Raw genomic sequence first — 288358 nt, forward strand, 5'->3', positions numbered from 1 at the left:
TACACATAAATATAGATGTATACCAGGCCTGACTTGCTTGTGTGCACACAAAAAGAAATCGGTAGATCTGGATCAAATTTGCATACCAAAAAAAATCTGCAAATCTATCCACTTGTACAGTGGGACAGATCTGTCCAAATCTATCTACATGGACAGTGAGACAGGTCTGTCCACATGCAAGTATGACATATCTGTCCATATGGACAGTACGATGGGTTTAGCTATGCGCACAAGGTGAGAAAATCGAATACATGCCATGACGGAAAATAAATGATTGATTTAGCATTACATGTATATATATATATATACACACACATAATCATCGTAATGTTATATATACATATTCTTATATTCAAAATTAGATTTTTTTTCCACCAAAAACATCACATAAACTTGATCTAGGCTATTTCTTCCCCTTTGAATCGATAGAAGAACTCGTACCTTTTATCAGAGATGGAAAAAGAATCGAAAGTATATGTGAGACGATTTGAACCGAAGGAGATCCTCTCCTTCTTCCTTCTTTCCTTCCTCTTTTCCCTTTCTTTTTTATTTTTTCTATTTTTTCTTTTCCCTTCTTCCTTCTCTCTCTCTCCCTCTCTCTAAAAAATGAAATCTAGAGAGGGGCGATTTAGACCCTTTATAATTTTATTTTTTTATTTTTTGGTCTTCTAGAGAGAGGGTAACGTCCTTCTCGAGATTCTCACTCATTTGGCTATGAGATAAAATTCTTCTAATGTAGAACTTTATCTCTAACCTCCTATTCTTTTTTTAACTGTTTTTTTATCTATTTGATATTTTATTTTGTTTTACTATTTTAGTTTAACCTCATTTGGGGTCTTCTGGAATCCCTACATATTAGGTGGCTCCCATGTCCAAAAGAAATTTCAGAATAAAATAAATTTTATAATGAATTAATTAATATTTATTAAATAATAACTTTTTAAAAAGTTTCATAGGGTATCTCATCCATTTGGGAGTCTTTTTAACTTCAAATTTCATTCAATTTAACCTTTATATTAAATTTAAAACTTTAATTTTGTTGGACCTGAAATTTGGATCTAGATATGGATCCAAGATTCAAATCTATATCCAATACCCATAAGGATCTCACTCTGGACTAGATTATAATTAATGTGGGTCTTGAACTGTGTCCAAATCCATATTAACTTGAATTATACAAATTAGATCCGATCTGATCCAATCCATACCCAGTCTCATCGAGGCAGGGCATTTTTTAAAAATTACAATTTTTGGGCCAACTGTAATCCGAATTCAGGAAAATAAAATATCGTTGGATTCATAATTTTGAGGTGCATCTAATGATATATAACTTGAATTTTGCCTCTGAAATTTGATTAAATTTAACCCAAAATTTGGTCAAATTTTGCTTGAGTTCAAAGGTCAAAAATAAAAGTTTTTATCATATTTTAATTGACTCGTTTAGGTTTTGTCCATGAGACCTGGGCCAAACCCCAACTCAATTAACATCATCTAAAATCAAGGATTTATTGATTTTTCTACAACACTTAATCGAAATTTTAAAAATCACTAAATTTAACTAAGTGTAAAAACACATGATATTACATCTTGAGTTCTACCTTGTATGTATTCTTTTAGTCCTCAAGTTGGCTCTGAGGTGGACGAGTCGACTCCTTTGAATTTTTTCTCTTTAATGATAATTTTCTTGGAGGTCAACTTTTGGATGAGTAGTGGATCAACTTTTTTTGCTTAAGAAAATGATTTTTAAGCATAGTGACCTTTTCGAATGGACTTGATCTCCGTGCTACTACTTTATGACGTTTGTGTGAGTAGTTTTTTCACATTCAGATTGTGGTTTGTCTTACCCCGTAATTATTAGTATTTTTTCAAGTACTCAGCAGTAGGCATATGTGGCAACAGAGGACACGTGAGCAACTCATTGACATTAGTGGATGTGGACATGAAACTACTTCCGTGGTTTTTGGGAACTTTGTACATTTTGTAAATGTCGATAACATTTTTTACAAGTTACATTTCATGAAATAAAAAAGTATTTATGTTTTGCAAAAGTGTGCAATTATCTTATGAAATTTGGATCCATGTTTGAAACTTAGATTCGAAAAGGGATTTTAAAGTAAGAAGAGTCTTTCACAGTGTATTAGTAAAAGAGTATTTTATTATAAACAAATTCTTGGTAAAATCTATGGGGTTAAAGTCTGGATATGGATGGATCAGTCCTGGATCCATATCAAAATTGAATCTGGATCCAATATGAAACTAATAGAATAAGTTATCGATCTAGGATATAATTGAATTTAGATCCAGTACAAAGCTAGATGGATTAGTTATGGATCCAGATCAGAAGTGAGTCTATATCCAATCTAACAGTTATGGATCTCAACCAAAACTAGGTCTAGAATCTAGTCCGTGACTGGATTGGATCAGTTCTTAATCCTAATTGAGACAAATCTGAACCAGTCTGGTTTGGGTGCGGTCCAATTACACCAAACTAAATATGGATCTGCACAATTTAGTAAGCAAAACCGGGATAAATTTTAGAGAGTCTAGATGGTTCTGAACCAAAACTTAGTTGGATCCAGATTATGTTCAGTAAACCTAGTGTTCTGAACTCAGATTGAGTTCGATCTTACCTGAGTTGAGTTTGGTCAAGTCGTATAGAGTTGAAATGACTAAATTAGACTTATGTGTGACTTGATATCGAGATAGTAAAATGAGCATAACTTTGGACTCCGAACTCAGAATTGAGTGAGATTTGGTGCATTTGGTTCATATCATATATATGAATATGACTGTCCTATGGTTTTGACCAAACTAGAGATACAAAATTTGAGGTTTGACATACCACCTTGAGAAGGTATTTTGATAATTTTGATAAAATATAAACACTACAAGAATTCTGTGGATTAGCGACGGACATTATCTGTCGCTAATCCACCGCTAATCCGTTGCTAAAATTGTTAGAGACGGATTGGCGATAGATAGCATTCATCGCAATTTCTTGGTCGCTAATTAGCGACAGAAAAGATCTGTTGCTAAATTACAAGGGTTTAGCGAATGCCACAATTCGTCGCTAAATAACGATTGATTTTGTGTTTGTGACATATATAAATCCATCGCTAAAATTTATCGAAGGATAATATCCGTTGCTAAATTATGTTGCTATTTTGTGCCTAGATTTTCGCTGAATTTTAGAGACAGATACATATCCGTCGCTAATCCGTCAAAAAATTTGAAAAAATTTTGTTTGAAATATAAATATCAAGAAAAATTTTCTTGTTGTACAAATGATATAAGTTGTGTATAGACAAGAACACATAAAAAAATTGTATACAAAATAGGCAAAACAAATTTAACCAAACTCGCTATTTGATTGCAAAGCTTGCTAACAACTGCAAGTCAACAATCACACAAAATAAGATTCCAAAGGAAATTTTAATAAGTGAGTCAAGGATGAATGGTGCCAATGTAAACACAAACTCTGAAACATGATACAATAGAATAAATAGAAAGGCTCATGAGAATGTTGGCATTTTGCTATACAATTTAATGCAATTCTCTCTTCTCTTCTCATCTCTTCTCTTCTCAGCAATGCTTCTTCATTCTCATCTATTGAGGTCAATAGGGGCGTTGATAAGTGACCAGAACTCCAGTTATAAATAGTTGATCGTGGAAGCAAGCAACTTTCTGAAACTCCAGAAGTCCCAGCAGACCCTAAAAGTGAATCAGCTAATCTAGAGTCTGAAGAATTTTGTTGGTTTGGTCTGAACACTAAAGAACACACTCTTCGCATTCCAGTCAGGTAGTTTTGTCGAGGAGGGCTAACAGGAGGAGTCCTGAATGTCATTGGCAAACGACCTGATGAAAAATAAACAAGCTTGAACTTGTATCTACAATGTCTGGATATTCTAGAGGTGTTTGTACTAGTCCACATCCTAACAAGCTTTCAAATCAAATGACAAATCTAGAAGCTCAAAAGGGTTGTATTAATAACTTAAAGAGACATCTGACAAGATTTTACCCGCCTTCATGTCGAACCAAGATGATGACCAAACCAATCCAGCAAGGGGAGTTGTTAGAGGTGTTATATCACCGTGATGAATATTTCCAACACTTGCCCACAAAGAATTTGTTGGCACTTGCTCAATACCAATCATAGAAAGTATACGCCGACCAATACCAGCAACACGAGGAGATGGGTCTTTAGCTAGGGCGTATACAGGCATTACACATTGGGAATACACAACATTATCCACTGCCTTTGGCTTTGAAAAGTTAATGATCCCATTGTTGGTAGCATCATTTAATAGAATAGCAGAATCAGAACGCTCAGACAAATTATCTGACAATGGAGAACCATGCATTATTCCAGAAGCAAGTGGGCTACTAGCTGAAGTCCTTCCATCACAAACGAGGGCAGTGTTGTCACTTTCAACCCTCAAAACAGGACCAATCTGGGAAGAGACAACACTTGCAGTATGCAAAAACTGTGAGGAACCTGCGTAGCCACTAGGTGGACTGTGTATATTTGTCAATGATGGCAAAGCACTTAGCAAAGAGTTATATTGTGTTTTCCAGTATGTAGCCATTGTAGACTTGAGATGTTTATTGTGCCCAAATGCAAATCTTCCCAGAGCTGCAAAAGAATAGCATAATAAAAGAACTTTGGACCCTTCAAATTCCTTGATAGAAAAACTTTTCCCCATGTGTGTACCTACAAATACATGCATGCATGAACCCACACACACATGTATAATATATTCATGATAAAAGGATTTTCCACTCATATTTGCACCCATACAACAGCCCACCCACTACCACTCCACATGCAAACAAACAGACAAGCATAATACGATCTCTCTCACACACACAGAGAGAAAGAACTACTTAAGAAATATGAACCAACTAGAATACCCAATCAGATAAGAAAATTAATAAAATTTCATTTGGTTTGGATACTCCATATATAAGGCATAATCAGTCAATAATGAGGCATGAGGTACACTGGTAAAATTTCAGCTGGCTCTGTGGATCTGATTGTCCAAGTAAACAACATGCATCAAGCATGTTTTCATGCACATGCATGAAAAAATATCCATAATAAGTGTTTACACATGTTTTCATGAGTAACTGCACCTTTTACTTCAAGCCTTGGTAGAATCAACAATGTATTTAAAAGTTTTAGGTTGAATGCACATACCTACAACAACCTCAGCCCTAACCAGAGGGCTTCCATCAATGACAACATCAAAAAGGCTTTGAACTATATTCAACTCAACCTTGCTTTTTTCATCATCATCACATCTTAGACCATCCCTCAATGAATTGGATCCAACATTTAGCAACGTACCCAGTCCAAAAACAGCTGATGCTCTGACCTGCAAAAGATGAACTATAATCACAAAATATCAGCTTATAAAGCCATTTTGTTTTGCCAAGATGGACTGAAAAAAGAACCTTTTTTTTATTCAGAAACCAAATATTTTTAAAGTTTTTAAGAAATGAGAGGTCCAAAACCTACATATGCTAGGACACTTTTTCATATCTCATTTCCTCCCCCTTCACATTTATGCCAGCATCATTATATAATATCTGCTAAGGACTAGAGTAACTGGTAAGAGCAGTGTAGCATTCTGGAAGCGCAAAACATGGTAGACAATCACCCACGATCCATCTTTCCCAAGACCACTCAAATCAGTCAGATGTTACCAAACTTTTGTCCCAGTATGAACAACTTATCTGTATTGAGCAAGGACATGGTTGAGAGGAGTCAGGCTGACAATGGAAACTGAAAGGTATTCAACAAGACCCTACTCACCAAATAGTTCTCCATAGTTTTCAAAACATACGGACACAAAGATGATTATCGTGATAATGCTGGTTTGCAGATGTAGCGCTAAGAGGTTGTGTGATCCATGAATCACCTGAAGGCAGATGTGTCTAGAAGAAGTTAGCAGTAGTAGCAAGATATTCTGAAAAGGGCATATCGAAAAGTGTATACTCTAATTCATTCCAAAGAACAAAGATTGGAACAAATGATAGATCCACAAAAATATGGCAGCATACTGATAGTATCACTGTAGCAGTCAAAGGAATTCATAATGCATTCTCACAACAATTTATGCGAAGAAGGAATTTACAGATAGTACCCATGAACTAAGTAAAAAATTATGCGAAGAAGGAATTTACACCCAAGAAACATGCAGTTCATTTATCCTCAGCATTTTAAAAGACAATAAAACATGATAAAAACATTGTAAGAACTATATGAAAATACATATACATGTGTGTGTAGAGAGACAAACAGAGAGATCATAACTCACAGTAGAAAAAAGCTTATGATGGTTTAATTTTAGGAAACCAAAATACAAACAAGTGAACCAAACAAATAGCATATATGAAAAAGAGAAGGAACATACCTGATCTTCTTCAAACGCTCTAAATCATCCCTCAATTTCATGTCCAATGAATTTGAAACAACCTCGGAATATCTCCCATTTTTGTAATCCTTCTTTCTGTTGAGAAACCAATCTGGGATCTTGAACTGCCGGGGGTTCGCAACAATTACCATAAGTTGCTCTAGCTCAGCAGACCACAACTCACCAGCCCTATAAGACCAAGGAAACAAATAAAAAGCAAAATCCCTTCTGTGACAATGGTTCACAAATGGCACAAGAAACAAACATGAATCCAGAACATTATACAAAACCTTAAGTTATGAGTACAAGAAGAATTCGGTTTTTAAACTCAAAGCACATAAATAGCAATGTCAGTAAGCAAAAATAAATAAATAAACTACAAGTCTGTCCAAAAAAATGGTCTAGAAATGCTACCTTTAAATTTTGGGCACTTATTTTTCCAAAAAGTAGATGTTGAAAACCTAGACTTATAAGTTCTTGTTACAACGCTAACAGACTAAAACCATAGCCTCCTATTAATAACAACAATACTTACTCTCAACAGCAAAATAATAGTGTAGACAAAGAAAAAAATATGATAAACAATAAATAAATCCAAAACACTGAACAAAGCAGAGCCTACCAAACATTTGTTCACTCAAGAATGTAACGAATAAAGTAATACACAACAAATGAGAAGATAGGAAGGGACATTCACAGCATTAGATTGTGCCTCTGTTCTACAATTTTGATAATCAAAATGAGAAGATAGGAAAGGGGAAATCGTCACCACTTGTTCAGGATTTCTCTTCATCAGATTGAGAGCATGCTCCAGTGACTGAATCAACAAAGAATTTTGCAGAAGAAATCCTCACCGCATGTCCAGTGCCCCTCCTAATCTTGCTCTCTACTCGTGCCACGGATGATTATCGACAGTGATGGTGCAGGCCGCCCTCTTCTTCGTCAGAAAGCCAATTTGGGGGTAATGAGAGAGAGAGAGAGGGAGGGAGAATTTCGCACTTCAGACGGGCCTTTTTATATCGAAAAGTAGCGATGAAAACATTCTATCACTCATCCATCGCTAATTAGCGATGGAGTTTGTGACAAAAATATTTTGTCTCAAACATCATTGTAAATTAGCGATAAAAAAAATTTGTCGCTCATCCATCGCGAAGTTGCAATGAAGTTTGAGACGAAATATTTTTGTCGCTAATTAGCGATAGATTTTGAGATAGAATTTTTCCGTCGCTAATTCTGGAACTAATTCCAATTTTAAGGACGACTAGTTTTCTCTAGCTAATCTGTCATAAATTTGTGACAGATTATTTCTGTCATAAATTTTTGTCGCTAATTAACATTTTTCTTGTAGTGAAAGAATATATGCTTGTTAATATAAATAAACTTGTGTGATGATCAAATTCTACTATTAGAGCTATGTGAGACTTGATTGCGACTAGAGTACAACATTCACATTCGAGATAAGAAAAAATATAAGCATTTTAGTTAATAAAATATTGTATGCTGATATAATTGTGAATTAGACTACATGAAATAATGTTCACTTGAGATTATGGTTGTATCTTAAAGAGTTTTCAACTCCATGTTAGAAAACACACTTTCTTTGTGATTAAAGAATGAATGCATGTGAATTAGTCTGAAATGTCATAAATGATTTCATGTATATGTGACACTTTAGCATGAATTACATGTATTGGATCATTATATGCATGAGAATAGAATTATTGAGATGAGATTTGAGTCCCATAATAATTACAGATGTGCTACTGTGTCTTGAAATACCTTGCATGCTGAAAACACCATAAATTATCAAAGAAGACAGTGAAAATGACCACCTGATGATTATCAGTGTGAGCGCCTCCACTATTGGGGTCCTTGGGATTTATCAATAGAAACTACATCTCTGCATGCTTAGAGAATTGGTGAACCTCAGAACCCTAAGATTATCCCTTGAGAATACATTAATGCGAATGTTGCTTGAGTACAATTGTTGGAAGACAATGAAAAAGAACTTGAGTGAGAGTTTATGTGAATGTATGAAATGCATATGTCCTAGGGATTCTTATGGTTTCACGAAAGATTTATGACTCTAGAGTTAGATTAATATGTAATATGAACTACAAAAAATCTTGGGGAATGTATACCTCTAGATTACTGACTTGTTGGTTCACTATTGTGGATCCTACAGTAGACAGAGGGAATGATTCAGTCTGGCCAACATTATAAAATTAGGGTATTTTACACGGGTTATTGTGCCCACAGTAGGCTATTACTAGTATAATCGATATAAATAGTGTTTAACATTGAGAGTATGCTAACTTGTGAGAATCGAGTAAAAAATTTGGACAAATTAAAAGACACAAACCTGTGTATGATGTGTGATCGAGAAGTAAAACAAGACTATGAGCTTAAAGTCCATTATAGTTGTAATCTGAGTTTATTTTGCTTATAATTTAATAGTTGCTGAGTTTTAAACTCACATCTTTTTAATTATTACAACTGTAGGTTTTAGGTGACTTGTGAGATAGAACTTGGTGTAGGACGTTGCCAGTTTTTGCATGACGTAGGTGGCTTCGTCTTCAAACAGAGCAATTTTTATTTTCATTGTTTATTGAATTTGAGAGGTGAAGTTTTATTTGGATGACGTAGCTTTTGTGAATTATGTAGATTTTTAGTATGTTATTCTATGAAGTAATATCCACCAACTCGAACTCCAGAGGTCTTGAATCAAGGTGTTACAATAAATATCTTCATGAACTTATATACTTCACACCAATTTTTTGAAAAACTGTATGGATGTTTATCAAGAACTTATATCATTGTTTATAGCTATGTATACCCACACCAGTACCCGTATATGCTTTTTAACAACTATGGATGGGACTGCTTTTCAATTAACCACTTATGTGAATCTTAATTAGATCGTGTCCCGGATTCAGATATGAGGGTCTGGATAGTATTAAATGTGATAACTTAATCCAACCCGATTCTCCTCAATAGTGGCATCCATCTCCTTCCTCATTTTTCGAAGCAGGTTATATGTTCCCCCCCGAAACACGCATGTGCATGTTCTCGGGTTTGAATGAGCGCCACATATATAAACATGTGGGGCTCATTTCTCCGTGTGTGTCTGCATCACTTAGCATCAAAGTTTGGTGCATTTGCAAAGACTAAAGTATCCTTTCCCGACATTAGCGCCATGAAATGATATTTCGAGTAATGTACCAAAATCTCCTCCAGCCAGACAATGGAGGATAACCTTTTGTTTTCGCCCTAAGCAACACCTCTGCTTGAAAAGTCTCAACCTCGAAATATGTCACCTTCTCCATTTTGGATCACTCTTACACCTCCGAAGGAGCACCCTTTGTTGTCGTCTGCTGCCGTGGGAGCACCATTTGCCGTCGTCTGTTGTTGAAGCACATTTTACCATTGTCTGTTGTCGGACCACCTTTTACCATCGTCTGTTGTCGGACCACCCTTTGTCGTGTAGCTGAGAATCTATCGGATATTAAATCAATAAGAGCAGATTCAAAAGTATACTCTACAGCCGGTAGCTCCATGTTCTTCTGCAGAAGTTCTGACAACTCTTTATCAAGGGTCAGATCCCACATATCCTTTGCAAGGAAATGAGCTCATTCGTAATGGCAGCTCACTGCACCATTCAAATTGATATGGTTTCTCAGATGTTTGTTATGTTCAATATTGTTTAATTGGTGGTTGTACATACTCATCGAAGAGAAATAATTGAAGATCTTTACAAAGAATGGGTTGACCCTACCAAAGGAAAGGTGATTCAGTTATTTGTAATGATCTTCGAGTTATTATTTACCATGCCAATAAAAATAACGATTTATAGTATTAGCATATTTTGATGTGATTCATATGATAAATATCGTAATAATGTGCAGCGAGTTTAATAGAAATCGCTAACTGAGCAATGATTTGAACACACATATCGATGTACATAACGCATAATATACTACAAATTGATACGACAATTCAACATAAGCGCTTATTCATATTACAAATCGATATGATAAATGTAAGTATTGTTATGCCTCACAAACCCTGAACAACAACAATCGTGGTAACTTCATAAATCATAAATACAAATTGTGAAGCCCGATCCATCAGATATTCAATGACACATATTTTGGTAACAAAGCCAAATCGACACGATTTATGAGTTATGATTTATACGTTTAAAGCAACAACGATTTATATATTTAACGCAGTAGCAATTTATGATATATAAAGTTACAAGGATTTGTACTCAAGTTTGCTAAATCGTACAATGTGGTTTATTGTTGAAGCCCAAATGTTACAATGATATGTACTTATGAAGGGTGTGATTTATACATCGATTTGTAAGTTTAAAGCAGTGATTTGTACGTTTAAATTAGAAATGATTTATGCGTTTGATGCAATAGAGATTTATAATTGTTGATGATAGTGATTCATGCGACAACTATTTAATTATAGGTATGACGCTTTAAAGCGATTTCCATAGAAATCGCTAAAGAAGCAACGATTTGAACATGCAAATGGCCACCTCATGTCCCTACAATTGTTAATCCTCATGCACAGGTTTCAATTACGTACTACAAGTATCTAACCCTAAACCATAAACCTAAACCCTAAACCCTAAATATCTTACTAAACCCTAACGGCAAACACTAAACCATTAATATATTACTAAACCCTAAACCCTAAACCCTAATCCTAAACCTTAAACCATAACCCCTAAACCCTAAACCCAAAACCCTTTTCCTGAAACCCTGAACCCTAAACCTTAAATCCTAAACCCTAAACCTTAAACCCTAACCCTAAACCCTAACCCCTAAACCCTGACCCTAAACCATAACCCCTAAACCCTAAATATCTTATTAAACCCTAACGGCAAACAGTAAACCCTTAATATATTACTAAACCCTAAACCCTAAACATAAACACTAACCCTAAACCATAACCCATAAACCATAAACCCTAAACCCTTTTCCCGAAACCCTAAACCCTTTACCCTAAACCATAAATCATAAACCCTAAACCTAAAATCATAAACCCTAAACCTAAAACATAACCCCTGGCCCTAAACCATAACCCCTAAACCCTTAATATCTTACTAAACTCTAACGCTAAACCCTAAACCATTAATAAATTACTAAATCATTCACCTTAAACACTAATCCCATAATAAATTATTAAACCCTTAACCTTAAACCTTAAACCCTAAACCCTAAAATCTAGACCATAACTCTGAACGCCCAAACCCTAAACCTTAAATCCTAAACCCTAAACATCGTGTTGATTTGTTCTTTAGTAAGTCTAAACATTGTGTCGATTTGTTTAAAGCTATTTCCTTTTCGCCTTTTGTGAATCAGTTATTAGGTAAATCGTGATACGACATATCGTTCACGTAGAAAACGCTCATAAAAGCAAATCGCGATAGGATATCATTCACATAGACAAAGCTGGTAAACAAAAATCACTATAGGACAAATCGTTATCGATTTAGGTCTGTTGATGTACAGATCTTGATAGAACACTTTGTTTATAAAACAGTGATAACGATTTTCAACTTTAACTTAATGTTTGTTGTTGTACAGATCATGATAGAACACTTCTTCTATATAATAGTGATAGCAATTTATAACTTTTTAATAGTTATCATGTTGTAAATCAATTTGTACTTTAATAAGTCTAAACGTCGTAGCGATTTGTGTACATGTGCGTAAAACCCAATTCTATGTAAAACCCTAATATAGATCTGTGTAAAATCCTATTCTATGTAAAACCCTACCCGACTCGTTGTCCATGTCTAAAACCCTAATCTATTTAACCTCTTTTCCTCTTTTCTACGGCAGCACAACTTCTTCTTCTTCTTCTTTTTTCTCCTCCGCCTTCTTATTATTCTTCTTCTCCTTCTTCTTCTTCTCCCTTGTATTTTTCTTTCTTCTTTGTTCTTCTTTGTTCTTTCTACTTATGCTTAATAGATAGGTTTTGATGCTGATAATGTAGTTGTTTCACGCCGTGAGGAAAGATCTGTATAATCTTCGATGATGATTATGGTTGTTATCTTCTGTGTATACATTGATAACACATACGACTATGACGTATTTGTCGTGAAGTATATTGAAGCTTACGCAGAATATAATGGCCATAATCATCTCCAATTGTTGTCGCCATACCAGAGCAAGCACAAATATTTTGCATGATAGACATGGGGGTGATGTTGATGTTCATCTATTTGATCTATTCCTATTGTCGGATCCTCAATTGTTCGCAAACCATAATTCGTAGTTGAAAAAATATCTGCCTACCTTCTATATACTTCATGACAAATAATAGTATCGGTTCCTTCTAGCGGTGAGTGCCTAGGCATTGGTTTGTAAAGCATATTCTCAAGAGTGCACTCATTTCGTGTTGCAAAGCGATTCTATATGACGATCGCATATATATCTCTCTAGAGCTCTTGCTAGCTGGAATATGAACTCTATGCCATGAGTGATAACATTAGAGGATATCTGAAAACAAAGAATATGCAACACTCTGAAAGCAAAGGATGTTCAGCTGAGGATATTTGCATGAGAAGCAAAGAATGTGCAGCACTTATATATTTTGTAAATGAATGTGGTTGTAATATATCATTGAAGTTAATTCGATTTATAGTTTACTATGCCTAAACATTGTGTCGATTTGTTTATTGTATTTTCCTTTCTGCCTTTTATGAATTAGTCATTGTATAAATCGCGGTAGGACATGTTCACTTATACAAAGCTCATAAAATTAATTCATGAAAGGACAATCGGTATCAAGCAAATCACTTAGACAAAGCTCATAAAGGCAAATCGCAATAGAATATTCAATGTATAAATCGCAATAGACAAAGCATAATATATTAATCATCGATGCGACAATTCAGCATAATATCGATTTCTATCATGATTCTGTATATTGATTTAAGATATTGTTTTGATTATTAATATCGATTTAAGATATTGTTTTGATTCTAAATATTGATTTTTAATATATCAATACAAAATATCAAATCAATTTATGATATTGTTCTCAATCTTAATATTGATTTCTATGTTGATTCTTAATAAGGATTTAAGATATTATTTCATTCTTAATATCAATTTAAGATACTGTTTTGATTATAAATATCGATTGTTAAGATATCAATAGGAATTTACATATCGATTAAGATGTTTTTTTTATTCCTAATATCGATTTAAGATATTGTTCTGATTCTAAATATTGATTTTAAAGATATCAACATGAATTTTCAAATTGATTTTAAGATATTGTTTTGAATCTTAATATTGATTTCTATGCTGATTTTTAATATCGATTTAAGATATTGTTTTGATTCCTAATATCATTTTAAGACATTGTTTTGATTCTAAATATCAATTTTTAAGATATCAATAGGAATTTCCACATCGATTTAAGATGTTGTTTTGATTCTTAATATCGATTTAAGATATTGACTTGATTCTAAATATTGATTTCTATCTTGATTATGTATATTGATTTATAAGCTATCAACAGTAATTTCCATATCAATTTATTTGATATTTGATCATCTGATTACGTTATACTATGACAATATTTTCGCAACAAAGGTAAATCTTTGTGGTCGACAACAATGTCATTTTAAAATCTTTTATTATAAGACATGAACTGACAAAAGCGTGAACCGACAAAAAATCTTTGGCGGGTCCCATAAGCATTAAACTCCTCGGCTATAAAAGGAGTTCTTCACAATATTTCCTCCTAAATGTTCCACAAAAATTCAAACGCTTCATCTTTTTTCGTCGGAGCACTCTTTGTCATCTCGATAAGTTTTTTTGTTGTGCATGTTTCCAATGGCTTACATTTCTAAGAGAAGAAACACTTCATTGTCAGCGGAAAAAACTCTTGACGTAATCGTTCAAGAGTATGCTTTGTATGAGCAAGTAGAAGCGTACTACAGAATAATGAAGATTGATAAAGATAAAGAAAGGGAGCAATTGCTAGTAAAATATAGATTGGAGCCTAATCCATCAGATATTGAAGATGATAATCTAATGATGAAAAAGAAGAAGAAGGATGACAAAGACAAGCAAAATGAAAGGAAGGAGGAGGATAATGAAAAAAAGCAAAGGAAACCACGGCAAAAGAAGGAGGAGGTGGAAGATAGGGGAAAGCAAAGGAATAATAAGGATAAGGAGGAAGAGAAGCGAAGGCAAAAGGAGGATAAGGAGGAGAGGGAAAAGCAAAAGAAGAATAAGGAAAAGGAGGAAGAGAAGCGAAGTCAAAATGAGGAGGAGAATGAGAGGGAGAAGCAAAGGAAGAATAAGGAGGAGGAAGAGAAGCGAAGGCAAAAGAAGGAGGAAGAGTAGAGGGAAAAGCAAAGGAATAATAAGGAGAAGGAGTAAGAGAAGCGAAGGCAATTGAAAAAGAAGAAGGAAGAGAAAGAGAAGCAAAGACAGTTGAAAAAGAAGAAGAAGAAAGAGAAGCAAAGACAATTAAAGAAGAAGAAAGAGAAAAGGCAAATGAAGCATATTCAGAATGAGGGAGAGAAGGAAAAGCAAAGGAAGGAGAAAGAGGACGAGGAAGAGAAGAAAAGACAAAGGAAGGAGAAGGCAAACGAGGAAGAGAAGGAAAGACAAAGGAAGAAGATGGAGGATGAGGAAGAGAAGGAAAGAGAAAGGAAAAAGCAGGACGAGGAAGAGAAGGAAAAAGAAAGGAAAAAGCAGAAGGTAGAGAAGGAAAGGAAAAGGAAAAAGCAGACGATGGACGGGAGGAAGGAAGAATTACAAAAGCAGAGGAAGGGGATGAAGAGGAAAAAAGTGCGACCAAGGTACGTTAATCGCTACTATATGTCGCGATGCACTATTATAAGTATTATTATGTATAGCGATTACTATGTATAGTGATTACTATGTACAATGATTATTACGTATAGTGATTACTCTTTAAAGCGACTACTGTGATAGCGATTAATGCGATAACGATTACTGCGATAGTGATTATTATGTATAGCGATTACTGTGATAGAGATTACTATGTATAGCGATTACTGCGATAGCGATTACTATGTATAGCGATTACTGTGATTGAGATTACTATGTATAGTGATTACTATGATAACGATTACTATGTATAGTGATTAACTGTGGTTTGATATTTTGTGTTACAGGCAGGTCAGAAGAGAAGCAAAGCAGCAAGTGAAAAGCTGAAAGGGTGGTGTTAGTGGCATATAGTTCTGTCGTGGTTTAGAAAGCTGAGTGAATATCAGAATGACCAATTATGAAAGATGCACTTCGATGGCCTTCTGGACCAACATTATTTTGAAAATTGTTAGAACACCATGACCCACCTGGTCAATAAGTGGAACCATAAAATGAACATGTTTCAGTTTGGGGGTTTTGAGATCACCATAACCCTAGAAGATGTGGCACGGATTACGGCTCTTAAGTGCCATGGCAGTGTTGTCCTAACATGGGATTCAAACTATAACCCAAAGGACAATTGCATGACCCTTCTAGGAATGTCGGTGGAGGAATGACGTGATTGTATTTCTGGTGGAGGCAATTCCTCATCGATGAAAGTTCATGTTTTTCGTAATAAATGGGAAGGCTGGTCCACTGCATGTGCATCTGAAGCAATTGACCAAAAGTTGTGCAGCTTCCTTCTTTATTTTTTTGGACTTACTTTATTTTTTGATTATTCTGGATCGAGAATAAGTTACTTGTGGCTGCAGTTCCTAGAAGACTTAAATGAAGTCAACAATTGGGCATGGGGTGCTACTATGCTCGCACACTTGTACAGTCAACTTTACCATGCGAGTAGGGGTACGAAAACCATCGGGGGGTTTTGGCCATTTGTTCAGGTATTTGTTTATTACATATTTAGTGCTTGTGGACTAAGCTCGTTGAAGGTTGTAGTCTTACTAATATATTGTTTTTGTAGGCCTAGACTTGGAAGCATATTGTCACCTTGCATCCTCAATGTGGCCCTGTGGTTTGTGGTTTTCCTATGATCGATGCATGGGCTTCAATAAATCAAGTGCGAGAATGCTCAATTCATTTTAGATGGGCTGCAATTAAATGCGATAAATGGTTTAAAATTGTTGTAATGTTTAGTATTCTTAAGTAATCATCACTTTATGATTTTGTCTTCCTTAGTACAAATCATTATCTCCTATGCATCTAACTTTCATTAGCGTAAATCGTTATATGGTTTAACATTCTTAAGTAATCACCGCTTTAGGATTTTGTCTTATTAAAATTCGTCATCACATTTGCATAACTTTCATTATAGTAAATCATTGTAATGTTTAGCATTCTTAAGTAATCATCGCTTTAGGATTTTGTCTTCCTTAATATAAATCGTCATCGCCTTTGCATCTAATTTTCATTACCGTAAATCGTTGTAGTGTTTAGCATTCTCAAGTAATCATCGCATTCAGCATTTTGTTTTCCTTAGTACAAATCGTTATTACATTTGCATCTAACTTTTATTATTGTAAATCATTGTAATGTTTAGCATCCTCAAGTAATCATCGCATTCGACATTTCAATTTTCTTAGTACAAATCGTTATTGCATTTGCATCTAACTTTCTTTATCATAAATCATTGTAATGTTTAGCATTCTTAACTAATAACCGCATTCCGCATTTTGTCTTCTTTAGTACAAATTGTTATTGTATTCAACATTTTGCATGAATAATTATGTTTATATCTAAACCAAAATCTCGATTATACAGGTTGTATGGAGACCTTATGGGGATGGGGAGGACGAGAATGATGAGGTTGTTGTCGATGTTGCGAGATTGTTTGTATGCGATATTTGGCTCTTTAGCAAATGTGAAGTCGAGATACAGCATGGTAGTCAAGTACTCCTACAAGCTGGCTTGGGACAATCGATACCAAAATTGCCTCTGGCATTGAAAATGAAGATAAACAGTGGTAGGGCCACAAACGTGAATTGGCACAAATGCTTCAAGAAACAATTGGATAACTGGAACAAAGGAGGTGGTTGTGCCATACCATATGATTATAAAGAACAACAATATGACCCAAACTATTTTAAACAATATTGGCAACCCATGCGTGGAAATCGACGGATTGAGGAGAAGCAACATGAAAGTGAGGTCACTCTTGTCCCCAAGCATGTCATCCTCAAGCATAGACATAGCGTCCATCGTGTCCATTTGGTGGATACTATGATTCTATTTGTTGCAGTACACGATAAGGAGCAAACACAACTCCCAAAGAAGAAGGTATCGTCTGACTAAAGGTTTGCAATGCTGGAGAGTGAGAATAAGGAGTTACGGAAGGACGTGCAAAATTTGAGTAAACAAATTAGGTCGCTGGTTGAGATGATTACCTGTGAATTATATAAGATCAAGGGAACGAAGATGCCATCAAATAAAGAGACTCCACCAAGTGCAAGCAAGAGATGAGTTATAGGTCTATTTGACTCATAAAGCGCAAGTGAATAAACATATGTGATTTGTGTATCCCAATAATTCTATGTTGTAATTCTGACATTCTTTGATGTAATTATATAATTCTTTCTTTAATAAGTGTAACACAAAAGTGCCACGAACTCTTTCATGATTTATACTTACGTATAGTGATTACTCGCTTAGGGTTTATTATGTATCGTGATTCCTGTGATAGCTATTACTCTGTATAACGCTTAATATGTATAGTGTTTAGGAAGTTACAACGATTTGTACTTACGTTTGCTAAATTGTATAGCGATTATTAGCTTAAAGTTTATTACTTTTAGCGTTTCTTGTGATAGCGATTACTTAATATGTTGATTACTTAGTATAGTCATTATGAAGATACCATTATTTATACTTATGTTTGCTAAATTGTATAGCGATTACTGGTTTAGGGTTTATTATTTATAGTGCGTCTTGTGATAGCGATTACTTTGTTTAGCGATTAATAGGTATAGCGATTATGCAGTTACCACGATTTGTACTTCTTGTGATAGCAATTATACCGATTACTAGTTTTGAGTTTATTATGTATAGTGATTCCTTTAGTTGCAAGAAATGTCACATAACATTAGTATAGGGTTTAGGATCTGACACGCTACTGATGTTATGCTATGTGTCATTCATTTGCACGTACTAACATCGTGACGATGATACTAGCAAATAAAAAGATGTCTTTTGATTAATGCGTAATGTAATTTATTTATTTATTAATATTCTTTTTACGTAATTTTTAAAATTTGTCCGGTTGTGAAACGACGTGAACAATAACTGAATGAATCATCAGGTTCTGCAAGGCACACAAGACGTTTCCTTTAATAGCATGGAACAAGCGACGTTTCATTTAAAGAAGAAAATGAACATTTTCTATAACTTGCTTCGTGAGCAACAAACAAAAAAATCAATGTTTCCTCTATCTCCTTCTAAGCGCAAACTTTATTGATGTCGAAGAAGGACGCTACGATTCAATCGAACGTTCACAAAAAGGGTACCTTTGATTTCTATAACCTGCTTCAGCCTTTTTACGTTGTTTACAGTTCGTTTACTGAATATAATGCTATAGTTATTTTACTGAATATTAAACTAATTTCAGTGCAGTATCTACAAAACAAGGTGCCAAAAAACTCAGCAAAGTGCTCAAAGAGAACATCGATTGGATGCGAGATGAATTTGCAGAATGACACACTATAAGTAATTTTGTATGTATGAAACCACTCTCAGTTATACATTAATGTATGTCATGGGTATGTATATTAACAAATGCATATTTGTTTTAAACAGACAATACACAATTTCGTCATGTATATTCAAAGCAAGGGAAGAACCATGTCAGTCCGCGTCGTCACCCCTTATTTTATGGTATATCGGTTATCTAATATGTTTATTTTGTCATTTTATTTACTAATGTACCTTCATGTTTTAAACTTACTATTATTATTATTCTGTTCAATAGAGTATTGTCCGCTGAATGACATACGCGGCTGGATTTCTAGACGAAATATAATACTGGAGTGACGATGACCAAATGACAACTCTTTTTTAAGTGAAAATGTTTGTGACTATATCGATTTGTAAGATGTTAAATCTATTTAAGATCATGTTTTGATTCTTAATATCAATTTTAAGCTATCAATAGGAATTTGCATATCGATTTAATATATTGTTTTGATTCTTAATATCGATTTCTATGTTGATTCTAAATATCAATTTTTACGACATTGTTTAGATTCTTAATATTGATTTCTATGCTGATTCTTAATATCGATTTAGGATATTGTTTTAATTCTCAATATCGATTTAAGATATTGCTCTGAATCTTAATATTGATTTCTATGTTGATTCTTAATATCGATTTAAGATATTAATTTGATTCTTAATATTGATTTTTCTGCTGATTCTTAATATCTATTTTTAAGCTATCAATAAGAATTTCTATAGTGATTTAAGATGTTGTTTTGATTCAATGCTGACTCCTAATATCGATTTAAGATATTGGTTTGATTCTTAATATCGATTTATATGTTAATTCTTAACAACAATTTTTATGGTATTAGTACACATTTTCATATCCATTTTTTAAGATATTTTATAATCGATTTGCAGATATTGATTCCTACATTATGGCAATCGGAAAAGCATTAGGTCTTATACATGTTGGATGTACGAGAACAAAAATTATGGCTATACAACACCTTGAACTATGACATTGGTGTAGACTATGACATTGTGCATTTGGTAAGTTTTTATATCGTGGCCCAAAATTTACTTGCTTTTGCATAAACCACAGGTTGTATTTTTCAAAGACATGTTGAGTGTCGACATTGGCCCGTGGAGGCTTTACGTCGCAGAGGATGCTTCTTTACAAAATAATGGCATCGATTGTGGCATCTTGTAATAAAGTATATTGAAGCAATATACTATGGACGAGCACCAGAATTCACCGTTGTATGTTGTATACTTAAACATTGTTTATTAACCTATATTATTGATTACTATATTTTTATATTGTTTTCATTTGCGTTTTTTTTTCAAGATGATATACCTAAATTTCGTAAAGAACTATGCGAAGATTTGAAGGTTTTTCTAGTTGAGGATGATACAAAAACCCAAACTGGAAGATTACCTAGAAAACTATGAAGGACGCGAGGCCCCCAGGAGTAAGAGAAAGTCATTTTAAACGTCTACCTGTTCTCAAGGATAACGTGAAGATGGTTACATTCTACTGCTGAGAGAGAGCAATTTTTTGTTCAACTTTCAATTTCCATTTTTTTTGTACAAACATTTGTAACAAATTTTGTAAGACTCTATACAAAATTCACATTGATCCATAGACTAAAATCACAAACCTGACACACGTGTTGAACACGCAAATCGCTACCTCAAGCACCCAAATCGCAACAATGTAAATTCCGCAACAATATAAGATATTATATCAATTTTTGTGAGATTTTGTTTTGTTTGTTAATATCGATTTGTAATATATTATGTTGAATTGTTGTATATAGATTTGTAAGATATTATGTGTTTTCTAATGTCGATTTGTAAGATATTGTTTGGTTGTTAATATCGATTTGTAATATATTATGCTCAATTATTGTATATCGATGTGTAAGATATTATGTGTTTTCTAGTATCGATTTTTATGATATTTGTAGTATGATTTCTATTGTAGAATTACAAAGAATTATAACATTACAACACATAATTATTGTTTAGCATTTTGTAGCATGAAAATGCCACTGATTTGCTTTTATGAGTTGTGTTCCTATCGCGATTTACATAATGTTTGATAAAAGTCAAATGATTTGCACAAACATTGATCGTGCAATTTTACCGCGATTAGTACTCATGCACAGTGCCATTTGTATTCAGATGTGGCTGACATAGACGTCATTGTGTAAATCATTATACCATTGCGATTTGCATAATGACGTCTATCTTTTAGACAATGAGCTTATATTACACAATATCGTATGAAGGTTACGTGCTATCGCAATTTGCTTTTACGGGCTACGTCTATGTCAATGATATTTTCTAATCGCTTTTACGGGCTATGCCTATGTCAACGAAGGGCGAACATTACAAGCTTTTGCTCACCGCATACATCGATAATTTCTTTTGCGATTTGTAAGATATTATGTGTTTTCGAGTATCGATTTGTGAGATATGGTTTTGCTTGTTAATATCGATTTGTAAGCTATTATGTTGAATTTTCGTATATCGATTTATAATATATTATGCTCAATTGTTGTATATCGATGTGTAAGATATTATGTGTTTTCTAGTGTCGATTTTTATGATATTTGTAGTATGATTTCTATTATAGAATTACGACAAAGAATTATAACATTACAACACAGAATTATCTATTTACGACAAATAATTATAGAATTACAATAAAGAATTATCGATTTACAACAAAGAATTATAGAACTACAACAAAGAATTATAGAATGCTAAACATTACAACGATTTGTAAAATATAAAATTTAAATGCTACAACTATTTTGAAGCTGAAAAAACCACACTCAATTCCTGTATTGCGTTGCTCGCTTTTAAATTGAACAGAGCCTGTCATGAAACAAAACAATATCAGACACTACATTAAGTTCAACAAGAAATGCTAACACCCTCCCAAAATTGTTACATACCAAAAGACTTGTCATACTCATGCCACCGTTTCACTCAAACAGGTCAGGTGGATTGCATGTTACAACATTGTAGTGCACGTCTGTATGGTATTGCTGCATGTTGAAAATTACACAAGTAAGATATTGATAGGTTGCACGTAATACAATTTACATGGGAAGCAATATACTGTATTACATACCTGTTCATGCAAAGAGATTGGTTTTTTCTTAGACATTTTCTTGCCAACCAATTCTATTGCACCCCTTGTTTTCCGACGACTGCGATCAGAGACAAGTTTCCTTTTGATACCCTTCGCTAGGTGAATATTTTCATTATAATCTACAACGTTTACTCTTGACTTGTCGAAGATGATGTTTATGCTTCGGCCCAACTTCTCATAAGGGTCAGGGGAAGCGTGATTTTTACCTACGTTGTTCGATCATGTTTTCTTATATTGGTCTTCACGAGCTGCAACAAATTCATGGTAAATTAACTGCACTTTTTCAAGTAATTCCCTTGACACGTTTCTCATACATACATATGTTTTTTCGTTTTTTGATGCCAAATCTGCAACATGCATAAGTGACCTATATAGTTATTGGTAATGGGAGGCTATCTAGCACTTCTCATCAACACTAGATGGACTGACATTATTTGTCTCTAGCAGTTCAATTTTTGTTTGTCTTATCCATCTTCACATTATATATGACTCAGGTATTTCTTGTATCTTCTCTTGATTAAGTGCCTTTAATGCATGACGACATAAAATACCTTTGAATTCAAACATTTTGCATGTACATTCAACTGTTTTGTTATCAACATTGAATGTAACATGTGCTTCTTGCCTTTTGGATACTCTTTGTCATCCCATACAATATGGTATTTGTGCACATTCTCATATTGCATATGTCCTTCTATGTTATAATTCATGACCTGTATGTCCTTCTTCTTAGTTCTTTCAAATACAGTTAGTGTATACAGATCTGCAGATCGCGTCAATATTTTCATGCCAAAAGTTACATGGCGGGTGTTGAAGCATTTCACATCTTGTTCAAGCTCATTCTGTCTAAGACCGTCTACAAATAATTCATATTGTTTCATGAAACGAAACATTATTATACATGAATATAATGTTTCAGTGTGACATGCATAGATTCAGCTCTTTGTCTGCTTATCATACCTGCACAAAAATATTGTCTTTCATATGCCAATGCCCACTTCTCTTTGTCTGCATATAAATGTTGTAACCACACACAGTCTTTAAGGTTGTACATCTGAATCATTTGCTCTCAATCAGACATAAAGGTGACCTTGTCTATGCTCTCAAGTACACATTGTCTAAAGTTTTGATCAAACTCTGTCTTCTGATTAAAAATGTGTCCTATGTTCTTTGCTGCATTTTGAAAGATATGCCACAATCAGAGACGATGATGTGCATATGGCCATACATGAGACACTGCAACTATAATTGCATGATCATCATCTGTAAGTACATCTCCAGGGTACTTCTCATTCATTGCCTGTGTAAATACTCTGAACAACCACTCAAAGGTTTTCTTGGTCTGGTCATACAAAAAAGCGCCACCTAATATGCAACTCTGTGAGTGATGGTTCACTCCGACAAACTGCGCAAATGGCCACTGTTCCGTATTAATCTTGACTGTCGTATAAAAAACAAGCACATCATTAAAGCATTCATAATCTACTCTTGACTTTGAATCTGCACAAAACATGTTCACAACAGAACCATCTTCATTCAGTTGCATTGCACTAAAAAAACCATGGTCAATGTTTGATTTTTTCTGTAGGTAATCAACCAAAGAACATATTCCTCCATTCTTTATGTTTTCTGACCTTTTCCTTCTCAAGTGGTTTCTTAGATCTATAAGTGTAAATGGTACATTCTCGCGACCACCATATACGTGCAGACAGAAATTGTATGTCTTCCTTGGTGCAATGCCGACGGTATCAACTATTTCAACAATTACAACATATGCTTTAATTACTTTATGATGTGACCTTAACATAAGAGTCATAAATGATGTGACTAATTCATGGTTATGATCATTGATTAAAGTATGAACTACATATTTCCCATTCAGAAGTCTTCTTAACACTATTCTCACTGGACAACCGCATCTTGAATCTGGCTTGCTCCTTGTTGGATTTTCACTTGACTTCTTCCAACCTTGCTTTAAACAAACATGTGCCTTTCTCACCACGACACCCTGTGCATTTTTTGCCCAAGAATACCTTCTAACACTGAAGCCAATTTTTAAGGCATAATCATTTTAAAATTTTTATGCAACTTCCTGATTATTAAACTGCATTCCCTCTACGGGAACAGAGTCAAGTGTACTATCATGTAGACTTGAGGTGCCTGCACCTTTGTCAAGTGCATTGTCATGATCATCTACCTCATTATAGAATTGCATTTCGTCTGCTGAAATATTCAAGTCAAGATTGAATCCAATGCATGCACCCTTCTTATCATGTGCATCATTAATGCACATATTCAATTCTTCAAATGCGTCGATAGTACGGATGTCCGTTGCTCCATGACTTCCCAATGATTGAGATACATCATCTTCACTGCAACTAGTTGATATGCTCAACACTGTCATGTACAAAATATCAATTTGCGTTAGTCAGCGCATACATTTACTACGATTTATTCAAGATGCATATAACAACGACTACCGATTAGTTAAACATAATAGCTTACAAATCGATATTAACAAACAACACCATATCTAACAAATCGATACTAGAAAACATATAATATCTTACAAATTGATATATAACAATTCAACATAATATATTACAAATCGATAGTAACAAGCAAAACAATATCTCACAAATCGACAGTAGAAAACACATAATATCTTACAAATCTATATACAACAATTCAACATAATATATTATAAATCGATATTAATAAACAAAACAATATCTAACAAATCGACAATAGAAAATACATAATACCTTACAAATTGATATACGATAATTCAACACAATATATTACAAATCGATATTAAAAAACAAAACAATATCTCATAATTTGACAATAGAAAACACATAATATCTTATAAATCGATATACGACAATTTAGCATAATATATTACAAATCGATAACAACAAACAAAACAATATCTCATAAATCATTACTAAAAAATACATAATAGCTTATAAATCAATATACGACAATTCAACATAATATTACAAATCGATATCAACAAACAAAACAATATTTCATAAATCGGCACTATAAAACACATAATATCTTATAAATCGATATATGACAATTCAACATAATATATTACAAACAAAATAATATCTCACAAATCGATATACATGTTACTATAACCACAATTTATGTTACATTGCATATACTGAGTGAATGGACGATACCGGATGTGGTAGAGGCCCTTGCTCGCATCTATAACCAAGCATTATTGTCAACAAGTCCCAGTGTCTTACAAATGTCTTTAAGTTTTCAACAGTTAAAATGATAAAATCTACCTGAAATAACAAAACAATGCCTTAATGACACTCATGATGACATACGTTCTTCAACAATAGCACGATGACATGGAAATGTACTCACAACACTTTAATAACACTTGTTGGAATGCTTGTGCTTCATTGCTTTTTTTCCATACGAAGAAGAAGGGAAGACTGTAAAAAGAGATGGCCGATAAATCTCCCTTGACGTCCACCAATGATCGAACCAGTCGTTCGATTTATAGCTATCTTCACAAGGTAGAAACGAACCAAGAAAAGTTTTCTTTCTAATAAGTGTAGTTCTTTGCTTCTCCTTCTCCTCCTCTTTTTGCCTTTGTTTTTAGCTTGTGCTACAACAAAGACGAAACATGCAAATGTATATACGGGGAGCGAGAGAATATTTTCATTCATCGCATATTTATCTTACTAAAAAACATTTCTGTCAAAAGCATATTTACCTTTTTTAGTATGTTATTTTATTATAAAATCATCATGTGCTACGTTGGCATATAAATTATTGCCGGTCCCAAGATATTCCTCCTTACACTTAGGAACACGTGAAATTGTGTTTAGGGAAGAACACACACCACCCTCTCCTCATTTTCCTAGTAGAATGCTGTTATTGTTTCCCGTCGTGAGTGAGGAAACAAAGTGATTTATATAAGCAACAAAACAAAAAAACAAAGTTGCCAGCTAAGTTCCCTCAACACTCCCAGGCCGACGGTCGAAGAAAAGGAAAGAAGCGCGAAAAGGCGAAAGAAAAGAAAACCGATCGGAGGAAAAAAAAGAAGGAAAGCGTGCTCCTCAAGATTTCACGGAAGGGTCAGACCCCATTCTCTCTCCTCTCCTCTGCAATCGTAGAAGAAGAAGCCGTCGCTTCGCTTCGTCGACCGATCGATGGAGAAGAGGCCGCTCAACCTCGATTGGAAGGATTTGGCGCCGAGGATCGGGGAGGGCGGCGGTATGGAACTGGAGGTCGTGAAGTCGAGTCGGTTCGCGCCCGAGCCTGATCAGAATGACGGCAATCCCGACTTCCTCACCGATCAGCAGCTCGATGAGAAGATCCAGAGGGTCCGGACATTGGCCGATAGCTTGTCTTTGCCCGACGGAGGGAAGAAGCTGCGGGTGAGGCTCAAGGCCTTGAAAAGCGAGAAGGAACGGCGGATATTGGAGAAGGTCATTGGATTTTGTTCCTTTTTTTTCCTTTTAGTGAATTATGTCCTGTTCGATTCTTTTTTCTTTTTGTGGGTTTAGGCTTTTTATGAGGCCGGATCTTTGCGTAGATATAGCGAATTAGTAAGCCTAATATTGATAATCGGTGCTGCCAATGTTAATACGATTCTGATGATTTTTGTTGCATGATCGTTGAACAATTGTTTATTCCGAATCCAAATTCTAAATTCTTGATAGGCGAATTGTGAGAAAACGATGATGATAGAAAACTGGAGGTTCTTGGGACAGGACAGTCTGCAAGTGCGCAACGATCTTCATGTTGCATTAGAGATGCGTTGCAAGCAGATTTTAGAAGGCTTTTAACTTTCGTGGATGCGGCTGCTTTTGAGTGTTAGAGACGAGGAAGTGAAGATGTCTGCAGGTTTATAGATAGCATGCGCATGTTTATGACTCAAGTAATTACAGTTCTCCCTGGCTCATTGTTCATTCTTGAGCTCGTCGCATATACGAAAACAATTCCTCTCCATAACCCCGCAACTAGTCCTCTCCGGCCATGAAGTAGACTCCATCAGCACAAGCCTGAATCTCCTTATTCGAAACATTGGAATTCATCTTTTTTCTCTTGCTTCTCTACCTGGGTCATCTTCCTCATTAGTTTCCCCCTCCCCCCTGCCATGTCAGGATTCCTGTGCATGCTCCCGAGGCTAACGGGGCAATCAATGGGTCTGGTTCATTCCCAAATCTCCAAGGGTGCATTGGACTTTTCGCCTCAATCCGTTAACCGACATAGCTAGCTGGCGGGAGCGATGTACACTGCAGAAATCAAGAAGATTGAGCCGCCTGGTATGCTAGGCCATAAAGCCAACCGAACTCTCTTCCACCACCCGCCCAGATCAACGGAAATAGATGGTTGATATGCGAGGACATCCGTCTTGGGTTGCTTTCATTGATGAAGATATTAGGGCCTTCAGTATTCATGGCTATAGAAATGACAAAATGCTTTCGCTATATGTTTATTCAATTTTCTTGGATCAAAGGTTGTCCTAGTCTTGCAGCCAAGGTTGTTGTTATTGTCATTTTTTAGCCACACGTGGTGTATATGCTATAATTGTGGCCACCACAGTCATTGAAAAGAAGAAAGTGAACATGTTCTACTGATTGTTGTTGTCTCAAGCTGGATTTCTGCCAAGAGGATGGCACTGCACCACCACCATATGTTTTCCAGCCTCCCCTTCTCCGGAAGATAGAAGATACAGATCGTTTTATCAGAAATGTGAATTTGAAGTCAAAGTTGGTTTTCTGATTTACACAAATGGTAGAATTGATCGCAATTCAAACCTCTTTATCATATAAATTGATTTTTTTGTGAATCATAAGGATCACAGAGTTGTTGTCTGGAGATATACGTTTCAGGAAGGATATAACTAGTCTCAGTTAGCAAGTTTAGTGTCTATCTTGTCAATTGGTGGAAGTTGTGTCCGGCAAGTGAGTGTAGGCTGTAGCATCCATTTACAGATACAATTGCTCATCCTCTCTTTTCTCTTTTAGGATTTTTAGGCACTCTTATAATCTTTCAGATTAGTCATGTATGTTACATTTGGCTATGACATTATTTGGACATTGTTTATGTTGCATTACATATTTCATAGGTAGTTCATGCAAAGACACATGGTGCACATATGTGCATGTGGATTACAACTTTGACATCAAGGTTGTATGGAGGTTAGTCAAATCCGTTTGCAATTTGACCTCTTTCTCCTGTAATAACATTCCAAGGTGCAGCACCTATTCATAGAAGTACAGATGTAGAGTGATTTTTTTAACACCCTTTGTTGTTCGTGAAGCAAGACATGCTAGATTCTTGAACTATTTCAAAATTTTAGATGTTGATGCCTGACCTGGGTATGCTTCCTCCAAATGATTGGTACAAGTGCAAATTTGGTTGCACCTCTGGAGTTCCTGTAAAACATGTAGTTCTTGCAATGCTGATCTGCTTGTCCTGAAATGGTAAATGTATATCATTTAATTGTTTGACTAGCATACTTTGGTTTTCTTGCTCGAAGACTTGAAATCACTGGGGAGCGTCCAAGATGTTTTGACTTGCTTGTGATAAGTTGTGTTTCTTGAAGTTGACTGTAAAATTGCCTACTATGAGGCTACAAGCATACAAGCACAAATACTTGACAAACAAGAGTGCACGAATGCACTTACTCCACACTTGCACAAATACGTAAAATACACAAAAGAGAGCAAGCATGCACTTAAGGCATGCACTTCAATAAAAGAGAAATGCTTGAGCCTCTCAAGCTTATAAAACAAAAGGGGGAACACCCCTATTTATACAAATGTAAAGGGCCACATGGGGGGGGGGGTCCCAAAGGAGTCGTTGGGGAGCCCCCAACGACTCTATTGGGGGGACCCCCAATGTGACACATTAAATAAAAATGAATAAAAATAAAAAATAAGGGAAAAAGAAAGAAAAGAAAAAAAGATTACAACATATTCCAAGTGGAATATGCGTAAAATGTGAAATTACAATAATACCTTTTTTGGGTAAAATAATAAATATATATATACTTATATATAGAGATACTTATAAATATATTTAGAATATGTATATGTATCTCTATGTATATAAGTATATATATACTTACAACATTGGTTTTAGAGATATATTTTAACACCCCCCCTCAAACTTATGGTGCGATAATCGCAAGTTTGTCAAGAAGAAAATGAAATCTGGGCGAGCAAAGAGCCTTAGTGAAGAAGTCCGATTGTTGATACTCAGACGTCACGTACGGGAGATCAATGACCTTCAAGTATTCTTTCCTGACATAATGGCAGTCTATCTCTATATGCTTTGTTCACTCATGAAAGGTGTGATTCTTGGCAATATAAATTGCACTTTTGTTGTCGCAATATAGCTTTGTTGGTTCTCTAATAAACACTCCCATATCTTCCAGAAGACGCTGAATCTATACAATTTTCATGGTAGTGGATGCCATGACTCTATATTATGCTTCGGTGGATGACAGAGAAACCTTCTGTTGCTTTTTACATCGCCATGAAATTAGAGACTCCCCTAAGAAAACACAAAAACCAGTGGTGGAGTGACAGTTATTAGGGTCACCTCCCCAATCAGATTCAGTTTAAGCAATTAACATTAATTCAGAAGAAGATAAAAATACTCTCTTATTTACGGTTCCCTTTAGATATCTAATAATGCGAAGAACAACACTCATATGAACGGTTGTGGGAGCATGCTGGAACTGACTAACTATGTGAATAGCATGCGACAAATCAGGCCGAGTGATGCTAAGATACATCAACGAGCCTACCAATTGCCTGTAAGGAGTAGGGTCGGTTAGAGGGATTCCGTCATCAATCTTCATTTTTGGTCCCACGACTTCAGGAGTGTCGCAGACTTTGTCATCAGAAATTCCTGACCTGTCAATAATCTCACAAGCAAGTTTAGACTGAGATAAAAAATAACCACGTCGAGAACAAGCAACTTCAATTCCAAGAAAGTATGTCAGAAAACCTAAATTTGACATCTCAAATTTTGAAGTCAAGACGAACTTAATACCCTTGATGCCTTGAACATCATCACCTGTAATTAACATATCATCAACATAGAGTAATAATATCACAATCCCTGCATCAGATTTTCTAGTAAACAAAGCAGTATCAGTATAACAAGAGGAAAATCTATTTTCCAGCATTACACTGGTAAATCTATCATACCAGACTTTGGGAGCCTGTTTCAAACCATAGAGAGCTTTTCGAAGGCGAAAAACTGTATCTTTAGGAATCTTCATGCCTGGTGGGGCATCCATATAAACTTCTTCGTTAAGATCACCATTCAAAAAATCATTTTTCACATCCATTTGAAAAATGTTTCAATTTTTAATAGACGCAATAGTGATAAGACATCTAACTGTAACCATTCGGGCTACATGAACAAAAGTTTTTTCATAATCAATACCATATTCTTGTCCATACCCTTTTGCGACTAAGCGAGCTTTGTATCTCTTCAGAGATCCATTGCTCTTAGTCTTAACCTTAAAAACCCAACGACAACCTATAGTTTTCTTTCCTATAGGTAGAGTTTGGAATTCCCATGTCTCAGCTTTCCTAAGAGCATTGAGTTCATTTTGCATAGCTTCTTGTCATTCTATACATTTTTTAGCTTCTTCAAAAATTCTTGGTTCAAAGTAAGAATGAATAGCGATAAGACACGCCCTATATCTGGGTGAAAACGAATCAAAAGAAATGAAACAAGTTGGAGGTCTCCTATTCCTTTCGGATCTTCTGTGGTCAATAGTGGGAACAAACTCACTATATTGATCAATAGCACTTCTGAAAGTATCTCGATTTCTACGAGAATAGGTTATAGGGTCACTTGAAATTCTACCTTTTTGGATATTAGGTGAGTTATATTCACCATCATCAACTCCATTTTCCTCATCATGTTTTGATGATACGTCATCATCATTAGGTATATCATCATCACTAGACAATAAGTCAAATAAGAAAGAGTAATCAATATTTTCTTGTTGAGAAACATTCTTTTCAAAGCCGCTTTCGTTTTCTAAGAATGTCACATTTCTTGAGACATATAACTTATCATTTCTAAGGTCATAACAACGAAACCCTTTTTGAGTTTTGGAATATCCAAGAAAGGCGCAAGGAATAGCCTTGGGAGAGAGATTGTCATTCTTATCTGTAAGTATAAAACACTTACAACCAAAGACCCGTAACCTATTATAATCAGGTTCTATCTTATGTAATACTTCAAAAGGAGATATCTTTCCCAAATTCCTAGATGGTAAGCGATTTATAAGATACACAGAAGCAAGAGCTGCTTCGGCTCAAAAGTTTTTAGGAATATTTTGGGATATAAGAAGGGTCCTAGTGGTCTCAATGATGTGCATATGTTTCCTTTCGGCCAACCCATTTTGTTGAGGGGTTTTAGGACAAGATCTTTGGTGAACAATACCACTATTTTCAAGGTATTTCTTAAATTGATTGGAGAGATATTCTCCTCTAGAATCACTTCTAAATATTTTTATGTTACTGTTGAATTGATTCTTGATCATTATGTGAAAAGTTTTAAAATACGAAAACACTTTCATGCTTATACTTAAGAAAATAAATCCATGAATATCTGAAAAAATTATCCACAAAATTACATAATAAGAAAAGCCTCCTTTTGAAACAACTGGTGCGGGTCCTCAAACATCTGAATGAACAATTTCGAAAGGTTTAGAAGAGAACATAGTTTTTTGTTCAAAAGACAAACTTCACATTTTTCCGAGAATACACTCTTTACAAGAAAACGAACTTTTACAGAGATCTTTTGCAAAATGTAAGTAAGACAACTTGGTGATATTAGGATGACCAAGTTTTTTGTGCCACACATTTACATCTTTGTGTCGGGCAACATTACAAAAAAAAATTTGGAACTTGAAGAGAGTCCATATAGTATAAGTCTCCCTTTCTAAAGCCTTCCCCAATCAATTTCCCGGATCGACAATCCTGTATTAAACATTTATCAAAAAAGAATTTAATATCGCAACCATGGTCCGAGAGTTGAGAAACAGAGAGAATATTTAAGTTTAGCTTAGGTATAAATCTAATTTTTGCAATAAAAAAATCTTGAGTTTCAAAATTACCTATGTCTTTAATTTCAAGAGAGGTTCCATCCGCAGTGGAAACAAAGGATGGAGAAATATTTTTTGAATAATCAGAAAGAGAATATATGTTTGGGGACGTATGAAAGGATGCACCGGAGTCCAAAAGCCAAAAAACTTTACCACGACGGCACCAGAGGTAGCTCCCTTGAGGAGAGGTTGAAGAGCTTCCACTATTTGACTTAGAGAGAGATGTCCACTTGAAGATGCCTCCTTTTGCGGTATACTGGTGGTGGCCATGGCTAGAAGCCTTTTCCATTTGGTACATATGGGTTTGATATGCCCGGGTTCTTTATAGAAATGACAAATAATTTTGTTATAGTCCTTTTCCCCTCTTTGACCACTATTCTCACCTTGATTTTGTGATTTAAAATGAGGAGGCTGATAGGTTTTTACATTGTTTTCGGGTCTTGATACAGCATTGACCCCATTTTTTTCTTCATAATTACAAGGAACAACAAGAACATTTGATCATTGTTTACTTAAACCCATACGGGTCTCTTCACCACTTAACTTGGTGAGAACATTTTCAAGAGAGGGAGGAGTAAAAGATGATAAAAGAGATGACCTTATTTGCTCAAATTCGGGCCTTAGCCCATTCAAGAAGTTGAAGAACCGATCTTCTTCAAGTTGCTTGTGACAGAGTTCTATTGCATCTCCACTCCATTTAGGCTCAAGCATAGCAAGCTCATCCAAAATAGAAGAAAGGTCGGTGAAATATTCTCTAATAGTCATGTCGCCTTGTTGAAGAGTAAGAGCTTTCTTTTGGAGGTAGTATTTATGTGATAGGTCTCTTGAGGTATATATTTTTTCAAGATAATGCCAAGCTTCCAAAGCTTTCTTGAACTTGATAATATTAGCATTAATCTTGGTTTCAACCGACTAGAAAATCCAAGAAATAATCTTAAAATTCTTCATTTCCCATTCGTCATGTTTCTTGGAGTAATCCTCAAGCTCTTTGGTTCTTTCATCTCCTTCAAGAATCTTGATTTCTCCATCTTTAACAATAGTAATCTTTGGTTTGGGTTCTGGGATTGTGCCTTGCACATAACCCCACAAACCCTTCCCTTTTATGTGGGCCTCCATGTTTTCGGCCCAAACATGATAGTTGGAGTCATTTAGTTTAAAGCCGAGAGCAAAGGAGAACTCTTTTTCGCCCATTAGAGAGTAATGATGGAAGAAGAAATACGTACCAAGAGGAAATCTTTAGGTTTTACTTGCACAAGATTCTTCTAAAATATTGGAGAAGCAAGATCCACCACTTCAATCTTCAAAACACCAATGACACACCCTGTTCGAGGCACTCAAAAAACAAAGAATCCCACGATCCTCTATCATCAACCTTACTATGATGCCATGTAAAATTGCCTACTAAGAGGCTACAAGCATGCAAGCACAAATACTTGACAAACAAAAGTGCACGAATGCACTTACACCACACTTGCACAAATATGTAAAATACACAAAAGAGAGCAAGCATGCATTTCAATAAAAGAGAAATGCTTGAGCCTCTCAAGCTTACAAAACAAAAGGGGGAACACCCCTATTTATACAAATGTAAAGGGCCACATTGGGGGGGGGGGGGGAGATGTGAAATTACAATAATACCCTTTTCAGGTAAAATAATAAAAAGATATATATATATATACTTATATATATATATATATATATATATATATATATATATATATATATATATATAGAGAGAGAGAGAGAGAGAGAGAGAGAGAGAGAGAGAGAGAGAGAGAGAGAGAGATACATATAGATATATTTAGAATATGTATATGTATCTCTATGTATATAAGTATATATATATATATACTTACAACATTGGTTTTGGAGATATATTTTAACAGTTGACATCATGGTAGAAGAGGTGGGCTGTCTGTATCTGTTCATATAGTATGAAGTTATGAACATTGCTAAACACTTGTTCTTTTTGGTTTGATGTGGGAGTGGCTAGTGAGGGTAGAGATAGGTGGTTAGGACCCCACCCTGTGAAATAATAGATGGCTGCATCTCCTGAAGCCCATTTGCTTTAGTTAGGGATCTGGGAAGTAGGCCCAATGATTTTTTTTTTGAATGTGTGAGGCTTGATTTTCACATACTTCATGTATTCATAAGTGCATGGGTGTTGAAGGCTGTCATTTCCATCTTCTTGTTATTGGATCTCTCACCTTTAGTCTCCTGTCTCCCGCTACTTTCTCTTGTAATTCTATCTTCATCAGAATGTCTTCTGTTGCCATTTTGCTTGTTCTGATTCTAAAGTGACTTTGCTCTGATATGTAGTTCTTTGGTCCTACTCAGGAAGTGCTCCCTGGTGAAATGATGAATCAGTGCTGCTGAAAATATGAAATTTTGTTCTGCCATGTGTGAGTCACGTGGCAAGCTATGTCACAGACTCCATTTTTACTCCCATGCTGTATCCCCTTATACACTAGTTATATTGGAATCTCCATAAAAATGGCTGTATCCCCATATCCACAGCCTTATTCATGTGACATAGACTGCAAGTGCACATTTGCTTGGATTTTGCATGAAAACGAATATTTTCTATGTGCAACAATCATGTCCTCTATATCTTTCATGGAAAAGAAGGAATGGAGAAGAAATGAACTGTATGCTTTTTGACTCTGCTGCAACTATCTTTCTTCTCTCTCAACTAGTTTTTGAATAGTTTCTCATCTGCTATATGATGTGCGCTTTTGTACATTAGACAAGGCAAACGAAAACTTCTATCAGGATAATGGTTCATCATGATAGACATTTCAAAGCAACTTTTATGGCACCCATGCAATATGTGCTTTGGGAGTTTTGCATGTCTGGTGACCTGATTTCGAAGAAATCCTGTTTCTTAAAAGTTTAGTATGCAATGGTAATCTTGGTCTGAGATAACTAATATTTAAACAATATTATCTTCTGTTCACAGGATTCCACTAGCTATGAGCAATCCACGCGAATGGATCACCTGAGAAGCAAAGGTAAAAATTTAAAATTGGGGCATTTTCTTATTATTAGGTTTCTATTTTTACTCACACAGAAATGCGTAATCAATCGTGCATTTCTTTTTTTTTCCTGGGAGGAAGTACTCTGCGAAGTCATAGGAGTAGAAGGTTGTTTCAGCATTTCTGTCAATGTTGTCCTCTTGGTATTGCCCAATAAACTTTCTTGATTTGGATCAATTGTAAACTTGTAGAGAAAGGATGATGACCAACCATGTTTTGCGAATGACCCCCAAGACACGTATCACATGTCTGTTGAACACACATGTCAAGGATCATGTTACTGAGAGAAGTATAATAATATTTCCTACACACAGTTAGGGCAGTATTCATCATTTGTATCTGGTTGTTCTTCAGTGTATCACTGCCATGGATAACACAATGTTACATTTATTTAATATCAGTTTTCAAAATGCCCTGTAAATAAAGCTCCATTAGTGCTTCCTCACTAGAGATCTCCTCATTCTTTTGAAACTTAGGCAAGGTAACCACAAAATTTTTATATAGATATATGCATATACATCCATATTTACCTGCATGTATACACGTAATGGACATATATATGGACATTCATACGCATGGAACTATGTACTCAAACACATCATATTAGCTTCTAAATTTTTGCTTTGAAATCATTATTAGATTTCCAATACCATAAACAGCTCATTAATATAAGTTTACATATAAAGTTACATGAAACTTTGCCAATAGATCTCACTTCAAATAAAGTCTAATCCTGAGATTAGATATTGTATGCATTAAATATAACATACAATCATTATTTATTTTCTGTAAGGAAATAATTTGTGGTGGTGGTTCTGTTTGGTCGGGGCAAGTTCCCCTCTGGTCTCCGGTATTATAGAGAGTGAAAGCATCACCAAGATGGAGGAATTTGCCTAAAACTTGAATGTGACCTTGTACAAATTTTCTTGAATACTCCGTATTGTATTTTATGAAATGACAACAAGTATTTCTTAATAAAATCTATTTCAAAAACAATTTAATCATTTCAAAATGAATAAGATGGCTTCATTAGTTACACAGATCTATATTATAGTTTAATAATGCAATCTCAGTTTCGAATTAAACACAAAAAAATTGTAGGTGGACGTGCACTTAGGTTGACAATCCTTTCTGTGACCATGTAATCCAGCTCAAATTTCTTAACCGAATTGGTGCATGATGTTTATCAGACAAGATGCTTTTAGTCATCCTTCATTCATGCAAGCTTGACTTTTTCACATGATAGGTTGAGCGAATGTATATGCACAAAAAATATAGTACTCAAGGCACTTTAGCTAACTTTTGTGAACAAGATCCATAATTGTATGATCTCAATGTCAGCATCTTTTATTTATTTTTTGTTATTTATGGATCTCAGTTAACGTAACCCATGGTAAGTGCCCATCTGCAATGCGAATATCTGCCAGTTTTGAAATTGCATAGAGAATTTTCCTTGCACATGATCTTACTAAATTATTCTATCAAAAGATGCACTATACACCTTTAGTTCAGTTGGGAGCCCATAGAACAAAGTTTTCACTTGCCACTTGGATTGAAAGAGATGAAAGTTCATGAACATTTAAGTATAAACCATAACATTGTGAAGTTCTTTTTTATACCAGCATCATTGTTTCTTCTTTGTACTGTTGCCATGTTTGTAACTTGAGATCATCATGGACATGTTTACAATGTTGTTAGTATCGTTGGCCAAAAATCAATGCGAAACCGAGCTGATTTGGATTATTTTTAAATAAACTTTAAAAATAATTTAAAATAGTTGTTTAATATTTTGAATATTATTTTAATATTTTTTGACATGTCATTGACGGTTAAAAATTATCCGATTCAGCTCAATTTGGTTCGAAATCTGAATCGATTTCAATACGATTCTGACAACATTGCATGTTTACCATATGTAAAAACTAGTTGATGAAGTTTGTTTGGTGGAAGAATTCCACATTGTTTTTGGCATTTACAACTGATTCTAAATTGAGATATTGCTCTCATATGAAATATACTGCATGATACCCCATAGATGATGCCAGACTCACTACTACCAATGAAATACCAGTTTGCAGCATGATAATATATCATTTGCTTGCTTGTGCACTCATTTGCATGATCTCTTATACTAATGTTGCTATGCTTAATGCCACCAAGGTCTTGTACATTTGGTCCATAATCCATAGTGTCTTCTATTTAGCTTATCATTATATATTTATGCTCAGAGTTTTGATATTTTCTCTCAACGATCAAGAAACTTAGTGTGTTTTTGAGATTCAAGATAAAGCTTTAACTAATCTTACTACTGACCAGAGTTGCCAGTCGGGGAAGCGGGGAGTGAGGCACTTCAAAAATGTTAGGAAGCGGGAAGCGCGGGACGACTTAGAAGCGAATCAGGAATCGTCTCGGAAGCGAGAAGAGAAGCGAACTGGAAGTGACTTAGGAAGCGACCTATGAAGCGAGGGGGAGGCGAGGGGAAAGCAGAAAAAGAGAAAAAAGAAATAAAAATAAAAATGAAAACACAAAAAAAGAAGAAAAAAGAAGGGGAAGCGAGCTTCGAAGCACGCTTCCCAACACGTTTCGGAAGCACCATATTTCACGCTTCCGAAATGCGCTTCGGCTTCCCCATGTCCTATGGCGCTTCCAGTAACCCTGCTACTGACTATATCCGGATCGAAGTATTCCCCTAGTTTTTCTCATGACACTATCTTTTCCTTCTTTAACTCTATAAACCTATATCAAAATCGTCACCACAGTTGGCATTAATTATGCGATCATGGGTATGCAAAACGCGTCAAAGATATGTTTGTCAATTATCTTAGGCCTACCCTTTTTGTCTTCTACATGGTCTGGCATGCTTTTCGAATATTTTTCTGTTTAATGATGATTTTGAAGGCATCAGGTGTTCAGCTTCTATTAGAATGAACATGCAAGTTTGATCATGGTGGATACTGGATATTCAATGTCATGAGCATCATTTAACCTCCATTGCTCATTACTACATTTCTTGAGAAGCCAATATGGATATTTTTGTCCTATTATGTAACTTACCTTCTTTGCTTTGCTGTTGGCATTTGATATCTGTTAAAATGTAAAACTGTACATATATGTATATATAATAATATTATATTATTATATATATATATATAAATACATTTTTCATTTCTTTCTTTTCTGTAATTTTTTCCTTTATTTTTATTTTTTGTCTTTATGTCATCTAGTTCAGTTTGAACTAGAATGACTGTTGCTAGTCAAGTCCTGTCCAGACTTGACTAGCAATAAAGCTGTTGGACTGACACAGTCCAACAACTCTTAATAGAGCTGTTGGACTGACACATTCCAACAACTCTAAATAGAGCTGTTGGACTGTGCCCAACAGCTCTATTGAGTCCTCTTTCAGCTGTGTATATAAAGGGGTGCAGCCCCTCTTGTATTTGACTCCAATGCTTCTTAAGCAATTGGTTTTTCATATCAATAAAGAATACATTTTTATTTTTATTTTGTTTCCAGTTATACCCTTTTTAAGGGTTATGCTTTAGTGTCATTCTTGACACTTGCTCTTGTTAATCTAAGCTCGTGTTTCGAAGATCCCCATTTCATTTCATGGTATCAAAGCCGCGGAAGTACTAAATCTTGAGGAAAAGCTGCTTCGGTTTCCGTGCCCGTTTGCAAAAGTGTTCGCCACTTGAAGATAAGTGTTTTATCACTTCATTGGAGAAGATTTCACATCTTGTTGTATTGTTTTTTTTTTCTTTCTTTTTCATTTTCCTTCTTGTTTCTCTTCTATCCCTATTCTTTCTCTCCTTGTAATCGATGGATGACAATGATAAAGTCACCATCATGCCTATGAAACTAAGCGATACGAACTATGTAACATGGGCTTCAATCATGAAGCACCATATATGCGGAAAAGGCTTATGGGGGATTGTGGATGGTTCCGATTCGGAACCTAAGCTATCTCTTACTAAAAAGGAGGGAGATAAAGAGGTCCCTCTATCGGAAGAAGAGAAAATCAAGGCTATTGCCTCATACGAGAAGAAATGGAAAGAATGGAGAATATCTCATGCGAAGATAATGTCATGGCTTATCAATAGCGTTGACATTAAAAAATGCTCAAGTCTTGCCAAATTTGATCATGCCGATAAGGCATGGGAATACCTTAAGAATATGTATTCCCTTAAAGATATTGCACACGTGTGCAACCTCCAAGAAAAAGTTCGAATGATGACACAAGGAGACAAAACTATTCGTGAATATTACAATGGGTTGTCCGAACTTTGGGAAGAACTTTCCATTTTAGAACCAAAGTGGCATTGTGCCGAAGACATCGAGCTTCGTCAGAAACAACTTGATGCTGAACATTTTTACCAGTTTATCACTGGATTAAGGCCGGAATTTGAAACCACTAAATCGGCACTACTTCACCGGGGAAAAATTCCTTCTATTGTTGAAACTATTGAAGAGTTAACAATGGAAGAAAATCGTCTCCGGAAAGGTTCTTTAAAAATTGAAGATGATTCTGTTTTAGCCGTGTCTAGACCAGGGAATCATGTTCGATCATATAGGCCTCCTCACTTTAACCGACAAAATGGTGACTATGATAAGAAGAAAGTTATTTGTCATCACTGTCATGAACCGGGACACTACAGACCACAATGTCCCAAACTTAAGGAGCTGAGAGAAAAAAGAGCTGCAATTGTTGGATCGGAGCCTAAAGATCAGGATGCACCAGTTTCCCTGACCCAACTAATGGAGATTCTTCAGCCTCTCATCAAAGGTGCCTCTTCCTCATCTGAAGCTTCAACCGGCGCAGCAGCCTCATCTTTTTCTGATCTAGGTAAAATTTCTTGGCTTCTTGACTCTGGTGCATCTTTTCATATGACCCCAAATAATCAAAGTCTATCCAAATGTGTTAAAAATAAAACAAGTGTGTCAAAGGTCTTTACTGCTGATGGGACTTTTCTTGAAATAGAAGGAATAGGAAATTTTGAAAAAATTTATAAAACAAAAAAATTTTTTATTCCAGAAATTAGACATGTTCCCAAATTAAATTTAAATCTTTTATCTGTATCTCAAATTTCTGATTATGGGTGTAATATTTCTTTTTCTTCTCATGGTTGTTGGGTACAGGATCGTCAGTCAGGCAAGCTGATTGAGGAAGGCCATAGAGAAGGAGGACTCTATTACATGGATTTTTTGGAAATGCCGAAGAAAGCTTTTTGTTATAATATTCAAAAAATAGAGTTGAAATTGTGGCATAAGAGACTTGGTCACCCACATATAGCCAAAATCCAACATTTTCCAAATCTAGGGAAATTTTGTAACTCTGAATCATTTGATTGTAAAGATTGTATTTTCGGCAAAATGAAAAGATTACCATTTCAGAACAGAACCTTTTTCTCTTCAAGACCACTTGAATTAATACACTCGGATGTTTGGGGTCCTGCACCAGTAATTTCTAAAGGAGGATTTGTTTACTATGTTATTTTTGTCGATGATTTCTCCCGACATACGTGGATGTACTTTCTCAAACATAAGTCTGAAGTATTTTCATACTTTCAAACTTTTCATAATATGGTTAAAAACAAGTTTCAAAATGATATTACTATTTTTCGCACAGATTCAGGGGGAGAGTTTTTATCCACAGATTTTCAAAATTATCTTAAATTGCATGGCATCACACATCAAAGATCTTGTCCTTATACACCTCAACAAAATGGACTGGCAGAACGAAAACATCGCCATATTATAGAAACCACTAGGACTTTATTAATAGCAAATCAAGTCCCGAAAGACTTTTGGGCAGAAGCTGCCTTAACTGCACCTATTTCATTAATAGGATGCCATCTTCTTCGTTACAAAATATCACTCCCATTGAAAAACTTATGAACATTTCTCCAGACTACTCTAGATTAAGAATATTTGGGTGCAAATGTTTCATATTTACTGACAAAAATGATAAACTTTCCCCTCGTGCGATTCCCTGTGCCTTTTTAGGATATGCTGAAAACCAGAAAGGTTATAGATGTTTTGACTTCAAAAATAATAAACTATATGTGTCTAGAAATGTTTCCTTTCTTGAAAAGGAGAGCTTCTTTGATTTTAGAAAATTAAAAGACGTCACTGAGTACTCCTTTTTGCTAGATCTAACATCAACATTTGATGAATATGACCTTGACTGTAACTTTGATGATAATCAAAGAATTATTGATCTTAATGTTGAAAATGAAGAAGTTCATAGAGATACTAGTATTCAATATTCCAGGCGACAAGAGTCTAATCCTCCATGTGCACTTGAGAAATATTCTAACATTCCAACTAGACAATCATCCCGAATCTCGAGGCCTCCAGGAAAGTTTGTATCATACGAGTCTTTCTCACCCACATATAGGGCAGTTATTGCATTAATTCACTCATATGAAGAACTATCCACATATTTTCAAGCAAAAAATGATATCAAATGGATAGAAGCCATGAAAGCTGAATTAGATGCACTTGAAAAGGCTTCTACATGGAATATTCAAGATCTTCCTCCAGGGAAGAAAACTATAGGATGTGGATGGGTTTATAAAATTAAAAGAGTGATGGTACTCTTGAAAGATATAAAGCCCGTTTAGTAGCCAAAGGTTATGCCCAAGAATATGGGATTGATTATGAAGAAACCTTTGCTCCGGTGGCTCGTATGACTACTGTCCGAACCTTAATTGCCTTAGCTTCTATCAAAAAATGGTCTATTTTTCAAATGGATGTTAAAAATGTTTTTTTAAATGGAAAGCTAGTTGAAGAAGTATATATGGAACCCCCTCCTGGTCTAAGTATTCCTAAGGGTAAAGTCCTTCGCTTAGAAAAAGCTCTTTATGGACTTAAACAAGCACCAAAAGCTTGGTATGATAGGTTTAGTCGTGTTATGATTGATATTGGTTTTCAATTCTGTTTAACTGACACTGCTTTGTTTATTAAGAATTCTGATGCAGGGATCATTGTGCTTCTTCTCTATGTGGATGATATGATCATCACCGGAAGCGATAAACAGGGAGTTGAAACAATCAAAACACTTCTTAAATCTCATTTTGAAATGACTGATTTGGGCTTGTTGAGATATTTTTTAGGCATTGAAGTTGCTTATTCTCCTAGAGGATATTTATTATCTCAGACTAAATTTGCTTTTGATATTGTTTTCAGGTCTGGTATTACTGATGATAAGAAAGTTGACACTCCAGAAGTTGTTAATGTTAAAATGAAGATTGATGATGGAGAACTTCTTGCAGACCCTACTCCTTACAGACAGCTTGTCGGGGCACTTTCCTATCTATCCATTACCAGACCAGATATAGCACATGCTGTTCATACAGCAAGTCAATTTCAACATGCTCCTACTTCTGTTCATATGGGAGCAATCATGCGTATTATCAGATACATCAAGTCCTCTTTTTCACGAGGACTTTTCTTATCTTCCTCCTCTTCTCTTGATTTAATTGCATATACTGATGCTGATTGGGGAGGTGATCCCAATAACAGACACTCAACCACTGGCTTTTGTGTCTTTTTAGGGGAATCATTAATCTCGTGGTGTAAAAAGCAACAGAAGGTATCTCTCTCATCCACCGAAGCTGAATACAGAGCCATGGCAACCACGACCATGGAAGTAGTTTGGCTCCGACGACTGCTTGCTGACATGGGAGCTGAAGCAACAAAGGCTTCACAAATGTGTTGTGACAACAAAAGTGCGATCTACATTGCCAGTAACAGAACATTTCACGAACGCACCAAACACATCGAAATGGATTGTCACTACGTCAGAGAGGAATATCTACACGGGATAATTGATCTGCCATATGTCACTTCAGAATATCAGTTAGCAGACTTCTTTACAAAGCCTCTCGCTACTCCCCGATTTCACTTTCTCTTAGACAAACTTTCGCTCATTGTATCGTAAGTTTGAGGGGGAGTGTTAAAATGTAAAACTGTACATATATGTATATATAATAATATTATATTATTATATATATATATATATAAATACATTTTTCATTTCTTTCTTTTCTGTAATTTTTTCCTTTATTTTTATTTTTTGTCTTTATGTCATCTAGTTCAGTTTGAACTAGAATGACTGTTGCTAGTAAGTCCTGTCCAGACTTGACTAGCAATAGAGCTGTTGGACTGACACAGTCCAACAGCTCTTAATAGAGCTGTTGGACTGACACATTCCAACGGCTCTTAATAGAGCTGTTGGACTGTGCCCAACAGCTCTATTGAGTCCTCTTTCAGCTGTGTATATAAAGGGGTGCAGCCCCTCTTGTATTTGACTCCAATGCTTCTTAAGCAATTGGTTTTTCATATCAATAAAGAATACATTTTTATTTTTATTTTGTTTCCAGTTATACCCTTTTTAAGGGTTATGCTTTAGTGTCATTCTTGACACTTGCTCTTGTTAATCTAAGCTCATGTTTCGAAGATCCCCATTTCATTTCAATATCAACTTATCTGGTTGGACATTTTAGCATGACTTCATATGCAATTTCTCCATCTGATGGTTCCATTTATTTGGCTGTCTGCACATGAATTGGAAGGAAAATTGGTAGTTAGAAATCATAGATAAATTCAATGGCTGATAAATGACTTTCACTGTTCAACTTCTACTCGCCTATTGTTTTTCAATTATTATATATTCCAGAAATGCAATGATTTTTAGGCTGTGCTCATGTTCATAATTTTGTTTTTTATTTGTGCATGTGGTGTGCTGGAACTATGTAGCTAGAAAGTGATAAGGTGTTCAGACATTTTCATTCTTATGATAGTATTAGGTTTTCAAGTTTTCTACATGTACACATATCATAGTCACAAATATCGGTATCGGCTATATCTTGGCAAGGCTATTTCTTGCGATATTATAGGTTTGGTGATAAATCTTGAAAAAATCTTGGGGCATAAAAGAATGAAAAGAAGAAGAAAATATCATGTTTAGATAATAAAGATACATATAGTAAAAAAAAAATGCAAAATAAAGAAGAAAAACACATTAAGATGTAGAAAATAAGTAAAAACAGTAAATAATTGATAATATCACAATATTATCATGAGAATATCACGATATTATCAAATTGGTGATATTTTCAAAATATCGCAGTATTTTACCTATAAGATCGTTTGCTGAAAATACAGTGATAATATCACAATATTTTGAAGATATCACTGATATCTGTGACTATGATATATGTAAGAATCTGAATAAGTCTTCAAGATAGAGCGCCTTCAAGCTTTGGAGAACAGTCTTCAATCTGAAAATCAAAGTAATAAAAGAGAAGAGATGAAAGGAAGAGAGGAGGGAGACGCCAAAAGGAGAGAGAAAAGTAGGGCACGTAATGTCTGTGTCCCTCTTTAATTATGTATATATAGGATCTTCCTCCTCTAAACAAAATACATGAAAACATTACAAGATTTACAAGTATGCCACCGCCCATATGGGGGGGAGCATACGTATGGATATGGATCCCATATTGGATCCATATCCAAGACAAATACAATTCTAACATCCCCCCTCAAGTTGTGCATGAGTTTTCATCATGCCCAACTTGTTCTTCAAATGCCAAAACTGTGATCCAGTGAGTCCTTTGGTGAAAAGATCAGCAACTTGCTCAGAAGTATGTATATATGCAGGGGAGATTTCCTCATCTTCTATTTTCTGACGAATGAAATGTTGATCAATCTCAATATGCTTTGTACGACTGTGAAGTATGGGATTGAATGAAATTTTAATGGCACTCTGATTGTCAACCAACACGGAAGACTGAGCAATAGGAAGAGATAATTCCCCAAGGAGGTGACGAAGCCAAGTAGCATCAGCAGTGCCAGCAGCCATGGCCCTATATTCAGCTTCTGTGCTGGATTTTGCAATGGCGCGTTGTCTGCGACTACTCCAACAGACAAGGTTAGAATTGAGAAAGACACAATAGCCAGAAACAGATCGGCGTTCATCATGGTCGCCTCCCCAATCAGCATCAGTGTAAGTAGAGATAATATGACCATCCACAGTAGGAGACATGCGTTTATAAGTAAGTCCATCGCCAATAGTCCCCTTGAGATAACGTAAGATACGCTTGACAACTTCCATATGAGTGTCTGTGGGAGCATGCATAAATTGGGAAACTTGATTGACAGCATATACAATGTCGGGCCGAGTGAATGTCAGATATTGAAGTTTCCCAACAATACTGCGATAAAAGGTCGGATCAGGATATGCAGGACTGCCATCTGAAACGTTCAACTTTGCATGCAAAATGCTGGGCGTGTTAATGGGCTTACAATCAGTCATACCAGAGGAGGTGAGAATATCAAGTGCATACTTGTGTTGGGAAAGAGTGAGAGAGTCATCAGTCCTGTCTAATTCAACACCCAAGAAGTATCTGAGGTCCCCGAGATCCTTCATTTTGAAGTGTTGTTCCAACACCTCTTTGACTTGAACGATGTGAGAGGAAGTATTACCCGTGAGAACTATGTCATCCACATATATCAATAACCAAGTAGTGATCCCTCCTTTGTGATAGATAAATAGAGAATGATCAAGGGCACTCTTCTGAAAACCAGCTTCTTGAATGTGAAGGGAGAACCTTTCAAACCATGAACGAGAAGCCTGTTTTAACCCATATAATGACTTGTGCAACTTGCATACCCATAAATTAGAATCATTAGTAGCATATCCTGGAGGTTGTTCCATGTAAACGTCCTCTTTGAGGAAACCATGAAGAAATGCATTTTTGACATCAAGTTGATGTAATGGCCATCCAAGAGTAACTGCAAGAGAAAGAATAACTCGAATGGTACTCATCTTAACAACAGGGCTGAAAGTCTCATCATAATCTTCGCCATGTTGTTGAGTGAAACCTCTAGCCACAAGTCGAGCTTTATACCTATCAATACTGCCATCTGGTTTATATTTGATTTTATAAACCCATTTAGACCCAACAACATTCTTATCCCTTGGCCGTGGAACGACTTCCCATGTTTGACATTCATTCAAGGCTTCCATTTCTTCATTCATATCTTCAATCCAACAGGAATTTTTAGAGGCTTGAGAATAACACTTTGGTTCAGTCTGTTTATGCAAACTGGTCATAAAAAGCTGAAAATCCAAAGTGAAAGTGTCATAGCTTACCCATTTATCCATGGGATGCCTCACTCGAGTGGACCTTCGTGGATGGGAAGGAACAATGGCAGAATCAGTAGTAGAGGCAGGAGTGCGACGAGAATAAACCAAGCCAGAAAACCTGTCTAAAGGAGGATCATCCATCTGGGCATCAGACATATCTGCTTCAATGTGAGTACTGTCATAAGGGGCTGGGAAGGTGGTCGGTTGAATCCCATCGCCTAAGATATCAGCACATAACCATGGATCATACAGTCTGGACGCTGAATCATGAAGAGCCTTAGAAGAAGTGTGAAACTTCAACCTGAGTTCATCAAAAACAACATGTCTTGAAATATGTATACGACCTGTTAGGGGATTATAACACCTATAGCCTCGATAGTGATCTGCATAGCCCACAAACTGACACATAACAGCCCGAGCTTGAAGTTTGTTCCGGAGGCTGGAATCAACATGAACATAACAAATGCATCCAAAAATCCAAAGCTCATCATACTTAGGATGCTCATGATTCAAAAAGAAGAAAGGAGATTTCCCTGCGAGAAGAGCTAAAGGCAATCGATTTATAACATAAACAGCCGTGTGAAATGCCTCAGTCCATAGAGTCATAGGGAGATCAATGTCATGGAGCATGCTTAAGGCAGACTCTACAATGTGCCGGTGCTTGCGTTCTGCAATGCCATTTTGCTGTGGTGTGTGTGGACAAGATATCTGTCTAGTGATGCCATGATTTAGCAAGTATTCAGTAAATTCAGATGATAAATATTCACCACCACCATCACATTGAAAATGCACTATGTTGGATGAAAATTTGTTTTGAATGAGGGCATGAAATTGAGTGAACAGATGGAACACTTCAGACTTGTGTTTTATGAAGTGTATCCATGTATAGCGAGAAAAAGAATCAACAAAGATGACATAGTATCTACTGCCGGAAGAAGATGAGACAGGAGCTGGTCCCCAAACATCAGAGTAAATCGTCTCAAACAATTTAGAAGCTCTTTTATTGATGGAATTAAAAGGGAGGGCATAACTCTTACAAAGTTGACAACTTGAGCACATGCCTGACTTATTAACAGGACTCAAACTGGATTTGTGCAACAATCCATCCATAACAAGACTAGAAATAAAAGAATGACTACAATGGCCTAATCGATTATGCCAAACAGAGGGCATATCAATTTGAGTCAAATTGACTTCATTCAGACTAATAGGAAAGGAAACAGGTGGACTGGACTTGGACACTGGAGGAGCTTCTTTGAGGACGTACATGTTGCCTTCACGAGTTCCTTCAGCGAATATCGTCTTGGTGAGAGGATCCTTGACAAAAACAGAGGAAGGAGTGAATTCAACTGATGAGGAAGAGTCATCAATGAGTTTAGATACTGAAATAATGTTTTTCTTGACATTAGGGAAAACTAAAACATTGTGTAAAGGAAGAGAAGTATGCGGCAAAGAAACATATGCATTTCCAATGTGAGTAATTTTGTGATGAGTGCCATCACCTGTAACTATAGAACCTTTTGCTAAATATGGAGAAGCACTAGAGAGTTTACCTGCATCATCTGTCACATGAGCGGCAGCACCAGAATCCACATACCAGACACCATCATCATTTTGCTTGAGATTCAGGTTGGACATAGCTGTCATTAGGAGTTGTTGTGCATCGGGCGTGAAGGAGAAGGAAGACGATCTAGAAGTGGTAGAGGGGGTGGGCCTGTGATCACGTCGACCTCCCTTGGCTTTGTTTTGAGGATTGTGCCAACATTCAGATTTAACATGTCCTCTCTTGTTGCAATAGAAACATGTAGGGATACGCTTTGGCATGTTAACAGGAGTACTGCCCTGAGGAGTAGGAAGAATACCCTTTCCTTGGCCGGATGTGTGAGCCCAAGTATGTGCACGTTGTCCTGACATACCATGTGTAGAAGTAACTAAAACACTAGTTGAAGTAGAAAGGGAAGCATCATGCCTGTGAACTCTACTAGCCTCATGCTGGATCAATTTTGCCTTTAGGTCTTCAAAAGAGGGTAAAGTAGGAAGAACCTCTAGAGCAGTGCAAAATATATCAAATTCTGACCCTAGTCCATTGAGGGCCTGTTGAACTTTATCCTTGTCTGAAATAGGATGACCAATAATGGCAAGTTGATCGCTGACATTTTTAATCTCATAGAGATACTCAAGTACAGATCTGGAGCCTCTATTGATGCTTTGAAATTGACGCTTCAATTGGAGATATCTAGCTTCTGAAACTTGAGAGTATGTATTTGCAAGCATATTCCATAATTGAAAAGCTGAGATATCATCATCTATACCTGCAAGCACTTCTTCAGAGAGAGTAGAAGTAATATAAGCAACTAAAGTCTGATCATGTGCCATCCATACGGCATATGCCGGATTAGGGATATTATCTGTAGCAGTCACCGAACTAGTAGCATCCTTTGTTTCACACAAAATCGATTCAGGCGGGACTGGAGTAGAGCCATCAATGTGACCATATAGACAATGACTTTTAATGAAAGGGACTATTTGACGTTTCCACGTCAAATAGTTGGAATGGGTTAACTTTTGGGAGATGAGTTGGGAGAGGAAACTCGAAGAGAGAGCAGACATGGTTGTGCTGATATAATGCTGGAATGTAAGATTAAAGAAGCACCATTTGACGTGAAATAGCGAAAAGCAATCGAAAAAGAGATAGCACGCAGGAAAACAACATGCAGGAAGGAGGGCAGAGATTCTAGCAAGAGGTCACGTATCAAAAACCAGTATGCATAAAAGAAAATCACCAAGATGAACACAGAACACAAGAGAATAACAATCAGAATAGACACAGACAGTATGTTTTGACGTGGACAGAAAAAAAAAATTAGGGTTAGGGTATTTCTGTGTTTATATTGACGCAGACAGAAAAAGAGGTATTAGGGTTTGGGTATTTCTGCGTCTATGTTGACGCAGGCAGAGTATTACGAACGAGGGAGAAAAAAAATGACGGCAGAAATAACGACTTTAGGGTTAGGGTAGAGAAGACAGATTTGGGAATTTGGATTACCAGGTGACGTTCCGCTTTGATACCATGTAAGAATCTGAATAAGTCTTCAAGATAGAGCGCCTTCAAGCTTTGGAGAACAGTCTTCAATCTGAAAATCAAAGTAATAAAAGAGAAGAGATGAAAGGAAGAGAGGAGGGAGACACCAAAAGGAGAGAGAAAAGTAGGGCACGTAATGTCTGTGTCCCTCTTTAATTATGTATATATAGGATCTTCCTCCTCTAAACAAAATACATGAAAACATTACAAGATTTACAAGTATGCCACCGCCCATATGGGGGGAGCATACGTATGGATATGGATCCCATATTGGATCCATATCCAAGACAAATACAATTCTAACAATATATACCAGTTGAATGCTTGCTTCTATTTTGGACAGCTTGGGTGTTGTTAAAATGTGTTTGTTTGCTCTTTCTTTCCTTTTACCTAGGCTGTTATTTTCATATTTGGTTTCAAATTGATAACATTTCATTGTTCTGCAGATTCTTTACATGGATCTGCCCAGCGTTCCTCTGCATCTGCCTTTTCTTCTTCAACTTTTGTTGATGCATCTTGGGGGACATTTGAAAAGGTGACAAGATTCTGGACCATACAGAGTTATTTGTTTCTTTTCTTGGGTGTCTTTGATGAAGTATGGTGGAGTAGCTAAAGCTTCGAGAATGAAATGGTTTATACTATTTATCTGCTGTCAGCCAGGTATTTGTAGTAGAAGCTCAGGCTCAGCATTTGATGAAGATTTCCGATATCTTAACTCTGCAAAGTTGAAGGGTTCAACACAAAATTGCTGTGTGGAGAAACCAGAAGAAAGGGATAGAAATAGATTGTCTGTTAAGAATTCTTCATTGTGCACCCCTATCCGAGCCTCTATGCATCAAGCTGGAAACAAAAAGGCTATTATGGTTGACAGTGATTTCCCTTGTCATAGTCATTCTCTTTCTAGTTTAAAACAAATTTCTTCAAGTGACATGCTGGAGAGGTATGCCTAAGATCTTACCATTTGCCCTATTGGTGGTGTTTCAGTTGTAACCTTGTAACATTAAATTTTATACCACACTCACCTGCATCTGCTGCATCCATATAGTTATTTGGATAACATTTATCTGGTCAATTCTTTTACCTGAATTCATGTTGTTAATATACGTGATAGTAGGTTTAGTCATCTTTAGTGGTTTTTTCATTATTTAATTTATCTATTTTATCTATTTTTTTGGATAGGTATTATTAGAAATATTTTTATAATCCGGATAATTTACAATGTTTTCTCAGAGTAAAAATAGCTTTATGTTAATGTGCTAGTACTTGGCATGAGCAAATCTTTTTTAGAAATGTTTGTTTGCTATATCTAGAGCATGGAGAATGACTATTGTACTTAAAGTACAACTTGTGCCAAATTACTCTGTTATATAACTGCAAGGCAGGCGACTCATGCTTTATTTTTTTGTTCTTAGCATCAGCTAAGGAAATAAACAATGAGTTTCCACGGTTTTTTATGATTTCATCCTATTTTGGAATTTTATGCTCATTGAACCTGCTGGGAATCTGAGAAAACTCCAATGATGCAGCCATTGATTCTGCATGTGAGCAACACTCAGACGATTGGATGACCCTAAACTTGGTATATATCCAATTTGAAGAAAGAAAGAGATGATTTATGATGCTTACATTCTGTCTCTATAAACTTCTCTAAAAGAAAAGGTTTATCTCTCTGTAAACTACCCTTAAGTAAAAGGTCTATCTCCCTAAATAGAGCAGATTATCAGTATCTTTTGGGCTTTTGTATGAACTCATCAATGTCATGATATTTTTCTGTTCTTTTTATTTTTAGATATCATAAAAGATCAAGATGTATATTCATGAGATCATGTAATGAAATTTGTCTTGTTGTAGTATGCTTTGTCATGACATTAATGAAAACAAACAAAACTGTGGTTGCCATTTTATTTATCAATTTAACATTATGACACTGAGAATAGGTTGTCTGCAAGCTAGCTACTTTTGTAGGTTACTCATGAAGAACGACATCTGAAATTATTGTCTGTATTGCATGGCATGCTGTTTGGTTCTCAAAGTTTGTACTCGGAGTTATAGGCACATACCTATTTGAATGATATAGAAAAGTAATTTTTTAATGATACAAGTACACTCCAGTGCGAAATCATGCAGCACACACATTTTCACTTTCATATATTTATAAGATACCATTGGAGGACATCACTGTTGGTAGTTAATTACTAAGGCTAATGAGTTCCTGAACAACTCTCATGATTATTTTTGCAGGCTTCAATGTTTGTGCACATAATATCTTGAAATTACATTTAGATGTGACACTATGTCACATGGGTGCGGGTGTGGGGGTGCGGCACTTTGAAAAAACTTGGGTGCGGGGGTGCGGCAAAAATATTATATATATATATATATATATATATATATATATATATATATAAAGTTCAAAAGTTGGACATAAATGACCCTGGGTGCATTGACCGCACTCAGGTTGATTGCACCTGGTGCAACACCCGCACCCGCACCCGCATCGCGTCGACGTGGGTGCGGCACCCAGTTGGCCGAGTCCCTGTGACATAGATGTGACACAATCATTGCATTATTGTAATATCGTATATTTTTTCATGATTTTTAATTTTGAAAAATATGAATTTTTAATTTAATATTTAATTAAATTAATAAAAATCATGAAAAATATATTAAAATATAGGTGATGTCAGCTGGGTTTGGGCGTAGCCCAAAGCCCAGTGACAGGACCGAGATGAGCCAATTATAAATTATGAAAATTTTCATTTTTAACTTTTAACTTTGAGCAAAATTCAGCTTCAATTCGGAAGCTAAAATCAGGTATGTATACCGTTAGATGCACCTCGTAATTCTGAGCATGTTGGTATCCTATTTTTTTGAGATCGGATTACGGTTGGCCCGAAAATCGCATTTTTTAAAAAATGACCTGCCTCTATTTTTGCCTTTTTCTAGATTGGATCTGCTCCGTTTGATCCAAGTTAATATGGATCTGGACCCAATCCAGGATCCATATTAACTAGGATCTGGTCAAGGTAGGATCATATGAATTTAGATCTTGGATCCATATCTGGATCTGAAATCCATCCATAGCCAATTTAAAACTTTAAAATCAATTTAAAATTTGAATTGGGTAGGTAGAGTTCTAGGAAGACTTCCTGAGGGGGGGAGACACCCTCTGGAATATTCCCAGAATATTATATTAATAAATTAAATAATAAGATAATAAATAATTAAATAAATTTTAAATTTATCTAATACATAATGTAGAGTTCTAAATGAAATAGAACTCTACCTAATTGAGTATTCTAGAGGGGACCTCACCCTCTAGATAAATCTAAGTTAAAATAAATAACATAATAATAAAAATAAGAAGATAATAGTATATAAAAAGGGGTTGGACTCCTCTCTCTCTAGAAATCGTGATTCTAGAGAGAAAGGGAGAGAGAGTCCCAAAATCGTGAGAGGGAGAAAGAAAGAAAGGAAAAAAAAGAAAAAGAGAAAAGAGAAAGGAAGAAAAGATGAAGAAAAATAAGAAGAAAGAGTAGAAAAAATATGTTTTCTATACATTCATCATCTTCCTTCGGTCTTTTTCTACGCTTCGATTTAAGGTACGAGTTTCTCTCTAAGTTTGTATGGGAAGCAATACATATAAACTAATTTTGTGTGTAGGTGAAAAAGGGAAATTTGATTAAAAAATATGTATATATTGCATGTATTAAGTGACAATTTCATGTATTTTTTGAGATTTTGATTTCCCTAGTATATCAAATCCTAAAATATCTATGTTTTGATGTTTATTTTCTTGATTTGATATAAGCATGCCATCAATTTTTCCCTGTTTAAGCATGTCTTCAACTTTTGTTGATTTTGAATATGCATATAGTGTGAGATACATGTTGACCTTTTTTTTTTATTTTATAGCCTTGCATGCTTATATATATATTGCCCTGGTCGATCTTGCTATTTGATGACTTTTTTTCATGTTCTGGAAATTATTGATTTATCAAATGTGAGCAGTTTGATTAGCCCTGCCCATATGCTTTTTGTGAGCAGGCTGATCAAACCTGCCGATATGCTTTTTGAGAGCAGTCTAATCAGACTTGCCATGATGCTGCGTGTGTGCAGTCTGATCAGACTTGCCTATGTTGCGCATGTGCAATCTGATCAGATCCGTCACTCTGTTGCGTGGGTGTAATCTGATCAGATTTGCCACTGTATGTGCTTGCAATCTGTTCAGATTTGCCAATGGGCTGTGCATAAGCAATCTGACCAAATTGATAGTTTGCATGAACAATCTGATCAGACTGCCGATGTGTTTGTGCTGTGCAATTTGATCAGACTGCCGATGTGTGTGTGCTGTGCAATTTGATCAGACTGCCGGTGTGTGTGAGTATGTGCAATTTGATCGGACCTACCGATTTGTTGCGTGTGCAGTCTGATCAGACTTGCCTACATGCTGTGCGTGTGCAGTCTGATTAGACCTACCAATAGATTGTTTTTATGTTGTTATCAAACCTGTAATATGTTATTTTTATGACTGTTATTAGATTTGCCTATATGTTATTTTTTGATGACTCTTATCAGATTTGCCTATATGTTATTTTGATGTTGTTATCAGATTCACCTATGTTGCGAGTGTGCAATTTGATCAGATCTGCACTTTGTGTTGTATGTGCGAGCTGATTAGATCTGTCATCGTGTTTCGCTGTGCAATCAGATCAGATTTGCACTGTGTGTTGTGTGTGAGAGCTGATCAGATCTGCCACCGTGTTTTACTGTGCAATCAGATCAGACTGCCGGTGTGTGTGTGCATGAGCATTCTGATCAGATTTGCCAATTTTTTGTGCTTATGCAATCTAATCAGATTTGGCCATGTGTGTGCATGCGCATTCTGATAAGATTTATCAATGTTTTGTGCTTGTGCAATCCGATTAGATTTGGCCATGCGTGTTCAGGTGCATTCTAATTAGATTTGTCAATGTTTTGTACTTGTGCAATCTAATCAGACTGTCGGTATGCTGAGTATGAATAATTCGATCAAATTGGCAGATGTGCTGTGTGCTTGCAATCTGATCAGATTTGCTAATGTGCCGTGTATGTGCAATCTGACAAGATTCGTGATAAATTTGAACAATTTTGTCGTGTTCAGGCTCATATTCATGTTGGCTGTAGGATTATGTACCCGATTAAATGTTTAGATTGGTTATGTATGCTTATGCATTCGAATACCATGTTGCAAATGTGCATATCATACTTATGAATCTAAAGTTTATTTTGATGTTTACATAAATACGATTACATGCATGTTTGGGTGTTTATGCATGAAGTTGATCATGATAACGTGTGTTGCAAGCATCTGTTCGCATGCATATGCGTTTGATTTTATGTGCATTTATTTTGTATGTTAGAATGTGCACTGTGAACATGTTTTGGAACAAGGTTTATGTCGTATGTTCACTGAAATTTTACAAAAGATGCATAAATTACTTTTGAGATTTGTTGGTGGTCAGATGTGAACCACTGCGGGCGGAGCATGTGTTGCTCTACTTGTGTTGATTTTATTTATTGATTGCAAAATTTATTTATGAAAATTGTTGGTTTTCTAAAATTAATTGTACTGTTAAAATGTGGTGCGCCACAGCTCGAAGGTGGTTTTGCATGCGGATTTACAAAACGGTTCTTGTATAAAGAACTTGAAATTATTTGAAAAGGTAAAGGAGACCAAAACAGTGTAATTAATCTCTTCCTTGATGTTCCTTTTACAGTATGAGAATCTTGGATAGCGGTCATGAGGAACTGTGAGAATACTAAAACTCTGTGTGCGATTGTGTCTCTGAACCCGATATGATGGTTCACCTTCTGGTCATAGTTTTAGGGAGATTCAACCACTTTGCCCGTGAGTGATATTGTTGATTCAATTGTAGTTTTGGTATACCAAGAAAGTTGCGTCAATGGTTAAGATTTCTACTGATGTCCCGATATTAGGTGATGATTCCTAATGTTTCGATGAAAGGTGAGAATTCTTGATATCGGTCGAGGAACAAGTGTGAAACCTAGTAATAAAATACAAATTGTGTTAAGCTACTACTAAGAACTTAACTTGGACTTCGGGAATTTGTGTCCGTTTTGAGTATTCACGGGTTTAAGAAAAAATGAAAACTAAATTTGTGTGCATTTAATAAGAACATGCATGCAAAAACAACTTTGATAAATAACTTAATAAGTTATTCATGCATGTGCATTGAATCATGCATATTTACTGTTTAACATTAGTTGATGCATTCATGCTTATTTTGTTTCACATGATATTTGTTATTGCATGATATTTGTTTAAATGCTTAATGGTATTTTGGTTATGGTAAACTGTTATTGTGGTATTCTTCTGAAATTTATGCATGAATTTGGTTTATGCTATTTCCTTACTGTTTGGATTTTCAGAGGAATTTGTACAAAGGACTTTAGTTCTTACCCATTTTCATAAAACTGTTTTGTAGGTCCGGTTGCTCAGTGATGTCCCGATTTGCTGGATGGGAACTGCGAGCCTTGTGTGACTAGTTCTGGGTTATCTGAGAGAGTGGTTCCTTGTGATATAGACAACCTTTGATCTTAGACTATTTGACATTTATTTATTGATTAATAATTTTGATTTATTCTTCTTTGGATTTAATGCACAATCAGATTGTGGTTTGGTATATTAAATCTGTGAAACCCCATATCCTTGGGTTTGTTTCCTCAAATGTTAAAAAAAAAAATTCACTATTTTTATGAGGGTTAGTTGGGGTCGTTACACTTATTTTCATATAAAAATAATTTGCTAAATATGATTTTTGTTATTCCAATAGCATTTTCTGACTTCTAGAAAATATCACACTGGGAAAGTGTGTTAACTGAGAATATGTTGTCAAAGGTATTTTTGTTTATAGTCAAAATTCTAAAGCTGTCATTACTTGTGTTTCAATTGCTTTTTAAGACTTAAATGAACATTCATGATCTCGCCTACTATGCAGCAGATTAGAAAAGATAGGTTTTTATTATTATCTAAGATCAAAATGAAAAACAAAATTAAAATGCACTTGATTACCAATTTATATGAAGTAACTGAACATTGTTTGATTGAATACTTTCTAGTTATTAACATTTCTTTGTTTAGAAGGTTTTTGTTTACTCAAAATTTGATTATCATGTTATGAGAAATAACTTTGAAACATCAAATGTCAACCTAAAGAAGAGAAAGATCTATAGCTATCTATTTGCTCTTTAACGGTATCAAAAAATTAAACAGAGTAAACTGATGATAGAAAAAGTAAAAGAGCAAAGAAATAAAGTGGAGCACAAAGAGAAGAAAAATCTAGAAGTTGTTCTGGGAAATCATGGTACTGGGTTTCTAGCTTTTCTTACCTCATCATTAGCCGAATGTGAAGGATTGCCTTTTTGTGCTCTGGAAGTGGGAGAGAGAATAATTGGAGGCTTGTTATCAAATTATCAGGGTTTTATATTTGTCTCTTGTTGCTCCTCAAGTAAGTCCATTAGCACCTTTATTCTTTATAGTCACTCGTGATTCAGATGTGGATCAATCAGATCTCCTTTCTATTCTTTTCAGGCATTCACTCATCTAATCCAATCCAGTCAAGTTTTTTCTCTGAGTTTACTACGGATGCTATAATCTCCATGACTTTTGGACTCTTCCATGTGGGGTTTGGATGTAGTATGCTATCGGTTCTAACACTATAATCTCTTTGATTTGTGGTCATTTTGTCTATAACTTTACCGAACAATTATTTAAAGACAACTCACAAACAGGAATGAGAATTTTAGGGTTCAGAAATGAAGTGAAACATAGTGACATAAAGAAAAAATGGGCATTCGTCCTTCCATTTTACGAATCACAAAATAGATCAAGAGCATAGCGTTTGGAGCTGAGGAGCAATATTTAACATTCATCTATTCTGATAAGCTATGTACCTTGGAGCTGAGGAGCAATATTTAACATTCATCTCTATATATAAGCTATGTACCTGGCCACCATGAGTGTTGGTGTTGGGCACGTCAAGCCGTGGAAATATATGTAGTACTAATTAGGTTCTAAATGGTCTTGTCTCCTAAACCGGTCTAAATGGCTTCAAGGGGCAATGTTTTGGGTGTTTGCATAATTTGAACTTAAAAATGTATTTGCTATAGCTTACTTAGCAGAAAATATATATTAGATTAGGCATTTTGCATGGAACTGTGTATTGTTTTTTCATGTCCATCAGTTCCATATAAATCACTAGGAATAGTGGAATTTCTGCTATAGATGTCAGCTGTTGATTCCGTTATTAGCTGTTAGAAACAAAAGGGTGCTGTTACTGAAATAATAATTACCTTCATCATTTTCTCTAATATCATGTAGTGAATTTTAGGGAAGTGATGTACATGCTTTTATGTCATATCAACCACATTATCTTCATGATCATAAATTTGGCTTGTAAGATTTGCTTCCCCTGTCTCCCTTTCATTATTTCCCCTATACAAAGCATAAGTGGGTAATAATTTCCCTTGGCATGTTTATTGGTGAATAATGTAAAGCATAGTAGATTCAAGTATGTTATAGAGGCCAGGTTATGATGTTAAGACTGTAAACATTTCAATCTTTGTTGTGTGTTTTGGTGCTAGTATAGCGTGTGTTACTTCTAGGAGGAACTTTTATATGATTTTCATTTTATAATTTGTTATATTTATGCAGGAGGAGGTCTTCCTGGCTCCAGAACTCGAGAGATTTAACTAAAAGAAAGGTCTGAATGCTGTTCATATTTATTAGAACTCTTCCTGTTACTCAAGGAATGCATTGTTACAACTTGGCATCCTACTTCATGTTTGATTAGATGTATCTTTGTGAACAATTATTATTACTATATATTTTTTTTAGTATCATGTGATGAAAAATTTATATCAGTTCTAGAATGTAATGGGGAAGAGTTGACAACTAGTTTGAGAACCAGTACCAAGTGTGTTTTAGCGCATGGAATTGGAAATCATACATTTAAGGTCAGCAAACCAGTGGATGGGGTGAAGAATGAGATCAAAATGGAATATATGGGGGCATGATTGCTGGTGGAGGTTGGGAGGGAAAACAACAGGTGAACTAGCCAGGGGTGATATAGTTTAGTGGAAGAATCTAGAAAAAAGCTAATAAGGGATGCCTCATAATAACGCTTATGTGGAATAAATTGGAGATAATCTTGGAAGATTAGCATTCTGTATTTGAAAGGGTTGAGTGAGAGCTCACATGATGGAGGGTGCAGAAGCCTAACAAGCAGGAAAATGAGGAAAGGGCAGACTTGTTAGAAAGTGACTTTGAATATTTTAGGTTCGATAATGAACCCATACACATGCACATTAAGTGCGAATACACCCACTTAAGGGAACAACACAAGCACATCAAGTGCTAATACATAAACCCATAAAAGGGATAAATATGACTTAAAGTCATAAGTTGAATATTATTGAAGAAATAGGGAGAAGAGGGTAAAAACCCTATACAATGGAGCATAAGCTCCTCTAAGGAGTTAAGGAATTACAAGGGGAAAGCCCCTATTTATAACACAAGCAAGGAGCCACTTAGGGGGCTCCCAAAGGAGTCGTTGGGAGCCCCCAACGGTCACATTTGTGACCGTTGGGGGCTCCCCAACGACTCTTTGTTTTTATCCCTAAATGGACTTGTAAGATTGTTTCTTTTATCATTATAAATGCTTCCGTAATATCTTAGTACATGTTGTCCTAAATTTGCACATTTAAGATTATTGCCATTTTGCATCTTGGTATACATATAAATTGCTAATTATAAAGGCTTGATTTATTTCTTGGATTATTCCAAATCCTTTTTCCCACATGACATAGCTTAAATATTTCATGTTGTGTTGATTAAGTCTTTTTATAATGATCATGATTAAACATAATTACGTATATATACAACATTATTGTCATATGACATATTGTTGTGATTAATTATGTTGGACGTTTGATTCAATTTTTAATCGGTCCTCTTTTCTTTGAAAAATGATTCCTAAAGTGTTTATTGTCTTTTTGTGACATTTATTTTTGTCCATCACATGTTATTTAATGCATCATTTGTTTGGCCTTATTATTGTTTTATTAGAGATGTTTGTTGAGGTGAGTTATGGGCACCTCGTGTTATATCATTCTAGATTGTCCACTTGCCATATTATAGATGGTTGTTGAGGTGAGTTATGGGCACCTTGGGACTCTAAAATGATTTGTTATATGATCTCTAATTATGAGTGTGTCACTCATTTTTTCTCTTTTGGCCATTGATCTAATGGATGCTCTCATTTATATGCAAATGTGATGGATATATGGTGTTTAAAACCTTAAATGTTTTAAGGTATATTAAAATCAAGGTTTTGGGGATTATTGCCCAACCTTTTATTGTTTATGAATCATATGAGTGCATTTGCATATTTATGTTTTGTGCTTTTGTGGACAAGTGTTCTTGGTGTGTGTATATTCACACATTTATTCCAAAATGATATTGTTATGGGTATTGTTTTTGAAGAATATTGTTTCAAGGTTTTATTTATATGTTTGTCATTACAAGTTTTATTGCCTCAAAAGTCTTCTCCTTTTATAACTCTTATCTAAGTGTCATCATATGTAGACAAGAATTTTATTACACCTTCGTGTGTTGTTAGCCCTTTGTTGACTTTTGCTCTCTTGGTCTTGTCTTGAGTGTTATTATATGTAGACAAGGCACGTTGATTCACACCATGGTGTGTGATTTTAACTTATGTTGGCATTTGTGTCTTTGTGCTAGTCGCTGAGTTGTATGCCCATGGTTGACTTCTTTCACTCAATTCAAGTGCCATTTTATGTAGACAAGAGATGTATTGTGTTTTTAGCACATGGTTGGCTTAATACTCTTGTTCTAGTAGCTGAACATACTTGATCTTGAGTGTAGTTTTACGTAGACAAGAGATGCTTTTTGTCCATGTTGGCGTGTATTCTCTTGTTCTTGTCGTTGATGCACTCATTTCAAGTATTATTATATATAGACAAGAGATTTTTTTTTACACACCTTAGTGTGTGTCATTTGGCCTTTAATGGCATTTTATTTATATTCTTGATCTAGTAGCTTATACACTTGATTTACGGGTTTTGGAGAACTAATGAGGTAGTTTCTTGTAGTGAATGAACTACTATTGAAAATTGCAAAATTTCTTTCACAACTTGTGTTTTTAGATACAAGTGAATCATATCTATGATATGTTTTTAAATCAAATTGATATTTTAGTATTTAATCTATATATGAAGTGCTTACAGTTTTTCGGCATCGTTTGTATTTGATATGCAAAATGCGTCTTTTGTCTCAAATGATATTCATTTTTGAATCTTGGGTGGATGCTTTAATATATTTAGTCAAATCATGCTTCTTATATATGACATTTGTTTGACATAGATCTTCTCCCTAAAGATGTGAAACTCTATTGTTGATCTATGCGTGTTAAAGCCCCTTGAAGTTCATATTCATCATGCTTTTGAACATTTGCATCCGTGATCATTTTGACTAAAATATGTTTGGAGCATGTTCATTAATGATTTTCTTTAAGTGATTAATTCATTTCATGATAGTACATGCATATGCTCATTATGACCTTTTAGGCTCTCATTCAATAAAGCATATATAGCTTATGCCTCTTCGTAGGCTTATTGTGGTGTCCCTTAGTGGACCATTTTGTTATTCCCCATTATGGGGTTATGTTTGTCCAATGTTGGACCTTATGAATGCATTATGCATTCTTGCAATTGATTTTCGCATAATTTGCTTCCGCTCACTCTTTAACATGATGTATGATTTTGAAACTTTGGTTTTCTAAATTTACTTTTCATGCTAAAATAATTATCCTATAATGTGTTTCAAATTTCTATACATAAGTTATATTTTTGCACCATTGTTTTGCGGATGTGTCATCCGATATGGTTTCAATTAAGCTTGTTAGAAATGTTCCAATTGAGTAAAGTGCAAAGATATGTTTTACTTGGTTCTTTGTTGTTGTTCCACAGGATCTTGAAGATAAGAGGAAAATAAGTATCTTGGATAGATCATGGAAGGTGCTCATCGTTAAAGACGTTGGAAGAAGAAATTTGCAATGGCATTCGTACGAAAGGCTCTTGAAGCCTTGAGAGTCTTCCTCCTGCTTTCTTCAATCTTTTCGTTCCCCCATGCAAAGTTTGAGGAGGGGTGTTAAAATGTATCATTCAACTTATGTAATCTTATATATATTTTATATATATAAAGGATAATACATATTCATATATGGTATATATGCATATGTATTATCCTAATTATATATATAAAATATATATTTTTCTATTTATAGGCATAGGGGTAGTTTAGTCATTTTACAGTTTTACGCATATTCCATTTGGAATATGTTTGTAATTTTTACTTTTATTTTTCTTTTTTATTTTTCTCTTTTGAGGAAAGGGCAGACTGACCTCTACTCATCTAACACTTCTTCATAAAATCTTTTGGAGATGTTTAGTAGGTCCCTATCATGGAGATCCCTTACTGGGGTTGATATTAATTAAGGACTTCTAAAAAGATAAGTGGTTTGATTGAAAATGATATCGAGGATTGCTTTCTCTGCCATTCTTTCCAAAAACTAATAAAATGGTGTTGCTGTGTGGAAGGAGGTTGAATACAAAAGATTGAGGAGTACAAGGATGACACTCTCTAAAGTTGGTGAGATTCTAACACTAAGGGGTGATTGGTGGCACCAGAAATATGTCACCCTCAACTTCTGCTTTTGTGAGAAACATGTTCATTCTTTCTACATCTTGAATATCTTATGTGTGTACCTGCAGCAAGACTAGTACAGTAGCAAGAGAGAAATAGAGCAGGAGAGGGAAGCAGATCAGGTCATGCTGAAAATGAGCGTTTTTGCTCATGCGGACATCGTGGCCGTCTGTTTGCATTTTGGATGAATGCCACGTGGTTTTGTTGGCTTTTGTGCTTTTTAAAATGCAAATCGGATGGCCACGATGTCTGCATGAGCAAAAACGCTCATTTTCAGCATGACCTGATCTGCTTCCACAGGAGAGGAGGAAGAAACCGAGTGGAAGAAGAAATAAGGAAAAAGAGGGCTATATCCATCGGCCCCTCAATCCTTCCATATATTCAGTGATGTTACAATAAAACATGGCAAAAATATCCTTCAAAAGAAACATACAAGACAGTCAACCCACATGGACTTGTCAAACCTGGTCAACAAGACTTTGGACAAAAATGACCTTCTTTCTCAACACCCCTTCAAGTTGGGATGAAATATGCCAGTCATCCTCAACTTTCTTACAAGCTCATTATGCTTAAGTGGATATACTGCTTTGGTAAATATATCGACTAATTGATTTTGAGTTTGTACATAAACAATTTGAAAATTTCCCTTTCAATGTCAATATGTTTGGTGCACTCATGGGGCACCGGGTTGTTGGCAATGTGCATGGCTGACTTGTGGTCACAAAAGAGTGTCATAGGTAAATAATCTTCAACTCCCAATTCATTTAGAACATACATGAGCTACAAACCTTCACATGCCCCTAGTGCCATAGCTCTATATTCTGATTCGTCACTAGATCTAGCAACCACATTTTGCTTTTTGCTTTTCCAAGAGATAAGATCACCACCAACAAAAGTACAAAAACTGGAGGATCTGGCCCAATATGCATTTGTATAGATTTCTATTGAGATGATCACGATTAGCATAGAGTATACTTTTCCCTTTTTTCTTTAAATACCTTAACACCCATGATGCAGCTTGCATGTGATGATGTGTAGGAGAATGCATGTATTGACTTAGAACACTAACAACATAAGAGATGTTTGGCCTTATAATGGTGAGATAGATGAGTTTTCCAACAATCCTGTGATACCTTCCTATGTCTTAAAATGGCTCACTATCACTTTAGTGAAGCTTATGATGTTCCATAAGTATATCCTTGGGTCGATTCCTATTTGCTTCCCACTCGAATCGTAGGTCGCTTCCCTCTTCACTTTCGGTTCGCTTCCCTTTTTGCTTTCGAGATGATTTCTGGTTTGCTTCTAAGTCGTCCCGCGCTTCTCGCTTCCTAAAATTTTATAAGTGCCTCGCTTCCGCTTCCCGAATTGCTTTTCGCTCCCGCTTCCCGAATCGCTTTTCGCTCCCGCTTCCCGAATTGCTTCCCGCTCCCGCTTCCTCGACTGATAACTCTGTTTTGAACACAAAGCTCACCTCATCTTTAGACTTGACCAAGTAAACGGTAGTCATCTTAGAATAATCATCTACAAATGAGACAAAGTCTTTGTATCCAAAGAATGATACCACAGGAGCTGGACGTCAGACATCATAATGAACCATTTCAAATGGGATAGTACTCCTAGATGTAGTAATTGGAAAGAAGGTTCTACACTGCTTAACCTTCTGACAATTTTTACAATGAATGACATGGTTATTTTGGTACAACATGTGGATATAAATTAACAACCTAATCTTTGATAGAGGTGAATGGCCCAATCTCAAATGCAATAACAAAGTAGACTCTTCAGTTGGAGACAACTTGGCATTACTAGATGTTAATGCCTGAGGAACACAAAGGGTATATAAACCTTTATTTTCGTCTGTGACCAAAGATTATCCCTGTTTTAAAGTCTTGAAGGATACAATGTGTAGGGAAAAAGGTTATACTACAATTGAGATCTTTGATAAGAAAACCGACAGATAAAAGGTTGACATGAAACTTTGGTATATGTAGCACTAAATGTAAGGGGAAGTAAGGTGTGCTGATAGTTCATTTCCGAAGAACTGGGGACTGGGACCCATCGGCCAACCACAAATTCATATTTTGGGATGATGCATGATAGTCAGAGAATAAAGGCTTCATACTTGACATGTGATCTGTGGCACCCGAATCTATGATCCAAGAAGATGTCATATGGGCTGTCTTTGGCACCTTGTTTTACATTATAAGACTTGGAAGCAAGGACTATTGCATCATCTTTTCTATTGACTGCCACAAAGCTCTAATTCTTCATTCATCTTCCTTAAAAAAGCTACATCTTTTTCATTAATGCCATTTTTTCCTTGAACAACATCATAGGCAAAACCACACCTAGAGAAATGCTACCCTACTACATTCCAACAATGCCTCCTAGTGTGCCCAAACCTTCCGCAATGTGCACACTCCGATTCGTTCTTTTCTATGTCACATCAGTGCGGATGCGGACACGGTGATGCGGCACTTTAAAAAAACTTGGGTGCGGGGCGGGGGTATATATATAATTTTTAACAGTTTTAAGTTAACACTAATGAAATAAAAACAATTATCATATCATCAATTCTTCATGCATAAATCCATACAATAAAACAAATTAACAATCTACAATTTCTATTCCTCATCATTAAAAAATAACACCACATTGGTTGTGTGTGTGTGTGTGTGTGTCTATATATATATATATATATAAAACTGGACTTGGTTAGGGTTAACTGAATCTACTTTTTGGACAGAAATAGACCTCAGTGTGTCTGACTTCACCTGACACAAAGGAAGCCGTGTCCAAGTGTTGCACCCGCATGGGTGCGTGTGTGACGCCGGTGCGGTGCCCTATTAGAAGAGTCAGTGTTACATAGGTTCTTTTCATTCATACCACTGTAGTTGCTGATATGATCTTGCTTATTGGCTCCCCCTTGCTTATATTCTTGAGTATTTTTCATGACAAATTCAGACTTCTTCTTGGATGTAACCGGCATGGCCATTAAACAGTTCACTAGGATCTCTCACATGTACCCTAGGATTATACAACACCTTTAGGATTACCACTTTAGAATATTCATCTTACAACTCAAGATCAGCCCTCTGGAAGATTTCATTACACTAAATCCCTCTTTGATTAAGACACCAAATTGACCTTAGTGGTAGCCATATTACTACTTGGCTTCCCTTTTTCATTAACGTACTTTCACTAGTGTGTTAAACACTTCACAAAGTCAGGTATTGCCAGGTTCTAGTCCTCCAAATGCACACAAGATATCCTTCACTTTATGGCTAACCGTAGTGTGAAGAACAGAATAACAATCCTTGCGATCATGCTAAATCTCCACCATCAACCAATTAATCAGACCTTCTAAAAGAGCAACACAACCAACCACAACCAACACACTCACCTGGAAGTGCCTTAGAGCCATCAGAACTCTGAAACTTCAAAAATAGTCTTGACAACTAGCAAATCTCTATAAAAAAAGGTCAGCCATACTGTTGCCAAACCAGCTGAAATAGGTTTCCAAAAAACATCTAAAATCATCACTAAGCAACTGCAATAAGACCCAAACAATACCAACCTTCCCATAGGCCTAGCGTAAGTTGAATGGTTGACGTCAATCACCAAAGTGTTTTGAGGTTTGATTTTTGAACATAGGGCTGGTTAGGCTCTGATACCATGTTCAAACCAGCTTTCTACATCTTGAATATCTTGTGTGTGTATCTGCAGTAAGACTAGTACAGTAGCAAGAGAGACATAGGGAAGGAGAGGACGAAACGAGTGGAAGAAGAAATAGGGAAAAAGAAGAGGGCTATATCCATCAGCCCCTCAATCCTTCCATATATTCAGTGATGTTGCAATAAAACATGACAAAAAATGCCCTTAAAGAGAAACAAGACAGTCAACCCATATGGACTTATGAAACTTGGTCAACAGGATTTTGGACAAAGATGACCTGCTCAACAAAATTCATATACTATTGCTATAAGAGGGACCTTAGCATTCCTAATCTCATAGTTGTACACTCATGGGTTAGAATCTTGGTGTTAAGCCATGCTGGAAAGAGGCGTCAATTAGATGGCCTTGGGAGTAAAAAATTTGAAAGGGAGCCTGTCTACTTCGTCAAAGAAGTTCAAAGAGATGTTTTAGTCAAGAAAATGCAAGGGAGTTGTTCCAGTATGACCCTCATTGGGTCCATCCCAATTGTGTTAAGAATGCGATAATAAATCAAAGAGTTTCAGAGCGATAATAGGAAGCAACTTCCATGGATTTGCGATGACAGAGTGTACTGTTGGAGTTCCACCCTTTGCCAACCAAATTGTGCCTCAACCGCGATAAGGAGAGCTTAATAGATACATGAAGATGACATGTGTTACGACACGACCTTAATTCTGTTGGTTATTAGAAGGCAGGAAGTTTTTGAAACCCTCATTTTGTCATTAGCCCCACAGTGTGTTGTGGGTAGGGATGTAAACAGGTTGTATTCGGTTCGGATGTTAGCAAAACTAGATCAGACTAATCTGATCTGTTAAAATCAGATTCTGTCATGAAGTTACTTTTACAAAATCCGAATCCTTTCTATAAAATGAAATTAAAATTCGACTCAAATCCATTGGATTTGGTTAGATCTGACTGTAACTCACACCTGTTATTGTTAACCTAAGTATTTAATTAGAATGAATGTGAACATTTAAAAATTACCTAGACGGTGTACTTCAACAAACATTTGTTACGTCATTATCATCTAACAAAAACTTTATGACAAATTTTAGCCATTCAGCACGTGACTTACACTTCTAAGAACAGAAATGCTGAACACTGTTTCACCTTTCCAAAACATGCTTTTTAATATAAGTGCAAGAGTCTGGATGGATCCCCGAATGAAACCAAATTTGAATCCGAAATCTGATCAGATTCTAGTTTCTGCAACCAAGTCCCTCTAAATGACTCGGTTCCTTTTGGATATCTGACCCATGTTATTATTATATATATATATATATATATAAAATCTACCTTGTATTAGTTTGCCCGATAGGGGCATTTTTTTTCTTTTCACATGTAATTATAGTTGTTTTCTAGAAACAATTATATTCTATCTTTTTCTCTTTTTTTATTTTCCTTTTATTTTCTTTTTTATTATTTGCCATTAGGGGCCCCACTCTTAGAGTCGTTGGGGCCCCAACGACTATACGAGGAGAGCTCCCAATGGTCTCCCCTTTCTCTCTCTTGATGTATATAAATAGGGGTGTGTTCCCTCTTTTTCTCTCATTTTATTCCAAACACCTCTTTAATAATATTTATATTTCTTTTACTTATTGGTGTTGCCCTTTGGAGGCTTTGTGTATTGTCCCATCGTGGACTTCTTGCTTATGCACTTTTGTGCCTATTAGAATTCCCCATACTTCATTACATGATATCAGAGCAAGGTTGTGCTCTTGGTCTCTTGAAGATGGACCATTAAAAAGACCGTGATTTGGAGATTGACCTTCTTGCTGCAATTTAAGTGGAGGAGCTCTTCCGTGTTCCTCCATACTCCTTTCTTCTCTCTATGCCACAATGGACAATGAGCAAAAGATTGATCTATCCTTCAAGTTGAATGGTACCAATTACGTGACATGGGTATCCGCCATGAAAAATAACCTCAAAGGCAAGAAGCTTTGGGGATATGTGATTGACTCTATTCCGGAACCTCAAGTCAAACTCAACAAGATGGAAGGAAAGCAAGAAAAAGCTTTAGAAGGAAATGCTCGCATAAAAGCTATTGAGGACCATCAATCCAAGATAGAAGATTGGGAAAGTAAACATGCGAAGATTCTCGCATATTTTATGAACAATGTTGAGCTCAAAATATGTGCCAACATCGCTAAATTTCGCAAGGCAAATGAGACATGGTTTTTTTTATGAAAGGTATGTATACACAAAAAGATCTTGTAACACAATTCATTCTCAAAGAAAAAATACGTACCATCAAACAAGGAGACATGAGTGTCCGTGATTACTTTATCTCTCTTAGTCCGTTATGGGATGAACTATCTCTTCTTGAACTCAAGTGGGTTGCTAGTGAAGATGTTGAACTAAGAAGAGAGCAAATAAAAAAGAGCATTTTTTTCAATTCTTACATGGGCTTAGGCCCATATATGAACAAGTTAGATCATCTCTTCTTCATAGATCTAAGCCTCTTCCTTTGAAAGATGCCGTTGCTGAAATATGCCAAGAGACCCGTCTTGGCATGATAAAAGGAGGAAATGATGTGTTAGCTATGTCTATGCCCGACAATCATGTAAAAACCTACAAGCCTCTACACTTTGTGAGGCAAAATAGCTAAAATGGAGGCTACAAGAAGGCTATTTGTCATCATTGCCATGAAACGGGTCATATACGACCTAATTGTCCCAAGCTATATGTCACCCCTAAGAACAAAGTAACTTCCGTTGAAGAAAGTACACCAAGGAAGGAAGAACCAATCAAGGGAAAAGATTCGTTTTCTCTTGCTCAATTATCGGAGGTACTTCAAATGTTACTCAAATCTCCATCTAAATTAGGTACTGAAATAGCCTTATTTTTTTTCCAGGTATGTCTTCTTGGATCCTTTAATTCTAGAGCCTCCTTTCATATGACACCTCATGATAATGATTTATCCGTTTTATGCACCGATTCAAAAACATCCTATGTTTCAACTGCCGATGGAACATCTTTGCAAATTAATAGTGTTGGAACCTTAAATTCCTCTATTTTTTTTTTGTACCAAAAGGGTTGTTCCTCAACTTAGTTTAAACCTTCTTTCCGTTTCACAAATTTTCGATCATGGATGTGGAATCTCCTTCTCATCTAAGGGTTGCTCGGTGCAGGATCTCCGGTCCAGGAAGCAGATTGGGCAAAGTCATAGGAAGGAAGATCTCTACTTCATGAACTATCTAAACCTTCTTCTAAACTCCTTTTGTAATTATGTCCAAGATAAAGATATTGAAACTTGGCATAAATGACTTGGACACCCAAGCTTCTCAAAGATACATCTTCGTCCTTTTGGGAAATTTTTTTGCAAGAAACAATTTAGTTTGCAAAGATTGTATATTTGGAAAGATGAAATTCACTCCCTTTCCTAATAGAACCTTTGTCTCTAAGAGACCTTTTGAATTAATGCATTCAGATGTTTGAGGACCTTCTCCCGTCATATCAAAAAGAGGATACTCATATTATGTTACCTTTATTGATGATTTCAGTAGATATGTATTGATATACTTTCTTAATTTCAAATCCGATGTATTCTCTTTCTTTAAAAAATTCTATATGATTGTCAAAAATCAATTTCAAAGCAACATCTCTATTCTTAGGTCTGATTCGGGTGGTAAATATTTATCAAATGAGTTTCAAAATTATCTAGATCTAAACGAGATTTGTCACCAAAAGTCATGTCCTAGAACTCCCCAACAAAATGGATTAGCCGAAAGGAAACATAGACATATTTTAGAAACCATTAGGACACTACTTATTTCTAAAGAAATTTCAAAAAGTTTTTGGGCAGAGGCTGCTCTAACATCAACTTATTTGATAAATAGAATGACCTCTTAATCCTTGCAAAACACATCTCCTTATGAAAAATTATTTGAAAGAACACTCTATTTCAAGCGGTTGTGAATTTTTGGTTGTAAGTGTTTTGTGTTTTTGTCTAAAAGAGATAAATTGTTTCCAAAAGCCATTGAATATTTTTTCATGGGTTTTGGAGAAAACAAAAAACGATATAGATGTTTTGATCATAAGAGTAACAAACTATATATTTCTAAACATGTAACCTTTTTAGAAAATGAAAATGGTTTTGAGAAAACAAAGAAAAACAATGAAGTCGATTATACCTTTCTATTTGATCTCTTACCACAAGAAGGGTTGAATTCTTGTGATGATTCTTTGAATGACATTGGGGATAATCCAGAGTTACCGGAAATGCATATGCATAAGGGGAAGCGCGAAACACGGCGCTTCCGAAACGCACGGGGAAGCACACGTAAAAAAGAAGAAACACGTCCCCCTTTAAAGGGAAGCGCGTCCCCCTTTAAAAGGAAGCGCGTCCCCCTTTTAAGGGAAACACCCCCCCCTTTAAAGGGAGACACGTCCCCCTTTAATAGGGTACGCGCTTCCCTTTAAAGGGGGACGCGTTTACGAAATGCCGTTTTTACCCTTTCTAAAAACGAAATTAACACGTGAAAAACAAGAAACTTAAAAAAATTCTGAATAAGGGCAAAACAGACATTTAAAAAAAATCGTGAAAACTTAAGAATGAAGGCTCATTGTTTTGTTTTTCACCCGACTCCTCTCTCTCTCTCATTTTCGGCCACCGACGACCTCCGGCGACCGGCGAACTCCGACGACCGATCTGCGACCTCCGACGATCTGCGACCTCCGACGATCGGCGACCTCCGACGATCGGCGACCTCCGATGATCGGCGACCTCCTCCTTTGTTGACATCCGAAGACCTCCTCGATCGACATTGGCAATGTCTCTGTTCAGGTATGTTCTCCTCTCTCTTCCACTGACGTCCGACGACCTCTCTCTTTCGATTCACTCTCCTCTCTCATCCACTATTCATTCTTGTGTTCAGACTCTTGATCTATCAAAATGATAGTGATATTCATACCTTTGTGAATGGTTTGTTTCGTGAGTAGCAAGTTGTAGGGATTCGGTGGTTTCCAAAATAGGTTCTGAATGGTCTTTGTGTCTTGATTAAAAAAGAAGCCCTTGCTGACGATGGTCAACCCACAAAGGCGTAGCTAGGGGGGGGGGCAGGACTGGGTTGTAGCCCGGTCCTGCCTCCCGAAACAGTTAATTTTTTTATTTTTTTAAATGCCCAGTCCTAGCCCAACCCTGATTCCATATGAAATAGATTTTTATCCATTTTTGTAGCCCAGCCCAGCCCTGACTGCAACAAATAGTTTGATTTGTCCATATGAAATAGATTTTTATTAATAATTGTAGCCATTTTTTATTTTATCTCAAATTTTTTTTTTTCGGGGTGCTACCCCCAAACCCCCGACTGTCACACAAATTTTTTTTTTGCTACACCTCTTGTTTGCCCCCCCCTCCCCTCACATGAATCCTAGCTATGCCACTGTCAACCCAGGACTTGCAGGTTGCTCTGCATAAGAGCTACAACACATGCACCAGCCATGAAAGTTCAGTCGATAAAAAAATATTAGACTATGATACGTGGAATCAGCGAGCGCAATTACCATAGATATGTTGGTACACCCCCCGTGATACGGGCTTTAGACTCGAATGATAAAGATTATTTCCTTGTATAGACTCAAATAGGGGCTATCACCACCTTGTATAGGAATAGCTGTGCGTACACCCCCTTTGATACGGGCGGAACACTGACTATCTTTGTTGATTCGGGTATCAGTTTTCTTATTTGGGTTTTAGATGAACGTATAAAAAGATCTAATTTCTTTTAAGGACTTTTGTTGAGATTTTAATTCTGTTTAAATTAGATATGTTGGTTTAAATGTTGATTTGCTTGTTTCTTGTACTAGGTTCACGAATGATCAAGATTGTTTCTGTTTGAAATAAATTGATTGGCGTTATAGATTTTTAATATGCATCCTTCTAAAATGGGTTCACAGTTTCACACTGTTTGTAGTTAAATCGATTGATCGATGCTTGTTCTGATGTTTATTACGGACAGGTTTTCAAGAATCATATATAACCTTATGGGTTTTATACACAAATTTTGCTATATGCATTGAGTCTTGGACTCTTGGCTGATTCATGTACTGATTCGTTAAATTTGATTTGATGGGCATATTCTGATAAGAATAAATAGAACTAATCTGCAGTTCTTTTTAGATTGGATTTATCAAACTTCTACCTATTTGTGATTTCCTGGTTTAAATTAAATCTGTGGTGTTTCAAGTTTCAACTATCATGTTTGTTTGAGATTTAGTTTAATTAAACTTGAATTTTAAGGCTTGATGCTTTCCTCTGTATTCATTACGGGTGTTAATGCTATTAGAAAAAGGAAATCTGATTGGTTTCATAGTTCTGAAATTTAGATTGTGACTGCGAAGCTGTGTGATACATATTGTCTAGATTATTTTAAGAAATGAGCATGATTAGTTTATGTGCACTGACACTGAAGTTGTTTAGTAAATCCCACGGTATTGTACGAGAATTCGATTGCAAGGGGCGTTCATGGTTCACTTTGAGTCTTTTTTTTTCCTTTTGTTTTGGCATTCCACTCTCCATCTTTTGTTGTTAATAATAGTTTTTTTTAAAGTGTTCTAAAATGATTCCTATACTTTTATGATGCAGGTATGTTCTTTGCTTCATTCATGACCATCACAAGCTATGATCATGATAATTATGATGACGATGATGATTCTTTGTATAATTTGGAGCATGAATCGTCTAGTGGTATTGGGAAGGACAATGCAAGAAAGGGCAAGACCAAGAGGTCTTCTGATTGTCCATATGAGTTTGAGGACAAAAATGAAAATTGTTTTGATGAGGAAGATGAAGAAGAATATGACTACTATTCTGAAGATGATCAAGATGATTAACCACCTATCATGCATAAAACAACAGTGCTATGGCGCCATGTATTGAAACAAAAGAAGAGTGGGCAAGAAAAGCAAGGTGGAACCCATGTTTTTATGTGCAGGCACTGCAAAAATATTTATCATGGGTCATATACTCGAGTTTTTGCACATCTCATGGGATCTTTAAAGGGACAAAGTGTTGGGATTGCCTTTTGCCCTGTAGTTGCAAAAAATGCAGAATTGGCAAAAAAAATTAAGAGGCAAGTTCGCAGAGTGGAGGTTTCATCAAGTGCATTTGAGTTGAGGAGATCAAGAATTGATAATCCGAAGACGCCTATTAGTATGACTACATCATCTAGTGGAAGCCGAAAAATAGTTGATATTCGTGATACCTTTAAAAAGGTAGAAAGAGATGATGTAGATCACAAAATTATCAGATTTTTGTGTGCAAATGACATACCTTTCAATGTGCTTCGATCACCATATTGGGAAGAGATGATATCTATAGTTAGTAAAGTGCCTGGATATAAACCCCCATCATATGAAAAAGCACGAACAACGTTGCTTGACAGTGAGAAAGAGTGTGTTCACTTAAATGAATTTTGAGAAAAGTTTGAGGAGTTTGGAGTTTCCATTGTCTCAGACGGTTGGATAAATATCAAGAACAAACACTTGATAAATATACTTGTCTCAAACTGTTTTGGCTCTATGTTTTTATATGCAAGCGATTTTTCTAATGTGCAACAGTCAATTACAAACATTGTTGACTTTTTGAAGACGGGATTTAGACTTGTGGGGCCTTCTAATGTAGTGCAAGTGATTACAGATAATGCAACAAATTGTAAGTTAGCAGGTGAAGAGTTAAAACAAACGTATAAGTATATTTTTTGGTCACCTTGTGTTGTGCACACACTTAATTTGATCTTTAAGGATTTGGCACATGAGTTTCATTGGTTGGGAGAAACATATTTGCAGAGTAAAAAAATTGTGAAGTATATTACAAATCATTCAAAGGCACTAGCAAGCTTTAGAAGCAATGAAAAATTAGAGTTAATAAAGATTGCAAAAACAAGGTTTGCTTCACATTATACTACTTTGAAGCGCTTGCTTGATGTGCGGGAGAGCTTGAGGCTCACAGTAATTTCAGATAGATGGAGTGAGTGGAAGCAGTCATGCACGGATGAAACTATGAAAAAAAGAGCTGATACAATAGAAACAACTGTTCTTGACGAAGAATATTGGGATTCTGTACGTTTAGCATTATTGATTACAAAACCCACATATAAGATGATTAAATTTTGTGATCAGGAAGGCCCTATAATTGGTGAAGTGTATGAAGGCATGAACAACATGTTGGGGGAAATCAAAGACAATCTAAAAGGACAACCAGATTTATATGAAAAGATTCATAAGATTGTCTTAAATAGATGAGATAGAATGAATGTGCTTCTCCATAGTCTAACCCGGATGCTTACTCCAAAATATTACGAGTCGGAGTATCTCAAGATCCCAGCAGCAGGAGGGGTCAAACGAGTTTCTCCTGGTAAAAATTTTATTCTATCTATTTAATAAAGTTTAAAGTTTAATGATTTAATGATTTTATTATTTTATTTGCATTTTCTTGTTATAGTTATTAAACATTTTTTTTTGTAGAAAAGGATAATGATATCTTAGACGGTGCAATGCTCGTGCTTGAAGTGATATTTGTTGGAAATGAAGAGCTATCTACACTTTATAGGTCACAACTTATGACTTTTGCATCAAGAAGTGAAAGATTTAGCCGAAATGCAACAAGAATATATGCACTGAATCCTATAATGTCGGTGCTTAATTGGTGGAGTTTTTATGGTGGTGATATACCTGAGTTGAGAGCATTAGCCATTAAGGTTTTATCTCAGCCTATTAGCACATTTTCTGCAGAAAGAGTGTGGAGCACCTATAGTTATATTCACAATGTTAAAAGAAATAGGCTCAATGAAGATCATGCTGATACCTTAGTGTATATTTATTTCAATCTTCGATTGATTGACAAGTATGATTAAATTATGTTGTACTTTTGTTTTGGTATTTTTTTCTTTTTTTCTATCCTTGATTATTTATTACCATTTATATTTTATATTATTGTTATAAAAAGGTGCAATAATCGCTACAAAGAAGGACCTAGTCGAAAATGGGATATCAATCCAGAACTTCCTATTGTAAAAGAAAATACGTTGAGATTAGAGGACATGCGTTTGAGAGATTTGGATGATAGTGCACAACAATCAAGCACTATTTCCAAATCCAAACCCAAAGATGCACAAACAAGAGCTCCATTACCTCCAATAATCATACGTACAAATGAAATTGAAGAGGATACAAATCAATCCAACAGAGCTAATAGAATTGCAAACATATAAGAGCGACCATCAGTTCCTCAAGGTCGGATTGATCGTTTCTTTAGCAGGAGAGCTAGGCAAGGTATGTTGATATTGTGTTTTTTATATTTTAAATTATGATTTTTGAACATTTTAATTTTTTAATGTATTAATTATAGAAAATGAAGGAAGGAGCAGAAGACATGGTCGTAGAGGACAAGAAACACATGATGATGCAGAAAGTTCGCGATCTATTGCTGACTTGAAGGGGAAGAGAAAGATGATAGATTAATGAACTCTTTAATTATTAATTATTTTTTTGATAATGTAGTTGGAGTAATCCAACTTAAAAACTTTTATGTTACTTTTTTGTCATGGTCTTGTAATATTTTATTGGTTTGATATGTACTTTTATTTTGAATCTTGCATGATGAAGTGAAGTAGTGGATTATGTTAATTTTAAGTTTAGAGTTTAAAACTTTATAGCTTATAATTTACAATTTAGAAATTTACAGATTAAAAATTTAACCATATCTCTATGTAATCTTTGAGTTTATTGATTTCGCATTTTCTATGTTGCAGAGATGACAAGATTTACAACAATCACAACATCAAATAACAAGTCATTTGATTCTTTCTTTGAAAAAGGTACACTTTTTAATCAAATTTAATTATTTTCTTAATGTATTTGTTAAATGGTTGCAACAAGAATGCGAATTATGATCTTCTCTTGACGTATGATTTTTTAAATGCTTGACAACTGCAATATGATGCATTTGTTAGATAATTACAACTTATATTATTTATTGTCTTAGATACATGTTTTATTTTATTAATGATGACATAAATCTTATTTTTTGATAAAATAAAAGTATATAATATTATAATTATATTTTCACATCCCTTTCGATTCTTATTCGCTTCCCTTTCGCTTCTCACTCGAATCCTATGTCGCTTCTTTCGTCACTTCCTAGGTCGCTTTCGAGACGCTTCCGAGGTTGCTTCCGAGACGCTTCCTGGTTCGCTCCTAAGTAGTCCCATGCTTCCCGCTTCCTAAATTTTTGAAAGTGCCTCGCTTCCCGCTCCCGCTTCCTCGACTGACAACTCTGGGATAATCCCTTAAATGACACTGAAAATGGTAATTATAATGTGCATTCAATTAATGAGAATGAGAATCATCTATAAATAATAATATTTTTGATAAACATATTCAAATCTATACCCAACGTGAATAAAGGAATCCTTTAAATGCTTTAGAAAAATATTCATAAAATTCGTTGTTAGAAGAAACCTCACTTAGAAGAACCAATCGTATCTCCAACCCACCAAGTAGGTTTGTATCTTATGACACATTAACACCAAAATATAGGTCATGTCTAATAGCATTACATTCCTATCATGAACCATCACACTATAATGAAGCCAACAATCTTCCACAATGGGAATATAGAACGTAAAGCTATTGAAAAAGCTAAAACATAGGAAATAACTTCATTACCCATAGGAAAGAATTCTATAGGATGTAGATAGGTTTTTAAGGTTAAAACCAAGAGTGATGGGTCTCTAGAACGATAAAAAGCTAGGTTAGTGGCCAAAGGGTACTCTCAAGAATATGATATTGATTATGAAGAAACATTGCCTCGGTAGCTAGAATGACTAGTGTTAGGACCCTCATAGCCTGTCACAGGCTAAAATTCCAAGGCCCACTTTCGCGCCTTTCAAGGCAAGGAATGCTCGTGCGGCACTAGGCCTTACGGCCTAGTCAACTTCAAAGCTCGTGTTTTCCACACATAATCTTTTTACATAACGGAACTTCAACTTAGCGAACTTTCCTTTTAAGAAATCCTCTCGACATGGTTGTCGCGCATCCGATAGCCACTTACGTGCATAACTGTCTCATACCGGTTAGCACCTCCAACCCAAATGACCAAACGTATCTTGCTGCTCACACAAGCAAGTGCACACTGTGATAGGATAGAACGTACCTAAATGACACTACCGACTTAACCAACATCCGACACGGGTATAAGGAGCATGACGCATCCCCAAAGCCTTTACCGATGCATGCCAAGCCCTCAAGTATCATTGCGAGTCACCTTTCCTTAATTTCAGTCATCCAAGCCAACAACACACGAATACCTTAGCCTTGCGTGCCATGGAGCGTATCGTGACTCCATGTGCACAACACCGCAAAACCTCGCCACCAAAGGGACAAGGTCTTTCGACCCCAGTCCGAAGACCAGCTGATGATTGAACACCATAGCGAAGAGCACCACCCAAACTCATTCGCTGACGCCTAGGAATTTACTCGCCTAGCCCTGAGTCACCATACTCGGTTGAAATTACCTAATGTGGTTCCTGGGGAATTACCCCTAACCCACACGCACCCCCGTGCATCCAACCGCTACACGTGGGAGCTGAGAGGTCTTTAACCAAATCTCCAAAGGCAACATCCTCTGATTCGCTGACACTGCTTAACCAAACAATGCTCCACATTTGTGCCGCCATACAATGATGCACTAACGATGATACCATTGCCTATCGCGTGCCATGCTACCACCGCACGTCATCGATCAAGCCAACGCATACCGCGCGTTCTTACACTGGATGCATTTTCCACTCAGTAGAGCTCTGCACTGCACATGTCCTTATTCTGAAAGATCGGCCCAGGACATTCTCTCCCACCCAAATCATTGTCTTCCTCGACAATGTCGGTGTAGGTAAGAACACAGTCTTCACTAATATGCAGTTTTCCTTTGTACTGATCTTTGGTTTACTCTTTTTCTTCACCCTACTCAACTTGTTCTGGTTTCCATTCACCATCGCCGCAACCTTTAACATGCCAAGTCTCATTCTTTAACGCGCCTCCGATCACTTAAACAACAATCTTCTGCTTTATCAACATCGAACATTCTCTGCTCGTGAGACCCTCGTGCAGTCTCATACTCAAGCATGTCATCTTCACTTGCACGACAAACTTGTCGTCTTTATGCACATGGCTGGGGTGCCTTCTCACCCACACAAGGGTACTTCGACTGTACATCACACATCTATGCATTCGCTGCCGCACCTGCGGTGCACCACGCCTGTGTTCATGCCATGCCCCTTGCACAGTCCAGTGCCGAATCCAGGCATAAGACACCCTCTGTGGCATGCACACACCTTTTCCGCACTAGGCACCGCACCAAGTCCCATACCAATGGCACGTTATAAGGCTCTCCGAGACTTCGTGTGCAACACCCTTCCCCAATCAAGCCATCGTCGTTCTCGACGATCATGCACACTCCTCTTCCGCTCCAAGCACCGCACCAAGTCCCATACCAATGGCACGTTGCAAGGCTCACCAAGACTTTGTGTGCAACACTCTCCTCCACTCAAGTCATCGTCGTCCTCGGCGATCTCTTTGCTAACACTCAAGGAGTTCACTTCGATAACACAACCCATTTGGATGCTGTGCTCCTTCATCCCATTCAGTTCCTTTTCTTTTCTCGCGATCACTGGACCCCAACATAGTCCCAATTCTCAAGCGGGTCTCCCATGCTCGCACGACATCTTGTCGTCTCAGCTTACTTCGCATGTGTGCCCTCTTTGTACACTGCCACTTTACCCACTTGGGCGCCCCCACTTCACCACTCGACCATGCGGCCCATGCACAAACCGCCAAAACAAGATAAAGCCCATTCTAGGGGTTCTCCTCACTTGACTCCCCTATAAGCCCTCATTGCCCATTCGCTAGCTCGGTCACTTTAGGTTCCGTCACTTCGGCCATACTTGACTGCACCCCACCTATCCCCTGGATCGTGGTTCGTGGAGAGTATGCCAACACACACGAGCAACAACCGAGGCACTCCTTCTCGCGTTGCCCTCAACTCAGAGCGACAATCGAGGCAATCCTTCTCGCGTTGTCCACAATCACGAGCGACAACCGAGCTTCTCCTCGCACTACCCTCAACACAGAGTGACAACTGAGGCAATCCTCCTCGCGCTGTCCTAAACCATGAGCGACAACCTAGCTTCTTCTCGTGCTGCCCTCAACACCCAAGGCACCCTCGAACCCAAAGGCGTGTCTACACTTTTGGCTTCAACCTATAGTTGTCACAACTGTTGAACACACTAAGTCCCATACCTTAGCGTGCCTCCAACAACTCCAACAACGGTCCACCGCATTCCATAGCGACCTTCTGTCGCGCACAAGCCCTGATTCTTAGGGCATTTCCTTGGTGGTTGGTCAGCTCGTAACCAACGAACACTACCCTCTTCAGTGCCGCCGTGACCCAAAGGATTCATCCTCTTCAAACACACCTTCCGTATGCCACTGTGCCTCGCAAAGCTTTCGAGGCATGAAGAAAAACAACCAACTTTTATGCGGGTACAAAGGAACTGCACATTACTGTTATGAGCTGACTACATAGTTGGCCTACTACATAACCAAACTCACCTCCAACAAACCAACCTTCATGCTAACTTCACCATGAAACTTTGCACTTCAGCTTCGGTGCTTCGAACATGCCTTGGCAACTTGAAGAGAAACCTGACCAAAGGCTCTTCAACACATCCACCACTTAGGCACCTATGTCACACGGACTCGGCTAGGGAGGCGCCGCACCCGAGTCGACACGTCCCGACACGGGTGCGGCTTCAGACTCGGCTCGGACTCGGTCAACGCCGAGTCAGACTCGGTCAACGAGTTGAGGCCGAGTCCGTCCTTTTTTGGACTCTGTCAACGTTGACTGAGTAAAAAAATTATCGATTTTTATGGTAAAAAACATAAAAAAAGATCTTTTTATATATTTTTTAAAAATATATATAGCATGAGTCTCAAACATAAGCCCCAGAAAAAAAAAATTCCAGGGGGGCGCTGCTTGTTAAAATATTATGTCTCTTTTAACTGTAAACTGAAATACCCATCAGGGGTATTTCAGTCCTTTTACTCAATAGGTGTCAGCCACCCTAATGGGCTAACATTTTTACTTTTTCTTTTTTTATTTACTTTTGCTTTTTACACTTTTTTTCTTTTTGACTGTTGTGAAAGGGACAACTCCATATAGCTGTTGGAGCTGCCCCAACAGTCACAAATGTGACCGTTGGGTGCAGCTCCACCAGTCATATTGAGCTGCACCTGTGGCTTCTTTTTGCATTATAAATAGGCCTTAGTGGCCCTTGTAAACATATTCTTTTTTGTAAGTGCATATGCAATATTGTAAAGCCCATCTTGGGAACTTATGAATTGAAGTTCATTTTGTTTCATGCTTTTGTGCATGTGTATCCGTGCCTTCGTGCACTTGTGAGTGTTCTCCTTTGTGTCTTTGTGAACTCTTTGTATTTCTTGTATTGTGGTGTTACACACAATCTTTTTTTGTAGAGATTTTCACATGGTATCAGAGCAAGGTTGTTTGGAGAAAGAAATTGGTGTGATTCTTCTCAATATCAAGTGCCTCGAAAAACGTGCCTTCAACTTTTTGGTGATTGGAGTGGAGGCCCTTCTTCATTCAATATTTTAGAAGATTACTACAACAAGAAAGATTTAAAATCTTATTGTGGTACATATTCTTTTCTTTCTTCTTTCCTCTCTAATGGGTGAGAAAGACTCCCATTTTTCTCTTGGTTTCAAGCTAAATAGCTCAAATTATCATGTGTGGGCCAAAAATATGGAAGCTCACATCAAAGGGAAAGGGCTTTGGGTTACATTCAAGGCTCGATTCTGGAACCCGAGCCTAAAATTATTTTGGTTAAAGAAGGGGAAATCAAAATCCTTGAGGGTGATGAAAGAACTAATGCTCTTGAGGAATATAGTAGGAAACATGAGGAATGAGAAATGAAGAATTTCAAGATCTTGTCTTGGATTTTCTCTTCCGTTGAGACAAGGATTAATGCCAACATTATAAAGTTTAAAAAGGCTTCTCAAGCGTGGGAGTATCTTGAGAAGATGTATACTTCTAGGGACTTGTCCCATAAGTATTATCTTCAAAAGAAAACATTAACTCTTGTTCAAGGTGATATGTCTATAAGAGAGTATTTTGCGGAACTCTCTTCAATTTGGGATGAGCTTGCCATGCTTGAACCCAAGTGGAGTGGAGAAGCCATAGAGCTTCGTCATAAGCAATTAGAAGAAGACCGATTCTTCAATTTTTTGAATGGGCTAAGGCCCGAGTTTGAACAAATAAGATCTTCTCTCCTATCCTCTTTTACCTCTCCTTCTCTTGAAGATGTCTTAACTAAATTAAGTGGAGAGGAAACCCGTATGAGCATTAACAAGCAAAATCCTAGTGTGCTTGCAATGTCCACAAATCAAGAAGAATGTGATGGTGTTAATGCCGTTTCTAGACCCGGTAACAATTTAAGAACATATAGACCTCCTTATTTTAAGAATCAAAATCAAGGAGGAAGAAGAGATTATAGCAAAATCTCGTGTCACTTTTGCAAAGAACCGGGTCATATCAAACCGGTTTGCGCAAAATGGAAGAAACTTCTAGCAATGGCAACTACATCTCAACCATCAAAAGAGGAATCTTCAAAAGAAGCTTTATCTCTCAATCAAATTGTGGAGGCTCTTCAACCTCTTCTAAAGGGAGTTATTTCCGGTGCCGCTGTATCCACCTCTTCTCCTCCAGGTAAAACTTCTTGGCTCTTAAATTCGGGTGCATCCTTTCATATGACCCCAAACATTTCATCTCTTTCCGAGTATTCTAAAAATGTGTCACCTTCTTTTGTTTCGACCGCGGATGGTACTTCTCTAGAAATTAATGGAATATGAAATTTTAAAACCCAAAACTTCTTTATTCCAAAAATTAGACTTATGCCAAAATTAAATTTAAACTTGCTTTCCGTTTCTCAACTCACGGACCTTGGGTGTAACATTCAATTCTCATCTAATAAATGTTTAATACAGGATCACCGGTCCGGGAGATTGATTGGGGAAGGCTCTAGGAAAGGAGACTTGTACTATGTGGACTTTCTTCAAATTCCTAAAAACACCTTTTATAATGTGGCCCAACATAAAGACATAAATGTTTGGCACAAGAGACTTGGTCATCCCAACATTACCAAGTTATCCTATCTACATTTTGTTAAAGATCTTTGTAAAAATACTTTCTCTTGTAATGATTGTATTCTTGGAAAAATGAGAAGTATACCTTTTGAACCAAGAACTATGTTTAGTACTAAACCTTTTGAATTTATTCACTCGGATGTTTGGGGACTGGCACCTGTCATATCCAAAGGTGGTTTTGCTTACTATGTGATTTTTGTGGATGATTTCTCACGATATTGTTGGATACATTTTCTCAAACATAAGCATGAAGTTTTTTCATGTTTTAAAAATATCATATGATGATTAAAAATCAATTTAATAGTAATTTAAAGATATTTAGGACCGATTCTGGAGGTGAATATCTCTCTAATGAGTTTAAGAAATATCTTGAGGATTGTGGCATTGTCCATCAAAGATCGTGTTCTAAGACCACACAACAAAATGGTGTGGCCGAAAGAAAGCATAGGCATATCATTGAAACCACTAGAACCCTTCTCATTTCCCAAAATATTTCTAAAAATTTTTGGGCCGAAACGGCTCTTGCTTCCGTCTATCTTATCAACCGATTTCCATCCAAAAATTTAGATAAAATTTCTCCCTTTGAGATTCTATATGAAAAAGAACCTGATTATAATAGGTTGAGAGTTTTTGGTTGTAAGTGCTTTGTTCTTACCGATAAAAATGATAAACTCTCACCAAAAGCCATTCCTTGTGCTTTCCTTGGCTATTCGGAAACTCAAAAAGGATTTCGATGTTATAACTCTAAGAATGATAAATTATATGTTTCAAGGAATGTAACTTTTTTGGAAAATGATAGTGGTTTTGAAAAAAATGAATCTCATTTAGAAAATGCCGATTACTCTTTTCTTTTTGACCTTTTATCTAAGGATGATGATATCTCTAGTGATGATGAATCAACATATAATAGTGAAAATGAAATGGTTGTGATCAACAATAACTCTAACCCTTCTACCCCTCAAGAAGAAAATGTATCTAGAGAACCCATCACTTATTCGCATAGAGATAGAAGCACCTTTAGGAGTGCTATTGAACTATATAGTGAACCTAGTGAGACTATTTCCACTCATGATTCTCATCCTAGGAGAACTGAAAGAACTAGAAGGACTCCCTCTAGATTCGTATCTTTTGATTCTTTCTCTCATAAATATTGAGCTTGTTTGAGTGCCATTCACTCTTATTTTGAACCAAATTTTTTTGGAGAAGCCAAACAATGTACTGAATGGAGAGAAGCCATGGAGAGTGAACTCAAGTTACTGGTTACTGGTTTCTCAACAGAACCAGCCAATCACATCCTTCCATATGCTTCGATTTGGGCAGTCTTTGATGCTTTTGCGTAGCTCCCTAAAATCTCGAGTCGACTCTGCAGGACTGTGTACACGAAGAACCAGGATCCTTGCGAGGTATCCCTCTCCTTAGACGAAGGTGTATCGCCAGCTCCCGACTGAACTCTTGTCGCAAGGAGAGTGGTAGATGTCTCTTGCATCCTCCACCAGGATGCCTCAAACGCGTATGCAATGAGCGAAAACCTGAGCGTCATCTGCAATAGCAAGGCAATAACAACACATATGCAAAAACAAGAGCTTGGGCGTAAAGCGCAACGACAAAGTAAAGACTGTAAGCAGGAGTGCAACACAGAACCTTTGCGCAATGCGTGACAACAAAGTAAAGGACTGTAAGCAGGAGTGCAACACAGAACCTTTGCGCGATGCAGGACGACAAAGTAAAAGACTATAAGCAGGAGTGCGACGCAAAACCTTTGCGCGACAGCAAAGTAAATGACTGTAAGCAGGAATGCAACGCAAAACCTTTGCGCGATGCGCGACGGCAAAGTAAAGGACAAGGATCACGAAACCGTGTCCTTGAGTTAAATGCGTACTCGTATAAATATATATGATACATATATATGCACATATATTTATTTAATTGTTCTTTTTAGTTAATTGAACTCAATTCAATTGTCCAAGTCTTCTGTGCAATCTTCCCGTACTTTTGAGAGTTGCAAGCTTGCTGGCGTCTGCGAGTGTAAGCGATAAATGACTCGGATCGCGGAGCGTGAGCAGGATCAGTCACACGACCTGCAAAAGTAACGATCTTAGCAAGCTAATACCAAAAATAAAAGGTCAGGGGCACTGTCGCCGTCCTGATGTAAGGGAAGCAGAGGCAGGGGCATCGTGTCCTTATGCACAAGCGTAAAAAGCAGGGGTAGGGGTTGTGAGCCCCTGCTGACCTGCTATCAGCAAACAACGAGGAGGCAGAGGCCTCACTCCTGCCGACAAAGAGCCACAGGGGCAGGGACCTCACTCTTGCCGACAAAAAGTCACAGAGGCAGGGACCTCATGCTCCCTGCCTGCCAGGACAAAAAAGGCAGGGGAGGGAGCAGAGGTTCCCTGTCGAACCTGCCTCAATAGGAAACAGGACAGGGGGTGCAACCCCTTGCTGAAAACGAGAAAGGCAGGGGCTCTGCCCCTGCCAGCAACAACCAGAAAACAAATGAGGTGAAGGGGGGCTTCGCCCCCTGCCCGAAATCAGGAAGAAGGCAGGGGGGCTTCGCCCTCTGCTGGGAAACCAAAGGAGGCAGGGGGAGCCTCGCCCCTGCCGGCAAAACACATGAGAGCAGGGGGAGCTTCGCCCCCTGCTGGGAAACACAAGGCAGGGGCCTCGCTCCCCCCTGCCGAAAAACACAAGGCAGAGGGACGAAGCCCCCTGCCAGGAAACACAAAGCAGGGGCCTCACCCCCTACCGAAAAACACAAGGCAGAGGGGCGAAGCTCCCTGCCGGAAAAACATGCGGCAGGGAGGCAAAGCCCCCCTACCGAAAATAACAAAAGCAGGGGAGCCTCGCCCCCTGCCGGCAAACACAAGAGGGCAGGGGTCTCGCCCTCTGCCGAGAAAACAAGAGGCATCGGGAGGGGCTGAGCCCCTCCCTCACAAAACTCATCGCAGGGAGGGGGCTCTGCCCCTCCCCTGCGATTTAAGGTAGCAAGGAGGGGGGGCTTTGCCCCTCCCTTGCTATTGAGGGAGGTAGGGAGGTGGCTCAGCCCGTTATTGAGGGAGGTAGGGAGGTGGCTCAGCCCCTCTCTGCGCAACAGAGAGGTGAGAGGGAAAAGAGGGGATCGGGGGAGAGACGAGAGCAAAAAGGAGAAAAGGGAGTACCTGGGGAGGTTGCCGGAGAGGAGATCACTGGAAGGGAGCTCGTCGGAAGGAGGGTCGTCGGCGTGCGAGCGTTGCCGGCGCCTTCGTTGCAGAGAGAAGGAAGAAGGTGGTGGCCGACGACGGATGGGGGGTCTCCAGCGAGCTAACGAGAGAGAATCAGGGGGGGGGGGTGGTACAGAGAGGGCCAACGAGAGGCGGTGAGGCGAGAGAGTGAGAGGGGAAGGGGTGCAGAGAGGGCGAAAGGCGGTGAGGGGGTTTCATAACCCTTCTCCTGCCTGCCTTGCTGTCTTTTAATGACAACGAGAGGTGGTAGCCTCAGGTCGGGTCCGGATCCGGCCCAAATCAATTAAATTTTTTCCTTGTTATTACACTCCATGCGCACAACACCATAAAACCTCGCCACCAAAGGGACAAGGTCTTTCAACCCCCAGTCTGAATACCAGTTGATGATTGAACACTATAGCGAAGAGCACCACCCAAACTCATTCGCTGGCGCCTAGGCATTCCCTCGCCTAGCTCCGAGTCACCATACTCGGTTGGAATTACCTAATGTGGTCCCTGGGGAACTAGCCCTAACCCACACGCACCCTGTGCGTCCAACCACTACGCGTGAAAAAACTTATATGCCGAGAGGTCCTTAACCAAATCTCCAAAGGCAACATCCTTTGATTTGCTGTCACTGTTTAACCAAACAATGCTCCACATCTGTGCCGTCATACAACGATGCACTAATGATGATACCGTTGCCTATCGCATGCCATGCTACCACCACACGTCATCGATCAAGCCAACGCATACCACACATTCCTACACTCGATGCATTTTCCACTCAGTGGAGCTCTACACTGCACATGTCCTTATTTCAAAAGATCGGCCCAGGACATAGCCATTACATTTATTAAAAAATGACCTATCTACCAACTAGATGTGAAAAATGATTTTCTAAATGGTGAATTAAATGAAGAGGTTTACATGAATCCACCGCCGAGGTTTTGTATTGAAAAAAAAAAATCTTAACCTTAAAAAGACTTCATATGGTCTAAAGCAAGTTCCTAAAACTTGGCATGATAAATTTAGTTACAGAATGACTCATCTGGGTTTTCATTCATGCTATACTGACACTGCTCTTTTTGTTAAAAGTATAGGTTCTATGGTTGTTATTCTTCTACTTGTGTATATGATATGATTATCACTGGAAGTGACAAACAAGGAATCTCTGATATTAAAAATATTTTAAAAGAAAATTTTGATGTGTCTGATTTAGGCTTTTTAAGATACTTCTTAAGTATTGAAGTTGCGTACTCTCCCAGAGGATACATCCTTTCTTAAATGAAACTTGCTTCTGATATTTGTACAAAGTCTGGTATTACAGATGAGAAGAAAATAGAAACCCCAGAAGTAATTAATGCTAAATTGAGGCTGGGAGATGAGACTCTACTTGAAGATCCTACTCTTTACCGTCAACTTATTGGGTCACTTACATACTTATCCATCACTCGGCCAAACATAGCTCATTCTGTTTACTCTGGCAGTCAGTTTCAACATGCTCCTACCACTGTTCCCATGAGTGCTGGCTTGAAAATTGTCAGATACACCAAGAATACTATAACCAAGGGGGTTTTCTATCCTCATCTTTTTTATTTGATTTACATGCCTAAACTGATGCAGATTGGGGTAGAAACTCAATGATAGAGTCTCAACTACCGGTTTTTGTATATTTTTGGGTGACTATGATTTTATGGAGATGTAAGAAACAACATAAATTATCATTATCCTCAACTGAAGTTGAATATCGTACAATGGTTACAACAACCATAGAGCTTATGTGGCTTCAAAGTCTTCTCAGTGATATGGGAATCAACTCCTTCGAAGATGTGCTACGACAATAAGAGTACAATTTATATCACAAGCAACCACACCTTCCATGAGCGAACTAAACATATCGAGATGGATTGTTATTATGTACACGATATTCGAGAGGAACTATTGCATTGCCATATGTCACATCAGAGTACCAGTTGACGGATTTCTTCACCAAAGCTCTTTCTGTTTCTTGATTTATTTTTCTCCTTAGCAAACTTTCGGTTATTTTCTCGTAAGTTTGAGGAGTGTTAATATATATATATATAAAATCTACTTTGTATTAGTTTGCCTTGATAGGGGCATTTTTGTCTTTTTGTATGTAATTATAGTTATTTTCTAAAAACAACTATATTCTAGTTTTTTTCCTTTTTTATTTTCCTTTTATTTTCTTTATTATTATTTGCCATTAGGGCCCCCGCTCTTAGAGTCTTTGGTTGTAGATCTTGGACCTACCTTTGATTGGACAACACTCTTTCCCATATGTATAATATATGGCAAATATTTGCTACTAATGAAGGTAAGGGAAATTACTCGTCATAATCATACAATTCAGAACAAGCTTCTTACCAAACAAACCATGTAAATCACATCTGCAACATTTTCTCTACAAAAAAATGTTTTTTTTTGAAGAAAATATATATATAGGTGGGGCTGAGAAATGAACCGGGCAGCTCGTGGCTTAACTTAGTTCAGCTCGCCATGAACTCGTTCGTATTCGGTTCGTGTAGCTGGCGAGCTAAGCCATGACCAGCTCGTTAACCATAAACAAGTCAAGCACGGACAATGGTGCTTGGCTTTTGTAAGCTCATAAGAGTGTAACATATGGAATTAAGTGCAATATTTACCACAAACGGCAGTTTGTCCAGTTGGTTAGAGTATGTCATGTGAGAAATGTAATGAAATAGCGGAAAATGCAAAAATAATGCCACTAAGGGCTTACAAGATCACAATCACAAAAGTGTACAAGCACAAACCAATGCCACTAATCACAATGTGCACAAGCACAAGTCCACTATGGGACAATACAATAACCAACAAAGGGCAATACCAAAAGCACTAAGTGCATATAAATCATTAAAGAACTAAATAGAAAAACACAAAACATAAAAATATTCATCTTTATTGTGCATAAATGCTTAAGAGAAACATTGAAAAATATAAAAGGATAAAATCCCCTATTTATACATATACAAGAGAGGGTAAGACCTCAATAGAGCTGTTGGACTGTTCCATCAGCTCTATTGACTATTCCAAAAAGAACCTAACAGCTATATTTGGTATTTGACTAAATAGTCCCTATAAAACAGAAAAAACAAAAAGAAAAGAATAAAATAAAGTATTATTTTACCCTTAATGGGCATAGCATATTACAATAACTGAAATGACCAAAATACCCTTAATGGGTATTTACCTATTACATTATTTATAAATAAAATATATATACATATATATCAATATATAATATATATATACATTATGAACAATATATATATATACATTATGAACAATATATATATATATATATATATATGCACAACTTTACACTCTCCTTCAAACTTACGGCGTGATATACCAAAAGTTTGAAAATACAAAAAAAAATCAACGGGAAGGATCAAAGTCTTCAAGTGTCTTCATGTTTATGTCGCATAAGAGAATTTCGCAAACACAAGTCTCTGAATGTCTTCATTGGTGATCATCCACAAACGCCTTCATCGGCTATCTCCGTCTTCATGGTATGATGCATCAAATATATTCCTTTCTCAATCCATCGCATCTTTAAGAACCTACTTTCGAAATTCTTTATTTTTATGATTAGTTAACATTGAATAAGAAATCAAAGTTAAACATTGAAATGCATATGAATAACACATTTTAAAAGGAAACAAATGCATGTAATTACAAAGTAAAGGTCTAAAAAGAACAGAATTTAGGGACAGTGTTGTGTCTGAAGCAGGTTTCTCGTCCATGAGGTATCGTGGACTCTCCTGTGTTGTGTCATGTTGACATGGGTTACATATGCTGAGTGACGTGCCTATATCACATAGATGGGGTTGTAACTTGGAGAATATGGTTCCAAAAATACGGTACTTCTTTATCAACTTCTGCTGAAGTTCTGCCAGTACAGAATGATGCTCCATTCAACTTGTCACTTAGTCAACCATGGTCTTCAAATCCTCCCGAGGCATCATTTAATCTAGTCCAGTAGCCTTTTTTCCCCCTTTAATCATATTACAATCTATAGAAGTCCTGAATTTGATTGGATGCTAGTATGCACTCTGGACTTGGGTATGATCAGTGGATTTGCTTTCTGATGGCAACGCTTACATGGGTTTGGTTCAGACTTTGACCCAACTTGTCAAAGCTTTGACTGGATGGAGCAAAGTTTTCAAAAAGCCATTGCTTTTATGGTGGGTTGTAGTGTCATGTACTGTCTAGTACTTTGACTGAACAGCTCTGAGTGCTAGGTCAAATTGAACTTTTAATACTGTGATTTCTTCCATTGATTTTTATTTATCTTTCTGTTGTTGGAATCTACAGTGTTTGTGTAAGTCTCCATATCATACTCTTTCTGTACACATATGATCTATTCTACAATGTAATCACCTATTTTCAATGTGTATATATATGCTAGCATCCTTGTGTATAATCAAAACAGGTTGAAACTGTAATTCTCTTGGATGAAGATGATGTCCAACCTGCAAACAGAGTGGATCTTGAGAAGGAACAAGATGGATGGTAATGAGCTCATGGGATTTATTTTGTATTTTTTAATCTACTTTATCACTATTTGAATTTGCCATGACACACATCTAGCAACTATCAGTTTTTCTTTCAATTGTGATTTTGCAGGTTTGAAGATAAGATCTACTACCCATCTAGGTGCGGACTTGATTCTGATGGATTTTCTATTACATTACAGGGCATTATTTGCAGCTACTATTTGCTTTATTGCTTTTTGGAAAAAAAGTGATAGGTGACACAATCATTATTTCTTGATGTACCAGCAGGGATAATGCTGAATGTGTTGAAATTTGTTACTCTGATATGGATTGCCTTGCACCTTGTTCATATTTGTCCTCACCTGTTATGAATTTCTATATTCAGTAAGTACATCTGGATCTATAGCTTTTGAGATTGCATTCTCACTTCCTCTCATTTATATTGCTAAACTGTTGCAGGCTTTGTTATTTGTTTACCAGAGTTTTTGTTATAGGGGCTCAATTTATTCAAATATTTGTCAAGCACAATGGTTCTAATATATCATCTAGTGTAAACAGTGATTAGTACTCATATCCAAGGTATTAAGCTTGTATTCTATACTTTGTAATATATTGGTAATTTATGTGTATCGAAATCTTTCATGAACTATTTTTATGCTTTGGGGCATTTGTTTTTTCCTTCACTCGGAGCATATTTTGACATGAAAACAAAAATTTAAATAGAATTAATGTTATTTGTAGAGTAAAGTTTTGTTCTCTTATTTACTGCTTTAGAAACTTAGCTTTCTAGGCAAATAGATAACAATTATTGGTGGGTGACTGTCTTTTGTGTACTTTTAGGTCGTGTTTTCCTTTACTACAGTGTTATCTTCTTATTTGTTGTGGCATTTGAATGATGAAACTTTCCCTCTCTCTCTCTCTCTCTGGATTTGAGCTTTCTTTGGACTTTTTGCATGTTTCATTTGAATTATTATAGCCTCTATCCCTAGTCCCCCGTTCCAACGTGAGCTTTCTATGGATTACATGTGCTTACTGGAAAACTACAGTTGAATGTTCTTTAGTTTCCTGTCTCGGAATTCTAAATTACCATTGTGATGAATTTGGTAACTCAGTGTAAAAATTTTATTCACTTGTTTGATTTTTCTTTCTGTTTGGCAACTTGAGTTAGATACCTTCAAAAGATGCAATCTCAAACTGGAACGGCACGAAGTGATTACCAATTTTTCAATACATATTTCTACAATAAGCTTGATGAAGCTTTATCATACAAGGTTTGTTCCTTTGAGGTTCTTTAGTAAATGCATGGAGGCAATTCAAGTTGTTTTATTGTCTAACTGAAAATTGAATATTCCTAGGACCAATACAGTTTTTTCCTTGATCATTTGTAAGTTGATTCTGTTTCTATTTTTGGCAATACTCTAATAGGTATTTGATTTTTCTTATTCATCCTAAGCCTGAGAAATAGTGATCAGCTTGTCCTTGATGTATATGCTACACTGACATGAAAAGTGTATGGCTGCTAACTTTGTTGATAATGTATCTCCTCTTTTTCAACAAGATGACTTATAACACTCTAATAACAACTTACTGAACTTTGGATGGGTTACAAGGGCAATTCCTCGGTCAGGATTTTATCAATATTTATAGTGATAAAGCATCAAAAGCTCTTGGCAAGACATTCTCTTGCTTGAGGCTTTTTGACTTTCACATGAAAATTGTGTTCATATTTTAAGGATACTCTATTTTTACAAATATTTTGAAAATAGTGCACAGGATTCTGTGGAATCAGAAAATATTTGACCACTTGATGCAACTTTTTCTCCTAGGTAATCTACAATTTTGAATTTCACGTGAAAATTGTGTTCATATTTTACAGATACTCTATTTTTACAAATATTTGGAAAATAGTGCATATGATTCTCTGGAATCAGAAAATATTTGACCACTTGATGCAACTTTTTCTCCTAGGTAATCTACAATTTTGAAATCATTCATGAACCTTTTTTAACTAAAAGTTTTTTGAATATTTGATGCAAGATATATTTTCTTAAAAAACATTTTCTTTTGAAAATTTAAAAGAGCATGAGTTAATAAGTTTTAACTTTTAAGATAACAATATGAAATTTCAACTTTTTTTTTCTTTCTTTACTTTCATTAAAAGGTTAAAATGAATGGCTGTCCAAGAAGAGACCATACAATTATAAAAATGAATTGAGTACTGAATACCTCACAATCTATGTCACATAGGTGCGGGTGTGGGTACGGGTGCGGATGCGGTGATGCGGCACTTTAAAAAAACTTGGGTGTGAGGGTGCAGGGAGGGTATATATATAATTTTCAACAATTTTAAGTTAACACTACGTGTATGTGTGTGCAATTGTGCATTTATGTATTTATATATATATAATATAGATAAAAATGGACTTGATTAGGGTTAACTGAATCTACTTTTGGATAGAAATGGACCTCAGTGTGGTTGACTTCACCTAACATAAGGGAAGCTGTGTCCAAGTGTCGCACCCGCCTAGGTGCAGGTGCAACACGGGTGCGGTGCCCTGTTAGAAGAGTCCGTGTTACATAGCTCACAATGCACACATATGGCACATAAATTCATAAATCTCCAAAGGATCCGATTCTGCTTGACCCAATCCTGGTCTTTCCATAATTATTTTGCAGTCGATTTGGTTATTGAAATGAATTATAAGTTGTTGCTAAAAAGTTTTTCTGGAATCCCACTATTCCTTTAAAAAAAAGTACCACTATTTCATCCAGTATTCAATAGTAACCTTTTATATTAATTCTATCCTGTCCAACTGGCCTTCCCATTCTCCCCAAACCAATCTAAAAGATGCTGCGGGTTCATTCTTCTTCTTCGTGACAAAGATGATATTTGCTTGCCAATAAAAGGCCTCTCCTTTTCAAGTTATGCTGGTAGGAGCAAGGTTGCCAGACTAGGAAGCGAAAGTGGGAAACGATACGGGAAGTGGAAGCGAGAAGCGATGTATTTTAAAATGTCTAGGAAGCGGGAAGCGAGGAATATTAAAAAAGGAATATAAGAGTTGAATGAGAATCAAAATGAAACACAAATAAAAACTAAAATAAAGTGACTAATATTAAATTTCATGATTTTTTTAGTGTAAGAATTAAAATTTTAACAAAATCTAAAAATGATGACTACCAATTTAAAGAAAACACATGAAAGTGAGTGAGAAGAGTGAGAAAAAACACAAAAAAACATGAAAAGTTGAGTAGGAGAACATATAAGAAGAATAGATGAAGCATGTGGAAAGCATAGGAGAAACGTGGGGGAATCGAGGTTCTCATCAAGTTTCGGAAGCATGGAGTATTGTGCTTCCGAAGCGAGTTTCCAGGAAGCGAGCTTCCCATCTATCTAAGAAGCTTCAGGTAACTCTGGGTAGGAGCATCATCTGCTAATATTATGCATGGAAAAACTTTCAGGAAATTCATCCAGTCTTTGTCTATTAATCCTTCATACCTGATGGCCTTGTAAAGGGCAACTATGAAAGCTATCCTGATATAGCAAACAATTTTCTTCATCTGAAACTTGCATTGAAAATCATCTTTTCCATTCGATGCTAAGATAAGATGCATAGATTATTTTAACACCTTAACATGTAGTATCAAACTCTATTAATACGATTATCTCTTTTGATAAACACTTGCTAAACTGATGAAATCACAGTTTCATGAATATAAGCCATGCATGTAACCTTATTTTTTTGAGGCAACATGCAGGTAACTGTGATGTGGTGGTTCCCGTGGTTAGCTTAATGACTTATCTAAAGCTGTCACAAAGATTCGTGGACACGAGGACACATGATGTGAGTTCGACTCGCAAGTTCAAAAGTTTTTCGGAAAACAGGACAGGAGGGCATGGATTTTTTTAATTATTTAATCAATAAAAACTTTTTTTGATATTGTAATCGTAAAAAATATTTTTATTGAAAAATAACAGAAAGTATTAAAATATTATTAATAAATATTAAAATAACTGTACGTGTCAGTGTCTGTATCGTCTTGTACTAGCTTGTCCACTCGTGCCACCAGGGACACACCCAAAACGGCATGTCCTTGTGACATAGAACTAAAGTGTGAATTTTGGCATCTGGGAAAGTCAATTGGTGTAGGCCATGTGTCACGTGTCACATGGATTATCTATTTGTCTCCTGTTTCAAATCCTCTTATATGCTAGTCATATTGGACTTCATAAATATGGCGTTATCCCTGTATCCACAGCCTATCCTTGTGACAAAGTAAGGAACTGGTCTGAAGTTTGAGCCATAAGATTGATTTTAAAGCTACACTATTTACATGTCCAAGGTCTCTGTGGTCTTTGGTTTTTCTCATCAGTCAGAAGACATTCTTTGTCATCTTTTCGAACTTTTGTCATTGAAACTATGTAGATGCATTTTTAGTTTGATAAAATATGTTCTGTTAATTCACCTTTTTCTGTAACTCCAGGGAAAAAATGAGGATGATTCATTTGTGAAGCTTAGGAGGTGGTGGAAGGGGATCAATATATTTGAAAAGTCGTACATATTTCTGCCAATATATTCAGAGTGAGTTTCTCTGCTTTTTTAGAGATTTTATACCTCACAATAAACTTTGTTATTTATTAATATTTTCCTTGGATGATATATGAAGCGCTATTGCTTGTCTTTCCACTTTGCTATAGTTGTCTTATGATCCTGGGTTCATTTGAGTGGAGGTTTGCGTTTTTATTTCTCTTTCCTTCGAATGCTATTCCATTTCATTGGTATGGATTGTATGGTTTGACACTAAGGATCTCCACCTACTAATTATGGAAACTAGTGTTAGAAGAGGAGAGCACACAACGAAGGGAGCAGCAAACATTCACAGCCTTTATTGACATTAAGCAAGCATACAATAGTACCAAATTTTTATAATATAAACACACACACACACATGCGCAAACACACGGATATATTATATATATGTATGTATATAATTACATGCACAGACACATATATGTACATATGGGAACACCAAAGATCTATTTTAAGCATACACATTTTTGTATCAGTCATACTCATAGGCGAACTAACATCTTCTATCCAAGAAGAGGTCCCTCAGCCTATGCTCTTTGCAAATGACAAAGTAGATGCACAAACAATACTAGAACATTGGAGCAGCACAATAGAGAAAAATGGTTTGAATTAGTAGAACCAAAACAGAATATATGAAGCATAGTCACCTGCATCATTCCAGGCAATTTCTCACATTTTTTGTTCAGTGAGTGGTTTTTCTCTGGAAAATCTCAGGAATTTAAAAAAATAAATAAAAAAATTAAAATAAAAATTACACAAAATAGCGAAATGGAAAAAATATGAGAAGGACCTTAAAATAGAGAATATAAAATAATAAATGAGCGATTAAATTAACAAGTAATAACTAACAACCTATGTTACCGCGACATAACACTTTAGCTGCCGCACCTGTGTCAACACACATCGACATTGGTATGAGTTCCAGGAGCAGTGCGGGTATATCTGATACCCGAACCTCAGGAAAAAAACAAAACAAAAAACAAGCCCCCCCCCCCCCCCCCCCGAAACCCTTGACTCTCTCTCTCCTCCCCCCTCTTTGGCTCTCGTCTTCCTCCTCTCTCTCTCTCTCTCTCGATTCCCCTCTATGTCTCCCTCTATCACTTTCTCTCTCGATTTATCCCTCTCTGTCGAGGGAGACATATGGGGAAGACGGGAAAGAGAGGGAGACAAAGAGGGGGAAGAAGAGAGCCAAAGAGGGGTGGGGAGACTGAGACCGGGGAAAGAGAGAGAGGGAGACAAAGAGGGGAAGACGAGAGAGAGCCAAAGGGGGGGGGAGAGCGAGACCAGGGAGGGAGAGACAGCGTACCTCCTCTATTCTTCTTCTCCTTCGTCTCGCTGCAGCAAAGAGAAGCAAAAGGAAGAAGCGGAGAGAGAGAGAGAGGAAGGGGGGGGGGCTCTCATAAATATGATTACGCCATCACATCTCATCATAAGGGGGATACCTAGGAACTTCGTCACTTCCTAGGTTTTCTAGCGACTAGCCTGACTAGGCACCTAGTTGACATTTTTGACGTCATAGTTCGTAAATTGCATAATATCTTTTGCAGACGTCCTTATCATTAGTAGTTGAAACTTTTTTTTTTAATGTAAAAGAGACTGGAGATGGTTTTATCAGTAAGGATAAGCCTATAGACTATGATTTCTCTTGTCTGGATGCTAATTGTGATGAATGTACTTAGACTTTTTACCAAAAAGGTGCTAGCCTCAAATTTCCAGCTTTTTATTCTGCTCTCGTACTGATTCTTTCTTCCTCCCAAACAAGAAAAAAAGAGAAAGAAGAGAAAAATGATAGGGTTGTGCATTAGAAATATGTCGAGAACTGTGAATATGATTGTTAATCTTATCTGAGTGTTGTTTCACAGCAGTCTCTTGCCCTCACTGTGTCGAGGTGCTTCCATTTGTCTTCTTTTATCTTTACTTGTTACGCTCAAAATGTTAATGAGGAAAACCAATACAGCTCCATGCTATATGTTGAATAGATAAATTCAGACAAATGTACGTCATGACATGAATACCATTTCTATTCTGTATGCCACACTTATGTCAGAGTATGTGTCATGTGCAGACATAATCGACAACTCATGATATGAGTAGGCTTCTTCTTTTTCTTTTTTAATTTCTAAGGCTATTGGATACCTTTGTTGTATTATAATGGGTTGTAGATTCTTTTTTAAGTTTTTGCAGTAATTGTTTACCTTTAGTGTTTTTTGTTTTACATGATTTGCTAAATGGGATCAGTGAGCACTGGAGTTTGGTGATTATCTGCATCCCAGCAAAGGAGGATGAACATGGGCCAATTATACTTCACCTGGATTCCCTAGGACTTCATAACAGCAATCTAATTTTTTGGAATATCGAAAGGTATTTAAATCAACCCTTGTAAGTTGTAATGTTTATATTGCCTCACATTGAGAATTTATTGTAGTGTCACCTTTTTTGTTCTGGCAATCTGGTAAGAAAATTATAATGCTCTGAGATTCCTTCTCACCTTTCTTCTTGGTTTCTGTTATTTTTCATGTTTAGATTTTTGTACGAGATATTGAACAAACTGATCTCTATCAATATATATAGATATAGGGCAATACATCCATGCTAAATCAAACATGCTAAATGGGGTTTTCGGCTTTTTCGGTGCTTTTTTGGCGGTTCTGACCCCATAAATGTGTTGGGCATGGTTGATTTACTAGAAATCCACACCTGGATCATGTGTTTTTGATGAAAAAAATGATATTTGGAGCTTCAAAAATTTACAAAGATTTTGGACTGTTGATTTTTCGAACCTTATAAAAACCCACCCATGTGTCAGAATTGAACACTTCAAGAGATGATCCCTATAAAATCAAGTACATAGATCACATCTGTACGGCCAGAATTTAAAAATAAAATGAAATGGCCCGAAAAACCCATTTAGCATGTTTCTCTCTCTCTCTCTCTTATATATATATATATATATAGGGAAATGGAAACCTACAAAATACAAAACCTACCAAAGGAAACATGCTATTTGATTTTCATGAATTTCTGGTGTTTTTTCGAAATTCTGACTGTACAAATGTGATCTATATGTTTGTTTTTTTAGGAATCAGTTCTTGGAACATTTGATTCCGATGCATGGATAGCTTTTTATAAGGTTTCAAAAATTAACAACTTACAAATTTCATAAATTTTCTGGTGCAGTCCGACCACTAGTCAGTTCGCGACCAAGACACCGAACCTACTATTTTATTGTGAAAGCTATCAAAATGAAATTTCAGAGATACGACAGTGACTGATACTACTGAAATTCGACTCAGTAGCTCATTGAATTTGAAAATATTGTTAACAACAATGCTTCAAAAATTGTAATTTTTCAATATCGAGACGCTAAGATATGATACGAATAAAAAGGATGCAAAACAGTTTTGGATTGGGTCTGGATCCAAATCTGTTTTGTTTCATATGTTTTATAGTTGCTGTGCTTCTACTGTTTTGTTAATTTATATTGTAACCAGCGGTAAAAATGTCCCCTAAATATTGTAATGCTAATACTTAAGAAATGGATTGCCCCACGTTGAGTTACTCCAAAAAGGGGTGTGGTTTTTTTTCTGCAGCCTCTCTTCCTTCTTCTTCGTCTTCTTCCTCTTCAAGATTCAGATCTGGTTAAAGATAAAAATCTGACATGGTATCAGAGCAGGTTTAGATGCGGTTCTGTGACTGTTTTCCAGAAGGAATGCCCAGCGAGATCGTCTTCAATATTCCAGGTTTTATCCTCTAATTTTCTTTCTCAACGAAACCCTAATCTCTATTTTTTTTTCTTAAAGGAAAACTCTGATTTTGATGTCCAGTTCTAAACCTTTTGACGTCAAACACAAGTCCTTTATTCTCAAATCTTCTTTATTCCCATCTCCTTCCATCTTCTGTTTTCTTTTCTAAAAATTTTATTAACACTGAATTTGACATCAAGCCCAAATCTGTGTTTGACGTCAGATTCAGATCTGTCTCTGTAAGTTTCTGCCCATTTGAGCTGCGATTTCTTTATTTCTGATTCCTTATCATTGTTTGGTTTCATCGTCCAGTCCCAAAACATATTTCTTGCTCCACGTTCCATATTGAAATCCTATTGCACATTTCTGATTGAAGGTTTCCTTTCTTATCTTGAAAATTTCTTTTCGTTTGATTCCTGTTTTTCACAAATTAGTTCTGCAATTCCAAGTCAGGTCTGCGTCATCTGCGCGCAGACTTAATTTTCTTTGTTGATCGGCAGCCTTATCTCAAAAAAAAAAAAAAGAACGCAGGCTGTCGATTCTCATATTTGTGATTGATTGGACTGCGTGTTGCGATTCTCATATTTGTGACTGATTGGACTGCGTGTTGTTCCTTTCTCTTCTTGTCATGGATCCCTTCTCCCAATCTACTTTTCCCTTCTCTAGCTTTCTGAATCAGCTTATATCGGAAAAACTCACAAATTCCAACTTCTTAACCTGGAAGAAACAAATTTATCCCTTCATCAAGAGTCAAGATCTCGTTGGTCATCCAGATGGATCAGTCCCGAGCCCACCAGAGACTGTCTCTGGAGAGGACAAGGATGAAAAAGGGGCTGCAGTCATCAAGATTGTCCGGAACCTAGATTATATTGCATGGATGAAGAAGGACTAGGCGTTAGTTGCCTATATCACTTCTACACTTTCTCAGGAGGTGCTAGTGGGAGTTCCAGATGATTGTACATCAGTGCAGTTGTGGGATAGGCTGATTCACACTTATTCTCAAATATCTGAGGCGCAGGCTCTTTACCTCAAGTGCCAGTTTCAGCTTTTGCAAAAGGGAAATTCTTCTATTATGGAATATTTGAACAAAATGCAGAACATCACTGATCAGTTGGCAGTGATTGGGCATAAAGTGTCCGAAAAGGATAAGGTGCAGCAATCACTTAGTGGACTAGGCCCAGAATATCACGTCTTGTCCACATCACTTTTGTGCCTCCCTGAGCTTCCAAATTTTCATGACCTGCGTGCAAAGCTTCTACGATATGAGATGAGCCTCAAAGGTCTTTTTGAGGATTCTGTTGCACAGACACCTTCGGCTCATGATGTTCTAGTGACCAATATGACCTATGGTCGTGGGCGAGGAGGAGCAGGGTTTCAGGAAGGACGTGGTCAAGGGAGAAGTAACGCTATGGGATGAGGCATCCTTCCTACACCCAATTCTTCTCTCCTTTTTAATATAGGAAACCAAGATCAAAGGACAGTCCCTACATGCTACTTATGCAACAAAAGAGGTCACATCAAGGCAAAATACTGGTTGAACTCTCAAAATAAGGGAAAACAGCCAAAGAGAGACATCAAGAAGGATACAGATACAACAAAAGTGAGTGATGGAGTGAAAGAATTGATGTTGACAACATTATCAAGGCTTAATTTGAAGCAAAATGATCAAGGAGTTTGGTATGTGGACTCAGGGCCAGCCACCCATGTGGCAGGAGACTCTAGTAAGCTTTTAAACTCTATCCCTTATTATGGTAAAAATAGTATAGTCAATAGGGATGGATCTCATCACTCCATCTCACACGTTAGAAATGCAGGTATTCCTATGCCTAATTCTTCAGTCAAATTGTCTCATGTTCTGCATGCTCCAAGTATTAAAAAGAATATCATTTCTGTCTCCAAACTTGTTGATGACACATTCTTTTGTTGAATTTACCCCTTCTTCTGTCTATGTGAAGGACCTTCTTACGAAGGAGACGTTTGCTAAAGGGGAACAACAGGAGAATATGTACGTCTTCAAGGAAGACCCTACTGCATCCACTAAGTCCATTCTTGATTCCTCTTCGAAGCTCATGTCAAGTCCTGTCCTCTCAGCATTTTCGCAAGCATGAACCTCTTCTTCTTCAGAGTCCCTTTTAAGTTTGTCTAAATGTAATAAGCCAAATTTTTGGCATAGTCGCCTTGGTCATTGTAGTCAGTCTTTTTTTTTGAGAAGCTTGTGTTTCGTAGTGTTTTACCAAAGTTCGGTTTGGATGATGAAGAAGGTAGTCATATGTGTTCTAGTTGTCAACTTTGTAAGAGTCATGTGTTACCTTTCAATCTTGTTAATAAAAGAGCTTCGAAGCCATTTGAAATCATATGTTTTCATGTTTGGGGACCTGCCTCGGTTGTTTCAAAATCTGGATCTCGTTACTACCTAATTTTTGTTGACATCTATTCTCGTTATACCTCGATCTTCTTTATGAAACACAAAAGTGAAGTGTTTGGTCTCTTTCGCAATTTTCTTTCCTTTGTAAGAAACCAATTCTTTGAGAATGTATTGCATTTTCAATGTGATGGTGGTGGAGAATTTTCCTCCACAGTCTTTATCAATTTTCTTTTAAGTAATGGGATAAATCGACGTGTCTCCTACCCACATGCGCCCCAACAAATTGGCATTGCTGAAAGGAAACATCACCATATTATTGAGTGCGCAATGAGTATGATGCATGACAGTAATGTGGCCATCGATTTATGGACTAAAGTATCTCATACTGCCGTTTATGTGATAAATCGATTACCCATGGTGATTTTTGAAAATAAGTCACCTTTTCTTTCCCTATATGGTGTTGATCCTGACTATGACTATCTGATTACCTTTGGATGTATTTGTTATGTACATATTGATTGTTCCTTGAGAAACGAGTTTTAGGAAAATGCTACGAAATGCAAATTTGTTGGATATGCTGACAATTATAAAGGCTATAGATGCTATAATCCTACAAGTGGTCATATCGGAATTTCAAGGGATGTTTTTGATGAGCTTAATTTTGGTGATAATACCATTCATCTCAAAGAGTCAGCCTCACGTATTGAGACGTACCACCCATGGCTGAGTGCAGAGCTATTTGCAAATACAAGGTTGAGTTCATTAAATTGTGGACAAGAGTTGCCAGTGCCAAATTCAAGCGAGGGAAATTGTGGTTTCACATCAGAGTCTTTGGATGCTAATAAGTTTCACGGTATTACTTATGTGAGATGACATAATTCGATTGTGATGGATGCTGCTCCCATTACAAATGTTCCTATTGATAATCGCTCAGATTCCTCGAGTGTCAGAAAATCCAGCAGAATTCAGCATCCAGTTGACAGGTTGGTTAGTTACAATAGTTTCAACATGGATTTTCAGTTATTCTTGCCGGCGCTTGACAAAGAAAGTGAACCTATCACATTTTATCAAGCTGTGAAATCTAAGAAGTGGGTTGAAGCCATGAATGAAGAGATGACGACTCTTCATGAATGTGATACTTGGAAAATTGTCCCTGCCAGTTGATCGAAATGTTGTGGGCTCAAAGTGGGTGTTCAAAATCAAGTATAAACCGGATGGTAGTGTTGAGAGGTATAAGGCAAGACCCCTTGCTAAGGGGTTCACTCAGGAACATGGACATGATTATGATGAAACTTTCAGTCCTGTAGTCAAAATGGGAACTATTCGTATTATTCTATCATTGGCCGTTAGCCATGGATGGCCACTTCATCAGTTGGATGTCAAAAATGCATTTCTGCACGGTGAATTGAGGGAGAAAGTATATATGGAGCAGCCGGTAGGATATGCTGAAGAGAAACCCCATACACGTGTGCAGATTCAAAAGAGCCCTGTATGGCTTGAAACAGGCTTTCAGATCGTGGTTTGAGACTTTTTCTTTTGAGATACAGAAGCATGGCTTTCGTAAGCCTGCGTTGGATCACTCATTGTTCATTCTCAAAGAGAAAGATGCAATTGTTCTTCTGCTTATGTGGACGACATTGTTATTACAGGGAACTCGTAGAGTCATGTTCAAGGTATTAAGGAACTTCTAAGCCGAAGATTTAAGATGAAGGACCTTGGCAATTTGAGATACTTTCTTGGAGTATAAGTTGATAAAACAATTGATGATTTGATTCTCACTCAACATAAATATAGCATTGATATTCTTACTAAAACAGGGATGAAAGACTGCAAGCCTTTAACCACTCCAAGTGTTTTGCATAAAAAACTCAACAGTCAAGATGGAGATTTATATCATGATCCCACACCGTAGCATAGTGGGAATGTTGCAATACCTCACATTTACTCGTCCTGACATTGTGTATTCTGTGAATTAGATTTCTCAATTCATGCATGAACCTCGAATAAGACACATGGAAGCGGTAAAGAGAATATTCGTTATTTGAAAGGGACGATTGGAGATGGCATAGTCTATAGAAAAGATTTGACAGGACAGGGTGGACATAAAATTATCACATATACAGATGCTGCTTGGGCGAGTGATCCAATTGATAGAAAATCAGTGTCTGACTATTGCATCTTCATTGGGTTGAACTTAGTGTCCTAGAGTAGTCGTAAACAAAAGGCAGTGGCTCGATCTAGTACAGAGGCAGAGTACCGTTTCATGGCTGCTGCAACAGCTGAGGCTATGCTAATACTTAAGAAATGGATTGCCCCACGTTGAGTTACTACAAAAACGTGTGGTTTTTTTTTCTGCAGCCTCTCTTCCTTCTTCGTCTTCTTCCTCTTCAAGATTCAGATCTGGTGAAAGATCAAAATCTAACAACGAAGAACGGGCTTGACTGATAAACCAGAAGTACAGTCACCCAAATGACTGTATTCTCTGTTTGGGTCCGTTGTCAGAGACTGTAACGACATAATCTGTTGACGGACAGAACACAAAAGACAAATATTTTCGATAGCTTTTCAACGACTCCAAGAACACAAAATTCTAACACTGGGGTGTCGAGATAGCGCACCAACACTGAGACTGACTGATAAACTAGAACACAATCAGTTTGGGTCCGTTATTAGAGACTGTAAAGGCAGAATTTGCTGGCAGACAGAACACGAAAGTTGTCGGAAAATTTGTCAGTTTTCCAATGAATCTAAGCACACATAAATCAGACCTATATCTGAGGAAATACGCTTTGTTTACTGAGACTATGTCAGACGGACCGGGAAACTGAAAATATAAACAAGCACAACCAAGATAATTATATGCCGATTTTATCTTTGGGTGATTAAAGTTTGACCTCCACAGAAAAACACTTCTAATGGTGATTTCTGCAATGTTCAATATCCTTTCCTCCTTAACCCAACTCTGGTTAGATCAAAACACAAGCAACACAGGAGAGATTCACTAAACACAAGATAACATGAAAATCAATTTCACAAAACCGAAATCTTTTAAAATGTTGTTGAGTTTCAAATGTTGTAGACTTAAATGAGAACTCAAACAAGAATTATCACAATGAAATATTAAGTTCTAGACCCAATTCACAACACAAGTTTAGCAAAATAATCCAGTTTCTAACCAAACCGAAATTGATGAAGGTTGGCCGATTCAAGAAACACGTTTTCTTCGGGACCTCCAGAAAAAGTCACAACTCCAAGTTTCACGAACAACAAGGGTTCACTCGAACAACAACAACAGTGTTCCACGAACAAGATTCATACGAAGAAAGGTTCACACAAACAAGCTTGAAACAATGTAAGTTTCCAAGCTTCAAGGTCTCCAATGGCAGCAACACCCACGACTCAGCAATGACAACAAGGTTTGTGGACAACAGCAATATAGAATCACAACAGCGCTGTTCTCGGCATAGCAAGGCTCCTTACGGCTGCCTCAATGGACAAACTCCTCCACACGGCTAGGGTTCCTTTAAGGGAAATCGACTTCTCCTTTCCTTCTCTTTCATAATTTTTTTTTTCAAAGATGACAAGATCCGCCTCCCCCCAAAATTTTTCCACAATGGTTTTAATGGACTTTCAAAACCCAACTCTTTTCAATACTCCAAAAGTAGAGCTAGGTTTAATGCTAGCTCTATTTTATAGGAAGCCTTAAAAAAGCTTCTTCAAGTTTCTAGGCCTTTTCAAATTAAGTCAAAAGAAGCCATGATGGCATCTAGCGTTTTTCAAGAGGCTCTTAAACCCCTTACACGATTTTTCTAGAAGCCTCTTTAGTGTGGATCTAGATCCACATTGACCTAATAAATGCATTCTCTCAATGTAACGACCCCAACTCATACCCAAAGTGCAATATTTTTTTTAAAACAAGTGCGGAAACATTCCCAGAAACCCGGGGCCTTTACCGTTCCACTCCCCGTTGGATAACCAACCAATGACAAGGGATCTTACATTTATCATCCATATCATAGCAAACCAAAATTTTATTAATTAAATAAGAAATAGTAATCTCGAGACAATTGCATAAAAAGAACCAGAGTGCGATAACAAGTAAATGTAAAGGAAATGAAAGAAAAGTAGTCACGCTGTCCATCTGTGAAGCTGTCTAGCAACCGTGTAACACTCGTAGCTCTCCCAGATGCGAGTCACTTCACTGATCTCCTGTGGCTTCGAAAAACCACAGAAGTAGGGGTGTCAGGACCGAAATTCTGAGTACAAGTACCTCTAATGAAACAAATGAGCATAATGAATACAAATAAAAATTCATGCAATAGTTTAGAGGGATGCAATTATGACAAATTCATAATTCAATTAAGTATTCATATAATAAATAACAATTATTAAGTATGAGAGTACATTTAATAAATAACAGAGATCACAATTTAAGCAATACAATCATTTAACATGCATTAGGGAACAACATTATGCATACACCAATATTTAACAGTTAAGGGAACATGTAAACATACATGATCTAATGCATAATAGGAATATGCATGGCTTCAGTGCAATGCAAGAGTAAATTATTACCTCTTGGTAGAATTTTCTTTTCATATGCATGTCTCTATTAAATGCACACAATTTAAGTTTTTATTTTTAATTACCGTTGCCCGCGGATACACCAAACGGGTAAAATCCCCGAGGTCAAGTAGGGTTCCTAAGGTAGCTTAGCACACAATTTGTATTTTATTATTGGGTTCCAAACTTAGCCTTCGACCGAAACAGCCTTCGGAACATTAGACATCCAAATCTAATGTCCAGAACACTAGGGACATCCAAATCCACAAGTGTCACTTTCTTGGTATACGGATAAATGTCACTTTCTTGAAAAACAACAACTGTGTCTACACACCACCCCCAGGCAAAGTGGCGGACTCTCCCTGAAACCGTGGCTAGGAGAAGAATCTCCATATCAGGTTTAGGGGTCAACAATAACGCACACATAGTTTTAGTATCCTCACGGTCCCTCAAACCGCTAAACCCAAGATTACCTTTCCCTAGAAGGATCATCAAGGGATCGTAAGTTACACTATTCTTTTTTTTTATCTTGTTATTAATGTCAATTTTCATTACTTGCAACTCATCATGCAAAATTAATAACATAAGCTCGCATATCCACATGCACAACTCTTCACGGCCTACACCCATGGCAACAATAGAATAGTGTAATTAGAACAATAATATCACGTTTGATTCTTATAAAGCATAGAACCACTAAAACACAGAGCATCATATGCTCGAGGCTCACACCGCCCAAGATGATTCATTTTGGTCATCTATGCATTCATATACAAACATTATGAATAACATACCATTATGCTTTCATTTCAAATGCTTTTCAATGCAAATTCATTTATGTTAACTTAAAAGATGTGCATTCACAATAATATTCGTATACGTGAGTTTGAGTTCACACTTTCATGATAAGTGCATGCTTTCATTCCATACATGTATTCATGTCAAATGCATGCATTTCGTCATAAGCTTCCTCAAGTAAACAAATGAACAATCAAGCAGTGGTGCATGCAACAATATAATGTATGCACATGCACAAGATGCGGCCTTGAAATGATGCTTTGATTCAGCATAATCTATCAAACACAAGAAAGTAAAAACACATCATTTCTTCACTTGCACAGGGCTGAATATGATACAACTAGTAAATCTGAAAACTTACAAGCATAACTGAAAATTTTTATATGCCAACTCAGTCCTCACTTATGCATAATTTGAGTGTACAGTTACGTATAAGACCGGTATGTGTTTTGCCCATGCAACTCAAATAATTTGCTCAAATGAAAGCGCACGTGACAATGTGTGTGTGTGTGTATATATATATATATATATATATATATATACTCACATTTTTTTTTCTTATGATTACTAGCAGCCCCAATCGAGGCCCACTCGGCTGGGAGAGGTCAGAGTGCCCGCACACAGGCCCTGCACAGGTCGGGCCTGTGCATGCCTGGCACCCCCAAAAAACCCGGGTGCGGGGGTGTGGCAGGGGCAAAAAATGTAAAAAATATATATATATATATATATATATATATATATATATATATATATATATATATATATATATATATATATATATATATATATATATAAGGGGGGTCCGGGGGTTCCCCCCGGCGCGGGTCCATTTCATAGGGCAAAAAAAAAAAAAAAAAAAAACAAAAAAATGGACCAAAATGACCCTAGGTGCGGTCAACGCACCCAGGGTCGGGTTGATCGCACCCGGTGCCGCACCCGCGTCGAGTCGCGTCGATGTGGGTACGGCACCCTTCTAGCCGAGTCCCTCTGACATAGATATAAACAAACCCCTTTTCTTTTTTTTGATGACCCAACATATATTTTTGTATGCATATGCTAAGTTCCTAAAGTGGACCCTATATCAACATCAACAAGTCTTTAAGTAAACACTTATACCATTGATAAACATTCTGTTTTAACACATACAGAAATTCATTTTAAAAATAATGGGAGGAAATCAAGAATCCAACCATGGGAATGCCCATCAATATCCTGAACAAATACCAAGACAAATACCAAGTATGCATTTGATATTGACATGCTCATGTAAACTATTATGAAACCATACATGCTTACACAGAATTTTCCCTATTCATAACAATTATACATGCAGCTAGTATCATATGTATATTATGCAATAACGTAGGAATCAAATTCACTATGAAACATGTGTTAAAAAGCCCACTTTAACATGAAATAAAATTCTGTTTTTGTATAGAAAACCCATACACAGAATTTTTATACATAAAGAACCGAAAACACCCATATAAAAGAGGATCTATGGATCCTCATCCATATATTCTAGAGTGAACACATAGATTCACTATTTAACCATGGATTTAAACCAAATATTGCATGGAAATCGATTCGGCACTCAATTTCTCATTTGATCCAAAAGAGAGAACCCGTACCTAATTGAAAATCGGAAGAGACGAAAAATAGAGGTTGGATGGCTGGAGAAGATTCTTCTTCTTCCTCTCTTTCCTCTCCTCTCTCCTCTTTCCCTTCTTCGTTTTTTTATTAATATAAAGAGAGTGAGAGGGGGTGACGTTCCCCTCTTCTCCAGCCTTTTCTTAAAGGGCTGGAGAGTTTTAAAATAAGGAAAATCTCTCTAGTTTTCAAGTTTTTTTTAAAACTTCCATGGCTTTTTTTTTTCGTAAAACTTTTCAAGTCTTTTAGAACTCTTTCTAAAGCTTTCTTTAGCTTTCTAAGGCATGTATATGGACTCTTTTAAGAGGTCCTAAACAGCCCTAAAATAAAATTCGCAATGAATATAAATTATTTATTTATTTAATTAATTATTAAATATTAATTAATTAAAATTATCTAAAAACTTTCAAAAATAGCCAAATTAACCTAGAAGGATTCTTAACCTTATTAAACCCCAAATTAAAGCTTTATATTGAATTTAAAGCTGAAAAATGCGTGGCTTAGATTTGGATCCGGACCTGGATCCAAAAATCCAAACCCATACCCAAAACGAAAATGGATCAAGATCTGGTTTAAATCCAGATTTAAGTATCTCTTAAATAAGATCCAAATCCATAATAATTCGGATCATATGCATCAGATCCAACCTGATCCAACTCCGGATCCATTTCGACAAACTGCTCAATTTTTGAAAAACACGATTTTTGGGCCAACCGTAGCCCAAATTTAGAAAAGTAAAATATCATTGCGCTCAGAATTTCGAGACGCTTCCAACGACATATTACACGAATATCAAATTCTAAATTTTACTCGAATTTTGCTCGAATTTCGCTTGAATATAAAAGTCAAAAATAAAACTCTTTATCTTGCTTCGATTGGCTCGTTGCGACCTTGTCGATGGGACCTGGGCCAAGCTCAGACTCAAAGACATCAGTCTAAAAACCGAGCCCCAAACAATTTTTCTCCCAGACTTAGCCAATTCTTCGAAAAATCATAATTTGGCTAAGTGTGAAAAAGCACGATATTACACTCAAGATGGCTAATGTAGATCCAAAGTTTGAATTTTTGGATCCCTCTCAAGATCCAAACTTGAAAATTGGATCTTTAGCAAAAGAATGGACCTAAGGTCCAAATCCAAAGTTGGATCAAAAAATAAAACTACCCTTTTTCCCAATGTACCCTCTAGTACCCAAAGTTGAGCCTAATAGATACCAGAACTATCCGAATACGTAGAATCCAACGCCCTAAAAAAATAAAAATAAAAACAAAAACAAAAACAGAAAATACAAACAGGTGATTCCAAAAGACACAAAAATTGAACCACATATGAAATTTAATTTTCTGAGATGGATGAAGAAAATCCCCGAAAATTAAATTTTGCAAAATAACCAAAATGCCCTTAAGATCCATTTGGACCCAAACAGATCGAATTATGCTTGTGTCCTCTGGGGTAAGATTTCCCGGATCGGATCTTTAATGGTAGATTGCTCTTATGCTCTATGCTAATATCCGGATGCTCTGCATCATTTTTGAGGATCCAAATACCATTTTTTTCATCCAAAATGCATGATCCAAGTGTCGATTTCTAGTAAATCAATCGTGTTGAACACATCTATGGGGTCCGAATTAAAAAAAAAAACCGAAAATCCATTATCATATTTCATTTAGTAGGTTTTGTATTTTGTAGGTTTCCATTTCCCTATATATATAGAAGGAAACTGTAATATGTTTACGTATGAACTAGGCATTTTCGATGTTGTTTTTGCAAATCTAACCCTGCAGATGCATTCAACATGGTCCATTTGCTAGGAATCAACTCTTGGATCATCACAATCGGATCATGAAATGCGATTTTTAATGCTTGAATATTTACAAAAATTCTAGCTGTTGATTTTCAGGCCTTTAAAGATCTTTCTTTTACATTGTAATCAGATGATCCAAGAGTATGTTTCTATAAAACCAAACATCTAGATTACATTTGTACGGTAAAATTTTAGAAAAAAAATAAAAAACTATGAAAATCTTGGTTCATGCTAGGAAACATATTCCGGTTAGCCTATATATATATATATATAAGCACTTCTATGGTGGTACTTAGGGGTGTCAATGGGTCGGGTTTGGTTCGGACTCAGGTGGAACCAGAGCTGAACCAGATTTTTGGGTATGGTATCGGGTCTGGACCCAGGTCTAATCGGGTCTACTATAAGAGAAACCATACCCCGACCTGATAAGAACTACATGAACCAGACCTGGATCATACCCGGTAAAATAATATTTTTTATCATTTTTACATTAAAAAATTGCGGGTCTTAATCGAAACTCAGGTCGGGTCCGTGTTTGGTATAAAATTCCAAAAACTATACCTGAGTCCATTTATTAATCGGACCTTCAGGTCCGGACCCAGGTCTTAATCGAGTCTTCTTATTTGTTACCATACCCGAACCCTATAGGGTTTGGTTCTGGTCGGCTGTCGGGTAAGCCAGACCCGTTGACACCCCTAGTGGTACTTAGGGGTGGACATCGGGTTGGGTTGGGTTGGCCCTATGTCACAGGGATTCGGCCAACCAGGTGCCGCACCCGCGTCGATGCGACACAGGTGCGGCACCTGGTGCGGTCAACCCGACCCTGTGTGCGTGACTGTACCCAGGGTCATTTATGTAAAAAAGAAAAAGAAAAACACGTCGACGGAGACTCGCCCGAAGAAGAAGAAGAAGAAGAAGAAGAAGAAGAAGAAGAGAGGCGAGAGGGAGCTCACTTGAAAAGGGGCCGGAGGGCGCATCGCTGGCACAGGAAGGACCGACATCGGGTGGCCGGAAAGCCAAGGCTCGCCGGACATGGAGCTCGCCGGACGTGGGGCTTGCCGGCGTCACGTGGTCGGAAAACAAATGGGAGAGAGGGAGCCTGCGGCGGGGGGAGAAGGCGAGCGAGGAGAGAGAGTGAGCAGCGTGGGGAGGGTTTCTCGAATGAGAAACCCTACCCTGTGTGCTTTAAATAAGCACGAGTATGTTTTATCGTGTTTGGATCCAGGTCGGATCCGAATCCTGGGTCTGATTTTTTTTTGCCGCACCCCTGCACCCATGATTTTTTAAAGTGCCGCATCCCCGCACCCGCACCCATGTGACATAGGTTGGCCCAATAGCGGGCCCACGATGGCCCGATTGACCTAATAAATTTTGGGGCCGTCGATAGCCCTACACAATAATTGTTGGGTAGGGCTGGGCCCCACTTCAATCGGGCTTGGATTTAGCCACCAGGCCGGTGACACCGACTATTCTAAGTCAGATTGGGTCGGGCAAGCAACCCATTGGCTTTACCCGGTTAGTTTTGCACGATGGGGGCTCCCCACTTTTATAGCCATTGGAGGGACTTTGCCCCTGCTCCATCGATTGGGACTAAATCAAAAGCTGCACTTCTTTTGATATAATGCATGAAAGGTAAATAATTTAATGTTCTTTTTTTAGGAATGCTTCAAAAAGGTAAAAAGTTAATGTTATGTTTTTTTCTTTTCAAGGAATGCTTAAAAATGTAAAAAATTTAATGCTCCATTTTGAGAGAGAGAGAGAGAGAGAGAGAGAGAGAGAGAGAGAGAGAGAGAGAGAGAGAGAGAGAGAGAGAGAGAGAGAGAGAGAGAGAATATTAATTGCAAATCATTTACGAAAGAAAAATTTACATTTCTCGTCTCATACAATAATAAAGTTTGAAGAAAGGAAAACCTTTTTGGAGAATAGTCCCATATCGTAGAGGGGAAGGGAGCGAAAGACACTCATTGCTTATAAAATAGAAAAGATTCCAATCGTTTTAACACACATACAAGGCGCCCCACATAGGTTGGGTTTTGAATTTTCAAAACCTAAATTCCTAATATGGTCCGGGCATGTATAAGATAAAATATTTTTATAATTTAAATATATTTTATATAAAAATATATACTGGGTATAAGGGCCTGACTCGGGCTTAGACTAAAGCCCGAGTCCAAACCAATTATTTATCGGGTCGAGCCTAGTCACCAAATGACTGCCTAAGACAGACCCAACTTGGGCCGGGCACCCGGCCCGTTGTCCACCCCTAGTGGTACTACACCACCACTATCCAGTCAAAAGCACTAGGCGGTGCCTAGTCGATAGATCCCTAAAAAGACTAGTCGAGAATTAGGCGGGACTAGTCGATACCCTAATTAGAATATAAAAAAGTATACAAAATATATATAAAAATATGCTTAATTGTTTTACTAATAAGATATTTTCATCACACAAGTATGAAATTACATATGATTTCACAAAATATATTAATATATGTAACCAGAATATACATATATATAGTTGTACACACACACACACACATATATATATATATATATTCAATTATTCATAACATATTCAGTAAAACCAACAAAATATGCTTTCAACCTTTCACAAAAGCACCATACACATATATAAATAACATATTACGTAATCCATAATACTAAACATGCTTTCAGGCTTTTATAGAAAAATTCATCAGAAACAAAGTAACACACGTATATAAAAAACATAATCAATTAAAATTAATTGTGCATGATTCAATGTTTCGCAGAAAAAATTCCAAAAGCAAAGTAACAACATATATATATATATATATAGTGATGCGTAGCTGCGCAATCATTTGGAGCGTAATGCCAGCGGGATGACGCTGAGCGTTCATCGCATGGCGCATGGACGCTCAATGTCAATTTTTGCAAAAATACCTTTACTGGCGCACACTTTTGTGAAGTGTACACCAGTAAAGGTCTGGACCTTTAGCGGCGCACTCAGGACCTTTACTGGCGCACACTTTTAGTGCTCCAATAAAGATCTTTTGCGGAAATTGATGCTGAGCATCCATTGCACTGCATGATGCTGCACAATGGACACTCAGTGTCATCCCATTGGTAATTGCACAACTGCCACTTTCTCTCTCTCTCTCTCTCTCTATATATATATATATATATATATATATATATATATATATAAAAGCGTGTTTTTAGAACAAATCACACAAACACACATACATATATTGTAACGCCTTGAAATTTAACCCAAATTTTTAAGGATTTTTTTTTTTAATTTCAGCGGAAAGATTCACAATTAACCAGGTTAAACATTTCAGGCGCGTCAAAGGAATCCTCAAAGTAATTATCATTCATTTCATTTCTAATAAAAAGTTTAAAACATAAGGTCAGGGTTTCTGAATGACTGATTGCCATAGTTAATAATAGCCAAATTAACTTTTGACATCCCGGGAACACAATATATCATATATCTAGGTCCGCACACCATCCCGCAACCGCTCTTGATCTTTTACTCTTCTCCTGAAAAATACTAAAATAATTTATGTCAGACTACAACCAGTCTGCGTAGGAGAATACTATGATTTTGCAGATGTACTATATAACAAGTATGCAATGCGTTTGCTTAATTATAGACAGTGAAGTATGATACTAAACATGGCATAAAGAAACAAGTAACATGAAATAATTTATTGCATATCACTAATCTAACTCACAAAAACATAACATGAATTAACATCTAATCAGATAAGTAAACACTGGTTTAAATACTTAATCACATGTTCAATTATCTAATCCCAAGTTAACAAATTCAAGTACAAAGCTCACAATGTTTGGTCTGATTGATAAAAAGTAAAATTTAATGTTTCTCTTGAATTATCCCGCGGGTACTCGCAGGCCAATGCAACCGTAATAGAAGAGAACATTCGAGAGTTTATTATGCATTGATGTTTTATTAACCCGAATGTCTAACTGAAACTGAAAATCCTAAGGAAGCGGTTGAATAACCGAGAGAACCTCTCAAAGGCCCAAACAATAGGATGCATCCCTAACTTTTGTAGAAGATCGTTGAGCTACCACCTAGGACAAATTTGGTTGTCCGGGTCCCCTAACTCCGAGAACTAGGGACTAACGAGCCTTTGCCGCTCGAAGCTAAAAGCACATGTCCCCGGAGATGTGTACCACCTACCCTCTCCAAGGTATGCCCGAGTCTGAGTGGGTTGTTATTCTTATTAATTTGTATTACCCGATTTGTCAGGGTTTTTCCTGCTTTGAACCCAGTAGCTAAAAGATACTGGAGTTTTTCCAAAAATTTGAATTCTACCACCGGAGTAGTAGATCCCCAACCATTCATACCTTACATGGGTATGTTAACCATATCTTTATCCATTTAATTGTGCAGACCCACCCAGAGTGTGACCCACCCAGAGTGTTCTGGTACCTTTAAACCGTCAAACACGAATGCCCCAATACCTTTAAACCAGTCAAGCAAAGTATTCATATATATATATATATTTGAATTTACATCTGGATTCATTTTATAACTTTGAGGACTAGTGTGTGACCCTCAATATTCTGGCTTGACACTTATGTGCCCACAACAAACCGACCCGCAAACTCGGTTATGAGTTCATTATTTAAGAATTGTGGGTACATTATACTTCCAAGTGAATCACATAACACTAGGTGTAAAGCCTCTTACCGATATTCATTTCATCCAGCCTAATTCTATGCTTACTAAATCTTGAATTTGTCACTATATCTGAGTAAGGCACATATAGTCGTTCCTTTGCATTACAATGTTTTTAAGTAGTTGAATAACTTCAGAGACATGAAATGCATAATTCCCATTTTCTTATTGAACCTATATGCCGAATATTCTTTTTCCAAAGTAGATTGCACTCTTAAATAAAACAGAGTATGAAACATACATAAAGCAACAGTAGAATTGGATTGCCTTTGAACTTGAATAAGCCAGGAATATGGCCAAGATAAACATGTTCATCTCTGGATATGTTTCACGTATGAAGTAAGAGCACATTTACATAACAAAGATGCTTTCTGAAAACAATATAATAGACTCACAAGCTTTCTATCGTATGCAGTAAAATCGCTGACCAATTTGATCTTGTGCAATAATTGATTCCTGTAACTACCAACACCATATTATACATTTTGAATTCACAGTGGACCAAGGAAGAGCAATTCACATAATCTGATTGCATGTAACACACAATTTCAAGAAATGACATTTCTTTCATAGTTTTTCTACAGAAAGCAATCACCGATTTCTGTCATTGGACTCAACACTGCAAAGTTTTTGTCAATAACCTAACACAGAAATTTTGAATACAGAATTTCCAACTGCTAATGATTTTTTTTAGCAAAACAATATGCTGAAATTAAAAGTTTCACAGGAAGCCAATAACTGCTGACGTAGCAAGCAGATCTTGAGTTTATTTACGGACAACAATTTAACAGCAAGAAATCATGCCAAAAACAAAACAAACGCAAGTTGGTCTAACATAGGGTCTGGACCTTATACAAAATACCGATTTTTGAGTATAAGCCCAATACAAAAACTGATACACATGCAAAAATCACTACTCATTGATTATTCAGCATCCTATAAAGATGGCATAGTTGAATAAAAGAAATGGGGCCTGAATCAACATTTAGTAAACCAAAAACCCCAATCCTTACTAATTACTCGAACATTTTAAGATGAATCCAAACTGGGTGATAAATAAACATGATCTTATGCAACGATTGTGTATGAGTGCGCAGAGATAAACTGGGACAATAGATAATCGTATAGGGATTTTTTTTTCGATGAATATCTTACTGACTCTTAAGAGCAATAACACTCAAATCTTAAGTTCAAATCTCTTTTCTGAAACTGACACACACCTAAATTAGAACTATGGATATACCATTACATAACTTCAAAGCTAAGTATGCAGATCAAGAGTCCCAATATCAAATTTTAAACTAGAGTATGCAGATCAAGAGTTCCAATATGTATATATTTCAAAATTTAAGGCACGCCGAACAGGGACTTGACTTATTTCAGGAAATATAATTAAACACATCCAGCTTTTACTCATGGAACCAAACATAAACCAAACTATATTCTGTTGTAAATACGCAGATCAGGATTTTAAGAGTACTTACCAATGTTAAGCCACATATATTCATGTCGATCGGTCATACCAGAAGGTATTGACTGATTAGCTACCCAAGGAATCACATACTGTTGCATCCACTTAAAACCTCTCTATAATTTCGAAATCCTTTTAATTTGGGGTGTGTTCCAACCCATTGCAAACTTGAAACAAAATACACCCCCAACAATTGTAGTAAAACCCTACCTTTTTGAAGATCTTCCTCTTCCCACCAGCTGCTGCAGTGATTTCAGTACCGCTGTGCGCCGTTCGTCCCTGGTCGTGCGACGACAAGAGGAAAGGAGGGAGACGAGTGAGAGAGGAAATGCAGGGTCGGTTAAATAGAGAGGGAATGTGAGAGGCGGTTACAGAAATCGTGAGTGGGGGAGAGGAGTCAGTTTTTCCCTCTCCACGCCTCTCGATATCCCCTTTCGTAACCCCTATTCACCTAAATTTTAGGGTTTCGTGTTCACTAATGACCCTCCCCCCCCTCTTATTACACAAATTTTTTTGTGTGACTTCATTTTAACGCACCAACGGGTGCTGGTTTGGTTCGACCGAACCCGTGACCCACGACCCCCATATAGTTGGGTCCACGTTTTGGGCCTATCCGGATCCATCCGTGGATCCGGATCTTTTAGATTTTTTTTGAAGTACTAATATTTAAAATTTTGAATAGGGATCCAAATTGAATTACTATGGATCTAATTACGTTATCCTGAAATTGACGTAACTTACTATGGATCCAGGATCCACTTTATTTATAAATCCCTATAAGAGATCCGGATCTAAGGATTCAAGGTTTTCTTTATACTATGATTTGGAACTATGGATCCAAATTATTATTCATGGATCCAAACGACTCTATCGTGGATTCCAACACATTATTATGGATCCAACCATTAAAATTTTAATTGGATTCATACCATATTTAAATCTTCGTTGTCCAGGATCCAAATGAAAAAATGTGGATCCAAACATTACATAGGGTATACCAGTCCCACTAAAGTGTTGTAGGCCCAATATAGAAATTTTCTCGTTACAGTTTTGATTTAAACTTCGCGGATCCACTCCATGTGTCCTGGATTCAATATTGAATTTAACCCTGATAATAAGGGTCCAAAACTAGATATCTGATCCATTTGACCAAAACGATTATTAAATATCCCATCTAATGTTCGCGATCCGATATCTAAGATCCGAATGGAATATCAAAGATCCGAACTGGATATCAGGGATTCCAATCATTAAAGATCCAAATAGGATATCCGAGATCCATATACGAATAAACAAATACGACACTAAAAATATCCTTGTACCAGCTTAAGGATATAAATTTCAAGTTTATTTACCTTATAAAATTCATGGGTATTACATATATATACCAAAAATAAAAGAATATATATAATAATATTAAATAACTAAACTGCCCTCGTGTCTACGTGGGGGCAGCTTAGTCGCTGACTAGGCGCCTTAGTCGGCAAAAATGATACTTTTAAGGTACCCACTTAGAAATTGCAAAGCCTAGGCGTTTTACTTGTGCCTAGACCGACTAGTCGGGTCTTTTGTCTACATAGTACCACCATAGTATACTGTGGTACACACTTGACTTACGGAGATATAAGCTCCAAAAGAAAAATCTAACTGTTGGATCATGCTGAACATATTCTATTTATTACTTTCATGTGTTAAAGTTGACTTAAATATGATGTTTTATACCATTTTTAAACCACCCTTATTTTCATGAATTGTGAGCCATTGATTTTTACCGTCTCAAAAATAGAATCTTATGATATACCAAACATGATAAAACCTTTGATTCTAAATAAATCATGCTAAACACATCTGTACTGTTAGATTTTTAGTATTTTACCATTTTGTGGCTTATCTATGCAAACAAGAATGTTTACCACCGTATGGTATCATGGTACAAAACCAACACACACACACACACACACACACACACACACACACACACACACACACACACACACACATATATATATATATATATATATATATATATATATATATTCCTCTTTTGATGGCCAAGCTAGGGTACTGCGCCCCTTGGTTAACTGGTTTATTCTCAGTCCTGCTATCACAATTGACCTGTGTTTATTATCTTGTATTGCACAAATTGATGTGTAGTGGGTGCTTTCTTTCTTATTGCGATTTGTATCTATATATGTTTATATAGTGATGATTATTTGTGTTACCTTTTCATTGGGGATAGTATAAATAATATTTGTGACCTATGTCACATGGGTGCGGGTGCGGGGATTCAGCACTTCCAAAAAACCCGGGTGCGGGGGGGTGCGGCAGGGGCAAAAATGTAATATATATATATATATTAACCAAGCTTAATCGAGTTTCTTCATTAAGCTCTACTGGTCTGAGCCGAGTTTAATAGTTTAATCGAGCACTGTTGGATGCATATATGGTTTTAATTTTTTGCTATTGAATCAGACAAATATCAGGATTTGATGGATATCTGATTACATGTAAAAGAACCAAATAAGATACGAACACCGGTCCAAACGGGGCAAGACCCGATTTTCCCCCTGGCCAGGACATATATGCTTGGTTTTCCATCCGACTCTTTTAGTTATTCTCTCTTAGTTCCGTAACTGAGCTACTTTAGAATGGTAACCAAGCTGGTCATCCCTGAAGAAAGGCTATATTGTCCATGATCATTACATCCTGCCCCAAAATCTGGCAGCTCATTGGCTTTAGATATTTTGTATTAATTTTTGTAGTACGTAACCTCCAGCCCAACACATATTTTGAAGGAAATCAAAATCTGATTTAATATTTGCAGGCAGGTACAATAGACTGCAATCTGTACGGGTCAACATGGGCATCATTACCCTTTTGCCTTCCTGAACCCTCTATTGTAACAGAACAATCTGTGCCATGGTTGCCAGTTGAGGAAGCGGGAGCGGGAAGCAATACGGGAAGCGGGAGCGGGAAGCGAGGCACTTTCAAAATTTTAGGAAGCGGGGAAGCGTGGGACCACTTAGGAGCGATTCGGGAAGTGTCTCGGAAGCGTCTCAGAAGTGACCTAGGAAGCGAGGGGGAAGCGAAAAAAAAAAAATACAAAAAATTGAAAAAAACAAGGGAAGCGTGGGGGAAGTGAGGGGGAAGCGTGGGTGAAGCGAGGGGGAAGCGTGGGGGAAGCGCGCTTCCCATTAAAGGGAAGCACGTCCCCCATTAAAGGAAAACACACCCCCCATTAAAGGGAAGCGCGCTTCCCAGAAAAGGGGGACGCTTCCCCCCACGCTTCGGGGAAGCGCGCTTCCCCTTTTAGCTAGGCGCTTTCGGTAACCCTGATCTGTGCTCTCTTCAATTTTCAGGATACAGTATGGTTGTTCTCTGAGACCATCCAGATTTTCATGAAAAGTTAAGCTCTTATCAACTACGAGAGGTGTCTGATCTTCAGTGAAAGGTGAGAATGATGAAGAAAGCCACCAAGTGTAGTATCAATGCATTGCCTGATCACTCCCCATCAAAGTTGCGGTGAGGACCAACATCCTGTCCAAGAAATGGAGGTATCTCCCCACCGCAATCCCCTCTGCAGATTTCGATGAGGATCATTTCCCTTCGACCATGAAGCAACTCAAGAGACAGAAGAAGCTTGGCGAGTGACACTCACTGCTAGAAGGAACCGATCTCTTCACCGTTGTCAATCGATTCTTGTTGAACCGGGCACCTTCGCAGGTTGAGCCTGCGCTTGACCCAAAGAAACAATTTAGAGAAGAGACTCCTTGGTAGTTGGCTATGGCATGTGGTTGTCGTAAAGAAAGTTGAAGAGTTGTGTCTCGAAACTCGCCATGTTGACAAACCAGTTCTTAAGTTTTCTGGCTGTCATGCCCATTTCAGCGGGCCTCTTTTTTTTCAAGTCCAAAAGTTGGACATAAATGACCCTAGGTGCGTTGAGCGCACCCATGGTCGGGTTGACCGCACCGGGTGCCGCACGCGCACCCGCACCCGCATCGCGTCGCGTCGACGCGGGTGCGGCACCTGGTTGGCCGAATCCCTGTGACATAGTTTGTGACTGTGTAACCAGGATGGAAAATAATGGTTCAACATTTTTTTGCTTGTGCATGTGAATTAGTGACTGATTTTTCTAATTAATAGAAGACCCCTGTTTGTCACAGCAGACATAGTAGCACCATCATGTTTATATACTTTTAGATATCATTTATGGTCACAATACCACTTCCTAGTAGGGGTGCGAGTGGATCTGAGTTTTGGCCTGGGTCCAAACTGGAGCCGACCCAGATTTCCAGGTCCAGATGGCATATTATCTAAATACGGGTCTGATCTGGAGGAAACATGATTAAGTATTTGATTTGGCTGGAAATGGGCAGCGAAAAATGGTCATATTTTGGTTCAGATTTTACCTGTGTCAAGCGATCCAGTGCACAGAGGTTCATATCTCAACCAGATCTTGAACTTCACTGTGAGATGCCATCATATCTGAAACTTGGACCCACTCTTCAGAAAATCAACCGTCTTGGATCAAGCCAGACCCGACCTGTTGGAAACCCTACTTCCTAGCTTGTATCTGCCTCATAAGTTTCACTTGTATTCTGTTATTCAAGCTAAAAATAGCTTATAACTCTTTTTTGAATGTCACTATTGCTCGCACTTATTGACTTGGGAATGAATCTCATCTCTGTTGTTCAGTTGGGGTCCGCTTGTTTCATTCCCATGTAAGGGTAAGGCCTTTCATGGGAAGGGGCACAGATTTCTATAAAATCCTGCCAGCTCAGCGTTTCCATGTGAAAGCTTTCAAGGGGGGAGCATGTAAGGATTTACACATAAAGTGGTAGATGGTGGGGAAAAACTGGGGCCCACTTGTGACAGCAAGGCACTTTACCACCATGATGATTTGATGTTTGTTTCATTCATGGTGGAAAATGAAAAGAAAAGGATTGCCAGCTCAACACTTTCCCATGAAAGTTTCACGAAACAAACCAGCCCTTGATGTATTCTGGCTCTGTTCTTTGTCAATATATGTGAAATGAAAGTTACTGTCACGGGCTTACTTTTTTTCAATAAGCTAGTGCGGCGCGATGGTCCTTTCTTACCGTCACAAGCCTTTCTATCGCTCTGTCACGAGCATAGAATGCTTCACAAACCCGCGACGCGCCAAGCTGGCCAGCCTAACGGCCAAAGGCCGTGTACCAACACCTTTCCATGTGCTGCATCATTTTCATTGGCTCTACGCACCACCCCGTGCACAGCTGTCGAGCGGAAGCTGATCAAGCGCATTTTCAAATGTGCATTTCATGTAGTCCATGCCGCTTAGTGCATAACCGTCCCATACCAGCTATCACTTTCGAAAGATGCACAAACTTTGCCTTAGCCTTGCGTACCATGAAGCGTATTGCAGCTCCATGCGCACGACATAGCAAAACTTCACGACCGAAGGAACAAGACCTTGCGGCCCTCAGTCCGAAGACCAGTTGATGATTGAATACCATAGCGAAGAGCACCACCCAAACTCATTTGCCGGCGCCTAGGCATTCACTCGCCTAGTCCCGAGTCACCATACTCGGTTGGAATCACCTAATGTGATACTTGGGGGAATTAGCCCTAACCCACACGCACCCCCGTGCATCCAACCGCTACGTGTGAGACCAATCTTGCAAGCTGACTGATCCTTAACCAAATCCTCAAAGGCAACATCCTCTGATCTGCTGGCACTGCTTAACCGAACAACGCTCCACGTTTGTGTCGCCACACAATGATGCACTAACGATGATACCGATGCCTATCGCATGCCGTGTTACCACTGCACATCACCGATCAAGCTAATGCATACCGCACGTTCCTACACTCGATGCATTTTCCACTCAGTAGAGCTCCGCACTGCACATGTCTTTATTTCGAAAGATCAGTTCGGGACATTCTCCCGCACTCAAAACCATTATCGTCCTCGACAATGCTGGTGCAGGTAAGAACACAGTCTTCACTGATATGTCAGTTTCATTTTGTACTTATCTTTGGTTTACTCTTTTTCTTCAGCCTACTCAACTTGTTCTGGATTACATCCACCATCATCATAACCTTTAACATGCCAAGTCCCATACCTTTAACACATCACCGATCACTTAGACAACGGTCTTCTACTTTATCAACATTGAGCATTCTCTGCTCGTGAGATTCCAGTGCAGTCTCAAACATAAACGGGTCATCCTCGCCCGCACGACAAACTTGTCATCTTCATTTTCATGGCTGGGGTGCCTTCCAACCCCAACAAGGGCAATTCCAAGCCCTTCGTGATCCTCGCAGAGTAAGACGACCACCAATGCGTGTCGCAGGGATCTCAACTCCCTTAAGCACCAACTTGCGGTTTTCCAACGGTCCAAATTAGTCCTCAAGTGGGGGATGTCTTCTTGCGTATCATCTTAAAGTGGTCCTTCAAAGCGTCTTCTTGGGCACTCGTCCTCACATGGGCACCTTTGGCCCAATGTTGGAACTCCCCTCCCGAAGCCAGCTTGCTGTAACTCTCTCTTAGAGTTAGCAAAACGTTCTAGTAGGAACCAACGAGCCACGAACAACAACTTTTTCTGTACACAATCCATTGAGGATGTGCCAACTCAAGGGACCAAAAATTGAGTATTCTACTCAACATGGGCATTCCGTTAACCCACAATCTTGGGAGAGAATCTAGAAGTTTAGTTGAGTCTCCCATACCCAAAGGTGCAAATTCATCCATCTGAATCCAACGTGCATTCTCTGCATGCACAAGACAAACATCACGCTCCACCTGTGAGCCTAAGGCACAATTGGTAGGAATCTTTGGCTTATCTATGTTCACTTAGCCAACTAAACGGTAACCTTACACTTCTGCTTATCATCGACAAGATGTCTTATACCATCCTGCCAACATCTTGCTTCTATACTCGGTCAACCACACTTCAGCTGTATAAAATTACGTAACCAAGATAAACCATTGCTGTCCTCTTTAGTGTCGCACACAATGAAGAACAAAGTCTCTGTGAATCTTTCTGCTCTGATACCAATTTGTCACGGGTTTACTTTTTTCAATAAGCCAGTGCAACGCGACAGTCCTTCCTTACTGCTACAAGCCTTTCTATCCCTCTGTCACGGGCATAGAATGCTTTGCAAACCTGTGAGGCGCCAAGCTGGTTAGCCTAACGGCCAAAGGCTACGTACCAACACCTTTCCATGTGCTGCATCATTTTCATTGGCTATGCGCACCACCCCGTGCACAACTGCCGAGCGGAAGCTGATCAAGCTCATTTTCAAATGTACATTCCATGTAATCCATGCCGCTTAGTACATAACCGTCCCATACCAGCTATCACTTCCGAAAGATGCACAAACTTTGCCTTAGCCTTGCGTACCATGAAGCGTATTGCAGCTCCATGCGCATGACATAGCAAAACCTCACCACCGAAGGAACAAGACCTTGCGGCCCTCAATCCGAAGACCAGTTGATGATTGAATACCATAGCAAAGAGCACCACCCAAACTCATTCGTCGACGCCTAAGCATTCACTCGCCTAGTCCCGAGTCACCATACTCGGTTGAAATCACCTAATGTGATACTTGGGGGAATTAGCCCTAACCCACACGCACCCCCGTGCGTTCAACCGCTACGCGTGGGACCAATCGTGCAAGCCGAGAGGTCCTTAACCAAATCTCCAAAGGCAACATCCTCTGATCCGCTGACACTGCTTAACCGAACAACGCTCCACGTATGTGTCGCCACACAACGATGCACTAACGACGATACCGATGCCTATCACATGCCGTGCTACCATCGCACATCATCGATCAAGCAAACACATACAGCACGTTCTTACACTCGATGCATTTTTCACTTAGTAGAGCTCCGCATTGCACATGTTCTATTCCGAAAGATCGGCCCGGGACAGTTACACTCAAGTGAATTAATTGGGTCTGCAAAGAGAAGTGGTTCTGCATTAAGGGAGCTGTTCACATGCATCATTTTGTACAACCCATTCATGTGTTACTACCGTGGGACCATCTCAATTCTCTCTCTTTCTCTCTCTCTCTCTCTATATTGAGAGAGAGAGAGAGAGAGAGAGAGAGAGAGAGAGAGAGAGAGAGAGAGAGAGAGAGGTATCTGCCTACCACTTTTATGACCTATCACCAGCCTACCGAGATTTGGAAGGGTTTTTTTGTATTTTTTTTCTAAAATCTAACCATGCAGATGTGATCTACATGCTTGATTTTATAGGAATCAACTCTTGGATTGTCCAATTCCGACACACAGGTAGGTTTTTATAAGATTTAAAAATCGACGGTCTACAATTTTTAAAGATATTCACTGCTTAAAAAATGATGTTTTTTTTATCAAAAAGACATGACCCAAGTATCATTTCCTAGCAAATCAACCATGCAAAACACATCTTCTGGGTCAACTTTGCAAAAAACAACCCGGAAACACTTAGTTACTGGTAGGTTGGAGGTAGGATCAAAAAGTGGTAGGTAGTTACCACTTTCCCTATATATGTAAGGAAGGGGGACCATCCTGTGTGAAGACGGTTCAAACCATGCAACACACCCAGAACCGTCTGATTATACTAAATCGAACGGTCCTGGGTGCTTCTCTCTCTCTCCACACCCCATCTGGGTCACCCCTTCTCCACTCCTCCGCTCCACCTCCTTCACTTCCCTACCTTGCGCTGCCCAACTTTGCCCCTTTTCACTTCCCTCTAGGTCACGGTTGTCTCAGACAACTGATGGTGGCCCTCCTTCCTCGCTCATGTAACTATCCCACCGCCCGGTACCCATGTGCCTGCCCTCTTTCTTCCACTTATTGCAGTCCCCCACCCTCGCCCTTGCTTCCTTCTTGGCGACACTAGACGATCACCAGTCAACAATCAATAGCCACCGGAACACACACACACACACACCCTCTCTCTCTCTCTCCCCACCCCCTTTCCTTCACCAGCCTCCTGGCTGCTGGCGGTCAGCTTGCCAGCAACTGCCTCCTAGCAGCTAGGCCGCCACTGCTGGGGGGAATCGATGGGACAGTGATTTGTTGGGGGAGGGGCTCATTGAGGCGTCGTGGGCATGTGTGGTGAGAGAGAGAGAGAGGGGCTCATTGAGGCGTCGTGGGCATGTGTGGAGAGAGAGAGAGAGAGAGAGAGAGAGAGAGAGAGAGAGAGAGAGAGGTCCAAAATCTACAACCGATGATGATCGAATGACATTTCTTCTCCAACAATTGCGTTTTTCATCGATTGGACTCTACATATAAGATTTTTATCATTTATTTCATAAGCAACATGTAGATTCTGATTTTTCGATATTTAGATGTATTTCTTAAAGCATTAAAAATCAACAGCCTGTAATACATTGTATTGCAAAATTTTAAAATTCAATGAGTCATCGATTTTTCATGTTTTAAAAAACATGCCTAGATGTTGTAAAACCTTCATGTAAATCATGTTTCTTACTAAGTGAATTATAAAGAACTAATATATGATATCCAATTGATGAAATACTCAAACATTGGAGGAGAGTCGTCCAATCATCATCTGTTGTAGATTTTGTACCTTTGGTTGGAGGGGACCCCCTTCTCTCTCTCTCTATATATATATATTCGTGTTATCAGATCTCTACTCATATCCTAACTCATGGTTGTAAAGTTTGTGGTTTATAGTATCACCTTGTCATGGACATTTAGAGGACCGCACGGTAATAGAGCTAAACTCTCATTGCTAATCTAATCTAGATTCCACAGTCTAGTACATTGGCTTTTTCATATTTCACTTTTGTTTGAAGAGATGATCATTTGGTTCATTTTTAGAGTTTGACTAGCTAGAAAAAAAGTAGAATTTACTTGCGCAATATTTGTAAGAGCTAAATAGCTCTTGTGTTCCACTTTAGTGATTTTATTAATCTGATCTCTATGTAGGCGCTGGCCACTACATTCTACTCTAGTTTGTTTTTTTTTCTTTTTTCTTTTTTGACAATAAATTAATAACCCTAAAATATACCAATGGCATGGTTTGGGGCATCAAGAATTCAAGAGTTCTTATGACTCCATATCCAAGGGCCAGAATGAAGTTAGAATCATATAAGTACTGGATCTGTGAGAGATTTGATTCAAGTTGGGAATGGACCCCATGCGGTGTATGATTGTAAAAGATCTACAATATTTTTTTTGAGATTTTTTTCAGTTAGTTGGTTAGATAAAAGCCAAGAAGCTAGAAGTTTCCTCATTAATAAAAATGCTAGTAGAATGGCCCAGCCAAGGGGATGTGTGGTAATTAGAAAATGTAGACATACATGTGTATATAAAGAACTTCAACATTAAAAATTGAATGTGTAAATGCAGTACAACATATAGCAGTTCTACATATATAAAGAATTCAACATTTCTGGGTCAATTAAGATCTGGAGTGGTTGATTCCGCATTAAATTTGGATCTAAATTATATATGTAGTACTGCTAAATCTGATAAATAAAAAATAAAAGGACGCTCTTTACATGCAATGCACACCTGCTACTGCTAAATCTGATAAAAAAAAATGCCCTTTTTATGTAACACACCCATTTTGAAAGCATCAAAACAGAAAAATATATCAGACGGATCTATCCTCCAATCCTCATAAATTTTGTATTTTTTTACAGTTGTTTTTATTAAGACTGTATCATAAAACTGAAGTTGGGTCTCTAATATGGATCGGGTTTTCTGTTTCTGATGTAATATGTAATTTGAATGTATTCGGGTATGGATCCAAATCATAATTGATCCAACCCACTTTCTATTTTTTTTGTATATAAATACATACATGGAATAGGGCACGACTCCTAAGAGAAAGGAGTCTCCCTTTGCTGCAGCAACCCTTCTTTTCATCCTGCCTCCTTCCTTCTTGCACTTCATGTGTACGGTGGTCCATTCTAACATGGTATCAAAGCACCAGGCCTCTGTGCATTGAATCGTCTCCAAAGAAGGTGTCCAGTGAGACCGACGTTCTAGGTGAGTAGTGCCTTCCAGTTTTCTTCTTCCTCTCTCTTCTACTATCTGAATCCTTCCCCAGTCCTATTTCTCACTAATATTTTTCTGTTTAAGGTCTTGTTATTCTCTTATCTCAATATAGATTTTTGTACCCTCGATCGGGATAGATCTGATCATTAGATCAGACCCTGTGTAGCTGCAGGTCTGTTCACAGATCTGAGCGTTGTTCAACTTCAGATCTGATCGATTAGATCAGATCGTGCGTGATTACCTTTATTAGTTTTGGATCTGAAGACTCCCGAGGCCTGAATTTGTCTAGGCGTGATTTCTTGTATCAGTTTTGAACATTCTTGTTTGTTTAGATTTGAACCCAAATCTTGCGTGACTGCAGATCTGACTCCAGATCTGATCGTTAGATCAGATCGTGTGTGATTTCGTTTATCAGTCTTGGATCTGAAGATTCCCGATGCCTAAATTTGTCCAAGCGCGATTTCTTTCATCAGTTTAAATATTCCCGTTTTGTTTAGATCTGAACCCAAATTCAGATCTGAATTCTTTCTTCTAGTTCTATTCCTTCTTCCTTTGTTACAATCCAGCTTGATTTTTCCTTCCAAACTTCTCCTACATTCATATTCCATCCGTCAGAATCTATCTTAGATCTGACGTTAATCCTTGAGTATTTGGCAGCAATCAGACATGTTCGTTTGCCATATTTTCCTTGTTTCAATTTCAGTTTTCATGGATTCTCCTACCCTGCCATCTAGTTTTCTAGGTCAACTTATTTCTTAAAAATTGAATAACAACAACTACTTGACCTGGAAAAGGCAAATACTGACTTTTATTAAGAGTCTCGACCTTTATGGACACCTAGATGGAACGATTTCTGCACCACCAGAATTTATTGTGCAAGAAGTTATGGATGATAAAGGAGAGGCTTCTAACAGGCTGATTCAAAACCCTGAATTTGCTGCTTGGAGAAAATGAGATCAGGCTCTTGTAGCCTACATTACCTCTACTCTTTCACAAGAGGTTCTTGTAGGTATTCCAGATGAGTGTTCAGCGGTGGAGTTGTGGGAACAGCTTGCAAAGACATATTCACAAATTTCAGAAGCAAGAATTATGCATTTGAAGAGGGAGTTTCAACTCCTAAGAAAGGGGAGCATGACTGTTACAGAATATATGAACAGGGTGAAGATCATCACAGACCAATTGGCTATGGTGGGTTGTATGATTTCTGATAAGGATAAAGTTCAACAAGTGCTAAACGGGCTTGGGTCAGATTATCACATGCTGGTTACATCTCTCTTGTGTCTTCCTTCACTTCCTAACTTTGAGGATCTTCGAGCGAAATTACTACAATATGAAATTTTCATCAAAGGCGAAGATGTAGGCAACAATTTAGGAAACCAAGAAGTACTGTTTGCAGGGACAAATTCAGGAAGAGGACGTGGTTACTTCTGAGGAGGACATGGACAGATAAGGAATAATCAAGGGGGGCGTGGATTGTTACCCACGCCTAGCACATTTAGCTTTTCTGGAAATCACAATTTTAAAAATGTTCCAACATGTTATTTGTTCAACAAAAAGGGACATATCAAGGCAAATTGTCGGCAGAACCCGCAAAGCAAAGGTAAAATGAATACGACAGGATCGTCAAGCAGGGGAAGAGCTGGAGGAAATCAATGGGATGAAAACAGTGTCAAGAATCTTTTGATATCAACTTTGTCAGGATTAAATTTTAAACAAGGTGATCAAGGAACTTGGTACATTGATTCTGGAGCTGCAGCACATGTGATAGGCGATATTGGTAAGATTTCGAAACCCATCCTTTATCATGGAAATGCAAGTATTAAAACTGGAGATGGAGCTCTTCATCCAATAACTTACACTGAAAATGTGAATATTCCTCTTTTCAATGGTTCCCTAAAATTGTCCAATGTTTTTCATTCTCCTAATATTGTCAAAAACATCATTTCTGTTTCTAAACTAGTTGATGACATTCATTCTTGCATTGAATTTACTCCTTCTGTCTGTGTCAAGGATCTACTCACGAAGAAGACGCTCGTTGAGGGAGAACGAAAGGGAAACATGTATATCCTAAAAGAAGCCCCTTCTTCTGTTCGTAGAGCTGGACCAAAATCGTCCATTGATCAACCATTCAAGCTGGATTCATCTAAAGATTGTTTAAGTCTATCTTCGTATAATAAGTCAAATATTTGGTATCGTCGTTTGGGTCATTGTAATAATTCTTCTCTTGAGAATATAGTGTCGAGTGGTCTTATTTCAAAGTCAAGTCAGTGTAATAAGGTTGATGGTTTCCTTTGTTCTAGTTGTCAGTCGTGTAAGAGTCATGTGCTTTCTTTTAATTCAATAAATGAAAGAGCTTCTTTTCCTTTTGAACTTGTTCATTCTGATGTTTGGGGACCTGCTCCACAATCCTCTTTGTCTAGTAGTCGTTACTATGTTACATTCATTGATAGTTATACCAGATACACTTGAATTTATTTTATGAAATACAAATCTGAGGTATTCAAATTCTTCTGTTTATTCCATGCTCTTGTTGTCAATCAATTCTTGACAAATATTCAACATTTTCAGTGTGATGGAGGGGGAGAGTATCTATCAAAGGAATTTACTGAATTTCTTCAAAATAATGGGATAAGGCGTAAAATATCTTGCCCACATACGCCACAACAAAATGGGGTCGCGGAAAGAAAACATCGTCATATCGTCGAAAGTGCCTTAAGCATGTTGCATGACACTCAAATTCCTTTAAGCCTTTGGACAAAAGCATTTCGCACTGCGATTTATGTAATAAATCGGTTACCAATGAGGTTGTTAAATAATTTAACTCCTTATTTCGTTTTGTTTGGTACCCAGCCTCAATACAGTCAACTGCGAGTGTTTGGATGTGTATGCTATGTTCATATTGATAGTTCCCAACGTAACAAATTTCATGATAAAGCTTGTAGATGCAAGTTTATTGGGTATGCTGATGAATATAAATGATATCGATGCTATGATCCAGACATTCAACGCATTAAAGTCTCACAAAATGTTGTCTTTGATGAGAACAATGTTCAAGACTCAAACAAGGAAGGAAAGGCCACTAAGGAAGAAGAAGGCTATCAACCGTGGCTTGCAAATGAGTTATTTGATCAGCTGGACATGGATAACTCTGCTCCATGTCATACAATGATAAATGAGTGTGAACCCATAGAAACCAATGCAGGATCTAGATTCTAGAGGGAACATGTTGACAACTGCTCAGGAATCTGTTGTCTCCCACTGCAGATGACAAAAGGTTTAAAGGGGCAGTATATGCCAGGAGAAGAGATACACCCCACACAACTGAGCAAGTCAGACACTCAAAGAGGATTAGATACCCAATTGAAAGATGGGTAAGTTACGAGAACTTTTCCACAGAAATGCAGTTATATGTTGCGCAGGTTGAAAAACAGGAAGAACCCATTGATTTTTCTCAAGCCTTCTTGTCATCAAAATGGGCAGATGCTATGAATGAAGAAATGAGAGCCTTGCATGAATGTAGGACCTGGGAAATAGTTCCTAGGCCGCCGGATAAGAATGTTGTAGGGTCTAATGTTAAAATGTACCTATTATATATATATATATATATATTCTGTTTATTACATCAATACCCGATAGGGGTATTTTTGTAATTTCACAGTTGTTTTAGAAAACAACTATTTTTTCTTTTATGAACAAATGTAATTTTTATTTTTTATTTTTTCATTTCTTTTTTTATTATTTTTGAGGACCAAAAGGGGCTCCAACATAGAAGTCGTTGGAGCCCCCAACGGTCACAAATGTGACCGTTGGGGGCTCCCAACGACTCTATGGGAGCCCCCTTTTGGCTCTCCTTTTGAGGCCCTTTGGCCCTCCTTTTTCCTCCTCCTTCTCTTGTATAAATAGGGGTGATCCCCTTGTGTATTTTCATCTTGGAGAGCTCCTCTCTCTTTTCAATAAGAGGCTTTGTATATTGTTGCCTTCTTAAAGGCTTGTGCTTGTATTGTTCCTTCGTGGACTTGTGATATTTTCTCTTTTATTCATTGTTGTATGTGCTTGTATGCACTCTTTATATTTCCGCAATATCTCATTACATGGTATCAGAGCCACTCGATTCTTGAAGGAAAGGTGTGGTTCGTGTATCTCTTATTTTGGTGGACATCTTCTCACTTCTTGGCAACATCATGGAGACAAAGATTGATCTTTCTTTCAAACTCAATGGAAAGAACTATATGATGTGGGCATCGGCAATGGAGAATAATCTCAAAGGGAAGAAGCTTTGGGGTTATGTCATGGGGACCGTTCCGGAACCTAAGCTTATGCTCACAAAAATGGAAGAAGATCAAGAAAAAGCTCTTGAGGGAGATGCTCGTCTCAAGGCCATTGAAAATCATCAAAAGGAAGTAGAAGATTGGGAAAGCAATCACGCAAAAATCCTTGCGTGGTTTATGAACAATGTGGAGCTTAAGGTATGTGCTAATATAGCTAAATTTCGTCGAGCCAATGAGGCTTGGTCCTTTATGAGGGGTATGTATACCCAAAAGGATCTTGCAAGAGCATACTTCTTGCAAGAAAAAGTTAGAACCACCAAGCAAGGTGATTCTAGCATTCAAGACTACTATAGTGCCCTTAACCCACTATGGGATGAATTGGCTCTTTTAGAGCCAAAGTGGGTTTCTATGGAAGATGTTGATTTAAGACAAAAACAAATGGAACAAGAGCGATTGTTTCAATTTCGTTTTGGGCTACGCCCCGAATTTGAGCAAGTGAGATCCTCACTTCTCCATAGATCTATTTTTCCTCCTATTGAGGATGCTATTGCCGAAATCACTCAAGAGGAGACAAGGCTTGACATGAGTAAGCATGTTGATGAAGTCCTTGCCGTATCCAAACCGGGTAACAATGTTAGAACCTATAAGCCTCCTCATTTTGGGAAACAAGGGAACTACAATGGAGGAAGAAAAATGATTGTTTGTCATTATTGCAATGAGCCGGGTCACATTAGACCCGTTTGTCCAAAGCTTATGGGAGCCTTCAAGCCTAAAGTAGCCTCTCTTGAAGAAACCACCTCCAAAGAAGATGAAGGCAAAAACAATGACATTAAAGAAACTCTTGGACAAATATCTATGGCTCTCCAACAAATGCTTAAAGTTTCTTCCTCCACATCGGGTGCGGCCATTGCTTCGACATCATCACCCGGTACGTATTCTTGGATCCTTGATTCCGGAGCTTCTTTTCATATGACCCCTCATGAGAATGCACTTAGTGATGTTTGCATCAATTCAAAGGACTCTTGTGTCTCAACGGCCGATGGAACCTTTTTGAAAATTTCAAGTATTGGCTCTTTTAAAGATTCTCAAAATTTTTGTGTTCCAAAAGTAAGAGTTGTTCCCAAATTAAATTTAAACCTTTTTTCGGTTTCTCAAATTGCCGACCATGGATGTGAAATATCTTTCTCATCTAATGGTTGCTTTGTGCAGGATCTCCGGTCCGGGAAGCGGATTGGGCAAGGCCATAGAAAGGGAGACCTCTATTATATGGACCATCTTGATCTCCCTACAAACTTTTTTTGTTCTTATGTCCAAGAAAAAAATATGGAAACTTGGCATAAAAGACTTGGTCATCCAAGTTATTCCAAAATGTATCTCTTTCCTTTTGGAAACAAATTTTGTAAGGAAAAAGAAATTAATTGCAAAGATTGCATTTTTGGAAAAATGAAGTCTATTCCTTTTCCAACTAGATCTTTTTTCTCATCAAGGCCTTTTGAATTGGTGCATTCGGATGTTTGGGGTCCTTCTCCGGTTATGTCTAAAGGGGGTTACTCATATTATGTTACATTTATTGATGACTTTACTCGGTATGTTTGGATTTATTTCCTTAGTCATAAGTCGGAAGTATTTACTTTCTTTAAAGATTTTCATAAAAAGGTTCAAAATCAATTTCAAAGTAACATATCTATTTTAAGATCCGATTCCGGTGGTGAATACTTATCTCACGAATTCCAAAACTATTTAAACCAAAATGGCATTTGTCATCAAAAGTCATGTCCTAGGACTCCTCAACAAAATGGCCTAGCGGAAAGGAAACATAGGCACATTATAGAAACCGCTAGAACATTGCTTGTGTCTAGAAATATTCCAAAATTTTTTTGGGCGGAAGCCGTTCTTACCTCAACCTATCTAATCAATAGAATGCCCTCTTCTAAGTTAAAAAATGCTTCTCCCTATGAGAAACTCTTTAAGTTTTCACCCGATTTTAATCGACTTCGTATTTTTGGTTGCAAATGTTTTGTCCTACTACATAAAAGGGATAAGTTATCTCCCAAAGCAATTGAATGTGTATTTTTTGGATATGGTGAAAATCAAAAAGGGTATAGATGTTATGATTTTAAGAATGATAAACTATATATTTCAAAAGATGTAACATTTCTCGAAGAAGAAAACGGTTTTGATAAAATAGAAGAGACAAATGAAATCGATTATGTATTCTTATATGATCTTATTGATGACATACAAGAAGATTCTCTTGAAAACATAGATGACACTCACGAGGTATCCCTTCTTGACATAACACTCTCAAATGATAATAATTCAAATACAAATGTTCATGATAGCAATGCCAATATAAATGTTTACTCAAGAAGAAATCAAGAAAAACCTATTAGTGCCCTCGAAAAATACTCTCAAATTTCCGACTCCATTGAGGAACCACAAGTTAGGCACTCTTCTAGAATATCAATACCCCCAAATAGGTTTGTCTCCTATGACTCTTTAACTCCCAACTATCGGGCATGTTTGATAACTCTACACTCTTATTTTGAACCAACCCACTATAATCAAGCTAAATCTATACCTCATTGGGTTGAAGCTATGCAAGTTGAACTAAATGCTTTAAAAAAGGCCAATACTTGGGAAGTAGTTGATCTACCCTCACACAAAAAACCTATTGGTTGTCGTTGGGTCTTCAAAGTTAAAACTAAAAGTGATGGCTCTTTGGAACGATATAAAGCAAGATTGGTTGCTAAGGGATACTCCCAAGAATATGGTATTGATTACGAAGAAACATTCACCCCCGTAGCTCGTATGACAAGTGTCAGAACCTTAATAGCTGTCGCATCAACCAAAAAATGGCCTATTTATCAACTTGACGTAAAAAATGCTTTTTTAAATGAAAGTTTAAGTGAAGAAGTTTATATGGATCCACCACCCGGAATAAATATTAAGCAAGGTCAAACACTTCGGCTTTTAAAGGCATTATATGGTCTTAAACAAGCTCCTAAGGCTTGGTATGATCGTTTTAGTGATATCATGATAAAATTAGGATTTCATTCTTGTTATACTGACACTGCTCTTTTTGTTAAAAATGCAGGTTCTAGTATCGTAATTTTGTTGCTTTATGTTGATGATATGATTATCACTGGAAATGATCAAAGTAGTATTATTAATGTTAAAAATATGTTAAAAGATAATTTTGATATGTCTGATTTAGGTTTTCTCAGATATTTTCTTGGAATTGAGGTTGCATATTCTCCTAGAGGATATATTTTGTCACAGATGAAGCTTGCTGCAGATATATGTTCTAAGTCTGGGATTTCTGATGATAAGAAGGTAGAGACTCCCGAGGTTATTAATGCCAAGTTACGGTTAGAGGATGGAGTTCTTCTGGAAGATCCTACACCATACAGACAACTCATTGGGTCTCTTACATATTTAACCATCACCAGACCAGATATCACTCATGCGGTTCACTCAGTCAGTCAATTTCAGCATGCTCCTACAACCGTGCATATGAGTGCGGTTCTCCGAATCATTCGCTACATTCGGAATACCATCAATAAAGGGCTATTTCTATCCTCCTCTTCCCCTTTGAATCTTCTTGCTTATACTGATGCAGATTGGGGAGGTAATCCCAATGATCGAGTCTCAACTACTGGTTTTTGTGTCTTTTTAGGGGACTCATTGATTGCCTGGCGATGCAAGAAGCAGCAGAAAGTTTCACTGTCATCCACTGAAGCTGAGTACCGGGCAATGACAACCACAACAATGGAACTTGTATGGCTTCGCAGTTTGCTTAAAGATATGGGAGTTGATATTACTGAAGCCTCCAAGCTGTGTTGCGACAATAAGAGTGCCATCTATATTGCAAGCAATCATACTTTTCATGAACGTACGAAACATATCGAAATGGATTGCCACTATGTTCGTGACGAATTTTTACGAGGAACTATTGCTCTGCCATATGTCACTTCAGAATATCAGTTAGCAGACTTCTTCACTAAAGCTCTTCCGGCTCCTCGGTTCATGTTTCTTCTCGGCAAACTTTCCGTCCTTCCCCCGTAAAGTTTGAGGGGGGGTGTTAAAATGTACCTATTATATATATATATATATTCTGTTTATTACATCAATACCCGATAGGGGTATTTTTGTAATTTCACAGTTGTTTTAGAAAACAACTATTTTTTCTTTTATGAACAAATGTAATTTTTATTTTTTATTTTTTCATTTCTTTTTTTATTATTTTTGAGGACCAAAAGGGGCTCCAACATAGAAGTCGTTGGAGCCCCCAACGGTCACAAATGTGACCGTTGGGGGCTCCCAACGACTCTATGGGAGCCCCCTTTTGGCTCTCCTTTTGAGGCCCTTTGGCCCTCCTTTTTCCTCCTCCTTCTCTTGTATAAATAGGGGTGATCCCCTTGTGTATTTTCATCTTGGAGAGCTCCTCTCTCTTTTCAATAAGAGGCTTTGTATATTGTTGCCTTCTTAAAGGCTTGTGCTTGTATTGTTCCTTCGTGGACTTGTGATATTTTCTCTTTTATTCATTGTTGTATGTGCTTGTATGCACTCTTTATATTTCCGCAATATCTCATTACATCTAAATGGGTATATAAGATCAAGTACAAACCTGACAGATCCATTAAAAGATATAAGGCAAGACTTGTCGCTAAAGGCTTCACACAAGCATATGGAGAAGACTATGACGAGACTTTTAGTCCAGTTGTAAAAATGGGAACCATACGATTTGTGTTATCCTTAGCGGTTCAGCATAGATGACCTCTAAGTCAACTTGATGTTAAAAATGCATTCTTACATGGTGATCTAAAAGAAGAAGTCTACATGAAGTAGCCTCTTGGTTATGCAGAAAACAATCCTGAGACACATGTTTGTAGGTTGCGACGAGCCATCTATGGACTGAAGCAAGCATTACGTTCATGGTTTGACAGTTTCTCCATTGAAATACAACGATATGGATTCATTCGATCTCAACTTGATCATTCATTGTTTATCCTTCGAGAACACCAGGTCAGCATCTTACTCCTCATATATGTAGATGACATTATTATTACAGGAAATTCTTGTAAGCATATAGAGACCACAAAGGTCCTATTGAGTCAGAAGTTTAAAATGAAGGATCTGGGTGTTCTACGATATTTCTTGGGGGTTGAAGTGGATCGACAAAATACTAGTCTCTTGTTGACCCAACACAAGTATGCTCTAGATCTTTTGGAGAAATCAGAAATGAAGAATTGCAAGCCATTGAATACTCCTAGCGTGTTAAACCATAAACTCAGTGCTCAGGATGGAGAGGCATATAAAGACCCAAAGTATTATCGTCGATTAGTTGGGATGCTTCAATATCTTACTTTTACAAGGCCGGATATTGTGTATGCAGTGAATCAAGTCTCTCAGTTCATGCATGATCCATATACAGAACACATGAATGTTGTTAAAAGAATTCTTAGGTACTTGAAGGGTACTCTTGGAGATGAACTTGTTTATCATCAATCAAAGACAAAAGGAGAACATAGACCGCTTGAAGTGTATGCAGATGCAGACTGGGCAGGAGATCCAGACGATAGAAAATCAGTTTTCGGGTATTGTGTTTATGTTGATGGAAACTTAATAGCATGGAGTAGTCGGAAGCAACATGCTATTGCGCGTTCCAGTACAGAAGCTGAGTACCGATCCATGGCATCCGCTACTGCTGAAGTTACATGGTTAAGACATTTATTAATCGAAATAGGAGAGAGGGTGTGAAATGAAATGGGGATCTTCGAAACACGAGCTTTGATTAACAAGAGCAAGTGTCAAGAATGACACTAAAGCATAACCCTTAAAAAGGGTATAACTGGAAACAAAATAAAAATAAAAATGTATTCTTTATTGATATGAAAAACCAATTGCTTAAGAAGCATTGGAGTAAAATACAAGAGGGGCTGCACCCCTTTATATACACAGCTGAAAGAGGACTCAATAGAGCTGTTGGGCACAGTCCAACAGCTCTATTAAGAGCTGTTGGACTGTGTCAGTCCAACAGCTCTATTGCTAGTCAAGTCTGGACAGGACTTGACTAGCAACAGTCATTCTAGTTCAAACTGAACTAGATGACATAAAGACAAAAAATAAAAATAAAGGAAAAAAAATACAGAAAAGAAAGAAATTAAAAATGTATTTATATATATATAATAATATAATATTATTATATATACATATATGTACAGTTTTACATTTTAACACTCCCCCTCAAACTTACGGTACAATGAGCGAAAGTTTGTCTAAGAGAAAGTGAAATCGGGGAGCAACGAGAGGCTTTGTAAAGAGGTCTGCTAACTGATATTCTGAAGTGACATATGGCAGATCAATTATCCCGTGTAGATATTCCTCTCTGACGTAGTGACAATCCATTTCGTGGAATGTTCTGTTACTGGCAATGTAGATCGCACTTTTGTTGTCACAACACATTTGTGAAGCCTTTGTTGCTTCAACTCCCATGTCAGCAAGCAGTCGTCGGAGCCAAACTACTTCCATGGTCGTGGTTGTCATGGCTCTGTATTCAGCTTCGGTGGATGAGAGAGATACCTTCTGCTGCTTTTTACACCTCCACGAGATTAATGATTCCCCTAAAAAGACACAAAAGCCAGTGGTTGAGTGTCTGTTATTGGGATCACCTCCCCAATTAGCATCAGTATATGCAATTAAATCAAGAGAAGAGGAGGAAGATAAGAAAAGTCCTCGTGAAAGAGAGGACTTGATGTATCTGATAATACGCATGACTGCTCCCATATGAACAGAAGTAGGAGCATGTTGAAATTGACTTGCTGTATGAACAACATGTGCTATATCTGGTCTGGTAATGGATAGATAGGAAAGTGCCCCGACAAACTGTCTGTAAGGAGTAGGGTCTGCAAGAAGTTCTCCATCATCAATCTTCATTTTAACATTAACAACTTCTCGAGTGTCAACTTTCTGATCATCAGTAATACCAGACCTGAAAACAATATCAAAAGCAAATTTAGTCTGAGATAATAAATATCCTCTAGGAGAATAAGCAACTTCAATGCCTAAAAAATATCTCAACAAGCCCAAATCAGTCATTTCAAAATGAGATTTAAGAAGTGTTTTGATTGTTTCAACTCCCTGTTTATCGCTTCCGGTGATGATCATATCATCCACATAGAGAAGAAGCACAATGATCCCTGCATCAGAATTCTTAATAAACAAAGCAGTGTCAGTTAAACAGAATTGAAAACCAATATCAATCATAACACGACTAAACCTATCATACTAAGCTTTTGGTGCTTGTTTAAGTCCATAAAGAGCTTTTTCTAAGCGAAGGACTTTACCCTTAGGAATACTTAGACCAGGAGGGGGTTTCATATATACTTCTTCAACTAGCTTTCCATTTAAAAAAGCATTTTTGACATCCATTTGAAAAATAGACCATTTTTTGATAGAAGCTAAGGCAATTAAGGTTCGGACAGTAGTCATACGAGCCACCGGAGCAAAGGTTTCTTCATAATCAATCCCATATTCTTGGGCATAACCTTTGGCTACTAAACGGGCTTTATATCTTTCAAGAGTACCATCACTCTTGGTTTTAATTTTATAAACCCATCGACATCCTATAGTTTTCTTCCCTGGAGGAAGATCTTGAATATTCCATGTAGAAGCCTTTTCAAGTGCATCTAATTCAACTTTCATGGCTTCTATCCATTTGATATCATTTTTTGCTTGAAAATATGTGGATGGTTCTTCATATGAGTGAATTAATGCAATAACTGCCCTATATGTGGGTGAGAAAGACTCGTATGATACAAACTTTTCTGGAGGCCTCGAGATTCGGGATGATTGTCTAGTTGGAATGTTAGAATATTTCTCAAGTGCACATGGAGTATTAGACTCTTGTCGCCTGGAATATTGAATACTAGTATCTCTATGAACTTCTTCATTTTCAACATTAAGATCAATAATTCTTGGATCATCATCAAAGTTACAATCAAGGTCATATTCATCAGATGTTGATGTTAGATCTAGCAAAAAGGAGTACTCAGTGACGTCTTTTAATTTTCTAAAATCAAAGAAGCTCTCCTTTTCAAGAAAGGAAACATTTCTAGACACATATAGTTTATTATTTTTAAAGTCAAAACATCTATAACCTTTCTAGTTTTCAGCATATCCTAAAAAGGCACAGGGAATCGCACGAGGGGAAAGTTTATCATTTTTGTTAGTAAATATGAAACATTTGCACCCAAATATTCTTAATCTAGAGTAGTCTGGAGAAATGTTCATAAGTTTTTCAATGGGAGTGATATTTTGTAACGAAGAAGATGGCATCCTATTAATGAGATAGGTGGCAGTTAAGGCAACTTCTGCCCAAAAGTCTTTAGGGACTTGATTTGCTATTAATAAAGTTCTAGTGGTTTCTATAATATGGCGATGTTTTCGTTCTGCCAGTCCATTTTGTTGAGGTGTATAAGGACAAGATCTTTGATGTGTGATGCCATGCAATTTAAGATAATTTTGAAAATCTGTGGATAAAAACTCTCCCCCTGAATCTGTGCGAAAAATAGTAATATCATTTTGAAATTTGTTTTTAACCATATTATGAAAAGTTTGAAAGTATGAAAATACTTCAGACTTATGTTTGAGAAAGTACATCCACGTATGTCGGGAGAAATCATCGACAAAAATAACATAGTAAACAAATCCTCCTTTAGAAATTACTGGTGCAGGACCCCAAACATCCGAGTGTATTAATTCAAGTGGTCTTGAAGAGAAAAAGGTTCTGTTCTGAAATGGTAATCTTTTCATTTTGCCGAGAATACAATCTTTACAATCAAATGATTCAGAGTTACAAAATTTCCCTAGATTTGGAAAATGTTGGATTTTGGCTATATGTGGGTGACCAAGTCTCTTATGCCACAGTTCCAACTCTATTTTTTGAATATTATAACAAAAAGCTTTCTTCGGCATTTCCAAAAAATCCATGTAATAGAGTCCTCCTTCTCTATGGCCTTCCCCAATCAGCTTGCCTGAATGGCGATCCTGTACCCAACAACCATGAGAAGAAAAAGAAATATTACACCCATAATCAGAAATTTGAGATACAGATAAAAGATTTAAATTTAATTTGGGAACATGTCTAATTTCTGGAATAAAAAATTTTTTTGTTTTATAAATTTTTTCAAAATCTCCTATTCCTTCTATTTCAAGAGAAGTCCCATCAGCAGTAAAGACCTTTGACACACTTGTTTTATTTTTAACACATTTGGATAGACTTTGATTATTTGGGGTCATATGAAAAGATGCACCAGAGTCAAGAAGCCAAGAAATTTTACCTAAATCAGAAAAAGATGAGGCTGCTGCGCCGGTTGAAGCTTCAGATGAGGAAGAGGCACCTTTGATGAGAGGCTGAAGGATCTCCATTAGTTGGGCCAGGGAAACTGGTGCATCCTGATCTTTAGGCTCTGATCCAGCAATTGCAGCTCTTTTTTCTCTCAGCTCCTTAAGTTTGGGACATTGTGGCCTGTAGTGTCCCGGTTCATGACAGTGATGACAAATAACTTTCTTCTTATCATAGTCACCATTTTGTCGGTTAAAGTGAGGAGGCCTATATGATCGAACATGATTCCCTGGTCTAGACACGGCTAAAACGGAATCATCTTCAATTTTTAAAGAACCTTTCCGGAGACGATTTTCTTCCATTGTTAACTCTTCAATAGTTTCAACAATAGAAGGAATTTTTTCCCGGTGAAGTCGGGCCGATTTAGTGGTTTCAAATTCCGGCCTTAATCCAGTGATAAACTGGTAAAAATGTTCAACATCGAGTTGTTTCTGACGAAGCTCGATGTCTTCGGCACAATGCCACTTTGGTTCTAAAAGGGAAAGTTCTTCCCAAAGTTCGGACAACCCATTGTAATATTCACGAATAGTTTTGTCTCCTTGTGTCATCATTCGAACTTTTTCTTGGAGGTTGCACACGTGTGCAATATCTTTAAGGGAATACATATTCTTAAGGTATTCCCATGCCTTATCGGCATGATCAAATTTGGCAAGACTTGAGCATTTTTTAATGTCAACGCTATTGATAAGCCATGACATTATCTTCGCATGAGATATTCTCCATTCTTTCCATTTCTTCTCGTATGAGGCAATAGCCTTGATTTTCTCTTCTTCCGATAGAGGGACCTCTTTATCTCCCTCCTTTTTAGTAAGAGATAGCTTAGGTTCCGAATCGGAACCATCCACAATCCCCCATAAGCCTTTTCCGCATATATGGTGCTTCATGATTGAAGCCCATGTTACATAGTTCGTATCGCTTAGTTTCATAGGCATGATGGTGACTTTATCATTGTCATCCATCGATTACAAGGAGAGAAAGAATAGGGATAGAAGAGAAACAAGAAGGAAAATGAAAAAGAAAGAAAAAAAAAACAATACAACAAGATGTGAAATCTTCTCCAATGAAGTGATAAAACACTTCTCTTCAAGTGGCGAACACTTTTGCAAACGGGCACGGAAACCGAGGCAGCTTTTCCTCAAGATTTAGTACTTCCGCAGCTCTGATACCATGAAATGAAATGGGGATCTTCGAAACACGAGCTTTGATTAACAAGAGCAAGTGTCAAGAATGACACTAAAGCATAACCCTTAAAAAGGGTATAACTGGAAACAAAATAAAAATAAAAATGTATTCTTTATTGATATGAAAAACCAATTGCTTAAGAAGCATTGGAGTAAAATACAAGAGGGGCTGCACCCCTTTATATACACAGCTGAAAGAGGACTCAATAGAGCTGTTGGGCACAGTCCAACAGCTCTATTTAGAGTTGTTGGAATGTGTCAGTCCAACAGCTCTATTAAGAGCTGTTGGACTGTGTCAGTCCAACAGCTCTATTGCTAGTCAAGTCTGGACAGGACTTGACTAGCAACAGTCATTCTAGTTCAAACTGAACTAGATGACATAAAGACAAAAAATAAAAATAAAGGAAAAAAAATACAGAAAAGAAAGAAATTAAAAATGTATTTATATATATATATATATATATATAATAATATAATATTATTATATATACATATATGTACAGTTTTACATTTTAACAAGGGTGAACACTGCAAATCTGTTTTGCGATAATCAAAGTGCCATACAAATTGCCTTCAATCCTATCCATCATGGTCGAACAAAACACATACAGATCGATCAACATTTTGTTCGACAGAAAGTTGAGGACAAAGAAATTATCCCAACTTATGTACCAACAGGAGATCGGGTTGCTGACCTTCTTACCAAAGGACTTATGAGTGCGCGGTTTTGGTATCTCAAAGGCAAGTTGTCCATGGTACTGGACCTTGCACAACTTGAGGGAGGGTATTAAGACTGTATCATAAAACTGAAGTTGGGTCTCTAATATGGATCGGGTTTTCTGTTTCTGATGTAATGTGTAATTTTAATGTATTCGGGTATGGATCCAAATCATAATTGATCCAACCCACTTTCTGTTTTTTTGTATATAAATACATACATGGAATAGGGCACGACTCCTAAGAGAAAGGAGTCTCCCTTTGCTGCCGCAGCCCTTCTTTTCATCCTACCTCCTTCCTTCTTGCACTTCACGTGTACGGTGGGTCCATTCTAACTGTTTTATTACATGGTATCAGACCTAACCTCTAATTTCTGATATCGTTTATATTATTCTGCTGAATCTGAAATTTGCGAGTTGTTTCTATTTTTGTTGCTTGGATCTGGAAAGCTCTAACTAGACCAAACCCTTGTCTATCAAATATGCTATTTTCACCATACCTTCACGAGCATGGTTAATCTAGTTTGGGTGTCTGACATGAGCTATTTTCAGTTAATTGTATAATGATGCTTATCTTATCCCTAAAAGCACTCCAATTTGATTTTCAGATGTATCGGATAATTGTGCAGTTTGGTTTGATCTATGATCAAATTGACCATATGTCTCAACTATGGATGGAAACCAGGGTAGGTGGTACCTGACCCAAGATGGTCAGCTTTGGTTTTGCCTCTGCTTCCGTGAGCCCAAAAGGACTTGGGTCTAACCCGCTACCTAAGAATGATTGGGTTTGAAGGGCACGACCAACCTGATCCTGAGCATATCAGTTTTCATAGTGCTTTAATTGTTAGGTTTGCCTAATGAATCTACTTAATTTTCAGTTCTAGCCGTATTACCATGATTGGATTTTAGAATGGGTTTTGATAAGATCCGAACTAGATCTGTCTTATAACTAATGAAATATACTGAGATTTTACCAAGTGTTGCGAGCAGCTGAGTGTTGCTTTTCTTCTTTTTCTAGGCCACCTTTAACAGAAATCTGTTTTTTCATAGTATACCCCCTTCTTTTTATTTTTGTGGTTTCTTAGGGTGCCTATATCCAGGTCCATGATTTTCAGTCGCTTTTTTCTTTTTCTATTGACCTGTCTATTTTTCTGGCTTTTCAATGCAAATCTGGTTTTTGGTTGAGCTCTTTTTACAATTGATTGCTTTTCCCTAGCATCCACATCTTTTTGTCGTTGGTAGTTTTTACTTAGCATGCACTCTACACTTTTCTTGAATTTCTTGGTGCAGCACCTAGATGATCATTACCTAGGGTGCGACTTAATGAGTGCATTCTGTGGTGCATAACTTTCAGTTTTTGAGATTAATGAGTTTTATACTCAAACAAAAATTCTTTTAACAAATTATAGAAATAAAAAGCAACATGATACATATATAACCATGGCAAGATTAATAAAAAAATAAATAAATAAAAATGTTTCATAAAATATACCAAACCAAAGAAAAGTCATATTAACATAAAGTATAGAAATAAAAAGCGGCTTGGCATATGTTGCAACTTGCATGTGTCCATTCTTGCCTAGTAAATTTGTTAGCAAAACACAATTTTGTGCTTATCTTTTGAACGGCATGGATACTTTCTTTTTACTCCAGTTCCATATCCCCTTATATAGTACTCAAACAGTGAACTCCAGAAAGGCTATATCTTGATATCTACAGCCGTATCTGTCTTTCATAGGTCCATTTGTTCTGTTCATGTTACTCTTCTTAGCTCTATCTGCAGCATTTTGCCTCTTGAATTTTGAAAGTTGCTACTGTCTTGTATAGATACCTGGAGAAGGAATGGGAGCACTTAAAGGATGGTTTTGCTCTTCCAGATTTTCCTATCTCATATAGAGTTTGGAGGCAGCTTCCTTCCAAAATAAAGAGAAAGAAAATTGAGGTATTTGTTTTTATTCCATTTTCATTGGCATGTAGTTTTTTTTTGGAACTCTCCATTTGTGGAAACTGGAAACTTTGTTCCCTATTTTGGTCAGGTTGCCGTTACAAACAAATACGTTTTTTTTTATTGTTTTTCACGAAACTAACCTTGCAGATGTGATCTACATGGTTTGGTTAGTGGGAATTGGTTCTTGAATTATCCAATTATGACACAAAGGTACAATTTTATGTGCCTTGAAAAATCAATGGGTTACAATCTGTGATATCTTCTTGGCCCGTAAAATTGTATTTTTTAATAAAAAGTACATTCCAAAAATCAGTTTGTAGCATTTGCAGCATGCTGAATCCATTTATGAGGTACAATTGGCTCACACGACCCATGTCTATTGTTTGTGGCTCATTTGAATGGTCAGGTCAGCATGACCAATTATATATATATATATATATATATATATATATATATATATATATATATATATATATATATTGTGTGTGTGTGTCTCCATGTCCTAACTTTCCCAAAATTTGTCCATACCCTTATACTGCATCACAGTAGCAGTGGTGTGTTAAAAATGAATGTGTGTGTGTATATATATATACAACAACAACAACAACTACGCCTTCATCCCAAAACAATTGGGGTCAGCGATATGAACCAAAAAAGAAATTCATTTTGGGTCTTCCACATGAATCCTTTTCCTCCAATCATTTCTATCCAACGCCATGTCCTCGGTGAGGTTCAAAGCATTCATATCCTTTCCTATCATCTCCATCCAAGTCTTCCTAGGCCTACCCCGACCTCTTTTAACTAATATATTTTCCCATTTCTCCAACCTTCTAACTGGAGCATCATTAGGCCTTCGCCGAATATGTCCAAACCACCGTAAACGATTCTCTCGCATCTTATTTTCAATGGGTGCAACACCGACCTTCTTACGTATCTCTTCGTTCCGAATCTTATCTTTTATTGTATTTCCACACATCCATCTAAGCATCCGCATCTCAGCTACACTCATTTTTTGAATATGATGTCTCTTGGCAGCCCAACATTCCGTACCATATAGTAAAGCGGGTCTAATAGTCGTCCTATAAAACTTTCCCTTCAGCCGCAATGGTATTCTACGATCGCACAGCACTCCAGTAGCACTTTTCCATTTCATCCACCCAACCTTTATCCTATGATTTACATCTCCATCAATTTCTCCATACTTTTGAATGATGGATCCCAAATATTTGAAATAATCATTCACCGGTATATCTTGCTCACCAAGCTTCACTACACTCCCATCACTACTTCGTTGCTTACTAAACCGACATTCCATATATTCAGTCTTACTCTTACTCAACTTAAAACCTCTAGCTTCCAATGTCTGTCTCCATAATTCTAACTTAGCATTAACCCCAGCTCTAGACTCATCAATCAAAACAATATCATCAGCAAACAACATACACCACGGTACATTTTCTTGAATTGATCTCGTAAGCTCATCCATCACTATTGCAAATAGGAAAGGGCTTAAAGCAGATCCTTGATGTAACCCAACCGTTATCGGGAAATTGGTTGTCACCCCTCCACAAGTGCGGACATTGGTTACTACTCCTTCATACATATCTTTAATTATACTAATGTACTTGAGAGAAACACCTTTCTTCATCATTGTCCACAAGAGAACGTCCCTAGGTACTCTATCGTATGCCTTCTCTAAATCAATAAAAACCATATGCAAATCTTTGTTCCTCTCTCTATATCTTTCAATAAGTTGTCTAAGAAGATGTATAGCTTTCATAGTTGATCTTCCAGGCATAAAACCAAATTGATTCTCCGATATCATGACAACCTTCCTCAACCTAGACTCAATCACCCTCTCCCAAAGTTTCATAGCATGACTCATGAGTTTTATACCACGATAGTTTGTGCAATCTTGTATATCACCCTTATTCTTATATAAAGGCACCAAAGTACTCTTCCTCCACTCATTAGGCATCTTATTTGTTCGCCAAATCAAGTTAAAAAGATTTGTCAACCATTCTAAACCTTTCTCTCCCAAGCATTTCCAAGCCTCGATAGGTATACCATCTGAGCCAACTGCCCTTCTTGATTTCATTTTCTGCAAAGCCTCTGCAATTTCTTTCTTTTGAATCTTGCGCATGAAGTCACGATTTATCTCATGAAAAGGAATGGAGAAGTCTCCAAGATCTTGAGCATGACTATCATTAAATAGCTTATCAAAATAATCTTTCCATCTCTCCTTAATCTCCTCATCTTTGACTAAAACCCTTTGCGTTTCATCTTTGATACATCTAACCATACCCAAATCCTTCGATTTCCTATCTCTCATCTTTGCAAGCCTATAAATATCCTTCTCGCCTTCTTTGGTATCCAACTTGTCATAAACCTCCTTATATACCTTAGCCCTCGCGTTTCGAACAACTTTTTTAGCTTCCTTCTTTGCTATCATATACTTCTCCAAATTCTCATTATCACGACTCTTACTTAGATTTCTATAACACTCTCTTTTAACCTTAATAGCTAATTTGACATCCTCGTTCCACCATGATGTATCCTTACCTAGTGGTGCACCGCCTTTAGACTCACCCAATACCTCCTTAGCTACTTTTCTCATACCACCCGCTATCTTATTCCACATTGATTCTGAATCCTCCTCGAGACACCAATCAACTTCCTTAACTACCTGCTCTACAAACATTCCTTGTTTAGCTCCTTTCAGTGCCCACCACTTAATTCTAGGATCTATCCTATGTCTATCCCTTTTGCGGCATTGTCTAATTCTAAGATCTAAAATTAAGACTCTATGTTGTGTAGCTACACTTTCTCCTGGTATAACCTTACAATCGATGCAACAACCCCTATCTCTCTTTCTAAGTAGGAAAAAATCTATCTGACTCGTATTAACCCCACTTTTAAATGTTACTAGGTGAGACTCCCTCTTCCTAAACCAAGTGTTTGCTAAGATCATATCATAGGACAAACAAAAATCTAAAATCCTTTCTCCACTTTCATTTCTTTCTCCTATACCATAGCCTCCATGGATATTCTCAAATCCATCCCTACTAATGCCTACATGTCCATTAAGGTCACCGCCGATGAAAAGCTTTTCTCCATAAGATGTCTCTTGTACTACTCCATCTAAATCTTCCCAAAATTGATGCTTAATGGAATCATCTAAACCTACTTGAGGTGCATAAACACTAATAATATTAATAATATCCGTACCTAATACTAATTTAATAAGTAAAATTCTATCACCCTTCCTACGGACCTCAACTACATTATCTATAAACTGACGACTCATAACAATCCCTACTCCATTCCTATTCCTATTTATTCCTGTATACCAAATCTTATATCCCCAAGGTTCTATCACTTTAGCTTTCTCACCTACCCATTTGGTCTCTTGAAGACATAAAATATCAATCTTTCTCCTACACATAACATCTACTAACTCTACCAACTTACCAGTTAAAGACCCTATGTTCCAAGTGGCTAACCTAATTTTATGGTCTTGGACTAACTTCTTTACCCCCACCCGTCCAACAAAGTGAGGGAACCCTTGCCTATTTGACACCACACCCGGGCGCCGGTGTGACGCGTCGCTTCTGGGCGACGACCTAGCAACCCTTGCACATTTATCACTGCCTCCGGGCCTAGAGAGTACAGCGCGTCGCTCAGTAGGGAACGCCCCAACGAAATTCTCATATTGGTTCATTTTCATAGGATATGACAAAGTTTTTATGCTGGCTGTCACAGGCCTACCGCAACCCTCCTCCTTTATCCGGGCTTGGGACCGGCAGTGTATAACTACACAGGCGGAGTTGTGTGTGTATATATATATATATATATATATATATATATTTACATATAGTTATATGTAATATAACTAGATTGTATCTAGGATTAGATTTTTTAGTTTTTTTGCTTTTTAGTTTTGAACTAGTCAACATTAGTTGACTAGTCAACATAGGAAGTCGTTGGGCTCCCAATGACTATGAGTCTCCTTCTCATTGCGTATAAATATGGGGCAAAGTCCCTCTTCAATGCATGCTTCTTGCATGGTCTTGATCAATAAAATATTATTTTTTATTCCTTGTGTTTTTAGTGGGTGTTTGTGTGAGCCCATTTTGTGACTTGTGAGTGTTCTTTTGGTACTTTGGTAGAACAATTTGAGTGTCCACCTTGTTTTCTTGGTGAATATATTTTAGAGAACCTTGTTTCCTTTCATGGTATCAAATCTTGGAGATCAAACTGTATTTTCGGTGCTTTAGGAAGTGTGCCACTCAAGATTTTGAAGAGATAAAGTTTCTTTTGCACAATTTATTTAAATGCTTGTGAGATTGTTGTGTCCTCTTGGTGGTGGAGTGCTCGTATGTTTGTGATGAAGCTCTCTTGGTGGTGGAGTGCTCGTGTGTTCGTGTTTTTCATTGAAGGTGCTCTCTTAGTGGTGGAGTGCCCATGATATTTTTTTATCTCCTCTCTATCCTCTATTCTTTCTCTTATCCCTTGTAAACATGGATGACAATGATAATGTCACCCTAAAATCCATCAAACTCAACGATTCAAACTTTGTAACATGGGCTTCAATAATGAAACATTTCATATGGGGGAAAGGGTTGTGGGGATTAGTGGATGGGTCGTATTTGGAACCCAATCTAATCTTTACTAAGATAGAAGGAGAAAATGAGGTACCTCTTACTGAGGCGAAAAAAACCAAGGTTATAACTACATATGATAAAAAATGGAAAGAATGGAGAATGGGGCTTGCCAAGATTATTTCTTGGCTCATTAGTAGTATTGATATCAAGAAGTGCACGATTCTAGTTAAATTTGAATATGAAAATAAAGCATGAGATTATCTCAAGAGAATGTATTCTCTTAAAGATATTGCTCATATTTGTAACTTACATGACAAAGTACACACTATGACTTAAGGAAGAAAAAGTATTAGAGAATACTTTAGTGAGTTGTTCGACCTTTGGAATGAGTTGGCTCTTATTGAGTCACAATGGCGTTGTCCCGAAGACATAGACCTCTGTCAAAGACAAATTGATGCAGAACATTTCTAACAATTCATCAATGGTCTAAGACTGGAGTTTGAGTCTACCAAATTGACTCTTCTTTATAGAGAAAAAGTTCTTTCTATTGAAGAGCTAAGTATGGAGGAAAATAGACTAAAAAGAAGATATCTAAAGAAGATGATTCGGTCCTAGCCGTGTCTACACCGGAAAACCATATCTATGCCTACAAACTATCATATTATGGAAGATCAATCAATGAGAACTATGAAAAGCAAGGCAATGAGTTTGAGAAGAAAAAAATTATTTGTTATTATTGTCGTGAATCGGGACATGTTAAGACATATTATCCTAAATTAAAGAGGCCCTATGAGAGGAAGGTAGCATCGATTGCAAGAGTTAAGTGAGCTCAAAGTTACACAAGAGTCAAACATTGGGAGCATGTCCTTGACTCAACTTGTAGAAGCTCTCCAACCTCTTCTCAAAGGAGCTTCATCAACTAGAGCCACAGTTTCTTTTGTTGGCATTTCTGACCCCGGTAAGACTATTTGGCTTCTTGACTCAGGTGCCTCATTTCATATGACACCAAATAGTGATATGTCATCCGAATGTTATAATTCAAGCAGGTCAAATGTTTTTACTGCTGATGGGACATCCCTTAAGATAAATGGAATAAAAAATTTAAAAAATATTTCAAAAGGTTTTTTTATTCCAAAAATTAGATATATTTTCAAGTTAAACCTAAATATTTTGTGTGTCTCTCAACTATCTGACCATAAGTATAATGTTTCTTTCTTTTCTATTGGTTGTCAAGTTCAGGATCATCAGTCAGAGAAGCTGAATGGGGAAGGCCATAGGGAAGGAGGTTTATACTACATGGATTTTTTGGAAATACCAAAAAATGCCTTTTATTGTAATGTTCAAAAACTGGATTTAGATTTATGTCATAAAAGACTTGGCCATCCTAGTGGATCAAAAATCCAGCACTTTCCAAATTTGAAAAAAATTTATAATCTTAAAATTTTTATATATGAAGATTGTATTCTTGGGAAGATGAAAAGATTGTCATTTCAAGAAAGAGCTTTTGTCTCTACACGACCGCTTGAGTTAATACATTTGGATGTTTAGGGCCCAACACCTGTTGTATCTAAGGGTGAGTTTGCATATTATGTGATCTTTGTTGACGACTTTACAAGACACATTGATTTACTTTCTCAAACATAAATCTGAACTTTTTTTATATTTTCAAATATTTTACGAATTGGTCAAAAATCAATTTCAAAAGGATATCTCTATCTTTCGCACTGATTCCTGAGGATAATTTTTGTCAAAAGATTTTAAAGATTACCTAGAATCCAATGGTATTACATATCAAAAATCTTGTCCCTATACTTCACAACAAAATGGCTTGGCCGAAAGAAAACATAAGCACATCATAGAAACCACACGATCTTTGCTTATCTCAAATCAAGTACCTAAAGAATTTTGGGTCGAAGTCACTTTGACCACAATTTATTTTATTAACAAAATGTTATCTGTTATCTTGAAAAATATATCACAAGTTGAAAAACTTTTCAAACTTATTCTCGATTGAGGATTTTTGAATGCAAATGTTTTGTATTTACTGATAAAAATGATACTTTCTTCTTGTGCTATTCCTTGTGCCTTCTTGAGATATGCAAATAACCAAAAAATGTATAAATGCTTTGATTTTAAAAATAAGAAACTATATGTTTCAAGAAACGTGTCTTTCTTAGAAAAAAAAAGTTTTTTGAATTTGAAAATCATAAGCACATAATTGAGTATTCTTTCCTGTTGGATCTAATTCTAAAGATTGGTGATTGTGATGAAGATCATGATTTCATAAATGATATGGTGAGTGAAGAAGAATCTCATGACATTGAGATAAGTGAAGAACAATCTCAAAATCAAGTATGTATTCAATATTCTAGTCGTAGTAGTTCTGAACATCCTTGTGCCCTTAAAAAATATACTAATGAAAGCCATGTAGAAATACAAACTAGAAGGTCATCGAGAGTATCAAACCCCCTTGAGAAATTTGTGTCCTATGAGTCATTTTCACGTCAGTATCAAGCTTATATTACATTGATATATTCCTATATAGATCCCTCAAACTATGTTGAAGCAAAAAAACTTTATGAATTGATAGAATCCATGAAGGTAAAATTAGATGCTTTAGAAAAGGCGAACACTTGGATTGTCCAAGATATTCTCCTAGGAAAGAAACCCATAGGTTGTCGATGGGTCTATAAGATAAAAACCAAGAGTGATGGAACCCTTGAAAGGTACAAAGTTATGTTAGTTGCCAAGAGATACTCCCATGAGTATATAATAAATTATGAGAAAACCTTTGCATCTGTTGTTAGGATGACCACAGTTAGAAACGTAGTAGCCTTGATCTCTAAAGAAATGCTCTATGTACCAAATGAAGGTTAAGACTGCATTTCTCAATGGTAAATTGATTGAAGTCTACATAGAAACACCACCTGGTATAGTTGTTTTTAAAGGAAAGTCTCTTCGTTTAGATATGGCTTTGTATGACCTTAAACATGGTCCAAAGGCTTGATATGATAGGTTTGGTCAAGTTATACTTGATGTTGGGTTTCAATCTTACTTAACTGACTCAACTTTGTTTGTTAAGATTTCTGATACAAGTATTCTTCTTCTTCATTATGTGGACGATATGATCATCACAAGAGATGACAAATAGAGAGTTGAAAACATTAAAATACTTCTCAAAACACATTTTGAAATGACTTATTTGGGGGTTTTAAAGTATTTTCTTGGTATAGAAGTTGCTTATTCCCCTAGACATTATTTACTGACTCAATCTAAATTTGCTTTAGATATTGTTGCCAGGCCAGGTATTTCAGATGATAAAAGTGTTGACACTCCCAAAGTTGTAAATGTCAAAATGAAGATTGATGATGGGGAACCATTTGAAAATGCAACATCATACAGACAATTTGTCGGGGCTCTATCATATCTCTCAATTATGAGACCTGACATTGCGCACACAGTTCATACAACGAGTCAGTTTTAGCATGCTCTCACCACTGTTCATATGTTAACACTTTTACATATTATCAAAACTTCTATTTTTTGAGGAATTTTATTATATGCTTCTTCCTCCTTATATTTAATTGCTTATACTGAAGCTGACTAGAGGAGTGATCCAAATAACCGACACTCAACCACTGATTTTTATGTGTTTTTTAGGTGACTCGTTGATTTCATGGAGGTGTAAGAAGCACTAAAAAGTTTCTCTCTTCAATTGAAGCCGAATACCAAGCCATGTCTACAACTATTATGGAGGTGGTTTGGTTAAGGAGACTGCTGGCTGATATGGACGTTCAGAATAAAGGAGCATTACGACTGTGCTGTGACAACAAAAGTTTCATCTACATTGCCAACAATCAGACATTCTACAAACGAATCAAACACATTGAGATGAACTGTCATTATGCTCGAGAGGAATTTCTGCACAACACTATTGATCTTCCCTACATTGCTTTAGAGTATCAACTGACAGATTGTTTCACCAAACCTCTTGTTGCTTTTAGATTTCACTTTCTCTTGGACAAACTTTTGGTTATCCAACCGTAAGTTTGAGAGGGTGTGTTAAAAATGAATATATATAACTAGATTGTAACTAGGATTAGATTTTTTAGGTTTTCTGCTTTTTAGTTTTGAACTAGTCAACGTTAGTCAAAGCTCTATGAGTCTCCTCATTGTGTATAAATGTGGGTCAAAGCTCCTCTTCTATGCATGCTTCTTGCATGGTCTTGATCAATAAAATATTATTTTTTATTCCTTGTGTTTGCCCCTTTATTGGGTGTTTGTGTGTGAGCCCATTTTGTGGCTTGTGAGTGTTTGTTTGGTACTTTGGTGGAACTCTTTGAGTGTCCACTTTGTTCTCTTGGTGAATATATTTTAGAGAACCTTGTTTCCTTTCAGGGTGGACATTGGGCTGGCCCGACCGGAGACCTGCTGGGGCTTGACAGGCCCAACCAGCTCCCTGACCTGCTGAAAGTCCAAGCTGGTGCTTGTCAAGTTCGGGTTAGGCTTAAGGTGGGTCAGTTAGGGGCCCTTTAAGTTCAAATAGTAAATGGGTTGCGCTTCATTGAGATGTGCTTTTATTCTTACCTGTACTTGGCCCACTTATTACTCTGGACCTATTGAGCTCCAGGTTGCCAAAACCTGGCCCATCACGGGTCAGTTTCCTGACCAGATGTCCACCCCTGCCTGGTGGTTGTATCCTTGAATCCACGTAATATAAAGTTAACCTTGCTATTGTACGGATGAGAAAAGCATTAAAGAAAACCTGAGGACGCTGAACCTAACTATAATGCATCACTTTGAACAAGTGAAGCTTTTCACATCATCAGCTGTTTTCGCCTGAACTTCTGCATTATATTGAGTTCCACCTCCGAAAAGGACATGGATAATTAATTAACTGTTCTGTGATCACTACCAATACTGCACATAGTTTCTATTCTTTAAGTTATTTTCTGCATGTGCTCTTATTTTATTTTGCGTGCACTAACTACCACCTTGAAATAATGCAGTGGCTCTTGGCTCTTTGGAGCACCTTTATGCAAATGTGTATATATGTATATAATGTTGCTACAATCGATTGTAGCTACAATTGACTGAGAAAAAACCCAACTTTTTTTTTTGGTTAAATCTGACCATGGATATGATCTATATGTTCCATTTAGTAGGAATGACTTTTGGTCGCTGCAACCTGTTGCACGTCTAGGTTTTTATGATGATGCAAAAACTGACGGCCATAAATGCACAACTTTTCAACTTAAAAAAACTTTTCCTTTTTCATTGAAAAGCATGATCCAAGAGTCTAATCCTACTAAATTGTCCATGCTGAACACGCGATTTACAAGGGTAGATCAAGTCAAAAGAACTTGGATCGATGGATTCTAATTAGATTGTCGGTACAATCAATCGTAGCATACAGTTTCACATGAATGAAATAACATAGACACTGGCTTTTGTGATAGTTGTATTAACTTTTACAGGTTCCTCAGCAGAACAATCAGTATGATTGTGGTCTTTTTGTACTTTATTTTATCCAAAGATTTATTGAAGACGCACCTGAAAGAGTTAGGATGAAAGATCTGGCTATGGTAAGTTGTATTCTTATTATGTCTATTTTCCCATGCCTGATCTACGTTCATGACTTCTAAAGCATTCTCCAGTTTGGTAGTAAGTGGTTCAAGCCTGAGGAGGCCTCTGGATTGAGGGTGCGTCTAATGAGACTGCTTCAGAATGAATTTGAAGGTGCCGGATTGTTGAGTTGTAAAAAACAAGCTTCTGTGGTAGAGTTGATTTGATGGGTAATTTTAATACAGCAAATGTAATATATGTACATTAACTGACGGAGCACATAAGTTATATGATATTTTTTTGCTTTCAATTCATGATAGAGGTTTGAGCCCATTTATTGTTTGATTTCATCATGGTATTATATGATGGATCAGCGTTATCAGGTGACTTTTTATTCAGCAAAATCACCAATTATGCGCGGATCATCTCCTCCGATTCATACATGTGCCAGTCATGATAGATTAAGACTGGATCTGTGAATTCATGTCTTGTTATGTTCTACAATCTGATTAGCTAAACATAAACGTTGAACGGATACTTTATTTGGTTGATTGCGTTCTTTGCGAGCAGGATTCTACTCATGCTCAGTCAATTCCAAAATGGGTTCACAGTCGGGAAACATGCTCGCCATGCTTATTTGTAATGCCTGACTTGTCTCTGAGTCAATTTTATCCTACGGGCTTTAGCGTGGGTTGTTAGAACAAGGCTTGATCACTGTTGGCTTGACTACATTTTATGTTCTATACCATTTTCATGCTTGATATATGGATCATATATGGGGATATCCTGATCTTAAAATGGCATTTTATATGGGTGCACCTTTGAGTTCTGGATCAATCTTATTTGTGAAAAAAAGAAGAAAAAATAATTTAGGATCCTGTTGATCTATTCTCTCCTATTTATCAGTTTTAGATCCATCGAGCTGGATATATGTTTATATATTGAATACCCTTGGGGTTAATGATGACCTTTAAAAAAATTTTGCAGAAGGTTTTTTAAGTGAATAAATAATTTTAAAATATTACGAAAAGATATCCTAAAGACTGGGAACATTACATATTTAATATATGCAACCCAACATACATTTCTCATATAGAATAAATAGAACTATGAATTTAAATTGAATTGAATTTAAGAGAATAGTTTTTATTTAGAGTTCAATAAGTTTTTCAAAACATCTATTAAAAAAACTATAAGAATTTGGGTCATCATATTATAACCTTGAATCCCTCTAATCAACCTGTCTCTTTATCACTGAGTCTCAGTGCCTGCTGAAAAATGTTTTAAAAAAAATAAGGTAAGAATCAAAGTTTTCATGTGAGACTCTTGAAATTCAATAGTAAGGAAGATAACATAAATCAAACCACACATAAGTTTAAGAGAGCTCTAAATAATAATTTATATTTAGATTAAGCTTGCATTATAAGCAATTCAATTAAAAACAATAAAAAATCATGATAAAATAAAATTTTCAGAATGCATAAACTAATGTAGCACAATTAAATTTTATCCTTTATGAGACTTGCGGTTACAAAAAATGGGTCTAATTCTCAAAATTTAAGGCAGTTTTAGCATAAAATTTGTATTTTATTAACTGAATCTTACATGACTCTCGATCAATGTCAGACATTCGTACCCTAAGGCGGAACATCGGGCATCTTCACCTATTGCCGTCATCACCCTAAGCTATCATACTGACATTATCGAGTATTCTCACTCTAGCCAATCACCATCAAAGCATTTTCACCCTAAACAACCACCGTCAGGGCATTCTCACCCTAAACGGCATTACTCGGTATACTAAGATACAACAGCTTATGGTCCCCTACAATCGTCATTCAAGGTTTTCACATTTTTAGAGAGCCATCAAGGAAGAACAATTATTATATTGTTTGATCTCTTATATCATTTTTAATTTATTTAAGAGTTCTTTATATAAAAACAATCATGCAAATCAACATGCATTAACTAATTTTGGGTCTTTGCCCTGTCAATTCTAATAATGTAATTAATTCGAAAGTAATATAAAATAATTTTGCAACGCATTTAAAACTTGTTATATCAAGAGCAATACATGCACCTGGCGTCCAAAAGCCCATCACTAGTTTATACATAATCACTACACAATTAAAAAAATTTAAATGATATTGCAAATTTCGATGAACATCAATCACATATAGATATACCAATTTGTGTTTACGGTACACAACATCAATGCATATTCATGGCAAATGAAAGAATGCATATTGTAACATGCAATTCAAATTTATTATATCAACCAACAATCCAAGCTTTTGTGATCGACCAGATTCAACATTTAAAAATTCTTGATTTGTCTAAATATCCAAAACAGATTAGATTTGACCACTTTTAATGAAAAATCAAATTTAATAAGGTTAAATAAAAATTCAGATTGAAGAAACTTTAAGAAAATTAGATTTCAAATAAACTTTTAAACTAGATTTTCGATACACTTAATAGTGAACTAAAATAGACCAATTTTAAGAATCCCGATACATATCAACCGAGTTAGGTTCTGATTTAGATTTAACATAATAAAACCAAAATCAGATTTATGAGAATTCATGCTTAGACATATTGAATACAAATATTTAAGTTTAAAGAAACAAATTTCATATATAAAATGAGACATATGTATGTAAAGTCTCAAATACCATAATCAAATTTATTTAAGGCATGACAAACTTAATTCTAGAATCGGATTTGAAGCATATTAAGCATATATCCAAATCTATACGAGAAGCATAGGCTAAATCATTTCATGTATAGGAAAATAATCAAAGTATGCATGATTTGATAATTGAAAAAAAAATCAGACTATGCATAAGAGTTATAATTACCGATTTAGTCATACCCAACTTGAATCACTGAATTAATAATCGAAAATAGGAAGTTTGGTATGCGTGAAACAATGGAAATCGACATTCTAGCAACATAATTACTCAAGAACAATGATTCATGTTTAACTCACAACCATATTGGGCACCCTGTTTCAACCTATGCCGAGTTTACCATGACAGATCATAGGTACAAAAATTATCACACATCCAATGTAAAGGTCATATCATCAGACCCTTATTAAACTTGTATTCACGTGAACATCAGTCCCTAAAACCATCCATCATGAACCTCTGTTCTCCTGCATATTCTGAGGACTCGACGCTCAATGTGAGAAAAAATGAAAACAAATTTTGGTGGTTTTTTGAAACTCATGTAAAAGCTATAAGTCTCAGTCTTGATGGTCTTAAAACTCATAGTGAGAACAAAGAAAACAAATTTCTTTATTTTTTTAAAGCTAAAAAAAATTCAACGTGAATACTGATTTTTGATCCCTTTTATCAACACAATATTACTATTCATGCTAACACCGCAGCCACATGACAACATCAGCTATTAACAGCCCCCCACACAATAACGGGTCAAGCTATCACAATAATCCCGTACAAATTCAATCAGCCTAGCCTGTTTTTAAGTTAGTTATTTATTTTGGTTGATATTTTGTGGGTACAAACAGGTCAAAAAATAAAAATTTGAATTTGTCATGACGATTTAATAATTACTTTATTGGCGTTTGTGTCACAAAGATACAGGCACGACTTGATTCACAATACGAGCTCGATTTTTTTTTGAGAAACAGGGCGTGCAATTTTTCATTTTTTAATCGTGGATTTTCACAATTTTTTAATTTGCTAATTTTGAAAAAAAAAAATCTTGTCCTGATGCCCTATTCTATGACACTTCTGTTCCAGATGATCACTATCCGACCAGAATCTGCCAAATGCTTGTACCTGTCGTGAAAAGATCAGGTGCAGTTTGATTGCACAAATATTTGTGCATTAAGCACCTGATCACCCTCCATCTTGAGGACAGGTCTGTCTGTTGTGGGGCCCAAGGCCTGATGGAGGGCGATCAGGTGCTTAATGCACAAATTTTGTGCCATGTGATTGCACCCGATCCGGACTCGTCACAATAGGTCGGTAGCAGATATGACTCCCCAAGGCTTGGTCTGGTATTCTCGTCCAAAGATCTAACGTAGGTCCAACCTGTCCATATGTAAGAGAGAGAGAGAGAGACTTATTACGGCTTCTCAGCCCACCAGGCCATCATTGTATCAATGAAATTCAAGCATTGTATAATATATTGCTACATTATCTTGGAGCGTTCTTAGATACTATACCAAAATCATATTAACACTCCAAATACAAAATCACGTCCACCGTCTTTATTGTCGGCAATGCTTGAGAAAACAAAAGCAACCGATCAAGGATAATGCCTCATCCTTTAGAGGTATTAGTGGCTTCTTAACTGTTGGATATTTTGAATGACCTTGCATAACTTTTAATAAAATTCATGAATATTTAAATATGACTAATTATGTTCATAAATTGTTGTTTTGGTATTGCGTTCAACTATGCAAGATCCTATCTTAGTTTTATCAGTTTTGATTGCAAGATAAAGCTCATCGGAAAAACTTATATAAATTCTGTCAATTTGGTTATAAAAAAAAACCATCCTTAGAACTTTGGATACACTGTTTTTAATATTTTGCAAGTCAGGTACGGAGTATAAGCATGAGTGTGTTAGGGTGATGCAAAGTATCTTATTTTATTTCTACGTTAAGGTCTCTCGAAGATGAGACCTTTAAGAGATAAACATACTCATAATGTCAGTATGAAAAAATCACTCAAGGACTTGACAAAGATCGTAGAGTATGCACATGCTTGCAACAGACCCATCTCTCTATCCGTTAGGCAATTTGATATGTGCAAATGCAAGCAACACTAGACAATGGTTAATAACTACACTCGTTAGTAGTCTTTGAAATATAATTGATTATGTGAACTTTGGTTTTGGACAATCAGTGTACCCATTATTGGTATCGTATATTTCTGTGTTAGGTGAGCAAAACTTTTCGAATGCTCGTAATAGTGATTAGCGTAAGCACATTATATTATGGTTAGACCTTTAGTATGTCTTTCAATATTGTCCCAATTAACATTTTAGTAAATATGTATATATTGAGTCAAAGTTGTGATTTGCCAAACGATTTTTTTTTAGTCTTATTTTTGAGACATGTTTATAATTATTATATTCGCTAAATTTTATTTTTGGTATCTTTAAAATTTTTACAACATAATTTTATTTTATTTAAAAATATTACTTAATAAATGAAGCCCTTGTTAATTAAGAAAGTGTAGTTGGAGGTTGACATCAACTATGACTCATTTTCTTAATGGGAGACTAAAGCCCCCATACAAATAGAAGGTGACACCTCAAGAAAAAGCAATGAAAAAATTCTTTTCGAGTAGTCTTGTGCCATGTAATCAAGAGAAAAGCTCAAGTTCGTCTCATTCGGTGTGCTCGTAAACCTAAGGTCAATACAAAAGCTTGAGCTCGATTCTTTTTTTATGATGATTAAAGTTAAAGTAAGTTGATCTAGCCATGTGCCTTATTTTTTTATCTCTTCAATCAATATAGATTGGGGATCTTTGGTTGGTGAAAGGTACACTCACTCACACACACACACTCTCTTTTGATGTTGTTATAAATTTATGTATATTATTTATTTAAATTTATGTTTGGATCCTAATTTTATATTTGGGTTAGATTATAACTCAAAATCATGTAGCAATTGACATAATTGGCTTGCCAAAACCATAATTTCGTAATTGCATGTCAGAATTTCATGATTTTTGATGTGTTAGAATGATTATTCAATTCTCTAAATTTTATCTTTTTACATCAAAAGCAAATTTATCTTATTTTATGTCTAAAATTATATGACAATCAGTCTCTATTTTGTCAAATTTGATTGCTTATTTAAATAAACTTGCTCTCATTTTTTATATTAATCAAAACCATATCGACGATTGTTGATTATAATACATGTTTGTTTTTAGTTGCAAGTGTAGATTATTTGAAATTTGATTCATTTAATCATGCTTAGATATTTCATTTGATTATAAATGGCCTTATATATTAATTTAGAATAATGATTTGATCATGAATATTTCACGACTCATGTATGAAAGTATATAGCTTATCTCATAAGTATGTTTATTTCAAATGAAAAAAAAAGCAATGACATTGTTTATCATAAAACAAAGTAATGGAATTCTCTATTTAATTGCAATCACATGTGAATATGCCATACTTGATTGATAATGTTCATTATAGTATTTGAATTTTAAAAAGTTTATTGGTTATTTTTAGTATCTTGACCTACCACATTTTCTAACACTAACATGGTCAAAACTACATCCATCTTAAGTTGTTTATCATGATATACAGATCACCTTCTCATACGGCTGCACACTAGCCGGATTTGAGCTAAGCTTGGGCTTGCTTGGCTTAGCTTGTTAAAAAAAGTTTAAGTGTCTAAGCTTGGCATGAGTTTAACTCAAGCTTGACACCCTTTGTCCATAACCAACCTGTGTTTGGCTCGACTCAAGCTGGACTACCTTTATGTAAAAAGTCTTTGGAAACAATATGGGAGGTGTGGGGTTCAAACTCTCTGCCTCTCATCTAAAGGGCTAATGCCTAAACCACTAGGGCAAGGGTAACAACTATTTTGTTTCTTTATCACTTAGCAGAATATGTTATTTGGCTCAAAATATACCTTTTTGGAACCAAGGTTTTTGGCAAAATAACTCTTTCTTTTGCCTATTTTTTTAGAAAGGTTTTTGGAGGGAAAAACCCATTTTATGAAAAATGCTTAGTCTCATATTGATCATTATTGGAAAACTCCATAAGTTTAAAGTGAAGAGAGTTGCCTTAGAGAGCAAAGCCCTCAAATGACATTAGATTTTTGCCTTGTTTGGGTATGGATATATGAATTCTCTTATTGTATTGTGTATAGATAATACCCTTATTATTATTGAAAGAAACATTTATTTTTGTATCTCAGAAGTTCTTTGATGTAAATATCCAAAGTTTGAATGATATGTTGACAACTTTCAAGAGCTCTTTGATGTATATATCCAAAATTTCTCTTGAATGACATGGTAACTTCTTTTTTAAGCCACGTATATGGATCTAAATGAGACTCATATGGTTATGTATTAATCCAAAGGAAAATGTGATATTTATTTATTTCTTGAAAAGTGATTCATGATTCTAGTATTGGGTTTTCAACCTTGATTTTATTTTTGAGAATATGAATCTCAATGTTCCTAGTATTGGGTTTTAGAGACCGTTTGTGATCTCGTCAAGAAAGGTTGGGCCAGTGTCAGGAGGTGAACTGGGCTTTCAAGACCATCTATGGTCTCGTCAGGCGAGGTTGGACTAGTTTCTGGATAACTGGATTATTGAGACCATTTTGGTGGTCTCGCCGAGCGAGGTCGGATCAGTCTGAGGACAACTGGATTGCCAAGACTATTTGGTAGTCTTGCCGAGCGAGGTCGATGCCAATGCAAGGACAACTAGATTGTCGAGACCATTTGGTGGTCCCATCGAATGAGGTCGGTGTCAATGTCAAAAGGGTAAGAAACTGAGATGTGGAGATAGTTATGGGTCTCACCGAATGAGGTGGAGCTAGTTCAGAAAACACTTTTTTTGTAGTAGAAAGAGAATGTTGGGCTTCAAAAAGGGGTATGACAAGAGGAATGTGGCTTCTTTTCATGCCTTTTAAGCCTCTTTAATTTTTGATATTTTTTGATGAGTTTTTTTTTTGAGAATTTGTAGGGGCAAGCGTCAGGAGTCCTATACTTCTTATCGGCTCATGGATAGGGTGAAGTTGACTAGTAATGCATTAAGGCAGAAATACCATTTCTAAAATGATCAATTTAGACGTAAGACTTCTTGCCCTAGTAAGGAGAGTCATGCATACTTCGGTCAGGTGACACCGAAGAGATGACAAATCTTTCTATGTACTTATCAGACCCAGGATCCCTATGTCTAGACTCTTTAATGTATGCAATAAACTTTTATGATATATAGTGATGCTCATGCATTTGTAGTAGAGTTGGTAGCCTATGACATCTATGAATGATTGATTATATAAGGTTAATTTTTTTTATTTTTTCTTCTTCTCCAAATTAGAACCTTCCTAACAAGCTGATTCCTGCATTTAAGATTCTTATATTTTAAATTTTCCTCATCTCAGGTTGATATAAGATAGCGACACTCGGGTTCACTAGTATTTTTTTCTCTAATTCTGCATTAGTTTTTAAGTGACTAGTTATAGGGATATGCGATCATGTTTCAAGTCATTGCTGTTAGGTCTGATGGTCTCCACTAAGGCTTAAACTCTAAAGGACTAGGATTTAATGAAAACATATTCAAGTGCACCTCTTGCCCGTAAGTTTTTTGGAATCATTTTTTTTAACTCAAAAGGGCTTTATTCCTTACTTTTGTCATTCTTTGACCTGATGCCTAACAACCACGAGTCTCGTACCTTCCTGGTCCAAGAGGGATGCCCCTAGCTATCCAACATTTGCCTTCAAAGATCATATGATCATAGCTTGACACATTTCCATAGGTTTAAAGGTAAGTATTGGCATTCTCCTAGCTCTCATATTTTTTTCCCATTCTAACCTCTACTCCTAAGGCAACCTCATGGCGTTTGCCACCTTGCCATGGGCTCGAAGTAGGTGTCAACTTAAATGCACTACTCTTTTTTGTGCTTTGCTTTTTCTTTCATACTTTTTTTCTTTTTTCATATTTTTTTTTAAATTTTTTCCTATCGAGATAAAGAAAAAGACTCCTTAGGAGGCCAACCTATGAAAGAGATTAGCACTGAAGGTATTCAACATTCGACTCATTTCCTGGAGATTTGGTTACCTAAGTTGGTTCCATCGGCTTGACACTTATGCATTGATAATGATCTCATGCCCCTATAATTCATCCTTATATGATCATGTGTTAGAATTATTGAATTAAAACACCTTAGCCTCATTATATTGTTATCTTGTCTTTTCTTAAGATTTGAATGTCTTATGTGGTAGATTCTTGGGTGTAGAGACATATTTGAGGGAAGAACCATTTTGAAGAGAGATGGATCCATTTTGAGAGAAGATACTTGACCTTTAATGATCTTTCAATGATATTCCTTGCATCATGATAAAACTCTATCATCTTCCTATGACTATTGGAGTTAAGGTGAATTGGATTATCAAGACCGTTCTGGGTCTTGCTGAATGAGGTTAGATCAATTCAAGGACAACTGGGGTATGAAGATTGTTTTGTGGTTTTGCCGAATGAGGTAGAGTCAGTGTCGCGGACAACTGGGATGTGGAGACCATTGTGGGTCCCACCAAATGTGGTTGGGCCAGTGTCTGGAATAATTGGGATATGAAGACCATTGTGAGTCCCGCTGAATGTGGTCGTTTCCTTAATTGACTGAAAATCAACATGTCAACTTGCCCCTCAGGTTTGGATGATACGGACTGTACAGGAAGGTCATCCTTTTCTATGATGGACCTTTTATGTTGGGAATATTTATGTGATTGTCGTCTAGTGAGCCCAAATGAGTCAAGTTTATTTGATTGATTTTTTGAGAGGTTTCTTAGTCCTCCCATGCAATTCCTTTTCCTTGTACTTTCTGTCCTCCTTGATAACAAATTTGGGGCACTAGAAACATCGAGCAATAACAATTACTATAGATGAGGGATCATGCAACGCAAACCATTATAGTGTGAGATGGTCCTTACTCCATACCTTTCTCCAAGAATCAATTCTCTTGTTTTCACAAACTCGAACCACTTCTTCTGTGGCAAGGTTATTGTAGTTCGGCTCTAACTGTTCTTCATTCACCAACAATTCCTCACTATCTATGGAATCTTGGATGATGTGTTTCAGGATAAAGCAGTCTTCGATGTCATGACCCACATCTCAATGATACCGAAAATACTTAGTCGGGTTGTTTCCTTTAATTTGTAGTAGGTTAGACACCTCAGGTAACTTGACTAGGTAAAACTGTAACAGTAGATCCAAGACCTGTGACTGAGGCTGTTCGAACTTGGTGAATGTTCGATCTTTGGTTCACTTGGGATTGCCCCCATATCCGTTCTCGTGCTGGTTCTTTGGAGAGACCTTCTGGTTACCTACCTTCTGTCCTTGATTGTTGTTCTGTCTTGAGGTTCTTATAGTGTTGACCTAACTTTTACATGGGTCTGACTTCCTGTATATATTGTTGTCTTTGTTGTTCGTTTTGAACCCATTATACACTCCTCTTCTGATGTCCACCTCAAAGGCGATAGACTTCTTAATGAGTTCGACATATGTTTCAACCTGAGTCATGCTAATGAGGCTTCGTAAAGGTTGAAAAAAGTTGTTCATCAGGAAGACCACTGCATGGGAGTCTGAGATCTACTCCTTCATCTTACTTGCCATGGATAGCCACCGGTTGATGAATTTATGGGTGCTTTCGTTCTTCTTTTGCTTTAGGTCATAAAGTTGGCTTATAGTTGAGGACATAAAAAATAAATCTAAACCTCTCCATGAAGTGGTTGATGACCTGCTTAAATTCTCTAATATTTTGAAGGTTCATGGTGGCAAACCATTCCAATGCCTTTCCTTTCAGGCTTTTGAGGAATCAATTAATTAGCCTCCTATCGTTGTTTCGATATTTGGTCATACTTTTCATGAATAAGGATAAGTAAGTTCTTGGGTCTCACTTTCTACTGAACTTTAAGAATTTTGGAGGAGTCTCATCATCGTATCCCCCTTGCAGGAAGTCATTTATGAAGTATTTTCTCTAGTTCATGTTCATACATCTCATTCTTGAGGTTAGGCTCTAGAGCATGTTTTTTTGTGATTTGATCTTTCTATCTGACTCAAACGACATAGTTTAGACTTGACGGGTCAGCCTGCATTTGTGGACTCTCCTCTCTACATCAGATACTTGAGACTTTCCCCACTTACTGTACTTCATGTCTTCTTTTGGCTCTGGAGTCCGTCTGGCCATTCTTCTAATCTCTTTATCGGCCTGTGCATTTTCATGTTATGATTCCTTGACTCTTCTGGCTATTCTTTCAGCTTGTGCATGTTCTTGTCCCAACCTTTCTTGGATCTATCTCATTTTCTCCTCAATCCTTTTCATATTTTGTCTTTCTTGTGCTATCACATCCCATTCTTTGGACTGGGCTTTAGAATGTGAGGTCCTACGGATTCATCTAATAGTGGACTCATATATGCTAAAGTTGTCTATCTTGTAATCCACATGAGGGACTTTACAATACTAGTGAGGGTGTTACTCTTCAGACCAAGCTTTAAAATGCGAGGTCCTAGAGATTCATCTTTTGGTATACTCATATATACTAAAAATAACTGTATCGGAATCCGCATGCAGGACTTTATGAGGTCGATGATGGTACTGACATGAGTTTAACTCAAGGAACATCGAGGTCTTTCTCTTTTTCTGGTCATCCATAGATTCATCAGGAATGTCCATGTGGGTCCTTTCTTCAGTATTTTTATAGAATGCGATATTTTGTATCATATGGGGTGACATCTCGTACGCACGATTCTCCAAAGGTGATTCATATAGGATGGATTAGATTTAAAGTTTGTGGGTTTTGGATAACGTATGCATTATACCCTTAAACAATTGGTTCACATAGGCCCACAACAAGTAACAAGAGATTTTCAAAATAATGAGTACCCTAGAAAGTTGTATCCACTGATCTGTGAGGTCTCTTCAGGGATATCTTTCGAATCCACACTGATATACTCAGGTTAACAACTTAAGAGTATTAGTGGGGTAATATGAAGATCCAAATTATAGGACAAGAGATTTTAAAAAAAATTGCAATGAAAAATATACGCTTTTCCTAAAAGAGAGGAATATAAAAAATAAGGAGTATACAATGAGATCAAGCAATGTCTCAAACAAACCCTAACTTGTTGAAGGTTGTATTTTTTGTATGATATGTACTTTCTCTAGCACGTGTTTCTAAAATACGATAAAACCTAAACCTGATATGTATGCATGGACCTAATACAAATCCTGTATTTGATATTTAAAAGAGAACCACTAGGCAAGACACTAATAATCAACCTTAAAGAGGATCATATTATCTTTGAAATAAAAATAAAAATTATGAGATTTAGATTCAAGAGTGCGAAGATACGCTATTCAAAATGTCAAAACATCATTGAGCTTTTCTATCCTAAAATAACAATTTTTTTTTGAAGATTTGTAATCAAGAAAATCATCTTTATAGATTTCTCTCCCAAATGATCAGAGAAAGCTTGGGATGTCAGCTTTCAAAAGAAACTAATTTTGTTCAGATCTAACACTCGAGCAGAGAGAAACACCTCCCGAAATAGAAATTGTTCTGCCGCCTCACTGACTACCAAACGGGGAATAGAAACTTCCTGAGTGATTTAGACCTAGAAATTCTCGTTTTTAGAAAAAACTCACAGAAGATAAAATTTAGAAAAATGAGTTATCTTTCAAAAATTTTTAGAAAAATGAGTTATCTTTCAGTTGAAACAAAAATCACATGATTTTGACACTAGAGCGCAGAGATAACCTTCCTAAAATATAAATTGTCCAAAAATTTGTCTCAGAAGAGGAACATAACTTTTCTGAGAACTTTTGAGGTAGAAATATGTAGTTTTAGGAAAAAATATCTAAAATATAAAATAAAGTTAAGAATCTTATCTTTCCAACACAAGAAAAAATGCACAATTTCAATACCGAAGTGTTGAGATACGACCTTTGGAAGACAAAATGTTCAGAAAAAAAATACAGGGACCAAACGGTAAAAGGGTTTTACCATTTTAGTCTCTGATTGTTTTGCCATTTTGGTCATATAGGACAAAAGAGGGTTTTTTGCCGTTTGAACAAAAAAAATCTCAAAATATAAAGGTTTTGGGTTCGTTAGAACCCAAATCGTACCGACAATGTGCTTCTAACTATGAAAATAAAAAAAATATGGTGTTACATCGTGATCGCAAAAAATTGTTGATATTTTTTCTAAATGGGGAAGAACAAAACTTATCAGGATTATGCAAAATCATTTTTTTTAAATGTGAGGACGATGCTTGCAAGATCTGATTGTCCTTTGCTCGAGAGAAAGGAAAAAACCTAGACAAGTTTTTTGATCTCTGTAGCTCGAATCCCACCACTACAGATTCAGGTACGCAAACAAATGCAAAATGTGTATAAGCACCCAATCAAAAGATTATATAAAATAAAAAAAAAACAGATTAGGAATATGAAAAATACCTTTTTCGAATTCGAGGGTTCATTTTATCGTTTAAGTTCCTTTTTGTCTATTAGCACCTTTACATAGGTATGAGTGTTCTTCAATGACGTCGGGACGTCGGGACAAAGTGCAGGCAGTACTTAAGTAGGCTTCATCTCCAAGGCCAACACCTAGGTATAAGATTTAAGAGCTCCTATTTATAGAATTTTGCATGAGATCTGAATCTAGAAATTTTTGGATTTGAATCCAACATAAACGGATATGTTCTTATCTTTATGGAAGGATCGATAAGACACATCCAAGAAGAGTTTTGCTTGGGATAGGACTTTTGAGTGATTTCTATTCAAATATCACTTGTGGATGTGGTTGTAAAGGTTTCATACGGATTGAATAATGAAATTTCGAACCTCCACGCTTAAATCGGATCGTACTTCAGATTTATGATAAGATGATAACTTGTTTGGATCATAACTTTCTGTCTATATGTCAGATTAATGCATCATTTAATGCGTTGGAAAGCTAACATCCTCAAATTTAATTCATCTTTTAAGTAAAAAACTAAATTCAATCATTTTGGTAGTAAAAAATATACTCAAAGCGGGTCCTACATGAAAATAGGATTTTCATTGAACAAGTTATATTGTTTTCATCGTAACTTCCTATTCCGATATCATATTGACCTTATTTTTAGCTTATTGAAAAGCTAAGATCCTTTAATTTAATTTATATTTAAAACAAAAATTTTAAGGATAACATTTTGGACTCTAAAATTTTAAACTAGTAGAACTTTACAATAACCTTATCCAAATTGAGTAATCAATGTTTGGGCCTTCAGAGATTCCACCGAGTCACCATCCACCTGCAGATGTTAAGGGGAACTCCAATAAACCTTCTCCGCATCCTCAATGCTTTGGCTCATTAGGGACTCTTTTCGCTTGAAGGGAGCATGAAAGGTGTATCCCACCCTGGAGTTTTTCTTGCCAGCGACTCTGTGTCGAGATCTTTTACTGTTGTTGGTTCAAAACAGCATGGTCATGGTTTGACCCGCCCCATTATCCGAATTTGTGAGTCAATTCTCATGTAACGAGATGCGAACTGTATTGGAAAATTCAAGAGGGTTATCCGGTTCAATCTCAACCGTAGTTGGGAGCTCAGTTGGATCCTTTTTACACAGGAAGGAAATCAGATCAGAGGAACATATGTGGTGTCTAAGTGTCACAGTGTGGTCAACAACTGTCAGCTTGGCCTGTGACTCCTTTAGAATAATGCTTTTGTTCCCGCTCTCGCGAGTATGACTTCTAGAGGATTTGTGACACCCCGTGTCAATGTTCATCGTATCTAGCTCCATGTTTTCATTATTTGACTTCTCTTCTTTATTATGGCCATTCAGATCCCCAGTGAGATGAGTTGCCAGAGAAGATGGTTCACTGTTCTTGAGGCCTTTTTCTGCTGGTTCGACCTCCATTCCTCTCTGCAAGGTTATCCCCTTTCTGCAGTTTCTCCCATATTGATATTCAGTGAGACCTTTCCTGATTCTAGACCCCCATATCCACAACTTGAAGCTCTAATTCTTTGAAAAGCTCGACATCTACCTCTCCCTACAGTATCTCAAACTGATTCTCGTGGATACAGTTTGGTAGGTCCTTGGTTTGTTTGCAATTCTGACAGGAGATTTGAACTTATGTCCAACCCTGTTGAACTTCTTCCCCTCTGGTCTTCTCTATCATCAATTTCCTGCTATAATCTGTTGGATCATTTTTCGGATCACACAGTTTCACAATCGTCATCATGATATAAAACACGAAATAAATAAAGAAATTCAGCAGTGTAAATAGCATGATTAACAGACGACCGAAACAGCAACAGGGAGCAAGCATGGCATTTTCCGCATCAGACCAAAATCCAGACGATAGCATCAGAGCAAACAGAAGCATAGAACATAAAGAAAACAACATGCACATGTTTAGATTATGCAGCAGGCTAAGGCGTACGATAGTACTCCCCTTAGAGAAGATTCGCCCCCACATACTGTGCAAATCAGGGTCCGGCGTCCTTCCCCAGGATACAATAGCCACGACGAACCGAACGGTGCACTCCGGCGGGTCGTCCTTCGAAAACAGCCTCTTCGAACCAAAGTTGCAGAACAACCCCTTTCGGGATAACTAAGGAAAAAGAGAGAGAGAGAGAGAGAGAGAGTAACAGAGAGATGGGAAATCGCAGAGCTTCGGCCAGAAATCGCCTGTCTCAACCTATCCGTAACCCCAGCCCTCACCACGCTTTTATAACCCACGAACGGTTATGAAACGTGGAAGGACCCGTTAAGGATTCTGAGGAGACGTGATCTGTTAACGGTCTTCAAAAGATCGAGACCCGTTACGGAATCCGAAGCGTCATAACGGGCACAGAATACGAGGAGTCATGACCCGTTATCCATTCCCATAACCCGTTACCGAATCCAAAGAAACTTTGGGTAAAAAGATACTTGTCTTGATTGGATATGGCCCTAAAGGGCCAATTACCCAAACCCGAACCCGAGCCCGGCCCGGCTCGGCTCGGCACGGCACGACACGACACGACACGGCACAACGGGCGGGCGCGCGCGCATGTGTGTGTGTGGTGGTCATCCCACTCCCTTGTTCTCAGGAACAAGTGTATGAGTTCACTAATTGCTTATAAAGCTCTCAGAAAACTCAAGCAAAAGCAATATGGGACTATTCCACCTCATCAAGACCACCTCTTTCAAAACAACCCAGTTTCTCCTTTGAATTCTCTCTACCCTCCTTCTTACACCTAACATTCCCCCACAAATTCAAAGAACGAAACAGGAGAAAACCAAGATGCAAGATAAGACAATCTGCAACAGGACATATCATGCTTTCAGCAATGGTACCTTCCGGTTTGAATCACTACCTTAGTTGACTAACTTTACCCCCACAGGAACGAAGTGAACTGAAGTCTTGAACTTGAACCTTTGGTGTAGGAGTGTCCATCAGCAACAACATGATAAAGGTTCTGGTTGTAATCTTTAGGGGCGACGCGTTAATGGCCATGCGCCCGAATCCTGTTTCATGAGTGACTTCAGGAATAACCCAATTCCTTAAACTGCAGCCACACAGTCACACTCACATAGGTGGGCTTCTCCAAAGATGCACTGCTAACATCTCGCCTTGAAGACTTTGAACCCATTCAGAGTTTTAACTCTTCCTTAACTTGCAGCTACAACACCTTTCCAGAGTAAACAGGGGAACAGACACAGATACATAGTATCATATAAATAAGGTGCTATCTAGTTCACCCTACAGCTTGTTATTACCACATTGAACCTACTTTGTGGGATCTCCACTCAGATAGGTTGGGTTACTACTATAGATGAACTATTGATGGGTTTCAGTCCCATCCCCTCTCTGGATTTTAGGACTAAAGACTTATCTAGTCCTTTCGTTAATGGATCTGCTGTGTTCTCTTTGGATCCAACATAGTCCACAACAACCACTAACTGAGACACCAGTTCCCTTACAGATTTTATTCTGACTTGGATGTGTCTCCTCTGCTTTTGGTTATATTTTGTGCTTTTAATCTTTGCAATAGTGGCCATATTGTCACAATGCACAAATATCGCAGGAATTGGCTTGCACATTAAAGGAAGTTCCTCAAGAAGTCCCTTTAACCATTCAGCTTCCAATCCAGTGACATCTAAAGCACAGAGTTCAGCCTCAAAAGTAGACCGAGACAAGATGGTCTGCTTTACTGATCTCCAGGCGACTGCGCCGCCACCCAAGGTAAATACATACCCTGTCACGCCATAACTGCCAGAGTTCATGGTTATCCAGCTCGCATCACTATATCCCTCAAGAACTGTAGGGAATCTCTTGTAATGCAAACTCAAGGAAATGGTTTCTTTCAGGTATCTAAGTACCCTGTCCAATGCCTTCCAATGAGTGCGATTTGGACAACTTGTGTATCTACTTAATTTTGTCACGGAGAACGAAATATCCGGTCTCGTGCAATTTGCAAGATACATCAAACTTCCAATAATCTGGGAATACCTCAATTGAGACACAGGAACACCAGTCATATTCTTATGAAGAGGGATAGAAGGGTCATATGGAGTTGCTACAGATCTCCCTTGGTTATAGCCAAATTTCACAAGTACTTTCTCAACAAAGTGAGATTGTGAAATGGTTAACCCTTAAGCTGAACGAGTCAGCTTTAAGCCTAAGATCACATTTGCAACACCCATATCCTTCATATCAAACTTACTACTAAGAAACGACTTTGTCTCATTTACAATTCCCATATTGGAACCAAATAATAGAATGTCATCAACATACAGGCATAAAATAATACAACCATCACTTTTAACTTTACAATAAACACACTTATCAGATTCATTGACAACAAAGCCAAATAATATTATCAAACTTTTCATGCCATTGTTTAGGGGCTTGTTTAAGTCCATATAATGACTTAACAAGTCTACAAACTTTATCTTCATTACCAGGAGCCACATAACCCTCAGGTTGATCCATATAGATCTCTTCTTCAAGATCGCCATGCAAGAAAGCGGTCTTCACGTCCATTTGATGGACCGAGAGATCATAAATGGAAGCCAGTGCAATAAGCACCCTAATAGTGGTCATCCGGGTAACCGGAGAATAGGTATCAAAGTAATCTATTCCCTCATTTTGTTTGAACCCCTTGGCAACCAGTCTCGCCTTGTACTTGTCAATGGATCCATCTGGTTTCAACTTCTTCTTAAAGATCCACTTGCACCCAATTGTGGAACTTCCACGAGGGAGGTCAACCAGTTCCCAAGTACCATTAGAGATAATGGAGTCCATTTCACTCTTGATGGCATCTTTCCAATGCTTTGCTTCAGGTGAAGCCATTGCATCTCGGAAAGTGGGAGGATCATCTTCGATAAGGTAAGTGATAAAGTCACTTCCCAAATCCTTGGTAATCCTTGGTCTCTTGCTCCTTCTAGGTTCAACCACTTCCTCAGACTCATCGAGTCTAGGATGGGAACAAGATGGTTCTACCCCCCATCTGTCATCCTTTCCACATGTTCGGGAATGGAACCAGAAGTTGAAGGTATATCTAAAGAAGAAAGATTCTGAGGTACACCAACTTTCATGGGAAATACATCCTCAAAGAATGTAGCTTCTCGAAGCTCTACAATAGAGTTAACATCTATGCCAGATATCTCAGACTTAATTACTAAGAACTTATAGGCATAGTTGTTCTCTACATAACCCAAAAAGACAACATCTACTATTTTAGGACCCAGCTTCTTCCTATTGTGTTCTGGGACAAGTACCTTAGCAAGGCACCCCCACACTTTAAGGTATTTTAAGCTAGCTTTCCTATTTCTCCAGAGTTCAAAAGGGCTACTATCCTTATACTTCTGAAGTACTCTATTCAGAATATGGCAAGCCGTATTCAGAGCATCCCCCCACATATAGGTAGGTAATCCAGAACTCCCAAGTAGAGTATTTATCATGTCAGTTAGGGTTCTATTCTTTCTTTCTGCAATCCCATTGGATTGAGGAGAATATGGAGCAGTAAACTCATGAACTATTCCAACAGATTTGCAATATTCATCGAGTTTATTAGAGGTATATTCTCCTCCTCTATCAGACCTCAATCTCTTAAGTTTTCTACCAGTTTGTGTTTTTGCTTCATTCTTAAAATTAAGAAACTTATCAAAAGCTTCATCTTTTGATTTTAGCAGATACACATAACAGTATTTAGTGCCATCATCTATAAAAGTGATAAAATACTTTTTATGATTTCTAGTTAACACTCCATTAAACTCACAGATATCTGTATGCACCAGATCCAATATTTCAGAATCTCTAACAATCGTATGGAATGGTTTCCTACATTGTTTTGCTTGCACACAAATTTCACATTTTTTAGTTTTATCAATGGAATGCTCAGGAATCATTTTCAAGTTCATCATGCATTTCACAGAGTTGAAATTCACATGACCTAATCTATTATGCCATAAGTCAGATGATTCTATGTTATAAGCAACATTAGACAATGAGTCAAAAGAAACATTATTTTCTAATTTATCACTGCAAACATGTTCAACACGAAGTTTAAATAAACCATCATCTAAATACCCCTTGCCAATAAAGTTTCCAGAATGTAAAATAACAACTTTATTACATTTAAAGTTAAATTCATAACCTTCTCTAACAAGACATGAACCACTTAGAATGTTTCTTCTAACTACAGGCACATGGTGCACTCTGTGTAAAGATAGAACTCGTCCTGAAGGAAACTTCAGATCCACGCGTCCAATCCCTAACACCTTTACAGCCGTTGAATTGCCCATAGTCATGGATCTGCCTGCAGCAGCCTGGTATGAGACAAAGACAGACTTATCAGCACAAACATGCACATTAGCCCCAGTGTCAACCAGCCACTCAGTTGGTTCATAAACGTGATAGATTTGTGGGTTAACAGAAACATACCCAGTACTGGTCCCAACAACCTCAGTCACCATGTTGACTTGAGGCGTTCCGTCTGTGGTCCCATGAGCTTTGGTCTTCTTGGAAGGACATTCCTTAGCCCAGTGCCCAACCTGCCCACAGTTCCAGCACGGTTTGTTCTTTGCCTTTTTCTGGATTTTGGCCTTAGGTTTAAACTGGTTTTTCATTGCAGATTTCGATTTTTGTCCTTTGCCCTTAAAAGCTCCGGTCATCATGTTCACCTTAGGCGGTTCAGTTGGCATTACGATCTGTTTCTGGCTCCTATGCTCATCTTCAATGGCAATGGCTACCATAAGATCATCTAGAGAAATTTTCCCTCTACGGTGCTTGAGAGACATACCGAAGTCTACCCAAGACTTAGGAAATTTCTCTACGATGGTCATAACCTGAAACTTCTCAGGAAGTTTCATTTCAGCCTCAGCCAAACTATGGAGCAGTAGCAGAAACTCGTGTGCCTGCTCAGTGACCGACTTGCCTTCTACCATCTGATATTTCAGAAACTTAGCAACAGAGTACATTTCAAGACCTTGGTCTTCTGTATTGTACTTCTTGTCAAGTTGGTCCCATAAACCCTTAGCAGTGGTAGACGAAGAACAGTACACATCGAACAATGTGTTGGACAGAGCCAACAGTATGCAACCACGACATATACTGTCCTTTTCTTTCCACTCTACAGCCGCAGTGACTGCAGAAGAGTCAGGGTTAGTATCAGACACCGAAGGGCAGTCGATTTCTAGAACATTCAACAGCCCTATCGTAGTGAACCAGATCTTCATGCGTTGCTGCCAACGCTTGAAGTTCTGACCGGCAAACTTTTCCGGCATACCAGACATGTCCACTTTTGGTACAAAAGCGGAAGAAGTCGACATGCTTAAAATCTTCTCTAAGACTGTTGGATCATTTTTCGAATCACACAGTTTCACAATCGTCATCATGATATAAAACACGAAATAAATAAAGAAATTCAGCAGTGTAAATAGCATGATTAACAGACGACCGAAACAGCAACAGGGAGCAAGCATGGCATTTTCCGCATCAGACCAAAATCCAAACGATAGCATCAGAGCAAACAGAAGCATAGAACATAAAGAAAACAACATGCACATGTTTAGATTATGCAGCAGGCTAAGGCGTACGAAAGTAGTCCCCTTAGAGAAGATTCGCCCCCACATACTGTGCAAATCAGGGTCCGGCGTCCTTCCCCTAGGATACAATAGCCACGACGAACCGAACGGTGCACTCCGGCGGGTCGTCCTTCGAAAACAGCCTCTTCGAACCAAAGTTGCAGAACAACCCCTTTCGGGATAACTAAGGAAAGAGAGAGAGAGAGAGAGTAACAGAGAGATGGGAAATCGCAGAGCTTCGGCCAGAAATCGCCTGTCTCAACCTATCCGTAACCCCAGCCCTCACCACGCTTTTATAACCCACGAACGGTTATGAAACGTGGAAGGACCCATTACGGATTCTGAGGAGACGTGATCCGTTAACGGTCTTCGAAAGATCGAGACCCGTTATGGAATCCGAAGCGTCATAACGGGCACAGAATACGAGGAGTCGGGACCCGTTATCCATTCCCATAACCCGTTACCGAATCCAAAGAAACTTTGGGTAAAAAGATACTTGTCTTGATTGGATATGGCCCTAAAGGGCCAATTACCTGAACCCGAACCCGAACCCGAACCCGAACCCGGCCCGGCTCGGCTCGGCACGACACGACACAGCACGGCGGGCGGGCGCGCGCGCGTGTGTGTGTGTGTGGTGGTCATCCCACTCCCTTGTTCTCAGGAACAAGTGTATGAGTTCACTAATTGCTTATAAAGCTTTCAGAAAACTCAAGCAAAAGCAATTTGGGACTATTCCACCTCATCAAGACCACCTCTTTCAAAACAGCCCAGTTTCTCCTTTGAATTCTCTCTACCCTTCTTCTTACACCTAACATAATCTTCTACTGAGTGGGCAATTGACCCACGTACAAAGCAAAACTTGATACTATTTTTATACACTACCTCTTTCAGGTAGGATACACCTTCCTCAATCTCGATTGTTATTGTTGGTTGGGGTTGAAAATCAAGGGGAACCTCCATTCTGATCCCCACATATTGCTGCTTCTCCCTCGATCTAGTGCAAGTGTCAGTACCAACATATTCTCCCCCTAGTGCAGTTTCAATACCCTAAAAAATATTCTCCGGCTAAAGTTCCAGAGAGAGGTCGGGGTGTTGGAACCATAGACGGGCCGTGATGCTCACCTTAAGTCGTATCAGGGTTCCCGATTTCCACCAATTGGTAACCAAGGTCTTCCTTGCGACCCTCCAGGAACCCTTACAGGTGATGGTCCTGAAGTGTTCTTTCGTTTGCACTGATATCATAAACATGCCATCCTTGAGAGTGGATAAGGCTAGCTCTGGCATTTGGGGCCATTGCTTCACCAAGGCTTCAAACATGTATCTGTAAGAAAGATATCTGTCGCCCAACCCCCGTGGGAATCTGGCGATAACTGTCCATTTGAGGGGCTCCACCAGCTTCTCGTCCAGGCTTGCCGGGATAGTGATCTTCGACTCTTGCCCAAGACTTATTGGCTTGGCTCTGTAGCAGCTATGATATTCATATTAAACTTCATTCTCCATGGGAGTCAGTCTGCTGCCATTAATAGATGCGGTGTATCTTAAGGGGGAGTTGTTGGATTTTAAATACATCGAAAAACTAAAATAATCGTCAAACATGTTCGCGCTAAATTGTTGAAAGCAAGACTAAAAGCAGAAGCATACCTGAATCCATTGGTGTTCCAGCAGATCTTTGACAGGTATGATCTTTTAGAACCGACTCTTGCTTTTCTCTAAATCTCATGAGAGAGGGACTGCTATCTCTTGTTGATGATGGAGAGCCTCAAGAGAAGGCTACTATATAAGGTTTGGGGACCATGACCTCATTATAGAATTGAAAATTGAAAAAAAAAAAGACACAAGAGGTTTCTTCACATAATAACACCACACCATATGAGATATCATATGACCCAACCGAATTAGATCACATAAAGAGGGCCTAAACTATAGACAATATATAACGTGTGACTTATCATGTAGGCCCACACGATTTTTTTCAGCAACCTTTTACTTGGGCCACATATGTAACCTTATAATCACACATTATAACCTTATGAGCTAAAAAAATATTATCTTATCAATCGATATCTCTATCGATCCAATCCATTAGTCATGTCAACATAAAACCAAAGCGGTCTTCATTACAAATAACGCAATTGGACCTATTAATGATCACATATATTGACATAACTAAATGACATTGATCAAGTATGAATGTGAAGCATGAAAATTACATGTAATGTGATCCAAACATGCCTATTTCCAACTAGTCTCAGCCTTTTTGTTTTAAGCAAAATGTTTTTTAATTTATTTAAGGAACCCTTTGGCATTAACCTCTTCAGACATAGTGTCCCTGAAGGATTTATGAATTGCACATTTTATGATCATGAGACTCATGCGATTAGATCGATCCCACCACTCAGAGTTCTTTTATCCTCAATAGAACTCCTATCCATAAGAGCAGGTGGTTGATCATCTCGTAGTGCAAGATCTAAATACATACATCCAAGAATAATCATAACGTTTTCTTTCTAGTTTTTGAAATTAGAACCACTCAAAAAAGAGATAAAATTAATGTTTATAGATATCGAAAAAACAGAACTATTAACTGAATCAAGAATAAAACAAGCTCACGATTAACATACATTTTCACATGCATTAACATAAAATAACATATTTAAACTGTGGTGAACCTCATCACAAGATACCCAACATAATATTGACATTTAGTCTTTAGACAAAAATGTCAACTTGTAAGTGATACTCTCAATACAGTAATCAAACATAGACAATTAATCTTGTCAAACAATGAGTCTTTCTTTAAACTGACTCGTTATTCACATGAAAAATCGTACAATTGTCCCATATTTATTATCAAAAAATTATATATTTGGGTTCAGCCAAATAATAATCTTCTTTTGGGCCGATCACTATTCGCATGAACCACAAACATATAAACATCACAATATTCCAAAACGAGCTAATCTACACAATAGAGGTTACTTTGACAACATATTGTTTTAATCAATTCAATATAGAATATCAGACCCTTAATTTTGAAAAGAATATCACCGTTCAAATACGTTAATACATGCATATGAACAAAAGAAAATACAATCACAATTTGTATAGGACTAAAAAATAACCGAATATGACCCTATAAAGGGACTCTTAATGCACACTTAATAGTCTTGAAAATAATAAAGTCCTCACAAATTTTTTATTTTATTTCATGGCATGTGCATGGGTACAACCCATCAGATTTGTCTGGACCCACCTGTGTGGGTCAAAAACTAGTTTGACCCCGATCGGGTCAGACCTAGCAATCTGTAGCCGATTGCAAGCCTGTGCAGTTAGGTCGGGTCTAACCTGGCCTGACCCACACAACAGTGCCGCCCAACTCAGTTCAGCCCAAAAAAATGAATGGGACTGAATCGGGTCAGCCAGCCTCCCCACCTTGAATGTGACTCAAGCCGACCCTACCGCAGACTGGGTGCCGAAGCCCGACTTGGGTCACTTGTGAGGCCTGTACCCGATAAAACACAGGACCGAACCGGTCTTGTGCACAGGGGCCGAATTATCCAGGACCAGACGACCGAACCCGCCTTAAACAAAAAAAAAACCTGACTCAGCCTGAAACCGATAGCCGAACCACCCTGCCTGAGAAAGTCGACAATGGGTGCTGAAAGGGTCGCTGACTCGGTCGACAGGGGACCAAACTAGTCTCGGTTCGGTCAGTTGAAAAATGAATCAGTACCACCTGAATGGCCGAAACAGCTTGACACCCCTGCGTACGCCGGTCATGGCTCATCACCAACTGAAGAGTCGAAATCAGCCTTGGTTGCCGGGATGCTGGTCGAAAACCCGACCCTGAGTGTTGATCAAATCGGGCCCTTACCATCGGTCTACTGAAGTGCCTGAACATAGACCCCAATGCTGAATCCCGCCAGCGAACGACCGATCTGGAGGCCGATGTCCGTCAAAAGGAAGACCAAATCAGATTGCAGCAGTCGACGGCTTGTAAGGTCACCGACGCTGGCCAAAAATGACTCTGAGATGCCATCAGAATTGAGAACATCTGGACTGACCGACTGCCCGCCTGCGCCATCTAACGATCCTTAATGGCAACATGCCTCATCGGCCGATGATTCGAATGGCAACACACTTTGCCGGTGTCCAGATCTGAATGGAGACAACTCTTCATCCAACGTTAAGGGACGAACGGCCCTTCCGTCCAATTAACAAGAGAAGGGAAGGGTCTGACAACCCTTGTGGCCTGACAACCAAAACAGGGGTAAGCCCCCTTTGCCAGCCGGTAGCGATCCGGCACACACAAGAGGGAGGGCCGATCCCCCTTTCTCCATCGCCTCCAGTTTCTCCCTCCTCCATTTCACCTTCCTACTTCTCTGCCTTTCTGAATGTGATCCCTTGCCAAGCTAAGTTTTTGGCTAGATTGACTGGGGTGGGCAAGCCTTGGAAAGATCATCCATATTGAGGCCCAATACGCAGGAAATAAAAAGATAGTAGGAGATTATAACAATCCTTGCATTAGTACATATAGTATGGAACATATTCAAAAGAAGAACATACATATTGATAAAGATGCGTGCAACAGATAGAGATGATGAGTGGAAAGTATTTTAGTGACATTACACATGGGTATAATGTTTGCTACTCTCATGGGTAAGCAACCCCCTAATGGAAAACTTTATTTTTTCTTTATTTTTATGGTGTTCACTGTCATCCCTACCTAAAACCTACTTTTACGTTAAAAAAGTATGATCTAGGAGTTTATTTTTACTATTTTGACCAAACACATCGATGATCTCAGATTTGATGAAAACAACCTCTCCCAGCAACTGGGTAGCAAATATGTTTCAAAGAAATGTTTGCTGATCTTAGCATGATTAAAACCTACCTACTCGGAGGAAGCTTGATGAACACACGTTAGCTAGACCTCTCTGTCAAAAACCGACTTTTTCTGTGCAGCCCGGCATCGCTGGTCCAGGTCAATGGGCCGATTTCATTAGGCCCATAACCCACCCATATGTAGATTAAAATTATCAGGGCCTGAGTGTCAGTTCCGGGATCAGGACTGGCTGGGTGACAGGCCAATCAGCCCAAAGGTGGCCCGGCCAGCTTGACCAGGCAGCTCGTCAACGCACTGGTCAGCCAACCACAAAACAGGCCAGCCCGTCCTGGCTCAGCACTTAGCCTAGCCCTAAATTAGATTATTCAATAGCTCAGACTGCTTCTATTAGAAGGCATCTAAGGTTGCCTAGAACTCATTACTCAACAGAATCAAACTGCCAACATTTGATAATCAGATAGAAGGCAAATAGCCTTAACTTGTGCAATAAAAAAAGATACAACACTAAATCACTAACACATCTTCCTATGATTGAAAATCAATTTTAGAAGTTTGCCCACTAGGGTTCCGCTCAGGTGACTTGTGAACGCCACCAAGTTGATGGGATGTTAAGAGTTTCAAATCCATGAAAGGCATCATCCCCTGTCACAAGGTCAAAGCTAATTGTACTCGGGGGACCTTAGGAGTTTTACCAACCAGAGGCCTGGCAGCGTGCAGTAGGTGATGTAGGGATTTCCATTGCCCCCCCCCACCCCCACCCCTCTAAAAAAAAAAGAAGGTTCTAAAAGCTTTCAGGTCTCAACATTTGCTATCCTTGATCCGATGCTCTTCCCCAAATGCACCATGCTCCTGAAATCAAATCATGCATTAATTTGAAAGAAAGAAAAATTACAAGCTGAAGGGATTTCTATCGCCCATTGGATACACAGATGCAACCCAATCAAAAGGGTGTGAAAAAATAAAAAAAATAAAAAAATAAAAAAATAGAATACTTCACTAATGTACAGCATCTGAAATTAACCGCTATATGCTTGTTCCCTCTCACTGCTTCTTCTCATTCCATCACTTCAAGGGCCAATGGTAGGGTTATGTACAATCTGAAGAGCAGAGTCACCCGGATAGCTGCTCAAATTTATGTACTATTTTGGCTCTAAAACTTGCACGTAATTTTACAACAGTTTTGATTTTCAAGCAATCATTTCATGGATTTCTTTTGGTCATAGGCTTTTGCCAGTCGCCGTGCACTGAAACCAACAGTGTTTACCCGAGAAGAGCTCAACCTCACCATCTCACGATATTCAGGGTCATTTTCCCCATACAATCTTACCCATTGGATCATTCCATGATACATTGGGAAGAATTTCAACTGAATTGATGAATATGTAACATATGGGATGAGAGCTGTGATGACCATAAAGAAGGTAACAAGCCAGAAGGAAGGGGCAGGTCCACAAGCTTCAATGAAAACTTTATATGCATTAGTAGATATTGTCGGCGTCATTGAACCGTAGGCCAGAAGGAAAAGATACCATATTGCAATGCTCCCCCATATAAATAGATGCTGTATCCATGTGAAGTAGCTAACTGCGAGTGCCATTTGACAGTTCACAATCCATACTACGCATGTGTACATGGTTGTACCAAGGATATCCCTGCCAGCAACTTCACCGCCTCTACGAAAGGCCTGATGTTGCAAGGCTCTTGTTGAGAAGAAGAAGACAATCATGGAACTGTAAACACCATTGAGCATCCAGCTGAGTATCCGTTTCCAACTGAATAGAACATTCTGGACACCTTCTTGGTATAATAGCGGAAACTGCAATGAAAACAACAGGCGATAAATGAACTTATCATTGCTGGTAAATCATTCGACTCTTATCAGAACTGAACTTTTTTCAAATAATAATACTCAAATTCTTGACAAACGATGATTTGGGTTCAAAGATCAGTGCAATTTAATAGCAAAGTTGCCAATGTATTGGCATTCCAGCTTTCAAGAATTGTTTATAATTCCATGTTATCCTAGATATGTCAGCAGCATCCACAAAAGAAAGCCAAGGGAAGCATTTTTTGGAGCAAATGTGGAGTCATATATCACTCGTATCTATGGAAACTTTGATATGACTAGCATTAGCTCACATTTTTTAACCAAACACTTCATGTTCACCATCGGTTATGGGATACAAATGAATCATCATACTTTGTGTTTTATTTTATCCAGGAATACCTTTCATAATAGATTCTCCTAAGAATCCAACTCATGTAACATATTGCACAAAACTAAGTAAAATTGAGTTTAACCATTGCTTGAGTCATGGACTCACCTGGAGACATAATCTAGCTGAAACGTCTTGGTCAAAAACACCCAAGGCAATCACGGGAAGTGATGTGAAGAAGACATTGTAAAATGACATATACCAGTCATTATAGGCAGCTTGACCTGAGAATGATGCATAAGCCTCATACAGGAAAAGTGTGAAACCGAATGCCATGTTCTTATAGAAGAAGTAGCATATCTGTAAAGCATCAGATACAATATATTATTACAGAAACTCAAGGACATAGGAAGCTTTAGCAGTTTAGTTCTGCAAATGGATGTACCATTGAAGAGATTCTCCTGTAGCACCAATGCCCATGGACCAGTAGTAAACGCTCTAGAAAACGGAACTGAGCAATAGCTACATCACTGGACATCACTGCCTGGTATTTTCAAGTAGCTCATGTGATTAAAGAATGAAAAGAGAGGGAAAAAAGGAAAAAGAAACCAAGGACAGCTAGGTTTAAGGAAGGAAATACAGTACTTGATGAAAGGAAAGATGCAAAGAGTAGACATTTAAAGCAGTGGAATCTGGACAAAAAAAAATAGTATAGACTACCTGCATTCCCTCAACACCACTAATTCCAACTCCAATGTCTGCTTCTTGGAGCATGCCCACGTCATTAGCTCCATCACCTATTGCTAATGTTGTCTTTCCAGTCCCTTTTACCAGCCTTGTTACCTGAATAATTTACTCACTTTAGGTTTCTGAATGGCATGTAGTAGTTCGATATAGTATGATTTATTGAGTTGAGAAAAAACACTAACAAGTGCTTTCTGTTTGGGGGATGAACGACAGCAAATAACTGATGCACAGCCTATTGCCAGCTCCAAAAAATTGAACTTTACGTCTTCTTCAAGGGCAAAGGCCAATGACTTTCCATCTATTATCAATGCAAAAGCATCTGTGCTTTCTGCCATCAAAACCAATTGAGATTTTCCTGCAATTATCTGTTGGACTACACTCGCCTTCGATGCCTGACAAAGTCATCCAAATTGACAATTTAGAAGCTACATCTAACAACAGAACCCCAAAACATCAAGGGAGTTGCATAACATGCCAAACCAAAAAAAAAGGAAAGACATTGAAACTCACGGTCACATTTTTGCAAGAGTAAGCCAAATAGAGCAGCTAAAAACAGAATACAAATGCCACAAAAGTCAACTTAAATTTCTGCAAACTGCTATCATAGATAGGAAGCTTTCAGTTTGCAGCACAAATCCCAGCACAGGGTATATGCTCAAACTGTCACATGTTACCCCAACAGAACTCAACAAATGTTTTTCTATAGGAAGCCATGAACATATGACAAGACTTTCACTTGCACTGTCTGACTATTATTGCATCTAAAACGAGTTAGAAAAACTTGATCGACAATCATCATTTGTTTATCTTATTTTGATATTTATGTTATGTCTGCTTTTCTTCATTATAATATTCTATGCATAAGGTTAGTCCCAGATTGGTGATTGTGAACTGTGGTGTATTTCCTTTGTTACAAAAGGGTTTGAATCTTAGTCTGGTACCAAGCCTCTAATTATGGGAAGCACTGGTTTAACAGTGACATTCTTAGATTATCCATCATGTCCGTGCCTTGAGAGCTACCATTCTCTTGAATATTTTGCAATTTCTGTATAGATTCTTTCAAGATTTTCATGTAATTACACCATGCTTGCTTACGGTCACACAATACAATCGCGGCTCTAATCAGATCACTGAAACAACCACCAGTCTCTGTAGTCTGTACCCATCAGTTAACTTTGACCAGCATGCATACAACTCTATATCAGGCGCCAGTTTAACCATACTAATCAAAGAATGGTTTGAAATCTTGAGAATATTTCACTTATAATCTGAAAATGTAATAAAATAACTAGAGAACTTTTTTGGAGAAAAATGAACATATTATGATATTAATGATGGAATAGTTTGATAGCAAAAGTTTCCAAGATCATGTTGGGAATATTTTGTTTTTACCTTTACGATTTCATCTTTGTCTCCCTGTTTCTCCAACATTTTGATTTCTGGTGTATCCAAGGTGATGATTATCTGCACCATTCCTTGCCTGAGCAGGCTACATGCAAAGCTGCAAATGCTCCTCAAGTCAAAAAAAGTATCTATGTAGTTATAAGAAACCAAGTCATTCATAAATTTCAGCAAAGTCCTTTATGATATTTGCTATCAAAAGCGTACCCAATATTGATTGCAGTTTCCATCTTGTCTCCAGTCAGAACCCATATCTTCATCCCTGCTTGTGCTAGCTTGTCAATACATTCAGGAACCTGTAATAAAATTGAAAGAAAATAAGTGCCAAAAGTGAAAGATAAAAAGCATAGCTATGCATTTCTCAAAGTCAGTTACTGACCCCCTTCTGCAGTTTGTCCTCAACAGCAGTTGCACCAAGAAGAATCAAATCCCTCTCAATTTTATCAGCCACTTCATCAACCTTCTCATCTCGATCTGCACTTACTGAATTCTTAGCTTGAAGAAACTCCCCACTAAATTTCTTGTACTCCTCTTCATCAAGTTCACGATACGCAAGTACCAGAGTTCTCAAGCCAGCATCAGCATACTCACTGATATGTTCCCTTGTTTTCTCCTCAAACTCCTGCCCTGCTTTTGCAAGCCTTTCGAACATGACACTGTCCATGAAGGTGTAAACAGAAAACATTTTCACATAAGATATTGTGAATAAACTATGACTAAATCATAAGTGGTTTTCATGAGTTTGATGCCACGAACCTGTCAGCACCCTTAGAGAGCAGAAGTATCTTCTTTTCTTCGTTTTTAACAACCACAGACATTCGCTTCCGAGAGCTGTTGAACTCTATAACATTCAAAAGTTCATATGACCTACAAAATAGAAATTTGATCAGAGCCTGGGACAACTTGAACAGCAACAACACATAAGGATGCAAATCCGAAGAATAAAATCAGGCAGTTCTGTTCTGACCTTTCAACTTTCTTCCCAGATATTGGATCCAACTCATGCAATGAGATGCTTGTCTGCGTCCTGTTGAAAAATTTGAAACCCAACTCTCTTGCTGCAATCACAAAGGCAGCCTCATCTGGTGATTCAGCTTCATATGTAATCTTGCCAGACTCTTCATCCACTTCAGGAATAGCAGTTTGGCAGATGGCCAATACACGAAAGAACTTCTGAATGACATCTGAATGTGGTTCATTGATCCAACTGCCATTCATAATGCGTTCATCCTTGAAATTAAAGCCTTTAACTGGGGATTTTGCGTCCACGTTGTCGTCATCTCCAGTGTCTGATGATGATAGCTCTTGGACAAGGGGTGATCCTTTCCTTTTAGCCATAGCTCTTTCAACCTCTGTTATGCCATGGCCATAAGCAACACCAGCTACGGTGCACTTCAAGAACTCCATTGAGTTGCATGTCAGGGTACCTGTCTTATCCGAGAGCACAGTGTCAACTTGACCAAGTTCTTCATTCAGATTTGACGTTCGAGCATGTGCAGGCCTATCACACTCTTCATAGTACATTTTCAGGTCATGGTTTATGAAAATGCTTTGGAGAACTTTAACAATTTCTATGGAAACATAGAGGGATATGGGAATGAAGTAGCTGTACAACATCAAGGATGTCAGGAAATGGAAGAAAGCTGCTAGGGTTGCCCTTTCTGGATCAAAGTATACAGTGGCATCATCTGGTCTGAGATACCATCTCTTCATTCTGCCATTCTTGAGATCCTGTTTGGTCCAGATGCCAAAGAAGATAGATCCAATAGCAGAGATCACAACTAACGTGAAAAATAGAAAATAAACAATTTTGTCCATTTTCCTTTCGATTTTACTCCTCTTGGAAGGTGGTTCAGTAGAATTCTGAATAACCTTAGTATCAGGTCCAGTGAAGATGACAACACCATAGATATAGTCAGTGTTACGGAGCTTTGAATCCCTAAGAAGAATTTGCTGGGGTGAAAGAGGGTACTGCTTATCTTCATAATGCATGCTTCCCACAAAAGAATACAAGTTTGCATTTGGGTCTTCACATTTGATCATTGCCTTGAACTGCTGGAAATTAGATTCATCATGTAAGCTAGAAGTCACCTCTAGTGCTTGCTTCAACTTCAAATTCGTCTCGCCATCAAGATTCATTGTCTCTACATAACAGATTGCATCATCATAGCTTGATGAAAGCAATAGGAGATCAGCAGGAAAGAAATTATCCTTCTCCACTTTCACAACATCTCCAACCTTCAAATTCTTCCATTCTGTATAGTCGAAACTTCCATATCCTAGGTGCACTTTTACCTTCCGATTATTGACCTCAATATCCTGCAATGCAACACTTCCAAGCATTAAAGTTTTTTTTATAATTAAAGTAAAAAAGGAAAGCAGAACATGAAAGGGGAAGTTGTGATAAGAATCACGCCCCAGCAGGGACTTCCAGGCATTAAAGTTGCTTACGAATGCCATGATTTTTTTTTGCAAATTCTGCAAATCTTAAAGATCAAAACAGCAAGCCTGTTAAAAGAAAAAGATCAGGGCATATCATTATTGATATAATAGCTCCTGGATTTTCAAAGGTTTGAGGGAGCCTTGTTTCTAATTCAATAAGAATGAAAAGGAAGAAAAAAATGACCAGCGATGTACCGAAAATAGTATTATTTTCTTCCTAATAAATTGCATAGCAGATATTATATCCTCATCATGCCTATTTTATCACATAAAACCCAACCTTGTGCAATTTAATATCTGACGCAGTTGTTTCAGTGAAACTCTATATAGTAAATGAACCGAATCATATTATACCTAAATTATCCGGCAGCAAGCGATATTCACTAACTAAAATCTTTGGGCTAACCTATCGAAAAATAGGGTCCTTAGAAAAATTGGACAAAACCGTCATCAATTATAAAAGCGGAGAGAGCGAGCGAGCGAGCGAGAGAGAGAGAGAGAGAGAGAGAGAGAGAGGTGGTGGGATGCGTTAGGCAGTGGAGGACAAAGCAAAAAAAAAAAATTAGCAACTAAAAACATTAGGCTATAACACGCACCTGTTTGAATCTTCTCCAATCTTCTATGGCTTCTTTAGCCATGGTGACCCCAATGACAACGACCAGAGGCAACAGAGCACTAACACCCGTGTAAGGAGCCAGTGGAGTGAACGCCAAACAGGCAGCGAGAAGAAAGTAAATATTTGCCACCCTCCTGAATTGCTCAAACAAAGACTTGGGTATGAATGTAGCCATCGTATACTTGGTGGTGGACACATAATTGGTAGCATAATTGCGGAGTCCGGCTTCGAAACAGTTAGGATCATTACATGACACCACTCTGGAGAAACCCGGCCCTCCCACCTCTAATTGGTCACTCGTCAGAGACGATTTGCCGCAAGCATATGTGTAGATCTTGCTAAATCTGATCCTTCTCCTCCTATCTCTACCACCCATCTCTTCAAATTCACAACACCAACAACCAAAAAGCAAAGGAATCAGCTGATGCTACCTCTAATGCCTTGCTAAAAACACAGCTTCTTCCTTATCATACAACCCCCACTCAGCCCTCCAAAAAATTAACGAATACCCACCAAGAAAAAAAAATAGAGATTGCTGCTTCCTTTGGCCTTTTTCCTTCAAAAATTCAGAAGAAAGCTACCTTTCATAGAAAACCCACGTTAGAAACTATTTGAGTCCCAACCAATGTAGGACTAGAAATAGAGTCCTACTGTGATAGGAATTCTGTCTGCGAGGAGGAAGGATGCTTCATTAGGTTGGGTTGACCAGGGAATTGCTGGGTCCGTCTGACTTTTCTCATTAAGAGGAAAGAGCGGGGGAAGGTGGAGACGAAACGAGTACCGAATCCGAGTGCTTTCTTAAAGCGTGCCTCTGGATTTTGATGCAAGGAAATCAAAACCCAGTGACTCTTCCTCCCATCTACATCTCTCCAATCTTAAAAAAATATATACATTTTTCTCTCTCTGTGAAGTCTCTGATGTGAATGTTTAAAATATTGCCAACATAATTAAGTTTGTACTTGGGGAACGCTGATGATTAGGAGAGAAGCAGTAAATGAGAAAAACAAGGAATTCGATGTCATTATTTTGTGTGAGAGATTTGTGAGAAAACAATTCGTTGGTAGCTGTGGTTTTGGTTGGTTAGTGAATAAACAAAGTGGGGAAAATCATCTAAGGAGAGATGGGGACGTCATCATCTGCGAGGAAAGGAAAGAAGGTAGGACGTGAGGGAAGAAGGGATGGCGGGTCAAGGCAGACTCCGTTAGAGAGAGAAAGTAGAGGTAGAGAGAGAATGAGAAGAGAGAGAAGGGACGGGTGGAACAGCTTGGTATATTATTTTCCGCACAGTCCCACAACGCCCTTCATTGTTGTCACCAGTTATATCGTCCCCCTCGTATTCCCTTTTTTTGTCAAATGAAAATCCCCCAAAATTGTGGAGACAACAGTTTTTTTTACCACAAGATCCGCGTTGGGATTTAGGAAACTACTGCCCGGCTCTTCCTTCCCTGTCGTATTTTGAATATTGTATTTGTCACGTTTTTTTTTGGAGAAAAAGTAATAACATTTAGAAAAATAAAAAACCAAACTTTTTAAGAAAATTTAAGAAAATAAAGTTTGAATTAATTAAGCAGATAATTACATTTTTATTGGCTGGGTAATATGCCACATTTTGTTAGTAAAAATTGCTGAGATTTGTCATGGTCAATACCAGATCCGACTAATTAGATATTGGCCTAATGGATTCGGATTTACATGGAGAAAAACTCGTACTGAATCTGGCATTTTACATGTAATCAGATTTGAATGTCTGTCAGGTGGTCGTGTACTCAACCCAGAGTTTTTCCTTGCATGGAGAGGCGGGGCCCATTAAGATTTGGATGCCTGTCAAATTTAAATATCCATCGGATTTGGTAGCAAAAATTCAGAACCATATGTTTTACCTTACGGAGTAGGATGTCTCCAATTTGGTCAAATATCAGACAAAATCCAATTCATTGGCATCCCTACATTCAACAAACAAATGCTAATGATTTACCTTGAAAACTTTACATGTTGAACACAATATTAGAAATTACTACCACTTTCAAATGAGGCACAAGCAGCTAGAGTATATATATATATATATATATATTTAAACAAACTTGTAGTTTGATGATGGTCTTAATGACAACTTGACCTCAGATACATTAAAAACTATTAAAATATCCTTTTTTAAGGAACAAATAATATAAAAATAATATCCGTATATGGCCGGGCCGGGTCGTGTCAGCGTGTCATGGCATGTCCAATTCATGTTACATAGAGGCACGCAGCCAAAACGGATCGATCCTTGGACATAGTTTTGAAGTTGGTAGTGTGAATTTATTTGGTTAGGCAAAGATTTTTTTTGTTGAACCCTTGTTGAATTGTATCCTAAAATGGTTGCCCCCCCCTGTAAGATCAAGTGCTTTTGGAGGAAGGTATGGCATTTAGAGGTCATTAGTGGTTACGGGCTTAAAAGCGAAGGCCCTCGGGACGGCGCGGCGCCTCAGTTTGTCTAAACACCGAAAGCAGACTTTTCAAGCACACAAGCAAAGCCTTTCATGAGGGGCGGCCAATTTTGATAATCTCATGTTCTAGATCAGTCCATGTGAACACTTGAAAGTTGAGATCAATCGTCCTCAGCGTGGGCTATTCTTCAACTGAACGCGGCATAGATTTCATAATTGTCAGCTGAGAAGGTGTGTTCCCCTCTTTATTATGTATCTTCCGAATTACACAAAATAACATTAAAAAGAAGGAAATAGCAGCGTTGACTCACACACAATAATGTGATTATTTTTAAAGATTTTCATTATTTCAAGAATATATGCAGCTAATGGCAAATACAACTACTTTAGAGAGAAGGCAAATCACATGGTAGTTCTCGTGTTTGCATTTCCCTGCCAGGTAAACTCGGTGTGGGGTCACTGACACCTAAGCCCTGACGGATGGGAGTCAGGGATGAAAGGGTCAGCACCTATATATATATATATATATATATATTGCACTAAATGGGCTTTTTTGGACTCTTTTCCTTTTATTTTTAAATTCTGACCATACAGATGTGGTCTATGTACTTGATTTTATAGGGATCAGCTCCTTCTCACACATGGGTAGGTTTTTATAAGGTTCAAAAAAACAACCGTTCCAAATCTTTGTAAGTTTTTTAGGCTCCAAATGTTATTTTTTTCATCAAAAACACATGATTCAGATGTCGATTCTTAATAAATCGATCATTCTCAACACATTTATAGGGTCGGAATCACGAAAAAAACAATGAAAAACCGAAAAATACATTTAGCGGTCACGCACGCATGCGCTTACACACACACACATATATATATATATATATATATATATATATATATATATATATATATATATATATATATAGAAGAGAGAGTATGCAAACAACCAAATATGTGAATTTTGAGTGAACTGACATTTTCGACACTTCAGACAAATCTTACCCTGCAGATGTGCTGGGCATGATCTTATATGATAAGAATCAACACTTACATCATGTTTTTGACGAAAGTTTGAATATTTAAGGGACACGTTGACTTTCAAGCCTAAGAAACACCTGCTTATTCGTCATAAACAGATCCAAAAACTTGACTTTCAAGCCTCATAACCGAATCCAGAAACTTCCTGTAAAATCAAGCATGTTGATCACATCCACATGATCAGACTTCCAAAAAATTCAGTTCATACATCAATTCGTAAGATTTTCTCTCTTCATATATATAGGGTTTCTATGGTGGTACTGTATCACCATATAGCATATTCTATTTATTATTTTCATGAGTTAAAGTTGGCTCAAATATGACTTTTATATCATTTTTAAACCACCCTTATTTTCATGAATTGTGAGCAGTTGATTTTCACCATTTCAAAAATAAAATCTTGTGTTGTATTAAACATGATAAACCTTCTAATACACTAAATAAATCATGCCAAAGACATCTGTATGGTTAGATTTACCATTTGGTGGCTAGATCTATGCAAACAATAGTGTGTACTACCATATGGTATTATGGTACAGAACCACCACACACACACACACACATATATATATATATATATATATATATATATATATATATATATATATATATATATATATATATATATATATATATTGCTAACCAACAATGTATAGTAACAAATGATTTTTCTAAGTTGGGAAGATAACCAAATGCTTGGTTGCTTCATAGACGAATGATCCTTTTGTTTTTCAATAGTCAGAATTGCATCAGACCTTGAATTGATTTTCAAAACAACTCAGGGAATCACCGGATCTCAATTCTGAACCTAATCGAACTTCAGCCAATTTTTAGCCAGCAGATGACATGCATCACACAAATATTAAAACAATGTTAAAAATATTTTAAACCATTTAAAAAAGATATTTAAAAATAAGCCGAATCAGCTTGGTTTCGTATCATTTTTGGGTCAATATGATAAGAATTGGCTGATTCAGGCCAATTCACAACAATACTGAACATTGGTCTTTTTTTTTTTAGCTTAATGAAGCAAACTTCCAAATCTATCATATAATTCAAGCTTCAAACAGAGTTCATGTATGTCAAATTTATAAAGCGTAGGATCATCATCTTGGATGAATGACTCCAATGGTTGACCATATCAAGCCTCTCTACATTTATTTATCTTTGTTTCTATGGTACTACTGTTTGAATGGATTGAATTTGGGATAGAGCCCATGTGAAATCCCCATTTTGTGCAAACAAGGGATTTGAGGTCCAAGAATGTCCTGATGTGTGAATTCCTCTCAATCTTCATCTCATCTCATATATGCACCATTGCCACCTATCAAATAAGCCACTAGAACAAGATTCTGTCACTAATATCTTAGGGTGTATTTGAGGCTTCAATAGTCCAAAATCTTTGTAAATTTTTGAGGCTTCAAATATTATTTTTTTCATGGAAACACATGATCCAAGTGCAGATTTCTGGTAAATCGACCATGTCCAACATATTTATGGGGTTGGAACTGCGAAAAAAACACCCCAAAAGGCAGAAAAACCTATTTAGTACGTATCATTTAGCACCTGAAGTGTGAGAACTGAAGTGTGAGAAGCTACCAATTTCACCCTCTCTCTCTCTATATATATATATATATATACCCTAATAATAACATTGAAAAGTCAAATAAGATTTGCATTTGGAGTTTAACATTTTCTTATGTATATATTTTTGTGAAAGTACGGATAAGCTGGTCAAAGCATCAATCCATGTGCCTCCAAGAACGGCGATTTCGTAGGCAAAACGCGCCCCCTGACCCACGCATTATATAGAAGGAAGGACTATGGGGACGCCTTCCCAACCCCAATTAATGGCTGGGTCCCACAGAAACTTCTCTTAGGCAATGACAGAGAAGACCCTCCACGTAGCTAGACTCAACCTCTTCTTTTTTTCTCAAGGTTCACTTTGCACAAAGAAACTTAGAACAGAAAAACCCATAAAGATAGAACACAGGGTCTCAACAAGAAAATCAATATTCTGAACATGGTATGTCTTGGCTCCAAATAAAACTATTTGACGTAAAAGACCTTTGCCTAGAGCATCGTTTCTTGCTTGGGTGTTGCGCCGGGAAGACAAACCATTTGGTTGCTAAATCCATGCAGGGTGTGCACCACAGTAAGGCATCATGCTACAGAACTACCATATATATGTATAGTAGAGCGGAGGTGCTTGAACATTAGGTGCTTGTAATAGGTGTTTGATGGGTTTTTTAGGGTTCTTTTGTTTTATTTTTAAATTCTGACCATACAGATGTGATCTATGAATTTGATTTTATAGGGATCAGCTCTTTAAGTGTTTGATTCTCACATATGGCTGGGTTTTTATAAGGTTCAAAAAATCAACGATCCAAAATCTTTGTAAATTTTTTAGGCTTCAAATATCATTTTTTTCATTGAAAACACATGATGTAGCTGCGGATTCCTCCTAAATCAATCATGCCCAACACATTTATGGGGTAAGAACTGCCAAAAAATACCCAAAGAGCATAAAATCTCATCAAGCACATTTGGCAAGCACCTATGCTCTCTCTCTCTCTCTCTCTCTATATATATATATATATATATATATATATATATATATATATATATATATATATATATATAACTTGGATTGCAACCCAAGCCAATGAGAACCATAGTCAGGCCTCATTCTTGAAAGGATATCGTGGAGGAAAAATCTCAATATATTTTTTGAGAAGTCTAGTTTTTCGCACAAAATATCAGTACAAGTAAAAACATGAATAATATAAAAATTCTGAAAAAAATGGTTTATTGTCCTAACATGATATTAGCAACATCAGCGACATTTTTAAAAATATAATTTTTTAATATAATGCCCGCCTTTAAAAAAAAATTAAAAATATTGCCAATATTTGTGACCATGGTGAGACTAAAGATGGTAAAATTCCTTGCGTGCGACCCGCTGTAAAATGAGCTGGTATATGTTTTTCATGAATTTCATATGTCAAAATCCAAAACAATAAAAGAATATCTCTTGGTCACTTGACATGCAATAAGAATATCCCTACCTCCCTTTGCAAACTACCTTTTTAAAACAAATGATGTGTATTGGGGAATGCTCCCTCCTTTTTTTTTTTTTTTTTGAATGGCAAGCTGGGGTTAGGCAGACCCCTACCAGTTACACGATACCATTGAGATTTGAACTTGCAATGTTCCAACACAAGGTGGCGCGCACTAGCTGGGGACTGGGGGCAAACAATGCCCTGTCTCGCCTTGTTCCGCTTGGACTGGGGATGGAGGACATGAAACAGGGATGGAGGCGAGGATGGAGGTTAAAATCAAATCCCATGCTGGGATGAAGGGCGGAATTTTGAGACGGGGCAGGGGTGAACCTCCGCCCTGGTCCACTGCCATCCCTACCTCGTTGGTGAGGAATACTCTCTCTTAGCCCAACCAATACCACCAAAAAATAAAGCTACGAATATCAAGTAAAGAAATAAAGAATTAGAACCAATTAGAATCATGATCGGTCTCAATTGGAGCAACTGAGTGGATTTAGTTGATGCTTTTGGATCATTGTGAGATGTTGAAAAAGGGCCATACACTGTGGTTCTATACATAATGATAAAAGTTTAAAATGGCAAAATCTCTGGATTAAAAAACTCCGGAGATTTTGAAAATTTTCATAAATCTCATGTTTTTTGGCAAAATCACGGCAATAAAAAACAAATTAAAAAACAGAATAAGAAAAATTCACTCCAGAACATCTGCATCAGCTTCCTTGGCCCCGAGACAGTGGGATCAATAAATATTTGAGTTAAGAATGATGCAAATATGCTAAAATGAGTTTTTCAGGATTTTTTCATTTCATTTTTAAATTCTAACCATACAAATGCAATCTGCATACTTTATAGATATCAGCTCTTAGAGCGTTGAATTCCAAAAAGGCTAAAAAAATCATCTTTGTAAAATTTTTAGACTCTAAATATCGTTTTTTTTTATTGAAAACACGTGATCCAAGTGTCAATTCCTAGTAAATCGAGCATGCCAAACATATCTATGGGGTTGGAATCGTGAAAAAGAATACTCCAAATGCCGAAAACCATATTTAGCAAGTTTCATTTTACCATATTTGTATCAATACTTCTAAGAATTGATAGATGCAACCATTTGTAAGGGAATTTGTATTCAAATACTATCCTTGCATTTGGTAAGGTCAGTGCAGCAAAATCTGATTAGGTTGTATCTAATCAGGTTAGAAAATTGTCACCATATTGAGAAGTGGGCGTGAGAAACAATATGTAAAATGAGAAGCGAATGGTGAATAATTAAGAAACATTTTAATAACATAAAAATCCACAAAACCTTTGCTTAAACGCATATTTTTAAAAAAAAAATACCAAAAAAAGACCTATATAGGCAGGTTCTATGATAGAAAGGTAGTTTTAATGGGAAAATAAATTTCTTCTAATTAAAAAAGGTGCAATTCCTATATCAGGTAAGTTTGTTTTCATTTTAAGAAAAGTAATCTATCTACACTTAGAAAGTGAGTTTTTTTTTGCTATAGCTTGGGAAGAAACAAATAAGTGCATGCTTTTACACTTCTTAAGCAAGCTTCCAAGATTTTTTAAAAGCTTCATAAATTATGGGTTAGAAATAAGGATTTGGGCAAGACATCTTGTTATTGATATTTACATGGAAAAACCACCTCCAGGATCATAGACCTAGCCGCGTGGGGGCGGCCTGTTGTATTTGCGGTCACTATCCTGATAGCTTAAAACTCCGTGGGCTTACCCCTTGTCCTAATTAGAGATTCACCACGCTTCGGCTTGCGCAAGGGGTGACACCTTTGGATTGAAACCTAGACAACCTGCCTAGCGGCCAAGATCCTATCTCACTGAGCCAAACCCCTTTGGGATGGAGTAGGGAATTTTTCATTTGGAGTCACCTTTTGCCAAGACATCTTCTATCTAATTTTGAAAGTGGGAAGTTTTCATTTGGAGTCCCACGAATTGCCTGATATCCCAAAATAGAGTCTTATGATTTTTTGAAAAGATATTTTAGAACCCAACTTTTCACTAAAACCATCAAATTGAAAACTAAGTTGGATTAACTTAGGTTAACTACGACTTCCCTATAAACAAATTACTAAAACTGCTCAGCTGTGTAATAAAATAGACAAAAAAACAGCATTCCAAACCATAGACTAAAAGTGGCAATTTATATGAATCTTATCTAAGAAATTAATTTCAAGTCTGCATTAGAAAATTTTAGTGAAAAGCTGTGTCTTGAAATGTCTTTTCAAAAAATATGAGTCCTCTTTTGAAATATTATGCAATAGGTGGGTTCTAAATGTAATTTTTATTTAAAGTTAAACAAGGAAATTCTGCAATATTTTAGTGACACCAAACGTACCCATACATTATTTTTTTCATAAAATAAGCTAAGTAGGCTCCTAGTGTGTGGCCCCACTGAGCTCCCTCCAAGGTTACTTTTTTTCTTTTTGATACTATATGCTTGTGACATGAAATCCAAGCCTGAGCACATGGAGACAAAATTACTAACCATCACTTACTAAAATTGCATCAAACTAGTAAACAAGGCAGACAAGTGGACTCATTCTGAATTATGCTAAAGCAACGGTGTCAACGGGTTGGGTATGATCTGATTTTGGCCTGTACCGAAACCGGTAGGGTCGAGGGTCAGGTTGGGTTCAGGTCTTACCATTTTGAATCGGGTCCAAAAGTAAGACTCAAACCTGACACAATCTAATTTTGGTTCAGGTTTGGGTTCAGGTTCAACTATATATAAATTGCGAATCATATAGGTTAACGAGTTTGAGTATACAGCGGATTGGGTCATTAATGTATATTCGTTTTGATTCAGGTCGGGTTCGAAACTAGGTATGATTAAAAAAGTAGACCCATATCGGTTAATAGGTTCATGTATTATTGGTTTGGCCTTAACGGGTTCAGGTTTCAACTCGAGTCTTGATATGGTACTTTACCGGCTTAACATTTCATCAATCTGGTTATCTTTGTGAACTCACTTGTCCAGACAGGGTCCAAGGAGATCCAAGGATGAGGCCTACAAATCTTGGAATCATGATTGGCACCTAGGATGTATTCGGATTGGATTCAACAATTATCCAATTCCTCCTGTTGAAGACCAGTGCAAAACTGTGGTGGGGAGAAAATTTAGGTTGCGGGCCCCACCCAAAATAGTAAATCATGGCTCAGGCTTTATACACTGATCTTAAATTTTAAGCTTATTTGCACAAACATACCAAAAAAGATCTTATGATCCACATTAATAACAAAAAAATTAGTAATTCAAATGCATACTTCATTTATTTTAGAGTTTTTTTGCAAATTAGTCCCTGCCTTATACCATTTTACAAATGGGTCCTTGCCTCTTTCACCATTGTTGCAAAACAGTCCTTTTGTTAAGATGGCGTCAAACTAACTATGGTCAGACTTTGGCCATGGTTAGATGTCAAGACTCTAACACTGTTTTCCATGACCTTCAGTGTCTTCCAACAGCTCCGGTAAGGGGATCTGTGAAAAATAAAATATGGATTGAATAAAAATAAAATTAAAAAATAGAAAGAAGAAACTGAGAAAAACATCTAATATATGTGGTTCAGACCTACATTCAAGGAAAAAAGCTGGCACCCTCTTTCTTTCTTACAAGAAACTTTATCTACAACTCATATTGTTACTAATCAAGATAAGATAATGATAGATGGAATCTCATCTAATCCATCAAATATCGAAAAAGCTGTAATTGAGATTTAGATAAAACCTTAAATATTGTCATAGATTTCAACAGTCTCTCTCTTGAGGCAGTAATAAAATTATGGGATGATAAACTTTCCAAAGCCTTTTTGTTTTTCAATTTCTTTCAATAACCAATTTAGGAAATGGTTTCTATGATTCAGAAATCGATCCTCCTGTAATTTCATCTTGTGGTAATCGAGGGTAGTAGTGTTAAAATCTTGATTCACTTGATCTTCATCAGAGTATTTCATGACAGCAAAGGGTTCAGAACACCTTTCAACATAATTGGCATCGTTACCTGGTCTGTGGTGGAGGTGAAAATGATAGAAGCAGATCTAGTGGTGGGTGTGGAATTATTGGACAAAATGATTGATGCAGCTTTTTTGTTTATAGATGGTGGACAGTTTTTGCATCAGTGGCAAGCAGTTTTTCTTTTTGTGATACTGTTTTGGAGAATGCTCGGTCATTTTCAAGCTTAGTCAATTTAACTCACAAAGTGCCAGGTTGTTTCAGAGTGCAAAACTTTATGAAAAATCGCATGTTATATATGTAGATTTGCTAATTTAGTCAATATTTGTGAAGTTACATATATTTCTCAGAGGTTCATAAATTCGGTTATGTGAACTTAGTGAGGTCCACAAAAAAAAAAGTGTGAATCTAGTTCATGCAAAGGTTTAGATGGTAATTAAAAAAGTTAAACATTTATGAATTTGGATATAGGGTGAATTTCAAAAATTGTGAAGCATTTTTTTGTTGTACGATTATTTTCTATATTTAATTTGGATAAAATTGGTATAGTTTTAAATCTAACTATTAACTATATATAGGTTTTTTAAGAAAAAAGAAACTTAGTTTTATTTAAAGATAAGTTCAGAAAAGTCTAAGGTGATAGGGTGGCTTGGGGATCATCAATTTTACAGAAAGATTCATGGCAGCCATCAAAAGTGGGGTAAATCCAACAAAGGTCCATTATCGGCCATTTCACTACAAGAAATCTGTGGATTAGCGACGTCCTCAATCCGTCACTAATCCATCGCCAATCCGTTGCTAAACAGTTTAGCGACAGATTAGCGTCGACTTAGCGACGGATAGCTTCCATCGCAAAATTATAGTCGCTAATTAACGACGGAAACTATCTGTCACAAATTTCATCACTAATTTGCGATGAATTAGTGAATGCCATGATTCATCGCAAGGCCGTCGTTAATATACGGAGATTTTGGTTTTGCGACGGATTAAAATTCGTCGCTAATTTCATCGCTATTGTAGCGACAGACTTAGCGATGAATTAAAATTCATCGCAAAAATATTGGCTGCTTCACGATTACGGTGGATTAATATTCGTCCCTAATCCATCGCTAAATTGGACACCGATAGTAAATAGCGACAAAAAATATCTGTCGCTAATCCGTCGTAAACAAGAAAAAAAAGTTTAAATTTTTTTGTTTAAAACATAAATATCGAGAAAAAATTCTCGTGATACAATTTATATTTCCTGTGTATAAAAAATAAAGTACACATAAAAATATATATATATATAAAAAGCAACTAAAACAATTTATCGATCCACTATAATTTTTGCCAAGTTCAAATTATTTACAAGCGAACATGTACATTTTTGAAACAATAAGAAGGTACAACAAATTCAACACGTGAATCTAATCATCGTCAAGATTCTGTGCGTCATCTTCTTTATTGTCTCGATCTGCCTCTTAAGCTCCTCTACGCTGATTATCTCCAACAACCTACAAGAGAAAAAAAAGGTTAGTATTGATAAACAAAATATAATGAAATAAATTATATGCAATGCACCTAAGTTAAGACAATCAAAGTAACATGAAATCTAACGACATGCAATACATCACATGAAACTTTCATACCTGAGAGGCACCTGCAGATGAAGTTCCTCTGTCCCAAAATAATTTGCACAACTCATTACAGACAACGTCAAAAATTAATTCATGTAAATAGTCATGCATTGTGTCCTTAACAAGCTGGCGTACACCATCCCAAGAATTAGGCGGGTCAGTCGAATGCTTGGAGCTGATGCTCACAGGAGAACTCTGTGAGCCGTGACTGGAGGAAGCAATGACCGGTGAGGTGTTCAAATTACTCTCAAACCGGAACACATGACCCTTTTTGGGTTCACCTATTGCAGTCACCCATATTGCAGGATCAAAAGTTGGATGTTGAGTGAAGTCATCGCCATATCGCTCTACCATTTGTTGCTCATATGACTCATACAAAGTAATGATTACAGTATGAATTAATAATTAGGAATTACAATGCTTATGATAACTTGTATATTATAATGTTTATTAATACAATAAATACATACCATTGTCATTTTCGCCTTCTCTGATATGAACTCTCCTGTGGTCTTACGTTTATGTGTTTCAACAAACACAACCTTGTATGGCACAATGCCTTCTTTTTCTGCTTCCCGCGAAGTTAAATGATAAAAGAATTATTTAATAGGTTTGCAACAATCCTTATAAAATTAATAATATATAGATTGATAAGTTACCATTTTCTTCAGGTGGCTCTCAAAAGTCTTAGATCCACCTGTGTGTAGATGGGCATCGAGCATTTTTGCTTGGTTTTGTGTAGCCTTTACTGAGTGGTTTCAAAATTCATGCCCCACCCACTTGTCACACATTGCATCCCAAACATCTGACCTGATAGTAGGAGGTTCATGACCCATCTACTGCAGTGGATCATCTATCCCGCCATATGCTTTTCTTGCTGCAGTCTTCATATTGTGCAGCATGTCTGCAAATCGATTGGCAGCCACCTTCTGCCACACCTTCCTCGCAACCTGCTCCTTCATCGTAGTCGCGAAGTGATTCGAAGCCTACAAATATTTTCAGAAAATTAGTAGACATGACTATAACAAAAAATTAAATATAAACCGAGCCCAGCTTGGTTCACGTAGCTGAAGAGCTCAGTCCCTTTTGAGATGGGGCCCTCTGACAACCACAGAGAGAGAGGGGGGCGAGCCCTCCGACAACCACAGAGAGAGAGAGGGGGGCGAGCCCTCCGACAACCACAGAGAGAGAGAAGGGAGGGCACGACAGGGTTGCCGGCCCTCTGGCAACCCGAAAGAGAGAGAGGGGGTGGGCCCTCCGGCAACCACAGAGAGAGAGAGAGAGAGGGGGCGGGAGATGCGACAGGGGTCAACAGAAGGAAAAAGAAAAGAAGAAGAAGAAGAAGAAGAAGAAGAAGAAGAAGAAGAAGAAGAAGAAGAAGAAGAAGAAGATAGAGGGGTGGGGGGTCACCTGCGGTTGTTGGACGGGAGGTGGGAGGTCGCGGGGCGACGGGAGGTCGATGGGCGACAACGGCGGGCAGGCGGGCGACAGCAAAAAAAGAAAGGAAAAAAGGGGATCGCATTAGGGATTTACGGAAAATTTAGTGACGGCCAAATTCCGTCGCAACTGTGCGACGAAGTAGCGACAAAAATTTTTTGTTGCTGAGTCATCGCGCATTTGCAACAAAGTTTGAGATGGAATTTGGCCGTCGCTAACTCGCGACAGATTCACGATGGAATGTTTTTTGTTGCTAATTCCACAAATAATTTGAATGTTAGCGACAAATATTTTTCTCTCGCTAATCCGTCGCAAATATCCGTCGCAAATATCTGTCGCTAATTGAAGTTTTTCTTGTAGTGTTTCTGCTTAGACATATTAAACATATGATAGTACATGAAAGAGCAACGAAGATGCAAGGCAAGTCCCCCCTTAGGTTAAAGATCTTAGTGTTCCTTTCTCTCCAAACAACCCATCAAGTAGAGAATAACTAACACCACACAAAGTACCAATTGTTGGTCTAAGGTAGTAGGGAATGTCGGAGGGAGGAGGTCCCTGGCAAAAGAAGATGAGTGAACCAGGACTAGAAACTGCTGCTAAGAGGTTGAGAAGATGGTTTGGAAGTAAGGATAGAACCACAACAAGTGCGGGGTAGATTCTACATCAACACCACAAATACCAAGAAGAAACCCCTCCTACACAGGTTCTCGTGTGTGAGTGTCAATAAGCACCAACCAGGCTAAGAATCTGGATCTGGGTGTTGGCCCCCCATCCCACACACACTTTGATGGTAAAGGGTCAACCTTTGTTTCACCAAATGCATGGCAGAAAGAAGCTATAGTGAACATGCTTGAAGGGGAATGAATCCAAATGCATGCCTATAGAGTAGGGGTGGCAATCGTGTCGGGTTGGCGGGTCAGCATACCTCAACCCGAACCCGACCCGTTTATTAAACGGGTTGGCTGTGGCAAACACGAACCCGGCCCGTTTAATAAACGGGTAACCCGACACGACCCGCCAACCCATTTAATTAATGGGTTGGGTCGGGTAAACGGGTTCTCAGGTTAGGTTGGCGGGTCGGGTTGACGGGTCGGGTTGGCGGGTTGGCAACCGGGTTGGTGGGTCGGGTTGGCGGGTTGACCCGCCCGCCTAACCCGTTTATTAAACGGGTCAGCCGGGTTGGCGGGTTGGCATACCCCCAACCCAAACCCGACCCGTTTAATAAACGGGTTAGGCGGGTCGACCCGTTTATTAAACGGGTTGGCTTAAGCCCAACCCGAACCTGCCTAAGAGACGGGTCGGGTTGGAGGGTCGTGTTAGGTTTTGCCACCCCTACTGTAGAGGGCCGCCCGTAACGTCCAAGAACTTTGACTAAACCCTATACCATTGTAGCCAAATCTCATAGCATACACATGTCCCCCTATTCGGAGTAGTGGAGTGCCTTGTAAGGCATATTTTTCATGAAACTATGGTGTTAGGTTACCCTTATTACAAGAAATAGCCCACCACCACTTGGACAACACATCATTTTTTTATATGTAAGGTGGGGATCCCCAAACCACTCTCTTAGTCGATCTTACCACACGAAACCAAGTGACTATGAAAATCTTCGAATGCTCAGAGTCACCACCTCATAAGAAAGACCGAACATGACTCTCGATATGCCTCCCAATCTTAGCAAACATCTTATAAACTGACAAAAAGTGAAAGGGAATAGCCAAAATGGTTGATTTGATGAGAGTAAGCTTACCGGGTCAGGAGAGATATTTGCCTCGCCATGAATACAATCAGAACTCAATTTTATCTAAGTCCGGTGACTAAAGATGAGTGTTTATATATCATTCGGCCATCGATAGGAAGCCCAAGGTAGGAGATAGACAACTTTCTCACAGGGCAATAAAAAATGTGGGATGCAACAATGATGTCAATGGGATCCCTGAAAACATCCCGAATAACCTTAGGATGCATAAAATCTTGGTCATCTGCTCAGTGAAAGCTTAGCCAAAAATCATGAAATCATTGATAAATTGCAATAGCGTCAAATCAAAATAAAAAAATATGTTGGATTGATGAAGACAATCTCCATGCCGAAACAGCATGGTGAGACCCTCAGCGACAACATAAAAAAGTAAAAGGGGATAATGGGCAGCCCTCCTCCCTTCTTTTAAACTAAGTTATACTCGGGCTAGATAACACCAAAACCTTCTTTGACTTGAGATCCATTAGAACTAACTTGCTAATTATTGGTACTTGTGCTGAATTATTATTATTTTCTAAAGCAAAACAAGCACATTTCTGCATTATTTTTTCTTTGACGTGCATGCTGTGCCGCACCCTTCTTAGACTTGCCATAAATGATCCTTGGGAGTTGACCCGTGGGCAACATGATAATAGTTATAAATTGCTGGTTTAAAAGGGACAGTATTAGCTGACCTACCATCTGCGTCAGAAGGAAGCAAGCCTTACATCGGTTTATTAAATTTGACAGGCACAGCAAGAACACACCCCTAACATTTAAAAGTGTATAAACACAGGTGGAGGATAATTGCCAATGTACGCAAGCGACTACGTCGCCCTTTTAATCAAGATATTTCAAGAGACATGACTTGTTTACTGCTAAATTACAGTCTAAAAAGATGAACCTTTTTTTTTTTAAATAATCAAGAAAAAACCATGTTTTTATTTTTTCAAAATAATTAGAGAAAATTGTCTCTTGCTGGAGTTAACCTGCACAAAATCCCAAGTCTCCTTTGCCCATCAGGAAGTATACCCAGCTTTGGTAAAAGATGCAAGATAGCTGCTGGTAAGATTGGTGACTGAAGCCACTAAGAGCATATCAGGTCATATTGAATAAGGACAATGACGTAGGTGACACTAATTAGCACAATACCCAAACTGAAAAATATAACAAACATGGCCAATTTACTGTTTTCTTGGCACAAAATTGCCTGATTTTTTCGAGGCAAAAACTTACATGGCACCTGATTTTTTCAGACGACAACTTAGTCAAAGTGACTAATTTATCAAGAAACTAAAAAGGTAAAACCATTAAAAAAAAATTAATTGACCAGATTTGTCATCTTTTGAGTAGTGAATTGTCTATACTTAGTCATATTTTTCAGGTCCCAACCAAAACACGAAATGGTGCCAAAAGTGAGTGTCATCTACCTCTTTGTCGATATTGAATATAACAGGTAAATCCTCCACAGGACATCCCACTTGAGAACCATGAGAGTGGGGCCCATACACATCTGGATCAAGTGAGATATGCGGTGGAGATTGAATATAACTGATCATCGCTCATGTTCAATATGACCTGATCTTCCCTCGAAACCACTTGTGAAACTTTACTGGGTCTAGTATCTGACTCGAGTAGGGAGGGATGTCCATGATTTGGATTTGGGTAAGATATTTGACCAAAAACAAATCCATCTAGTCGGATTTGGTAGAGCTGTAAGGAGCATCCGATCAACAATCAAATTTGTGGTCAGTATGATGTTTTACATCCATATCTAGATCACAATATAAGCCTGAATTGTATATAAATCAGGAAGATATCCAATGTAATTGTACATCTAGGGGTGTCAATGGGTTGGGTTTGATCTGGACCTAACCTGTACCAAACCCTAAAGGGCCAGGGTTTGGTGATAAATAAGAAGGCTCGATTAGAATCAGGGTCGGACCTGAAGGGTCCAATTAATATATGGATCCAGGTATGGTTTTTGAACTTTCATACCAGGCCCGGGCCTGACCCAAGTTTCAATTAAGATCCACAATTTCTCAATGTAAAAATGATACAAAATATTATTTGACCAAGTATGGTCCGAGTTTGGTTCATGTAATTCTTATAGGATCAGTGTATGGTTTCTCTTATGGTGGATCCGATTAGACCTAGGTCCAAACCTGGTACCATATTAATCTCAATCAAATTTGGGTCTGGTTCCACCTAAGTTCGAACCAAATCCGACCTATGTACATCCGGTTAGCTATGTTAAGCTAGTCGTATCCCAGTTTGGTACACCCATTTTCCGCTAGTCTCAAATTTAGCATCACCCAATTAATTCAGATTCAGTAAAGCGTACATATAAACCAAATCCGACCCGTTTACATCTAATTAATGTCGAGCCACAACTAATCTAAAGTTACTTTTGACGACTCTTTTTCTTGTGGCTTCACTGGTTCAGCTACCAAATTATTGACCTGTTACCTCTCATCATTATTTTTCTGAAAACTAATGCCTACTAATCTTAAGGGTTGAGCAGATGGTTGGAGAGGTTGAATGACATTGTCAAGTATCCACTATACAAAGATACGCCCAGTCAAATTATACGAGTTCAAGACTCAAGTTTGTAATTTTTTTGGGAAAAAAATAGGACACAATGCAGAGTTAATTTTATTTTTTAAACAACAACATTTTTTATATTGTAATATATATTACTTTTTTATTAATATAATTTAAAATTTATTAAAAAAGTAAAATAATATTCATGCCTGCAAGGGCTCAACTCATCTGGTAGGGACGGCTCGTGAGTGCCATTCAGTGGCACACTTGTGCCAATAATGGTCCTACACCGACACAATTTTGTGCCAGAAAAAAGCAGGAATGAGAACCGCAATTGCCATCATTGACGCGTGTTAGCGTTAGGAAACAGGTAAATGCTGGCACAATTTGTGCCAGTAAAGGATCATTCACTGGCGCATTTATGTGCCAGTAATGTTCCTACACCGACACAATGTTGCGCCAGCAAAGAATGGAAATGAGGTTGGTGCTGGCCAACACAGTGATGTTTTGTGCGCGCCAACGAAAACTACCTTTGGCGCAAATTTTGCACCAGAAAAGAACCATCATCACTGGTACATGCTTAATACGTCGCCGAAAAAAAAAAATCAACGGCGAGAGATACACTAGCAAAACTACTAACATTAGTTTGCGCCAGTAATCTTGCACCAGTGAAGAGCATTTTTGTTGCAGTGCCTACAAGCATTGTTCTTTGTCATGAGACCGAAGCTGAGTGTAACCCCTAGTGTTCGGCGTTTAGACACTGTTCACCATATGCAAAAAAAAAAAAAAATTGACGCACCTGGACAGGCCGGGACAGCATGTCCCTGCGTGCCCCACAGTGATGGACAAGGGGATATAGGATTTTACACCAATAAACTCGATAAGCAAAGTCAAAGTGGTTGTTCCCCAGTTATCCAAAAAAAAAAAAAAAAGGAAAATTGTTTGTACATGTCATAACTAGCCACAACGTTTGGTCGTATACTCGCATTTCAACTATGTCATCAAGAACACTCAGCCAAAATAGCATGTCCATGTAACATAGTGTATCCCATAACAAACTTGTATCATGAACTCCAACCGGCTCGATCCTAGGACGTGCTGCCATCATAGCATTCTGCCAAAGTTGGAGAATTATTTGGCAACAATGGATCACCTATCCTATCACATTCTAGTTATGGGTTGTGAAAAGCCACACTATTTTTGCTACTATAACCCTTAATTTGAAATCCAACTCCAAGACACTAGGCATTTGATTAGTTGTGATAGGCATGCCTGGTCTAACCTAGTTAGTAGTAGGGGTCACGATTTGTGTTCCTTTCCACAAGGTCGAAGATAGCTAAGTCGTTTTATGTGGTGGACATGCATCCTTTTGTATCGGCTAGGATTTTACACCCTTTGTCATATATACAGCTGCCTTCTTTGAGAGTTGAGTATGAGAGTTTTCAGTTGTATTAGAGATTTAGGGTTTTGAGAGCTCTGTCTCTTGCCATTGTATTCCTTCACATTTTGCTAGTAGATTTTTTGCTTCTCCTTCACCTGTGGATGTAGGCCTGAGTGATGAACATCGTAAATCTTGTCTTCACTTTATCTCATGGTTTGCTTCATTCTGGTTGTAGTTTCCATAACAGTTCTACTAAGCAGTAGTAGCTAAATAAAGCTACTATCCTTTAAAAAAAAAAAAGGAAAGTAATCTACTAATATGTAATAAGAACTAAGCTCAACAAAAGGTGATGAGAAATCACCGTGTAAGAGTAGCAGAAAACATAGTAGCAGCAACCAAAACAGAAAAGAAGAAAAAAGAAAAAACTCTAGGTGTAGATGAACCAATTACTTGTCAAATCCCAAATCACTAATCAGTGAACAAAATTCTGTCTGAATCCAAATTTCTAAAGCCCTAAAGAAACTGTAGTTGAATGATGTTCTGAACTTGCAATACATACTCAGCTGGCACCAAATAATCCTTAGACACCATAGCCGAATACTTGAAACAGTGAATGAGTACAACACACAATATCTCGCTAAAAGGTTTAACAGAGTATTAAGAAGCCGCCAAGTCATTTGGAAACAGAAATCCTATTTCATAAATCATGTTCTCAAATGATCCATCATTGACCTGCGGATTCTAGGCCTAACAGAAACATGAACGAAATTATTGCTGCAAGACGCTGTAGGGTGTGTTTCTGCATTAATGAATCTTGAGCTGATGACAGCCACAAAAGGTATAGCTTGACAGGACCCGAACGTGGAACTGACGTAAACCCATGATCGGATTTACAAAGGAAGATCTAATCAAACTACAATTACTCCTACGGTTAGTCATCTATAATGATCTAAGGAAAGCAACGAAAAGAGTTGGAAATAATTGAAAATTGAAATAATTGGATTTAATTAACCTCAATTATGAATTAACAATTAGATCTCCCTTTTTTAAAAAAGAAGATTTTCCTATTCTAATCAAAATGACCTTCCTTCTAAGATAACTTTTAAAAGTTAAAATCTATCCTAAAAATGTGGATAAGATACAGTGATCCAAATACAAGAACCAAAATATCAAAATAAAAATTCAAAATATAAATGATCTAATTAAACCCTTATGACCTGGTTCTTCTATTATGCTCCTGCATCATTTTCCCAAGGTTGAACTTTCTTTTCGATGTGGGTTATGGGCCCACAATATGGATCTGGATCTCTATATGACTCAAAAAACAAAATGGGTCTGCCTGTTTCAAAATGCTTGTGAAAGTTATGAATATTCTTTTCAAATCACTTATAGTCATATGAGATGCCTCCAAAGCGAAACAAATTTGGAATTGAGACAAAATTTGAACCCACTCTGAAGGAACATCATCCATAGATAGTTGTGAAAACCCTATCAATCAGATCTAGTCATGACGAAGGTTTGAAGTAGGCTTGTGTTAGGCAAGATGTGTATATGATGATTTTGGATCGAGTTATAAGATAGAACATGTGAAAGTTCTTCTTTCATTGGATTCAACGGGTCCAGGTTTAGGTCCAACATAAGGTTTTCAAGTATAAGGATATGAGGGCTCACATTGGGTTTAGAAGGATCTAATATAAGAGAACTAGATTCAGGACATGGTTTCAAATCCAAATCTTCTTAAATTGGATTTGGGTCTTAAAGAAGATCTTGGATGGATTCTAAGAGAAGGTTGGTTGGATTGAGTTGTATCTACTCGAGTTTAGATACTTACGGAATTATGAATATAAGATAGATATAGATCATCTTAGTTCATGTTGAAAACTTATCTTGTCCTTGGCTCTCACGGTCCCTCTGTAACTCAAACCACCATATCTTATCTACTAAACAAAGTTGAGTAGATGTCAGGATGACTTTGTGAAAATCTGAAAATTGGTACTGCTCGAATAACTCATCCATCACATGAGTCCATTCAATGGCATTAATTGGATCTTGGAAGCTTGAGAACTCTGAAAGACCCAACTTGGTTGAAAATGCCTCTGTGCTGTATACAACTTCAACCTTGGGTGAGTTTGCTGTGTTGGGGTCCAAAGTTTGGGAATCAGCGACATTTTAAAAATATCATATTTTTGCATAATGCCAGCCTTTAAAAAATTTCAAAATATTGCCAATATTTGTGACCATGGTGAGAACCTTATCTCTAAAGATGGTAAAATTCCTTGCGTGCGGTCAGCTGTAAAATGACCTGGTATATGCTTTTCATATGTCAAAATCCAAAATAATAAAATAAATCTCTTGCTCACTTGACATGCAAGAAGAATATCCCTCCCTCCCTTTGCAAACCACCTTTTTAGCACAAATGATGTGTATTGAGGAATGCTCCATCTTTCTTTCTTTTCTGAATGTCAAGCTGGGGTTAGGCAGATCCCTACCAGTTATAAAACGATACCATTGAGATTTGAACTTGCAACATCCCAACACAAGGTGGCATGCACTAGCTCACCTACCAGACAAACGGAGCCCCCGTTGTAAAGATGGCAGTGGACCAGGGGAAAATGGGGCTCGTTCCGATTGGACCGAGGATGGAGAACATGAAATGGGGATGGAGGTTAAAATCAAAACCCGTAAGGGGATGGAAGCGGAGATGAAGGGTGAAATTTTGAGACGGGGCAGGGGTGGAGAACTTGTCCCCCCACCATAAAGGTAAGAAGATCAAATAAAGAATTAGAACCAAGTAGAATCATGATCGGTTCTCAATCGGACCAACTGAATGGATTTAGTCGATCTTTTGGATCATTGAGATGTTGAAAAAGGGCCATACACTCTGGTTCTATACTTTATATGTAGATGGGGATTGGAAACGGTTCTAACCTTCTATTTTTTCTGAAAAAGGTTAACCCCAAAATCTTCTACAAATTTAAGATTTTTTGCTGGGGGTGTTTTATATATGTTGTCTTTCACAAGTTAAAAGCTATTTATAATTGTTTAATTCTTTAATGATATTGCGGGGGGTGGGACTAAACCCTAGTGTTTGTTTTTTAATCTTTGAAACGAGAGCAGATCAGGTGATCTGCCAAATAACTTTTAGGAAAGTAATTTGGCATCCTCAGTCTACAATATGTACAAAAGACCACGAGGTCCTTGTGAGATGAATCAATGAACCGTGAGAAGACGTCAAATCACTTAGATCACCTGATCTACTCAACTTTGAAAAATTATACAATTATGATTTTTAGATTGCCAATTTTACAATGACGATATTAGCATAAAAAAAAGAAGAAAGTTATATCAAAGCAAAACAGAATAAGAAAAATTCACTCCTGCATCAGCTTCCTTGGCCCCGAGGCAGTGGATCAATAAATATTTGAGTTAAGAATGCTGCAAACAATGTATTTTTTTCTATAAACAAGCCAACTCGAAATCGGCTTGTTTAACTCGGGCTGATTATGAACTCAAACTCAGCTTAGCTCGCTACAAGAATAAGCCAAGCTTGAACACTTCAAGCTCGTCCCATTCAGCTTGTTTATAAAGGGGAGATGGCATGCTTAATGTTAGGCTTCCCGAAATCAGGTGCGGGTCGAGTCAGATACTCAACACAGATCTGACCCATTGACAGGTAGCCCTACACGAGAGTCGCTTGCTTGAATTGAAGTGGAGAGCTAGGGTTACCTAATGAGAGCTTCTTCATTGGTGCCTTCATCCACCGGTTCAACGAGTCTTGTCTCCAAATTCACCCTGGAAACCGGTTTTTTCAGGAGTTCTTCTCCTATCTTTACAAGATTGGCCAGATTGTCTTCAGTTGCTACATCAACGGAGGCCACCGTCCCAGTCAACATGTCATCCTGCACCACATGATGCAACAAGAAGCAATGAAGATTCATTTTTTTCTTCTTCTTCTTTTCTTGAAGAAAAGAATGCATAATATGTTTATGGTTTTTTTCCTTCTTAACATGCATAGAGTTGCTGATCTATGTCACAAAGATACGGGTATGGTCCAACACATGACACGACTACGTGAAGTTTTTGAAAAATAGGATGAGAACATGTATGTTTAATATTTAATCAATAAAAACTATTTTTTGATAATTTAATATATAGAAATGCATTTTTATCGAAATGTTTTTTAAATTTATTCAACACTATTATACAGTATGAAAAGAATATCCATATATATATATATATATATGTCTGGGTCGTATCAGCTTGTCACTGTACATAGTTACTGATGCATAAAAGGTTTATGACAAGTTTTTAATGGTAAGGGAATTGTATTCAACCTATATAGGCAGGTTCTATGATAGAAAGGTAGTTTTTATTGGAAAATAATTTCTTCTAATTAAAAAAGGTGCAATTCCTATATCAGGTATGTTTGTTTTCATTTTAAGAAAAGTAAGCTATCTACATTTAGAAAGTGAGTTTTTTTGCTAGGAAGAAACAAATAAGAGAATGATTTTACACTCCTTAAGCAAGCTTCCAAGATTTTTAAAAACCTCAGACATTATGGGTTGCAAGACATATTGCTTTTGATATTTACACGGAAAAAACACTTTCAGGATCAGAGACCTAGTTAACCATGTGGTGCTTGTTGTATTTACTATATCCTGGTACCGTAAAGCTCCGTGGGCTTACCCCTTGCCCCCAATAGATTCACCAGGCTTCTGCTTGCACAAGAGGTGACACCCGTTGGATTTAAACCTAGACAACCTGCCTAGTGGCCTAGGTCCTATCTCACTGAGCCAAACCCCTTTGGGACGGAGTAGGAAAATTTTCATTTAGACTCACCTTTTGCCAAGACATCTTCTATCTAATTTTGAAAGTAGGGAAGTTTTCATTTGGAGTCCCACGAATTGCCTGATATCCCAAAATAGAGTCTTATGATTTTTTGAAAAGATATTTTAGAACCCAACTTTTCACTAAAACCATCAAATTGAAAACTAAGTTGGATTAACTTAGGTTAACTACGACTTCCCTATAATAAATTAATTACTAAACTGCTCAACTGCGTAATAAAATAGACAAAAAACATCATTTCAAACCATAGATTTAAAGTCACAATTTATATGGATCTTATCTAAGAAATTAATTTCAAGTCTTCATTAGAAAATTTTAGCGAAAAGCCTGTCTTGAAATGTCTTTTCAAAAAATATGAGGCTCTTTTTGAAATACTAAGCAATAGGTGTGCCCTAAATGAAATTTTTATTTAAAGTTAAACAAGGAAATTCTGCAATATTTTAGTGACACCAAACGTACCCATACATTATTTTTTTTCATAAAATAAGCTCTCCCGTGTGCAAGCAGAAGCGTTTAAGCTCTCCCGAGCCGAGCCAAAACACCCTTTGTTCAAGCTCGAGTTTAAGCTAACGAGCTGCACGTAGTTTGGCTCGCCAGCTATACAAATCGATTACGACGAGTCAAACCAAGGTGAGACCGATGAGTCGAATCAAGCTGAGTTACGAGCTGCTCGGATCGTTTTACCATATCTACCTGTCAAGTCTTACCAAAACCAGCTCCTTACTATACAAGGAACTTCCTCACCCGATTGGGCAAACTTGCGTCACCTTCCTTCCCAGTTGCATGGGCGGATTTAGTTACCGGAACACCATTATCCGGCTTATTTTCCGGCATATTAACTACCACAGCCGATCAGAGTTTTACAACACCCCCTCAGCATCCGACGTCTTTGGTACTTAGGATTGAACGTCTCACTGACTTCCACCTTCATCTGGTCATTATCAAGACCTGCAAGCATATTGTCGTTCTTTTGTTGGTTTGAAGTGTCCCCTTTTCCGTCGCCAAACTTTCTTCAACTTCACATTCTGCCAGCCATCATTTTGTTGTGGGTCGCAAGGCTTAAACCCATTCACCTCTTGATTCTGAGCGAGGATCTCTTTAAGCATTCACCATTCTTATGATAAGTGGATCCACAATAATAGCAGAACGAGATGATGAATTCATACTAGATGGCCTGGACAATAGTTCTACCTCCTATCCCCAATTCAACACTATTCACTGGTGTAAATCCTGTCTCCACTTCTAAACATATTCTGGCATAGCTGGATCTCTTTAATCTTCTTGTATATTCATTAAAAGGGATAACCTTTGCGTCAAAAATGTTTGTTATTCCCTAAAAAACTAACTTGTTCCATAGTTATGGTGACAGCTTATGCACACCGGAATAGTCGAAGTAAACTCCAACTTTCAACCTTTCTCCGGCAACCATTTATTAACAATCATCGCTCTCCCCGCCAACTTTCACGTCGTAGCTCTCAAGATGAGTTTCATGTGTTCTTCACAGGAAAGCTTAATAAGTAGTGATGGGAGTGTAGTGAAGCTTGGTGAGCAAGAAATACCGGTTGATGATTCTTTCAAATATTTGGGATCCATCATTAAAAAGTATGGAGATGTAAATCATAGGATAAAGGTTGGGTGGATGAAATAGAAGAGTGCAACTGGAGTGTTGTGCGATCGTAGAATGCCATTGTGGTTGAAGGAAAAGTTTTATAGGATGACTATTAGGCCCACTTTACTATATGGTACGGAATGTTGGGCTGCCAAGAGACATCATATTCAAAAAATGAGTGTAGCTGAGATGCGTATGCTGAGATGGATGTGTGGAAATACAATAAAAGATAAGATTCGGAATGAGGAGATACGTAAGAAGGTAGGCGTTGCACCTATTGAAAATAAGATAAGAGAGAATCGTTTACGGTGGTTTGGACATATTCGACGAAGGCCTAATGATGCTCCAGTTAGAAGGATGGAGAAATGGGAAAATATATTAGTTAAAAGAGGTCAATGTAGGCCTAGGAAGACATGAATGAAGGTGATAGGAAAGGATGTGAATGTTTTGAACCTCACCAAGGACATGGCATTGGATATAAATGAATGGAGGAAAAGGATTCATGTGGAAGACCCAGAATGATTTTCTTTGTTGGTTCATATCGCCGACCCCAATTGTTTTGGGATGAAGGTGTAGTTGTTGTTGTTGTTGTTGTGTATTCTTTTATTTGCACCGGGATCTCTAAAGAACCCACCACTTCTGACCACGAGCGCTGTCCTTGGCCACTAAGCTGAACCCCACTGCCCGAAGTCTGATCCCCTTTGAGTGTCCCCCGTGTTCGGGCGACTACCCTGAAAGGCCTTCTCCCACCCACTCACGAGTCTCCATTCCTCTTCCTCTCAAAAATTTTTTTATATTAATACACTAAAAATTCCCCACACAACGTTATATGTGTAGTTTCAATCATTAAAACATTATAAAAAATGCAATTTCTTTAACATGTAAAAGACAATATCAAACAAGCTTATTTTCATATAACGAGATGCAAGCATCCCTGTTTTTCTCTTTTTTTTTTTAGAGGTAAGCAAAATATTTTATATATTAAAATAAATAAAGTTGAGTTACATGTGCAAAAATTCAGGGCTATGAGATATCGAGAATGTTAACAAAACCTAGCAGATTAGCCAAAAATAGGATGGATCCACCGGAGGAATGAATGTGGCCACCTGATTTGGGCCATAGAAAGAACATCAACCAAAAATATGTTTATCCAGCTAGCACGCACATCTCGGATGAACGTCCCTCAAAATTCTCGCATTTCACTTCTTCCAAACGCTCCCCTCCAAGCCGTGAAAAGCCAACGCCTCCACACAAAGAACCATCCACTTGTTTGTGACCTGAACTTAGGAAGAGGCAACAGGTCCCGAATGCCGATATTCCCAATGCCCGATAAGACCGGAAGATATTCTAGAAGAATGGGCATAAGCATAGTAGGTGGGAGGTAGACTCCGATACAACCCCACAAACAGCATGCACTGACCGTGAAAAACCTCGCTTGCATAAATTATCATGGGTGAGCAATGGGATCTAAAAGGACCAGCCATGAAAAGAATATCTCAAATGCGCGTGAGACCAGAGCTCCATAGGTAACCGAGTGGTAAGGGATACTCCATTGTTTCACAGAAAGAAAAATAGAAGGAAGAAACTAAGAACTCCCCGTTAGAAGAGCACCTCCATTGGCTTACATCCGATTGGGAAGGCATGTGTCCACCCTGACCCGCTGAAACTAGGGGGTGTCAATGGGTCAGGACTAGATTTTCTGAGTATGGTATTAGATTCGGACCCAGGTCTACTATAAGAGAAATCATACCCGGACCCGATAAGTACTACATGAACCAGACCCGGACCATACCCTGTAAAATAATATTTTTATCATTTTAAAATTGAAATTTTATAGGTCTTAATTGAAACCTAGGTCGGGACCGGGTCTGATATAAAATTTCACAAACTATACTCAGGTCCATGCATTAATCGGACCTTTAGGTCCCGACCCGGTTCTTCTTATTTGTCACCATACCCGGACCCTATAGGGTTTGGCCAAGGGCGGGTCCAGGTAAACCGGCCCCGTTGACACCCCTAGCTGAAACCCCCCAAGGGGGTATGTGCTCACCCTGCATATAGGAGTAAGGCTAGTGCCCTGCCCGATGGCCCTGAGTCTCGACCACAAAATCAGGACATCCCTCCCCTTTCCAACTCTCTCTCTCTCTCTCTCTCTCTCTCTCTCTCTGGCCATCCACGGCTCTGCCCTCCCAGCGACCTAGGTTGTAGACTTGTTGCCCCCTCTTTGTGGCTTTGCCTCGGCCTACGCGGGCGTGACCCTATAGTCAGCCCCCACTGATCTACTCTGCTTGTCTATCTCTCTTGATTAGTTTTTGGCCTTCGACCTTCCTGTAACCCCACATATGGAAATGCCCCCCTTTTTGCGGCTTCACCCATGCCTGCTACCCCACACTCGAGCACCCACTCTCCTTTTTTTTCTTGATTTGTTCCCTCTACAGCTCCACCTTATTTTTGTATTTTTTAAATCAACATTGTACATGATCTACATGCTTGATTTTAGTTAGAAATTTAAGGGTTTTTGTTATTTTTTGTTTTACTTAGTTTATGTATGAAAACTACGAATGATGTTTGCTAAGATTGAGGTTTTTATTTAATTTTTTTTAAATAGCATAAATCTTTAATTAGGTTTTAAGGTTTTTATATTTTTTACAGTATTTATAACTTTATTTTGCTTTTAAATAAGATGAATATTTAATTTAGGTAGTTTGTGTTTTTTAATTAACATTAAACATGATTCTACGTGATTGGATAACATGTGCATAATTAATGATATAAGAATTAGGGTTTTGATTAGTATTTAGGTTTAAGACTTTTTGTGTTTTTTATATCGTAATTAGAATTTAGATTTTTAATAAGATAAATGTTAATTCGTTATTTTTAATCAACATTATGCATTATCCGCATGCTTGATTTTAGTTAAAATTTTAGGAGTTTTGTTATTTTTTGTTTCAATTAGTTTATGTATGAAAACTATGAATGATAGTTGGTAGGATTGAGATTTTCATTTAGTTTTTTTTAAAATAGCATGAGTATTTAATTAGGTTTTAGAGTTTTTTTATGTTTTTTTTTAAATAAAATTTATATTTTTGTTTTGTTTTTAAATAAAATAAATTTTTACGTTAGTTATTTTTGTATTTTTTTATTTAACATTAAACATGATTCTACATGCTTGACTAGTATAAATGTTTAATTAATGATGAAAGCATTAGGGTTTTGATTTTTTATTTATTTAAATGACATGAATTTTGATTATGCTTTTAGGGTGTCATGCGATATTCCTTTTTAATTCTTGATTTTGATTAAAGCTTAGAATAATAGAATTTAAGGGGTTTTTTTTCAATTAGATTATATGCGAATTTTATTTTTTCAATTATCATTCAGTTTTTTTCAATTTGCATATATTTGTTTCAATTAATTCAGTTCTTATTCACTTTATTAATTAGGATTTTAATTTTTTATTTGTTTAAATGACATAAATTTGGATCATGCTTTTAGGGTTTCATGTATTTTTTTTAATACTTTTGATTAGAACTTAGAATAATAAAATTATTTTATATATTTTTGTTACTTGTTAGTAATAATTAGTATATGATTTTTTAAGAAGTCATTTAAAAAACTTTAGTTGGTTAGTGATTTGATTAGAGAAATAATTAAATAGGTTTCATGTTTCAGTTTTTTATTAGTTTTATTATCTTTTGTTTGTTGAATTGATGCTTTTATTTATTGGCCTTATCATAAAGATAAATTGGTGAAAGACATAAAATTTCCTAATATGTTTTATGTTCATTTTTGTTTTAAGTGAATTATACTTTTTCTAATTATTTATAAAACATTTATGATGTTCTTTATAGCTTTTTTAGAATTTTAATTAATTAATTTGTTATTTATTTGCAGGATATTTGTGTTTCTTTGTCATGTCTTGTTGAATGCATTTCAAGATCAAAGGTTGAGCTTAGTCACACAACATTATTCATGGAATGTACTTTCTTTAAATGAAATAAGTTTGTGTTTGAATGATATATGTTTTTATTTGAGCTTTGAATGTTTGAAAGAGGTCGGGGTAGGACTAAGAAGACTTGGATGGAGATGATAAGAAATGATATGAATGCTTTGAACCTTACCGAGAACATGACATTGGATAGAAATGATTGGAGGAGAAGGATTCATGTGGAGGACACATAATGATTTTCTTTTTGGTTCATATCGCCGACCCCAATTGTTTGGGATGGAGGCGTTGTTGTTGTTGTTGTTGTTGTAATGTTTGAAAGAATTTATGAGTAGTGAGTAAATTTATATTTTTTATTAAATTGATGGACAAGTTATTAAGTTACATATTTAAATATTTGATGGGCATATTAAAATATGTTTGAATAAATTTATATTTGTGTTTAAATATTAGATGGAATTCATGTTCATATATAAATAATATATATTTGTGTTTGAACTTTAAATGTTTAAAAAAAAATTATGAGCATAGAATAAATTTATATTTTTAAATAAATTGATGAGCAGGTTATGAAGATACATGTTTGAATGTTTGATGGGTAGGTTATAATATGTTTGAATGAATTTATGTTTGTGTTTAAATGTTATTAAAAGTAATTTATATTTGTGTTTGAATGATATAAGTTTGTGTTTGAACTTTGAATATTTGAAGAAATTTACGAGCATCAAATAAATTTATAATTTTTAATGAATTGATGAACATATTATGAAGTTACATATTTGAATGTATGATAATGTGTTTGAATGAATTTATGATTATTGAAAGCAAGACTCAAGTTAGAATGGGTTCTATGAATGTTGTTAGACTTTTTACTTGAATTATGTTATCTAATCTATAATTGAAGACACTAATTTAGCTATTCGGTACTTCAATTTTTTGTTAATAAATTACTAGATGCAGGCGAATGAGTCATCAAATTAACCCGTTCAAGTCACTAGTCACTAGTGGATGAGTTGATTCTCCAGTCTTGCCCCCCCCTAGCTACGCCCCTGTTGACGATGAGCGACGGTTCCTAAAGGGAACCCAATGACAAGGCTGACTTTGAAGGCCATGTTTAGATCTGAAATATGACAAGCAAGCATTCTATTGTTAAGAAGTTTATGTTAAAGTGTCCCAAAGGGGTTTGGCTTGGTAGGATGGGGGCCTAGGCAGCCATCCCTTGTGCAAGCCAAAGCATGGCGACTCTTTAGGGGCAAGGGGTAAGCCCATGGAGTTTTGTGCTGACAGGACCCGCCAACCCGACTTTTTGGCGGGTTCGGGTTTGGCTTAAACGGGTTCATGTCATAAACGGGTTGACCCGCCTAACCCTTTTATTAAACGGGTCGGGTTCGTGTTAGGGGTATGCCAACCCGCCAACCCGACTGACCCGTTTAATAAACGGGTTAGACATGGTTCCATACCCCATGTAGCAGAAGGATTCGATCATGGGCCTTCAGCTTGACACATGAAAATGGGTCTAAGTCTAACTCAACCTGTTTTCCTTTTTTCACAAGAGAATTAGTAGATTTCAACCCGCTTTCATTGTATCTATTAACATAGGCTCCCATTTATTTAATGGATGTGAAACTTCAGTAGAAGTCAAAGTCAGATTTGGATTTGAAACTTTGAAACTAAACCCATTTTTCAAAATTTAGATCCATTGTCTTGTTGTACCTAGGGCTGGTAAACGAGCCCAACTAACCAAAAAGATGGTGTTTACGCTTGGCTCATTTACTACATCGAGCCGAGCCAAGATTGAGATAATGAATATGCTCATTTTTAAGTTGAAAACAATAGAATTTAGACCTTCATCCTACTAAGCCAAAGTTGAAACTAACTCATTAACAAAATAAAAAATTTGTTTCAAACTTATAAGCAATAGGATTTGAACTCTTAAAAACTTATTATTTGCAGGCCAAACACTTCAATTATCTTATTCTATAAGATAAAATATATAAAAATATATATATTTATTAATAATAAAGGAGCCAAGCTCAGTCAAGACATTCATCGATCGTTCATGCTGAAGCTTGTTAAGCCTATTTCATGAATTTGAATGAGCTCCTTACTAGTCAAGCCACTAAGGGCTCATCTCGTTTCCCAACCCTAGTAGTGCCTAACCAAACCCATTTGCATTCCCACATTCTCTCTGCCTGTCATAATGGCAAAGAAAATTCTTGAAATAAATTTTGAAAAAATATTTTTCTAAGTAAAATCTCGAGAAAATGCAGTTACAATTAGATGTTGAAAGTATATAAGAAAATATGCACAAATATAAGAAAACCATTAACATATATAATATAAAAAACGTATACAATCACATTAATAGCATGGTAAATAACGCGATAAAAGCATGATATTTTCAAAATAAGTGATATTTAAAAAACAATGATCCATATTTGTGGCAGTGGTTGAATCATCATCTCATCCCAACAAGGGTGGGTGGGAGGGTGGATAACGGGCTGGCCCAGACTTAATGGACCAGGCCGGCCTGGTCAAGACAGGCCAACCTGATCAAGACAGGCCGGCCTGATCAAGACAGACCGGGCCAAAAGCCCAGTTTGAGCCAGCTCATTGGGAAAACCCCAGCCCACGCCCCACCCGTTAGGTCCATGGGCCTAATCAGGGCCAGGTCTATTATATATATGTATATATATATATATATATATATATATATATATATATATATATATATATATTGTATATTATATATATTTCATATAATATATATATATGGGCGGCCCGGCCTGTGTGGGCCTGAGCTGGGCCAAAAGCCTGGTTCGAGCTGAGCTTGGGCCCAAGTCCGGCTTGTGGCAGGCTGGCCGGGCAGGCTGGCCGGGCCGCCCGGCCCGTTGTCCAACCCAAGGGGAGCTAGACCCTTTGATCCAATTCAATCTGGTTTTGCTGTGTAGGAGGTGTTAACTGAGTTACAGGGTTCCTCCCCCCTGTGATCCCCACCTACTTGGCTACGCCTCAATTCCTGCTTTTTTGAGGGTACAACAAGTCTCTATCTCCTTTCAAGGATCTTCTTTTCGGTTAATCCAATCTCTTTTTCTTCTAACGCAAGTGCTTGTCCACCCTGCTCTTATCCTTTTCAAAAGTAGCTAACTATTACTAATCTTTTAAAAAGGGGTAAGCACAACAAGAAAACTCTTTGTTAACCTAAGGAAAAAAGAAAAGATGTATCTTGATTGGTCTTTTATTTCTCCCTATCAACAAAAATAATAGTTCATTAATCTTTAGCTTAAGGAACAACAACTCTAACAGCATCTGAGTCCATGTAGGGACGAGAGCACTGCTCCCTCTATCTCACTACCTCTCATATTTGAAACCCAAATTTGGTCCTTTATGGTTGCCATTGAAGATGCTTGATCTGTTTTTCTGTTATGAATATAACTTTTATTGGTTTGATGGTTTTTTTTCCTTAAACTTGAATTATAAGTCGATAATGTTTTGTGGTAGTCATAAGTTTTGCTTATATATTAACAGTGTCTCCGTTTTCTGTCAAAATTTGAGGAAATGGACTGTTTGGTTGTCCATTACAAGGATTTTCTATGATTTTGCTATCGGTGTTGTCATGAAGTGGGTATTTTTGTGAATGGTGATGACTATATGATTTTGATAAAATAAGGAGAAATTGGAGAGAAGATGAAGTGAGAACGCGAATTAACGTGGTTCAGCATTAAGCCTACATCTACGAGATGAAGTGCATTGTATCATATATTCACAATATGTTGTGTCTTCCGGTTACAACAAGTATTTATAAGGAGTGATGGGCGAGAACAACGTTATCCCAGATAGAGATAATGTTGTGTGATGACAGGAATATGTAAAATAGTACACAACAAATTCGATGGGGCACATTGTAACTGAAGGAGAGAATAACAAGCTGATAGATAGCACCTCGAGAAGTTGGCAATATATCAACAACTGAATCTATCAAGCTGATAGATAGCATCTGGTGAAGCTGGCGACATATGAACAATCGAATCTGCTGTGTTCGGTTGTTGAGGATATGGTCCTTATCGCGACCTGGAAAGATCACAATGTGATCTTGTAACGTGATCACATCCTGATCATGTTATCTTTTCAACACTCCTCCTTAGGTCAGGACTCAATATTGACCAGTCCCAACTTGGCTCCAATGTCTTGAAGTTTATTATTGTTGATAGCCTTAGTGAGGATATCGGCCAACTAGTTAGCGCTTCTGATGTGCGGGGTAGATATGATTTCTGCTTGAATCTTCTCTCTCACAAAATGACAATCAACTTTAATGTGTTTTGTTTGCTCATGAAAAACTAGATTTGCCCCTATGTGGATGGTTGCTTGATTTTCTCGTCTTAGTTTCATGGGCTCGATGTTGAAAAATCTCATGTCACGTAGAAGAGCTTTAATCCATATAAGCTCGCAGGATGCAGAGGACATTGCCTAGTATTCGGCTTTTGCGCTCGATCTAGCCATGACATTTTATTTTTTTGATCCTCCATGTAACTAAATCTCCACCCACGAATGTGCAGTACTCTGATGTGGACCTTCTGTCGTTTGGATCTCCTGCCCAGTCGGCATCCAAGTATTCAGTGACTTTAGTATGACCGTACCTACGCGTGAGGATTCCTCTTCTTGGTGACGACTTAATGTATCTTAGGATCCTGTGAGCTATAGCCAGGTGAGGAATCCTTGGGTCGTGCATGAATTGGCTGATGAGATTGACCACATATATGATGTCAGGTCTCGTAACGGTTGAAATTCCACTATAGAGGGGGTGAATAGTGAAATATGAAAAAGATCGATAATTTAAAAGATATAGGCAATAAGACACAACACATAAAACACAAGATTTATACTGGTTCGGTCGAGTTACTGACCTACATCCAGTCTTTAAGCAAAATATTTGAGCCTTTCACTATAACATCCGAGTTACCGGATAAATAGTACAACACCCTCTTCCTCAGAGGTCTACTTCTCTCAACAGAGAAGGGAAAACACCCTCTTCCTCAGAGGTCTACTTCTCTCAACAGAGAAGGGAAAACACCCTCTTCCTCAGAGGTCTACTTCTCTCAATAGAGAAGGGATACAATGAATAACATAAAGTTACAATACTTCCTATAAAACCTTCAGAATGATATGAATGCACGAATGAAGATTCTCAGAATGTTATGTTCTTTTCACTCAGATAATTCTCTTTGTCAAAGAGTTATTCTTGACTTTTTCTTTTCTCTTTCTTTTTCTTAGCTCTCTTTTTCGAATATTGAATATGAATTTTTCTCTTTGTAAGCTCACATGTTTTGTTTGAAATATTATTTTGTTAGTGTATATATAGCCTTAGAAAAATAGTCGTTGCCTTTTGAAATGATTGTCCTTGTGAGATGTCAAGTCATTTTTTAAATGATATTTTAGGTAACCCACATACTAAATTGTTTTTAGCTAATTTAGACATATATTTAGAGTTAACATGACCCATTCTCATGTGCCATAAATTTTGAGAGTCATTATTAGCTATAAGACAGTGTTCAGTAATATTTTCTAGTTATAATTCATATATATTATTTTTTCTTATACCTTTTAAAATAATATTTTCGTTGGTGTCTACTACGAGGCAAGCATCATGTTTAAAACTAACGTTATAATCTGTGTCACATATTTGACTTATACTTAATAGGTTATGTTTTAAACCTTTAACAAGGAGAACATCTTTGATAGGAGGTTTATCGATATTACCAATATTGCCAATACCAATTATCAACCCTTTGTTGTTATCACCAAAGGTGACGGTTCCTCCTTCTTTATGATGAAGAACAACAAAAAGATCAGGATGTCCTGTCATATGTTTTGAATATCCACTGTCAAGTATTCATCTGTTCTTCTTTTTTGGAGCCTGCAAAACATCAAGTAAAAATTCTTTGTGGTACCCGATCGGGTCCCTTTTTGTTAGACTTTGGTACCCATATCCATTTTGATTTGGGTTTGTTTAAAAATTTAGAGTACATAGTATTGACATTTAGGTTATAATACTCCTGTTTGGGTTCAGTAGAACCCTTGATAAAAATAGTCTTTTTATTCATACACGAAGGTTTACTTATATGAGAGTAACCAATACCATTCTTGTAAAAAGATAATTTTTGAGAGGATAGAAGTTTATCTAGGTTCTCTTTTCCTCTGGTAAACTTGAAAACTGTTTTCATAAGGTTTTCAGTTTTACTTTTTAATTCCAAAATTTTTACTTGAAGATTTTTTGTCTTGGAATTAGTAGAACTAATTTCAGAAGTAATAATAGAATTTTTCTTTTTTAACTCAGAATTTTTAATACTGAGTTTTTCGTTTTTCTGAAGAAGCTCTAAATTTTCAGATTTCAAACTTCTGTTTTTGAGAATCATTTTTCTTGATTCTTCAAAAAGTTCTTGAAAAGCATTTTGAAGTTCTTCAAAAGAAAAATCAAAGGATTCACTTACAGAGCTTTCTGCCATGAAGCACATGTTGGTGGTTTCGGCTTCATCATCACTTGACTCTTCACTTATGGATAGTTCTGAATCATCCCATTGAGCATGCAGAGCCTTTTTCTTGAAGAACCTTTTCTTTGGTTCCTCGATTTTGGATTTCCTTTTTAGAAGAGGACAGTCACGTCTTATGTGACCTGGCTTATTACATTGATAGCACATGAAATCTTCCTTAGAATCTTTCTTTTTCTTGTGCTTATTTGACAACTTGTTCTTTCTCATGAAGCACTGAAATTTTCGAGTAAGCAGCGCAATTTCAGATTCCTTTTCTGAGTTCTCATTCTCAGAAAGGGCTGAGAAGGCTAGAGTTTTCTTTGTAGGTTGTTCATCTTCCCTTCTTTCCTTTATATGGGCTTCATAGGCCATAAGATTGCTTATTAAGCCATTCAGTGTAAGCTTGGATGAATCTTGAGCTTCTTCAATTGTTGTTGTCTTTTTCTCCCAGTCTGTTGTGAGAGATCTCAAGATTTTCTTCACCTTATCAGTCTGGGAATAGGTTTCTCCCAGAGATTTGAGGTCGTTGGTGATGTTTGTGAATCTTGTAAACATCTCTGTGTTGGGTTCATCTTTGTTCATTTTGAACAACTCATATTTTCGAACCAGAGATGAGATCTTGGCTTCTTTCACTTTGTTGGTTCCTTCATGAATAACCTCCAGAGAATGCCAAATATCATAAGCAGATTCACAAATAGATATTATGTTAAATTCATTTTGATCAATGACACAATACAAAGCATTCATAGCCTTTGCATTTAGATTAACCATCTTTTTTTCTTCATCAGACCATAAGTTATAGTCTGAGAATGGATATGTGTATGGATGTTCAAAAATTTTCCATACAGCAAAATCTATAGACTTTAAAAATATTGTCATTCTGCATTCTCAGTATCCATAGTTGGAGCCGTTGAAGAAAGGAGGGCGAGATGCGTGTTGTCCTTCAATATCACGAGCATAAGAAGTAGATGCCATAAGTGTAGAAAGACTTGTTATGTCGAAATCAGCAAGACCTGCTCTGATACCAAATGAAATTCCACTAGAGGGGGGTGAATAGTGAAATATGAAAAAGATCGATAATTTAAAAGACATAGGCAATAAGGCACAACACATAAAACACAAGATTTATACTGGTTCGGTCGAGTTACTAACCTACATCCAGTCCCCAAGCAAAATACTTGAGCCTTTCACTATAACATCCGAATTACCAGATAAATAGTACAACACCCTCTTCCTCAGAGGTCTACTTCTCTCAACAAAGAAGGGAAAACACCATCTTCCTCAGAGGTCTAGTTCTCTCAACAAAGAAGGGAAAACACTCTCTTCCTCAGAAGTTTACTTCTCTCAACAGAGAAGGGATACAGTGAATAACAGAAAGTTATAATACTTCCTATAGAACCTTCAGAATGATATGAATGCACGAATGAAGATTCTCAAAATGTTCTGTTCTTTTCACTCAGATAATTCTCTTTGTCAAAGAGCTATTCTTGACTTTTTCTTTTCTCTTTCTTTTTCTTGGCTCTCTTTTTCGAATATTGAATATGATTTTTTCTCTTTGTAAGCTCACATGTCTTGTTTGAAATATTATTTTGTTAGTGTATATATAGCCTTAGAAAAATAGTCGTTGCCTTTTGAAATGATTGTCCTTGTGAGATGTAAAGTCATTTCAAAATATTTTTATGTACTATATTGCTTTTTCGAAAAGGTCTTCTTTCCATAAGTGTAATACTTTGGAGTACACTATTCGTTGTAGTATTTTAAATATGATATAATTTGTAAAAGGTTTATTCTCATAATAAACGATATATATAGTACATTGAACGTTGGAGTGTAAGATCATATAGTTTTGTCTTTATTTAATTTAATGATTTGTATTGTGTTAGTATTTTTCTTACAAATTGTCATTTCTTTAGTTAAATGCATGTAAGTACAATCAAATGCTTGGTTGAGTACTTTATTTATAAATGGTCATTTCTCAAATGCTTTTTGAGGTGGTATTTAATGTTTTACAGAAAGAATGATGACTTTAAGTAAGTCGACATTCTTGAGTGGGGATTTTATTAATAAATAAATAGTCATTTTTCAAATGCTTTTGAGGTGGCTTTTAATGCTTATAAAAAGAATGATGACTTTAAGTAAGTCGACATTTTTGAGTGAATAAAGTCTTTTCTAAATACAATTGTTTTGTATATAATAATATTTGTTTTGTTAATTCAAGATAGTCGATTATGACTTAAATTCATTTTGTCTTTTTCTTTCATACTTGAAATCATTTGCTTTTTGTTTCTTTTTCAAGTTGTCTTTTTCATAAATGTATGTTTAGAAGGTACAATTAATGCTTTTGAAATCATGAGCTATTATATCTTGTCAAAATACATTTTTCATAAATACATGTAAGAAGGTACAATGATTTGTTTTCAAAAAGGTGCTTTTTGAAAAATCACATCCTTTTATGGAACATATCTTTTTGAAAATAGATGGCTTTGTATGATAAATCATGTAATATGCAATATGCATACTTCTGAAGGTTCTGTTACATATGACTCTAAAGAAGAAAAAAAATCTTCATCTTGAAGTAGCTGATCTCCTTGAATAGTCTTTAAGAATGTATGACCCATCAAGCTTTTTCTTCAGAGAGTATGATTCCATCAAATAGTTGTACTTGATCAAGTTGTCTCCATTCTTCTTAGGGGAAATAACCTTGCATCAAATACTCGTTAAATGCATGACAAATCATATCCAGTCATAGTATGACATTATTCATGAAGGCATATCATCATATTATATGACAGTATATCATATTATGTGTCATCAAAACATAGTTTCTCAACAACGGTGACGTACATTAGGTGTCCTATGAGTCTTTGAAAATTGCTGATGTTGCATACGGATTCTCCCTCGTCTTTATTGACCTTATGGTTTTGGTCGATCGACATGTTGATGAGCTTAGCTTTGAGTATGTCGGTTTCTTTGAGTAGGTCCATGACATATTTTCTTTGACACAAAAATATTTTTTTATCTAACCGGCCGACTTCTATACCAAGGAAGTAACAGAGTTTTCCAAGGTCCTTGATTTCAATTTTTTTACAAAGGTGGTCCTTTACTTTATTGATTAGCCTGGTATCGTCCCCTATTATAATGATATTGTCTATGTAGACGAGGATAATGACGGACCTTGCAGTGCTCCTTTTGCTGAACATGGAGTACTGAGATGGGCTTCTTTGAAAATCAAATTGTGTGAGTGCATTGCTGAGTTTGGCAAACCATGCATGGGATGATTGTTTGAGACTATATAGAGCTTTCCTTAGTCGGCAGGCAAGGTTTTGATTGCCCGTATTGGGGTGTCTTTGTGGTAGCTCCATGTATACCTCTTCTTGGAGTTCTCTGTGTAGGAAAGTGTTCTTGACATCAAGTTGATATAGAGGTCATCTTCGATTGGCAGCGACAAACGAGAGAATCCTGATAGAATTCATTTTGGCAACTGGGGTAAAAGTCTCGTCATAGTCCAGCCCTTCTACCTAAGAGTACTTTTTTGCGACTAATCTTGCCTTGTACCATTCAATGGTTCTGTCGCTACGATACTTGATTTTGTATGTCCATCGGCAACCCACCGGTCTCTTGCCTAGTAGGAGGGGGGCGACTACCCATGTCTCATTCTTTTCTAGAGCTGCAAGTCTTTCATCTATGGTTGCTCTCCACACTTCTTGGGCATTTGCTTCTCTGAACATTGATGGTTCTGTGTTGGAGTACACATTGCATAGATTTGAGAGGTATGTGTTTAAGAAGCCATCGAATGATACATGACTCTCGATTGTGTGATTGGTGGATTTGGAGGCAATGTAGGTGTAGAAGGCTCTCAGTCTGCTGAGACATTTTGTAATTCTGCATGATCTTCGTGGTATGATGACTTGCTCAACAAGACTCTTGACGGGTATCTGTGCACCCAGATTGGTGGAGGCTTTAATGGTGTCGGTGTTGGGACACACAGATAGGGTATTGTTGACAACCTTGGTGAGAGATGCATCTTTGACCTTTATGGCGGGTAGGACCAGGGCAGTATCCTGCGGTGTATACTCCCCCTCTCCCTGAAGCTTTTCGTTGAACAAGGATGAGTCCTTATCTTGGTAGTAGGGCTCTTCCTTGAAAAACTTGACGCCTCGAGAGATAAAAAGTTTCTTGTTCAAGGGGTCGTAGCACTTGTATCCCTTTTTTATGGAAGAATATCCCAAGAGTATACATTTAGTCATCCTTTTTCAAGTTTGTCCCTATGCTGCTCTTATAAGTGGACAAAGTACTTACACCCGAACACTCATAAATGCGACAAGGATAGGCTTTTTCCCTTAATCATTTTTATGGGGGTCATGTAGTTGATGGCTTAGCTGGGTAGACGATTTGACACATAGCAGGCGGTGGATATGACATCTTAACAGAAGCCCTTAGGGATGTTCATGTGAAACATGAAAGACCTGGCTATGTTCAGGAGGGTTCTATTTTTGCACTCAACAACACCATTTTGTTGGAGTGTGCTGACGTAGCTGGTTTGGTGGGTGATGCCACGGTTGGTGAGGTGTTCAGTGAACTTGGTGTTGACGTACTCTGTCCTATTGTTTGAACGAAAGGTTTTGATTTTGGCATTGAACTGGGTTTCAACCATGTTCTCGAATTCTATATAAGTATTGAAAACTTTATCTTTGTGTTTGAGTAAGTACACCCACATTGCGTGTATGCAATCATCAGTGAAGGTTATAAAATATCTAAAACAAGAGTATGATTCGATAGGGGTTGGCCCCATACATCAGAGTGAATAAGGGAGAAATTTTCATCACTATTTGTTTCAGACAAAGAAAAAAGAATTCTGGTTTGTTTTGAATATTGACATGCATCACACGACATTTGAGATAATGGGATATAAGAAAATATCCTTTTTAGAATTTGATGAGAGGGGTGTCTGAGTCTGGAGTACCACTTTCTATCTGTGTTAGTCTTCTTGCGAGCAATGTGGGCCTGACTTTCTGCATCAAAATGATAGAGCACATTTACTGTGTGCCCTATACCAATCACCTTCCTCATGTTCAGGTCCTGAAAAACTACATGCTTAGAGGGAAAAATTGCAACACAGTTATGACTTTCAGTTATCTTGCTAATGGGCATGAGGCTAGAAAGAAAAGAGGGAATGTATAGGGCTTCTGAGGGGCATGCACCATTAAGGAGAGAGACATCACCAATATTCTGGACGAAGATCTGAGATTTGTTAGTGATGCTAACGGAGCTTTTGTTGGCCAATCTGTGGTATGTCAACCAATCAAGCTTACCCGTCATTTGGTCAGTGGTGTCGGCGTCAATGACACACCTGGAATTGATGAGTTTGGAGCTAAGCGCAAACATGTTACATGTAGCTTCCTTTTGTTGTTATTCGAGTATTGCCACTAGGTTGGATTTATTGATTTGTTGTAGGAGTTGCATGAGGTCATCCATGGTGGTTGCTGCTTTTGAGCCCTTACTATTCGTGTGCTGCTTCTGTTGCTCAGGGCATCCATGAAGGTCCCAACACTTATCTTGTATGTGATCGAGTTTTTTGTAGTGACTGTAGTGAGGCCTTACTCAGTTCCGTGGGTATTTGGTCCCTCCGTGTTTGGGTGGAGGTTTGGTCGAGTTTTCCCTAGAGTTGCTTGAAAAAGTGGCCTTTTCGTGTGTTTCAATGTGGGGCTTGGGTTCAGACCTCATGACTTTTCGGCGTGTTTCCTCACGTTGGATGATGGAACGATCTTCATTAAAGCGAGGCAATTCCCTGAACATGAGGATTTGACTCCTCATGTTGTTGTAGTCTTGTCCGTAGTTGGCAAGGATCTTGAATACCTTATCCTCATCAATGCACTTCTTAATGATGTATATATCGTTAGTAATTGGGCTATATAGATTCATTTCATCCCACATGGCATGTAGAGAGCTGAGGTATGAGTGAAACAACTTATCATTCCTGGTCAGGTGGGCAATATCCTGTTGAAGTGGTGAGGTTATTCTGTTAACCGTAGATGTCTCTCACGGAGTGCCATATGTCTTTAGCGGTGTCGAGAAATAGGAATCCCTCGACTATGTTGGGGTCCATGGAGTTCAACAACCAAGACATGACGAGGTGATTCTCGAACTCTCATTCATCATAAGTCGGGTCCTCAGGGTTCGGAGGTGTAATCTTACCATTGACGAAGCCCGGTTTGAACTTTCCACTGAGGAAGAGGGTGGCAGCCTTCCACCATGTTAGATAATTTGATTCATTCAATGGTACGGTAGTGATCTTGAGCATTGGGTTTTGCTCTTGTACTACCATATTCGACACGATGTGTGCTGGAGAACCAATGCAACTCAAATTGTTCTCTCTTTCTGCCATCAATCAATGATAGAGGTGTGTGCGAAGGTGATTACAAGCTCATTTGAGCTTGCTTTGATACCATGATAAAATAAGGAGAAATCGGAGAGAGGGAGAAGTGAGAACGAGAATTAACGTGGTTCGACATTAAGCCTACATCCACGGGATGAAGTGCATTATATCATATATTCACAGTCTGTTGTGTCCGTATGAGTATTTATAAGGAGCGATGGGCGGCAACAACGTTATCCCGTATAGAGATAATGTTGCGTGATGACAAGGATATGTAAAATAGAACGCAACAAATTCGATGGGGCACACCGTAATTGAAGGTGAGGTTAACAAGTTGATAGATAGCGCCTTGGGAAGTTGGTGATATATCAGCAACTGAATCTATCAAGCTGATAGATAGCATCTGGTGAAGCTCGCGACATATCAGCAACCAAATCTGTTGTGTTCGGTTGCTGAGGATATGGTCCTTACCGCGACCTGAAAAGATTATGATGTGATCTCGTAACGTAATCACATCGTGATCATGTTATCTTTTCTACAGATTTTAATCGGGAAACTTAGAAGTATCAGAGCTTTCAGAATTTTATTCTGAATATTTCAGAAGTCTTCATTTTCTGTTAAGTTCTTTTAGGTTTGTTTGCCCTTAGCACAACCCTGTTTGCTATTCTTCACTCTTACCATCATTCGACCATCAGCACAGGCTCTGACATCACCATTCTAGCCACCACCAATGCTAACAGCACCACCACCATGTCATGCAACATGCTTCTGTGAAAGTAACACCGCCATTATTACATTTTTGCACTGCAAAAAAGAAAAATTATCCAAGTTAGAGAATCTGGGAATAAATATCTGTATAGTTGTTCCCCATTTGTCCTTTTGATAGACGTTGCTCCCCATGTGGTTATTTCACAAATTCATACCCAGATTATTTCAACAATTCATTTTTCATAGCTTTTGATTTCTCATATTCTGAACAGATACATGACTTACTCTTCGTTTATTCAAGGGGTTCGAGGACCAGGATTAGAGTAATATTTGATTATAAACAAATATGGTGGAAAGTCATAAATGTGATATATGTAGGCAACATGAGGAAGGAGATTAAGGGGACTATATGAATTCTGGCTTCGAACGCAAATTTACGGGGAATACAGCAAGACAGGTGGAAATGGTTGTTCAAAGAGAAATATATTATAGCGTTGTTCCTGAAAATGGAGAATGATAAATTTATAAATGTGATGCAGACAATTGCAAGGTTAGTTGAAGGTTAACCACCATTTTTAACAAAATAAGCATTAAAGGGAAATAGGTACATGAAACTGCCAGACACCAAGAATGAACGGTTTCATGCTCTATTGTGAAACATTTTGCACAACCACCAAAGCAGTTTCTAGGATCATAATAAATCTTTGAGCAGTGTCTCTATTATGTTCCTTAAGGTATCTTTGATGGCTTGTCCAAAAAGGATGGAACATAACATTGGTTATGTTCGTTCTGTAACAACTGTTTCAAGTTCAATATTTGTTTGGACCGTACTAAGATGCAATGTTCCAAATATCCCACGACCAAAGAAGATTTTATATCGATTGAATCCCTCTCTAATTGCCTAAATTTCAATCACAACAGCAACTCGATTGCTGCCGCGAACAAAAGAAACTCCTCTCTAGTCAATGAGGTAAAAAAATTAGAACAGAAAGAGAAACTATCGCTATCGTGAATGAAACACTTTTATTCGAAATCTGCTGTAGTTAAGATAGTAAGAATTAGAGGCATACCTTTTGCCTTCGAGATGATCTTCATGGTGATGCACCCTTCGAGCACTAGCAGAGCATGTATGACCGAAATGGCCCCTCTCGAGCTCGTCGTGAAGATCTTGTTGTATTGTAACTGGAAAGAGGTGGATAAAAAATAACACATGTTAATGAATGGGATGGATGCACCAAACGCTGTATGCCACATCCAATGTTTGTTAAAATTTCTCTTCTCCACATTTTTTTCGTCCCGTAGGATGCCGGAACTACCCTTCAATCATACCCTTGGCCTTGATATCACGATACAGAGTTATCTGTCATCTTAAACCCCGTTGTTCGCGCAATTTTAGTGTCCCTTCTGGTGGTGGATGTGGTCCCCTCTTCAAACGACATGATTTGTCAATCAGACGCGTAACAACACTGTGACACCCACCGCTCTCTAGTATACTGGATACGCACAACCTGTCACATACAGACAATCCTTTTTGGCACTGATTTCCATGCCCGGCCCCCTCTCGACGGCAGATCAGGTGCAATCACGATTCACACTTTAGTTTACCGCTGTGACTGCCCTGCCCTTCATCTTTGTTGGGCTCCACAGCTGACAGGCTGTACCTCAGAGATCAAGGGCAGTCAGGCGCAGCTGCAAATCCAAAGTGTGCAATGTGATTGCACCTGATCCGCCTTCGCCCCTCTCCTTCACCACCGTGGGAGCATTTCAAATCAAAACAGGCTGGGTCCGACCCCCACGTGAATCCCACGCTCATCAAGGTCACCTGGTCCCCTTTCCCCTCCCTTTATCCCCCTCCTTCCACCCTCTCCCCACACCTCCACTTCTCTCTCTCTCTCTCTCTATAATAGTTTATCATCTATCCATTCTAAGGAAAATTGCATAATGGATGCCTATCAGAGAAAGAATCGTGGTGAATCCTTACTGGGTAGCTTCTTAAAAGAGCAGCCACCAAGGTCTTACAAGAAGAGGCTCACTGAAGAGCAAGTCAAATTCTTGGAGATGAGCTTCAGCTTGGAGAAAAAGCTGGAGCCACAAAGGAAGGTCCAGCTCGCCTACGATCTGGGCTTGCACCCGAGGCAGGTGGCAATATGGTACCAGAACAAGCGGGCGAGGTGGAAGACGCAACGGCTCGAGCTCGATTACAACGCGCTCAAGCTTCAGATGGAGTCCGTCGTCGCAGAGAAGCGGAGGTTGGAGAAGGAGGTAGCAAGGCTCGGTAATGAACTTCAGTATTCCAGAGAGATGCTCAAGAAGAACTGTGGGATAGAGATCCAAAGCGTTGATGATGAATGCGGATCTCTTCAAGGAAAGACTAGTGAAGAAAGTAGTGCAAAGGATGAAGAAGAAGGTTCTGGTGGTGGAGTGAAGATGGAGAACGGTGGGGTTACGATGGAAGACTTGTATGCTTGCTTAGTGGGGTTTGAGAGCCAGCACCATGGCAAATTGCAGTTTTATGATCTCTTCTAGGCAGTCGATGGCTGTGGGAATAACGTATCCTTGGTGTAATTGATGTGTGAATGGAGCTGTATGTCACGCAACATGTGAAGAAGAAAAAGGGGAGAGAGAACTAAAGGCGTGACACAGCAGATAATATATATGGTAGCCTATTGGTATGATAGTTTTTTCTGGTATATATTCTGTTGTTGATCTTGTTTAAATAGGTGGCATGGGAATTTTTAGAGAAGCAACCCAGACAATGGAACGACCACTCTGAGTTTTCAATAAAATGAAGAGGTAGTAAATACAGCTTCTCTTTTTTGCTTAAGTGAGGCCTCTCTCTCTCTCTCTCTCTCTCTCTCTCTCTCTCTCTCTCTCTCTAGGCTCGCGCGCGCACACACACACACATAAGAGCAGCGCTCATTGTACACTTTTTTGTTAGGTCACTCGTTAGGACCCTCTGAAAATAATAGTTGCAGGTATATTTTTTATTGATCAAAACCAATAATTGTATTTATTAATACTGCTTATTTACGAAAAAAAATGTTCGAATTGAAGTGATTTAATGATTTTTTTAATATTTCAGTATTTTACTATCAAGTTTTAGTAAGAAATCAACCATTGGCTTTTTCTCTCTCTAAACAAACATATTTCAGCATGAAAATACCCAATCTAATGCATGTTTTTGCTATGTAAATTGCGATAAACACTTCTACTGCTTTTCAGATCAAGCAAAAAACACCCAGGAAAATAGTTTTTTGAAGAGTCCTAACAAGCGATCAACCTGCAAAAGGTGGTAGGATGAGTGGTTGCTCTTGTGTGTGTGCGTGCGCGCACGTGTAGTCTAACAAGATTGAAAATAACAATCTCATGGGCAAACTTAACTATAAAGACCCACAAGGGCTCCGTGCACCTAACTAGGTGGGTCACTTTATGCGCATCCCTTGCCATAAAGTCCAAGAAGCAGGCTCCTTGGTAGCCAAGGGGAGCGGCTTCAGTGTTTTACTACATTAGGCAAAACAACTGGGGGAGGATCAGGTGCAATGTAATTGCACATTTTTAGTGTGCTGCTACACCTGATCGCCATGCATCATTGCCTGGGCCCCACAGCTTCTTTATGCCAAAGATGGAAGGTGATCATATGTAGCAGCATACTGAAAGTGTGCAACCACATTGCACCTGATCCTCCCTCGTATAAACTATAGCTTGATAGAACTTGGCACTGCGCTAGATTTCTGGACCTGACATCAATTTCCACTTCTAATAAACAAAAAACTATTAATAAGAGGAATCAAAAGAAGGAGACTTGTGAAGAGAAGCAAGATCCCTTTTGCTTCGTTTCTTGTAGTGAAACAAAACCGAAGCAGCCTTTTATCATGGCATGATCAGGACATTGTTCTGGCTGGTGTGCTTTTATGTATCGTTTTCTAATTTTCCTAAATAACTAAGCTGAGTTCTTAGAAAGGGAGGAACTGAGATCAGAAAGAGAAGAATCTACCATGATGTGAGCATCCTCAATTTTTTTGGTGTCTTGGTATGCTGCCATGCATTTTGAAACAAGATTGACTGCAACAGTCATTTTCCATACTTTAACCCCAAGTACAGGTAACTTTGTCATATCACATGATGATGATATGACGATATGGGACTAGAAACATGAATGAGACCAAAAACCATTAATAAATTCATGGTTGAAGATGCAATACTGAAAACCCTACTTTGAGTTTGTACCCTTGATCTTCCCAACTTTCCATCGACATAGTTTTCAACGTCATGACGTAGCACAGTAATTGTGATGAGAGCAGCTACTGTCATATCGTATATAACTGATCATCGATTGCAATATTGAATCCCCACAGTGTAGCTCACTTGAGATATGTGTGTAGCCCATGCACATTTCCATCAACTGAGGTGCAGATTTTTGTTTGACATATTTTCTTGCTGAAAAACCATGGTTCAAGCATTGATTCCTATTCAGTTGATCACGCTGAATCCCTCTAAGAGGTCAGATTCAATAAAAAAAACTTGCATCAATGAGATCTCAAAAAGTTATGATGACAGTGGATGACATAGAGGATCGGTGAAACCAGATCCTCTCACACCTATCGAAAAGTGTGCGGCCTTTCAGTAAAAAGGCTGTATCATATGCAATCACCTTGCACAAATACAATGTACTGCTACACCTGATCACCTTGTAAGTAACTGTGGCTATGTTTCATGGAGACTTTTCATAGGTTAAAGAGAGAGGAGGGCAGTAACTGTGGCTATGTTTCATGAAGACTTTTCATAGGTTAAAGAGAGAGGAGGGCTCACTCTTTCTGTAGTGGTTGAGACTGCCTTGAATTAGGGCTTTATCCAGAATAATCCTCTCATTTTGTATAAGCTTGGCTACCCAAAGGAAGGTAAACTCCCAGCAACCCTTATATATATATAAGAGAAAAGATTACTCACCGCGTATGAATAAAGTGTGAGCATAAACCCCCTTTGAAGCAGGCCGTTTACAAAAATCGATTTCAATCCCCTCTTCTCTTCTTCACATTGATCCTTCACCATCTGCTGTTTACAGGCAGATAGAGGACAAACACCAGCTGGAAGGTGAATCCACCTGATCTCAACTCTTCAGTAATGGATGCACCTATGGATTTAAAAAGGTAATCATCGAGTGTCAGGTTGCAACCGTGATGGTAATACACAATGTGACCCTAACCACTCTTATTTGGAGTGATCAAGGGATGGGGGCACCCAAACGCTGCCTGTCCCATGCCGTAGCGGCTAAAATCACATGGTTTGCATCACCATGGGAGCCACACCTTTTGGGAGTCTTCTCCTTTCAGCAATATTATATGGCTAGCATTGTGGAGGTCTGGTGGGCCCCTCCTCATTGGAGACAATCCCGCCCATCGCTTCATGACATGACTTTGGGCCATCACACTCCCAAACTGACAAGTGACAACCCTGATCAAGGGTTTCATCCGCAGCATTGGTTTTACAGAAGCCCATAACTCCCACAAGGATTGTTAAGGGTTGTGCCGGATCCATATCTCTCGTTGCATATGAGACCTGGGCTCATGAACACATAGTTACTTTATATATATATATATATATATATATATATATATATATATATATATATATATATATATAAGACTTAGCAAACTCAGTTTTTTTTTGTCCAAATGTTTCCATGAATGTGATCCACATGCTGTTCTTAATAAAGCTGGCTTTTGAATAACCAGAATCTCACATCTGTACAGTTTTTTTTTCTGCACTGTGAAAATTAATGGTAGTAAATGCACTGTTTTTTTTTTAACTAAAAAGACATGATTGTTCATAAAAAAAAATGATCCAAGGGCCATTAATTGCCATATTGAATACATTTATTAGTAAACCACATGGTTATTTAATGAAGAGTTAATAAATACCACCTACCCATATAGGTGTTTTTTTTTAAGAGACCCTCACAGGTGCTTGAGAACCATGTTTTGAAAAAAGAGAATAGTGTTGGGAGTGGAGATAGGCCATTTCCAACTACATCTTCACAAGAATGTTGCCACTCCAGCCTCATCTCCCATATTCTTCTCCACTCCAATCACCCTTTGTCATCTCCTCCTCAACACGAGATCCCAAACAAAGCTTTATAAGCATAGATTGAGACAAAACAACTTGTGTTGTGACATTACAACTAGACTGTAAATATAATTGATTATATATATAGTGCCAAACTTGCAAAGAGTTGAATGTTGCATCAGATGTACACACGCCACTACTGCATGATTAGCAACACTTACGCAACTGTTAAAAATGAACCTTTAGCATCACTGACTGTCACTAAAGGGTCTTTTTGTGTGATTGAATGCATGAGGTGCATTAGATGCGAGGGTCATTTGATGTTAATCCATATATATATATGGATTAATCTAATATTAAACTAATTGTGTTTAACATAAAATTAATTCAACCTTATTAAAATGATTAAAATAGCTTTAAAAAATGACATTTTTTAAAATAATTATTACTTTTCAAGGTAAAAAATAACTTTGATAGATTCTTAAAGTAACTTTTTTTTAAAAGCCATTTGATTTTTCAATTCTCTATAAGTTCAAAAGACTTATAATGTACAAAATAGTAATCATTTATTTTTAAAAATATCATTCTTTTAGGAGTATTTTAGTCATTTTAATACTATTAAATCTAACTAGTTTAATATTAGAATAACTATATATATTTGGTAATATCTCTGTAATATCATGTCACCTCTAAAGGTGATAGGCACAAGTTGTTTTGATCCAATCGCACCTCATAGATGTCTTCATCATATTAAAAATAGTAGGAACTGGCTTCTAAATCATGTTTTAGGTTGAAAAAGAGGATTTTATGGCCCAATAGAGTATTGCACATTGTAAGCCATTGTTTTTTGAAGCCTTACAAAATCACATCTATACGTCATAATCAGGCTATTCAAAAGCCAATTCAGTAGATCACACTACTAAGTTTATTTCATGAGAAACAGCTAAAAAAAATGAAAAAGAGACATTTGTACCTCATGTCACTATTAAATGTTGTTCCCTTGTGTATATAGTCGATTGTAAATACAATCAATCGATCTAGCAAAATGGGCAGAACCCATTTTTCTACTCTTGTTTTTTTCTCACATCTAACCATAGATGAAATCAACATATTTTATTTAGTGGGTTTCAGCTTCTGTATCGCCATGTATACAAGAATTTTTTATGATACAAAAATCAACCGCTATCAATACAATGATTTTTTTCTTATTCATAAAAGCATGTTTTTAAGTAAAAAAAAAAACATGATCAATGAGTCGATTAACATGTTGTACACATTTATGAGGTTAGATTGATTCAAAACAGATTATTTTTCAAAAAAATAAAATCAAACTGGCTTACGTGGTTCTACCCAATGTTATCAGTATCTGTGCGAATAGGCCGATATACATTGTATCAGCAGAAATTCGATACGCTGCAGGGGGCCTTAATCGTCTATATTTTAATAAATATAAAAACCAAAAAATATTTTTAATATTATTTTAAAATAATTTTAACATGTCTCAGAATTGACACCGTAATAATTTTTTATTGTTTTTGGGCCGATACAGAACGATTCAGTTGAGTATCGGTATTGGTGACAACACTTCTACCCGCGTGTTTGTGACGTGGTGGGCCCATGAGCTGATGTCTAAAGAGTAGTGATTGTTCAAGGGGCCCACCTCCCTTACGAAAAAGCAATGCATGGGGCATTGGTAGGTTTGGCGTGTTGAGGACGGAGTCTGTTGAAGTAGACACGTCCTCGATGCATCGCACTTTTGTGGGGCCCATGGTTGTCGATGTGATGTATCATTGGTCAGTTTTCATGTACCCCCAAAAATCCTTTAAAGCGGTCAATAAGTGGCAACGGCTTACCAGGGCAGACGAGATTTTGACAGAACTACGAGATCCAGATCAGTTCATATTGAGCATTGCTGATACATTGAAGGCGTTTGATTCGTGGACAGCCTTGGACAGTAAGATCATCTCCTAACCTCTGTGACAAATATCGCGAGATTTATAAAAATCTCGCCCATATACCGTGAGAAATTGCCTGAAAGTTTAAAAAGGCAATTTCTTGTGAGATTTTCAAACCGTGACAAATATCGTAATATTTATATTTTTAAAAAATATTTATGGTAAAAACTCTCGAGATTTTTATTTTTAAATGTGTTTTATTTATATATTTTTATAAAAATTATTTTTTTATATTTTAATTTATTTTTTATTTCCAAGACTTTGCCAAAAAATTGTGAGATTTATGAAAATTTTCAAAATCTCCCACGTTTTGTTGTCTGCCAAGAGTTTAGCCATTTTTAACTTTTGTCGCTATGTTCCTAACCTGTCTTGTCTGCAAACAGCTCCGAAACATTCAATGACATTTATTTATTTCAACAGTGTCCAAGGTGTCTTGTCCTCTTTTTTTTCCATGAGAGAGCTCACCAACACCAAAAAGTGTTCATGAAGGACGCTTTTTCAAAGGTATCCCGTTTGTCTGCGCATCACACATTTGCATGGGCGTGAGGTACGCTGATGAAGGACACCACCAATGTTGTCAGTATCGGTGCGTATCGGCTAATGCATATCGTATCGGTAGAAAAGTGATATGATTCACTCCTGAATCAGCTATTTTTTAATATTATTTTAATGACTTTAACATATGTCACATTCTGATTGACACGTAATCTTTTTTAATTATTTTTTTCTGATTCAAAATTATTCACTTAAGTATTGGCATCGGCCCGGATTCACATAAATCGTTGGCCAAACGATACAGGGCTGATACCGATATTGTCAACATTGGACACCACCATCCATGCAATCAAACGCCTTATGGTTTCTTTGTTAGAAAGTTATTGTAGTGTTGTAATTACCATATCATCCCTGATTATTAGTGGGTGTCAATGGGTAGGGTCTACTTAGACCCAACCAGTACCAAACCCTATACGGTCTAGCTATGGTGATAAATAAGAAGACCCGATTAAGATTTGGGTTCGAACCTGAAGGTCCAATTAATACATGGATTCGGGTATAGTTTGTGAAATTTTATACCATACCTGAGCCCGACACGAATTCCAATTAAGACCCATATTTTTTTACCGGGTATGGCCTGAGTCTGGTTCATGTAGTTTTTATCGGGTCAAGGTATGGTTTCCTCTTAGGGTGGGTCTGATTAGACCCAAGCTCAAAGCCGATATCATACCTAAAAATTAGGACCAGGTCGGGTTCTACTTGGGTTCAAACCAAACCCGACCCATTAATGATTATGTCCCGTTCAAAGGCACGGGATCCCATGTGACCTAAACAAGTGTTATTTCTACTTTGTCAAGCATGGCACTGGTATGGTGTTTCTTTAAGTTCTGGTTTTTTTTTTTAAAAATTAAGAAAATCCAAGATCCAGTTGAGTCAGATACCCTCTTCTCCCCCATTGGTTGCGTGCAAGGAGAAGCCTTTGAGGGATGGAAACATTTTGCTTTTGTTTTGTTCTCTCTTCATCCATTTGTTTTACTTCATTTCGAAAGTGACATCATTTGTCATTTTCTTCTACAATTAATATCCATAAATCGTCATTTTATTGTCAAGGGACCCATAACTTTGGTCAGTATGTCTAACTTAAAATTGAATAAATAAATAAATAAACAAAAGACCCTGATGGCTGTGTTTGGAAACTCACTGTTCGAAGGGCGCTAGATGGGAGTCGCAGATCTCCAGCGCCCCAACCCGTTTGGGAGACAAAAAAAACAGGGAAAAGTAAGGGTGATGGCTCGGGCTCAGACTCGGACTCGGCTCTAACTCCTCCGAGGAAATAAAACAAACCAAGCTTGAACAAGGGCTTAGGCTTGGTTCATATAAACGAGCCGAGCTTGAACAGGTAATCGAGCTTGGTTGAACCTGATTAAACTCGGCTACAGTAGTTACATAGGGTGCTAAAAGTTTTAAATATACAAATAATTTGTACAATAAAACGGGTTTACCCGGACCCGTTTTGGGATGAGAAAAATAGGAAAAGGAGGAACTGGCAGAACATACGCTCGTTTCCTTCTGGGCGGTCACCTTGATGTCTCCAGTAACCCCTCCAGACATTGGCTTTAAAGTGCACCATTAGTAAATCCTAGCTACAGTCACCTTCAGAAGTCCATCCCCAGCATTATGAGATTGATCTGGTAGGTGCTCCCAAACAAGCAAGTGGGAGTTGTCAATTCCATGCATTTGTGAATTTCTTACCATATATCTGGCTTCCAAACAGAGCCCGATTCATCACAGAAAGGCTGTTCTCCAGTGATATGAGCAGTCTTGCATTCGAAGTTGGATTCTCAACCCCAGAATTTGGTCAGGGTTCAAAACGCCAAGAGAGCTGATCCGTTGTTCCACCCATAGTGCTGGTCAGTATGCTCATGAGCCCGCAGGATGGATCAGGCCTTCTGCTTGGACCTGGTCCATCTCTCCTCTACCCTATGATCTGGGCCTACAACGATCCATTGATTCACCAAAAAAAAGGGTGAAAAAGTGGACCGTTTCTACCAGAGTGAACGGTACACTTGATGGTAAACAATGTTAACCCTTTTTTTTAGGGCAACTAAAGTGTTTTGCTGGCATAGAATTCTACTAAGGAGTAGGGTAGAGTAGGGTCAGGGCTAAATTTTCATGAACCCATGCAATGTCAGGCAAACCCAACCTGCCCAGCCTAACAGCCCTGAGCCCCGCACAATACCCCATGTGCAGCTGCCTAGACGGATGTTCAGCCCTATACACCACCTCATGCACATCACCATAGACCAAGCCACAACTTTGCGCACTACCCTATACACGGTGTCATAGTACTCTTTACGAATGTGCGAAGACAGTTATTGTTAGATTTTTAAAGAGACAATGACACTCACACGCCTCCGAACCAACCAAATTTAACAATCCCACCACCAAGACTTTGACTCTCCCTCCGAAAATAGGGATGGCAGTGGACAGGGGCGGGGCGGGGGACAAGGTCTCCACCCCCGTCTCAGAAAATTAACCTTCATCCCCGGTCCATCCCCGTGGCGGGGGAGACTTTGGACCTCCGCCCCGGCCCCACCCCACCATAGCGACCACCACATCCCCGCCCCCACCACATCCTTGCCCCGTCCCCGCCTGATTGGAACAATAGAGGGAAGGGGAAATGCCCATAGAGAGAGTCACCCCCGGGCGGTGGCATTGTTCTCGATAGAGCCTGGACACCCGCACGTCTCCTGGTAGAAACCAGAAGTAGGATGGTGCACCCTTGATGGCTGGTGTTGGAAGAAGGGGGTAATGGTGGCTCTTAGCACCCCCGGCAACCCAAAAATGGGGGTTGCAGAGAAGAAGAGGGAGAGAGGAAGAAGGTTACCTGGCGATAATCGAGGTTCCCGATGGTGGCGCAGGCTCGCAACAGCGGTTGGCTTCCGACGGTAGCGCGACAACATTGGACTCGCAGCAGCGGTTGGCTTCCGACGGTAGCGCGACAACATTGGACTCGCAGCAGCGGTTGGCTTCCGACAGTGGCGCGACGGTGCAGGAGGTTATGGTAGTCACGACGGTGGCACGACTCCGGCCGATCTGCAAACGGAGAAGGATCCAAACGTAGGAGGAGCTTACACGGGGAGGTAGAAGGGGGAAAAAATAAGGCTGCGTGAGAGGGGAGGTGAACAGAAATGGGAAGGGGTTTGCGTTAGGGTTTATCGGGGTTAAGGTGTGCTATCGGGAGAGGAAAGGACGGGGATGGGGCGGGGCGGGGGGAAGTGTCAGTCCATCCCCGCCTCCATCCCCGTTTCATGCCCTCCATCCCCGATCCAAACGGGGAGGGGCGGGGCCCCGCTTTCCCCCAGTCCACTGCCATCCCTATCCTGAAAGTGTCACCTAAGCTTTGCAGCCAATTGACAATTATATGTCTTAACAAACAATGCTACCCAAATCACTCACAAATGCTTGAACACTCACTCGTCTAGCTCTATGATTGTAACCACCCAGAGCCGTACCTGTGTTTTATGGGGCCCGAGGCAGAGGGAAAAAATGAGCCTCCTATTACTAGTAGGAGTTTGGGGGCAGGGCCTCCGATATTTTTTTTAAAGAATCAAAATAACAATAAAATGGGCCCCTAAAATTTTTATGGGGAGCTCGGGCTTTAAAAATGGGCCCCTAAAAATTTTTTGGGCCCAGGGGCCATGAGGCCCAAGCCTCTTTACAGGTCCGGCTCTGTAACCAGCTAATGCAATTCTCAAGAGAATTATTCTTAACCCACACACCTTTGTGCATACCAAAGGCTACGCGTGTTATGCTCTTATCACGAGTTTAAACGTACTTAACCAAATCTCCAAAAGCATCCTTCTAACAACTAAGAGTGTAGCCAATTTTATAGAAGACAAGGTCGGGTCACCATCAAAGTACTTTTGGATGCTGCTGATTTCAAGATGAACGAACATCCAAAACCTGTCCTAACGAGACATATCCATCACTTGGATGAGCCTCACTCTTTTTTTCGATGTCGTTATCGTTTGGGATGAACGACATCTAACTGATTTAAAATAAATGGCTCACAACGAGCTTGTTCACTGTTTTGGTGGGTGTCGTTTATTTTTAAGATGAACCACATTCAAGGCAGGTGCCTCTGACATGATCCTCTCTCAATACTAACTCCTTTTTTAGGGCACAATTCACCTACTACTATTTTTCTTTATTACCACCATCACAAAATTAATTGGGGGGGGGGGGGGAGACATTGGCTTAGGTACCTGATAGTTAGTCCAGTACCTCTGGAGATGAGCCGAGTTTGATCTGCCTTGTGCTGTTGTGTGGACAAAAGCCCGGGACCTAACGATATTCCAGTTCGTCGTAGGAACGGGAGCAGACAATTCCTCGTCTCTTCCTTTTCGGGGAGCAAACCCGTAGTCCAGCATAGCAAACCTTTGATATTCCTCCTGTCCGCCATCTCTTTTCCCGCTTCCAATACCCTTTTTCATGGTAGACCACTGGTTTGAGTTCGCCCCAGTCTACTAGCACAGGATCTAGAGACCCACCCCAGATCTCCAACAGGTAGCTTGTCTCTGCATACTTTGTGCTTTGGTGAAAGATGAAACATCAATTGGATCACTCGATCTGAAACTGAAGAAGAAGAAAGTCTTCTAAGTGTTGGGCCCAGCTTGAACCAACCCAACAAACCAATTTGGAACCCAGTCCTCGAACCCCTTGTTCATGTCGAGGTCCCTCACTAGACAAGCTAAAAAAAACCCTTGAATTTTTATACCCGATAACAGACCCATTTGTTCAAGGGGTCTAAGATTGGATACAGACCAACTCATGGGTCTATTGAGTTCAGGTGTGGTCAACAATGTGTCAAAATTTTAATATTAAGAAAATTATCTTTTTACGTTGAAACCACCTGATTCAAAGTGCTTTTTTTTTTAATAAATCGACCACGTTGAACACATTCGCTGACTCAGATTGGTAAAATAAAGCCTTCACAGATGAAGATGAACTAGGGAGTAATGCACTCTAGAGGGACAGGCTGAATTGGACACAGATCAACTCCATTCAGGCCCAATCTGTAGGAAAACGTAGGCCAGCTAGCTAGATTATCCAGCCGAGATGGACCTGGCAAGCCGTTATTAGGCATAGCTAGGGTTATGTTGGTGATGAAATGCACGCCTTAATATTAGTGATTGGGTATCGGGATTAAGGTCTCTATATCCTAAACCCCATCTCATTAGGTTAATTGGCCTGCTTGTCCTGATCTCAAGATCCGAAACCTTTTTTTAAGGGCTATTTGATGATCTGATAAAGAGTTTCTCTTTGAAAAAGATTAGGTTCTTTGTGAGAAAACATAAAGGTAGTTGAAAGAGAGTTTTATTGAAACACTTCTTTCTAAAAAAAAAAAGTGCAACCCATACTTTTTTTTGCTATGATGGACAGGAAAACCACCCTCCAGATCAGACCTAGTCGTGCAGGCTAAGCTTGTCGTACTTACGGTCGCTTTTCGGATGGTGTAAATCCATGGCGCACCCCCTGCCCCCAAGGCTTCGGCTGAGGAAGGGATAAGCAAGGGCTTATCTCTTTACTTTTATCCCTTGCTCTCATTAATGCAAGGGGTTTGACACTGGTGGGAATAGAATCCTGACGACCCCTCTAGTGGCCAAGGCCCCTTCCACTGCACCAAACCCCCTTGGGGCTGGGTGCAACCCACACTTTGAGACTTCTTTTTATCAGAAACTTTTTTCTCTATGTTAAGACTGATATAAAAGGCACTACTCTCTCTCTCTCTCTCTCTCTCTCTCTCTCTCTGTATTAGTTCCTGCAACTATACATTTTTCTGAATAAATATGAAAACCAACATTAGGAAGCACACAATCACCGTGTTTCTCTGGTACATTTTTTCTCATTCACCTTCATTCCATTGGACTTTCACGGCATATTTGTTCTCAAACCATTCTTTGGAGCCGTCCAAATGGGCTTTTGCCTCGTAGCTATACCTAGGCCAGCCATTCCTCCTTAACAAAGAACAGTCTCAGGCCTATCATCTCCATCCATGTCTTCCTAGGCCTACCCCGACCTCTTTTAACTAATATATTTTCCCATTTCTCCATCCTTCTAACTAGAGCATCATTAGGCCTTCGCCGAATATGTCCAAACCACAGTAAACAATTCTCTCTCATCTTATTTTCAATGGGTGCAACGCCTACCTTCTTACGTATCTCCTCATTCCGAATCTTATCTTTTATTGTATTTTCACACATCCATCTAAGCATACGCATCTCAACTACACTCATTTTTTAAATATGATGTCTCTTGGCAGCCCAACATTCCGTACCATATAGTAAAGCGGGCCTAATAGTCGTCCTATAAAACTTTTCCTTCAACCGCAATGGCATTCTACGATCGCACAACACTCCAGTTGCACTTTTTCATTTCATCCACCCAACCTTTATCCTATGATTTACATATCCATCAATTTCTCCATACTTTTGAATGATAGATCCCAAATATTTAATACCATCATCCACCGGTATTTCTTGCTCACCAAGCTTCACTACACTCTCATCACTACTTCGTTGCTTACTAAACCGACATTCCATATATTTTGTCTTACTCTTACTCAACTTAAAACTTCTTGCTTCCAATGTTTATCTCCATAATTCTAACTTAGCACTAACCCCAGCTCTAGACTCATCAATCAAAATAATATCATCAGCAAACAACATACACCACGGCACATTTTCTTGAATTGATCTCGTAAGCTCATCCATCACTATAGCAACTAGGAAAGGGCTTAAAGCAGATCCTTGATGTAACCCAACCGTTATAGGAAAATTGGTTGTCACCCATCCACAAGTGCGGACATTGGTTACTACTCATTCATACATATCTTTAATTATACTAATGTACTTGAGAGAAACACATTTCTTCATCATTGTCCACCAGAGAACGTCCCTACGTAATCTATCGTATGCCTTCTCCAAATCAATAAAAACCATATGCAAATCTTTGTTCCTCTCTCTATTTCTCTCAATAAGTTGTCTAAGAAGATGTATAGCTTCTATAATTGATCTTTCAGGCATAAAACCAAATTGATTCTCCGATATCATGACAATCTTCCTCAACCTAGACTCAATCACCGTCTCACAAAGTTTCATAGTATGACTCATGAGTTTTATACCACGATAGTTTGTGCAATCTTGTATATCACCCTTATTCTTATATAGAGGCACCAAAGTACTCTTCCTCCACTCATTAAGCATCTTATTTGTCCGCCAAATCTTGTTAAAAAGATTTGTCAATCATTCTAAACCTTTCTCTCCCAAGCATTTCCAAGCCTCGATAGGTATACCATCTGGGCCAACTGCCCTTCTTGATTTCATTTTCTTCAAAGCCTCTGCAATTTCTTTCTTTTGAATCTTGCGCATGAAGTCACGATTCATCTCATGAAAAAGAATGGAGAAGTCTCCAAGATCCTGTGCATGACTTCCATTAAATAGCTTATCAAAATAATTTTTTCATCTCTCCTTAATCTCCTCATCTTTGACTAAAACCCTTTGTGTTTCATCTTTGATACATCTAACCATACCCAGATCCCTCGATTTCCTATCTCTCATCTTTGCAATCCTATAAATATCCTTCTCGCCCTCTTTGGTATCCAACTTGTCATAAACCTCCTTATACACCTTATCTCTCGCGTTTTGAACTACTTTTTTTAGTTTCCTTTTTTACTATCATATACTTCTCCAAATTCTCATTATCACGACTCTTAGATTTTTATAACACTCTCTTTTAACCTTAATAGCTAATTTGACATCCTCGTTCCACCATGATGTATCCTTACCTAGCGGTGCACCGCCTGTGTATAACTGGTCCCAAACCCAGATAAAGGAGGAGGGTTGCGGTAGGCCAGTGACAGCCAGCATAAAAACTTAGTCATACCCTATGAAAAAACAGAAGGATGATTAACAAAAAACAAATGACAGAAGAAAATCAAAATGACTACTGAATTTATCAATCCCTATGAAGGAAATTAAATAATAATCATCAAAAAGTTTTTTTTTTTGCCAGAAAATGTCATCAGTACCAGGAATCAACTCGTTTTCAAGTTCAACGTATCACCTTTCCCCTCGTCATTTTAGCTTCATTGACCATTTCATGATAGTTTTAGCTTAACAGCCATAATTTCAAAAATGAATATACCACTATTTCCAACAATCAATCAATCGCTTTACACAACAAACATCTAACAATTAGAACCAATGACAAGGAATAATGAACAAAATACACATAATTTAATGCATAAAAAGCATTTGCTTGCATAAGATGCAAAATTCATCTTCCAAGCCATTTTTTTAAAATATATGACTACTACTAACAACAAAAGGGTTCCGTGCTAATTTTTCTAGAACACTTTAATTGGATTGCATATTTTTGTTAAACATCTCGATTGGCTTTTCCCTCCAAAAACTTGCTGTTCATCAAAATCATTTCTCCTTTAAAAGAAAGTAATAGCAATGAAATAAAAATAATAATAATTTAAAGGATTAAAGGTGGAAGAAAGAAACAGAAAAACTCAATATTCCATAAAAAATTCCTCCATCTTCTTCACAGGCAAACATCTTACCAAGACCAGAGGAGCCTATACACGTGGCATGCATATATTTATTATTAATGATGCATAAGTGGGCAAAACTCATTGCCATAGATAGCAAACAACATTAAGATTACAGATTAAGTGAACCTGCAGTACATGCATTGAACACATGCACGACACTTAATAGAACTATACTTCTAGCCAGAAATGCAGTTTTCCTAGTTTTTTTCTTTTACCCAATAGGTGAATACCATATGTACTTGATCAAATGAAGCAAGCAATAGTGAGTAGAACTTGTAAGAGACCAAAACAGAGAAAAAATGGCAAAGGACACCCTGTTCAAGCTCATGATGAGATGAACAAGGCTTTGCTAAGAGGAACTGAAAATGTGATAGATGCAAATATTTAAGGAATATGTCTGCAAATTGACTATCAGCAAAAAACACAGCAAGGACAAATAACATGTTACCACCATTACGGATTGGGAATGCTTGGTGCACTCACTAGAAGGTGTTACCAATGTGCAATACAGAAGTTACTCTTATCACAAGATATCAGGTGTGGAACAATCAAACAATTGTTATCCCAGTAAGTATCATGTTCAACTTGGAAATGATGCACATACATGGCACTGAACTAGGCATCTTTGTTGAAGTGACAATAGTTTTAATACCTCCAAGAAATCGAGAAGCCCGTAGACCAAAACAAAATTAAGCAATGAAAACCAACCTTAAATTCCCAATCAGCAACAGAGATTGGCAACCAAGTGGAGAGAGGGAAACCAGGCCAATGAAATGAAGAATATATTTCACCTTTAAATAGTAGTCATATGGACATGATGAATTTCTATGTACGTGCAGCAATAAAGAAGATGAGAGAGGCCCATCAAACAAAAAAGGAGATGAGAGAAAAACCCGCTGATCGCTGCAAAGAAAGAGCCCCAAACTGAATCCCTTTGTGCATCTCTTATACTTATATTAGTAACTGCCTACCCTCGAGTACAACTCTAATACATTTGATGTCATAATCTAGTATTACACTGATGTAATACAAACTGAATACGTTGCAGATACACTTATCTATCCTTGCACTAACATATAATGATCAGAATGCCCATTATATGAAAAACTATGAGAATGCCCCTACATGTCTATCTCTTACAGACCACATCAAGCCGAGCATGGTCTATGACCATCAAAGACTTTTTCTTTTATCATAAAATGATGTGCCAAGAAAGGGGTTTTATCACAATTTTGGCCACTTGAAATTGTGCGTTAACAAACTGCAGCTCCACATCTTGATCTAAAATATCCTCATATGAAATGCTTGTCAATCTCAATATGTTTTATTTTATTGTGCTGCAATAGATTTAAGATATAAAGTTGCACATCTATTGTGACAATAAAACACGAATTTCCTGGTATTCTGGTGTAAAGAGGTGAGTAAGCTCCTTATCCAAGTAATTTTTACAGTCACAGAGGCCATGGCTCAGTACTCGATCTCCATACTAGATTTCTCCATGGTCAGTGCACATTTATGATATTATATTCTCTTATTCATTGTACTTCTATCTGGAGTATTTCTATCTTTTCACTCACAGGATTATGATAGTCTTTCTTTGTATTTATCGTACTCTTTCAGTTTAAGGCTACATAAGGGTATCTCAGTCAGTTTAGGGCTACATAAGAATTTTGGTAACTCACGGTATCCTTATTTGAGAGGGCGTCACACCTAGAGCTAATGTTAGCACTAGTCTGACACCTAGACGGTTGGACCGAGATTTTAAGGAATTGGTGTGTGCATCTGTCAAAGCACCAGTATAGGAGAGTTTGGACCACATTTCAGGTTTTATGACAAATAAGGAAGAGAAATGATTTTTCAAAAGATTTCTGTTTTTATTTATGATATTTTCTTTTAGATTGCAAAAAATCATGGATTCATGACCAGATTTTGAGTTTATAACTTGGCAAGTTGGACTCATTTGGGTTATTATTCCAGAGGAGGAATTACCTCTTTTGATAGTTTGAGGCATGGTAAAGCAAAAATTTGGTTTTTCCTGTGGCAGCAAGGTTGGTTGACAGACATGTTTTGAGGTCCATTGAGTTGGTACCATGTTTGAATTTAAGCCTGTTTAATGTGTCTGTTGAGTTTGAAGGTTATAATTGGAAAATCTTTACTCTTTGCTAACTTTGTGTCTTTCCTTTGTGAAGTGTAGAAGGTAAGGTAGATTCGTTGTCTTCTATAGAGATATTTTGTTGATCTGAGTTGACTGTTTAGAAGATATTTAAATTATGGATAAAGGATAATTTATTCATTTCATTCATGTTAAGTCAGGTGGAACTAACTGTAATGAAACAAGATGTGCACAATCACAATGCCAACAAAGGGCTACACAAGTGTACAAATACAATATGGTCTCTAATGGACCGATTACAATCTCATAAAAGAGAGATAAAAAACAGGAATTCTACAAGTGTGTGGCACAACTTCCACACAATCACAATATAAAAAACTGATTTTTTTATATATGGGCTAATAAGCTTAGAAAAGCTTAATATACATAGGGTTTTATAGAGCCTCACATATAGTGAGAGGGAGGCAGTCCAACAGTCAGTTGGACTGCCATCCCAACAGTCATATTTGATTGACAATAAAAACAGAAAATAAAAAGTAAAAAGACTCAACAGTCCCTATTGGACTGTAATATATTAATGTCATTTAAATGACCAAAATACCCCTGATATATACACAATATTTTAACACTTTTCCTCAAACTTACGGTGAGTATCACCGAAAGTTTGCTAAGAAGGTACAAAAATCTTGGTAGAGGAAGAATTTTGGAAAATAAGTCCGCAATCTGAACATATGATGAAGTAATTGTCTCCTTCAAGTATTCTTCTCGATCATAGTGAAATTTCATCTCAATATGTTTCGTGCGTTCATGAAATGTGTGATTGTTGACTATATATATGGCACTTTTGTTATCATAGTATAATTTTTAAGGTTCTGAAACATCAACACCCATATCTGAAAGTAATGATCTTATCCACATGACCTCGGTTGTTGTTGTAATCATCATCCTATATTCAGTTTCGTGAAAGATAAATACACTTTCTGTTATTTTTTACATCTCTAAGAAATGAGGGAATCACCTACAAACACACAAAAACTTGTAGTTGAGTGACGGTTATTGGGATCTCATGCTTAGTCAGAATCAATATAAGCAATAAGATTTGGAGATGATGAAGAGGATAAAAATAACCCTTTAGATATAGTTTTCTTGATGTATCCAATTATTTTTAACATGGCACTCATGTGAACGGATGTAGGTGTATATTAAAACTGACTTGCAGTATGTATTGCATGTGCAATGTCTAGCCTGATAATAGATAAGTACATTAGTGATCCGATGAGTTGCCTATAAGGAGTTGGATCATCTAATAAAACTCCTTCAGTTCTCATTTTAGTATTTATCACTTCAGAAGTATCAATATATTTTGTGTCTGTAATTCCCGAACGCGCAACAATATCAGCTGCAAACTTTATCTGAGACAAAATATACTCACTTGGCGAATATGCTACTTAATTCCTAAAAAATATCGCAAAAAACCAAGGTCAGTCATATCAAAAGATTTCTTAAGCATAATCTTAATTACTTCAATTTCCTTCTGATCATTTCTAGTGATGATCATATCATTAACATACAAAAGCATAATGATAAAAGATGTATATATAAATCTTACAAAAAGAGCAGTATCAGTATAAGAAGATTTAAATCCAAGATTAAACACAGTTCTACTAAACCGATCATACCATGCTTTAGGAGCTTGTTTAAGGCAATATAAAGCTTTTTGAAGAAGAATAATGACTCTATTTCCAATACTTAGACTAGGGGGAGGATCCATGTAAACTTCTTCACTTAAATTTTTATTTAAAAAGACATTTTTAACATCTAATTGATATATAGGTCATTTTCTAATGGATGCTACTACAACTAGAGCCCTAATTGTGGTCATGCAAACTATTGGAGCAAATGTTTCCTTATAATCTATTTCATATTCTTGAAAATATCCTTTTGCAACTAATCTTGCTTTATATCTTTCTAGAGACTCATCACTCTTTATTTTGACTTCAAATACCCATCTACGTCCCATTGTCTTCTTTCCCTTAGGAAGATGTTAGATTTTTCAATTATGAGACTTGTAGAATGCATCTAATTCTATTTTCATAATTTTTACCCCTTCTTTTATGTTTTTTGCTTCTTTATGATTAGATGGTTAATGATATGAATGAATTGCTAGAGGGCATGACCTTTAGTTTGGAGAGAATGATTCATAGGAGACAAACCTATTTGGAGGCCTATGTATCCGTTCAGATCTCCTAACACTAGACTCTTCAACATTTATTGGTTGACTATATTTTTAAAAAGCACATGAATGCTCCCCGTTATCTCGTCTAGAGTATTGCAAGAGGTTATGAGTTGGTTCTCTTTCTTCACTTTGGTCCATTATTTGACTCAAAATCATCAATATCATTATTATCAATAATTTCATTATTTGATTTAGGTAACAAATCAAATAAGAATGCATACTCAGATTCTTCCTTACGTTTTTCAAGATCAAATTCATTTTTATTTTCAAGAACTGTTACATTTCTAGAGACATAAAGTTTATCATTTTTTTGAATCATAGCATTGATAGCCTTTTTTTCGGCATATCCAAGAAAAACACATTTTATAGCTTTAGGAGAGTTTATTATATTTTTCAAGAAGCACAAAGCATTTACATCCGAAGACCCTTAGTCTTTTTTTTCAAATTAGGGGAAATTTTAAAGAGTTTTTTAATTGGAGATTTGTTTTCCAAAATTTAAAAGCATTCTATTTATTAGATATACTGCAGTGAGAGCGGCTTCGTCCCAATTTTTTTTTGGAATTTCTTTTGAAATGAGTAGGGTCATAGTAGTTTCAATAATATAACGATGCTTTCTTTCGAAAATACCATTTTGTTATAGGGTCTTAAGACAAGATCTTTGGTGTAAAATACCATGAGTTTTTAGATAGGATTAAAATTCATTTGAAAGAAACTCTTTCTCTGAGTCAAAGCAGAAGATTTTAATATTTGTTTTAAATTAATTTTTAACAAGATTATAAAAAATTTTAAAGCATGAAAAAACTTCGGATTCGTGTTTAAGAAAGTATATTTAAGTATGTCTACTAAAATCATCTATGAATGTAACAAAATATGAATAACCACCTTTTTACATAACGGGAGCGAGACCTCGTACATTCGAATGCACTAATTCAAAGATTTCATTAGTCAAGGAAGTTCTAGATCCAAAAGGCATCATTTGCAATTTTCCAAATATACAATCTTCACATACAAATTCTTTATCCTTACAAAAAATTTCAAAAATGAAAAATGAGATAATTTAGATATACTTAATCTTTTATGCCAAAGATCTAAACTAATTTATTTGATATGATTACAAAAAGAGTTTTTAGGTAAACATAAGAAATCCATATAGTAAAAATATCCTCTTCCATGGCCTTGCCTAATCAGCTTTCCTAACTGGAGATCCTGAACCCAACAAGCCTTAAACGAGAAAAATACTTTACACCCATAATCAAAAATTTGAGATACCGAAAAAAGGTTTACATCTAATTTTGAAATAACCCTCACAATTGGAACAAAAATAAAATAAAATATTGTTGAGGTTTTCTATACTTTGAACTTTTAAAAAAGTACCATCGGCGGTTGACACACATGAAAAATATGAATTAGTGCAATCAGATAAAAGAGACTCGTTATGAGTCATGTGAAAAGAAACTCCTGAATCCAAAATCCAAGAAGACTGACCCGGATGATAAGAAGAGGACATGACATCACTGGATGTAGGAGTGGCTTTTAGAATTTGTGAGATGGTCTCTGCTATTTGGGCAATTGTTAAATCATTGAAGTTGTCCATTTTCTTTGATTCTTGAGGTTCTTCACTTACGACGACCACTTGCTTGAGCTTGGGACAATCCAGTCTTATATGCCCCGATTCTTTACAATGATGACAAATAATTTTACCCTTTATCCTCATTTGTATACTCCTCCATTATGTTCTTCTCCATTAAATTTTCTTTCAAAATGAGGTGGTTTATAAGTTTTTACAAAAAAAAATTGGGTCTTGATACGGCAAGAACCTCGTCATTAGACTTGTGCATTCCAAGTCTTCTTTCTTCTTGACAAATTTGAGCAAGAGCCTCACTTATAGAAGGAGTCGAAGTCCTATGAAGCAAGGAGGACCCAACTTGTTCAAATTTCGGCGGAGACCATATAGAAAAGAGAAAAGATTTTCTCTTTCAACTTGTAATCTTCTTATCTCAATAGCCGAACCTTCTCATTTTGGTTCTAACATAGCTAGTTCATCTCAATTAGGAAACAAGATATCATAAAAGTTTGTTACACTTTTATCTCCTTGTTTGGTATTCCGTACCTTGTCTTGAAGATAATATAGCCTAGTCATATTTTTTTTAATGAATGTGCTCTTTAGGAAGATCCATACATCACATGCCTTTTTAAATTTAATGATGTTGGTGGCGATCTTGAACTACATGGTATTCATAAATCATGAGAGTATTTAAGCATTACTAGCTTCCCAATCCTCCAACTTGTTTTGGTATTCTTGCAAAGCTTTCTCTTTTTCTTCTTCGGATAGAGCTTTGACTTGATCTCCTTCTATTTTTGTTAATTGAAGTTGAGGTTCATTAGTAGTTGCACTAACAAACCCCCAAAGCTTTTTGCTTTTGATGTGATTTTTCATTATGGTAGCCCACATCAAATAGTTGCTTTCGTTGAGCTTGTAGGAGATGACGAAGGCAGAATCTCTTTCCCTCATAATAAAGAAGGCTTGTGTTTGAAGACTAAAGATTGAAAAGCACCACCACAAAGAGAGCAATCCCAAGATAATTTTCAACACGTCAAGAGCCTTAAGCTCTGATATCATGTAAAGAAACAAGATGTGCACAATCACAATGCCAACAAATGGCTATACAAGTGCACAAATACAATATGGTCTCTAATGGACCGATAACAATCTCATAAAAGAGAGAAAAAACACAAAATCCACAAGAGCACAATGGCACAACTTTCACACAATCATAATATAAAAAACTGAATTTTATATATGAGCTAATAAGCTTAGAAAAGCTTAATATACATAGAGTAGTGAGGCTCTATTAGAGCCTCACATATAGTGAGAGGGAGGCAGTCCAACGACTGCCATCCCAATAGTCATATTTGACTGACAATAAAAACAGAAAATAAAAAGTAAAAAGGCTCAACAGTCCCTATTGGACTGTACTATATTACATCTCATTTAAATGACCAAAATGCCCTTGATATATGTATATTGTACAAATATACATATATCAGTTAGCTGTACAAATATACATATATTAGTTAGGTATATAAATATATACACAGTATTTTAACACTAACTATATATACTGGCCGAAGTTTATGAAAACTGTAACTAAAAGCAAAGAACTAGGAGGATACATTGGTGGTACCAAGCTCAAAGTTTCTGTTGGATTAGCTGGTTGTGCAAATGCTTATGCAGACTGGAAGGTAAAGAATTGCATGTATCAAATCTTGGTTGTTGGGTTTAATGGAGCAAAGCACTGCCATAACTTTGACCCAAGTTTGAAGAGGTAAGGATGCTTGGTCATTCTTGAAAGAGATGCAGACAATAAATTACCAGCTAGTTCAAGAGTTAAGAGGGTTAAGGCAAGACAACAAATCAATAAAGGAGTGCTACTCTCTTATTCAACAGAAATGTGGTGCTGTAGCACTGATCGAGTCCACACCTCATGTGCACAAGGCAAAGAATGTAAAATATGTGAACCAATTAAGAGAAGGAAGAAATATCATAAGAATTTCTTATGCCGATACAAGTTGAATATGATGATGAGAAGTGCAATTCTCCATAGAACACCTTTACCCTCACAGGTGCAGCAAAGTGTTGGCTGAGTTGATGGTAGAAGAAACTAAACAACAATTTGGAATAGACGTTAAAAATTTTACACCTGTGGCACATATAATGACCATAAAATTCTCATTGCAGTAAGTGCAATTAAAAGATGAATATTATGATAATTAGGTATTAAAAATGTTCTTCTCAATGGGGATCTTAAAGAAGAGGTTTATATGCAATTGCCTCCGGGTGTGAGGTGTAAGAATGAAAACGTATATAGGCTTTGTCGAGCACTTTATGGCGCAAACAAGAAGAAGTTTAGTATAACACGTAGATCACTTGGTTTTCATCATAGTCATCATGGTCCAGCCTTATTTGTTTCTGTTACATGTTAATACGTTGTGGATGTGTTGCCCTGTTGCTTCATGTAGGTGACATAATTATTTCAAAATAAGCAATTAAAATGAACTTAAAAGGGATATTAAGAGATCATGAATAGATCGAGCATCTAAAACCATACTCAGAGACGAAATTAAAGTCTCAACTGGAGAAATCATAACAGCAAACCACGACACTGAAGCCAGAGCATCAGCGCTCAGTAGAAAGGGAAACAAATGAATACAACCATGATCCTGAAAGAAAACCCAATTTGTGTTCTTTTATAATAATCTTGAATGACATAAAATAAAGCGGCAGGAAGACGTATACAAAGCTCATACAATTAACCACCCCATTAATTTACATGATACAGAGGTCACTTCGATTGATTATCGTATATAATCCACAAGCAAAAATGTTCTCAAAAGGAAAACAATAAAACATGGAAATCCAACCCAGTTGTGAGTTATCACGCATGCTAATAACAACCAAATTCATCAAACCTGCTCAACGATCATTAATTGAACAAAGAAAGAGATACCGAGGGAAGAAATCACGCACAAAATTGCAGATCAAGAGGAAGAAAACGATCAATCGGACCGATCGATCACGATCACAATCTCTTCCTGAGAATATAAACATCGGTTTCTTCGTAGGCGTAATCCGGGTGCAGATGCTCGCGAGGGACTTTCTCGACGGCAAAGTAGCCTCCGCAAAGCTCCCAAAACTTGCGGTGCGCTTCGGGCGATCGGAGCTGATAGCCGAGCAGGACGACGGTGCCGGGGCCGGTCGCGGCGGCCATGGTGGAGAGGAGGGGCTCGACGGTCTCTTCGAGGTAGACGACGTCGGTGGCGATGACGAAGTCGAAAGGGGGTTTTAGGGCTTGGATCTGGGCCTTGTTGTTCCAGTACAGCTGGGCGATCTTGGGTTTGACGGGAGGGGACGGGAGGGAAGGAGAGCGAGAGGAGAAGGAGGGGAGGTTGTGTTTCAGGTTTCGCTTGAGGGCGGGGATGACGGGGGCGATGTCGGTGAGGAGCACGTCGAGGCCAAGAAGGGCGAGACCCATGCCGGCGACGCCGCAGCCGGCGCCGAGCTCGATGGCGCGCTTGTTGTGGAAGGAGAGGAGGTCGGCGTAAGGGTTGGGGGAGGCGCCGGGAGGGGCGGAGAGCCACCGGTCGACGAACTTGACGAGGACGAGGGAGCACGGCCAGACGGAGGTGCCGACGTGCATCGAGCCGTTGTCCTGCTCTATCGTCAGCAGGTGGCCGGCACCGCCGCCCACCCTCAGCTCCACCACCGGCGAGTCCGTGAACCTCATCGTGGTTGGTGGACAGTAGACGATGTCTCTTCTTTCTCGTTTCCTGGCTTTCAGTACCGGCTGTGACCTGGCTTGAAGGTTGAAACTTGCGAAGCCTGTTTGGAATCAGGAAATTGGATGAACAGAATTCTTGGAATTTAATTCCCTCAAAGACAATTATTCTTTTATTCTCTCTTTTTTTTTCGAATTCTTTTCCTTGAATTAGAATCGAATTCCGATCTTTGGTTAGTATGAATTATCTACTTTCGATTTTCTGTACTCGTATTATGTTATTATTTAACTTTGGTGATATAGGATTTTCCCAGTTAATTTTTCCACAGCTTCTTTGTTAAAAAAAAAAAAAGAATTTTCCACAACTTCATTTCTTGATTGTTATTATCTTCCTTGATTGAACAACCTAGTTGGTTCTATATCTCTACTAATTCGTGTGGATGAAAGATAAAAGAAAATGTTTCAGCCTACGTCTTGCTTTTTCTTTCGGACCCAATTCGCCAAAGACATTTCCCAAACAGTATCATTCATGGACTTGCTTAGAGCTGGTAAAAGACCCCAAATAATCAAACAGGGCATGTTCAGGCTCGACTCATTTACCGATAGGTTGAGCTCAGGACTTGCCTCGTGTTTGTGTTTAATCTAGTCAAGCCTAACACTCTTTTTTCAGGCTAGACTCATTTAAGCTAAACTAGCTGCTCATGGCTTGGCTCGCCAGCTATATGAACCGATCAAGTTCGTGACAACTTGAACTGAGCCGAGTCACGTGCTGTTCGATCGGATTACCAGCCTCACTTGAATGACCACATGCTCCAAGACCGGAGATATTACAAACTCAGATTTGAGACCAACGGGGGGCTCCGCTTGTTTGGTAGGAACAGTGAGTGTGTTTGGGACGTTGCAGGTTCGAATCCCAATGGTATGGTTGTATAATCCCAGCTTGCCCCAGTGTCATAAATACAGATTTAATATATATACGTATATGCTCTGCAACTAAAAATACACTATGCATACATCTCCCTTCTTGGAAAGGATATGAGGTTCAACGTTCGTTTGCTTCTGCTCTCGGATGGGACCCACGCCAGATTCAAGATCTGAGAATGTTAATGACATTCAAAGACACCATAAGCCTTTACAAACTTGGTCCAAACTTGAATATTTTAAGTATAGTATCCATAATTGAATTGGCTAATCATGTGGCACTTAAGTCACATTTGTTTTGGTCATAGTTGTGATTCATCGGCCTGTGATTGTTGGTCTCAATTTTCTGTTGAGATTTCATAAGCATAGATTACACCCTTTCATGTTTGTGTTGCTTGTTCTGTGATTACGATAACAATCAAATATATATAGTTGACTACTGTCTGAGTCAAGCCAATTGTCTATTCTCAAGGTTGTGTCCTGAACCTGGTAACCTATACTCACCATTGAATGTCAGATAATCCTGCATGAATCAAAGTAAATGTAAGCTTATGTGAAATCAAATGACTGAACAAGAATGAATGCTAAAACTGAAGGACCTAATTCTACTATATACATATGCTATATTCTTTCGCTCAGATCTTATTCCTTTGTGAGATCCCAGACCTCACACTCACCGGCCTGGTGAGTGAGGTGGTTTTGAGGGTGCTGAGACGAAGGTACCATATCAAACCTCGCTCATGCATGGGTGTATTTGTAGCTTTCAAATGTGGGCCATGTAAGGTAGGTTGATTGTGAAAAAACAGTCACATGTAGCTAAGAAACTTTAAGAATCACTCAGCAAAGCAAATGTAACGTCCTACAAAATCCAACATTTAAAAACCTTTTTCAAAACCCAAAATTTCAAGAAAATGTGAAAATTTTTATTTGTATAAAACTAAAAATGACTTCATTAGAAGGTAATGCATCAACGAACTCATCTAGGACCATGTTTCAAATACTAACGGCTTGCATGAGAGCAAACACAAACGTATATTAGCCTCTCAGTATCAGGTACACTATGAAACCATCTGTAGATACAACTTGATTGAGTTTATTACACTTAAAAGTTAAAATATTTACAAAATTACGTAATAAGATTCAGATTTATAATATTAAAAAGAGGTGAGCTTAATAGCTTCACCTTTAGAATTAAAAGCAAACCATGACATAACACAAAAGGTTTCATTTCATTCTAAATAAAATAATGTTTAATACATCAAAAGTATTCAAATTCAAAATAAATATTTTGATCTCCTAGAGATCGATAACTCAGTTACAACAAAGCCCTCCAAGAGGCTGAGACATGTCTTTCCGCCTCAATCCTCTAAGGTAATATCTGTAATTTTTATTTGGGCATTAATACAACACGCTCGTAAGATCCTCAAATTAAACTTAAAGAATACAATCAAGTTTGATTGGTACAACTATAATGTGAGTTCTTTCATTTATAAAATGTGGGTCAAGAGAATCCACTTACAAACATTCATTTATTCATTCACATTGCATTCATTTGCATAAATGAATAAATCAATTTTATATAATAGATATAATTGCATAAAAAAATAGGTCAAGTCCCATTAACAAGATCCAACGTGAAAAACACACACATGCTATCCACACAATCCAGGATATACGAGTCCTTAGCTATCATATACATTTGCATATCACATATAGTTAAACTGATCAAATTACATTTGACCATTCCAGTGTATCTTATATGTGCATATTTCTTAAGCAAATACGATATACAAGTCTAAACAATTTATGGCATTTATAATCATTCTTTCATAAAAGAAAATAAGGATCAATCATATGATCAAGTTTAGCATAAAATACATGCACATGCTTATCATATAATCCACATTTAATAAATGCAAAAACAAGAAAAATAAGTCAATTCTCATGACTAATTTTGCACTCATGCTTTTTCATATTTAAGGAACAAGTCAATTCTCATGACATTTCTCGTATATATCACACACACACACACACACGTGCATCTTATATGCATTTCAGTCACTCATTTGACATCAATCATTTAGTCTATCTCATAACCATTTTTTTCATGTCTTTTTTATTTACATGCATGCTTATATGTAATGATAATCATAAACATTAGCACTTTACATGTCTTCATCATTGTGTTTATGCACATGACATAAGTGATTCTATGAATACTTAGCATGTGGGCATGATTTTCAAGGAAAAATTGAATTTTTAGCATATATAAAGTGGAAAATAGAATTTATTACATACCTTAAACAATTAATATTGCATATCAAAAAATACTAATTGATATATAATTAATCTAATTTAACCACTAAGCATGCATATACCCTAGTTATGCAAAACTGGTAACTAGAGTATATGCATAAATCTAATTTCGCAACAATACTGCATGCTTGCAACCAAAAGAAACTAAATATGCATTTTACAAATTCAGTTTAGGGTTCTTACCTTCGTAAATGATGAAAAATAGTGTATTGAAACCCAAAAAGTCAAGGAGTTTCGCAGATCTGCAAAAAAATTCAATATAAGTGATTCACCGAATACTTGGTGTACGGTTACAATAACCAAAAATCTTTAAAAATGCCACACAAAGATAGATCAACTGGAGTGTTTCCATGTTGTTGGTGACCACTACAGGGCTGCACGTAGATCGAGGTAGAACTGGAAGCTACTCCATGAAATTCTGCTACACGATAGGGCAATTTTTCCCAAATCGCCAATGGTGGCTAGGGCTCGTCGGCTGGTTCCGCTCTACTGGGTACCCTTCACAGTGTTTGCACACTCTCCAAGGCAACCTCTACACTGTGGCACTGTAATATCACATATTTTCATACTTAGTTATTTTTTGGTTTTTCAAAAATTTGGCTAAGTAAAGAAGAAAAATTGTTTGAACCTCAACCTTAAACTGATGCTTTTGAGTCTGGGCTTAGCTCAGGTCTCATTAGCTAGGTCTAAACGAGCCATTTAAAATGTAAGAAAGGGTTTTATTTTCGACCTTTAAATTCAAGCAAAATTCAAGTTATTTTTAAGCAAAATTTAGAATTTATATTCATGTAATATACCGTTGAATGCGTCTTGGAATGCCGATCACAACGATATATTACTTTTTAGAATTCAAGTTCTGGTTGGCCCAAAAATTATATTTTTTCAAAAAAAGAGTAGTTTATCGATTTGGATCCGAATTTGGATCAGACTGGATCCGATGGATTTGATCCAAATTAATATGGATCTGGACTCTATCCAAGACCCATATTAATATGGATTTGGTCTAGTCAAAAATCTATTTGGGTTTTTAGAAATAGTTTTGGGTCTTGGATCTGGATCCAAATCCAAATCCATGCCCAATGATTTTATAGCTTTAAATTCATTTAGTAGCTTTAAATTCATTTAGTAGCTTTAAATTGGAGTTAACTAAGGTTAAAAGCCTCTCTAGTTAATTTGGCTATTTTTAGAAATTTTAAATAATTATTAATTATTTAATACTAATTAATTAATTAATTTTATTTATTCTAAAATTTTATTTTTATTGCTGATTGGGACTTCTTAATAGAACGCTTACTCACGCTTAAATAAAGCTTGAGAAGTTTTAAGAAGGGACTTTAAAAAAATTGGAAACTTTGAAAAGTCAAATTTTTAAAGAATTAGAAAGTTAAAAAGGGAGAGAGAGAGAATCCTCAAAAGAGAAAACTCCCCATCTCCAGCCCATCTAGAAAGGGATGGAGAAGGGAGAGGGCATCACCCCTCTTGGTCTATTTAAACAACAAAAAACAGGAAGGAAAGAGAAAGAAAGAAAGAGAGAAGGAAAGAAAAAGAGAGAAAGAAAGAGAAAGGAGAGGAGGAGGAGAGCTGCACCAGCCCTCTACCCACATTTTTCAACCTCAACCCTTATTTTTCTCTACTTTTTTCACTCAAGATATGGGTTTTCTCTCTTGAAACAAGTGAGAAATTGATATAGATTGAATTTTCATGCAATAATTTGATAGAAATTCATCGGATCTAGTCTGATCCAAATCGATAAACTACTCTTTTTTTGAAAAAATATAATTTTCATATGGATCTGGACTCTATCCCTTTATGATTGTACTCTTAATTATTTTCATTCTTTCATGCAATAAAAATTATGTATATGCTAAAACAAAAATTTTATTGGTGGTAAATGCGTTTATTTAGAGATTTTTGTTGATACATATTGATCTCCATGGATGATATACTAATGTTCATGAAGGGTGTCATAAGCATGGTTATTTTTGTTGATTCTATATGAACATATCTATGCTTATGCATGCATATCTAAACTCTAAACCATTGGTGCCATGCATACTGCACTGCAGTTTGCAAATTTGTCGTCTCCTACTCTGCAATTTGCACTGGACATATCTATGCTTGACGATCTCGGATGGGTCCAGCCAGGATTGAACCAATTACAGGCAATAGGAACCAGGTTTCATGGAACACTGAGATGATTTTTTTTTCAAAGTATAGACAATGACGACGACATAACTAGCTGCATATTCGGTTACCTAAATAATGTATAGAGCAGGAACCAGGACCCACAATTCCTTCTTAAAACATTTCTAGGATCCTAAAGGTTAGCATATCATCACCAAATCGACAACCATGAACCAATGAGATTCCATGCAAAAATGGTTTAGCTGCACAAATAAAACCGCAGATTATCAACCCCCATGTTGCATTGTTCAGCGGTTGCCCTGTAATTAACAACAGAGTGAAAGGTCATCAAACTTTTTAGCTTTCATCAATCAAAAGCATTACAACAATAGTAATGCTTTTCTAAATGCTTCCCCATGTTCTCTCGATAAAATTACATACAGAAAACAATAACTATTGATATTAAAACTTATTTGTCTTCTATTATTTACAAGTTTAGGTTATCTTAAGTGATGACAATGCTTACACGAGGCTGGATAAATCTAGATCATTAGTTGTCCCAACTTCCAATTTTAAGTATACCTAAGGCTTGTCAGGCATCATCAGTGCCATGAATTTAGAATTGTATTACAGTTGTATGATATTCATCATTGTATGGACTGGAATATTTATTTTGCCGAGATTAATATGTTTTATTCTATAGCCTCAGTAAAATCTTGTAATAAAAGTATGTTTACTGTAATATTGAAACATGTATAATATCTCAAACCAACTAGTGTACTAATGAATTATGAACTTCTCAGTCTGGCCAACTTGCCTAGCTATATTTAGTGCTGGTACTTTCTAAATCTATTGTTATATTGATTTATGTATCATGTATTTATGTGAAACTTAACATTTCAATGAATACCTGAATGATGGGACTTTATTAGGAATTTGTGAGAGAGGATCCACTACAAATTAAGTTGACTGGTATTGACAGTTTCAACTAAGGACTTGCATAGCATGAATAATATGATTGTGACCTATCATGAAATGGCAGACCTGCACAGGTGCAACCTGTGTAGGGTAGAGGCTGGGTTTTTTTGTTTCAAAAAAAAAATTAAAAATAAAAGTTTTAAAAACAGAGCTTGTGTGGCAGGTGGGTGGCTTACTACCCCCAGTTGATTGGGTTTAGTTGGGTGGGGTTTGAACCCCTAGCTAACGGGGTCGGCAAGGCTATAGGTCTACTTCAAAAAAAAAATATGATGAATGAATTATATTTTTGAAAATAAAGTTTTTATAAATAAAAAGAAACTTTTTTTTGTGACAGGCAGGTGGCTTGTTTGGGATCAGCCAGGTCGAGGTTGAACTCTAGTCGACGGTGTCGGCTAGACTTGATAAGCCAATATATATATATATATATATATATATATATATATATATATATATATATATATATATATATATATATATATATATATATATATATATATATATATATATATATATATATATATATATATACACTTAACATTTATGTTATTCAAGTCTAGAATTAGATATTTAATATGCATGTTAAAATTCCAAAATTTCATTATATACATGTGGGTTGATTTGAATACATGTTGTGAATGAAAACTTTCACATGCTTTGAATTGATGTGACATACTTAAGTATTATGCTATACGAAGTTTGTTTCAAGTGCATGTGATGCATGAATTAATGTGTGTTTCGCATGTACATAAATGCAATGATTGTTCATTTGTCCAAATTGAGATGATTCATGAATGAAAGCATGTTTGTAGAATGGTTACATAAAAGCACATGCACATGAATAGTAAACACATGCATATGAATGTTATAGCTTATGCACATTGTTAAATTAACACATATGAATGTGCATTGGAAAGCATGTTGACATCATTACATATTTGGCATGTTATTATGATTTTTGCATATGATGCGTCGATGACCAATGAATCATCACGGGCCTGGTTTGCTCATTTACTTATTTTTATGCATTACAAAAATCATATTTTTAACCTTTTTTCTCTATATTACACTATTCTGCATTTTTCTACGGGCTGGAGCCCCATGATGAGCCTCGCATTTGGAAATAAGAATTTATAATATTAATTTGGCATGCTGAATTACAAATTAAAGAAATAATTATTGATAATAACATAAAGAAAAAAATAGTATAATGTACTTTCTGAGATGTCTCATCGGGAGTACGGGACTCTTGGAGTTACAGTTTTGGGGAAACTGAATGGATACAAAAACTTCAGGTGCGATGTTGCCCCTGAACCCGATATTGAGGTTCTTGCTTCTAGCCACGATTTTAGAGAGTTTCTGTCACTTTGCCTGGAGGTGGTGTGTAGACACGGCTATTATTTTGGTATACCAAGAAAAGTGACACTTGTGGATGGGTGATCCCTGGTGTCCCGACATTAGATGGATGATGTAATATTTCAAAGGTTATTTTGGTCGAGGGCTAAGTTTGGAACCTAGTAATAAAATACTACTTGTGTGTTAAGTTACCCTGGGAACCCTACTTAACCTCGGGAATTCTTAACTGTTTTGAGTATCTACGAGCAATGATAATAATAACAAGTGAAACTTAAATGTGTATGTGCATCCTAATAGGGATATGCATATAAAAGAGAACTTGATTAAAGATAATAAATTATTCATGCATGTGCACTGAGATTATGCATTAGATCATGCATATTTATTTGTGTTCATTACTTATGATGTCTGGTTGAATTTTATGATATTGCATCTTGTTGTATGATGAATATTCATACTGCTTACTTGGTTTTGTGCAATTATTCTAGTAGCATCCCTCTTAATTATTGCATGAATCTTATCTGTATTCTTTATACTCATTTATTTCATTAGAGATATTTATACGTAGAATTTCTTGAATTCTGACACTCTACTTTTGTTATTTTTTGCAGCCTCAGATGCCAAGTGAGGCGACTTGCTCATGAGAGGAGCTACGAGGGGATCACATGACTGTTTGACAGACTTCTATGGACAGTGGGGCTCTTTCTTTTTATTTTTTTTATGCACTCTAATGTTCTTATTTAATTATCTCATGACTCTATCATTTCTTAATTAATAAAGTTAATTCAGTTTGGGTTTAGATTGAAAGATGGGTGTAAGATCCCTTGTGGTTGGTTGAGTTATCCAGTTGAGAATAGAACTGTAAAGGCTCCAGGTTTCTGAGAAGATTTTTGTAATTGATTTAAAAAAAAAATTGCACTTTTTCAGGGGTACGGTTTGGGGTCATTACATGCACAGTTCTCAACTAGCATGATTCCCAAGGAAATCGTTTTTCCTGTAGAAATCGGCTAAAAGAAGAAACAAAGAGAAGAATGGAAAGATGAAGAATATGAAGATGATGAAGGTGACGTGAATCTGTTGGGCATGACTTTCAAGGTGGGAATGTTGTGCACAAAACCCAAGAAAACCAAGAAGAGAGGGTTCAACTATTAGGGTAGAAGAGAAAGACAGAGAGAATTTTTCTCTCAAAACTCAAGGAGAAGAGGGATTAGGTGTGTCGATTGTGTGGTTTGGAAAAGGGAAAGAGAAGAGAGGGGGAGAAAGGTGCCCTAGTGGGCCCCACTCATTCCTCCCTCTTTCCTTTGTGCTCCCAATCAAAACCGGGACTGGTTTGGATCCCGAACCAAACCACACCATGAGTAAACAAAATAAATAACAATAATAGAAAAGAATAAACAAAAGACAAAATAGCTAGGTATATTAAATTAATAAAATAAACTTAAAATTTCAAAACTTACAAATCCAATAAGAAACGCTATTAAAACCAAATCCTAAGCTTTGCTAAACTAAAAGCAAATTTATTCTAACTCTATTAAATAATTGTTTTGACAATATTTAAATAGTTATTATATTAAAATAAAGCAACCACTTAATTATTTTTGACCAAAAATACCCTTATGGCCAAAATCTAAGTCTAGGCTAACTAATTTCATCAAGTTAACCTCAAAACACTGTGAAATCACTTTGATTAGTCACAACACCATTCAATATACATATATTTAATTATAAATTATATATAGTTAATGGTTAGTTGCCTAAAATAATTTTATAAACATGTATATCATCAATAAATAGAATTTAAAACCTAGAAAAGGATTTCCAACTCGATCAACGAGATTTTCTTTAACTCTTAAAATTTGCAGGTTTTACAATAAATGTGTTAATAACTTGTAATTTCTTAAGCTTAGGAAATCACACTTAGATAGATACATCTTTGTTCCTTCACCACCATTTCATAATGAAATCTCTAAAGGTAATCTTCAGGAGCGTGTGTATTTTTTGGCCTTTTTTTTTAAAGGCAAGGTGGGGTTAGGCAGACTACCCACCACTTACACAACATACCATTAAGTTTTGAACTTGCAACTTCCCAACACATTGTGACGTGCACTAACAGCTCCTACCAAATGAGCGGTGTTGGTTCTTTGGCGGAGTATGTGCCAGAATTTACACGGGCACAAAGGAAAAGCTAGAGAGGACATAAGGGAGAGATGTGCAGGGAGCTATGTCAAACGGACAAAAAAGGAACCATATCTATCTTGGTCCTAGCCATCCAACTGATGCATCTAGACACGGCTACAATTAGTGCACATCCAGGTGAGAATATGAGTTAAACCTAGCTGTTGGTTAGACGGTTAGGATTGAATGTAAGATGAGTGATGGGATTCTCTCTCTCTAAATGGATACCGCTAAAAGGACAAAGGGCATGCCATTTATATGAATGTAGTTTTCTATTAATCAAATTCCAAAAGACTGTCATAACATGTAAATTATCGCCCGATTCAAGAGAAGTTGCGTACTAAATACATCAAACTAATCTCACGCCGTACAATAAGCACTTCTCAATTATTCTTTCAATTTATTACTAAAGCTACCTTCAAACCCCAATATTCTCTTCAGAGATCAACCTATTGACTAAAATTATAAAACAAATTGATAGCATATAAACACCAATTTCCTATTGTCAAATATGCTATAGATTCTTAGGTGGCCCATTCTGGGTTATGACCTTAAATCACCCAAATCTGGATTTTTTAAACACACACATTTGATGAACATTTTTTAAATCCATTAAGGTTGCTTCTCTCTGTAAAAGCAAAACAAGTCTATTATTAAAGCTTTTCAATGTATCTATGGTAGTGTTCTCTCAAAAAAAAAAAACTGTCAAAAAAAACCTATGGTAGTGGAAGTATATATCTGAGACTCTGGTCTTTGGCCTATTCTCCTCATGAACATCATAGCTATGATTTCAAACTTCTATTCTTGTCACTCTGATCCAACATATCTTTTTCCTGTTTGTTGGGTCCAGCCCTATCCCTCATTAATGGTATGGGGAACTGGATTAGCCACCCACTTGTCATTAATGTAGAAGAAGTTGAAGGGTTAGCCCTATCCCCTCATTTAATGATGTGGGGAAGTGGAATAGCCACCTAACTCTCATTAATGCAGGAAGTTGAAGAGTTAAAACCTCTTCGGTTTCTAGAATGAGTTTAGAAGGCTCACTTCTAGGAGGTTCATATCTAGAAGACTCTATGCCATCTATAAATAGGGGTGTAGATGTGTGCAAGATGAGAAGGGTAGAGTGGTTGTGTGCAGTGTGCAGAGAGAGAAAGAGTAAGAGAGAGAGAGTAGAAAGAAGTAAAGGAAGAAGGAAGAAGGTTTGTCACCACGCATTGATCCTCAGAGAGAGGTGTTGGTTGTGGTGTGGGCTTTGACTCGGGTTGTGCACCCGAGAGGTAATCTTGTATTCATTTCTTCCTGTCATTTCTTTGTTGTTATTATCTTTAGCTTTGGGCAAGCTATTGGACGTTGTACTCTCTACATTGTACTCTCTACTTTCATTATAGTGGATTATTCTCTCCGTGCCCCGTGGATGTAGGTTGTGTTGACCGAACCACGTAAACCCTTGTGTTGTGATTTGATTGTGCCTTTGTTAGATCATATATTGCTTCCGCATATTTTTGTTATCTTAATTTCTCTACAAGTGGTATCAGAGCTGGTTCGTGGAAAATCATGTCTTCTAAATCAGTTAGCTCTAAGTTTGAGGTGGAGAGGTTTGATGGCAAAGGAAACTTTTCCTTATGGCAAAGAAGGGTGAAAGCTCTACTTGCACAGCAAGGGTTGCACAAGGCTCTTGTCGGGAAGGCGAATAAGCCAGAAAGCATGACCGATGATGAATGGGATGATCTTGACTTGAGGGCTCCTGGTGTGATTGAGTTGTGTCTATCAGATGAAGTCATGTGTAACGTGATGGAAGAGAGGACAGCAGCGGGATTGTGGTTGCGGCTAGAGAGCCTCTACATGACCAAGAACTTGTCCAACAAGTTACACCTCAAGAAACAACTTTATAGTCTTCGTATGAAGGAAGGTACTCCCATTCTTGACCATCTTACTGTGTTTAATAAGATTATTGCTGGTCTGTTTAGTCTGGATGTTAAACTTGAAGATGAGGATAAAGCTTTGTTGTTACTAACCTCATTGTCACCATCTTATGAGCATCTTGTGACAACCATAATTTATGGAAAAGAAACATTGGATATGGAAGAGGTCACAAGTACGCTCATTTCCAATGAGATTAGGAGAAGACCATCACCGAATGAGGATTCTGGTGAAGGATTGATGGTGAGTTCATCCAAAGACAGGGGTCGGTCAAAGGACAGGAAAAATGACCGCAGATATAAGAGCAAGTCCAGGTCAAGAAAGGACATCACTTGCTACAATTGTGGAAAGAAAGGACACTTCCAGAATCAGTGCAAAGAGCCAAAGAAAAATCAGAAAAAAGAGAAAGAGACAGAATCATCAAAAACCAAAGAAGATACCACAACCACAGTTGAAGGTGAGCTTGTGATTTTGTCTACTACTAATGATCCATGTATCTGTGTTTGTCAGGATACAGATTGGGTCATAGACACAGGAGCCTCGTACCATGCCACACCGCAGAGAGAATATTTCAGTACATACAGGACCGGTAATTTTGGTGTTGTCCGAATGGGAAACACAGGAACGTCAGAAATTGTAGGTATTGGAGATATTCATCTCCAGACCAATCTTAGGTACATGTTGGTGCTCAAGGATGTCAGACATGTTCCAGACTTGAGGTTGAATTTGCTTTCAGTAGAAAAGCTTGATGAAGATGGCAGAAACAGTGTTTTTAGCCAAGGACAATGGAAACTCAGCAGCGGGTCATTGGTTCAGGCCAGAGGAAAGAGATGTTGTACTCTTTACAAGATGCAAGGCAAGGTATGCAAGGGACAGTTGAATACAACTGAGGACTCTTCTATTGATTTGTGGCACAGTCGATTAGGCCACATGAGTGAGAAGGGCTTGCAGATTCTTGCTAAGAGGGAGCAACTCCCAGAGTTAAAAGGTACACGTCTAAACCCGTGTGTTCATTGCTTAGCTGGTAAGCAACATAGAGTATCCTTTGTTAGAAATGCCTTTCATAGAAAATCTCACATTCTGGAGCGAGTTTATACTGATGTTTGTGGTCCTCTAAGAACAAAAACTGTTAATGGTTTTACTGATGTGAAAACTTTCAGTGGTGCACTCTATTTTGTTACTTTTATAGATGACTTCTCCAGGAAGGTTTGGGCATACCCTCTGAAAACCAAGAATCAGGTTCTTGATGTATTCAAGCAATTCCATGCCATGGTTGAGCGAGAAACAGGAAAACAACTGAAATGCATCAGGTCAGATAATGGTGGCGAGTACACAGGTCCATTCCATGAATATTGTAAAATTCATGGAATTCGCCATGAGTTGACAGTTCCAGGTACTCCACAACACAATGCAATTGCAGAAAGGATGAATCGTACAATTGCAGAAAGAATCAGGTGTATGCTTGCACAATCCAAGTTGCCAAAGAAATTTTGGGGCGAGGCCTTAAGGACAACAGTTGATGTGATCAACTTGTCTCCTGCTCATGCCTTAGCAAATGATGTTGCAGATAAGGTATGGTCAGGAAAAGATGTGTCTTACAAGCACCTGAGGGTATTTGGATGCAGGGCATTTGCACATATCCCCAAGGAGGAGAGGTCCAAGCTTGATGATAAGATGAGACAATGCATTTTTCTGGGATATGGTGATGCCGAATTCGGCTACAGGCTATGGGATCCAGAGAAGCAGAAGGTATTCAGATCCAAAGACGTGGTATTCTTTGAAGACCAGACACTTGAAGATATCAAGAAAGAGGTGTCAATTCAGACTTCTGCAGGTGGATCTATCCACTTAGATCCAGTTACTCCTCCAGTGGCACAAGTTGAAGGAAGAACAGTGCAGGAAGATGATGCAGAGGCGGATGTTGATTTACCCGCAGGCCATGTTGAGCAGGAAGAAGTTAGAGAACAACCTCTTCCAGAACCTCAATTGAGAAGATCTTCCAGAGAGTCACAACCTTCCAGAAAGTATTCTCCACATGAGTATGTGATGCTTACTGATGCAGGTGAACCAGAGAGTTACCAGGAAGCACAAGAGTGTGAGCAGAAAGAGCAATGGCTAATAGCTATGCACGATGAGATGGATGCATTGCAGAAGAACCACATTTATGATTTGGTGGAACTACCAAAAGGCAGAAAGGCCTTGAAGAACAAGTGGGTTTTTAGGTTGAAGACTCAAGAACAATGCTCTCAACCAAAGTACAAAGCTAGATTGGTTGTGAAAGGCTTTGGTCAAAAGCAAGGTATTGACTTTGATGAGATTTTCTCTCCTGTTGTTAAAATGTCTTCTATTCATGTTGCTCTAGGTATTGCTGCTAGCTTGGACTTGGAGATTGAGCAGCTAGATGTGAAGACTGCTTTCCTCCATGGTGATTTGGAGGAGGAGATATACATGGAGCAACCAGAAGGCTTTAAAGTCAAAGGTAAAGAAAATCTTGTATGCAGGTTGAAAAAGAGCTTGTATGGGCTGAAGCAAGCTCCAAGACAGTGGTACAAGAAATTTGATTCATTTATGGCTAAAAATGGATACAATAGATCGACTGCAGATCATTGTGTTTACATAAAATGGTTCGGTGAGAATTTTATTATTCTCTTGTTATATGTTGATGATATGCTTATCCTTGGAAAAGATATGTCTATAATTGACAGGCTTAAGAAGGAACTGAGTAAGACCTTTGCAATGAAGGACATGGGGCCAGCAAAGGAAATATTGGGCATGCAGATCTCTCGTGATAGAAAAACCAAGAAGATATGGTTATCACAGGAGAAATACATCGAAAAGGTGTTGGACAGATTCAATATGAACAATGCAAAGCCAGTTGATTCTCCTTTTGCAAGTCACTTTAAGCTGAACTCGGAGCAGAGTCCATCAAGTGACGAGGAGAAGGAGAAAATGAAGAAAGTTTCTTATGCTTCAGCAGTCGGAAGCTTGATGTACGCGATGGTATGTACAAGACCAGACATCGCATATGCAGTAGGTGTTGCTAGTAGATTCCTTGCAAATCCAGGAAAAGAGCATTGGGCAGCAGTAAAGTGGATCTTCAGATATCTCAAAGGGAGCTCCAAAGTTTGTTTAAGCTTTGGTGGTGGATCGCCTGTCTTGACAGGTTACACAGATGCAGATATGGCTGGAGATATTGATACGAGGAAGTCCACATCTGGTTTTGTACTCACTTTTGCAGGGGGAGCTGTGTCATGGCAGTCAAAATTGCAAAGGTGTATTGCTTTGTCTACTACTGAGTCAGAGTACATTGCTCTTACAGAAGCTTGCAAAGAGATGTTGTGGATGAAAAGATTCTTGATGGAGTTGGGTTTTGAGCAAGACAAGTACTTGGTGTACTGCGATAGTCAGAGTGCCATTCATCTCGCCAAGAACCCGAGTTTTCACTCAAAGTCAAATCATATAGATATCAGGTACCATTGGATCCGAGATGTGTTTGAGAAAAATTTGCTTCATCTTGCAAAGATCTCCACAAATGATAATGGTGCAGATATGCTGACAAAGGCCTTACCGATGGAGAAACAAAATACATGTCGGCAACTGGCCGGCATGAACTTCAATTGATTAGTTGAATTGAAGTATCCCCTAGGGCTGGAGGGGGAGATTGTTGGGTCCAGCCCTATCCCTCATTAATGGTATGGGGAACTGGATTAGCCACCCACTTGTCATTAATGTAGAAGAAGTTGAAGGGTTAGCCCTATCCCCTCATTTAATGATGTGGGGAAGTGGAATAGCCACCTAACTCTCATTAATGCAGGAAGTTGAAGAGTTAAAACCTCTTCGGTTTCTAGAATGAGTCTAGAAGGCTCACTTCTAGGAGGTTCATATCTAGAAGACTCTATGCCATCTATAAATAGGGGTGTAGATGTTGTGTGCAAGATGAGAAGGGTAGAGTGGTTGTGTGCAGTGTGCAGAGAGAGAAAGAGTAAGAAAGAGAGAGTAGAAAGAAGTAAAGGAAGAAGGTTTGTCACCACGCATTGATCCTCAGAGAGAGGTGTTGGTTATGGTGTGGGCTTTGACTCGGGTTGTGCACCCGAGAGGTAATCTTGTATTCATTTCTTCCTGTCATTTCTTTGTTGTTATTATCTTTAGCTTTGGGCAAGCTATTGGACGTTATACTCTCTACATTGTACTCTCTACTTTCATTATAGTGGATTATTCTCTCCGTGCCCCGTGGATGTAGGTCGTGTTGACCGAACCACGTAAACCCTTGTGTTGTGATTTGATTGTGCCTTTGTTAGATCCTATATTGCTTCCGCATATTTTTGTTATCTTAATTTCTCTACACTGTTAACAAAGGCCTTACTGAAATGTTCTGTTAGATCTCAATCTATATAGTTTTAGAAATGTTGCTCTTGGTACTCTTCCAGGTACTTTGCATGTTACACAACCAACATGTACATATATCATTTTGAGCGTCTCTCCTTTTTGCAGACATTAGTTGATAAAGATATTGGGCTTTGGCATTAGAAAAAGGCTTCCACTGTCACCAACACCAAGAAAATCTCTCGTTTCTCCCCCTTCCGCCTCACACTTTTGGGACAGCATGTCACCCCTAACATTCCGAGGCATACCACTCATACTGAAAGCAATGTTCTTGTGAAGACTGTTGTACTCTTCTTGCAGCCCCGGTTGGCCTCCTAAAAGTGGTGCATCTTGATTCAGTTCAAAGTTTCTGTGATTAAACACATCCGTTAGCGACATCGCGCCCATCTCGGTTGCCTTCTGCAGCAATGCTGTTGCAGACATGTGAACTTGTTGAGTCTGTTGGTATGGGTTCATGATGTCACTGCTGCTGTTGTTGCTGCTACTACTGCCATGCATAGAAGTTGTGATGCCCATGTGGGTGCTGAATGATCTATTGATTGCGCTTGAAGATGATGTGCTTGTAAGGCCTAAACCTGGAAGAGATGACCCACTTCCAAATTCCATCCCTTTGGCTGTTAAGCAATTACTGAAAATATTCGGGTACCCGTCGGCCAGGTTGGAGGAAGCTATTTGATGCAAATCAGAGATAGAAAGCCTGGTGTCCATGGCATTGATCCACTGACTATTATTTCCTCGCATGAGGGGGGCAAGAGAGGAAGGAAGTGAAGCTTGCACTAGGAAAGGGTCTGGTGTAACTCTTGATGTCTCCTGAGCCAATGCATCACAGAATGCTCTGTGCGTTGTAAAGCTGTCTTTTCTGTAGATAAAATTAACATCTATGGTTAGTTAGGGAAAGAAATGATAAAGAGCATAACACTTTTAGTTCCACAATAGAGGCATGAAGATGCTGTTTCTTATATTTAAGCTAAGAAAAGAAGGCCAGTAATTCTCCGAGCATGTTAAACATGAGTATGATTCAAGCTTTGTATCTTCTAAGAATAGTTTATACCGTGATTAGCCACACAAGTAACTAGGGCTGCACAAGCTTGCTTGGGGTTCGACTTGTTTAAGCTCAGCTCGAACTCGTCCAATTAAGTAAATGAACCGAGCTTGAGCAAGGGTTCAGGCTTGATGTACTTAAATGAGCTAAGGTCAAACAGCCATTTGAACTCAATTAAGATTGATTAACTCGATATTAAGCTTGACTCATAAAAGAAAGGTAGGGGATATGTATTATTTATATTGAATAAAATACCAAATAACAGGTCCTTAACAGTCTGAAATTTGCTTCATATAATAGAGGTGACGAGTTCGACTTCCCCCCCCCCCCCTTCACAAGGAGACTTTTGAGAAAGAAAAAAATAATGCAGCTCAGCTTAAGCCAAGCCAAGCCTAGTTAAAGTTTGGCCCGAGCCAAGTTTGAACAAAGATGTTCAAGCTTGGATTTTGCTTGAGTCAAACCGAGTTTGAGCATGCTGTTGGGTGAATGAACCAAGCATGAACAGCCCAAGCTTGGTACAAGCTTTGCTCATGTGCAACACTACTGGTAACCCGAGCAAAAACCATGTGAGGCGCTGCTCAAGACTCAGTGAATCAAGTTCTTCTATATTTTATACAAGAATGCCATATATGCATGTATTGCTATCACCATTGTAATTATCTTAGATACATATATACATGTTTATTTATTCCAAATAAGAAAACCCTTGTTTTCTCTATTTTATGAATAATTTTAACAAAATATGTTGTCGCAACATGAGTCGGGCTACTGAACTAACACAGACCAGAAAACAGGAGCCCCAGTGTCTTGTTGGTTTCGAACAGAGTTTAGATTTGAACCAACTTTTCCTGACTCATTAACCCATTTAACGCATGATTCAGACGCAATAGGTTGCCAAGTCAACTCGGTGAGTTTGCCAACCATGGTCTAGATGCTTCAAAATGAAGGTAGCTTCTAGCTCATGTGAAGCATGGGAAATATACATAATAATATGCATGATTGAAGCTACGTGTACATATAGCTTTATTGTATCCAAAACATAAACCATGCATGAAGGATAATACTGAGTATCGACCTTGAGAATTGAGTACCACAATCACATCTGTACTCTTTGGTTCCACAAGTCTTAGAATGTGCCTTCCAATCAGACTGAACAGCGTATCTCTTTGAGCACTTTTCACACTTCCACTTCTTATCTCCATGCTTTCTGCAGTAGTGCTTCTTGATCCCTGTGAGGTCACCGAGTGCCCTGGTTGGGTCGTGGTGAACGCAGGTCTTCTCCGGGCATACATACACTCTCTTTCTTGCATCTTTGCTGCTTCTCTGTCGAAGCTTCCATGGAAGGTTATGCCCACGTCTGTGGAGCTGCAGGTTCTGATCTCTTTGAAAGCCCTTGCCGCAGATCTCACAGACAAATCGATTAGTAGTCATTAGTGTCTTCGGAGACAAAGCGATCACCTCTGCGTCTGGGTCTGTACCAAAACAATAAGTTTAAACTTAAGCAAAAAGTTCTAATTAAGGACCAAGATGTCTTGTGGGGAAGTTGGTAAAAAACTAAAGGGTGCAACATAAGCACTCTAGTATGTGATGGTTCATCCTGCTAACAGAGGAACTCAATCCTCATGATTCTTTAAGTCTGAATTTTCCTCTTAGTGGAAACAAATTTCATTTTTTTTTATTGAGAAGAAAACCCTCACCCAGAACCAAGTCACTTAATGGGTCTGTCCCGGCAAGGTAAAACTCCGGGTAGAGGATACAACCACCCAGCCTTACATGCTCTAGCCGTGATAAAGCAATTAAATCCCCCATGTGCCAGTGGAATTCAATCCTGGCCTTCACAGAACCCCACCCCAGTGGTAACAAATTGCATTGTTGTCGGCATTTGCAGGTAGAATAGGACTCTTATCTTTATTCTCGTTCAATCAATCGTTTGTCTCTCGGCCTCATACTCTATAGTGAATGATTTTATCTCTGAATATTTGATTATTCTTTCAATTTGAGATCAATCCATAACACAAGTTACGAACTAATTGTTATACGATTATGTTTATTATAAAATATTTAAAACATTATTACTATGACCCCAAGCATGCTCAACTTCGGATTCATTATGAAGCCTGTTCTGATTGTTGTTAGAGGTTCAGGAAATAAAAAGAGCTTTTGAATTTTTGTGGAGAGAGAGAGAGAGAGTAGAGCAAGCAATGAAAAAATAAGGTAAAAAAAAGTGCTAAAAAAGGAAAATTTAAGGGGTTAGAGGGAAGAAGATTGCCTGGAGTGCCTGGAAGGTTTCTCTTCCTCTTAACTGTGACATGCTGGGGATTGCTTGTATAAGCAGCCAGCTCCGGAGCAAAACCACACATTGACGATGACAAAGCATTCTGTACTACTTCTCCCGACATCCCTTCCTTCAGAATTTTCCACCACTCTTTTGAGATCCCTATTCGCCATGAGCATCAAGGAACAAAAGAGAAAACCGCTCACCATCAATAGTGTAATTCAAATTCTTCAGATCAAACGTAAGTAGCAAAAAAGAAAATGATGGCAACCACTACATATGATATATAATCATATACATAGCAACAATAAAACAGTACACCCCACTTCAACTACTAATTGCTTGGCAAGCAGACAAACAGACAAACAGAAATCCCTTGAGTGCACATCACATCCGAGTGAAATTGTAAACCAGTAAAGTCTCAAGTAGACAAATCCATGAAATATGTTTATACCTTGTCTTTTGGCAGACGTGGTTTTTTACTCTCAGCTCCTCTATCTGTTACTAATGTTGTTTGCTTTTGATTTCTTGTAACGATGTTAAAACGAGAGAGAGAGAGAGATGGCGATGGATTAGGTGGGAGGGTGAAACCTGAAAGTAGTCGGTCTTCTCCTCCTCACTAATTAATACTATTGTATCACTGCTGCAGATTAATTTTTTATTGATTCTTCTATACTGTTGCTGCCATTTTTTTTATGCGTTTGTTTTTTTGCTTTTCAAACCAAACTTGTGTGTTTCGATTCCCAACAAACAGTCCAAACAGCAAAAAGACAGAGAGAACGTGACTCTCCTTCCCATAATCCTACGCAATAATCGGCAAAAAAATCAGATCAATCATGGTTTAGCGAAATGACCAGCATGGCCCAGGGTGGCTTCAGACTGCAGTGAGATTTTTTCAACAATTGGTTCTATAGGAATTGCCGGATTAGTTCAAACCATGCTCAGGATTTATGAATTAATTTCCGGTCATAATGGAACCTACAAGAACGGGGTTTTGATTAATTCTTAACCTTCTCTGAAAAAAAAAAGATTAATTCTTAACCAAGTTCATACATGAAAATGTTACAGAATCCACAAAGTCTCGTTAAGTGACACTTAAAAAGGAATTTGGATGCACTCACTTCCAGAAAGAAAGGAGGGACAAGTGAGAAGATTTGGGCAAGTGGACGCATCCGAGAGAGGTTTTGAATCAAATTGTTTGTTTGTTTTTTTTGAAAGAAAGAATCAAATGATATTGAAGAAAATCACCATTGATAATACTTTTCAATTGACGTGCATTTAACATCTGGCCTTTGATCCACCAGAATCTAAGGTGGATATTAAAAATCGCCACTGGTGGTGATTTTCATTATCACCTGATCCTTTCTTGAGACCCCGTCAAGTCTTTGCGAGGCCCATGCATTGCCGTCATGTGATTGGTTATCATGATATTGCTTATGACATTATTCATGGGAATTAGCTCAAGTATCCAATGGGTAGTTGGGTACCCGACCCTATATGGGCCTAGTTCATCATGACTTGCGTAATTGAGAGCCCAATAAGGCTTCTTTTTGTTTGTTTGTTTTTTTTGCCCATTTTACAATTTTGCACATGAAAATAAGGGTTTACTTATGAAACCTTAAACATGCCAACTCCATTTTTTTTAGCCCACAATCAACAAGGGTTTCTTTTCACGGTGACCATGCATTTGATACATAAATCCATTCTCTCACCACTGCTCCACCTTAGAATGGATTTAGTACTTATGGATTTTTTCACACATGGGATGGCCTTTCCATTATGGGATATCTTTCTCATGGAGTTCTTTTCTTATTGGTGAAAATGAAATAAGCGTTTGTTTCACCCAACTTGCACGTGAAAATAGAGAAAAGTTTACATACGAAACTCTTTATTTTGCCAACTCCATTTTTTTGTAGAGCCAACAGTCATCATGGTTTTTTTTCACGTTGACCATGCATTTACTATGTAAATCTATATACACCACCACCCCTTGTGAATGGATTTAAGTATGCATTTTTCATACATGAGATAGCCTTTCCATCATGGGATGCCTTTTTCGTGAAGTTTTTTTCTTATTGGTAGGAATGAAACAAACGGCCTCTACGTACCTGGCTCAACTAGGGATGGCAGTGGACCGGGGGAAAGTGGGGCCCCGCCCCGCCTCTCCCCGTTTGGACCGGGGATGAAGGGTACGAAACGGGGATGGAGGCGGGGACGAAGGTTAAAATCCATCCCCGTCCGGGGATGGACATGCACTTTTCTCAGCCCCGCCCCATCCCCGTCCCCGCCACGATCCCTGCCTCATCCCCGCCCCGACCACTTTTCCCCGCAATATCCCTGCCCCACCATGCCTCATCCCCGTTTGAACCGGGGATGGAGGACATGAAACGGGGATGAAGGCGGAGGTGGAGGATAAAATCCATCCCCGCCGGGGATGGAGGCGGGGTGGAGGATAAAATCTTGAGGCGGGGCGGGGGTGGAGACCTTGTCCCCTGCCCCGCCCCGCCCCACTGCCATCCCTAGGCTCAATCCTTCCCAAACGCAGCAAATTCAAAGAGGACCAAATTGACATCATAATAAAACTTGACTTGGTTTGGTTGGCCCATTTACTAATTAGGGCTAAAGAGTCCGACCCGACCAAACTAGAAGTCAGCCAAGTAAAACACAAGCTTGGCCCTAAACCCATAGAAGTTGGGTCGGGCTTTCAACATTCCTAGGTCTTGGTCTGACTGGTTCAATGTCCACCTCTGGTTGCTGAAGTTGGGAGCGACCTGGGACGGGGGCCCACATTCAAGTGTTGTGGAGCCCATGCAATGCTGTCACGTGATTGTTTTCCATATGATATTGCCTAGGACATGGTTGATAATTTATTTGGATGCCCAGTTAATAATTGGGTTTGAGCCAGAGGAAGGAGAGATGAGCGAGAGACTTGGCGCGTATAGTCGTGCTGCTGCCGCGTCTGATTGCCAAATTCCCAATGCCTTGAGAGCTGCAGCAGTGTAGGCACCGTGGGGCTTTGTTAGTGTCGCAGAGGATGTGCGCGTGAATTTTTCGGTGTGCGGGCAGGGACGTCTCCACATGGGCTGACTTGCTTGAGTAATAAAATGCCCTACTTGTTGCTCTCTCTCTCTCTCTCTCTCTCTCTCTCTCTCTCTAGCTATCTCTCTCTCTCTCTAGCTATCTCTAGCTATATATATATATATAACAAACCCCAACATCTCGTCATACATATTTGTTACTTCTTTACTAATTCATATCCTTGTGTGAGCTATTATTCTTTACTACAAATGGTATTTATCAATCTCCATGAGAGAGCTAAGAAACTACGAGAAGGGGTTTAGCCCGACCATATCCAGCGTCCAACTCATTAGATTCCTTTACAAATTCCAAGTTATGCTCTCTCTCTCTCTCTCTCTCTCATAGAAATGGTTCCCCCCCTGATTGCATATTTGTTTGGTTATTGATCAGCAGCAACCGGTTGGGACTCCTTGGAATGAGGAGACAATGAGTTTAGTAATCATTCACTGATATATTGTACCGTACTCAGGCATCACGGGCATGTGTTAAGCGTTTTTGTAGAGAGGGAGAGAGAGAATGTAGTCTTGGTTTAACAAACTTTGCATGACATGAGTTTTGGATTTTGCTATGGACCTTCTTTCCATCTCCTTTATTCTTTTTGGGTCGTCTCTGCCTTTTTAGCATATCTTGGTACGGATTGTTGCATCTCAACGGGGTTCCCATATGAAACTCAACTTCAACTTTTTTAAGCTCATGATGTCCTTTCGATTATGCATTTCAAGTGTTGAAGGTTAGACAAGCAAATCTTTGCTACCAAGCAAGTTTTGAATGGCATATTCTTGAGTCTAAAGCAGACAAAATGCGATGTAAAACACATCTTGTTGGTGATCGGTTCGAAAACGTTGCTCAAAGAATCTTGGGCATTTTAATTACATATAGCTGCCTACTCATATGGCAAGTTTATGTTTAGCTGCATTAGCTTTTAAATATTATTTTACTACTTTTTTTTTAAAGGAATTTATCATGACGGCCTCCACTCCTTTCTATATCACCTAACTCTAATTAACTCTTTAAAAGAACGTGTTTGACCTTTTTTCTTTCTTTGGTTCATTGGATGAATTGCTTTTGTAGCTATGTAATTAAGAGTAATTAATCAATTTCTACCACCGAGGTGGTACCCCCATGTGGTAAGCAGGGTCCCGTGCCAAGCTGAAGGCGCAGGTTCGAATCTCTCCCCAACATGGGGCTTAAGAGATATCTGGTAGGAGTCTGCCTAACCCCAGCTTGCCTTTAAAAGAAAACAAAAAAAAAATCAATTTCAAAGGTAAAAAACCATCACAAACCTCAATTAAGCAAAAAGGTAGGTGATTATTTTATGTATTTGAAAACCGAGGCAGACACACATAAATTTGTCATGTGTTAGGGGGGGGGCTACATGTAAGCTCTTGAAGAATCTTTTAAACGTCTAGTGGGTGTAGGTCTAAACCATAGTCACATATATCAGTATAAGCTATATTTGGTGGGGCTATTTCTCACCATATTATATGTTTGGTGATAAATCTCGGGAAACTCTCAGGGCTTAAAAAATTATAAAAAATAACAAAACCAAATAAGAAAATATCATGTTTATACAAAAATACATAAATAACAAAAGAAAATTGTAAAAATATAAAAGAAATAAGAAAAATATATTTAAAATGTAAAAAAATACATAAATGCAGTAAAACTAATTGATAATATCATGAGAATATCACAATATTGTCATGATAATATCACAATATTCTCATGATAATATCATGATATTATCAAATTAGCAATATTTTCAAAATATCATAATATTTTACCTATATTATTGGTTATTGAATTTTGTAAAACTTGTGATTTTTTAGAATTATAAATAAATAAAGTAAACTTCTTTATGATCAAGTTAAAAATGTGTTTTTAGTTTTTAAATTTTATTTTTTGATGTATTATATGTTTATTTACTCATTTCTGGCCAATAAGGGTATACTCGATATTTTCAGAATTTTTTAGATAATTAACTATTAAAAATAGTTAATTTATAATTAAAACTATATATTAAGTGTGCCTTTAACTTATCAAAGTGTTTTGAGCTTCACTAAACGAATTTAAGTAGATCGCTAATGAATTTTTATTAAAAAGGGTATTTTGGTTATAAATTATTTAAGTAGATATTTTAATCTAAAATGATTATTAACTAAGGAATTGCTAAAACAATTCTTTATGAGAGTTAGAATAAATTGTTTTGTTTAATCAAGTTAAGAATTTTGTTTTGTGAAAGAAACGGATTTCAATATGGACTTTGGTGTCCAAGTGGGTTTGGATCCAATGGGTCGACCCGATTCAATATATATTGGGTCTTCTTGGAGTTAAATTTTTATTAAAATAATTATTTTAATCCATTAATTCTTTTTTCTAAAGTACCTGATTTTGTATATTTTTGTTTTTTTATATATATATGTTGTTGTGGTGTATTTTGGTGGGAATTGGCCCGCTTGAGTGGAACCGATTTAAACCCATCACCTTAGGTGCACAGACATAGAGAAGATCGAGTGGGGTGGGGCCCAGTAGGGCACCTGACCCCCCTTATCTCCCTTTTCTTTTCCTCACCCAACCGAACTCATTCCCATTTCATTTTTTAAGAAACCCTTTCTTCACCTCTCTCTCTCTCTCTCTCTCTCTATATATATATATATATATATATATATTGTTTTTGGGGATTTGCACCCAACACTCATCTCAACCGTCATTTTCCCTAGGGATTCATGACATCAACAGCAGCTCCATCCATGCCAAGGTCGGGTCCATCTTCATCCCCTTCTTTAATCTCCTTTTTTTTCTTCTTCTCCATTTGTTCGTGGCTCCTCTACTAGCCGATCATCCAGAGGAAGAGATAGCTCTGATTTTTTGGAAGGTAGCAACAACATTGAGAATTGTACCCAACATTGGGATTCATGCCCAACTGTGGCCATGTGTTTTCCTCACCATCATCTTCATCATCTTTTTCATTTTTTTGTGGTTCCTCTACTAGTGACCACTAGTGGAGGTGATTTTTGTATTTTGTAGGGATACGTGCAGCAACAAGAGATTTGTGGTATTGGGATAAGTGCAACCAGTGTGGAGGATGCCACCTCATGTTTTGAGTGTAACCAGAATTACTTTCAACACCACCTCATGTTTTGAGCAGTGTTGTAGCACTCTTCATCAGTGTGAGAGAGTCTCAACTATTCATTGTTTTTTTCTTGGTGTTGCATGCACACATCAAGTCTTCGGTGAATTGCCAAAAAAGCGATTTGTTGCAAATTTAGCAAAACTCCTCAATTTTTCAGGTTTCGCTACATATACATATCAGATCTACAAGGGTAGGATCCTTTAACTAAACTTGTAAAATGTTGCCTTATTTGTTTTGTTGCAATTGAGCATGTTTTTAGTGTTATGTTAGTCTAAGCATGTAATATAGTATTGGGTTGCAAGCACCCAATGTGGAGGATGCCCAACTGTGATGAATCAGCCTAGCCTACATTGCCAAATTGGGGTTTCTTGTCGATTTTGGAGAAATCGCCCCACCTGATTTTCGATATGCATTGATTTGTGTGCAGAATTACTTCCGACACCACCTCATGTTTTGCCCAGTGTTGTAACACTCTCTGCCAGTGTGAGAGAGTCTCAACTGAGCCTTATTCGTTATTTTTCCCTTGTTATTTTTCCCTTGGTGTTGCAGGTGCATACCAAGTGTTTGGTGAATTGCCAAAGTGGTGATTTGTTGTGGATTTAGTGAAACCCCTCAGTTTTTCATGTTTTGCCACATATACATACTAGATCTACGAGGATAGGATCCCTTAACTAAACTTGTAGAATATTGTCTTATTTTTTTGGCGCAATCAAGCATGTTATTAGTGTTATGTTAGTCTAAGCATATAGTGTAATATCATATTAACGGTTTGATTTTGACATGCTAAACACTTGAATTATGTTGATTCTTGATTAATTATCAATATGAGCATATAATTAAAATTGATTATTTAACATAATTATTGTTTTGCATATTAATAACTCTAGAATTTCAATTTTCCCTTGGAAATTATGCAACACACTAAGTGTTCGATAAAATGCTCAAGCCAGAAATTTTTTAAAATTTAGATGTTGTTTTGAACGCGATTTAAAATCAATTTTGAAAAGTCAATCATGTGTATTTACAAATCAGTTTTGAAGTGATTTTAGACACTTTCATGTCATGATTTCGATTATGTCAAATGCATCATAAAAATGAATGAGAGAAAGCACGAATATGCGTAGTTAACGACCCATAGTGTGTGTGTGTGTGATATATAAAAGCATCGTGCAAACCTTGAAATGTAGATCGGAGATCATGTGAATTATGATTTAAATATATGACAATAGAAGTATATTTTTGTTGTGGTTTAGGAGTTCATGCTTGACATGATTTTAAATAGCAAAATATGAGGTGCTTTTGCAAGTACATGTGTGCATATGCATAATTGCAAAGAATGTTGCGTGATTGATATGAATGCATGGCTGAATTGAATGGTTGTGCAAAGGTTTTCATATGAAGCATGTCATTTATGCAATAAATATATCATGCATATAAATTTGAATTGAATGATTCATGTGTAGGGGCACGAATAAATCATGACATGTACTGTGCATCAAAGCATATTTGAATGAGTCATATATCATGCATGAAAGCATAAATTAAATATGACATGAATCATGCATAAAGGCATGAAAGAGTTATCATGTAAGATAATAACACGAAAATATAATCTATGACTTTAATAAAAGATAACCTTGGAACTACGGGTTCAAATGAAGCGCTGGTGAAACCAAGCTCTTAGAGATTGTTGAGTCCATCCCGATCTCAAAAAAATAGTTGGGTCTGTCTTAGAGAGGGAACCTGTCTCACAGAGATTATATGGACAGGCCTAATCGGGAATTCATAGGGTAGGTGGTGTAAGTTTTATGAAATAGATTTTTAAAAGATATTTTTGATAAAACGGTTTTGTGAAAGCCAGATACTAATTAATAAAAACCGGTTCACACTAAGGTGAGATCCGGGTTGAACTCAGGGAATGGGAGAAAACTTTGTATTCCATACAATAACAAGCTTTATTGTCTTAAAAATAAAAATAACTAACTATTACAATGTGTTACCCTCTTGCAGAGGGCTCAAAAAGAATAATAAATGACCTTATACAGACCCAAATTAATGAATTAAATAACCCTAATCTAAAAGAAAAGAAAAAGGGGTCTTCAGTTGCTGAGCTTTAGTCCCTTGCAATGTCTCTTCTGGTATTACTTTGCTTATTGTTCTTGGACTTTATTGACGAAGGGCTCTCTTAAAAGGCTCGAAGGGCCTTTTAAGGAGACCTTTTTGGGCCCTTTGAAGGTTTTTTGGGGGTACTTTTGAGGGCCTATCGCACGTTCGACAACTTTTTTGCAAAATAAAAACACAAAATGAAAACAAAACCAAGAAAAATTAGACAAAAATTTAATATTAGTTTGATAAAAAATCACAAAATAAAAATCAAGGTAACCTATAACAAACTAAGTGACATGCAAAGAAAAAACTAACATGCAACAAACTAAACCACTAAATGACAAAATAACAAACTAAATAACTAAATAACAATAAAGAAATTAATTTATAACAACTAATTTAACAATCTAACTAAGAAAACAAGAAAATAAGCTAACCGAAAATCAAAATTTGAACTACTATTAATTTAACTAAACAAGAAACACGTAATTCAAGAAACTAATTAATCAAATTCAAGATTCTAACTAATATGCTAACTACTTGAAATAAAAAAAAATAACTAATAACTAAACTGACTAAGCTACCAAGAAAGAAAGAGCTATATGTTGTACGGATAACCAATTAATTAACTAATACTATCTAACTATATAGAAATACATCTAAACTAATAACCATGCTGCAACAATTACTAAGGAAACTGATATTTAATTAACAATGACAAAAAACAAAGAATCGACTATTGTATTTCTAATTCACTAATCTAAACAAAATTAAAAATCAAGATTGAAATTAAACTAACTGGTTGAACTAACGTAGTAAAATAAATCTACACTAACTAATCTAATTCTCGATTTAGTAAATAACTAAAGTTAATTATCTAAACTAATTAATTAATCTCGATGCACATAAAAAAATTAAAATTGGCTAATTCTAATTCAACTAAATCTAATTTAATTAAACAATCAAATTAACAAATAATTAAAATTAATGTGAATTAAACAAAACTAAAGTTGACTAAATAAATTAAAAACTGGAATTAATCTACAGGTTAATCATGGTTAGACAAAAATTAATATCAACTACAGTGCTTAAAAAGAACTTGATAATTGAAAGCAAGAACAAATCAACTAAATAATTTTAATCTAATCTAATTAATTTCTAATTATTCGAATGGATTTAAACTAACCACTCCTGAAAACAAACATAAAATATTAGATCTACTGCCAAAAATTAAAAAGGAATTGAAATTCTATAAAAATCCTAATCGGCTAGCATTAATTTAACTAAATAATTAAAATTACATGAAAACTGAATATTAAAAGCTATTCTAAATTAAATCTAGACTAAATCTAACCTAATCTGATCTAAAAATAATGAAACTCATAAAAACAAAGAAACTCTTCTACAACTAACGATCTATGTTCGCTTACCTGCAATGACACTACAAAAAAACTAAACTACGCATATGCAATGCTAGATATAATATCTATATATATTTTTTTCTTTTTCTTTTTTCAATGAATACAAACAAGTAATCGAAACTAAATGCAATGCGTAAACGAAGATTAAATTATGTTATATGCCATGATGTAATATTATTCATGTATTCTAAAAAAAAAATTAATCTAAATAATAATCTATGGAGAGACGGGGGAGAAGAAGCAAACCTCACGATTCGCCTCCAATTGAGCGATTGAGAAGAAGAACGTGGTCTTTCACTACAAGAAAATGTGAATTAGCGACGGCAATTTGCGACGAATTTTTTCCATCGCAAATTTGCGACGAATTTTTTCCATCGCAAATTTGCGACGGATTAGCGAGAGAAAACTATTTGTCGCTAACATTCGAAATATTTACAAAATTAGCGACGCAAATATCCCCGTCGATAAATTCGTCGTTAATTAGCGATGGATTAGCGACAACATTTTTTCGTCGCCAAAACACTAAAAAAAATTGCTAATTAGCGAGGGATTTTTTTCATCGCTAATGTCGCTAATTAGCGACAAAAAAAATCTCTCGCTAATTCCGTCACTAATTTTCGATTTAAATTGTCCCACCCAAGGCGCAAAATTTTCCCTCCCCCCGTTCGAAATTTTCCCTCCCTCTGTTTTTCCCTCCCCCCGTTCGATTTAAACCTTCCCCACCTGAGGCGCTTCTCAAGACGCCAGAAGCCCTGCCCTTCCTCTGACGACGCGCAGCGGCCTCTCGCACTACGGAGGGCAGTTGGAAGAGGGCGTTGAGCCAGCTGAACCACGGCGTGGGCAGGAGCAGGGTGGGCCGCTACTTCAAGCTCGAGAAGCGCAGGTCCAGCTTCACCACCGAGATCAGGGCAGGGACAGCCACGTTCCTCACCATGGCCTACATCCTCGTCGTTAATGCTAGCATCCTTACCGACTCTGGTGGGCCCTGCTCCATCTCGGATTGTGTGTCGCTTTGCAGCGATCCCTCCGTCCCCGTCTCCTCCTGCTCGGGTACCAACGACACCTCCATCCTCCGCGTCGTCGTCCAGCCCGACGCCTACTGCAAGTTCTCCACCGTCAACCCTGGCTACGCCGCCTGCCTTGACCGCATCAGAAAGGACCTCATCGTCGCTTGTCGGCTGCCTCATCATGGGGACCCTCGCCGGATCCTGTCTCCACTACGACCCTTTCTCCCGCTGTGACTGACTCGCTGCGAAAGAGCGTCCCAATGCCGAAACGCGCCGGTTCTGTGCAAAAAAAATTGCTCCTTGCCAGAGAACGCGCCTATAGAGAGCATTTTTTTATTTTTTATTTTTAATTTAACGACGGATTAACGACATATATTATCCATCACTAATTTAAAATAGTGAAAGACTCGTGATGGATCATGTCTGTCGCAAATTAGCGATGAAAGTAGCGACGGATAAGTTCTGGCACTACTTAGCGTCAAAAAATTCGCGATGAAAGTTATTCGTCGCTAATCCGTCGCTAAATTGTTTAGCGACGAATTAGCGTCGGATTAACGACGGATTTAGGTCGTCGCTAATCCACAGGTTTCTTGTAGTGTTTCTCCGAGCTGCACATATCTCCGCCGATTGAGGTAAGAAGAACCAGT

The 288358-nt window shown here is 37.5% G+C and overlaps 3 protein-coding genes across 4 annotated transcripts; 1 reads left to right on the plus strand and 2 right to left on the minus strand.

The window, feature by feature from the left end:
- Nucleotides 1–26255: 26255 nt before the first annotated feature.
- Nucleotides 26256–154816, plus strand: LOC149843603 (ubiquitin-like-specific protease 1D). 2 transcript variants are annotated; one of them, XM_090001875.1, is made up of 14 exons: nt 26256–26728; nt 35348–35399; nt 50101–50189; nt 50311–50594; nt 58371–58419; nt 90048–90127; nt 90242–90271; nt 90397–90495; nt 91280–91382; nt 94594–94691; nt 96939–97061; nt 144194–144308; nt 154396–154503; nt 154576–154816. In XM_090001875.1, the coding sequence occupies exons 1-14, from the start codon at nt 26450–26452 to the stop codon at nt 154708–154710; spliced, it is 1644 nt and encodes a 547-aa protein (XP_089858001.1). In that variant the 5' UTR covers nt 26256–26449; the 3' UTR covers nt 154711–154816. The 2 variants fall into 2 exon arrangements, with proteins under 2 accessions (XP_089858001.1, XP_089858002.1); XM_090001876.1 differs by having other exon boundaries at nt 90400–90495.
- Nucleotides 154817–180972: 26156 nt separating this feature from the next.
- Nucleotides 180973–188781, minus strand: LOC149843604 (putative phospholipid-transporting ATPase 9). The gene is made up of 11 exons (XM_089999958.1): nt 187471–188781; nt 185400–186751; nt 185189–185299; nt 184812–185088; nt 184640–184728; nt 184424–184532; nt 183214–183423; nt 183005–183127; nt 182730–182828; nt 182453–182644; nt 180973–181944 (listed from the first exon to the last, which is right to left on the minus strand). The coding sequence occupies exons 1-11, from the start codon at nt 187864–187866 to the stop codon at nt 181324–181326; spliced, it is 3579 nt and encodes a 1192-aa protein (XP_089856084.1). The 5' UTR covers nt 187867–188781; the 3' UTR covers nt 180973–181323.
- A 67644-nt stretch (nt 188782–256425) lies between these two features.
- Nucleotides 256426–257543, minus strand: LOC149843605 (uncharacterized). Its single transcript, XM_090001877.1, has one exon. It carries the CDS (start codon nt 257486–257488, stop codon nt 256784–256786), a length of 705 nt encoding a protein of 234 aa, XP_089858003.1. The 5' UTR covers nt 257489–257543; the 3' UTR covers nt 256426–256783.
- Between the last annotated feature and the right edge of the window lie 30815 nt (nt 257544–288358).

Source organism: Nuphar pumila, chromosome 3 (assembly GCF_984573655.1).
Source record: "Nuphar pumila chromosome 3, dmNupPumi1.hap1.1, whole genome shotgun sequence".
Lineage (NCBI taxonomy): Eukaryota > Viridiplantae > Streptophyta > Magnoliopsida > Nymphaeales > Nymphaeaceae > Nuphar > Nuphar pumila.

What these genes read in the sequence shown, in the direction of transcription:
- LOC149843603 (XM_090001875.1), top strand. Translation starts at nt 26,450, where the DNA reads ATGGAGAAGAGGCCGCTCAACCTCGATTGGAAGGATTTGGCGCCGAGG. An exon ending in ATGAAGCTTTATCATACAAG is followed by an intron (nt 91,383 to 94,593) that starts GTTTGTTCCTTT and finishes CTGTAACTCCAG; the next exon opens with GGAAAAAATGAGGATGATTC. An exon ending in ATTTTTTGGAATATCGAAAG is followed by an intron (nt 97,062 to 144,193) that starts GTATTTAAATCA and finishes TGTCTTGTATAG; the next exon opens with ATACCTGGAGAAGGAATGGG.
- LOC149843605 (XM_090001877.1), bottom strand. Translation starts at nt 257,488, where the DNA reads ATGAGGTTCACGGACTCGCCGGTGGTGGAGCTGAGGGTGGGCGGCGGT.
- LOC149843604 (XM_089999958.1), bottom strand. Translation starts at nt 187,866, where the DNA reads ATGGGTGGTAGAGATAGGAGGAGAAGGATCAGATTTAGCAAGATCTAC. An exon ending in ACAAAGATGAAATCGTAAAG is followed by an intron (nt 183,424 to 184,423) that starts GTAAAAACAAAA and finishes TGACTTTGTCAG; the next exon opens with GCATCGAAGGCGAGTGTAGT. An exon ending in ACAGGAGAATCTCTTCAATG is followed by an intron (nt 182,645 to 182,729) that starts GTACATCCATTT and finishes GATGCTTTACAG; the next exon opens with ATATGCTACTTCTTCTATAA.